At 39.3% G+C, this 233,432-nt stretch overlaps 5 protein-coding genes and 1 long non-coding RNA gene across 12 annotated transcripts; 3 read left to right on the top strand and 3 right to left on the bottom strand.

Annotated features, from left to right (window-relative positions):
- Positions 1-7,004: 7,004 nt before the first annotated feature.
- Positions 7,005-20,603, bottom strand: orc5 (origin recognition complex, subunit 5). The gene is made up of 15 exons (XM_007232708.4): positions 20,442-20,603; positions 18,820-18,943; positions 18,575-18,667; positions 17,747-17,932; positions 17,398-17,472; positions 16,983-17,094; positions 15,836-15,966; positions 11,846-11,894; positions 11,481-11,571; positions 10,677-10,729; positions 10,219-10,337; positions 9,685-9,732; positions 8,908-9,018; positions 7,714-7,826; positions 7,005-7,464 (listed from the first exon to the last, which is right to left on the bottom strand). The coding sequence occupies exons 2-15, from the start codon at positions 18,931-18,933 to the stop codon at positions 7,419-7,421; spliced, it is 1,341 nt and encodes a 446-aa protein (XP_007232770.3). The 5' UTR covers positions 18,934-18,943; positions 20,442-20,603; the 3' UTR covers positions 7,005-7,418.
- A 1,346-nt stretch (positions 20,604-21,949) lies between these two features.
- On the top strand, positions 21,950-72,928 carry lhfpl3 (LHFPL tetraspan subfamily member 3). Its single transcript, XM_007232709.4, has 4 exons — positions 21,950-22,385; positions 22,503-23,181; positions 63,096-63,326; positions 69,600-72,928. Exons 2-4 carry the CDS (start codon positions 22,755-22,757, stop codon positions 69,602-69,604), a joined length of 663 nt encoding a protein of 220 aa, XP_007232771.1. The 5' UTR covers positions 21,950-22,385; positions 22,503-22,754; the 3' UTR covers positions 69,605-72,928.
- A 3,007-nt stretch (positions 72,929-75,935) lies between these two features.
- kmt2e (lysine (K)-specific methyltransferase 2E) lies at positions 75,936-120,121 on the bottom strand. 4 transcript variants are annotated; one of them, XM_007232710.4, is made up of 25 exons: positions 119,633-120,121; positions 110,913-111,009; positions 101,917-102,113; positions 97,434-97,542; positions 96,091-96,350; positions 95,353-95,492; positions 94,001-94,179; positions 93,298-93,336; positions 92,694-92,891; positions 92,375-92,505; positions 91,420-91,537; positions 91,116-91,225; positions 90,058-90,313; positions 88,380-88,478; positions 86,320-86,502; positions 85,541-85,867; positions 84,242-84,538; positions 83,864-84,014; positions 83,062-83,297; positions 82,290-82,346; positions 81,237-81,704; positions 80,334-80,569; positions 80,086-80,168; positions 79,875-79,957; positions 75,936-78,808 (listed from the first exon to the last, which is right to left on the bottom strand). In XM_007232710.4, the coding sequence occupies exons 3-25, from the start codon at positions 101,985-101,987 to the stop codon at positions 77,735-77,737; spliced, it is 4,905 nt and encodes a 1,634-aa protein (XP_007232772.3). In that variant the 5' UTR covers positions 101,988-102,113; positions 110,913-111,009; positions 119,633-120,121; the 3' UTR covers positions 75,936-77,734. The 4 variants fall into 4 exon arrangements, with proteins under 4 accessions (XP_007232772.3, XP_007232773.3, XP_007232774.3 ...); XM_007232711.4 differs by lacking the exon at positions 110,913-111,009; XM_007232712.4 differs by lacking the exon at positions 88,380-88,478 and having other exon boundaries at positions 119,633-120,120.
- Positions 120,122-131,634: 11,513 nt separating this feature from the next.
- On the top strand, positions 131,635-137,157 carry ndufb2 (NADH:ubiquinone oxidoreductase subunit B2). Of its 2 annotated transcripts, none has more exons than XM_007232715.4 (4): positions 131,635-131,828; positions 135,953-136,097; positions 136,409-136,505; positions 137,034-137,157. In XM_007232715.4, the coding sequence occupies exons 1-3, from the start codon at positions 131,743-131,745 to the stop codon at positions 136,478-136,480; spliced, it is 303 nt and encodes a 100-aa protein (XP_007232777.1). In that variant the 5' UTR covers positions 131,635-131,742; the 3' UTR covers positions 136,481-136,505; positions 137,034-137,157. The 2 variants fall into 2 exon arrangements, with proteins under 2 accessions (XP_007232777.1, XP_007232776.1); XM_007232714.4 differs by having other exon boundaries at positions 131,636-131,828; positions 136,409-136,493.
- A 75-nt stretch (positions 137,158-137,232) lies between these two features.
- On the bottom strand, positions 137,233-168,644 carry kdm7aa (lysine (K)-specific demethylase 7Aa). 2 transcript variants are annotated; one of them, XM_007232716.4, is made up of 18 exons: positions 168,510-168,644; positions 160,610-160,695; positions 159,625-159,742; positions 158,569-158,729; positions 154,685-154,826; positions 153,820-154,006; positions 153,096-153,258; positions 151,304-151,391; positions 150,521-150,627; positions 149,994-150,085; positions 149,018-149,104; positions 146,400-146,675; positions 145,057-145,184; positions 144,771-144,949; positions 144,577-144,647; positions 144,352-144,467; positions 142,844-143,118; positions 137,233-141,956 (listed from the first exon to the last, which is right to left on the bottom strand). In XM_007232716.4, exons 1-18 carry the CDS (start codon positions 168,605-168,607, stop codon positions 141,868-141,870), a joined length of 2,463 nt encoding a protein of 820 aa, XP_007232778.3. In that variant the 5' UTR covers positions 168,608-168,644; the 3' UTR covers positions 137,233-141,867. The 2 variants fall into 2 exon arrangements, with proteins under 2 accessions (XP_007232778.3, XP_007232779.3); XM_007232717.4 differs by having other exon boundaries at positions 145,057-145,181.
- Positions 168,645-178,835: 10,191 nt separating this feature from the next.
- On the top strand, positions 178,836-180,454 carry LOC125796791 (uncharacterized). Of its 2 annotated transcripts, XR_007435703.1 has the most exons (4): positions 178,836-179,065; positions 179,160-179,302; positions 179,436-179,501; positions 179,758-180,454. It is a non-coding gene; the product is annotated as an uncharacterized LOC125796791 (long non-coding RNA). The 2 variants fall into 2 exon arrangements; XR_007435709.1 differs by lacking the exon at positions 179,160-179,302.
- The last annotated feature ends 52,978 nt before the right edge of the window (positions 180,455-233,432 follow it).

Raw genomic sequence — 233,432 nt, 5'->3', positions numbered from 1 at the left:
ATGTATTTTTTTTTGTACATTTTCAAACAAAATTGGGTTGTTTTGTTAAATTACAACTCTTACAGTGTCCGTTCTGTAAATCAGAGCTAGTCCCAGAATTGATGTGCCTTCTGTAACAGCACAACAGGACGTTTGGTTACGTGGACGACCTGCTGATGTTGATCATTTCTATAATAAAACCTGAACAGTGTAATCTGTTTCTGTGATTGTTTTCTGAGAATAAATGACGGCCTGCAGAGCTCCTTTGATGCTCGTGCTCATCTTCAGAAGCTGCTATCTGTTTGTTCACACATTATATTAGGACGTGAGAAAAGATGAGTCAAGTCTCAGACCCCCTTTTTTAGCTTTTATCCTCCCTGTTTCTATGACAACCACATTAAATCATCATAAGGACGCACGAGCAGAACAATGCTCACGCCAAAAGCTAAATAAGCAGAGCTGTACGGAGCACACAGAGTACAGAAAACAACCCAGCTAGCATTTAGCATCCAGATCAATGCTAATCCCATCAACAGCAGTTAATGAACTTCTAGAACAGGGCTATCACTCACATCTGATTCATCTCACCGACTCATTACTGAGCCATTCATGAGTCAAACTTCATGTGCAACAGCACTGACAGGCTAAATTCTGCATTTGGACAAAATATTTGTCTCTCTTAAAATATTAAAAGAAATTACAGATGTCCATCTGTAATTTCTTTTAATATTTTAAGAGAGACAAATTATGCAAAATTGCTGTATTTCCGCTTGGGTCATGACTGCGATTATAAACACTTACTGTGAATTAAGATAAAGAGTTTGGTGTCAGGAGTCATATGCATCTATGAGCTGTCTATGATGTCTATGTAATCACCATGGCACACAGTGGCGGTTCCAAGATTTTCTAGGAGTAAGGGGCCATCAAGTGGCCATAATATTCATGGAGGGGCCATGTATATAATCAGTCTCACCCATAGACTGTATAGAAAGATGGACGCCGTGTCACCGTTCCCATTCATTCAATGAAAATGAAGCCAAAATCTTCCGCCATTTTGGCGATTCAGAAACCAGAGTCTGCGCAGTAGAGACCAGAGGAGGGAGAAAGACTGTGGAGAGACAGCCTACTCATTTAAATAACCCCGCCCCTGAGGGCTGCCTCGACAAAGCTCACACAGTCTGCCAAACCGAGCCGAGCCGAGCGGAGTCCAGTCGAGCTGAGCGGAGAACTTATCTGCAGCACGATAAGATTAATATTTTCATAGTAACAGTGCAGTTTGTGAACGTTATGGATATTAACCGTGTACCCAGCCACATGATAGTTCTGTATGTAGCAAGTGGAAGTGAATAAAATACAGCGAAAAAAAACATCACCAAACGGCAGTGAATGCCAGGACTAATTGCTTTAAACAACGAGACGAATCCAGTACTGAAGCTGTTATTTTGCCGCTGAGACGAACTGAGCACATTTGGCTAAATTCTGCACGGATTATGCAGAGTCTAAACCAGTGCTGGCGTACATCAGTGGATCTCGGGCAGAGCCTTCATGCTATCTGGTAGAGGTGGGCGGATCGATCCAAATATCGATAATATCGATACCAACGCTGGTATTGGTATTGAGCAATACTCGTGTAAAAATATCGATATTCAAGCTTTTTTCTCTGCCGCACGCACTGACTGCTGCGCACGAGGATTCACCACAGTCTAGTATGGAACGCCAAAAGGCCCAAAAAACGCCTGGACCAGACGCCTTTTATCGGAAAGAAATGCGTAAAATACGGCGTTCTGTGTGGGTTTTACGCCGTAATATACGCCGTATGATTTCAAGACGCCGTAATATACGCTGTATGATTTCACGACGCCGTTAAAAACGCCGCTAAAAGCACAGAAGACTCCGTTTCCCACGGCGTTTTTCGACCCTTTTGGCGCTCCGTACAGAGCGCCGTCTCAGTGCAATGAATTTAGTGTCTCTCTTGACGCCATAATAAGCGGCGTAAAAAGCGGCGTTTAATAATAAGATAATGAGCTCCACCTTCCAGTTTTGAAAGCCAATACATTTAAACTCTGTTCAGCCAATGCTCTTACAGAGAGACTCAGTCTAAAGCAATTCACTGCAGATCCGAGCTCCTGAGCTCTTCAGACACAGTTTTTTAAACACAATTAACAATATACCATCTATAGACATTCCCGCTGGTGCTCATGCCTTTTATTAGTCTAATATTTAGGCTGTATCAATGTAAAAATAAACTCTAGGTTTAGGTGAAAGCAAAATGCTGTGCAGCTCCCCACTTTTTTTTTATCCAGACGGAAATCACATCACCTTGTCAGTATATCACACATGAAGAACCCTATTGTTGCAAAAACATCAGGGTTTCAATAAATGAATTTATTAATTTATTAAATTAGTTACAAATTATATTAGGAAGCTGATTCTTCTTATTTTTATTCTTATTAAAATATTATAATTATACAGTATAATTATAATATATTATATATATATTATATTATATAAAATTATATATTATAATTATATATTATTATTATTATTATTATTATTATTATTATTATAAGATGTAAATTATTCTTAATTTACTATGAATATTATTGTTTTGTTGTTGTTTAAGCATAATATTATTAATATTCGTTTTTATGCTTCAGCAGATCCGGTAATTTTTCTATTTCCATAAGGAAACAAGTAATGTCATTTACAGACATAGACTTACAAGTTACATATTTATTATATTTATATTTATTATTATATTATATTTACTTCAGTCGCTTAGAAACCTTCATTAAATTATTAATCTGGCTCTTTACTTTGGAAAATCTATTCAATATCCAAACTCATTGGCAAGCCCCACGCACATTATGAGTGTCAACTTATCTCATCATATTCTATTATTATGTAACATCAATTAGCTGATACACATACAGGCAGTACAATACACAGTATTTATTATAAACACACAAACTGACCAACAGCACCACAGCTAGCCTAACTCACTCCAGTCTAAATGCTGGACAGCCTGGATCATTAGCTTAAAAAAGCGCTGTTTCATTTTGCGTGCGTGTATGCCTTTTTCTTGACGCGGCTCCGAGACAAAGTGGATCAGATCTTCCGCGCTGCGTGGGGAGATTGATTTTGTTACTAAAATTCTTTAATTGTAGTATACTTTAAGATTTGAATATTTTTAACATATTAGAGAGACACTTCTGTAAAAACAATTAAAACATCCCTAAAAAGGGGCTATAGCGACGTTCCTGTGTATAGACACCTATTCACGGTTTGCGGATGTCTTATCAAGTCTTGTCATTTATTTGCCCTAAAAAAGGCCTTTAAATCTTACTGTAAATCCTTTGAATTTAACATTGTTGTTGTGTACTTTTTGCAATTTTCATATTTTCATATATATTTTTTTTTATTCTTATTAATTCTATTTTCTTACTCAATGTTGTCAGTCCCTTTTAAATTGTAATGCTCGGCTACACTGGAAATGATGTACTCCCGAGAGGAAAAAAAGGTTTATTGATTGAATGATTGAATGATCGGTAAGTTGAGCTATCCAGTGATTGAGAGTGTTCTTCGTGGAGTATAAATTTAGCCGTCATCCTTCTCTCTACCAACACCTCCGTGTCCTTGAATATTCAGCTGTCGGGGTGTTTTTTTTTAAGTGTTTTTTGGTTTATCACTGTATATCTTATAAACATTTGCGTTTCCTTACATTTTATGATTACTAACACTCCTGTTATTTAGATCCTTCAAATAATATAAATACTGATATAGTACCTGGCCAAATATTTAAGAGCTAATAAACCAAGAAACTCTTGTAATATAGCAGAATGACCCTATTCGCTATCATTTACCAAACATAGCCTAAAAAGAAACACACTATTAATTAATAAAATTCATGCACAAGGGGCGTCCCTACTACTATTAATTTTATTTAAAATACATTGAACAGCATAAATATTAGACTAATAAAATCCATGAGCACCAGCGGGAATGTCTGAAGAAGGTATATTGTAAATTTGTATTTAAAAACTGAAGAGCTCAGGTTCAGGAGCTCGGATCTGCAGAGAATTGCTTTAGACTGAGTCTCTCTGTAAGAGCATTGGCTGAACAGAGTTTAAATGTATTGGCTTTCAAAACTGGAAGGTGGAGCTCATTATCTTATTATTAAACGCCGCTTTTTACGCCGCTTATTACGGCGTCAAGAGAGACACTAAAACGCCGCTCTGTACGGCGCGCCAAAAGGGTCGAAAAACGCCGTGGGAAACGGCGTCTTCTGTGCTTTTAGCGGCGTTTTTAACGCCGTCGTGAAATCATACGGCGTATATTACGGCGGCTTGAAATCATACGGCGTATATTACGGCGTAAAACTCACACAGAACGCCGTATTTTACGCCGTTCTTTTCGATAAAAGGCGTCTGGTCCAGGCGTTTTTTGGGCCTTTTGGCGTTCCATAGTCTACTCTCTGGTCTCTTGTTGTTGCACATGCGTCACATGGCTCAGCAAAGCCAGCCAAACCGCCACGCAGGTAGGCTCAGCCTGGCCCCGCCCACTCAGCGCTCTCCTCGAGTCGACACGCCTCTACCTCAGGAGATTAGTGTTGAGTGATTTTTTTTACACTCTGTTTATTTAAGAAAAACTTGCATTTGAATTGCACTGAAAGGAAGACAATTCCTTATTTTTTATTGTTTTTTCCAAATGACAATTCTATTAAAAAAAAGAAACAAAGAAACAAAGAACTAGAAAAGATGTCTAGTGAGGGGAGAATTTTTATTTTATTTTTTAATATTTTTTTACTTTATATTTAAACTTTGTTTTGTTACTGTTCCATTGTTTCTAAACAAAAAATGTTGATTGTGATACTAAAGTATTTTGTTATCACTTACAATGTTTGGTGAAATTATATCCTAGGTTTTTGGATCATTTGGATCTATAAAGCTTAAATATTAAAAAGTATCTGTATCAGTATCGATATCGGCAATACTAGCCCTGCGTTTACTTGGTATCGGATCAATACCAAAATTCCCGGTATCGCCCACCTGTACTATCTGGGTCAGCTTGCTGCACGCACCGGTGACGGGCGAAGCCACTGACCAAGTAAAAATATGAATTCTACAGAGTCTAGCGAATATAGTTAGTTAGATAACTACACTAATGTTAGCTAACAAATTAAGATAGCTATATAATCCAACCGAGATTAAATGGTTCGCCTAAGATCTTGATAATTAATAAAATAAAATGCACACAGACACAGGAGTCGAGTGAAAAACAGCCAGCAAACTTACCGAAAAAACTGCAAAGAACTTTGTCCAGAATGTCTGTTAGAGCAATTAACAGCGGAACACGACATTATTAATACAACAATCTAAATTCAGTTTAGCTAATAAAAAAATAATAACGGTAGTACAGTTAGCTAGCTAAACGTTTGACTAACTACTAGTACTAGTCTACTGCTTGACGTAAGGGGAAAAAAGAACATGATGCAGGTTCTGCTGACGGTCTGTTATTGGTCCCGCCCCGGCTAGGTGTAACCCATCCCTTTTTACAATAACCACACCTTTTTAAATAGAGCTGAACGCTTTTAAAAACGAATTCTGTGGGAATATAAAATTTGACAGTATAAGCAGAGGTTACACTAGCTGTTGCATTTAAATAAAGGAGGTAGAATTACAGTTTATTAGAAAAAAACGTGATTGAAAGTTTTCTGTTTTGCCATTGAAACCTATGGGGGTGGGTGGGGTTACACAGCTTTCTGCAGCCGAACAGCAGGGGGCGCCCGACCTATGGTGGTTTCACTTTTGAGAGATGATGCAGTCTATGGTCTCACCATATTCAAACACTTAAATGTAATTTACAAAAGCTTACACAAAAAGTTGTAATTTTTTAAATTTTGTCCAAAAAGTAAAAAAAAAAAAAAAAAAAAAAATCTGAAATCAAAATTTTAAGAATCTAATGAAAAAAGTGTATGTAGCAAATACAAAACGAAAAAAAATACATACATATTAAATATACTTTATATGATTTGTGTTTGAATTTTGCAAGTCTTTGCTTTCATTTTTGTGCATTTTCATTCTGTAATCTCTTGCTTTTGCTTTATTTTATTTTTTTGCTTCTATATGTAGCTATGTGATCTGCCATGTTTATTGCAATTTTTTTTTTGTGTACAACTTTTGGAACAAAATTAACCATATGTCAGTTTATATACACGTTTATTGTACATAGACAGAATGCTCGAAAACACACACAGCATGTGAGAGAATCCAGCATTTTATTCATTATTTAAAATCTTTCTACCTTCTCTTAAATACTGTCCAAAACGTCTCTCCTACATAAGCTTTAACACACTGGACATTCCTATTTTGCTCATTAGCGCCACTAGTGTTTGGGCATGGAACTGCATCCACCTATAACCTGATCATCGCTCTCTCGCATAGGATAGATGAATGACAGGACAGGGGCACTTCAGGGGCCAATCACATTTCATATGGGGCCAATGCCCCTGTGGCTCCGCCCCTACACCCACCAGTGTGGCACACCTCTCACCTATCAACCCCCGCCAAAGCCCCACACACTCAATTTTGGTCATTTTGGTTGAGAACCTCAGACAGTGGGCAGCATGATTAGCCAGCAGGCTGCATTTGAGGGAGGGATCTGTACCTGAAATGGATCATTCTGAAAGGGACTGGAACAGATAATTATAGATGGGGTGAAATCTCTTTTATGCGAGAGTGATTTTGTGCAAAGGACTTCATGGACGTGTTTTGTGTAGCCCGTAGACCTATTCTAACTTGTATAAAAATGTCCCATGTCCCATTTAAGGGTATTCTAAAGAGTTTATTCTGTTTTTGTTGAAGTAACTGTCTCTACTATTTACACCCCTCTATCCCACGCCGGGCATTAGCTATGGCACCAATACTTACTCCTTACTGATTATGGTTCCCCAGTTTTAATTGCAGGTATGTGAACTTTGTTTAAAAAGAAAAATGCACGTAAATCACACTTCAGTACAAACCGTCTGAAAATGTAAATGCAATATTTAGTCATTTATTAATTATTTTTTTTTTACAAATTGTTTATCAATGTTTACAGTGAAAATTTCACTATCACCAAAATCACAAACATATAATGGCTCTTATTTCAGCTAAACATTAGCTGTAATCAGAAATGCAATGTCCAAGTAAAAAACACATTATATAAATATGTACCTCTGCATGAAGTTTAAGTAGCTACAGGAAGTCTTTATTACACCTAAATCAGGTCTAAAGTAAATCTGATGGCAGGTAAGATGACATTATCCAACAGTCATGAAATATGGTCTCCATGTCTTAGGTATCAGCCAATTAAAATGCTTGTAGTCCATTCTCCTGCCAACTTGCTGATCTGTCCATCAGGGTGATCCCAAAACACTGTCCAATCAGTGGTCAGATTCTTCACAGGAAGTCATACAGATATCTCACAATATCAAAGCTCACGGTCCTATCATGAATAAAAAACATTACAATTAGAACTGTAGATTAAAAAATACATTTAAACACCAAAAACCCCATTCCCACTGTCAAACATGTCTGTTCCACTTTAAGTCTGTTTCTCTGATAAAGGCATAGGAATATTTCACTGCATTAAGTAGTTGATGTTCAGGGCTGTGTACAACAAATTGTTATTTTCCCCACTGTATGACCCACACATAATGAGGGAATTTATGCAAGCACACACACAAACACACACCTGGAGATAGCAGAAATAAAGTCCAGTGAAACAGCACACTTGTATTTGGGAGAGTCCAGCTGGTCGTCGTGTCCGACCTGGGTGAGGAGCTGCAGGGTGACCAGAGAGGAAATCTGCAGGACAGGATAACACACACAGTGCTGATCTGAATACATTGAGATGAATGGGATCATTTACAGCACTGTATAACTTGAATAGTGGTGTAACGATACATGATTTGATATTAAATCTGAGATTTCGAAAGTTTTTACATAGCAATAGCAATAATAATCATTATAACAACTAGAGCTGGGAGGCAGAGCATTATGTGACTTTGCATGATGGGTTGATTGGTGCCGTCATTTACCAACTTTGTTGTTCACACATTATACTGTATCAGTATAAATTCTTAACATAACATAATATTCTATATTGATATACCTCTGTTCTCATTAAATGTTTTTCTTTATTTGTTATTTTTTCTTAGAAATGATAGTAAAAGACTTAAACAATTAAGGTACACATATGCAATTATGTAGTAAACAAAATAAGTCCTTTTTTCTTCACAATCACTGATCTAAACCCAACTGAGATGGTAATTTCGGACGAGCTGGAGCTTCATACAGTCAAAAAAAAACAGCAGCTATTGTTCAGCATCTCCAGAAAGTCCTTCAAGATGCTGAGATGCTGGGAAAACTATTCCAGTTGACTCTACCTCATGAAGACGCTGAAATTAAAATACCAAGAGTGTGCAGATCTGTCCTCAAAGCTAAATGTGCTACTTAGAAGAATCTAAATTATAAAAAAATATTCTGGTTTGTTTAACACTTTTTATTTACAGAATAATTCCACATGTGTTCCTGTATAACTTTAATATAGCCTTCATTATTGAATTTTCAATATAAAAGAAAGAAAGAAGGAAACTGTACAAAATGTATAAAAAGTTGCTTAAAGTGAAGGTCAACATTATTTCTCTATATGTGTAAAAATGTGTTTATTAGGGAGTAAATCTTAAAATGTCTTGTTATACAGTGTTTTTGTATGAAATATAAACAATGTAAAAGCTAAACCTAAACCAGGAAACCGTGCCCTCTACTGACTAACCATCCTAACAGTTTATCATCAGCGTTCTCTGATTAAACTTAGTTTAATTACCGCGTCCAATCAGCTGTAATAATGCAAGCAATCATATGAGATTATAAGAGCTGTAATTACCTGGGAGAAGACGCTGGCAGTTGGCGCCACTCTGCTATCCACCACACTGTAGAAGATGGCCAACAGTCTGTCCAGAGGAAATGGTTTCGGTCCCAACAGATGGTTACTAGTCTGGGAAGAGAGAGAGAGAGAGTGACTGTAAACCAGGCTGCACCATCAATTACATAATTTTTAATTTATTACAAAATAGACTATTGGAACATACAATTGTACATTGCAGTAATCAAATACACAGTATCAAAAGTTTAAACAAAGCTTCTTATTTAATGTTTTTAATGTTCTCCTGCATTGTTAATTAATACATAGGTCTAATTTGGGGTGCTCTTGCTCGTTGTTTCCTGGGGTGGTCCTGATAAGAGCCAGTTTCATCATAACGTTTTTGATGGTCTTTGTGACTGACAATACTTTTTAAAGTTCTTGACATTTTTTTTAATTGACTGATCTTCATTTCTTAGTTATTCTTTCTTTACTTAGTTGAGTAGTTCTTGCTATAATCTGGATTAGAACATTACTCAAATAGAACTATTCACTATATACCAACTCTACCTCTTTACAACTTTACAGCTGATGCTCTCAAACACATTAAGAGAATAAACACCTAGAGTAATGAACTCTTGACAAGTTCAGCACAGCTGTTAACTGAACGCCACTACCTCATAAAGCTGACTAAGAGTTTTAGTTGAATCTAATATCTATCTACAATGCAGGAAAACAAAATATAAATAAAAAACTGAATTTAAGGTATAAAAATATGATGCTTATTGGAGGATTACTTACTTTTTCATGCTTCTTCAAGAAATTGGTTTTCTTAATTTTCCCATGATGCTGTTAAAACACAGTTATTATTACTCAACCCAAATCAGACACAAGAAGAAGGGCAAAATAATCTAATAAATGGTATCAGTGTGCTTCTACTCCCAATCCTGCAAAGCCACATACAGTTTATTCATTCTATAATCAGGGTGGTCTGGTTGGCCCTGGGACCTTTTTTTCTGGCTGGTTTCCTGAGCAAAAGTAGCCCTGCTACGGTCTCTGATATAAGAGCTACAATGAACATTAGGATATCAGAACAACAAACTCATTAAGCCTTTATCTGCTCAGTCACACAACATTAAAACAAAGAAATGCAGAATTTTAACTGAAGAGAGCTGAAGAAATAAAAAAAATATCAACAGAATTCTTGCAAAAATCACCAGATTCACCTGTTCTGAATAGAGCCTGCACCACAATGCACGTTTTAAAATGACTCTTTAGCATAGTCAGTGCAATTACACATTCTCACCAAAAAAAGGTAAAAGCGGGAAGGCACACCTTGAGGAAGAAGCGTCGGTCGGTCCGGGCCGGGTTATATGAGGCCAGGTATGCCGCGATCAGCAGGAACTTGGAGTAATACGGTAACTCCACATGAGCATGAGCATGAGCTGATAAACCTGTACGCACACAGAGAGACCATCAAATCATCCAACATGCATCCAAACTTTTGACTTGTGTTTGTATAGTGCATAAAATTACATACTTTAACACAAATCTTCTATACATCACATTAACTTGAACAAATCACCCATACATCACAATAATCTGTTTAATATAGAGATGGCTCAGATATATATGCGTGTGTGTTGGCAGTCTGAGGAGTGTTACACATGGGGGAAATCCACATGCCGGAGCAGCCCCAGCAGATGGCCCGAGTGTGTTATATTAGGGTCCAGGCCACTGAACTGGGACCACACTAAAGAGTCCCCTTCTAAAGTGTGTGTATGTGTGTGTACCTCTAAGAGCTGTGGCCTCCTTCTCCTCCATCTGCTGCTGCTCCCATTGAACACTGAGGGTGAACACACATCATGCATATATACACACTGTATGTTAGAACAAATCTGCATCTGTGTGAATGTAATGCTTTTATATTCCAATGATCACAAAAATATTAAACAGATTATTATTATTATTATTGTGGAAAATTGTACTGTAATTGAAAGGTTTTGTATCCTGTTTCAGCCTCTAGCCTGGATACAAGATGAGATATGGTTGGGTATGGAGGTATACAGGTTCTATATGGCATCCTGCAGCATGATTACCTGAAGACGTTGCAGCTGGGCCTGTAGATCCTGCTCTAGCTGATAAGAAACACTGAGCTGTTAGTGTCATCCCCGTATCACTACTAGGATTGACTGACTGTAATATACAATGCTCCCCAGATCATCACACCAGCAGTTGGGGCAGTCTGTTGCTCCAAAGAAAAAGCAGGATAGAAGAGCTCATCAAGAATCTCTGTACTTAAACCTTACCATCAGCAGATTCCAAAGGGAACCTGGATTTTTACAGCAAGGTGACAGCAAGATAGCTGGATGGCTGGCTGACGGACGTACAGTCAAATGGGTAAAATGTCTTCGAGTGTGTCGATAAGGAATGTCAAGCCATCAGCGATCTCTCACTAAGAAGTACACTACTCCAATGTATTTGTTCATCTATTAGTATATAGTGTATGAAGTGTAATAACTGCTTTAAGGGGTTAACAGCTACTGTTCTGTTCCGTCATGTTTAATCATGTTTAATAATGTCACTGTGCTCCTCACCTAGACACCTCTCTCAGGTACACGGTCTGCATGGCTCTCTTCAGGTGAGGCTCAATGTTCCTCCAGAGCTTGTGGGTGTCGCTCTCTTTAGCTGAGAACACATAAAAAAAAACACTGATTTTAACAGCTTCAAATTAAACACAATCTAACTCTTCAAAACTGCAACCAAATGGTAAAAATAAATCACATACTCTTCACATATGTACAATCTGCAGTTTATGCAATTAACTTGAACTAATAAAAATAAGCCTTTAAACATTAAAAACTAAAAATTAAATGGTCCAATTGAGAGTCAGTATCAGCTGTGTAATGAGGCAGGATATGCTGTGCAGAAAGCAGAGAAATACTGAATACTGAATGTTTACCTTCTCCCTTCTCTAGAGGCTCACAGAACTTGGGGAAATTGAGGGCAGCCTGTTGGAGAACACATATTACAAATGGTAAAATGATGATTAAAAAAAAAAAAAAATATATATATATATATATATATATATATATCTATATATCTATATCTATATATCTATATCTATATATCTATATCTATATCTATATATCTATATCTATATATCTATATCTATATATATATCTATATATACACTGCTCAAAAAAATAAAGGGAACACTCAAATAACACATCCTAGATCTGAATGAATGAAATATTCTCATTGAATACTTTGTTCTGTACAAAGTTGAATGTGCTGACAACAAAATCACACAAAAATCATCAATGGAAATCAAATTTATTAACCAATGGAGGCCTGGATTTGGAGCCACACACAAAATTAAAGTGAAAAAACACACTACAGGCTGATCCAACGTTAATGTAATGTCCTTAAAACAAGTCAAAATGAGGCTCAGTATTGTGTGTGGCCTCCACGTGCCTGTATGACCTCCCTACAATGCCTGGGCATGCTCCTGATGAGGTGGCGGATGGTCTCCTGAGGGATCTCCTCCCAGACCTGGACTAAAGCATCCGCCAACTCCTGGACAGTCTGTGGTGCAACGTGACGTTGGTGGATGGAGCGAGACATGATGTCCCAGATGTGCTCAATCGGATTCAGGTCTGGGGAACGGGCGGGCCAGTCCATGGCTTCAATGCCTTCATCTTGCAGGAACTACTGACACACTCCAGCCACATGAGGTCTAGCATTGTCCTGCATTAGGAGGAACCCAGGGCCAACCGCACCAGCATATGGTCTCACAAGGGGTCTGAGGATCTCATCTCGGTACCTAATGGCAGTCAGGCTACCTCTGGTGAGCACATGGAGGGCTGTGCGGCCCTCCAAAGAAATGCCACCCCACACCATTACTGACCCACTGCCAAACCGGTCATGCTGAAGGATGTTGCAGGCAGCAGACCGCTCTCCACGGCGTCTCCAGACTCTGTGACGTCTGTCATGTGCTCAGTGTGAACCTGCTTTCATCTGTGAAGAGCACAAGGCGCCAGTGGCGAATTTGCCAATCCTGGTGTTCTCTGGCAAATGCCAAGCGTCCTGCACGGTGTTGGGCTGTGAGCACAACCCCCATCTGTGGACGTCGGGCCCTCATACCATCCTCATGGAGTCGGTTTCTAACCGTTTGTGCAGACACATGCACATTTGTGGCCTGCTGGAGGTCATTTTGCAGGGCTCTGGCAGTGCTCCTCCTGTTCCTTCTTGCACAAAGGCGGAGGTAGCGGTCCTGCTGCTGGGTTGTTGCCCTCCTACGGCCTCCTCCACGTCTCCTGGTGTACTGGCCTGTCCCCTGGTAGCGCCTCCAGCCTCTGGACACTACGCTGACAGACACAGCAAACCTTCTTGCCACAGCTCGCATTGATGTGCCATCCTGGATGAGCTGCACTACCTGAGCCACTTGTGTGGGTTGTAGAGTCCGTCTCATGCTACCACGAGTGTGAAAGCACCACCAACATTCAAAACTGACCAAAACATCAGCCAGACAGCATAGGTTCTGAGAAGTGGTCTGTGGTCCCCACCTGCAGAACCACTCCTTTATTGAGTGTGTCTTGCTAATTGCCAATAATTTCCACCTGTTGTCTATTCCATTTGCACAACAGCAGGTGAAATTGATTGTCAATCAGTGTTGCTTCCTAAGTGGACAGTTTAATTTCACAGAAGTTTGATTTACTTGGAGTTATATTGTGTTATTTGAGTGTTCCCTTTATTTTTTTGAGCAGTGTATATATTTCTATATTAGTAGTACATCTAAATGCGACTCAACTGGATTCAAAATGAAGCCCTAAATCAAACCTATTCAACAGGAACAAAGCTAAGGGATATATAAAGGGGTTGGACAATGAAACTAAAACACCTGGTTTTGGAGCACAATAATTTATTATGCACAATGAATTCTGCCGTAATATGGGCAGCCGTGGTTTTATGTTTTTTGGATACGATCCGGGTTAGCACCCGAACATCCCTTTCAGACAGCTTCCTCTTACAGCGACCACAGTTAATCCTGTTGGATGTGGTTCGTCTTTCTTGGTGGTATGCTGACATTACCCTGGATACCGTGGCTCTTGATGCATCACAAAGACTTGCTGTCTTGATCACAGATGCGTCAGCAAGACGTGCACCAACAATTTGTCCTCTTTTGAACTCTGGTATGTCACCCATAATGTTGTGTGCATATTTTGAGCAAAACTGTGCTCTTACCCTGCTAATTGACCCTTCGCACTCTGCTCTTACTGGTGCAATGTGAAATTAATGAGGATTGGCCACAAGGCTGCTCCAATTTAGCCATGAAACCTCCCACACTAAAATGACAGGTGTTTCAGTTTTATTGCCCAACCCTTGTACATTGCTGCTGGACAACCTTGGGCTCCGGGGTGTCAGCAGATAAAAAGGAATTAAATGTAACATTCGTATACTTTTTAATACCACACAGAGAGAAAATCAAGACCACTTTTGCAATATAACTAAATTGTATTTTCTGACAAACAGTATAGCAGTATAAACTAATATTAATATGAACCATTTCGCACAAACAAAGAAATACAGAGTACAGTGATAAATGTTGGTTATTTAACCCCAATGCCTACAACTTCCCCAATCCTACAGTATCATCTTAAGCCTAGGATACACTACACAACTTTTAAAGTAGGAGCAGATTATAAAGAGATTGGACAAATTACACTACACAACAGTTTTTTTGGAGATTTTTCTAGAATCTAAGCAGATACAAAACACACTACACAACTGGGCATGGACTACAGGACTCGTGTTACAGAGAAGATTCATAGGCCAACATGGAGGAGCTGTCATTGTTTGTGCTGCTAATTGTTGCAGAAGCAAAAAAAATATCCTGCAAAATCGTTGTTGGGTAAAGTGTTGGGTTGGGAGACATGGTCAGTGCAGTCTCTACACTTTACATAAAGAGCTGGAGGAGCAAAACACAGTTGTGTGGCTCTGTGTGGGACGGTGAGCTAGGTGTAGCACGGCCTCTGGACTGTTGTGTCTATGCTAAGTTATCTGGGCAGTAATGGTGAGATGTGTGGTTGCTTTTGGTGCATTACATACATCTACCCTGCACAGGAACCTGTGTATTTTCTCTGCTAGCTCCTCCACCACATGCTTTTCACACATTATATGTGTTATATATGTTATATAATGGAACAGAAAAATTACAATGACTTTTATCAGGTCTCTTTTCATTGGCTATTGATAGAGTCAGTTCAGACTCAATTTGGTGAAGAACTTAAACTACCAGATTCTGCCCAAAATCAGATCACAAAAAAAAAAACATGGATGTGATTTTAAGACTAAAAATCAAGTCTCATTTTATCATACACTACACAACATTCAGCTCCGACTGAGTCTGCAGACTAGAGCCATAGCACAGCTCATCACAACTGGAAATCAAGGCTAAAATTTGTATAGTGCTAAAAGCAAAAAAGTTATGACTATACAAGAAAATAGCACCCAGCAGAGCCATAAATAATGCTGCTGGTTCCATTTAGTTCCGTCTGTGGTTAAATAATTAATCTAACTTTCATATAAAATGCAGAATGCAGGTATAAACTACAAAATACAGGCACAAACATAAAAAAGTAATAAAAATAGCATTTACTATTTATTACTATACTATTTACTATATGTAAAGTATTTTTAAAAAAAATGGGAGAGGGAATTAAGACCCTGCAAGACTTTCTAAGGATCTGCAGACAAACTTTAGAGTGAGATGAAAGTGAGGATTAAGTCCAGATGTTTTAGTAATAAAACAATTTGTCACTGAACTGTGCATGTTCAGTTTAAAATGAAAATTTACAAAATGTTATTTTTGTTCTGATTCTACTCATTATGATCAATAGTCATGGTTCAGGTGTGTGTGTGTGTGTGTGTGTATATATGTGTGTTGTACCAGGTGGCGTAGTTCTCTCAGGTCTCTGCAGACGGAGTAGAAGACCCCCAGCAGGATGTTGATGTAGGAGGAGTAGAGTTCAGGAGAGTAGGATGGGTTACTGTCCAGAGACAGGATCTGCAGCAGCTCCGCTGTGCCACAAATCACACACATACATGAACATTAATATCACACCAATATCAGGCTTTTGTTTTTTTCTTAGTTATGACAAATGAAAATTAGAAGTTAAGGAAGAATTATGTTTACATTTGTTTGTTGGGAGTGTGATTTTGGATGCATGGTGATATTAGCATCAGATCATCATCAATAGACAATCACAATATTACAAATGATTTCTGTCTACAGTGAGAGAGTTAATACTTGCTTTGAGATTTCTCCTGGATCAGGGCTTCAAACAAATACCATGCCACCATACCAGTGATGGTAAAAATAGTACACGTGCAGGATTAAAGTTCTTTCGGGACAGAACATTTTGTGTGCTGTGAAAGCGGTTATAAGAAGTTTATAAGGTGAGCGTTTGCAAGTTAAAATATGAATAAGAATCTTTTTACAGACAAATTCTTGCCTCTCAACATCAGCTTGCCAATCAGCTTGTTGTTACCGCAGCAATAAGAGTGGTGGTAATATGGTGCTAGAAAGGCCCTAAAAGCCATAAAGAAAATAATTGTAGTTGGTGGAACGCCATGTTAGTCAATTGTGGAGCTTGAAAAGTGGCAACAGTAAGCCAGGAAACTGCACCACTTGCTGGCTAAAAGTGGAACTACGGTTTTAAGACAAGCAGATGTGGACGGAGTTCAATGTACCAGCAAAAAAAAAACAAAAAAAAAGAGACACACAAAAAAAAAAAAAAAAAAAACAACTGATGACATTATATATAAATACAACATACAACTTTAAACACTTTGGGATAATTTTGGGATGGTTGTAAAAAGAATTAGTCTTGAGCCCTGCCTGGATGATCCCCCCCAACCAGCACCCCAATAATATTAGACTCCATGAGGAGACTTGGAGATGTTTTAAAGAACAGTGACAGAAAAACACTAATAATAGGTATGTTACACTTACTGCCCAGCTAAGTAGCAGATTTATATTATAAATGACAAAGGAGATGAAAATAATTTGATGATAATATAAAATACTGCTGTACCTTTAGTATAATCAGGGAAGTGTAGCAGCAGAGGCTCGAAGCAGCCAGTGTTCGGCCGAAACTTATCCCACACGATCTCACTCAGCAGGATGACGGTCACATTATCATCCACCTGTCGGACACAACACAGGTCAACGTACTGCAAAAGAGCAATCTAAGCAAGTCTGGAAACAATCTTTAAATACTGTAATATTGATTAAAATTAATGCAACCCTGGATTGAAATCTTGTGACATGGCAGAAGCTTATCGAAACAATGCCACAGTGATGATGACATGAAGCAATCAAAGCTAAAGACGTGGTGATTTTTTTTTTTGGTGACGACTTATGTTAGTCAGGCAGTGTATTTATCATATTATATTTGCATTTAAATCGTCTGTGAAAAACTTAAAAATATAGTGGTTGTGGGCCGGTACCAGTTCCTGTAGACGTAGCAGTCCAGGCAGCAGGTTGGCTTCCATATCTCTGAGCAGCTCCGCTCTCTCCAGAACCTTTCAGAACATCACACGGCACACAATAATCCTTTATTAGATTATTATAACTCATTACAGAAACATGTTTAGTAATTAGGTTATGAACAAAAAAAGTGTGTTGATTTTAAGGGGTTTAAAAAAAGAGGTTTCACGTCCCAAAATTGTACTTTCTACAGTACTGATAAACCTGCATGTAATCATTACTGACCTACAAGAGGTCAATTCACGTTAAAAGTGTTTTTTCTGGAGTACAGTGTGTATTATATAGTGTGTGTAGGTCTGATTTACTCACAATGTACCGGGTCTGCTGGGCCGGTTTCTGAGCGCAGAACTGCCTGTAGATCCGAACGAAGTCTGAGAGAGAGGGAGAGCGAGGGAGCAGAGTGGCCGACTCGGAACCAAACATCGCTAACAGAACCTGCTCAAACAGCAGCCCTGCAGATACACACTCCACACAGCTCACCGCTGCATGAGGAACCTATACACACACAATTACACACATACAGTAATTTAACATTTAAAGAAAAAATCAGTTAAAGAAAAAATATTTTTGGCAGGGGAAACATTTTGGGGGATTTTTTTGCACTTTCCAAATACAAAGTCTTAGAATGTATGTATATAATATTAATTCATGTTTACATAGTAGGGGCATGCTGTATCGTATCACAGGCAATGATATTGCAAAAAAGATTGACACAATAAAAAAAATCCTTTTATTTAATCCTCTATTTTTTAAAACGCAGATCCGTTTTGTATTTGTTTTGCTATTTACTGAATTTACTCTTAACTGTATGTTTGCAGTTTATATATGCACTAAATATCTTGTCTAGTTTTGTGGTTATATTATTTTTGCTACATTTTTATTTTGTTACACTATTGTTAGTTTATTACTGTTTACAAAATAGAGAAACATTTCTATATATTTTTTGTTTTTACTGAAGGTATGAAACCGTTATATTTATACAAAAAATGTTTATTAATATATTCTTGAAATTTATATTTTTTTATTTCCGTGTTTTGTTGTTTTCCCTAGAATATAATCATCACATAAATACCACAAAATAACTTTTTCTTAAACATTTTTTAAACAGCTATATCAACCACCCCCACTGCACAGTACCTCCAGTTCTTTCAGCAGGGTGAGGATCACATGGCTCTTCCCCGTGGCTCGGTGGCCATAGATAAAGATGGAGGGGAAGCAGTACTGCTCCGGCTGTACATAGGGAAAAAATGGACAAATTCAAAGATGTTTTCATGACACTGAAACATAAACAGGTTTGAGAAACACTGAATGAATGTCTGATCTATGAAAGAGAAAGGATGATATCATAAAAGATGGGAAACTATAAAACAGATAAGACAAACCTCCCCCATTAGAGCCAGCAGCGTTCCTGCCTGTCCCTCTCTACAGGGAAGCCGTTCGCTCACAGAGCTTAGTTTGGCTTCAGGATAGCCGGGACACTGCAGTCCAGCCAGCATCCTCCTCAATCTGAGAGAGACAGAGTCAACATCAATCAACATGCAAAACTTATCCTTACACACAGCCCTAGTTCTAGACTGCTTTTCTGATAAGCCAGAGCTGATGATACTGGCTAAAATTGACGTATGATACTGGCTAAAATTTCATGTGTCTTCAACAGAAAACAACGCATTAAAGGGTTTCCTACAGTGTATATACAGCATATTTAACGAACATTTATAAAAAACAACATCTAGGGTCATATAGACTACAAAGGAACACATAAGGAAACTTACAATAAATGGAAAATGTTAAACAACCCACAATACTCTGTGACGCATTTAGGTATCTGGGGATGGTAACTCTGATAACCTTATCCTGTGTGCAACAGAGCTAACTCTTGGTCTTGCTTCTCTGAGACAACCCTGATAAGAGTCAGTTTCATCATAATGCTTTAATGGTCTTTGTGACTGCACTTGAGGATACTTTTAAAGTTCTTAAAATTGTTCAAATCAACTTACTTTTATTTCCTAAAGTCATTTTTTACTTAGTTGAGTAGTTCTTGCTATAATATGGATTAGAACATTACTCAAATACAGCTATTTACTGTATACCATTTCTACCTCTTCACAACTTTACAACTGATGCTCTCAAACACATTTAGAGGCAAGAAATTGTTATTAACTCTTGAAAAGGCACAGCTACTTTAAATAATCTATTCTGTTTCTTAACACTTTATTTGTTCACTATATAATTCCGTTAGCTTTTCCTTATAGTTTGGATGACTTTTGTATTATGTACAAACAACAAAAGTGAAGGAAACCAAAGAAAATACGACTTTTTATATATATATATATATATATATATATATATATATATATATATATATATTTTTTTTTTTTTTTTTTTTTTTTTGTGCATTAAACAACCTGAACTCACTGTTCAGCACAAACGTGTAAGTGGAAATTAATAAGAATAAATACTTGAATTATTAATTTTAAAAAATACAAAAGCAGTTTGTATTTACCTCTTATTGGGATAACGTTACCATAACACAGTGATTTATGCTATCCATATATTAGCTAGCTACATCTACTGGGACTTTACTGGTAATATGTTCTAATACGGTGTTTCTTTTGTATTTTTACAGTTAAATATACACTAGGGTAGCACGGTTTGTCAAGGTAGCACAACTCGACAGAACACCGGTCTGGGGCTGGAGGTTTCAGCAATAGGATGACAGTTTAAGAAGAGAATCATTTAAAACACGTATATTTTCTGTTAAATAAAGTAATTGATATAACTTATATACGTTCTGTTTATACACTACAACACCACCTATCTCCATCTAAAATCAGTAACATAAATATATGTGTGTGTATATTTAGTAATATTATGGGATAGAAGCTCGTGTTGTTGTATGTTGTGCTGGTATGAACAGCGCGGTTATTTAAGTTATATAGTTTAATAAAGTTCTGCTACACTTATAGCCTTTCTACAGATCAAAGAAAAAAAACAGATTACTTACTTTATAAACACTCAGCCAGAAACCCCAACACACACTCATTCACACAGGATCCACACGCTGCTTCACTTTCCCGCGAAGGTGACGTCACATCCGCAAGCTGGGAGTTGTAGTTTTTAGACGCGGAGATTTGTAGTAGCGAGTTTCAATCGCTTGTTTCTGTATATTTCTAAATAACAATGTATTTATTGTGAACACGTGTTTGAGTTGGCCTAGGTAAGGTCATTTTAATTCTACTGTAGTTTTCGATTTTTTAAATTAGCAAAAACTATAATTGAATTTCAAAATTAAAATATGTATATGATTAAATGGTTCAATTTAAACTACTTTACCCGAGTATTAAGAAGATTTTGGGTGTAAAACAGCACCTTAGCAACACCTATTCAACCACTTAGCAACACCAAATTGGCCACCTCTAATACCACAGCAACCACCTTGCAATTTTTTAACAAATCCCTAGGAACATTACAGCATCCACCTAGCAACATCATAAGAACCACTTAACCACACCTTAGCAACCACCTGGGATACAATAAAGGATGTTAGCTGTGCAGCCATCCTGCGCTCTATTTTCTTGTTTTATTTACTTTAAAAAACCCACAAGTGAACCTGCACTCGTTTAAAAAGGTTAATTACGGTAAAATTGTGGGAAATCAGAAGAAATAAACTTTTTTTGAGGGACTTCTTTGTCCCAGAACGACATGTATTTTTTGCTCATAAGAATGTCAACAACTTATTTGACTTTTAAAGACCCAATTTAGACAAAACAAGGATTGTAAAGGAACGCTTACTGGTTTGGAAATACAAATAACATTTAATCAATTATGAAACGTGTATAATCAAAAATGATTTGGTCTGTTATTTAATATAAATGCACACATTGGAATACAGACATTAACTTTGCTCTGAAAGACATATTTTATATATGTTGTTTCAAGGTGTAACGGAAGCAGTGTGTGTAAGTGTGAAGGGCGCAGTTAGAAGGGGCAGTGGGGAACATTCCTTTTTATCCCATGGTGCACCGCTGGCTCACTCTATGAGCTAGACTTGTGGTATATACCTGTAATGGATGTTTAAATGTTACAGTAGGCTACCTCCCATGAAGCTAGTTTACTTCAGTTTCAGTCACTCCGCCGGGTTTTTACACTGTTACACTGAAGTTAGTGTCACTCTCTGAGCACTTTATGTGCTGTAAGCGAACAGTACACCCTATAAATAAACGAACCTCCCTTCTTTCTGGTACATGCCACAATATTATTTAAAAATAATTATATTTTCGCTTATTTTCCACTATTTTTACGTGTCGGACCACTAATACAATAACTGATTTAAAAATTGCCCCACCGTGCTTTGTGTTCGCTAAATCAGTGCGCGGTGTTTCGCAATGGAACGCGACCATAATTTTAAGCGCACTACTTAGGGCACCGGGGGGCGTATTGGAACGCGCCCGAGCGTGCAGTTCTGACCTGCTGTGAGCGCTGTTGAGCTGCAACTGCTGCTGCTGCTGAGTGTGTGCGTGTGTGTATGTGTGTGTGTGCTGTATGCTCTCCCTGTCATCTCGGCGCGCGTGCTTCAGTGCTTCAGTCCAGGACACATTTTAGAGAGAGAGAGAGAGAGAGAGACAGAGAAACATAGAGGTGTATATATACAGACAGAGGTAGAGCGAGTTAGAGAGATAGACAGAGGGAGAGAGAGAGACGGTGTGTGTTTCTGACCAGAGATGGGCTCCAGAGGCTGCAGAAGCTCATCATCTTCTTCATTGCTGCAGCCTGGAAGATGCTATTTTTCACCACGTGAATAATGAATGGGGCACTCATGGCTGACCACTCTGCATTTTAATGCTGTTTTCAGGGATTCATCTGTCATTTTTGGCTGAGATGAGAGCAGGCTGCTGTGGGAGCGGTGGTGCTTTGCTGTTGAAGAATCTGTAGAGCAACAAGGATGCAGGTATGGACGTGGAAATTTGTATAATTGTGCCTGTATGTATGCATTTATCTGCTTATATCTGTTTATACATATAGTAAAAGAATGCATTTTATATTTATAGACTATGCTTCATTACAGGATTTCTGGACATGATATGAGATGTTTGAGGCATGATGGTGTGAATGAGAAAACAAACACCAACCCCTTGATTTATTTGCAACCGATAAGCAAAAAGAAGAAAGAAAACAACCCGAATCAAAATCAGTTAATGCACCGAATCATACTAGTGACACCTGATTATACCACAAGCTTCCACGACACGATTCCACCAAGTCTACCCCAGCTTCTGGTGCTGTGCAGCTCCAGCTCCACGAGGTCTGCATCCAGGCGATGGTCCCTGGAACACCAGCAGCCATGCTCCCCGCTTCAGAAGCCGCTAAAATCTACCAGACCAACTACGTGAGGAACTCCCGAGCCATTGGAGTTCTCTGGGCCATCTTCACCATTCTCTTCGCCATCGTCAACGTGGTCTGCTTCATCCAGCCCTACTGGATTGGCGACGGGGTGGACACCCCCCAGGCCGGCTACTTCGGCCTCTTCCACTACTGCATCGGAAACGGACTGTCACGAGACCTCAAGTGCTACGGCAGCTTCACCAACTTCAGCTCCATCCCTTCGGGTGCCTTCAAGGCTGCTTCCTTCTTCATCTGCACCTCTATGGTCCTGGTGCTCACCTGCATCGCCTGCTTCGCCCTCTTCTTCTTCTGCAGCACTGCCACCGTCTACAAGATCTGCGGGTGGATGCAGCTGGCGGCAGGTGAGCAGCAACGTTTAGTGGGTGATGGGGTTGTGCGGTTGTTAAGATTCAAGCAATATGGGACAAAGGTAGTCTGTCATAATCCACCATGGGGATTGCTGGTTCAAATCCTTGGCCATGCTCTCTCTGGGTGGGTACAACAGGTGGCGCTCTCTCCCCTTATCACTCCCATTGTGATGCTGGTTGGTACAGGCATCTGTCAGCTAATGTATCAGAGCTGGGTATCTGGCACTTTCCTTCACGTGCGCTGTGATGCTGCACATTGATTGGTGGCAGTTGGAAAAGAGGCGGAGACTGACTTCACACATATTGGATGAGGCATGCACTAGTCTTCACCCTCCTAGTGTTTGTAGCATTACTTATAGGAGTAGTTCTAATGAGAAGTTGGGGATGTTGGTCCTCCCAATTGGGGAGAAAACTGGGATGCAATTAGAAATAAAATGATATAGATATAAAAAAGATTAGAGCGATAGTTAGGCTATCCCCACATTAAGGTCTTGTGTCTAAAGTTTACTTATTTAGTTTGTATGGGACCCAGTAGGTTTATGTGGATTCACTTTATGAAGAATAACAGTCATAATTGCATTTTTTACTTAAGCATTTTGCAGCCTTAGTTCATCCGTTAGAGCTAAAGTATACCCATACCCATCTCATACTCATCCATATTCCTACCAATCCACACCCATCTATACCATACCCACTCATTTCTAAATGTTTGCATACCCATTCATATCCAAAATTACCCATACCCATAAATATATTCATACATTATCATCAACCCATCAATACCCATCCATACCAATCAGTAACATACTGGAACATTTACCCATACCCATAAATTCATATTTAACAGTACATACATACCATCCATCCATTTCCATGAATATTCATCTACATCCATCAACACTACAGTATACCCCTTCTTCCCCAACCACACCTATCTATTCATATTCACCTGCAGCCCCAACCATTATTATCCATATACACCCATTGCTATAGACTCCCATTCCCATCCATTTCAATCTATGACCATCTTTTTTATACCCACTCACCCATGCCCATTCATAACCATCCATAATTTCAGCTATGCGCACCCATATGTAAAAGTCAGATTTTGTGTGGTTTCTGCTTCTGAATTCTTTAGTAAATCTGATGTAGCTTAGCTCATTATTTCCAGAGCGGATTATAACCATATTTTCATTAGAGACACACCATTTATACATTTTTATGGTCATTCAGATTTTTTTTACAATATAATTCACTGCTGGACATTTTTATTAGCCTTATATTAATCTGAACCTCACACTCTGTGGCCACATTTTTAGCCCTTTGTTCTGTTGGCCAAATACTAATATAAAGTTAATATATATATATAATGAACCAATCTGGCCTTTTTATTCCCTAGAGAAAATATCAGAGATATCAACCTATTTTAATCACATTAATCAAATACATTGCTGAACTGAATTAGAGTTGACTGGTGTACTATCCATAACCATTCTTACATAACCAAATTCATACCCATCCACACCAATCCTTACCATAACATATATAACCATATTCTTATCCATCCTTACTAGGGGTGTCACGATTCTCTAAATCCTCGATTCGATTTCATTTTCGATTTGAGGGTCACGATTCGATTCGATTCTCGATTTTCTTGTTTTTTTTTTCTTGTTATTATTTTATGCCTCATAAAATTTAAATAATATATTTATTATTATTATTATTATTATTATTATTATTATTATTATTATTATAAATATTATTATTATTATTTATTAAGATATATATGGTAATGCCATCTAGTGACTTTTTTTGGTAGCAACAGTGTGCACTATTAAAACAAGCAGTTTATCAGAGCTGTGTGTGGATGGCTGGTGAAACTGCTCATTACATGAAGCTGCAGTTCTTCATCCAACCACTAGCAGCAGCAGCACAAGCCCCGCTCTCTTCACTCAGTCACTACTTCAGTACAGCCCAGCCACGGGCTACAGGGCTCAGCCAGTCCGTTTTTACTGTTTCTGTAAACAAATAAAGGTTTTAACCCCACTAACCGGATAATACAGCTCACTACAGTTCATCTTTCAGCCCAAGCAGCTAACAGCAGCAGGTTAGAACAGCCGACACGGAGTCACTGCTCGGATTACATTATAAACAGGTCAGTTAGCGCGCTGCTAACCTCAGGATGTTTATAACTACGGAGTTTAGTGGACACACCACGGCCGCCAGGTAAGTCTTTTAAAGGCTACTGAAGACTATTAAAGGCTATTAGAGTGTAACCCCTGGCTCCCAGGGGTTACAAGAGGTTATTGAAAGCATTATTGGGGGGCAGAAATCAGTACAGGCTGGTTAGATAAGTGATGTGGGTATTGTCTTATAAATATTTACACATAACTTATATCTCTCCTGAAAAGCTTTTATTTTAGTCAGAAACACGCTTGTGTTTACTTTATCTGAGAGAAAGATGTTTTTTTAATTCAATGGAAAGCAACAGGTGTAGTCAATTATAAGTTTAAGATTTTTAATCCACCTCACTGTGATCTATAGTCAGTGTTCTCAAGTCACACTGACACACGCATTTCAGCGAGTTCACACGCTCTCACCTGCGCGCACCCACCCCTCCGTTAGATACAGATACAAAACCTGCGCGCCCAACCCCCGCCTCCCCTCCCCCGTTGGACAGATAAAAACAGTGATCACACTCCCGCCGACTGCGCTCATGCAGTGGCTATCTCTATTTAAATGAATAGGATGCGCTGTGTTGGTGCCGCGCCATTTGCGTAGCGCGCGCGGGAGGGATCGTCGATCCTCTTTTTGACTTCGATACTCGAGATCGTGACCTCATTTCGATTCGATTTCGATAAAATATCGAGATCGTGACACCCCTAATCCTTACCAATCCTTACCATAACATGTATAACCATACACATACCCACCTTACCATAACATCTATAACCCCACCCATATCCATCCTTACCAATCCTTACCATAATATATATAACCATCTTAACCAAATCCATCTTTATAAACCCTTACCATAACATCTATAACCATATCAATAGCGATTCTTACCATATTTAGAACCATTCCTATACCCATCTGCCTTCATCCATACATATACAAATCTATGCTCTTCCACATTCATCAGTACCAACTATACAGTTCCATCTTATGTTCCATTTTATTTTGAATCAGACCAGCCCAATTCTGATCTTGGCCAATCTTAAAAAAACCTTCTGTGCTAAAGTATTTAATTCCATTTTTGATCATTTTTATTGGCTTATTCATCAGAAAATTTAGACATAATTTCAAGCATGCCTGCCAGATTTACAATATGCTTAGATTGCTCAATATGTCTAGAGAAGCAAATTATTTGTCACAATAACTAATTAATTGCAATATGATAAAATATTGTCATATCATACAGCTCTAATGCAATGTACACTACCAGTTAAGTTTGGGTTTGGACAAACGCAGTGTTTTTTTATTTTTTTATTTTAAAATGTTCTGAATTGCAGATGAATACAAAAGTCATCCAAACTAGAAAGACAAATATATTAAATTATTTAGTAAACAAAAAAGTGATAAACAAACCAGAACATGTTTTTTATTCAGATTCTTTAAAGTAGGAACCTCTTGTTTAGATGATAGCTTTGCAAAATTTTCTTATTCAGCTTTATGAGGTAGAATAATCTGGAATAGCTTTTAGTAACAGCTGTGCTGAATTTGTTAAGAGTTAATTACTTGAATTTTTTGTCCTCTTAATGTGTTTGAGAGCATCAGTTGTGGTGACTCCAGTATTAATTTACAATGTAGGAAAAAAACATTGAATTAGAGGGTGACAAAACGTTTGACTGGTACTGTATATAGAAAATGTACATTGTTTTTTTTTAGTTTGACTTAAAATTAATCTAAATTGAAACCTATGGTATGTAAAAACATAAAGCATATGAGTCAAACCGATACACTGTAATTATTGAGCGGTTTAGCGATCAGTGCTAAGGCTAGAGCAGAAAATCAGAGCAGATACTGCTGTGTGCTTCCCCTCCATTATAACACAATCCTGTTTAATGAGCATAGGCTGTGTGCATGTGTGTGTGTGTGTGTGTGTGTGTGTGTATTAGTCTTTTATCTCTCTCGAGATGAAAGCACTTGCAGAGAGGAAGAACCCACTCTGGCTAAGCAGCACCAGCACTCCACACTCAACACCATCATCTCACTGCAAACCCGACCATTATATCCTATCACAAATACACTATAGTGAAAAGTATTGGGACACCTGCTCTAAAAAAACGCAATAGCTGGGCGCCAATATAAATAGGTATTTGTTGCGGATTGAACACTTGTATTGATGGTCACCTAGCACAGTGCCAGCACCAAATCAGTAAATAAATAGTATTTATTGTATTTAGAATGAGTGAGATATAGTGTGGGTAGAGTGAGGTAGAGTGGGATAGAGGAGGTAGAGTCCGGAAGAGTGAGGTAGAGTTGGGTAGAGGTGAGGTAAAGCAAGATAAAGAGAAAGTAGAGCGAGGTACAGTGAGGGTAAAGCGATGTAGGGGGATATAGAATGAGATAGAGTGAGGTAAAGTGAGATAGAATGAGGTAGAGTGAGGTAGAGTGAGATACAATGAGGTAGAGTGAGGTAGAGTGAGATAGAATGAGGTAGAGTGTGGTAGAGTGAGTGTAGAGTGGAGTAGAGTGAGGTAGAATGTGGTAAAGTGAGGGTAGAGTTACGTATAGTGACAGTGAGGGAGGTAGAGTAGGGTAGAGTATGGTAAATTGAGGGTAAAGTGAGGCAGAGGTGAGGCACTGCAAGGTAAAAAAACGCAGAGGTAGAGTTATGTATAGTGACAGTGAGAGAAAAAGGAAGTACAGTGAGGTAGAGCATTGGTAGAGTGATGTTATAGTGAGGGTAGAGTGAGAAGTAGAATGGTGTAAAGTGTGATAGAGTGAGGTAGGGGTCCACAGTTAACGTTCACACAAAACTACTTCTTATTAAGGAGAAAATGTGTGCATTAAACAAAATTATTTACTTAATTTATCAGAATGTCAAATAATGTCACGCGCCACAATATCATACACTGTATTATATACTGTATTAACTTCATTTGAAATAGGAACATTTGAGGTTTATTTAAAAATAACTGCATAGACAGGATAATGCTAAAGGGTGTTTGGGTTAGAGAGAATCAGCTGACAGAGTGTCTGTTCTTCCTGACCTCCACTGAGCCCAGGAGCTACTCTATATAATGTTCTCTGCATCAATAGGAGCAGCCAAAAATAGCCAAGAAGACCAAACAATACTGTCACTTTTAATTCTAATAAACACTTCACACAGGCCATCCTCTACACCTTCCTTGTTTGGCCTGGAATTCCTAGCTTTTAAAATTAGTCTGAACCAAAATAGCAGATGTAAAAGGTGCTGAGAACCACAGTCCAGACCAAAAGGAGGCCTTGGTCTGGATCAGCTAATTCATGGTCCGGTTCTTCTGCAGTGTGAACCCTTTTCTAGTTGATTTAGACCTGGTTCACACCAATAAAAGGAAGCTGAATCAGGCTATCATCACCCAATAAACAATAGAAAATGCGCTTTTGGGCCGAAATCCAACTCCACTTTGTACAGTACTGCAGTACAAGTAGAACAGATTATGCTGGCTATTCCTGTATCTGCTGTAACTGTAGATTAACCTTAATTTATAAACAGAAATAAAAGGAAACTGAGGGGCATCTGACACACTTATTCTATCGCTGGATGCTCCTGCACTCGAAGGGAGCCAACAGCTGTTGATTGCTGTGGTGTGGCTAGGCGGTTGCTGTGGTGTTGCTATGGTGTGGCTATTGGTTGCTAAGGTGTGGCTAGGCAGTTGCTAAGGTTTTATTTTACAAAATTGGGGACAGTTTGTTTTGATGTGGTTCGTTTGACAGAATTGCTATACCAATGTGATGAAAGACTGCAACCTAGGAACTCAGAGAGAAAGAGACAGAGAGAGAGACAGATAGTGAGAGAGCAATAGCGAGAGTGAGAGTGAGGAAGAAATAGTGCGAGAGATAGAGAGAGAGTGAGAGAGAGAGAGAGAAAGAGAGGGAGAGATAGTAAGAAAGAGAGAGAGAGAGAGAGATGAGTAAGGCTGAGCTGAGAGGGGTGAGTGTTCTGTCTGGTCCACTAAACTGGGTCTGAATGGTGCGGTGGGTGAATGGAACAGGCAGCCAGCTTTAATCTGCTCCATTCACACTTACCATTCACAGCCTGAACTGTAGAGTTCATATTATCATTAAAATATTTGTTCTGTAAAAATCTCAGTTACAGCTTTCCAACATTTTAACCCTAAGTGTATTTGAAATATAGCAGTGCTATATTTGTCATCTAAAATGTATTTCTTTAGTTTCAGACTGAAGCGAGGAAGCTAATGTAGCCAACACGCAGTGTAATCTTATGTATACCAGTTAGCAAGGTTCTAACTGCACGCCTAAATGATTTTGTACAGCTGTTCATTAATAACTCTGATGCTGTGTTCATTTATAACTCTGATGCTGGGTGGCATAGCCTAATAGCTGGAGATCCCAAGCCAAACATTCTCATACTGAACATACTCATACTGTGTAAAATAGAAGAAGTATGCTGGATAGTGCAGTGAGTGTAGAAGTGATCGGTTTGGGATTCAGCCAGCACAGCAAGAGGTAGAGATGAACTGAGAAGTGTGTGTGTGTGTGTGTGTGTGTGTGTGTGTGTGTGTGTGTGTGTGAGCGAGATGTTACATCATAGCTGTAATCCTTTCACAGCTGGCACGTCCGCAGCAATAGGCCTGACAGATCATGTGACCTGCTGATTGGCTTTGACTTCCACAATCAGTACACCACCCACTGTTTCTACCAGACATACTACATACTGCCACTTTATTAAAACACTGACTACCTTTTTTGGACACATACAACCTTATAATTCCATTTACTGGCCACTTTATTAGAAACAGCTACCATGTGCTTCCACTGTAAGAAATGGTGGCCAATTACATAAAAATGTGTGTTCTTTGAGGACGTTTTTGTACTCACTACAAATAAGGAGCAAGTGGCAGTGGTGTAAATGGCTGTAAACACTGTAAATATATTGGACTCACATTTCCTCCCCTTCTTTTTCTTTTCTCATAGTTTCTTCCTAGACGTTTCCTTTGGTATTGGTCAGGTTTCACTTGAATTTAGCTTGCACTGCCCCTACTGGTACTGCTCTCTTCTGTCTATATACAGAAGCTTTTAGAGAATGTCCACAAATACAGTCGAAATAAACATAGTGTACATATGTATCTCCAAGCTTTTAGAAAAGGTCCACAAATACAAATAAAATAAATGTAGAGTACGCCTGAAAAACCACCCCACACCAAACAACCCCGCCTCCACCAAACTTTACACTTTGTACTCAATGCAGTCAGAGAAGTATTATTCTCTTAATAACTGCCCAACCCAGACTCGTCCAATGCATTGGCAGAGTGAAATTACATCAGTACAACTGACACTATGCATTGCATTTGGTGATGTAAGGCTTGCATGAAGCTGCTTGGCCATGGAAACCCATCCATGAAGCTCTTTTGGCTCTACCGGTCTTGAGCTAGCCTTAAGATCTGAAGTTTTGTTTTCTGTAATGATTGACTTGAAGTTGGTGACCTCTGCACACTGTGTGCCTCAGCATCCATTAACCCAGCTCTGTTATATTACGTAGTCTGAATTCAATTATTTGGATAGGAGAGTGAATACTTACTAAGGGTGTAACGATACAGAAAATTCACAGTTCGATTCAAACTGCAGTATAAACCCCATGGTTTGATATGTTTTTGGTACAGTTGGTGAAAAAAAAGGCTGGGCATTTTGGATAGCCTCACGTTTATTAGCTTTATAATAATAATGGAACCATGTTTTGTTTTACATGCCGTTGTATGTTTATTCAAGTTTACAGTAAGCCCCAAACTTAAAAAAAAAAAAATGCTTTGAAAATACTTTAGTAATGGTTTGGGACCTGTCTGATTTCACATCTAGAGGCTGCTTAAAAGTAGTGGGGGTAAGTAGATGGGTTCCAGTTACTTTTTTATTACTTCTGGTTATTGGTAGATCTGGACACTGAATATGCGTTGATACTCCTACGTCGAATGCGCATCCAGCGAGAGTGCGCTCAGCAGCAGATATATCTGCACGCGTGAATCAGTGGCTCTGGTTCGCTCTGCAGTTTAAACTGTGAAGGTGGAAATGTGTGGGCGGGACGTGAGGCACAGCGGGCCAATCGCAGCTGCGACAGATGCATAATGCTTTCCACTCTCCGTTGGGCTGTTTCCAGTCGCCATACTCAGCTAAATGTACTCAGAGCTAAACTTCTCAAAGCAGGCTAAAAGTAACGAGCTAGTAGCAACAGTGCTACAGCTACACTGTCCGGGTGCAACACTCTTGTTAGTTCTGCATTACGTTCATAGACTGCCTTTACCATGTATTCTGCGTGTGTTTGCGCGAACCAAACCGTGACCCCCAAACCCTAGTAATTACCATTTGATACAACCATGAATAGTCATTATTGTCACGGCCTCGCTCTGTTCCCCTGTGTTTTCAGCGTTTCCTAGTGTGTGTCTCTGTAATTTTCCGTCACGTGTCTGTAATTTGTAGCTCCGCCCCTCGTTACCTTTCTCCCCAGGTGTTCATTGTTTCGTATTACTATAAATAGTACCTGTTAGTCTATGTTTGCTGTCGGTCTTTGCACCTTCCTCTGTCGTTTGTCTAGCCACGTTTGCTTAGTTAGTTCACGTTTTTTCGTCACGCTACGTTTATCTCTTGTTTATTTCTAGTTCTCTGTATTCCTACGTTTATTTCCTGTCACGTTTAGTTCCTGTCTGTTTCCTTGTTTATTATCTTTATATTTTTACGTATTTATTCCTTATATATATCCCTAGCCCTGTTTGTTTATTATCTGTTTAGTTTAGCTCCTTGTTGTTCTCCTAGTTTGTTTTATTAGCCTTCCTGTCTATTTATGTTATTATTATCTCTGGTTTGTTTTGGTTTGTTTCTTGTTTATTTACGTGTTAAAGTCTGTCTACCCGCTTTTACGTCCGCCTCCCGTCTGGTCCCTCGTTACATAAAGACCGACCTTTAATTATGGACATAGCGGGTGGATTTCGGTCTAGGTCCAGGCCGGCCATCCGCCACCCCTCTTTCGGGATCCAGGCACAGGAAAATCCGAGGCCGGAGAGGGCCTCGGTCTAGGCGCTCTAAGGGATCCCGAATTCCGGAGGATTTTTTTTGGGGGGGCATCACCGTTGGGGCTATGGGCCTTGCTTCGAACCGCGGGGGAGGCGAGGTGGTCAGAGACGCTGGCGATGAGTACTTTTGGAACTATGTAGCTGCCGTGTCTAGTTCGGAGGATGAGGATTACCCTCCGACGCGAGCCTGCTTGCCGCTTCCTCCGGGATCTGTTCTGCACCCGGCTTTCCGAAGTCCACTCGATCTCCTGGAGGAGGCATCCCTCGTCCCGAACCGATCTCCAGCAGCGCCGGTCCTCAAGACGCCGTTTTCTGTCCGCCCGGCTCCCATGGTGCGCTCCGTTTCAGCGGCTCCTCAGCTAGCTTCAGCGGCTAACCTGCTAGCTTTTCCTGCGGCTGCTGCTCCAGCCTTCTATTCGGCGGTGCGGCTAACTCAGTTAGCATCCCCTGCTACCACAACTCTCTCATCTCCGGCTGCAACGGCGCTCACCTCTTCGAGGGCTGCAGATCCAGCTTCCACGGCGGCCGCGCTCCGACAAGTCCCCTGCGCCGGACTCTACCGGCGGCTCCGCGCTTCCTACTCCAGACTCGTCCGGCAAATCAGCAAATCAGTCCGGGTTTTCGAGTCACTCGCGGCAGCAGCTGCTCTCCGCTCCGCGGTTTCCTAGGCAACGGCGCTACACTCCACTGCTCGCGCCGCCCCGGAATCTGCATACACTGCTGTTCGTTCAGCTCAAGTCTCTGTGCCTTCTTCAGCAGCTCTCATCTCCACGCAATCACCTACAGCCCAAGTCTCCAAGTCCGCTCCTGTGTCTGTGCCAGCGGTGCCTACCGCTCCTGTGTCTGTGCCAGCGGTGCCCACCGCTCCTGTGTCTGTGCCAGTGGTGCCCACCGCTCCTGTGTCTGTGCCAGTGGTGCCCACCGCCAATGTTCCTGTGCCAGTGGTGCCCACCGCCAATGTTCCTGTGCCAGCGGTGCCCACCGCCAATGTTCCTGTGCCAGCTGTGCCCGCCGCTCCTGTACCTGTGCTAGTGGTTCCCACTGCCAATGTTCCTGTGCCAGCGGTGCCCACCGCCAATGTTCCTGTGTCAGCGGTGCCCACCGCCAATGTTCCTGTGCCTGCGGTGCCTACCGCTCCAGCTCCGACGCCAGTTGCACCTGCCGCCGCGCCTGCCCAAGCTGCACCAGCCGCCGCGCCTGCCCAAGCTGCACCCTTAATGTTTTTGTCCCTGTTCCCTTGTCCAGTCCAGTCCAGTCACCAGTCATGTCCCATTTCCAGTCACCGACCCCTGTCCAGTTCCCCGTCCAGTCTCCTGTCTTGTCCAGTGTACAGTCTAATGTCCAGTCTCCGTTCATGTCCAATGTCCAGTCTACGGTCACGTCCCCGGTTCAGTCTCCTTTTCTGCCCCATGTTAAGTCCCCGGTCTCGTCTCTTGTTTTTCCCGGCCTCTCCCTGCCGCCAGCCCCCGGGGTTTGTTTTTACGTGCCTCTGGAGCTGCGCGTTAAGGGAGGGGCTCCTGTCACGTTTAGTTCCTGTCTGTTTCCTTGTTTATTATGTATATATTTTTACGTATTTATTCCTATATATATATATCCCTAGCCCTGTTTGTTTATTATCTGTTTAGTTTAGCTCCTTGTTGTTCTCCTAGTTTGTTTTATTAGCCTTCCTGTCTATTTATGTTATTATTAGCTCTGGTTTGTTTTGGTTTGTTTCTTGTTTATTTATGTATTAAAGTCTGTCTTACCCGCTTTTACGTCCGCCTCCCATCTGGTCCCTCGTTACAATTATCTGTTATTATATTATATTTGGTGAACGTGTTAAACATGTTACAATTACGTTGCTTAAGGCTCGTATTTATGTATGGTGTTAACTAGCCTCCCACATGCAGGATGAAGGACGGCTATAATTGAGGGGTTTGAGGTGACTTTTTACTCTTAAGCATGATTGGCAGTCGTGATTGCAGATGGGCGACTGATCCAAATTGTGACTGGCACCTCGGCTGGCCTTGGCTGAATGGAAAGAGCGAGAACAAATAGAGAGGTAGAAAAAGAGACAATGAGAGAGAGAATGACATCATTTAGCAATAAAAAACTCTGGGGCTTTTGGATGTTGGTTTTGGACTGAACATAAAAAAGCAATTTTTAGCATCTCTTTAAATGGACTTGTGGTTGGCGTTGTCGGCAGGTGCTGGACAGTTGGCCATTTGTTGAGTTAAATTGTCTTCCAATGAACTTGTCTTTATGGGAAGTCAAAAGTAAGCCTATTTTCCTCTCAGCCCAGTCATTAAGACCTCCACAGATTGTCAGTGGTGACGGCAGCAGTGACAGAACTGGCAGGCCGAAGGAAAGCGATTAGCCCGAGTTTGAATAGCCAAGTAAGTCCCTTTCTCCAGTCAGCCATAATTGAAGCTCTAATTGCATCCGTAATTCAGCGCTTTAGAGATTTAGCCTCGTTGGTGGCTTTTTCTCAGAATTCTCCCAAAAAATTTGCCTTTTCCATAACAAGCATCAATGGTGACTCAAGACATGCACTCTTATACACCAGACAGTGCATTGCTGACATAAAAACACTATTTTATTAGGTACTGCTGAAATCTGGCCATTTAACTGATCCTTTTATTTATTTATGTAGTAATAAATGCATGAGGAAGCAAAGACCCAGCTCAGTAGCAAAACCCTAAAAATGCTAAAAGCTAATGCTAACCAAAAGGGAAATATACTGCTTTAAAAGGAGCTAGAGACAGCACTGCTGGTATACGAGTGATGGGTGGCTGAGAAGAGAGAGATGCAGCTTGCAAAATCTGATGAAGCTAGCCAGTAGCCAATAAGCAAAAGGCCACTTCTGTTAGACACTGAAATACCATAAAGCAGACAATAGGAGTAGAGCTTATCATTGTTTCCATAGTGAATGCTGTTTCATTATGAGGTAAAATAATGGGTAAGTAAGTCTAATAAAGACTATCAGACATCCCCAACGTTTTCAGAACATCTTCATTACACTCTAAGAAATATAAGTACAGATTTGTACTTAAAAGAGTACAAAGCTTGTCGCTGGGGCTGTACCTTATATTAAGGTTCAAAAAAGTACCTTTCAGTGAAAGTACTTTTTTGTACCCATGGTTTTTGTGCCAGTATAGATTATAAAGATTATAAACATTGTCATCAACTAAAAATGGCTCAAAAACTTGATGATACAAAACTGTCTGGCTTTCAAATAAAAAATGTGCAATTTAAATATATACTGTTCATTAGTACAGTGATGCAGAATACTGAATGTACCTTTTGGCTGGTTAAATGGTACAAATTTGTACTTATTGCTGTTAGAAATGACTTTGTACTTCAGAGGGAACAAATCTGACCCTGTAAAGACCAATATTGTACCTTTGAGGGTACAATTATAAAGAATGTACCTTCGAGTACAAAAAAGTACTCATATCGTTTTTTAGAGTGTATATGGCTTTGCACACAGCATAATTTAGCAGAACAACAGCAAACAGAACAATGCTAATGTTAAGTTAACGTTATTAGTTGTTGTATTGCTGCCAGATTAACAGTAAAATGGACTTAGCTAGTTAGAAAGCAATTTAACTAGAACTTAAATAGCACAAAAACAAATAACACTCCTGAACTTTAAGCCTATTTAATTCCTCTCAGCCCAGTCATTAAACCTTTCACAGATCATCAGCGGAACTGTCAGGCTGAGGAAGAGTGATTAGCCAGAATAACTCTATTTCTCCAGCCACCCATAATTGAAGCTCTAATTGTGTCCGTAATTTAGCGATTTAGCGTTTTAGTCTCATTGGTGGGTTTAAAAGCAGCCTTCTCTCCTCTTCTCCGTAACTTTCTGTCTTCCCTCGAAGCGTCTCTCTCTCCCGTTGCGTGCAGTAAATGTTTGATATAGCCACTGTGGCAGCGTGCAGTTCACTGGGGTAACGATGCACCCCGGTGCTGCCCTGCCGCCGTGGCATTACCCTCCAGCTGCTGAACTTTAAACAGGAGCGAAATGACAGAACAATACCCAGAGAGACACATGGGGGACTGAGGACAGCCATAATGAGACCGTTTCCCAGAATCCACTGCAGGGGATCTGAAGATGCGTCAGTCACACTGAGCTAGCGCGTGGTTCTGCGCCATGGGGGAAAGGGCTTCTGGGAAATGGGTTCATAAATAAACCTAGAAGTTGATAAGTGTGGCAGCAACCACTTGCTCACATGTGGAGGACAGGAGTGTGCAGGGTCAGGCGTAGATAGACTGGGCAATTTGGTAAAACTAATATATCACAATATTTAAAAACACATTCACAATGCACAATATTTCTCTTGATACACATGATCACAGTCAGAATGCATCAGTAGAGACAGTTTCTTAAACACTACAATCACAGGTGTAGGAGTGGGTTTGACATGGAGGGAGACACATTTCCTAATATGAATCAAAGCCCACACTATAGTGACTTAGAACAACATTTGTGGAATTACTTTTTATCACAATTAAAATACATTACTTGTACTTCTGTTTATTATTAGTTCAATCCAACTAAAGGTCACTTTACAACCTAAACACATTGCATAAAAAAATAATAATATTTTTTTTAATTAAAAATTATGTGTGCAATGTCTGAATTATTTACATATATAACAAAAACTGATCAGTTATCACCTAATATTTAAAATAATGTTACAGCAGATTTGGTTATTATTATTATTATTATTATTATTATTATTATTATTATGTATTAGCATGTCAATTCTGTTTACTGTCCCCTATTATTTTCTCAGTAGCGTTGGTTTCTGTGTTTTAAATTTTTTCTACTGAAAGCACTTCTTACGATGGTTTCCTTTTATGAAAAAAATGTAACTTTTATTTTTGGTAGCAGTTAATATAAAACAAAACCCTCCTGGGTCTGTTAGCATAACTAGACATTACTCAGAAGCCATTTTTAAATCCCATTTGTCAAGTATAATATGGCAGTCATGTCAAGCTGCATGGGCCAAAACACTGTTTAATGAGAATAATATGTTAATTGACCCGAGACACATGTGCCAACACCCCGGTTGTTGAGTGTAATCAGACAATCAGCTTAAGACACTTGTGCCAACACCTCATTTTCCGAGTATAATATGGAAATTGGCTCGAGCTGGAAGTTCCAACAATCAAGTTGCCGTGCTGCATGTGCCAGAACCTCATTTGCTGAGGATTATTTGGGAATCGGCCTGAAACCCATACACCACAATTACAGAGGGTAGGGCTGGATCTGATTAAGTGGTATTTGAACTAGAAACCAGCCCAATTCTGCATGGCTGTTGAGTCCAAGCTGAGCTGAGCTGAGCTCAGCCCAATTTTTTATGCTATCTGGGTATGTTTTTGTCTTAATGACCAGTAAGTTGTTTTACTACCTTGACCATCAAAGCCTAGCGTAGGTCATCTTAAACTGGGTTTTTTTAACAGGGTGGTAAAATGGACATAAGTTATCTAGCATTTGCATTATTTCTAGCCCCATCAATATGCAAAGCTAAAAGGGCATGCTCAGCATGTTTCTGAAACAAAACCAAATTGCACCCCTGCTCTCAGACGATTGTCTGGGGCTCACAATAAAGACCTGCCCAGGAGCAGACTCTCAGAAACTGATTTGGCAGGCTAATAGTCAGATAATTAGCTTTAATGAACTGGTGTACCTCCCTAATTAAGAAGAATCCCACAAGCCTTGGCTCTGACTCACAAAGTGACCTGCAGATCTTGGCTCTAACCCGCAGTGAATGGGCAGAAAGTGGTGGGAGAGCGCTGTTTTCTAACAGTATCGTGATCAGACCTGCCACCGAGCATCAGTCACGGCCCAGTGACGCAACCTGAGGCCTGGCATTAGCCATTAGCATGGGGAGGCTAAAAATACAGCTGCTCCATTAACCCAGGAGTGCTAATCTTCTGCCGGTCCGTAGGTTGATCCCTGGGTGGTGGGGACCAGGAGAGACTGGCTAATTCAAGATCAAGGTCACTTTTATAGATTGCAGTCAAGCGGCTAACAGTGGCTGAAGTGTAAATCACAAAAGTGTACCTAACACTTTTCTTTTTTTAAGAGTACAATGTCACCGCTAAAAGTATGTGAGGTGGCACCTTTTTCACTGTAAAACTCTCCAACAAGCATTGACAAGTGGACTAAATGGTTTCCCACATGTGTTGGGACACCTGAACAATTATTCTTTCTTCTGAAATCAAGGATATTAAAATTGTTTATTCTGCTTTTGTTGAACCAACTGTCTCTATTGTACAGGGTTGCACAGCAAGGAGACGCGGATGCAAATGCAAGTATTGATTTACAACAAAAGTATTAGTGAAAAAATAAGAAATAAACTGAGACTTGTAAAAAGCACAGAGACAGACCAGGAAAGATGAGGAACAAGATGAGAACGTGACAAGTAGATTCATGGTTATTTATTTGCTCCAGACAGTCCTATTCTATTGGTGGTACTTATGTATCAACAATGGATGCAACTGAAAGTAGCTGAATGCTGCATTCATTTAACACATTTGGACATATTAAGGGAAAAACTGTCCTTGTGTTCATTTCTAAATTACAATTTTAAATCAAATGAATTCGGTGTACCACATATTTAGAGCAACGGCCAGTGTTTCTTAGATTTTTCCTTTTACTGGCCATTTTATTTGAAACATCTACTACTGTACCTTTTTCTTCCACACTTTGTCCATTTTATTAGAAACACCTAGTACTATCTTGTGTCTCCACTTGCTGGCCACTTTTTTAGAAACACCTACTTACCTTGTGCTCCCACTCTGGCCACTTTATTAGGCACCATAACTTGATTGTGTAAGAGTATGTTGTACAGTGCGGTTGTTGGACAGAGGCTTGTGTTTAAGTGCTGTTATTTATCAGATGAAGGCTTTCGGGTGGTATATGGATTGATTAGCGTGTGGGTCGGGAGTTAATGTGGTTGGGGCGCTGGGTGCTGATTGCTGCTTGACTTTGTGGCTGAATTGTGATTAAAGGCCTACTTATTATCAGGCTGTCCCCACCCAGGGGGTGCCTGATGTTTTCAATACCAGTACACAGAGCTGAGAGAGGCAGTGCTGAGTTTAAACTCAGGGCTGGGGACAGATTCTTAAACCAAGTAAATTAATATTTTACCATAACCACAAGCGTAGTTTGTGCAATATGCAAGCATACACATTGTATATGCCAGGAACGAAAGTGTTTATTAGAATGATAAAAAATAGTAATTTTTAAGTCTGTCACAATATTTGTTTTTTATTTTATTTTTATTTTTTATTTTAAAGTGATGTACTTTTATTTGTTAAGAATATTAAGGTAAATTGAGTCAATATACAGTCAAACTTAAATTTTCGTCTTATAGTCTTTCTAGGCTCTAAGCTGTCTGTATTTATCAAACACTGTTGATATTTCGTGATATTTTACTCCATTGAGGAAGCTCATTGAGGTTTTTAGAAGGATGCAGAGGCTGCAGCACTCTATGTTTACCTGCTATTGTGTTCCATTCCTGGCAATCCAGGTTGTGGAAATGGGACTGGGGAATAGGCGGGGAAGTAGGCAGGGTCAAAGCGAACTGATTTCCGCTCCATAATGAACAATGCCATGAAGAACATACTGGCTGAATCTCTGCTGTCAGGGTATGTCAGAGCTTACATGAATCACTATTCCTTAATATGTGATCACTCTTTCACATAATTATATCAGTAAGTACACAAAACATTATACATACTGCTTCTTTAAATAGGCTATTATGCAAAACTCCCTTTTTGCCTGCTTTTGTATTATCACTTGGGTCTCAACTGCCCCTATAAACACTGCAAGCATGAAAAAAATCCATTTCTTCATTTTCTGTGAATCAGTGAGTTTGGTGTCAGGAATCATATGCTTCTATGAGCTGTTTGGATGGCTTCGGTCAGTGGAAAGTTTTGTGTTTATATCACAGTAAAGTATGAACTAGCTTGTTTGTGTTTTGCCATTTAGCACAAGCTAACACTAACCTGTGGTAAACTTTCAGCATAAAAATGGCACGGCCAACAACAGCTTATTTGCATAAAAGTGACAGAGCCCTTTAACGGCTCATTCTGAAAGGCAAGAAGACTGAAAATGGCAAGAGGTGAGTTTTTTTTGTGTGAGAGGGATTTATATGGCCCATAGACCTGATCTAACTTCTTTAAAAAGAGGTATGATGAAAAATAAATTGTAGATAATGAATAATGCATAACTTATACTAAAGAATTCATAGTAAATACTGAATGATAATAGTAGGTACTAAAGAGTAATGTTAATAAGCGCACAGTTTACGGTGTTAGTACATCTAACACTCAGATTGTACACAATAAAGCTTTGAAAGTCTTTGATTGTAAAAACTGTGTATTAGTGCTTCTTTTTCTGAATGGATGTTATGAGTGTGTTGCTGGTGTTGGCCGGGCTGTGTTTTGCCGGAGTGTGTTCAGCGCTGATTTGCATCACTTTGAATTTCCCTTTCCCCAAAGAACCAGACCGAAATGAAAGGCAAACGTGCATCAGGTCCAAACAGGAAACAAGCACACACACACACATTCATTTCCCAGCGCAGGCCAGAAGAAAATAACAACAGAGCTTTCGAGAACCCTCCGTGGACCCGTCCTCAAACCAGCTTGGAAAGTTGGACCGAAGCTCTGGCTAATCAAAACTTTACCCACCAGCCTGCCAGCAGTGCGGCGGTCCACTGCAGGGGGGCTGGACTTACCCATAATCCTCATGTTCACAGCTGTTCCAGCACAAGGCTGAGGCCTGCGCCGATATATCACACCCAGCATCACAATCAGTAGGTGGGTAGTCATGCCAGACTGTCGTGGAGTGCCTCAGAATGATAATGACGAATCAGTGTGTGCAGGCACCTTTTTCAGCACCAAGATCAATGGTTTATTGTCATGTATCAAACGTCCAGAAAGCCTGGTGTCATGATGTGGGGTTTAATTTGGTCTTTGTTACAAAAACTTTAATAGCCCAACATTGCATTACTGAGGTCCTGAAACCAGCAGCCCTACATTTACTGAACCTTTACTGGACAATACTCGTCTATATGCTGCTGCCATCTCAGAAGCTTTTTTTTTAAGACACTACAGATACTACACCATGTCCAGCTGCAACTCCAGACCCATCACTTATTGAAAATATGGGGGATGCTATTGGACATGCTCTCAACACTTCATCACTACAGCACAATCTGCAGAAACTGTGTGAGAATATTGGCGCTGCATGAGATGGATTATTACAGGACTCCATTAGGAACCTCTACAACTCCATGCTGAGTGTTGCAGTGTTACACACGCATTAAAAATATGTTACACACTATTTCTTTATGTGTAGCTCATTAAATATTATCCATATCAGTTATCAAATGTATAATAATTTATGGTTCTTGCCAACTTTTATCTTTCTTCTGAACAGCATTACAGTTCCACACACCTACATGTGTATAAACAAAATATTTATTAAAGGTTTATTTGGGTTTATTCTAATGTAATAGAGTTATATAGGTTCCTTAGAAAAACTGGATTTATATCTGGACCTTTTGTCAGTAAGTCTTTGATTAAACTTGAGGGCAGAGTGTGATTAATTAGCTAGAGTGCAAAGAGAGTTCTCCAATCAGAGAGAGAGAATTCTCCACAGAACATTGAAGGAGACTGACTTCTATACGTGACTGTCCTTAGGTGCTCCCACACACACTCACTCACACACACACACGCACACTTGCACAGTAGCCTGGGCAAAAGCAGTGATTGCATCACTTCAGGTGAAGAGTAACTGAGAAACAGCAGTTTTATTCCATGCTTTAGAATAAAGAAGATTTATAGCGCTTTACTACCTGCCTTGTTTGGTCAATAGTCCGGACCAAATTTTGATCTGACCAAAGACATGATCTTGGTCTACTTCTAATGGTTCTTCTGCAGTGTGAACCCTATTTTATATGGTTCAGACTTGGTTTAAAATTTGACTATAGGTGACTATCGCCACCCATTAAACAATAGAAGAAGAAAAAGAATCTGTGCTGAAATCTTGTGCTGAAATCCCTTTGGCATGCAAGTGGATCACACAGTAGTATGGGTTCAACCGATTACACTGGAAAGTCCTGTATCTACTGTAACTGTAGATAAACCCTTATTCATATACAGAAGAATGAGGGGAATTTGCTACATACATTCTGCTGCAGAATGCACCTGTACTCAAAGGACTCAGGGAGGCAGAATTCAGCACAACATCTGAAAAAAGTCATTTGCTGGAATGACAGCATTCTACACATCAATCAGTGTGAAGTATAGTGAGATGTCAGGATATAGTAAAGTTGTTTAGTGTGCTCTGTCTCTAAACTGCAGTGTTAATGCAAAACAAATTGGACTAAATGTACATAATATAATGTAACACCCATCAAGCTTTGTTCAACAAACACCCAGAAAGGGGCAGTTTAGACACTGAAGAGGGGATTTGAATGATCTGAGTTTGTTTAGGAATAGATATCAGTCACAGAGAGAGAGAGAGAGAGAGAGAGAGAGAGAGAGAGAGAGAGATACAGAGAAACAGAGAGAGATAGAGATAGAGAGAGAGTAATTAATGATTAAATCCTCCTCTTTTGGAAAGGGAGGGGGAGACAGATAGGGGGAGTCAAGGACACAGTGACCTATCACATAAGAACCAACACTGAATTATATGTGTGTGTGTGTTAGTCTTGATTGATCATCCTATTAAACTACAACTACTACTACTACTACTAATGATAATAATAATAATAATAATAATAATAATAATAACAACTCAAGAGTGGCATTTCCTGAAGAAAATATAGGGTAACTGTGCAGCATAATTCATGCCCGGGTGGTTGCTCTGGGGTTGCTATGCTGTTGGCAGTCGGTTGCTATGGGGTTGGTATGTACGTATACTGTTCCAAGTGGTTGGTTATTAGTTGCAGTGGGGTTGTCAGGCTGTGGCCATACTGTTGCTAATCAGTTGCTGTGTTTCTGCTAATTGGTTGCTATAAGGTTGCAAGCAGTTGCGATGCTGTTTCAAGTGGTTGCTACACTATTTTAGTTGGTTGCTATGGCTTTGCAACATTGTTGTCATGCTGTTGCTAACCAGGTGCTGTTCCAAAAGGTTGCTATGCTATTTTGAGTAAGGGGCTATGGGGTTGCTATTTTAAGAAGTTACTATGCTGTTCTAGGTGGTTGCTATGCTGTTGTCAGTCATTTGGTATTCAGTGGCTGTTTTGAGTAAAGCTGATGTGATGAAATGGGGTTGCTATGTTGTTGCCACGCTGTTTAAATTAACTTCTGTGTTGATGTTAATTGGTTGATATGAGGTTGCTAAGTACATGCTTTGCTCTTACAACAAATTGTTGGTGTTGCTACACAGTTGCTGTGGTGTTGACTAGTGCTTACTTCTCTGATTGTTGTTTAGGATGCTGCTAACTAGTCTTAATTGTTTTTAAGGATGCTGTTAACCAGTCTAATGGTTGTTAGGGATGCTGCTAACAGTCTAACAATTGTTAAGGATGTTGCCAACCAGACTGATGGTTGTTAAGGATGCTGCCAACCAGACTGATAGTTGTTAGGGATGCTTCTAACCAGACTAATGGTTCTTAGCGATACTGCTAAACAGACTAATGGTTGTTAGGGATGCTGCTAACCAGACTAATGGTTGTTAGGAATGCTGCTAACCAGTCTAATGATTGTTAGGGTGGATGTTGCTAACCAGACTGATGGTTGTTAGGGATGCTGTTAACAGTCTAATGGTTGTTAGGGATGCTGCTAACAGTCTAACAATTGTTAAGGCTGTTGCCAACCAGACTGATGGTTGTTAAGGATGCTGCCAACCAGACTGATAGTTGTTAGGGATGCTTCTAACCAGACTAATGGTTGTTAGGGATGCTGCTAACCAGACTGATGTTTGTTAGGGATGCTGTTAACCAGACTAATGGTTGTTAAGGATGCTGCTAACCAGACTAATGGTTGTTAAAGAAGCTGCTAACCAGTCTAATGGTTGTTAAGACTGTTGCTAACCAGACTGATGGTTGTTATGGATGCTGTTAACAGTCTTATGGTTGTTAGGGATGCTTCTAACCAGACTAATAGTTCTTAGGGATATTGCTAACCAGACTAATGGTTGTGAGGGATGCTGCAAACCAGACTAATGGTTGTTAGGGATGCTGCTAACCAGACTGATGGTTGTTATGGATGCTGTTAACAGTCTAATGGTTGTTAAGGATGTTGCTAACCAGTCTGATGTTTGTTAGGGATGCTGTTAACCAGTCTAATGGTTGTTAAGGATGCTGCTAACTAATCTAGTGGTTGTTAAGGGTGGTTAAGTGTTTGGACCATTTGTCATAATGCAGGCTGAGGTGAACTGACAGTGGGAAATGCAGAGTGTGTGGAAGTCCAGAAACTTCTGCTGTTTGATTTTTCTTCAGGAGTCAGAGACAGTCATTCCTGCAGCGTTTGATCTCCAGGACCCTTGGTATGCCCCACCCTCGGGTAAAATGTGTGTTCTCCAGCTCGATCCATGATCAAAGCACCAGCTCTGATCTGCATGTACTAACTTCTCGCCGCAATCATCCTTCTAGAAAAATCCATTGGCTGCAGCATTTGCCCGGCCAGCTTTACAGCATGAAGTGTCCTTAGAGTACCTTCATTTACTTCCTGCTGCATTTATCCTATTCATATTCACAGCACACCCGAACAAGGTGCGCTCCTTAGTGTATAACACAATAACTACATTTAGTGATAGTAATACACTGATCAAGCATAACAGGCATTGTGACCATGATCCATGTTTCTAAACACATTCTTTCTCTGCATAGTGGAATGGCATGGTGGTGGTGTATGAGGTGTTAGTGTGTGTTGTAGTGATGGTATGAGTGGATCAGATACAGCAGTGCTGCTGGAGTTTTTAAACACCTCAGTGTCAATGCTGGCCTGAGAATAGCCCACCAACAACACCATGTGGGCGGCGTCCTGTGGTCATTGTCCTGTGAGCACTGATGAAAGACTAGAGGATGAAAAACAAACTGTGCAGCAACAGATTCAGAGCTTATGTCTCTGACTTGACTTTATTTACAAGGTGGAGCAGCTAGGGGTAGGAGTTTTTAATAGAGTGGAGGAGAGTGAGTGATTAAACACAGTGTTTAAAAACTCCAGCAGCACTGCTGTATCTTGTCCACTTATACCAGAATAACACACACTAACACCTCATACACCATCAACATGCTAATCAGTGCCACTTCAGTGTAGCCTACATTTCTAGCAAGTGTAGCATTGCCCTGCCATCCCTTTTACGACTAGAACATTACTTAGTTTTATCATCTGCTGTTCACACATGCTAAAATACTCTAACACCTTGCTCTAAAGGCATTTGATAAATGTAGGCCATAAAAGGAACCTCACAGAAGAAAGCAGAGGTCAGAATCTCAACACATCATTGTCTCCATAAACCAATACACGCCCTCCATTTCAATCAGCCTCTAAATCAATACGTGATAATGGATGGTGTTAGCAAGAGCCAGGGCCAAGCGATTAGCAGGCACATCAGTGCCCTGGCAGCAGACTGTGGGACTGGAGGGCTGCTGCTCTGTTAGCTCTGGCATCAGCTGAAGACAATAGGAACGCCCGCCAGTGGAGTCTTCATTTCTATACTGTCAAGCAAAACTTGGCATCTCCTGCTAACTCTATCTATTTATAGGTGGCAGCCGGGGTAAACAGAGGCACGGCTATAGCATTAGCCTTCACATCTGGGGTGGAGGAGCATATTTTCACAAATACGAGCATTCTAGCTAAATCAGTGGCCATGAAAACACAACTGTTTGGCGGCATTTTGTTCAGAGATGTGTTCAATTCTGCAATTATTGGAATTATTCTAATAGTTTTGCATCATTTATATTTTCCCCAATTTTAGTAATTCCCACCCCTTAGTGGGTGGGTTATGTACCCAACTGTACACAGGTATGTTGGAAGCAGGTTAAACAGTAAAATGTGCAAGACATACACTCATCATCAAAATAGTCCGGAGATACAACTAGACATGGCACAGCATCTGTGTATTTAAAGCAAGCATTGTCTTGAGACAACAGCAGTGTGTGGACAAGCATTGTCATTACGTAACGTAACATTGGGCTGTTAAAGTGCCTGTAATGAGGACTAAAGGCGATCTGGCATCGTCTGAAATTGCACCCCACGCCACATCATATCACCAGACCTTCTGAATGTGTGATATGTAGTGATCTGACCCTTTGTGGTAGTTCAGAGAGTTAATTCAGGGATGTGACATTCTTCCCTGAGACAAAAGCCTTTCTGAATCACTCCTGGCATGACACCACTGCACTTTTTGGTGACATTGATGATGAACTATCAAAAATGTGACATTAGTTTAAGAAGCCTCAGGAGGAGAAACTGTTAAAGAACACTGATAGGAACTAAGACTCAAAGGATAGACCTGTCCTCCTCTGGGCCTCACTGGACAGTGCAGAGAGTAGAAGTAGGACAAGTTTACGAGAAAGATTAAAGCGAGGCTGTGTGGAATTACGGTAATGGAATTAACTGCGTGAATACTCAGCTTATTAAAGCAGTAAGCCACTTGAGGCCATGTGTTCCTGTGATTTTCCCAACATTACACTGGGTTCTTAAAATGCAATCAGGGTGGATTGCTGACAACACTCTATTTACAATCTTTAATAAAATAGACTTTAATGTTAGAAACCAGAGAACCAGTTTCATTGTACTAGTTAGAATCATTTACAAACCTTTAAAGGAGTTTTAAGATACCTTTTTGAATGCTTAAATGAATATTAAAAAGGTAAAGCAAGAGCAAATTTTAGACTTTTATGGTGGATACTGTGAGGTTTCCAAGCAGTTGCAAGATGGCTGCTATGGTGTTGAATGCTAGGTGGTTGCTAAAATATTGCTTGGGGTTTGCTAGGTGATATTTGAGTAGTTACTATGGCATCTACAGTTAGGTATGACAGATGGTATGACTATGGTAGGACAGACAGATAACTATGGTGCTACTAAGTGGTTTCAAGGTAATTTCTGTGGTGTTGCTATGTGGTTGTTAGGTAATTGGCATGGTATCTATAGGTGGTTGCTATGGAGCTGCTTAAAGATTGTTAAGGTTTTAAAATGTGGTTTTAAGCAGTAACTAGCTATAAGTAGCTGCTTTGGCTTTGTTTTCTATGTATGCTATAGTTGCTATAGTATCCATAGGTGGGTGCTATGGTTTTGCCATTGTATCTCATGTGGACGCTATTGGTTGACATGCACAAAACTTTGTTCGTTCCTTTTGGAAGTTCCTATCTGGATGTTCCACAGGAAAAATCCTTTATTAATCTGTAAAAAGTGACATTTCACTGGGAGAAGTAAAATTTTGTACAATCACTACACATTCAAAAAAAAATTATTGTATTGTTTATCACAGAGGAAAAAAAACCTGGGACCCACATTATAAGCCCTATCCAGATGGGATTAGTTTCTCAGAGGGACGTCTGTAAAAAAATATTTCACACTTTTACTCAGTAATGAAACTCTTGCAACCGGACTGCAATTGAAAAAACAGGAGGACCTGTAAGGGGGCGCTTGCGCCATGGTCCTCCTGCCTCTAGAGGGAGACCACCTTCGCAATGATCAGGCTGATTGATCCCACCTGGTTAGTGCCTTTATAAGGACCGCCCACTGTTCAGACAGTGCAGAATCTTGAATCTGTCCAGGTCACACTAGCAGCAGAGAGCTGTCTTAGTTTGAGAAAGAAAGAAAGAAAGAAAGAAAGAAAAGTCTGTGTTTTTTTGAAAGAAAACCAAAGAAATAACTAATACTTAGTTCCTAATCCAGCCTCCTTAGGTGTTCTCCCCTGAGGCTGCTTTCTGTTTCCTCCTCTTTTGAGGTTTTCAGTGTTTCTTCCTATTTGTTTTTGTTTGAGTAAAATACTCAATATTGATCTGTAAAAAATACTCCTTTTCCTCTTTCCCGAGTATCCGTATTTGAGTTCCTCGATACAAACCGAGAGCCAGCGGTTTGATCGACTTTCCCTTTAGTTTGTTTGGCGCCTTTGTTCTCGTTTTCCCGCCCTTTTCCTTCTCCTTTGTCTAAGTTGCAGCAGTGCTGCAGCCATTTTGTTTCTCCTCAAATAAATTCCCTCACTCTGAAAAACACACCACAACCCCTACGAGCAGTTTGCATTCAAGCATTTCACAGTGTGAAATCCAACCCCATTCTTGTCACCACTCTTTACTTTTGTTTATCAAGTTTTTTGTATTTATTTTGACCTTGTGGTAATCTGGTCTGCACTTGAGTCCACCCTGGTGGAGATATCCATTAGGGAGTAAAAAATAAACATAGCAGCAATCCTGAGGTAATTCTTACGCTCTATTTGGATTGCTGTTCCGTTACAGGACCAGTGAGTTTTTAGGCTTTCTTGGTCACGTGAAATCGCGTTCAGTAGCTCCTCCGTTCTCACTTGCTGTTGTATTTATGTGGATCTCTGTGGAAACAGTGGACAGTGGGCAGTGGACAAATGTCTATTTTATTAAACACGAGGTGACGAAACTCAGAGATGTGAGTCTGAACGGGACTAAAATTACTGGAGGACCACAGAGTTCAGCGAAAAACTGTGGGTAGTTTAGCCTGTAAATTTCTCAGAGGACATCTGAGAAAAACACATACAAGGTCGTTCAGGATGGACCCCCCATAAAACAGAAAATTACCCCAGGATCCCCTGAGAAACTAATCCCGTCCAGATAGGGCTTTAGAAAAATATGAACAGCCTTTATTAAAACATGACAAAGTGATTAAAAGTCTGTCTGTTTTGTGTGTTTTCTGTAGTACCAAGATTTATGTTTGTTCTTTAACTTTTATAAATGTTAGTGTAATGTCCCTTCATTAAAAACACAGAAATAAACAGATCAGAAATGATTAAGTATAATGTAATTGTTTACGCTCTGGGGGATCTATAGGAAGTAAACATTCAGCGATAATCTCAAGTACTGTGTGTGTGTGTGTGTTTGACAGCTCTTTGAGGGTGGAGACTCTTGCGTTTGAATGTTGTACAGATGTCTCTGTCCTTGACGGGTGTGAGTGCGGTGTTTGAAGGGGCTGATGGGATTGTTTTAGTATTCCTCTGATGTGTGATGAAGGCTGCTGCGTTTTATCCCCCGGTGCGCCCGGCTCTGATGTGCGGCTTCTCCTGCCACCATCACCACAATTAAAACCTACAATAACTCTGACTGTGGCAGCAGCAGTCAAACACGCTGTTCTTTTGGGTATTCTTTCTGCTCCCATAAATGCTCAAATGGTGAAAAATCTGGAGAGCGGACAGGAAAAGGAAGTGTTGTAATCTGGTGGAGAATATCCTGGGAAACCCTTGCTGTGTGTAGGTGAGCATTATCCTGCTGAAAAATGCCATTGGAAGCCCTGTCATAAAAGGCAACAACACATATGGCTGCAGGAAGGTCCTACACATCACATCACTGAGCTGTTAGTGTCCCTCGTATCACTACTAGGGCTGACCGACTGTTGTATTATGATGTTCCCAGATCTTCACAGGGGCAGTGTATAGCTTCACTGCAAAGGCAGAATTAGCCATACTTGAACACGACAGTCTTCGGATCCCAAACCTGTATTTGTAGTTAAAATCCAGCAGTGCTGGTTTTTCGATGATGACACGACTGTAAAAACTGTGATGTGACCGAATAATGGATGGCTTAGTTTGCAGGCGCTTAGTTAAAACATCTTCCTGCTTCTTTTAGTCTAACAATGAGCCCCCTCTCAAATTGAGTGCATCATAGAGGCGTGTCTAGTACTGAATGATCTCTCACCAGGAGGTACACTACCCAAAGGTAGCATCTGAGAGTCTTTTTATAAGCCACCTTCATTCTGTGGTAAAATAACCTGGTGGTAAGTAGAAGCTTTCAGACCTTTGGACCCGTCAGTGTATCATTGTGACTGTGGAACCGTGGCTCTATTACACACCCCAGCAACCTCTACACATAGGTCTGTGATCATTTATTTGTATTGCGCGCACCACACACACACACACACACACACACACACACAGGTGACCTCCATGGTAGCTGCTTGGTGCTGGATTTGTGCACACACACACATACAACGCCTCAGTAATATTTCACTTGCCAGTAGTTGTCATGGAAACCACACACCTCCCAGCTCGTCCCAGGGTTTTGCAGCATCCATGCAGTTCAGCTATTAGCCTCAACCATCCACACACACACGCGCACACACACACACACTTGTGAAGGAGGAGGGGGCAGGAGTGTATCACTGTGGTAACCTGCACTATGGGATGAGCTTAGGTATAGTCATGCAAAAGAAACACTTACACACACAAACAGTGTATACTGTGTATAGAGTACATATTCTGAGTGTATAGTGTCTGCTCTAAATGTATAGATTGTATAGTCTGAGTGTATAGAGTGTCTGCTCTGAGTGTATAGATTATGTAGTCTGAGTGTATGGAGTGTCTGCTCTGAGTGTATAGATTGTTTTTAGTATATAGATTGTATAGTCTGAGTGTATAGAGTGTCTGCTCTGAGTGTATAGAGTGTCTGCTCTGTGTAGTGTATAGATTGTTCTTAGTGTATAGAGTGTCTACTCTGAGTGTATAGAGTGTCTGCTCTGAGTGTATGGAGTGTCTGCTCTGTTTGTATAGAGTGTCTGCTCTGTTTGTATAGAGTGTCTGCTCTGTTTGTATAGAGTGTCTGCTCTGTTTGTATAGAGTGTCTGCTCTGAGTGTATAGAGTGTCTGTTCTGAGTGTATAGAGTGTCTGCGCTGAGTGTATAGAGTGTCTGCGCTGAGTGTATAGAGTGTCTGTTCTGAGTGTATAGAGTGTCTGCTCTGAGTGTATAGAGTGTCAGCTCTGAGTATAGTGTCTGATCTGAGTGTATAGAGTGTCTGCTCTGTTTGTATAGAAGGTCTGCTCTGAGTGTATAGATTGTTCTTAGTGTATAGAGTGTCTGCTCTGATGGTATAGAGTGAATGCTCTGAGTGTACTGTCTCTGCACTGATGGTAAAGAGAGTCTGCTGTGAGTGTATAGAGTGTCTGCTCTATTTGCATAGAGTTTATATTCTGAGTGTATACAGAGTCTATAGTCTGAGTGTATAGAGTGTATACTCTGAGTAAATACAGAGTCTAATGTATACTCTAAGTAAATACAGAGTGTATAGTCTGAGTGTATAGTGTGTCTTTTCTGATTGTATAGAGTGTCTGTTCTGAATGTATAGATTGTCTGCTTGAAGTATATAGAGTGTCTGCTCTGAGTGTATATAGTGTGTATGCACTGAGTGTATAGAGGCCGTTGGTGTATAGCTGCGATGCTCCGGGGCTTTAGAGGATGCTGTATTTTTCCCGATGTGAAGTGCTGCGTCTCCGGGGATTCATGTACCCGGGGAATTGATGCTCACAGCTGGAGCTCGGGTTTGATATTCTCGGGACTCAGAGATCATTAGCATTCTGCTGCTGTATGTAGTGTTGGCACTGCTTGTCTTTTTGTGTCAGGAAACGACACCTCTGTTCTGGGTAACGGGACGTGATGAATCCTGAGAGATACTGCTGAATAAAGCTGCGCTGGACGCTCTGCTGACACAACTTTACTGTCCTCAAGGTTAATGAATTCATCCTGTTTTAATATCCATCTCACGTCAATATCGGCCTGTATAATTCACACGCTGTATCTTTACTCCTTAAACACTAAAGCTTTCCAGGTGGGCCCACACTTTACCACTTTACCACACTTAAGTACCAGTCCAGTTCATATTCTGTATTTTCTTTTATTTTTATTACTTGCACCCAACAGCTATACTATACCAACACCTTAGCAACCACCTTACAACACATGACCCACTACCTAGCAAAACTGTAGCAACCCCCAAATACTTTTGATCATTAATTATAATTAATCAGAGAATAATGAATCACACACAGATTGAATACCTTTAGACGTGTATCTCTTTCTTCTCCTGAGCTAATTCAGTGTTTGATGTGTGCTGCAGTTCCTCTCCGGTCCTCCCGGCTCTCTCTTGGCGTGCCAGGCTGGTCTGAGCTCAGCCTCAGCGGGCGCGCTGGCACAGGGCACTAATTAATGGGAACACCTGTTCCCAATCACCTCGCCTGTCTTCCTGCCCCAGGGCATCAGAAGACAAGTAAAAGAGTGTGAAAGACATTCATGCAACTAACAAGCTGTAAAAATGTACAAGTTTATAATTTCTTCTTACAGAGTAGAAGCACACCTTATGTGTTTCTAATAAAGTGGCCAGGGAGCGGAAGCAGACTATTTTATAGGTGTTTCTAATAATGTGGCCAGTAAGTAAAGCACAAGATATTTTAGGTGTTTATAATAAAGTGGCCAGTGAGTACAAGAACAAGATGTAATAGGTGTTTCTGATAAAAAGGCCAGTGAGTATAAGCACTAGGTGTTTCTAATAAAGTGGCCACTCAGTGGAAGAACAAGATGTAATAGGTGTTTCCAATAAAGTGACCACTGTGCGGATGAACAAGATGTAGTAGGTGTTTCTAATAAAGTGGTCAGTGAGCAGAAGAAGAATATTTAATCTGTGTTTCTAATAAAGTGGCCAGTGAGTGAACGAACAAGATGTTGTAGGTGTTTCTAATAAAGTGGCCAGTGTGTGGAAGAACATGGTAGTAGGTGTTTCTAATAAAGTGGCCAGTGATTGTGTTAGAGAGGTCAGGTAACGAGGCTGCTGTGTGATAATTAGCATATGTTTTTTTCTTTTTGTGAGGTCATGGTGTCTCTATTAGCGGTTCTTGTTAATTTGATTGGACGCAGGCAGATGTTGGATGTCGTGATGAGTCTGTGGTGAGATTATTCTTGGTGTCAGTCATGTGTGAAAGCTGCAGGATCTTCAGGAATGTGGGTAATTGGAGCTGCATCTGTATACTGCATTACTTCACTGTGTTTCAGTCTGAAACATTATATAATACCACTGCTACTGTTTTACACAATTTTATTTTAAATCACACTGCATTTTACATGTAGCTTGGTTAAAGTTATTGGAAACATTTTATCCCTAGTGCAGCATGCTTTTATTTAACTTATTGTATAACATTTTAAACCTTCCTAAAAATGCTTATGATATTTTAATTGCACTATAAATATAAGTTCAAATCCTCCTCTGACTCTAATTGTGACTCTTAAGAGCATGTCAGAATAAAAGTCCCCATGACACATTGATCTTTTTATATTTTTTGTTTCATGCCCAGATTGTATGGGTTATATATTTGTTTAGACATCTCAGCAAGTGGCTTATAAGGTTCTGGAAAAAAACAATAAAAGGGTGATTTGTAAAATAAAAACTGCTGAAACTCTTTTATAATGCTGACCTGTATCTTCAGTATTATAAGCCCACAGGGAAATGAGCTAACATAGGCAGAGCGGTCATCTTACCCAGTAAACATGATGGAGAGTTAATAAAACTGACCACTTGGTTTAATACAGCATTGTGTTTTTAGAGATTATATGTAACGATCCAATTTATTACACACCGCTCATCCCATCAGTCAATAATACTGACAAAAAAAAAATCAGGCAATATTTTCCTCCTCAAACTGGTGAATAAGCTTAGCTAGCTATCTCCAAAAAACTAAAGGTTAGAAGCTAACTAAGGTTTTTAACGATGTAATGCATTTTAGTCATTGTTTCTAGATACAGTGTCAGAAACCACGTATTAAGATATTTTAGATAATTGGTCATTGAAACTTTTATAATATTTGGAGAATTTAATATTTGAAGACCACTTCAGAATCAGTTTCTCTGATTTTGCTATGTATAGGTTTATGTTTGAGTAAAATGAACATCGTTGTTTTATTCTATAAACTATGGACAACATTTCTCCCAAATTCTAAATAAAAATATAGCATTTAAAAAAAAAATAGAGCATTTATTTGCAGAAAATGGGAAATGACTGAAATACCAAAAAAGATGCAGAGCTTTCAGGCCTCAAATAATGCAAAGAAAACAAGTTTATATTAATAGTTTTAAGAGTTCAGAAATCAATATTGGGTGTAATAACCCTGGTTTTTAATCACAATATTCATGCATTTTGGCATGTTCTCCTCCACCAGTCTTACACACTGCTTTTGAATAACTTTATGCCACTCCTGGTGATTATATTCCAGATCAAAGAAACTCATCATTTTTAAGCGGTCTCTTATTTTTTTTTTCCAGAGCTGTATATATCTGTATCACTCCAGTCCGTTCCATGTCCACAGGAAATAATTCCACAGCCAACTGTCATTGATATTATAACCAAGTAGAAGCAACTTTGAATGAAAGTGATCACAACTTTCTGCAGTAAATCACTACAGACTTCCAAACTTCATGTGGCTTAGATTATATACACATACATATATATAATGTTGGGGCAAGGTGGGATTTACAATAGCATTTACAAGTTATTATTTACATGGTGCATTTCCACACCCTCCATCCCTCACTCTTCTCCTCTCAGCAGAAAGAGCAGCAAACGATCCTCAGTGGTGTCATCTCAGTGATAATACACAAACTGAGATAATACACACAATGATTTTTTACAGTTTACAGATGAACCACAAGGCCAGATGCACCAGAAAAGAATGACAGTGAAATCAGAGTTAAAGTGAGTTACAGAGAAAGTAAAGAGAAAGAGAGACTTGATTGTGTCGACCTTGCGCTAATCTTTCCTTCTTCATTTATTATTCTCTCTTTTTCTCTTATCTCCTCTCTCTCTCTCTCTCATCAGTGGAGATGTAAGGCGTTGTCAGCCTCAGCAGCAGAGAATAAAACAGTTGTACTGAAGGAGAAAGATCTGCGCACAAACATAGCTCTATGTTTTCTTGCAATCAAGCATATCCACAAATAAATGCTAATGTAACAGTTTTACACTTTATTTTCTGTATGTTTTAGAACATACTGGCAACAGTAGGCACTTTGCTGCTGGTTTGGGTCAGTTTGGTGCTGGTACACAACATATTTTCACTGTAGATTAAAAATGTTTTACCTCCCTTTTTCATGTTTGACAGTTGATATTTTTTTGTAAAAAATATTTGTTAAAAAAAGGACCAATACAAATGCTGCAAAATGACTTAAAAAAAATAACATTGATGTCCTTCACTTGTAAGGTTGCTGTTTTGGAATATGTTGTTTTTGAAGACACTGATGATTTACTGTTTTATGGTAGGTTTGACTCTTACCATAGTTATTTCCCATCTTTTAGCCTAGTAATTACTAGTGATACATACAAGATATTCAATGTAGAGATATATACATAACATTTGTAAGGGGTAACATTTTTGATAATGTTTGATAATATAGTAAATATCTATTTTTGGACTTTTAAATATGGTTGAAACTTACAGCTTGTCAGAAAATGCATGTGTACAGCTAGTGTGATTTGTATTTACTGCAGTGGAGTAAATTGCACTCCTTATCTGTAGAGGGAGTCTAAGAGTGAAAATACCTATTCTTACACAATACTGCTTTAGGTCTATGCTTATAAATAATAGTGTCATACAGTTTCAGGAACCACATAATTAGTCTATTAGAGATTAATACACCTGCACACAGGTTTCAGTGTGTGATGATTTAGACCTGCAGTTAGCTCAACACTAATGGCAGGCTATAAGCATGTTATTAAATCTGTAGGTATTTTCTGTGAGTGTGATGAATAAGAACTCTTCAGGGTGGAAGATCTCCACTAAACCCATTACACATTCCAGCTCTGCACCATCCCTCACTCACATCTACACCATCTCCATCTCCTGCTATTTATAGATCATCTGCAGCTGTAGATCCCAGCCGTGATTTCTGCTCTAACTGACCCAGATGCAGCGCATCACATCTCACCGACATCAAAACACACCCGCAAATATCATCACTCCAGAGTGTGTGTGTGTGTGAGCTGTCTTCTATCATTAGTAGAGAGGCTTCTTCAGTAAAGTGTTTCTAATAATGTGGCCAGCGAGTGAAAGGAGAAGGGAGTAATATGTGTTTTAATAATGTGGCCAGTGAGTGGAAGCACAATTTGATAGGTAACCAACTGTAGCAACCACCATACCAACTCCCTGCAACACCTTAGCAACCATCTGAAACACCATAGCAACTACCTAGAAAACTTGAAACCTGAAATAGAATGGACGTAAATTACAAAGTTATATGTTTCAAAGTAAATTACAAAGTGATGTGGCCAGTAAGTTAAGTTGGTTGGATCTCGGTTTATTGATGAGTCTAAATGGGTAAATGAGTGTTTTGCTGCAGGCTGGAGGTTCTGTGGTTATTAGAGTTATGTTGATTACTAGAGTTATGTTGGTTATTAGAGTTATGGTTATGGTGGTTATTGCGTTAATTTATATCCCAGATATATGGGCCAAATACCATATGCCAAGTTGCATCAGTCGGACTCATGTTTAAATTTAGGCCCGATTTTGCTTGGCTTATATCAAAGCTGAGTGCCAGTATGTGCCAACCCCGGTTGCACATTTTAATATTGCAATCGACCCGTCCTGCATTTTACCAACTCTCCGGTTGCCAAATATAACATGGGAATAATCCCAAACCTCATGTGCCAGCACCTACGTACTTAAAAATAATATGCACGTTAAACCCACAATAAGTTTGAATGTAACAATAAATTACATTTGTTCTATGTAAAATTGGATATTTCCAAACATTACTCAGCTACTTTGAGTTAGATAAACATTTGTGGCCACATACTGAGTGTATTCAACCGGAGATCTCTGAGTTAAATCAGCTTATAATAATTGAGTTTAGTATGTTTAGTTTAGTCTTTTGTCATTGACCACTTCTTCTTTTCTATTGGCTTCTGGTAAAATTGATTTGCATACTGGATATGTACTAGAGGGTTCACTCTGTAGTATTGTCACGTCTGGTGCTGTAGGCGCTTCTGTTCCTTCCACACTGAGCTCCAACGGAGGTTTGCAGTTAAACAACTACACTACCCAGAACGCACCACACGCTGACATCACACACACACCCACTCACGTGACACCTCACCTGCTTCCGCCAGGAAGCCCGGAGTACTGATTACCCTAGAGCAGGGGTGCACAACTTCTTTTAACCAAGGGCCTATTTCACATTAACACCTAGACCAGAGGGCCACACATTTTTACAGGTGTCTCCACACACATTTGGAATACATTGTTTTACTATGCTACTATTGCATAATATCAGCTACTGTCAATGGGAGATATTGCAGCGCCGTTCTGACACAAGCTGATTAATGTCAGGCTCCAGTGAGATGGTTGCAAGTCTGAGCACCGCCTGTAGGTTCTCATCAGTTAGTCTTGTCCGCAGTGGAGATTTATTCAGCTTCATCAAGGAAAACATCTGTTCACAAATGTAAGTGCTTCCAAACATGGAGATCCACTTCTGTGCATTAGCAAAAAGGTTTGGAAACTGTTCCCTGTCCAAGGATTGATAAAATTCTAGGAGAGGCATCTCCCTGTGCTTAGTTCTCATTGCAGTGGAGCAGTTCAGTTCAATTATTTCAAGTTGTAATTCACCAGGTACAGTTTCAGTATCTACAGAGAATGGATCAGCAAGTAGTTGGAGTGTAGCCTGTTCATTTCTGAACTGCCCAAATCTTGCACTGAATGCCAGCTTCAAGTCTTCAAGTACACAGCTGTGTCGACTCCAGTTATAGTTCTTGTGAGCAAAGGCCTCTTGGCATGTAGGAAAATGTGTCAGATTTACTTTCTTTAACTGGGTTGCAAAAAGATTCAGTTTCATTTCAAATGCACAGACAGCCTCAAACAAGTGGCAAATCAATCTTTTTTCCCTGCAGTTTCAAATTAAGCTCATTTAAGAGTCCAGTTAGGTCTGTCAAAAAGGCTAGATCAGCAATCCAGTCAGTGTTTTCCATGACCAACGTGTCCTTTCCCTTCTGCTCTAGGAACAGCTTGATTTCATTTCGCAGTGCAAAAAATCTTTTCAAAACATTGCCCCTACTGAGCCATCTCACCTCTGTGTGGTAGATAACATCCCCGTAGGCTGCACTTATGTCTTCCAGAAAATACTGAAATTCTCGGTGGTTTAGTGATCTTGCACTGATGAAATTAACAGCAGATACAACAAAGTCCATTATCTCTTTAAACTGCAAATGTTTTCCACACAGTGCCTCTTGGTGAATTATGCAGTGATAGTGTTTAAGTTCTGCTGCTTGGTCTGGTCCTAAATGCCTCTTCAGATGTCCTATAAAACCATTCGTCTCACCAACCATGGAGGGGGCACCATCGGTTGTTACAGCTGATAGCTTGCTCCACGGTAAATTCAGGTTCTCCACTGCTGTTTTAAATGCATTGAAAATTTCAAATCCAGTTGTTCTACCATACAAGGGCACTAATGCTGCAAGTTCTTGATAGACTTGGCAGGTGCCAGTGACACCACGGATGAATATTGAGAGCTGTGCTGTGTCCAAAGCAGCAGAAAAATAAGTAACTTTAACCTGCTTTGTAACTGGCAGTATGAATTACTGGACAAATCAACAATTCGCCGCTGAATGGTTGTTCTCGAAAGACTAATGTTTTTAAATGCATCTTTGGCCTCTGGGCAAATGACATCACAAGCCTCCAACATACAGTCTTTAACAAATTCTCCATCAATAAACGGGCAAGCAGATTTTGCTACGAGGTTAGCAATCCTGTAGCTAGCAATGGTACAGGCTTCGGACTCCTTTCGTCTCTTTTCAAACACGCCTTGTTGACTCACCAGTTGCTTTTTTAGTGCTTCAATCTTTTGCTTTCTGTCCTCACCTTGGAGATCCGCGAGTTTTGGGTGTTTTGTTTCGTAATGCCTGCGTAAATTATATTCCTTTTTTAAGCTCACCTCGATTTACTCAGCTTTACTCAACAAGACTTGAGCATTTCATCAAGAGAACTTGGACAAACAGCTTCTGTAACCCAGAAAAATACAAGGCTTGACCACGAGGAGCACACTACCCCACTAAAACAATGCCATCTGCCCGCATCTGGTTGTGATTCATCCAAAATACATGTTTAGAAAGGCAAAATAGGCATCTACTACTGTTATAGGCCAACTAAACCTTATATTGTTCAGTATTTCCTGATTTTTACCTCTTATTTCATTAGGGTGGCTCTGGATGGATCCTAAAATGGAGCACCACCATTCACTGCAGCTTGAGCCTCCTTCTCTACCATGCTCTTAGCTCCTCCCTTTCCTCTCTCAGGGTGACAACACTTCTGATTGTGTTTCTTAAAGTTACAGACACACATTTTAAAGGTGTATTCTCAATTCACCACCTGGCTACATATATATATATATATATATATATATATATATATATATATATATATATATATATATATATATATATATATATATATATATATATATATACATACATACCTCTCTCCATCTCTCTTTCTCTCGTTCTGTATTGCTCTCTATTCCACACTCTTTCCAGTACTGAAGACTTCTTTGTGTGTATATATGTGTGTTTTTGTTTGTTTGGGGGATTATCTTATTTTCTTTGACAGACATATGTGAGCCAGTATAAATCACATGTCGTTCTCTCTCTTTTTTCTGTCCATATCTCTTTCTCTCTTCTCTCAATATAGAAGACTCTCTTTCTGACCATTTCTCACACATTTTAAATTTTCAACACCCTAGCAACTGCTGATACACCATTTCTACCACTTGTAATTTTATGGCAAGCAACATAGCGACCACACTGAACATTGTAGCAACCTAAAACACTATAGAAAACACCATAGAAACTACATGGAACACCATAATAACCCCCTTGAATCTATAGCAACCACCATAGTCACTGCCTTAACATATTCCCAGACAGATTTGGATCTCGGACAATCTAATAAGAATGCTCTAAAGTCTCATCTTCACTACAGTTAGGCATGGGGCATTTTATGGTTTTAACAAAACAGCTTCATTTGACAACTGCTCTAACCAGTAACCGTCTTACGCTTATTAACCAGGTAATATCTCGCATTTTTTCAGATAAATTTTTATTTAAAATATTTTTAACAGTCATTGTTTGCTCTTTTTCTTCTAAATCTCTATATTTAATAATATTGCCGTATTCATAATCACAAATTAATTTATATATTTCTTTATTTGAATCTGACACCCAATTAATTTTTTAAATTTCATATTTTTTTATAAGATCAGAATACAGTAGATTAAAATAGGGAAATTGTGAACGAGTTCTACCTTTTTTTTCTTTCCAGTTTGTTAGGTTGCCAATCCAGGCTGCTTGCCTGTTGAAGCCACTTGCTATGATTTTACATGCTGCAATTTTTGTTTTTAGACTACTATCTACAGCCCCTAACCAACCAAGATGTGTACTTTTAAAAAGTATGTTTCTTTTGGTCACCTCCCTTGTGGTACCCCATATAAAGATACAGTTTCATTTATTTAATTTTCGTGACCATGTGTCTGTTGGTGGAAATATACATGCTAAAAATAATATTTTATAAATGATATATGTTTTATTTATATTAATTCTATCTTTATAGCTTAGATTATAGTTTGTATATGTAATAATATTTTCTTTTATCTCTTTTTCTTTTTGTTCCCAATTATAATCTATAGAGTGTTTATTATTAAAATATATACCTAAAATTTGTATTTGTTCTGGTTCTTTAATATTAATTGGAAACTTTTTCTTAACATCACCAATCCAAACACATTCAGAATTGCACATATTTAGTTTTGCACCTGAAGCTTGTTCGTATGTTTTAAAATGTTCACATATGATATTAAATTCATCAGTTTATTTAAGAAAAATTGTTATATCGTCTGCGAATGCTGATATCACCACCTTTTTAATGCCAATTTGTTATCCTTTTAATCTTTTAGTTTTTAATTTTTAAAATGAATGGATTTATAGCTAATGTATACAAAGCTGCACTACGAGGACAGCTTTGTTTTACTCCTCTACACACTTTAAAATGATCTGTTAAATTTCCGTTTACATTGATTTGAATTTTACAGTCGGCATAAAGGCATTTTACCATATTTATAAAATGTTCATCACCTCCCATAAATAATCTCTGGACACATAATCAAACGCTTTTTTGGTCAAGAGCAACAATATAAAATGAGTCTTTGTTCTTATTACTTGTTAATTCTCTTAAAATATTTAAATTGTCCCACATCCGCGTCCTTTGATAGAGCACGTCTGTTCTTCAATTACAATGTCATCAAGAACTTTACAGAGTATATCCATAATAATTTTTGCCATAATTTTATAATCAACATTCATGAAGGCCTTAAACACTGCCTGAAATACCTTAGCAACCACCTGGAACACTGAAACACCTGCACACATCCTTCAATTCATGTAAAGTCAGACTCTGCCTCTTTTCCAAATGCAATCAATGCAGCAGTACCAGGCAACATCACAGCACACTCTGAGGAAAGCACCGCATCCCCAGCTCTGTTAAATTAGTTAACAGACGCCTGTACCAACCAGCATCATCATGGGTGTGTTGAGGGGAGAGAGCATCTGCTCAGAGAGAAACAGCATGACTTACTGTACTCTCTCACACACCAGCTGCTGATGAGCAACCACTTTTAACACTATAGCAACTACCATAACAACCACCCTACCACCTCTGCAACAACATTTATTATTTTTATTTAGTAAGGATATTATTGTGCTTATTGTGTCATTTTGATTGGATTTTTCATATTTTATACCAATACAAACACCTTCCACTGTCACACATTGCTGTGGGATGGATTTTTCTGCTTGAACTATGAAATGTGATTCAGTAAAATGTGAGAAGAGGCTTTTCTGGTGTTAAACAACACAGAAACCCCTGCAGGGTTAATAACTGCTGTGTTTGTAGAGTGTGTGTTTAGTGGGCCAGTCAGGAGGTGGTAATGTCCAGTGTCCTTCTGACCTGTTTCTCCTCATTCAATTTAACGGTCATCTATTTCATCAGTGACCTCTCTGACCCCGTCGTGTCTGTTTTTACTGCCCGTCTGCACCAACTCGCTTTATTCCCTCGCTTTATTCCACCTTTATCTCTCCATCCGGCACATGCTTTGTCTCACTGAGGCTTTACCCTACTAATATCAAACCCCGCCCCCTAATTACCCCACCTGATTAAACTACTCAGACTGTCCACAGATGTTTTCTTTCCTAACTACCGTTGCTTATATTGTCCTTCTCAATACTTACATAGTTCCACTGAGTTGCCACTTTATTAGAAACACCTATTGTATATTGTACTTCCACACACTGGCCACTTTATTAGAAACACCTACTGTATATTGTACTTACACACACTAGCCACTTTATTAGAAACACCTACTGTATCCTGTGCTTCCACTCACTGGCCACTTTATTAGAAACACACACTGTATCCTGTGCTTCCACTCACTGGCCACTTTATTAGAAACACCTACTGTATATTGTACTTACACACACTGGCCACTTTATTAGAAACACCTACTGTATATTATACTTCCACACTTTGGCCACTTTGTTAGAAAAACCTACTGTATATTTTATATACACATATTGGCCACTTTATTAGAAACACCTTCTGTATATTCTACTTCCAAACCCTGGCCACTTTATTAGAAACATGTATACCATATCTAACCTGCGGTCTTGTGTGTGTGTGTGTGTGTGTGTGTTAGGTACGTGTCTAGTGTTGGGATGTCTGATCTATCCGGACGGTTGGGATGCGGATGAGGTGAAGAGGATGTGCGGGGAGCAGACGGATAAGTACACTATTGGAGCGTGCTCAGTGCGCTGGGCCTACATCCTGGCAATCATGGGCATCCTGGACGCCCTCATCCTCTCCTTCCTCGCATTCGTCCTGGGCAACCGGCAGGATGGGCTCATGGGGGAGGAGCTTCTGGGAGACAGTAAGAGTCTAATCTTCAAACACTTCCATCACTACAATTTAAACACACTGACTCACGTTAAGGGTTTTCTCTAGAACTGTGAACGTTAACACCGTAACACATGCAGTATATCTGAAAACCTCTGTGCAAATGAATCACTTTTAAATTTACAGAGTTCAGAAGGTTGGTAGGTTACTTACTATTTGTGTTGAAATATAGATTAAATCTTCTTTTTCTTTCTTTCATTGTTCTCTCTTTTTACACACATTAAATGATTTTTTAACTCATGAAAAACACACCTGAGCTGAGCTGCTGCTACATCAATGCTTTTCTCTATTCATCCATTCTTTCAGGCCTCCATTCTGTACAGATAGACAGATCAGGGATGAGAGAACAAGAGAGAGAAAGAGTCATTAGGAGAAAATAAGACCACATAAAAGAGCAAAGAAAGGACAAGTGAGGGGTAGATAGATAGGGAGACAGAGAGACAGAGAGAGAAAGAGAGAGAGAGAGGGATAGGATGGAGGAGAAAATGAGAATTTACTGCAGGCTCGGGTTAATTGAAGCTCGGGGCTCAGGACTGAGCTATGCATTACTAATGGCTGTTTACACAGCTCGCTGTCAGCCTGTCCACATTAATCACACACACACATATACACACGCACATACACACTGGGGCACTGGCAATCACTGCATGCATTCACACCATCTCTCCGAAACCTCATTAATCAGCCAAAATGTTATATTATTCACTTTATCTCTTTAACACAATACACTATATGGACAAAATTATCGGAACTCCTGCTTATTTATTGCTTCTGATCGTGGGTGCAGGTGAATTATGGGAGTTGGAGTGTGGTCTGATAGTGGGTGCAGGTGAATTATGGGAGTTGGAGTGAGGTCTGATAGTGGGTGCAGGTGAATTATGGGTGTTGGAGTGTGGTCTGATAGTGGGTGCAGGTGAATTATGTGAGTTGGAGTGAGGTCTGATAAGGGGGGGGGGAAGGTGAATTATGTGAGTTGGAGTGAGGTCTGATAGTGGGTGCAGGTGAATTATGGGAGTTGGAGTGAGGTCTGATAGTGGGTGCAGGTGAATTATGGGAGTTGGAGTGAGGTCTGATAGTGGGAGCAGGTGAATTATGGGAGTTGGAGTGAGGTCTGATAGTGGGTGCAGGTGAATTATGGGAGTTGGAGTGAGGTCTGATAGTGGGTGCAGGTGAATTATGGGAGTTGGAGTGTGGTCTGATAGTGGGTGCAGGTGAATTATGGGAGTTGGAGTGAGGTCTGATAGTGGGTGCAGGTGAATTATGGGAGTTGGAGTGAGGTCTGATAGTGGGTGCAGGTGAATTATGGGAGTTGGAGTGAGGTCTGATAAGGGGGGGGGAAGGTGAATTATGGGAGTTGGAGTGAGGTCTGATAGTGAGTGCAGGTGAATTATGGGAGTTGGAGTGAGGTCTGATAGTGGGTGCAGGTGAATTATGGGAGTTGGAGTGAGGTCTGATAGTGGGAGCAGGTGAATTATGGGAGTTGGAGTGAGGTCTGATAGTGGGTGCAGGTGAATTATGGGAGTTGGAGTGAGGTCTGATAGTGGGTGCAGGTGAATTATGGGAGTTGGAGTGAGGTCTGATAGTGGGTGCAGGTGAATTATGGGAGTTGGAGTGTGGTCTGATAGTGGGTGCAGGTGAATTATGGGAGTTGGAGTGAGGTCTGATAAGGGGGGGAAGGTGAATTATGGGAGTTGGAGTGAGGTCTGATAGTGGGAGCAGGTGAACTATGGGAGTTGGAGTGAGGTCTGATAGTGGGTACGGGTGAATTATGGGAGTTGGAGTGAGGTCTGATAGTGTGTGCAGGTGAATTATGGGAGTTGGTGTGAGGTCTGATAGTGGGTGCAGGTGAATTATGGGAGTTGGAGTGAGGTATGATAGGGGAGCAGGTGAACTATGGGAGTTGTAATAAGGTCTTATAGTGGGAGCAGGTGAACTATGGGAGTTGGAGTGAGGTCTGATAGTGGGTGCAGGTGGATTATGGGAGTTGGAGTGAGGTCTGATAGTGTGTGCAGGTGAATTATGGGAGTTGGTGTGAGGTCTGATAAGGGGGGGAAGGTGAATTATGGGAGTTGGAGTGAGGTCTGATAGTGGGAGCAGGTGAATTATGGGAGTTGGAGTGAGGTCTGATAGTGGGTGCAGGTGAACTATGGGAGTTGTCGTAAGGTCTGATAATGGGAGCAGGTGAATTATGGGAGTTGGAGTGAGGTCTGATAGTGGGTGCAGGTGAATTATGGGAGTTGGAGTGAGGTCTGATAGTGTGTGCAGGTGAATTATGGGAGTTGGTGTGAGGTCTGATAGTGGGTGCAGGTGAATTATGGGAGTTGGATTGAGGTATGATAGGGGAGCAGGTGAACTATGGGAGTTGGAGTGAGGTCTGATAGTGGGTGCAGGTGAATTATGGGAGTTGGAGTGAGGTCTGATAGTGGGTGCAGGTGAATTATGGGAGTTGGAGTGAGGTATGATAGGGGAGCAGGTGAACTATGGGAGTTGTAGTAAGGTCTTATAGTGGGAGTTGGAGTGAGGTCTGATAAGGGGGGGAAGGTGAATTATGGGAGTTGGAGTGAGGTCTGATAGTGGGAGCAGGTGAACTATGGGAGTTGGAGTGAGGTCTGATAGTGGGTGCAGGTGAATTATGGGAGTTGGAGTGAGGTCTGATAGTGGGTGCAGGTGAATTATGGGAGTTGGAGTGAGGTATGATAGGGGAGCAGGTGAACTATGGGAGTTGTAGTAAGGTCTTATAGTGGGAGTTGGAGTGAGGTCTGATAAGGGGGGGAAGGTGAATTATGGGAGTTGGAGTGAGGTCTGATAGTGGGAGCAGGTGAACTATGGGAGTTGGAGTGAGGTCTGATAGTGGGTGCAGGTGAATTATGGGAGTTGGAGTGAGGTCTGATAGTGTGTGCAGGTGAATTATGGGAGTTGGTGTGAGGTCTGATAGTGGGTGCAGGTGAATTATGGGAGTTGGAGTGAGGTCTGATAGTGGGTGCAGGTGAATTATGGGAGTTGGAGTGAGGTATGATAGGGGAGCAGGTGAACTATGGGAGTTGTAGTAAGGTCTTATAGTGGGAGCAGGTGAATTATGGGAGTTGGAGTGAGGTCTGATAGTAGTGGGTGCAGGTGGATTATGGGAGTTGGAGTGAGGTCTGATAGTGTGTGCAGGTGAATTATGGGAGTTGGAGTGAGGTCTGATAAGGGGGGGGAAGGTGAATTATGGGAGTTGGAGTGAGGTCTGATAGTGGGAGCAGGTGAATTATGGGAGTTGTCGTAAGGTCTGATAGTGGGAGCAGGTGAACTATGGGAGTTGTCGTAAGGTCTGATAATGGGAGCAGGTGAATTATGGGAGTTGGAGTGAGGTCTGATAGTGGGTGCAGGTGAATTATGGGAGTTGGAGTGAGGTCTGATAGTGTGTGCAGGTGAATTATGGGAGTTGGAGTGAGGTATGATAGGGGAGCAGGTGAACTATGGGAGTTGTAGTAAGGTCTTATAGTGGGAGCAGGTGAATTATGGGCGTTGGAGTGAGGTCTGATAGTGGGTGCAGGTGAACTATGGGAGTTGTAGTAAGGTCTGATAATGGGAGCAGGTGAATTATGGGAGTTGGAGTGAGGTCTGATAGTAGTGGGTGCAGGTGGATTATGGGAGTTGGAGTGAGGTCTGATAGTGGGTGCAGGTGAATTATGTGAGTTTGAGTGAGGTCTGATAGTGTGTGCAGGTGAATTATGGGAGTTGGTGTGAGGTCTGATAGTGGGTGCAGGTGAATTATGGGAGTTGGAGTGTGGTCTGATAGTGGGAGCAGGAGAATTATGGGAGTTGGAGTGAAGTCTGATAGTGGGTGCAGGTTAATTATGGGAGTTGGAGTGAGGTCTCATAGTTAGTGCAGGTGAATTATAAGAGTTCTATTTTAGTTCTTGTCCACTAACATGTTGCATGTCGGTGTAAAATTCTCCACTCCTTTTATCCTGTCAAATTAGACATTAATTCTGCAATTCAGCTATTTAAACTAGGAATGAATCAAAATGATTATTTTTGTCCAAAACAGAAACCAATCAAAAATAAAATTTGACTAAAAAATGCCATATCTCTTTTAAAGGGACTGGTATAAGAATTCAAGATATCATTATTTTTTCTTTACGTTTTCCTCACCCAGGGTACAATTTGATTGCATTATCAAAAACATAATTTTGGGTCTAAATCTTTTGATTTATAAGTTATTATTTGCCATTTTTGGCCAAATAATTTTGGTTAAAATTATAAACTGATCGTTTTAGAGGCTGACCTCATTTAGTCTGAGACCAACGAGAAGCATAACGTCACAGGATTATGAAGATTCTTACGAACATTTTTAAAGAAATGATCTTTTTAAAGAAAGAATTTCATTTATAATATACTTCAGTAGATCCGGCTTCTAGAAGCGTCTAAAAAGAATGAAGTGACTGATGGACTACACTTGGGCTGAAGTGTGTGTGTGTGTGTGTGTGTGTGTGTATGGGGGGTGGATTATGTAAATGTGCCTTTTTGCTGAACTATTGCTTTTATAGATGATAATGCTGAGAGTGCAGCGCTCAGAGATTTTAGAGCTGCTCCTCAGATACTTTACATGCTGGAAGGCTTTTACATAATTTTAACAGAGTTTATCGTCAATTACACACAAAAATCCTTTATCTCCAAAACAGGAGAAGGACAAATCCTTCTTTACTTTTATTTGTAGTCATTTTGGAGCGTTTCTATTGGTCCATTTATTGTGAAATTCAGATGTGATGTAACAATGTAAGAAACAACTGGTATATCATATGTATATATTCTGTAAATATTCTTTGAAAAACAGCTGAAATGGAGAAAAGCTAAAATAGTAGAGTCCAATGACTTTTGGCATATCCCAATGGAAGCTGAAGAATGTTTCCTGCATGGGATGTGAATGTGATTTCTGTCAGAGTCGCTTTCATTCTGTTCACATGAACAATTTTAGACAGAAGCAACCGGTCACCATCATTACAACCCACTGTGATGTCTACTGGTTATAATATTTTGCCACACTGGTATAATCAGGAACCTTTAAAGCATCATTTGAACATCCATTAGGCTTATTGCAACATACAGATACACATTACTATTTATTACTAATTGTATTTTAAACTCAATTAAGTGTCATTTATTTTCTAATGTTTTAAAAACAATTAATAAAATAAATAAATTAATTAATTAATTAGCCCTGTGCAGCAGCAGGCTTAGCTGTTTTTCTGTTAAATTCCATCAATATAGGCATAAATACAACATCAGTACCATTAAATGTAGTACAGACCTGCAGACTAAGCTCGTTTTCCAATTCAGCAGCCTGACACGTTAGATTACTGCACCGCTTTGTAGATAAATGATAATGAATACTGCAAATAAGCATATCTCTGGTGTATTAAATCAGTTTATCATAGTAAATTCATCCGTCTGTATCTGTGTGAGTGTTCTGATACCACCTAGTGGTGAAAGTGTTAGTACTGCAGGGATGTGTTTAATACTGGAGAACTGAAGTCACTGCTGCGGGACTAGTATGCTGTCCCATCACTTTTGCCATACCCCACGGAAGCTATCACCCTCCATAGACCTCCCTCCAACTCCCATAATGCACCTGGAGTGGGCATTCTGTCGCCTGAGGTAACACTTCATGGTCACTTCATTTATTTATTACTTTTGGCATATCAGTGTAATACTAGACTATACAATATTATTTTACTAGGCATTATATAGCAGTGATATACATAAATAAGACAAATAAATACATAAATAAGACAAATATTTATAACCACCGAGGTGGTATCTGTGGTACAAGCATATTATTCCTCTCTACCAGGTAAATGTTTTTTTTTTTTTTCACACTTCGAGTGTATATAGGGGCAGTCGAGACCCAAGTGGAAAAAAAAGAGTTTTGCATAATATCTCCCCTTTAAACACCCTAAAGGGGACCATACCATTCCTTGTTACGTTTAATCTGCCTGCTGCACTCATATTACTATTCATGTGACTTATGTCTTTATTAAGGAAGCACCTACATAAGATCTATCTAGCTTTCTAAGCGGCTGTGGCAACACACAGGCTTCAGGTTTAGGTTTTTTGGCATCTTGATCCTGTTTAAATATCTAGTAGAAAGACTTCTCAGTTATTCCAACAAAAGCTTTGTAGATCGTATTATTTAATGTTAGAACATACTGTATCTAATAATTGATTAGAAGTGTAATTCCTTTATTTCTCCATCTTTTCCCAGGTTGATTCTGCCCAGTAAAGGAACCCGATTTAACGTTAAGTGATCCAGCTTATCATCCTATGCGTGGGTGTTTGGAGTGTCCAATGGATTTTGGAGCAAATGAAGGAAGTGAGGAATGAGAAAGGAAAGAAAAGGTTAATGGTGCCCATTTTCTGCCCACACTGACCACTGCCCACCTTCTACTGAGGAAGAATATGGATTTAACCCTTCATCCACTGGTTTCAGCGCAGAATGGAGGAATGAAAACAGGGTCGTGTGACCATTATTTCATCAACGTACATCTTAAATTACACTATTCACACCCATCACATCTGTTTTTATATTTCTCTTTGTTACACACACACACACACACACACACGCAAAACATTTACTTAATATTAGCTCTGAGCTGAAATACACTAAATGTTTTTGGACCACTTTGCACTCTAAACTCTAAACCAAACCTGAAACAAACTGTAGTGTGGACGGCTGTAGCTTGGACTTCTGGACTACTAGACTCTCCCCTGCACCCCACAGCTTCTGCAGTCTTTACCACCACAGAAGGGTGCCAATACTTTTGTTCAGATCTGAGTAATGGCTCTTAATAAGAAGAAAAACATTGTGATGATGTTCTGCAGGACTCAACCTGCTTGATCTGGCTCTGAGACATACTGATCTTAAAAACAACAGGGAAAAAATGAAAATATTTATGTGTGTATGTTTAGGACAAAAACCTTGTATCTCCAAAAAAAAAACATTTTTGAATTTGAAAGGACATAAAAAATTATATTATTATAAATGTATTTTGGAGCATTTCTAGTGGTCTATTCATCATGAAATTATATACAATATAAAGAACAACTACCAGATTTATAATGTAGAGAAAATATACAAAGTAAAGTACAAGGTAGTTAGCACTGGGACAAAACATTGTACCTCCATTTCTGTCATAAAATGAAAGAATATGGGCTCTGAGTGGTTCAGCAAGAGTCATACCTGTCAAGTTTTGGACTTAAAAATAAGGGATTTTTTCCGCCGCCCCAACAGCCCAACCGAGGGCTAAAAATTATATATATATATATATTTAATAGATTTAAAATTGAAATTGAAGGATGCACACATTTACAAAAAGGACATGGACCAGATATATTCCATAAGTAAATAATAGTCCTAAGGGGCTACACAATTAATAATCTTTCATTAATACTTCTTTCTATCGTTCAGTCCACTCCTGATCAGTTCAGTTAATTTCAGCCCTCTCCACATTTTCTCTCTCTCCAGCTCAACCATCTCCTCTACCCCTTCTAAATAATACATTATACCACAATACTTGAGATTTTAACAAATTATAATAAACCCTAAAACTAGTCCTGAACTAATAGAGTTTGGAAATGAAATAGTTATTGGCTGATCAGGCACATCAGGGCAGGGCATTATATATATATATATATATATATATATATATATATATATATATATATATATATATATATATATATAAATATGTAGATTTTTCTCAAACCCTGAATATCTAGCTAATTCTAAAGTTAAGCTAACTGAGTCACAAGTTGGATTTTATTAAACACACAATGGGTTTAATTTATGTTTTGATTCAGAGAAGAGTCTTTTTAACCAGCTATCAGAAGCAATCTCATCACAGTTTACATGGTTAATTACCTTTCTTTTAGAAAAATCTCCGTATATCCAGATTAGTTTTAACGACAGCTGCTCCGACTAGCTGCCTGAACTCGGGGCTTCCCCACAATAAACTGCGCTCCGCAAAACCAGCAAGCTGATTGGCTGTTTCTCCTGAAAGGCGGGACTTTCTCCTTGAACCGGCACCACGATTGGTTAAGAGACACACAGCGATCAGTGCATTGTCGCCTGTGGCCTATTTTTATTTTATTTAATATAATACGGGAAATTTACGGGAAAATACTAATACGGGAGGACGGCGGGAAAGAGGAGTAAAATACGGTAGTTTCCCGGCCAAAACGGGAGACTTGACAGGTATGAAGAGTAGCCTGAGGATAGCCAGCAGCAGCCGGAGTCTGAGAGACTTCAGCTGGTCATACTGTTTGTCTCTGGGTGGGTACAGTAGGTAGCACTCTCTGCCCTCATTACTCCCACTGTGCTGGTCAGTACAGGTGTCTGTTAGATGATGCATCAGAGCTGAGGATCTGGTGCTTACCTCTGAGTGTGCTGTGATAATGTATTGATTAGTAACAATTGAAAAAGAGGCGGAGTAAGACTTCAAATGTATTTTTAACGCTAAATGGATCAATAGAAACCCAAAACTCTGTCAAGTTCTGTCAAGAGGTACAAGGTTTTTGCCTGAAAGCAACAGCATATAAATTCACTGCCTGTCAAAAGTTTGCAGACACCTCATCATATATTGAACTTTTTATTTCAGCACATTTATTTTTAAATAAGCCATTATTTTTTGGGGTTTTAAGATCTATAATAGAAATTCACTTTATGGAAAATCTTTATCAAATAGTTTATGAGTAAATTCAGTGTTTTAATTCAGACTAGTAGAAAATCTTAATTAGTAAATAAAAGTGCAAAAATGACATGTTATAAAATTCCATGGCACACAGTGTCAATGACACGAAGCACCAACAACCACTGGAGACATAACAGCACCCTCTTGTGGAGAGTTTTTCGCCTGTAAGTGAAGTGAGTGAATCAATTATTTTTTTTGTGAGGTTGGGTGAAAATCCTCTCTATCATCATTCCAGCAGACCTTACTGCAGCAAAGGGGCAAAACCCTATTAATACACCCCTGATTTCAGAAGAAACGCTGGTGTCAGCAAACTTTTGCACAAAAAGTGTACACAGTACAATAATCAGCTATAACATTAAAAACACTACATACCTGCTGAAGAAAACAACATTGATGTACGGTATGTACATATGTTCCCGGGTACCCTAGAATCATTATTGATACTGCAGTCTCTCTGGCCACTTTAGAAATTACAGGACTTGAAGAATCTACTGTAATGTTATTCTTGGTACAGATACCACAGAACACTTAGTGGGTTGGTGCTAATAATCAGGTGGTTTTAATGTTATGGCTGATAGGTAGGGTTTTAAATAAGAAAACATATCAATTGAAAACAGTTTGGCAGACAGTGAGCTAATTTCAGACATGAGCTTTGGGGGAGGGGGAACATGTTATTGTCATGGTGGCCATCTTGTATTGTATGGTATGTCAGTTTTCTGGTATCATATACAAAATATTGTGTAACAAATACATTTACATCAATATGAAGCACACCATTATTTTTCTGGTAAAAATTGGTAGCAGTTTAATGTGTCACATGCCTTCCTTCCGAAAAAAAAAAAAATATATATATATATATATATATATATATATATATATATATATATATATATATATATATATAAACAAAACAAAAATAAAATCCAAGATGGCCACCATGTTTAATAATTATATGGCATAAAAACATTTTTCCCTAAAACGGAATAATCATCAAACAAACTGTTCTTGGTTTTAATTAGTTAAAGTATATGGACATTTCTTCATTTTTGAGACCCTGTGATATTATTTTTAAAGATTTTGATTATTTGTACACTTGTCCCAGACATGTATCAGGCAGTGTATGTGTAGATAGATCTTAAAGAAAGCAAACACGAGTCAAAAACAGACAGTTATTATATTTTAACAATTGTGAAAAAAGCTGAGTGGACCCACAGTCAGTATTTCCTGCAGTAGAAGAATCTTTACCGTGTTTACCTGTCAGGTACCAGTGTGTTCCTGTTGGCGTTCCTGTATTTCTGTCTGTGGTATTTACAGTGTTAGTACAGTAGAGTCATGTGTGCCATACTGATGCTGTGCCAGCCGGTGCTGTAATGTTCTCTCGGTATCGTCACTGTCTAACCAAGTCCAGCTGAGTACGAAACACGTACTGAAGCGCCACAGCAGCCGAGGTGCTCCCCAACACCTGCACACCTCTGTCCCCGAGCACCGCCGGAACCTCACCGGTTCTACAAGAGGAGGTCCTGACTGCCCAATTCATACACTGTAAATAGTTAGATCAGAGGGAGAACACGGCTGATTCATACTGGATAATAATAACAGACTGAATGTGTAAATGCATTTTACAGCATGCCCTCTGCTTCCGTGTGGTCACAGGTATAATGCATGCTAGAATGCAGATTCAGGCTGGATTATAACTAAGCACACATTGCAGATTTATACTGAATTAAACCTACACACATTGCAGACTCATGCTAGATTAAAACTACACACACACACACACACACACACACACACTGCAGAGTCATACTGAAATAAAACTACACACACTGCAGGTTCATACTGGATCACAGCTGGTTTATACTAGATAAAAACTAAAAAAAAAACAATGCAATTAATACTGGATTAAAACTACACACACAGCAGATTCATACTGGATCACAGCTTTTTGTTATACTAGATAAACACTAAATACAATGCAGATTCATACTGGATTAAAACTACACACACTCTGCAGATTTATACTGGATCACTAAACAAACAGTTATTACCGTTATTGTGTAAAATCTGCATAGACAGCAGATTCATACTAGATGAAACCTGCACATAGAGCAGATTTATATTGGATTAGTATCAATCTGCAATTAGTTGTTTTTTTGGATTTAAATTGCACACTGCTGATTCATGCATAAATTAATCAGACATGATTAAACCCACACAAGTATTCATTCTTCAGTCTTCTGATTCAAATAACGAAAATAACTTTGAATTGTAAAGAAAAAAAAAACACAAATTACTACGCTTTGAAACACACAATGCAGATTTATGCTGGATTACAAATCACACTAATTATTTGAAACTGTAAAAATGACACAAAACTGCAAATTAATACTGAATGAAAATCACTGCATGTACTACTGTCAGACTGAAAAAACTAAACACTGCAGATTCATACTGGACACAAATACGTTTTTACTTTTATACACTTACACATACTGGCAATTCATACTGGTAAAATCATATCCCAATTATTACAGTCACACAGATTCATACTGGATTAGAATGACGAGACCTCCTCAGGTAAAGCTCGGCCAGTTCCAGCAGTGCTGCAGACTGAAGCTGCTCTGGGCTGAATTTTAGACTTTTAAGACAACACTGTTATTAATTATTATTATTTACACTAATTCCTGAAAAAATGTCAAGAAAGGGAAAACCTTCACACGTTGAGTGTCTGTCTCGTCTGATGATCCTGTATATAGAAGATGAAGAAAAAAATGTAAATATTCTATAATGTTATACAAATACACACATTTAACAGATGAATAAAAAAATTGTTCAAAAATGAAGGAATAAAGGGTTTTTTTTCTAAAGAGACGATAATGAAGGTATTGTCAGAACTAACATAATGAATATTATTTGGATGAGTTTAAATTAAGCAGTGGGAGGAAAACAACAACATGAAGGAAAAAAAACCTCTGTCCATCAGCATGGAGATCTCAGCGCAGCGCTTTCAAACAGGAAGAACTGCAGTACTGGACCTGCATACTGCTCACCAGCACCATCCGCTGGATGAACATCTGACTGGGGAGTTTCAAATGTATAATAGTTTGGTAAAAAAAAAAAAATCTCATTTGTATCCCCCCCTTTCCCAGATGTAATTGATCAGACAAGGTAATGTTTTTTACAGATTCATAATGTATTAAAATTACTGTGCATAACATTACTGTAAATCTGAATAAGTAGGAATTTTATAAAGGTTTAAAAAAATATATACATCAAATATTTTATCACCCTGTAAAAAGTACACTATAAATTCATACTGGTTAAAACCTCCTATATTACTATTAGTCTGTAAAATCTATGAGCATTTCAGATCCAAAGTGAACAAAACTTATTCTGCAATTACTAAAACATATATACACTGCAGTTTCATGCTGGTTTAAAACTTAAACACAAAACAGAATTTTACTTGATTAAATTTACTGCAATTACTCTTTTAAAAACTACATATATGTGTTTTCAAAAACTATATAAAGTTCAGATTTAAACTGGAGTAATACGATGCCTCTTAATAGAAATATTGGTTTGTAAGTGCAGAATTATTCTGGATTACATTTACTCCACTATTATTACAACCAGCCTGTAACATATATTGCATATTCTCTCTTTGATTTAAAACTACACACACACACACACTGCAGATTCATACAGTATTAAGATTAAACCTACAATTGTAATTGTTACATCGTTAAAAAATACATGACGCAAATTCATAATGGATTCCATTTACTTTCAGGCAAGTAAACTGATCAGAATGTGGTAGAAAGACACAGAAAGACTCGGAACAGGCCAGGTGGTATAAAACTGTCATTACAGTGATTTATTATAATGAACCATGAAAATATCCAACCAGTGCTGTGTCTGTGAGCGTCTGCTCTTCACACACACATACACTCGCACTCACACACACACGCGCACACACACACACGAATAATAAAAAATAAAAGAGACAAATTGAATAAATTCAGAGAGAAGGAAATAAAAATAGTGCTACGGTCACAGAAACATTCAGCTGTTTTACTCTGTCTGTTTTTCTTTTTTTGCCAAGAGCCGCTCATATTTACAACCTTATTCCAAAAATGGGATGGGAGCGAATTGTACAAGCGTAGAAAAGAAAAGAAGCCCATATTTACACCTGTTTCTGGAGAAAGCGCGAGTAGACCACCTATACATTAAATTACACTTTCTACAAATAACCATTGATATTCAAAAATAAACCGCTTACGGCCGACAGGAACATCCCCCCTGCACGGGCCGACCGAGCCTGGCTTACCTTACCTCGCCTTATACACACACACACATATATATAGACAAACAAGTGCATACAAACCCTTCTTCTGTGTTCTTTCACTCTAAGGCTGTGTTCACACTGCCACCCTGAATCCGAATTGATCTAGATCGAGCGCTCAGCCTTCCATGGTGTAACTAATGTCAATTAAGCAAACCCCAGCCTTTTAACCAATCCCACCTCCTGTGCCCTCCGGGGGTGCATGACTGAAAGCACATTTAAACCACATTCTTGTGTAAATTGCATTCGATTTACTGTCCAGAATGTCAAACATAAATCTGGATACAGATTTGAGCTGGCAGTCTGAACACAGTCAAACTGGATTCAAAGTGTTTTCTTTTGTGTCACTTGCAACACAAAAACAACGACCTCACCAAACCCACATTTGTGATGTCTAGACAAGCAAATCTGATCTGATCACTTAAAATGACAGTGAGGAGAGTCCTCTCAACAGATCTGATCTGAAAATAAAATCCCATTTGCCTGCAATCTGAACACAGCCACACACACACACACACACACACTCAAGTGCACACTCTGGAGCACTGAAACGGCCTACCATACAAAGGGCTCTCCCGGACACTTCCGCAGCCGTGCAGATATTTTCTTTTGTTTTTCTCGTTACATGGAGGATTAAAAAAAATAATAATTCTGTATTTTTTCTCTCTATACAAAAAAGCTTTTCTTTCTGCTATAAATGAACCACTAGATAAACAAATAAATGCTGAGGGGGGCTAAAGGATGGGAAATGGAATGTCCATCATACAGACAAAAACAAACAAAAAAAAAATTATAATGATAAAGGTCTAAAAACAAAGAGAAAGAGGGGTGTGGACAAGAGATCCATAGAAAGCAAAAAACAGAGAAATGAAAACAATAAAAACAGGAAGGGAAGAAGAAGAGGGGTAAAACAGACAAATAACAGAAGTGTAGACGAGGAGAAAGAAACTGAGTGGGGGGGCCTGTGGGAAAGGGGGTGTGGCTAAGTGATGAAGCACCACTAATCAATCATATCCACCTAGTTTCTTTGTTTACAGAAAGTCTCTCTTTCTGGATTGTTTACAGTTTTCTGTTTCATATTTTTAAAAGTTTTTTTTATTTATTTATTTTCGTTTATTTGTTGAAAGGGTTTCTCTGGTTCCGGTTCTTCTCCGCCCCGTTCCTGTTTTTCATTCGGCCGTGTTTAAAGGTTCATAGAAAATAATATTTACAGCCAACGTCGAGATTGCCTATGTTTACACCGTGTGTCCACACTGCCTGGTTCTCTCCAGGTGAGTCTCTCCAGGGCAAGTAAAGTGGGCTTGGTCAGTGCCACCCCGTTCCCATGTAGCCAGCGTTATGGAAGGCGGCCGAAGAAGGAGGAGGGGGCCCCCGGTTGCCGCTGTTAATCTGTGGAGCGTTGGGATTGGATGGGGACTGAGGGGGCTGGGTTTGTTGAGGAGGCGGTGGAGGAGGGGGTGGTAACACAGTCTGTTGATAGGTGGAGGGTGGTACTGAGGGATTGGTGGCTGCTGCTGATTGGTGGATTAGCGTGGGTTGGAAGGCAGCCATGTTTTGAAAAGGGTGCGGCGGTGCGCCACTAGAAGGTGCCGGCGGTGGAGGTGGGAGGGGTGGTGGGGGCGGGGCTTGCTTGATTGACAGCAAGGTGCTGGTGTTGGGTTGCTGCACTATGGAAGGTTGAGTGCTCTGGCTTTGGGGGGGCGGGGGAGGAGGCGGAGGAGGGGCGGGGCTTAGAAGAAGCTGGTGCTGCTGTATAGGAGGAGGCTGGAGGTTGACATGCAGAAGGGTGGGGCCTGGTTGAGGGTGTGGTGGAGGTGGTGGGGGTGGAGGAGGTGGAGCTGCATTACTCTGAAAGTGAATGGTGTGGTGCGGCTGCAGGAGCGGCTGGGATCCAGGTGGGAACGGGGTCGTCACGGCTGCTTTGAGCCCGGGGAACGGTGCTGTGGTTGGAGAAGGCTGCGTCTGGAAGTAGGTGGCCGTGGCAGGAGGTGCCGGAGGCGGTGGAGGGGGCGGAGGCGGTGCGTTCTGTGGGTTGTACTGTGAGAACGCTGCGGGTCCAGGTGAAGCCTGCGGCTGCTGGTTTTGAGGCTGTGGAGACAGAAACGCCCTCTGGCCACGATACGGAGAACCCTGGGGCTGGGGTTTCGGAGAAGAGAGCAGCGAGGGGGTGGGGTAGTGACCCTGGGGGGCGGCGGAAGTGCTGCAGTGGAGCTTGCTGGGGGTCAGAGGGGCAGGTTTGGTGACAGGAGGCTTGGAGGCAGGCTGCTGGACGGACGGAGGCTGGGGCTGGGCCGGGGGGCGAGACTGAGGGTCGCTGTCCTCCTCTTTAGATGAGCGGAAGGATGGCGGGGGCGCCGCGCTGGAGCCTGGAGAACAGAACTGAAAGATAAAAGAAAAAAACAGAATTAGAATTAGGGACTGCTTTTATGGCATTATTGATTAATTAACTCAACTGCTTAGTTAAACAAAAAAAGTATTAAAATCATAGACTGTGTATAGCTGGACAGAGCATCATCTCTTAAAAGTGAAGCCACCACAGGTCGGGCGCCCCCTGCTGTTCGGCTGCAGAAAGCTGTGTAACTCCACCCATCCCCATAGGTTTCAATGGCAAAACAGACAACTTTCAATCACGTTTTTTTCTAATATACTGTAATTCTACCTCCATTATTTAAATGCAACAGCTAATGTAACCTCTGCTTATATTGTCAAATTTTTATATCCCCACAGAATTCGGTTTTTAAAACTTTATTCGGCTCTATTCAAAAAAGGTGTGGTTATGGTAAAAGGGCTGCTTATGGGCGGGACCAATAACAGACCGCCAGCTCCGCTCAGCCCTCAGGGGCGGGGTTATTCAAATGAGTAGGCGGTCTCTCCACAGCCTTTCTCCCTCCTCTGGTCTCTACTGCGCAGACTCTGGTCTCTGAATCGGCAAAATGGCGGAAGATTTTGGCTTCATTTTCATTGAATGAATGGGAACGGCGACACGGCGTCCATCTTTATATACAGTCTATGATTAAAATGTATTTGCTAAGTCAGCAATGATATAATTGTTGGCCATTTGCACAGTTTTTCTATATACTTTGATACATCCATTTCTTTACCCTTTAGGTTGTAAAAAGTACAGGGATAATCAGTGAACTTTCTGTTCCTGTTCCTAATGATAATTATCTATCCTGCCCAACAGTTACATTTATTATGCATAATTATATACAAGTATATAACATAATATAATATTATCTTTCTAACATTTAACAGCCCGTTTGCCATTTGTCTAATAATCTGGATTTCTATTCATTTCTATTTCTATTTGTAATTATGCTTTTGAGCAAATATTTGAACCAATCGATTATTACTATTTGTTACTAATATTGTACTAATATTGTTGTCAATGTCACTGATATATTTGTGATGTAAGGATAATATATGTATGTGTATTATCTCTTACTGTGTGTGCTGAGGGACTCTTGCAGCTTTTGGGTGACGGGCATTCCCTCACTGGAGCTTCACCAGTTTCCGACTCGCTACCATCTGAATAAAAAAAAAAAAATAGATATTTAAAAAAATAAATAAATACAATAAACATAATTAAAGCTCCTGAAAAAAAAAACAAAAAAAAAAAAAACATTGTATTAAGCACACTGTGTGTCGTCTCTAACCTGTGTCTTTGCGATGGTCACTCAGCAATAATGCCCTGTGGTACCCGCGCTCCCTGGCCTGCTCCACCGATGTTGAAGAGGTCCTGAGAACAAAACAAGACAAATGTTAACTATTATCTGAACAGCGGTTTAATTTTTTTTTCTAAAGTTTTAATTAATTTAATAAAAACTAACAAAACTAACAAATTACCATTTTCAGATAAATTATATACTGTATATGATAGAAGTTTTCAGCAGAGGGAACATACCACTGTCCTTCGCCCCCCTCTCTCTCCCCCTGTGGGGGGGCATCAGGGTCGTCACTAGGCTGGGGGGTCCGGGGAGGCAGCAGAGCTGCAGGGGGCGTGGCCTCGGGGGCTGGTTCTACAGCAATAGGGAAAACGTCCACCGGGGGCACTGTGGAAACAGGAGAACTACACTCCGCCTTGGAGCCGCCGCTGCGCCGGGCTTCCCGCTGCCGCTTCCTGTACTCCAGCAGAGACACCTGCAGCACAGCGGATACAGAGAGAGGGTTAGAATTCTTCTGACTTTTACAACATAACATTTCTACAATGATGAATTTATCCTGTACAACAGAGGTAACTCTTGATCTTCCTTTTTTGTGGGAGTCCTAATGAGAGCCAGTTTCATCATGTGTTTTAAAGGTCTTTGTGACTGCACTGAAATGTTACGTATTGACTGGCCTTCATTTCTTAAAAGTTTTTTCCTTTACTAGTTGATTAATTCTTGCCATATGGATTAGAACATTACTCAAAAAAGGCTATTCAATCTTTTCACGTTTTTCATTAGAAAAAAAATTCTTTTTGCAGAAGTATTTCACAACGTATGTTTTGTTTAAGTACTACACTTCCGATGTTAAAACTGCTAATGTTATATGCATTAAATGATCTAAATCCTTATTTATTGAGATTAAAAATGTCTAATGCTCAGTTATGCAGTTGTTTTTTATATTGAAGAATTTTATGAAGAATTTTATGATGAATGGACAAATAGAAATGCTTCAAACTGACTTAAAAATTTCTCATTTTACATTGAGTTCCACTGGAAGTTAAGAAGGCTTTCTTTCTTCTGCTTTTAAGTTGCAGTTTTGGAGACATGAGCTTTTCATGTGACTGTGTTGAAATAAAATGTCTTAAGGAGAAGCATCTCACCTTTTTCTTCTGTGGTGGGTTCTGAGAGGTTCCCCCACCCTCTGTTCCATCAACGCTAAGCGATCGTGTGAAGGCCATGCCACCCCCCTCCTCACTGCAGGGGTAATATGGCGCTCCCTCACTGAAGCCCCCTGCCGCTGCAGCCTCAGGCCTGAACGCCCCGATCTCCAGCGTGTGGGACGGCGTGAGGTCCCGCAGGTTGGAGTTAACGGGAGAGAAGGATAGGCCGCCACGCTCTGGGCTCTTCATCCAGGGGAGGAACGACGAGGCAGGGGGCTCGGAGGTTGTGGGGGTCTCTGTGCTGCTTTCAGGCTCCATGCCCTCGTCTCCTGCGGCGTCCTGCGGCTCCGGGAGCGAGGGGTCCGGGCTTTGAGAGCCTGCAGGAATTGTCCTTGGTTCTTGGGTGAGGTTTTCAGAAACCTGCGACCGCACGCTTGGGGAGGCCAACAGCGAGGGAGGACGCTCGGCCTGACGGAGAGGAATAGAAAAGATCAGCTGCTGATAACTTTATAGTGGTGTAAATATATCCTATTGCTATTACTACATAGTGCACCACAATAATTCCACAAATAATTTCATCAAGCAGGAATCAGCAGTAATCGAATGGATTAAAACTTGGTGTGTAGTCGTGACAGACTGTCATGGACTTTTGCCTTCGGTCTTGATTACATGCACTTTAACAGCGCAACATTGTGTTCCTGCAACCAGTTTTAATATCACTACAGATACTACACCATGTCCAGCTGCATTTTCAGATATATACCTGATTGAAAATGTTTGGAATGATACAGGACGCTCAATCAACACTCCACCCTGAAGTATTGGAGCTGCATGAGATGGATTATCACAGGACTCCATTAGGAACCTGAGACGTCTGGCATGTTGCAGCATTACACATTACACATGCATCATGCACTACATCTGTTTGTGTAGCTCAATAAATGTTACCCCTATCAGTCTAAATACTGATATATAGTTTGGATGCAACTATATTTGCAACCATTTTCTTAATGATAAACACTTTCAGATCTCAGGAGGTGTAAGTAAACTGACCTCATGTGTGCTGGGTCTTCGACTGCCCTCTGGTGAGCTGTCTAGCGATGACTCGCTCTGTGGACACACACACACATCAGGGTTAATACACTTTTTAAGCAAAATATTTCCATGATTTTCTTATGACTTTTTCATGTTCTCAGGGCACATTTTCATGATCCTTAAAAACATCAGTTCAGACATGGACAACAAAACCAAAAAACTATAACGATAAAAAAAAAAGAAAAAAAAAACATTTCTAAGCAATGTTGACAATCTTCAAACACAATAAGATGCATGTCAGATCCTGATAGCTCCACTGTGTAGGGCTATATTAATAACTAACCAAGTTGATGTATTTGTTAGCTCAAATTAGCTTTTCTCAGTCGATAAATGAAAACACACATTTGTAGATTGTAGATGACTTTACCAAAACTGTCTGGGTATTTTTATTTTTCCAAAAATTATCCAGGCCTGGAAATTGTTATTTTATTAATATAATTGTTGTTAATTAATTAAAATTGTTGTTTTTAAAGTCCATGACTTTTCCAGGTTTTCATGATCGTACGAACCCTGACACATACACACACAATAAATATTTTTTATGTAAATGATAATATAGACACCAGCTTTGACAAACATTTATTATTTTTTTCAGAAATAACATTAAATATGACACAATGCCGGTAAATACTTGGAATATGAATGTTCTTAAAGCTACACTGACATGCCACATGTCTTGGAACACAGTACTAGTATGGTAATTCATGTCTGTTGCCGTGCGTTTTCTTACCTCCTGTGGCGCGGTGTGTAACGTGTTGATGTTGGTGTGTGTGGGTGTAGAAGGTTCTGTGCTGGCGTCGTCAGGGCGGAGCCGGGGCGGGGTGTTCAGCAGCTGAGGCGTCCCTGGCGTGTCCGAGGGCTCTGCCCGTGTCGGGGTCGCACATGGCGAGGTGTATGGGGTGGACGATTCAGACATGCACGCGTCCAGCGGACACAAACGCCTCTTTTTCAGCGGTGTGGGCAGCTCTGCAACACAGAGGTTCATAGAGAATAGATGTATCAATTACACTGAAGATAACTAGACTACTGTGTAATAGGAATCCTACATAAATATTTCCAGTAACAAAAATACAATAATCCTCTGCCTATATCAGAACTGTATTCTTATTTATATTCATTCATTCATTAAATATATTAATTTAAAATTAGATATAATTCAAGAGCATGTCAGCATTATGACAGCACTGTAAACAAAGTCAATAATGGTGGTTGATGGAAGGACTAGATTGCGGTCAGTTCAGTGGTGCGGACTCTCTCAAACATTGTTACCTGGGCAGAATGTTTCTGAGTATGTAGCAAGCTATGATCTCTCACCAAGAGGTACACTACCAAAGCGCAAAGCAGAGTGCATCCTTTTTTTTTTGTCAGTAAGTGTTTATTGTCGCAGTCATGCAAAAATCTTGTATCTCCAAAACAGCAACTAAGAACCTTCTTTAATACAAGTGTAAAAACTTTCCAAGCTATTTTGCTCCAATAATTATGAGATTTTAAACAGAATAATAAAATTAAAAGTATTACAAAAGTATACACACCTGATAGAGGGCAGTTTCCATTGAACGGGAGTGGGCTGTCCAACTCTCCATTAATGGACGGGCTGAGCGGACCCTCACTCTGCATTAGAAGAGCGGTACGGCTCCCTGGACTCACAGAGCCCTCTTCTTCTAACGCCTGCTTTAGCCAACGCTGTACAGAGAAAAGAACAATGTTCAGATAAAAACAGCTACTGTATATACAGACAACAGAGACTCATTAACATGTGTTTATTAATACCCCTAAAGAGTGATTTAGAAGTACATTCTATGACCAAGTAAGAGAGCATTTTCTCCTCTCATTTTGTACATTAGCAGATATTAATACCAAATGTAGCATAACAACTGATATTGGCATAATCTGCACAGGTGGACGCTCACCTTTTTACAGGATCCAGAAGTGGGGGGTGTTTCTGGAAGCTCTCTGGAGCGGCGGCGGCCCGTGGGCACCCCGGGGGCACTAGGGCTGCGGTTGGCCAGGAATGGTGAGGAGAAGCGGACATAGTGCTTGGGCGTGCTGTAAACGTGGGGGCTGCAAGACAGACCGGGCAGGGAGTTCAGCTGAGTGGCCAGAACCTCCGGGTCACTGCTGATCCTCAACGGACGCTCCGGTACCGGCTCCGGGGTCCGACTCACACGCTCCTGCTTCTCCACACCCATCCACTCACTCACTAAGTGCTGCAGAGTGGAAGAGAAAGACTGTTAATAAAACATAAAAAAATAAATCCTACAAGACTGTGGAAATTTAAACAATCAAATAAAATTTCATCTTGTTCCAATCTTTAGACCCAGAAAGTAAATAATTCTCAAAAAATGTTAACATTTTTACCATGTGTGGCTAAAACACCTTGATCAATAAAGGATTGTCACATGTCAAAAATGTTGAACAGTCTCATTTACAAGCGGATGATGAGGAAAATTGCTAAGTTTAAGCCAAATCAGCTTTCAGTAGCCTCTAAAATGCCCAGAAAACCAAAATAATTCATGCTAAATAGTGGTTTTATGGTGTGTTCCAGTGATTTTGTGCTTTTATTCTTTCATCAGATAAACCAGTAATGTGGAGAAAGCCTTTTGGAATGACTTTGAAACTAAGTCAAATTCATAAATAATTTATTTAGATAATATACATCAATGTGTATCTCCATAACATGAACATGAAACATTGTTCAACAACACAAAACATAATTTATTTGTTCAAAGAGTCCAGCTTATATATCCAAGGTCAAAAGGCCAATCTTCATAAATCTTGGTACAAAACGAAGTCCTGATCATTAATCTAAACACGTAGAGATCTTCTGACATATTCTAAGACATTTGCCATCACTCATCCCTATCGTACAGCCCAGTATGTGTGCATTTTATTTGTAAATCAGACCCAGATCTGCTCATCGTTCATTTCCTTCAATTCTTGACTTAAATGCTTTTTAGGCACTACTGGCCCTAATAATGATTAAACACTCAATTGTTGCTTGCGACTTTATTTGAAGCTTGGTATTGTGGAAAAAAAACACAATACCAGTCAATGAAGCAAATAAAAAACATAAAATTATCAAAAATGAATTATTTTATGAATTATAATTTGTAAAAAAGCTATGTAATCACTTGCAAAAAGCAAAGAAACTACTAACATACTACTTGGGGTTTCTGGTTGAAAAAGAGTGAAGGGTTAATAAGTTTTACCTTTTTAGTTTTTGGGTATTTTTGCCCACTGCGACAGGTTGGTGCGGGTGAACCACTGTGTGGTGGGCTGGCGTCAGGGGCACTGGAAGGCGGGGCATCAGCCTCGGGCGCAGAGGGAGTCTCCCCATCCTGCGTCTCGCCTGCTGACGGCTCCAGAAGGTCTCCGGGGGACCCGGGCGGTAAGTCGGAGCAGGCGCTGGCAGTGCGTGTGCGGCGCCTCTGCTGGCCGATGTGCGTCCGGTTCCGGGAGAAACTCTTCCTTTGCTTGTTCCGGTTAACCTTCGCCGGCTTCTGACCCGGTTCCTCTTTCACTGTTTCCAGCAAGGGCTAAAAAACAAAAAAAGCAATAATACATAAATGTTAGTTTTCATAGATTATTCTATCATTAAATATTATTAAAAATATTTTATTAAATAAATTTCCTTCTTTGCAGGCTTCCTACCACTTTACAATCAAAAGTGAAGGTAAAGACAGCACCAATAAAAACAGTCATATAGTCATAACATTTTAATCCAAAATAGAAGATAGAAAAAAGGGAGCATTATAGAGGGCCCATTCACTTTCTGTAGTGTATTACAGTCTGTCAGAAAGAGTGGGTGGACCATATGAACATTACAGTGCATTATAAACTGATATAGTGCGTCCCCTATGCTTCATGTAGTGTACTATAGTCTATCAGAATAAACGTATAGATCACATGGACATTATAGAGTGCCCTCTAAACTTCCTTTAGTGTATTACAGTTAAAAGTGAGATTGTGTATGTTTTTGTGTATATACCAGTTGTACAGTAGCAGGTGATTCAGCCTCAGGTGTAGCAGGAGGTTCTTCTTTGATATCACTGCGTGTTCCAACCTCTCCTTTGGTGCCGATTCTCTCCAGAGCCTGCTCTCGCCGTTTCTCCCTCTTCTCCATACGTGCAAATGCCTGCAGGATGGCCTCCATCTTCCGCTCCTCACGGGTCTACACGCACACACGCGCACAGGGAGGATAACAAAGATGGAGCATAAAATGAGCTGTGGCAAAATGTGGTAACTGGTAAAAGAAACCAGCAGCAGAGGGACAGGAAAGCCTGAACCAAAGCAGTGCAGAGAAAATAGGCAATGTACAAGATATACGACAAAAAACAGACATGCTGCATGGCTTTACTACTGTACAATAATATTTACTCAGCAATACTTCAGTATGTAGTATTTGGTATTTGCCACCTTTAAAGAAGGGCTCCAGGCTGCTGGTTGAAATGTGATGGTGAGTTTTCCTAATACTTAGAATACTCTGTTTTTTCCACCTCTCAACATAAACCCAATCAGCTTACTGGTACCACTGCGAGAGGAAGGGGGTTACAGTGTGCCGCTAGAGGGGGAAAGCCTCTAAAGGGTATAACTGTGATTGGTGGATTGCCATTTTAGTCAACTTTGGAGCTACATCTTGCCCTTGTTAAACCCAGATGGTGCTTTTACTGCATAATTTTAAGCAAAACTGCATATGTTAATACCTATATTGGGTTTAATTAAGTCATTCTAACTTGCTTGATTAAAAAAAAAAACACATAAATGTAACAGTAATGCTGGAATAGTTGTGAAAAATATTAAGCTGGGCAAAGCTTTTGAGCCATAACACTGCACCAGATGAGCCACAACTTGAACAAACATATGACAGCTAGTATATTCAGCGTAAGACCAATCCTAGGATTTGATAATCATACAGAATGACACTGCATGTTGTTCCAAGTGCTCATAAAAATATTGTTGCAATAGGCCATTTGTTGTTGCAATAGGCCAAATGCTGTTGCAATAGGCCATTTTATATATTTATATATAATATAAATAATCTACTATTTTATAGTATTCAGTATTAATACAATTATTTGCTGATAATTAAAAAAACATGTAATCATTGGTTTAAATTTTATATAACAGTAAATGCGTTTTAAGATTGCAGCACAAAAATCACTTACAAGAATTTCATTTAATTAAGTTATTCTCATATAGGTAACAGGCACGTGTTACAATTTATTGAACAAGCACAGAATTGTCTTTATCAGCATCTATAGACACAGTAAAGGGGAATGCCAGGATTTAACACAAGCTGTTATACAGTTTTATTTAGCACTAAGGAGCACTAATAAAAGGTGTTAACGCACTGATAAGAGCTTATCTACAGCAACACACACAGCAGAAACGAACAAGCAAAAAAGACACTAGTGACAAAACACAACAACACAAGTCTGAGGGTTGAAAGAGAGAATGGTGTGAGAGAGAGAGAGAGAGAGAGAGAGAGAGAGAGAGAGAGAGAGTAGGGAGAATGGATAGTATACTTTTTTGTCACTACATGATTCTTATAGTGTCACGGTCTGCAGTATTTATTTACAATGTAGGGAAAAAATGAATATAAAATACTGAATGAGAAGATGGGACTGGTACTTTATTTATTTAATCAATACATTAATGCTAACTAAAGGGTTGACTGAGACCAACAATTGCTGGAAGGCCACAGTGGGATATTTAAACACCATATGTCTATAAATGCAGAAATTCAAGCAGCTGGTTAAAGTTGTAAGTGCCCATCCCTAAGCCCCAAAACTACTTAAAACAAGTTAGGCTACACAGCAGTAGCAGAGAAAGCACTAGTAAGGGAAGTAGGGGGCAGCATGGAGCGGCTCAGAGGAAAGGAGAGCACACGTTAGCGCTAAACTCCTTTCACACACACACAAACACACAGGGCAAAAAGGGGCCAAAAAGGGCAAAAGGGGCAAGCTGCATAAGGAAAAGGCAGCAAGGGTTCCACAGCAACCATGAGTGCCACCACAGCGACCGCCTCCCCGGCACACACAAACTTACCATCTTCCTCCTTCTCTCTGCCATGTGCTCCTCTGATTCCATCTCTACTTCATTGCTAACGGAGGTTTTCTCTTCCAGATCCTCTATTAACTCAGGATCCTGCAAGAGGGGAGAGGGCCTTACTCAGCGTCTGACTACAGACTCCGGAGAGAGGGAGGAATAGAGGGAGAGAAAGGATCGAAGACGAGGGGGTGACGTTCGGCCCCAGTTCGGACAGGATGCTTGGTTGGGTTTGTTGTTGGGAAACTGGGCTGCCGTTGAAAGAAAAGTGTCTGTACGTATTCATTTAATGATTTTCTTGGTCAAAATCTCAAAATTCCACAACGTGTGTTACAGGTGCCAATGTTATGATTTTTATGAAGGTTATGTTTTTTATATCTATCTGAGGCCCTAATATTATTGTTGTCTGGTGGTATAAATGTATATTACACTAAAACATCTGCATTTACCATACTCAGCTACTCTTTTATTATCAATTACTCTAGTAAAAAAGGTCATATTTCTCTGTAGATCTGATCTAGGTAATTGGGATGAGCTGGCGCTTCACAGTGTGCAGGAGAAGCAGCAACTATTGTTCAGCACCTCCAAGAACTCTTCCAAGACACTGAGAAAAATATTCCAAGGTGACTCTACCTCATGAAGACACTGAGATTAAAATACCAACAGTGTGCAGATCTGTCCTCAAAGCTAAATGTGGTACTAAGAAGTCTCTAGAATATAACATTTATTCTGATAGTTTAACACTTTTTTTATTTACAGAATAATACTGCATGTGTTCCTGTATAGCTTTAATGACTTCAATATTACATTTACAATGTAAAAAAGAAAGAAAACACATTGAGTGAGAAAAGTCATGTTTAAACTTTTGACTGGTACTGTATATGCTCGGTTTTGCCAACCCTTCCTGTAAAAACAAATTCAGGCCCAGACAGAGTTTTAAATCTTGAGAACTCAATCCCAGCTGGGAAACACTCCCACTGTGTCCCTGCTACAGCTCATCCTCTGCTTCTCCTGGCTGCAGTTCCACATAACATCACCACTATGTAACACTCCAAATAATGAACGTGTGCGAGAAAGTGAGTTAGAGAGAGAGAGAGGTGATAACAGAGGGATGAGGAGGACAGATAATAAACAAGCTAATAACACACATGCAGTCAGTAGACTAAACAAACTCAAAAGAACAAAAAATAAAAAACAAGTTCACATGCAGTAAACACGAACACTGTGTGCTGTAATATGCAACTAGGAGTAGGTGATTATAGTGCAAATATCATATTTCGATCACCCAGGCATGTTTGATATCTGACACATGCTGCTTTACTGTAGAAAATGAGATGCTTGGTCAACGCTGTTAATAAACACTGGACAAAAGTCTGTGCACTCGAGAAAGTGATGTGTTAATGCCTGGATTTATAGCAGCGAGTTCACTAATAGCAGAGCCTGACCGTGAAGAAAATTGGCACCAAATTTGTGATCTTAAAAATGTAAAGCTCTAACATTGATCAGTGAAAATTGACAAGTGTAAATATTCCTAAATTCCATAATAGAAGGGCCATAGAAGAACCAAGCCCTAACATGTATGAATGTAATCAGAATATTTGCGAGGGCACACGGTACACATAGATAGCATTAAAAGTGAATACAGTGTGTACAGGCTACACACTGATCCACTCAGTACCTGGTTGTTGGAGATGGACACTCGCAGGGGTGAGAGTTTCCGCTGTTTGCCGTCATTGCCCGTCTTCCCTTTCGGAAGGTCGCAGTCCAGCGTGAGGTTCTGGTTCTGGCCACTGTCATCCCGTCCCACCGGCTCTTTATCCTTTCGTCCCCGGCGCCGCGTGCCCGACCCCAGGTTCTCTGTGGGCTCTAGGTTGTGTTTCAGCACGGGACATTCCTGATTCCCCCTCACACACGCACAGTCCACCTTATATTTACTGCAATACAGACAGACACGTGTTAAAGAAATTTCCTAAGCATTAGAAAGCCAAAGAGCCACATAATAATCTATAACCTCTGGTATTTGTTGGAGAATGGTTACATTTAGGTAAAAATTATGGTGAAGTGACGCTAATATCAGAGGCTTATAATAATGGTACACTACTACCAAAAAATGTTGACCTCTTGTTAGGAATGACCGTGTTTGGATGGAAAACCATGTTTGAGTGGAGGACAGAATAGCTTGAGAAGATAATGAAGATCCTAGAGTGGAAAATAAAGGTGGTTGGTGTTTAATATTTAGGAACATGGGTGAAGAATAATTTTTATTTATATATATATATTTTTTTTTAATGGAGAGGGCAGTGGATGAAGAATGTCGATATCATTTAAAACAGTGGTTCTGCTTTATGTTTTATTTATGTAGGATACTTTAACATATTTACATTTTAAATTCCAATAACAATGCCGAAACAATTCTATTTCTCTTTTTTGCTTTTTAAACAGTTCAATTATCTTTTTATTATTTTATCATCAGCTCTGTAGCATTAACGATTTTAAAATGACAATATTGTTTATGGTAATTATTTATCAAAGAACATTCTGTCATTGTTTTTATTGGGTGGAGAATGAAGGTACTTGACTGTAGAATATCAGTACGGCAGTGCTTGGGAGTAAAATTAAGGTGTTGTGAGAAGGATTACAGGGATGTAGAGGAGATCAGAGGTGCTTAAAAGGAGGACGGGTACTCAGGTGGACAGTGACATTTCTGTTTGTATCATATATATTTTTTTTACTCACCAGCTGCCATAGTCATAGTCAAAACCGATGGTGATCTCACTGCCTTTAGAGATGGACCTCAGGGAGTAGATATATAAGTGCAACATGCCGTCTTCTATTACGTGCCGCACCTGGGAGGTCAAAAAGGAGCATGAAAACATGACCCATTTTGTTTGGTGACAATCAGTTAGTTTAAGTAGAAACTTATATCTAATCACTTTTTATTCTACTAGTTAGTAACGTGCTTATTATATAATTTTTAATTGCTTCATGTAACTGATATTGTGCAATTGCATAATTACTGTTACTGTTCTCAGTCACTCACCTCTGCATTGGGGGTGCAGGACCGGCGTATAAAACGTGCTTCGTTTCCAAAGCTGCGAGCGTCTACACACATTTCCAATCCGTCAAACTTGGAATAAAACAACACGAAGGGGTACGGCCTGCGGGACGACAGCAGAGGGAAAGCCAGGAATATTATTTTTAAAATCCTGTTTCAGTAATGTATATCTGGTAACCGAATATCCAGTAAAGTTTGAGACACTAAATCACAGCAGGGTAATTTAAAACCAAGAGTTTATTCTGTGTTTCCTGACCCATAGTAAAATAATCCAAGCTGTATTTAATTCAAAGTATTATTACTGTAACTTAAACAGAAAGTAAGAGAGAGAAAAGAGAAAGAGTTAGATAGAGAGAGAGAGAGGCAGATTGAAAGCCATGTGTTGGGTCAGGCTGTAGGGCAGTCAGCCAGGTCAGTACAGAGTGTGAGAGACCAGAGCGAGCAAAGAGCTGCCAGAAACTGACCAGACACCCCATTACTGTACAAGTGTAAAGAGCAAATGTGTTTACATTTTTATATTTAAAGAAACACAGCCTGTTAGCTGCCTACTTAGCTATTTAGCCAAAACCAATTAAACAAGAGATTTACATGTCATTAAAAACTCAACAAACCCTGCTATTGTGAGTTTCCTCTTTTCAAAAAAACACAAAATTGATGTGTGATAATACATCAGTGTATCGAAAGGGATGGGGAACAATATCACTGCATGACAATTAAAAAAAAAAAAAAAACTTATCAGGTAGAAACAGGGTCTAAGAGTTTATACCTGTAAATTCTGCAGAGTCTCAAATTTCATCAAAAACTGCTGCCCTGTTTTTAAACGAGGAACTTCACACTCTGCCCATAATAAGCCAAGAACTAGAAGTGTCTATAAGTACATACACCTACAGCTACAGATACACACTGTTCTGCAGGTGCTGACACTCAGGGTGACTCTCACCTTTTAAAGAAGTAACCGTTGGCCTCAAACTGCTGCCGGAGCATGACCTTTCCCCTGTATTCGATAATGAGTGAATCTGCAGCCAGGTCCCGAACCGCTTTCAGGATGCGCTTGTTCTTCTGAACGTGACTCTGCAGGAGAGAAAACACAAAGGAGAACAACTATCAGTGTGTGTGTGTGTAGCGCACAGCAACTAGAACACTTCAGGGGAAACCTGGAACATTGAGATACAAAATATACAGAATTTTAAAATATGTTCATAATTACACTGCATTTTTATATCGGTATTGGATGGTAATTGCATTTTGTGTCCGTGTACCTCTACAGGCGGTTTAAAGGCAGCAGTGTGTGTGTAGGCGAGTGTTTTCCCGTCTCGAGCCTCTTTAACACGAAGCAGTAGCCGGACATCCTCACTGTACTGATTACTGCTGGCCTCCTCGTATCTCTCCATCCACGACTTCACCTTATTCTCCCACAGAGACGGAGGCTCCATCGGCTCACACTCCGGAGCAGAGCCCTGAAAACACACAAAAAATTTAATCTTCACACATCCTCTGATAACCATACTGTTTGGCCATGTAGATAAAAAGCACAAAGCACATAGTTATTCAGTGTTTAATAGCTGTTTAAATAACCATTTACATAGCAGTATTGTGTAGTTTCACATATTGTTACAGGGCTCCAGACTAACTTGTGCCTCAAACCTCCCTGAACCATCTGAAACCATCTGAAACCGTCTTTCTCCACTAGTGCCACACTGACTCAGCCTTACTAGCGCAATGCTTAAAGGAGCCCTGCTGTTAAAATGCAACAATGTGGCATATATAAAAAAATCTACAAAAACAGAAATGTGAAAGCAACACTCTTTAAGATTGACAGACCATAAAGAGTTCCCTTGGGCCTGATCTGTGTTCTATACCCACCTTTACTCTATTGGACTTCCTGGAGCCTTCTCGAAATGCCTGAAAAACAGCGAAGACAAGAAAAAGGACGTCAGAACCTCCCATCCCTGAATACAGGCATCTTTCTCACAGTACAGTCAGTACTCTGGACTTCAGCACTGCCTGCTCTGATATAATTAAAATTTACTTTAGTTATACTTTAGTGACTTAAGTGATTCTTGGACCTGCAGTAGTAGTGAATCCACTTTTGTTGTTTTATAAAAGGTTTTATTTGTATACAAAAGAAAAAATGTAAGAATTCAAACAGTTAAAGTTATTATACTTTTACTTTAAGTTATTATATTATACTATATAAGATATACAATAGATAGATCTTATAGATAGATATAAGATAGATGGATAGATATAGCCACTTCCATTACTACAGAACTCTTAAAGAACCCCTTTTTAAGGATACATAAAATTCCACTGAATTCAAAAACTGTTTTCTGTTATATCGAGTATCACAGAATCAAATTATCGTGATATCAGTATCATAAGATGCTCTGTAATTTATACCCCTATTTATTATATACATTAAATATGAACACAATGAGAAAAGTCCTCAAAACTACATATGTACATATGTATATGTATGTACAATACAGTACTTGTGTACTTGTTAGCTACATTAGCCTCCTAGCTCCAGGACAGTACAGGGCTGGCGATTGGACAGTTAGTGCACCTTTTTGGCGCGGGCCGGCACCGCAGGCTCCTTGTCTCCGCTCTTCTTTCGTTTCTTGTCGGCCTGTTTGTTGCCGAGGCGGCCAGTGGTGAGCGTGATGCTGGTGGGCGTGTGCTGGAAAGCTGTGTAAAGCTCCAGCGGAACCTCGTCACCACTCTCTGTAGCGCTGGTGTCCCCGTCTGAAGAACAAACACAGACAGCACAATGTTCATATTCAGAACTAAAAAGAAAATTAACAATCTAAGTCATTATACTGATACAGGGCTGTATGGTACAATGAAACAACTTTAAGCTAAGTCTCGGGTGCAGTAAAGGTAAGACATGGTAACATCAAGGTCCATAGAGAATAAGCACAAAAGATAAATGTGTGCATTAAAGCTGCACGATTACACTGCAAGAGTTATCTCTGTGGCACAGGATAAGTTCATCAGAGTTAGCAGCCTCAGAAGCTTCCGTATGTGTTCCTTCATAGTCTACATGAATTTAGTATTAATTAAAATTTTGGGAAAAAAATAAAATAAAAATACTGAATAAGAAGACCCGAGAAGGTGCACATAAATGTATAGTTCTGTAGAGTTGCATATAAAACATACCTGAAAAATATAAACTGCTATTATTCTGCCTTTACTAAGAAAGAGTCATTATATACTATGAATTTAGTATACATTAAGAATTAAATATATATTATGATTGAAAATGGTTCTTGAAACTGGATTTGTTCAGTATCCACTCTAAACTATACAGTATCTGTGATGAACTTAATAATATATTAATATAATAATTATATATTACAAAAATCTGTATTATATAAAACTTATAATCCCTTTAGGTTTTTAATATACATAAAATCACAATTAAAAAAATATTGATATTACGTAAAAACAGCTACACTGTTCCATTCTGTTATTAGGTAAATTCTATTCGAGAACACTAAAAACTCTTATACTGACAAAATATCTGCAGCTATAGGGAAATTCAATATAGTTTTATAGACATTCTTTCAACAAATAGTAAATATTCAGAATAAAACACATTCAGAACATGCAGCTTTAAGGCTTTAAATTAATCTGGTGTCCTTTGGGACTAATTTGACATTGAGAGTGTCTGCAGTTGTTATGCCACCTTGTCCAGTAGGGGGCAGCACTGTGGCACTATAAGGACAGTTTTCAGGCTTCAAAAATATGTTTTTTTTTTCTCCCGACAAGAGGGGAACTGATAAGGCTCTGCTGCTTGTATGAGGGCAATAAATATAATTATTCTAGACATTTTTGTGCAATTAAATAGCTTTAATAATATAAAACACACCGGTTTCAATGTGCTGACCAGCAGCATGTGTTAGTGGTTTTACTCACCAGACATATTCTCTCGTTTCCTGGTCTGCAGCAGGATGGCGCGCTCTCGGTCCAGGCTACGCGGCTGGCAGCGTTCACACAGGTAGGTCTCGGGTATGTGCTGCCGGTCAATCCCCATGCAGTCTATATGCTGCCACACACTGACACACAACACCACCACCATTGGTTAGTTTGATGGAGTTTGATACTACAAATGTTGTACTTTTATGACAGAATGCATATAAACTCATTTGTTCATGAAAAAAAATACATACAAGAATTCATATATTCATGATTAAATAAAAACTAATTTATCATGAAATGATCACAATAAAAAATATAACCATTTACCAGATAAACCAGAAAAAACACTATAAATATGACATAAAAATACTAAAATTAAGTGTGAGATACTTTAATTCAGCTTTTTGTACTGAATGATGAATTTTGAAAACAAATACAAAACAAATAACGATTCTAGGCAGTACTGACTGAGTACAATACTGAACACAATCTATTTAACACATAGGACCCTTGCAGAATCAACTAAAAGTCTTTCACAAATTGTTTTGGCAAACTGTCTTTTGACAAACGGTTTTAAAAAAATATGATAAATAAAGGCCAAATTGGCCACTACACATCCTGGAGTGTATTACAGTCTGTCAGAATGAGAGTTTAGTTCATAGAAACAATACAAAATTAACATCAACAAAGAGCTTAATAAGCATTATATGAACATTCAGTCAGCGTGCGTGTTACCTGCACTTGTCGCAGCAGATCATGTAGCCGTCATCGTGCGTGAAGCCACAGATACAGCGCGTGATGTCTGCGCCGTAGCTGCCGTCCTCCGAGGTGCTGAGCGTGGTTCCCCTGGACGCCTCGTCCTGACCACCCGGCACGTACACACCCTCACCCGCTCGGCCGCCGGACAGAAACACACCCTCACCCGGCCGGATCACCATCGAGGGAGGAGGGGACGCCGGCGGTGTGGGCGGGGGACGTGCCCCATAGTTATGATCCTATAGAAAGATAGATTTGTTAGAATAGAAAATCTGCTGTAAACTATATTATTTTTTTCTATGAACAACAAATGTGTCTTATTCAGTATACAATATGAACTATTCAGCAACTATTGTGATTTTGTTATTATTTACTTACTACTATCAATTATCCAGTATTTAGTGTCTAGTATGCATTATTTAACATTCGTTATGAATTATTCAGTACCAACTGTGATTTATTTAGTATCCACTCTGATTTATTCAGTATCTACTATATTATTCAGTATTTATTATTTAGCATCCACTATGAATTATTAAACTACTATTATAAATAATAAACTATACACTAGGAATTATACAGTGATTTTACATTATTATTCAGTATCTACTATGTGACAACTGTTTATAATCGAGCGCTTCCAATCAATAACTATATAATCGACCTTTCAGGAGAAATTACGTTTTTTTCTTTCCCTTTACCAATTTGTTTTTTTTTTTTTATAAAAAAGGCAGAATAAATGATTTATCCCAGAAGTTAAGAGCTGTTTGATACTTTCATTTTCTTTCTTGAAAAGGAAGAAAATTAATAAATAATCTTGTTACTATACAATATATTTAATTCATGTTACCTACAGACTACACAAGTTGTACTTAAGTACCCAGCTGAACACAAAAAATGTATTTAGGTGTTTTAATCAATCACATTAATTCTCAGTTTATAGTGTGAAGCATTTAGCTGCTGTAGTGGAAGTTCAACAGTTAACACTGGCAGAGAACAAGAATGTAGGTCAGTGTGGAGTGTGTGTGAGTGAATGTGTGTGTTTGGAGAGTGTGAAAGGGAAAGGCAGGGATATTCATGCTCCATAACACGTGTTCAAGTTTGTGTGTCTGTGTGTGTGTGCGTGTGCGTGTAAGAGCGAGAGAGACAGACAAAGTGATCAGATTTATATATTGTATGGAAAGATAATCACTTAAAACAAATAAAAGACTTTAGAAAGATGTTTGGATTCTTAAATATCTGAAATATGTGTGTGTACTCACGGCGTAGGGCAGGCCGTTGTAGCTGTGCGAGTGTGTGTGTGTGTGTGTGTGTGTACTCACGGCGTACGGCAGGCCGATGTAGCTGTGCGAATGGTGCGAGCTGCTGTAGATTTGATGAGGGTAGCTGGACTTCTCCACTACCACAGGGCTGGCCTCCACAGACTCGGGTCTACAACACACGGAGCACATACATGTACATGAGGAACAGGTTCTACAACACAGAACTCTGTGTGTGTGTGTGTGTGTGTGTGTGTGTGAGAGAGAGAGAGAGAAATAGGACTTGGTATTCATTTCAATACCCATTTACTCTGTTCATACTCATTCTTTCCAACTGCACCATTTACCCATCCATTTCTCACCCTCTTCTTATCCCTCCCCATATGTCAGTAACGGAACCCAGGACTTAAGGTAATCCAAGTTTTAATTTATTTAACCTTTACTTATACTAAACCTAACCTAACACAGGTTCCCTGAAACTAATCTCTTTTTCATGTGAGAAGTGTACCCATACACCCACCAATACCGCACCTATACCCATTCACTCCCACACAGCAATACCCAAGAATTCCTATACAGTCTTGTTCCCATTTGCTTCCAATACTAACCATTCATTACTTCCCATACCCATTTTTTCTTATTCAGTCCCCTTAGGTTCCCATCCCATCCCATTTCATCTATTAGTTCCACCTATAATTCACATGATGCATATCGGTAGAGTATAATCTGTGTTTACTTAATCTGAATTATTTTTTTTGTTCTACACTGGAGCTAAAAAGCTTACTTGAAGTGAAAATACCCCATATTTTTCAGGGTAAGAATTTAACTAAACTATTGCAAAAAATAGTTTGAGCTGCAAGCATGAATTTCTTTAGAACAAACCTGCCTGGACAACACTGACAAGACAGGTACAGGTACACACCCTCTAACTCACCTATATGCTTCTGAGAGTGTATAACCTTAGTCTGTGTGTGTTGCTCTATCAAAGCTGATTGCAGGGAGCTAGTAAATTAATAAATTACTGCTCACTATCTCTTCAGAAAAAAGACTGCTTTAATAATATTACTATACTAATACTATACAATACTACACACACACACACACACACACACCCTTTATTTACCAGGTACAAAGACTAGCATCTACTTCCTTAATGCCTGAGAGAAAATGCTAAACCAGTAGATCCGCTTTATCTGGCAGTGTTTTTTCTGAAAATCTTGCAGCACTTCATGCTTCCCTCTGCTGACAACTTTTATGGAGATGCAGATATTATTTTTCAGCAGGAATTGGCAGTCCGCCAATATAACTCCTTATATAATATTTAAATTTTCAGAGACACTGATTGTTGTGTTTTGATTGGCTGTTAGCCATAATCAACAATAAAAGAAATAAACGCTTAAAATAGATCACTTTGTGTGTAATACATTAATATAAGTTTCACATTTTAAACTGAATTACTGAAATACGGTAACTTGTCAATGATATTCTTAATTTTTGTGATGCACTAGTATATATATAGGGCTGTGCAATGTCAAATATATAGTAAAATATACAGCTAACAATCTTTAAGCTGGAAAACCGGTAGTAAACCAGGTAAACCTATAGTAAGCTTAATGAGTGAGGCTTAATGATTTCCGAGTAGACCAGGTTTTTTCTGAATATTTAATTGCAAACATTCACTTTAATCATAATTCGTATTAGCTACAACAGTCTAAATAAATTACTAAAATGAAAGAAGCATTGAATGTACGACTTAATTGAATATATGTGAGGTTATGTGAAAAGTGTGTAAATAATAATGTTATGCATTTATGCAAATTTCTAAGTATTCTTTCTCTCTGTCTCACACACACACACACTCTCACTCTCTCTCTCTCTCTCTCTCTCTCTCTCACAATCACACTCACTCTCTCTCTCACACACACTCACTCTCTCTCTCTCACACACACACACACACACACACACACTCTCTCTCACACTCACACACGTTACTCACCGCCACTAACTGCTGACAGAACTCAGAGTACAGTGAGATTAAAGATATTAAATTAGCAGTAGACAGCCTGATGCATTTCTTCGACACTCTTGCTCTGTCTCTGAAGACGTCCTCTACCCGAATTCCCTCTCCTCCTCGTGCTCTTTCACTCTCTAGGTCTGTCTATCGTACATGCACTTCCTCAAACAGTTTGCCGCGTCTGCAGAGCAGCTCAAGTGTCAAAGTGAAAGTGCATGACCACCTGAGGAGGCGTGCCCTGGAGAGGGTGTGTGTGTGTCCAAGTGTGTGTACAAAAGAGAAGAGCAAGGGAGATGCATTCACATTCTCACACACAAACGGCTTGAGAATTCTCGCCCACACATGTACAAGTTGTGAGGTTTTATCTTGTGAGTGAGGTTAATTAATCGCTGGTCAGTGTGCTCATAGTAAACCAGGTATATTATAGGAGTCTAATAAGTGTGTGCAGATGGATGTGACATTCCATTTCTGAAGTTGTGCAGGGGGTACTTAACATTCCTCCATCCACAGTGTGATGTGTGCACCAAGAATAAACCATAGAAGGATAATATTACCACCCACAGTGGACAAAGCAGTGGGGCTAATGATGGTGACCAGCGGCATCTGGCTATTTCTGGCAGAAATAACAGCCACATTTAATGCAGGAGACCTGGTTCACAAATCTCACATATTTCGGTTCTGTTACTTAGTTTGTCAGTATGTGTATAAATGAGAGAGAGGGAGGTAGGGGAATTCCTGACTTAGTGGCACATAAAAACAGGAGGGAAGCTGTTTAAAGGGAGGAGGTGAAAAAGACCCTGGAACAGAGCAGATGAGTGACAATCAGACAGAAATAGAGAGAGATAGAGAGAGAGACAGTTATGGTGTGTGTGTAGAAGCTCCACTTAGATGTGTGCTAATCATAGCCTACAGCTCAAACTGCAGCTTAATGTGGACAGAGATGAGAGGGATTTGAGAGAGCATGAGAAACTAAAGAGCGATAATGACCACGCCCACTCTGTGTGAAGGAGTGCAACATTCCCTACAAACACACACGCACTTTAGCTCTGATGCAGTGTAGACGTGATGCCTATCCACATCACTGGGATGTAGGATGCCCTGTAACTATGGCAACCCCGCAGCAGAAGCAGCACGGTGACCCTGACAACCGTCCTCCACCCGTGAAGAAACCACACACACACACACACTTGTGAACAGGTGTTTGAGACCACCTTCATGAGAGAGAGAACAATATTGTATTGTATATTATTATAATTTTTTTCAATAATTTCTTTATTTATTTATTAATAAATTATTTTATTTAGAAATGTGCCTGTGTGTGTGTGTGTGTACATAAGTGTGTAGCTCGTTAGTGATCTGTAATACGGTCATCTGTGCAGAAACGCACTTGGACGTCTAAAAGCCTTGTTAGGACCCTAAAAGCTCCGCCCATTAAAGCAGCTTGCAGCGCCTAAAGTGGAGGCCATCAATCAGACAGTCACCATGGAGACAGAGCGCAGCGCAGTGCAGAGGAGGCGCCATGGCAACGCAAGCTGTCACGGCAATTGGAGGCGGGAAACTCTCACACATTCATAACCGTTGCACACATCCTCGCACACATTCATAAATGCTGCACACACCCTCACACACATTCATAAACACTGCACACACAGTCGCACACATTAAGAAACGCTGCACACACACTCGCACACATTCATAAACACTGCATACAAAACTCTCACATTCATAAAGGGTGCATACACTCACACGGTCATAAACTTTACATACATACTAGCACACCTAAATGCTATTCACTTATGCATATTCATAAACACTGCATAAGCACTTCCACACATTCATAAACCTGCATACACACACTCACATTCACACATTAAATGCATGCCTTGTTTATGTACTCATAGTTCTAAAACAGCATATATGGTTAAGAAATGTGCACAATTGCATTGCAGTTATAAAACCTGCAGATGCAATTGCACTCTTTTACAGACCATACAAACATTGCATACATTTGTATCCATTCATTAACGCCGTATAGAAATTCCAGGGCTCCAGACTAACTTTTTTACAACCTGTAGCTGTCCGAACTAAGTCACTGGTCCCAGTTTTTATAGCATTACTGCTGTATTTATTTTTCCACTATCAATGTCATCTGCTTTTAATTTTTTTTAAATAGCAATTTTTTATTAATATAGCTGCTCCTTTCTCCTGGTTTTCTATGTGCTATTGTAAATTTACATACGCTCACACTCACACTCACACTTAGCAAAGAAAATTTATATTCAAGAACTTTTCCTGGTTTGGAAGGAGGGTAGAGAGATAAAGAGTGACAGACTGATTGCTAAATAAATATAGACAGTGTACGTATGTGAGAGTGTTTGTGAGTGCATGAGATATCGAGAAAGTGAGAGAGACATAGCGAAAGAGAGAGTGAATGAGAGTAAGAGAGATAAACACAAAAGGGAGACAAAGTTGTAGATAGACATACAGACTATAGACAGATATATAGTGAAAGAGAACACGAGAGGAACCCACTCTGATCCGGCAGCCATGTCGAGGTACGCTGTGTTGGCCGTGTCCACCCCCGTAGGGATGGCTAAGCTCATGACGCTCGGTGCTCTCTGCGCTGCTGCTGCGAGTCTCGAGTCCTACTGAGTCCAGAACACGATCCGAAACACTGAGGCATGCCAGCCGCAGAACTCATTGCACACATCTAAGTGCATCCACAAGCCCTGCAGAGAACCAGAACACACAGAACAATGTTAGTGTAATGTACAGAGAGTTATACACAGATTACACAAATCACCTCGTCATTCACAGGCATAGAGAAGCTAACAAAAGTGATACAGTTGTCAAAGAAGCTAAAAAAAAGTCAGTAGAAAAGTTATATGGCAATAATAAATACAATATAAGCCATGGTAAATAGAAAAGATAAAACAGTCAGTATTTGGGATGTAAGAGAAGCTAAATGTGTTAGCATTAGGTAAGCATCAGAGATGTCAGTGTAGCCATAGATTTCGGTGAAATTTAATACGTTAATATGTTAGCATTAGAAAAGGTAATTGAAGCCATGGAACTCCTTTTTTTTATTATTTAGCATTTGTGATTCTAAAAAAAGCAAGTATTAGATAATTTAAAAACTAAAAAAGTTAGCATTAGATATTTTGAAATAACATTAGTGTTGGAGAAGTACTAGAGAAGTAAACCTAAGTAGTAAAGAGAAGTAAAGAGTGAGACAAGTTACGTTAGCATAAGGAAAACTACAGATGTTAATGTTAACATCTGCAAAGCTGCACTTTCATTAAATTAAAGTTATATCTATTAGTAAGCTTAGCCTTAGAAAGTTACAGAAGTTAGCATTAGAATTAAAGAAGTTATCGCAGTGAGAAGTTTAGAACTAAATAACTTCACTAATTCAGTAAAGTTATAGCGGTTAGTTAGTGAGATTATATTATTACAGAAAGCACTGTAAACAGAAAAGCAGCTCTGATTCCAAGGAGAAAATCAGAGCTTTAAAAGAACATCAGAGGGAATGCTCTCTGTTTATCATTATCAACAGAACATAACACTGCTCAGCTCCTCCTTACATGTATATACTTAATTTATATAGACACACACACACACACACACACACACACACACACAGGGTAATAAAGTATAAATAATATAAAATTAATTGTTATATATAGCAAATACTGCTCTTGAATTTCTTTCACCAATAGCAAAATAGTGGCTAAACCGACTGCGCAAAGGGAGTGCAGCCTCTACGGCCCAAACACAGCAAACTGCAGTTATACATCATGGCCACTAGAGAGCGGAGGTGTGCGTTTACTCAGTGCCGCCATGAATGAGGAGAAAAGAAAACACAACATGGAGGATTTCTTCCCTCCATCCCTCCTTTCTTTAACACAATCACTGATCCTTCTATCTCTCTCTCTCTCACACTCACACACTGAAAGATTCACTGATCACATGCAGATAATACCAAAGACAACACTTAATCAGGAAGGTAAAGATATTAATAAGGAGATACAGCCTCTCAAGACCTTAGATGAGATGCTGGAACATTGCTCTGAGGAGGATTTGATTGCATTTAGTAGATATGCACCAAAACTGACACAAAAGTAATTTAAACAATTTACAATGAAGCACATTTACTTCACCAGAGCTGTTCTTAATCACAAGTTTACTCCAATCATATATTTACCTCAGAACTTAATTTCTATTCATGAATTTCTCTCAGCAGTGCTAGTCAAATCCTATATTTACCTCAGAACTGCTTCTATTAATAAATTTACACAGAGAACTGGAGCCAGCCTTTTGGTATACAAACACATGCTAAGGCTAAGTTAGCTCAGCTAACCTTGTTATCCTAGCCCTGTACAGCTTCCACCTTTCAGCTGCAAAGCTGGACAGTTTATAAAAAGCTTGTAATCTGAGTAAATTGATACTGAGCATGATTAATGATGCTGAATGCTTTGTTATATTTATTTGTGTGTAATCAGTAAAAATTTACATAAATGTGGCAATTGTCTGCTCTACCATCATTGTATAAAGAAGCACTCTTTTACACAGTGCAGCTGTAAGCCTGCTGTTCTCGGCCCAAAAAATCCCAACCTCAAAGAAAACACTACAATATGACTTAAAGTATTCATTCTTTTCATTTATTCCAAACACCAAAAGTGCTCATTTTGCCATAAGTTTAAGTTTTGGTTAAGAATAAGTTTTGGTTTCCAAATATTCTGTGCATACTTAGGATTCAGCCACTTGAAAGCATCAGTGAAGTAAGGTACTGATACAGAAGAAACTTCATCATCAATCCAACCCAGTGTTGGGAGCTTTTTATACACATCTAGGCCACTCTTGGTATTGAGCAAGGTGATCTTAGGGACCTTTATTGCCATCTGGTGTCCGATTGTATTGGTCAGAGCTTTTGTAGGTCCTTAACTCCTACACATATTTGGACACACACACAATGTATCAGAGGAAGAGCATGACTGTGCGTGAAACGGACAGAGAGATAAATAATTAACCGCAGCCGGGTGTCAGACGATTGAGGGAGTGGAGCAGCTAAAACAAGGCGGGATTACAGAGGATGACGGACAGCTCAGGGCAGCAGGCTGGCCAATCAGAGGGCTTCGCTGTCAAATAGAGGTTTAATCCCGGCCTAAAGGGAGCAAGAGGAGCTAAATATGTCATAGTGACACACACAACAACAAACAAGGAGGCGACAGAGGCATTACAGCAGGAATGTGTGTGTGTGTGTGTGTGTGTGTGTGCTGTAGGGGGATAGATGGGGGTCAGGATTAGAGAAAGAAGAGGCAGATGCCACGACAGAGCAGGCCCGAGTTCACACCTCTATTATGTCTGGGTCGGACGTGTGCGCGCACTCACACACACTCACACTCACACACACTCACACACACTCACACGTGCAAAGCAGCATTAAACTTTAAGTTTAAGCTTTGCAAACATGCTTTCATGTCTTGTGTCAGCTGTGGGCTAGAGGGATATAAAGCCACAGTATTGAGCTCCATCCAATACACAATCTGGGTATGATGAGTTGGGGTGGTGATCATCATATAACATCCTTTGATTAAAAAATGCTCCATAATCTTGTAGCCTGCACAGTAGAGTCACTGAGTAATGTTCAGCAGTAATCAGATTAGGGAGTGCATGTAAAAACACAGTTTATCAGTAACTTATCAGATAATGGGAAAACTCAGAGTTTACATGAGTCGAACAATCAGATTTTTGCTTTGCAACCAGCCAACATACTCACACAATGAGACAGCGTCAATCCTCTAAAACTCAAACACCACAGCTTTTAACAGATCAAGCTTCTATATGATCATACATACGTTAGAAGATGAAGATTAACTTAATTTTTTGGGTCTCTCCAAAAGTGATTGAGAGTGCTGTGCTGTTAAACACTGCTCACTTATATATACTTGAATAAGGCAACTGCAATAATCCTATTATGAACAGATTTCTGAGCTACTCCAACAAAAGCACAATAAACTCTTTTAATACCCTTGATTTTAGGAAAAAACAATGAATAAGCATGCGTCCCAATACATTTGTCCATATAGTGTAGAATAGCATTAAACACTTCACTTGAAGGTTCTGAAATTAACTCTGAAATTACTCTCACACACACTCTCACACACACTCTCACACACACTCTCACACACACTCTCACACACACTCTCACACACACTCTCACACACACTCTCACACACACTCTCACACACACTCTCACACACACTCTCACACTCCTTTTTTTGTGCAGCAGTAGGGTAGGCCTTCCGTCACTGCTCAAGAATGCACGCATGCGCACTGGCACAATAACACACAAGTGTATGTGTGTGTGTGTCACATACATCCTTTTTACGATTAGGCACCCTTCCTCTTTAGCTACAAGGCAGTATACTCTCACTTACACACACCTATAGAGACTAAACAGACACACCCTGAAACACACACACACACACACACACACACACACACACACACACACACATACACGAAAGGGGGGTGTTGGGGGTGGGAGGGGGGGGGGGGGGGTTACAAGAGTACAGTAGAGAATTCCTGTCCAACTGAGCGAAGTAAGTGGGTGGAGCTAGGGCGGAGCTTATCCTGACTCTCACACACACACACACACATATGCAGACACACACACACAGACACACACACACACACACACTGTGGCTTCACTGTCCGCCTGTAATTCGTTCTGTAAGAATGCCATCCTAAAGAGAATGAGGGGGTGTAGAAGGAGGGGCAAACCCCCCCCTACAGCACACCCACCCTCCCTCCCTCCACCTCCCTCCCTCCACCTCCCTCTACCGTCCGTCCAAGCCGGATTTCTCTCCCTCCCTACTGCACTTCCTAAATAAACTCTAGACACACACACAAGGGGTGAAGGAGAGCAAAAAGAAAGAGAGAGAAAGCAACTGAGTGAGCAAGCAAGCAAAGGGTGGACCGACTCCAGAGCCAAATTAAACGGAACGAGGGAAGAAAGCGACCATTTAAACCCAGACAAAAAGGAAAAACATGGAAAAGAAGGCGCAGTGGCGACTCGGCCTCACTCTGAAGGTGTAAATAAAACGGATTACGGAGCGGGATCTGGAGCAGCTCAGAAGAAAAGGGTGAAAATGAAAGGGGAAGGAAAGGGTGAGGGTGGAAAGAAAAGTGGAGGGAAGATAAGAACAGCCAAAACAGTCCAGAGGGAAATAATCATACACCACCTCTCTCTATTTCTCACTCTCTCTCTCTTTTTCTTTCTAACTCACTCCTTCTCTTTCTCTCTGCCTCTCTCTTGCTCTCTCTCTGATCCCTCCAACATTCAGGTTGCTCTAAAAGATGCAAAACACACAGTCATGGGAGGACCTTAAACCTTATTAAAATAAGCAACTTTACAGAAGAAGCCAAATCATTTTGGAACATTTGTATTTGTCTTTTAATTATTGATTTTAATGCGATACAAAATATCACCTTCCTCACACTTTTGCAATATATTGAAATGTATCTCTTGTATTGTAATACTTAATGTATTGTCAAGTTCTTGCTATACAGGCCTTGTCCTGGTGCAATTCAATATACTGTAACCTGATGAAACTGTCATTTTGGGGTCGATACTGATCAAGACTAGGGCTGGGACAGTATATAGCTAAGGTAATATATTGTATAATTTTCGCTTGCAATACATTAGTGATGCGCGTGATGCCCTTATTTACCCTTATTCACCTTTTCTCTCTCAATTTATTTTTCCAATCTCTTTACTCACTCTGGCTCAGAGAAAATTCCCCTGAACCTCAAATGACGACACACAAACACCATTCACACAGGCTGAGTCACACATGCAATGCAATGTATAACAGTCTGTCAGAATGAGCATGGCTATGACCATATGAACATCAATAAGCATTATAGAGTGCCCTCTACGCTTCCTGTAGTGTACTACAGTCTGTCAGAATGAGTGTGTGGATCATAGAAGACCTTATCACCATGTTAGTGTGTGGTGGGTTAATAATAAGAGTAAAAAGAGAAGAAAGGAAAAAAAGGAAGAAAAAGACAGCGGGTGGGAGGGGGGCGGTCATTTAAATGCTGGCAGGCAAAGGAACAGCCAGGACCACTCAGGCCCTATTACTGTACCATCACATGATCGATTTCATGCCTGGCTCACACCATTACATCACAAAGAGTGAGAGTGGGAGAGAGACAGAGAGAAAGATGGAGAAAGAGAAATAAACAAAGAAAGTGACAGATAGAATAAAAGGTAAATTCTAAACATATGTTGTTTTAAAGATCTTTTAAACCACAGAGAATAACTGCTCATAAAGAGAAGTAAAGAGGTAAAGAGAGAGAGAGAAATAAAGTGAGAGAGATGAAGTGGAAGAGAGAGAGAAAGTGAGAGAGAGAGAGAGAGAGAGAGAGAGAGAGAGAGAGAGAGAGAGAGAGAGAGAGAGAGAAGAGAGCAATAAAAAATAAAGTGAGAGGTGGGGACAAAGATGGTATATAAAGAAGGCATATAGAGTGAGAAACAGAAATATAAAGAGAGAGAGAGAGAGAGAGAGAGAGAAAAAGTGAGAGGTAGAGAGAAAGAAGGGGAAGTGCAGGTGCATCCTGTCTATGAGCCACCTGTTGTGCAGGTAAGGCCCAGCTCCATTACAGCATTACAGTGCAGAAACCCGTCACCTGATCCCCTCGCCTCCCTCAACGCCGCTCACCAGAGAGCTTGGCCCAGCGGACCCGCTCCACCCAAAAACAGCGCCGAGTTAAAGCCACAGCACTTACACAATCATCTCATCATTGTAATCAAATGGAGAAGCAGGTAGATAACTACCATCTCAGCTTCAAGAACACACAGTTAAAGTTTTATACATTGTAAAATCACTTCATATGCATTCTGTGTGCACGTACAATCTGTTGTGTGTGATAATGCACAATTATGTCACGCTTTTTAACATGCTGCATTATATCCAGTGACTGAATAACTGTCACACTGACATTTCAAACCATTTTGTGATGTATTGCTGCTCAAGTTTGCTGTTATACCTGCACTTTTGTACTTTATACTTCTAAGCTGTTGCCATAGAACATTGTGCAATACTTATACTATATCCTTTATTTTATTCTTTGTTTCCATTTTATCTTTGTTCATCTTAATCTTTTATCATTTTAGTTATATCACCAAGGCCTGAGAAACTGCATTTCACTCTTGTAACTAAATTGATCCAAAGAACAATAAAGTTGAGTTTGGATCTGATTAGCGTTAGCTTGCTGCCTAGGGGTAGGAAGGTTTAATGCTAATGCTCCACTGGCAACTAGTTACTGTATATGGTGCTGGCTCCAAACTGCTCCTCAACAAGAGACAAAAACAAATGATCAGGCTCAAAATAGACAGTACTGGTTCAGTCCTGACCCAGATCCACCAAACTCAGCTGCTTTAATAGCCAGCCCCTGTACTGTCAACAAAGCCATGTGAGCAGATGGGTGGACTTTAGTCTTAATTGTGTGTTTATATATCTGCACACTGTAATCAGAACCAGATTAGTACTCTACACACCTTTACCAGAATTTCTACACACCTCTCCAGACCTTATACCCCATATATAGCAGGGTACACTCTTCAATACCTTTGATTTCAGATGAAGCAATGAATGAACAGGCGTCTCAATACTTCTGTCCATTAAGTATACTTGCTCTATGCTTCCACCATAAATGCTAACTGATACTTTCTGTTTTCTGTGTGTTAGCAGTAAATTCCTAGTTTCGGAGATGAGCGGTTGTGACGGCGATGGTGTGCGTCGGAAACTGAGCTAAGGTTTCGGTTTTGCTGGTGAAGCTGCTCACTTCCTCCTGCGAAAAGGCTGCCATGTGTTTAAAAACAGCAAACATGTGTATGTGGCTTCTGCAGCAAAAGAGTTAGCCATAACATTAAAACCACCTAGTATAGCTCCCAAACATGCCACTAGAACATTTCTGACCTGTCAAGGCATGGACTCTACAAGACCTCTGAAGGTGTTGTGTGGTATCCGTACCAAGACTAACTAAGTCCTGTAAGTTGTGAGGTGGGCGGAGCCTCCATGAGAATTAGTGAGTGCCCATGATCCTCATCACAGCACTTCTGATAGACACTGACCACTGCATACCGAGAATACCCAACAGCACCTGCCTAGTGGTCTGATGTTCTAACTCAGCAGTTTAGGACATGACAATTTTGTTCTTTCTTAAGTCCAAATTCACAGGCATATCAGATCAGATTTTTGGCATATTTAAAATTGTTTCCAAAAGGATTGACAGTCTGGTTAGATAGATACATTTAAACTAAAAAATCAGACCCAAACCACATGTGGAGGTGGTTTAAATTGTGATAACAATCGGATTTTTACAGATGTGCCTCAGATTGTACACTATGCTTACTCAAATCAGATTGGTTACTAATGCTAAAGTTGCTACCGCAGCAACCTTTTTGTTATATCCGGACACACTAATCCCATCTGATCACTTGCAAATAATAGTGTGGACAGTCATCTAAACAGATCTGATTTGCCTGCAGTCTGAACCCAACCTTTGACAGTGGTCCTAGATCAGAGAGGTCATCAGCTAACACAAGTGTTGAATTCTCAATCCTTGCCAGAAATGCAGCCACAATGTCAGTGTCAGAGCAGATAATCAAATAAGATAAACCCTTCCACATAAAAATCACCACCTTCTTAGAACAATACATGTCACTTGAAGCTTATACTCCACCAATTAGCATGGTGCTAATTACCCAAATCATCACACAATCACTGCCATTTCCTGCTGTGCCTGTTTAGGTGTGCCATAATCTTTATCCATTTATGTGGATATATTTTAAACTGACTTTAAACTATCAAGATAGATAAAGATAAAAAAGAATAAAAAAAATTACACTCCCAGAGAGTCATATTAGTCATTTTAGTTAAACTGTGCTTTGCTGACTGGCACATCTATCAGTTGTGAAACATATATAAACACTGATGTGTTCATATCGGCCATATCATGTCTTAAGGTTTTGGTTTTTTTTAACATTAGATTTTAGTTTGCTATTTAATTTGAACACAGCAGCTGTGCTTCACACTGTAACAAAAGGTGGTGACAAACGGACCAAAAAAAATCACCAAATAACCTTTAAATATGACTTCCACTGAAAATAAGTTATAAATTATTGCTTCTCCTGTATTTTACCCCTAGCTATTTTGGAGCTACACATTTTTCTTTTTAGTGAAGACAAATAGTATTTAATGCAGCATTGATGTCCGCTAAATGCAGTGTGAAGCATTTCTATTGGTCCATACATCATAAAATTGTGAAACAATATAAAGTGTAAACTCACTGAATCACATTATGCAAAAATTGAGAACAAGGTTTTGTGTAACAGTAATATCGAGAGTGTATGATTATCTTGCAGTCTAAACCATGCCAGCTCCAGTCTGAAACTAAAAGAGCTAGAAAAAAGGAGGGAAAAAAATAATCAGAGCAGGGGAAACAACTACACACACCTTCAGCTCCTGAAGTCACGCCGGCATGTGCCCACTCACTCGGCTTCCCTCCTCCGTGCCTGGCTTAAAGCGCACGCTTCGTATTTCTCGCCACAACCTGCACAAGTGAATCCAACAGAAAAACAGTTGGCATCTACTACTCTCTTTTCACAGAGTGGTCAATCCCAATAAACAAATCCCAAACAGTGGCCTGTCATAGCGCCAGGCTTAGGTACGTTAGCATGGCTTTGGCCTAGAAGACACTTTAAAGCCACATACAGGAGGAAAAAAAAGACCACCACAGTTTTATTCTCTGGACCTGGGTTTATTTAGTTATAAATAATTATGATAACGTGATAAACTATTGTATTTGTAACAGTTTGGTTTAGCAGATCTAGTGGAGACCCCCAGGGTTTGATGTTAATTATGACAGTGACATAGATATGCAAGTGCACACAACACAGCTTGTCTAGAGCCTGTAGTAGACAAGTACTACCAATAGAATAGGACCCTCTGAAGCAGAAATAAACAATAAGCTACTGGTAACACGACCAATACCAGGTGTGAGGTTTACAAAGCCCCCAGTATTAAACTGTGGAGCAGTGGATCTGTGTTATCTGGAATGAGAGATTTCCATCCAACTGTTGGTATGAGTAGGGGTATTTGGGATGAGGTAGTGATTATCCAACATCCTGATATCACTCATTCATTTTAGCTCTTGTCGAAGGATGAATGTAATCCTAACAGCAATGCTTCAGAATTTAGTAGAAAGTTTCTCTGTACTCTTTTTAATACTCGATTTCTGCAAAACATCAAATAAGCATGTGTTGTTATACTTCAGTCAATATGATACAATATTATATAACCGTCAGTACAGAATCAACCTGATTGTGAAACATTTAAGATAAAATGGACATTTAATAAGAATTTGGACTATATTCGGTGCAATAAACCCACATTACCTGCGATAAATGAGAGAAAATTATACAATAGAAAAAAAGTTGTATTATGGGGCCCTTGAAGGTGCTATGCCCTTTTGTGAATAGGTTTAGGCTCATCAAAGAAGGCTGGTTTTAAGCTTAAATTTTAGCATATTGAAACAACTCTTCACTGCTGATTACTCATCAGATTGGACGGCATGTAGCAGTGACCACAAAAGGGTGTAAGATTAGAGTGATGAAGAAACAATGATATGAACCTACTGAACCTTGCACATGAGTGCTTTTCACCCTTATGGTCCCTCAAGCTCACACACACACTACTTAGCCTACCTGAATGCTCTGGTCAGCAGTTTCCAGTGTGTTTCGTAAGATTTACCGTTTAGCCGTTTACAAATATCTCAAAATATAAGTCAGTTTGCTTTAAAGTTTGCCTTCTAATTTTAATGAATGCACTAAATTCAGCTACTTTCTGTTGTACCCATTGCTGAGACAGGTGTGCAAATGCACTCCCACAGCTTGTCTTGCCCCTGTAGAGAAGTATTGCCATTTGAACAGGACTATATCCCTCTGTATGTGACAATTAATATCCCTACCAATCCACATAAACACACAGTGATGTATATATATGCCATCTGTAACCATACACCACTCCTATCCACCATACACATCAACAGCAATATATTATGTAACCTAGCACTATCCATGTATTTACACTTATTCCCATATACCCATCCCATATCCTTCTATACCCATGCATACATACCAATAATCATGCGCATAAATGTATACCATTTTCATGTGCATACCCATCTATATCCATGCATAAACAAACATACCCATTTATATACACACAAACACACCATACCCATTTGTGTACTCATACCACTTTGCAGCAATAAAACTCTGAGATAAAGTCTAAGCACCAAACCAGATACCCACTACAGAAACCCCGCCTCCAATCGCAGAGGGGTCCAGCCTGTCTGGCCTGCCTGAAAATAGCTGCCTGGGGGTGCATCTGCTGTGGCCAGTGATGGAGAGAGTCAGGGGGGGAAGGGAGTGAGGTGGAGAAAGAGCAGGGCAAAGGGTCTTTGTCAATGTTAAAAGGGAAAGAACACAGCTTTCACACTGACCTCCTCAACACCTCCACATCCTCCTAAACACAGAGACAGGCCTGGGAATGTTGGTATATAGAGATCTGAACTAATCCTGAATCTCAAAACTCAAAGAAATATTGGAATAAGGGATTTTCATTTTTAATACTAATAAGATTAATTAAACAAAAATAAAAAGCGCTATTTAAATGACCATGTAAAATATAAAGCATACCGTCACTATCAATCTGCCAAAATCAAATATCAATCTGTAAAAATGACACACCCCTTAAACAAAAGAGAAACATCCTGGGGATGTTCTGACCCAAGTACCATACTGCTGAGTTACAACAGATATTGATTTAGTCAGTGCCTAAACGCTAAATGTCAGCCAACAGTGCTGTCATCTGACTGCTTAAATGCTCAGAATTGTTTAATACAGATCAAATTCAAGTACCTCAATTCCGACTATAAACCAAACAGCTGCATATTTTCTGGTACACATTAAATATAAGTAAATCAGTACTGAGTACTGTTTGATTTGGATCCAATTTGAATACCTTAAACTTTAGTACCTTATTCTGACTACTGGTTGATACAGATCTGATCATAGTACCTTAACCCTGAAAATACGCTGATACTAATCCAAATGTAGTACTTTAAAGCTGAAGATCAGTTTAGAAGGATCAAATTCAAGCACCTTAATGCCGATATTGGTAAATTCTGAAGCAATCTAATCTTCTAATAGGAATGCTAGTCAGTGCTGTAGGCTGGGAATTAAGGCCCCTACAAAGAATGGATCGAAATACATCAAATCAGCATATAAAACACAAAGACATGCCAAATAAAAAAAGTTTAAAACAAAAAGTTATTTGCTACTAATTGAAGTCTACCTTCGTGTGACCTTGGATTTTACAATAAAGAAATGCTTGTGCTATGTGTACACAGTGCAAGTGGTTTGTTAATCTAAATGCACTGTAGTGCAGTGATCATCAATTTAAGTCAGTTTAACACATAAATTTGCAAACTTAAGAAAAATCAGGAGAAAATTATTTCTCAAGGTTACAAAAATTATACTAATTCGAGCTGTAAGATACAGACTATTCAGTTGTACAATAGCACACTCCAGCTGTCAAGAAAGCTCTAGATGACCTTTCTGCATCATTATCATCCTCTATTCATTAAGCACCAGAAGTTGTGTTCACTCCATTACACCATTCAGATGGTGAATCGCTTACTTTCTAAAGCTGCTTTGTAATTCTATTATTACATTTTTTTTATTATTATCATATTTTAACATATATTAAATAACCCATATGCAGCACATCCCTGAAGTCCATATATGAGAGCTACCATAAAAGTAAGCATTCAAATACAACATTAATCAGCCATAACATTAAATACACCTTCTTAATATTGCTTATGACTCATCTGAAGATGTTCTGTGGTATCTGGCACCAACAACTGTCCTGTAAGTTGTGTTGTGGGACCTCCATAAGCATCAGTGAGTATTGGTTGCCTATGATGCAAGGGCATCTTTTCTTAGAGAACTTTTTGTAGGCACTGACCACTGCATGCAAGGATCACCCCTGATGAACAAGACCTGCCTGATGACGTTCTGACCCAGTAAAGTCTAAAGCATCAAAGTTTGGTTCATGTCAAAGTGTATCTGACTGTTCACACGCTTCCTAATATGTATACATACACTACCCTGTTGCAGAAAACCACTGGAACCACAATCAACAATATTATTATCTTAAGAAGGGAGGTTTTAATGGCTCATCCATGCTGGTAAATTCTCAATATCGCTGTGTAGTTAAGAGAATTTCCCTGACTGAAGGAAGGAGTGTGCTAGCTAGCATGTGCGCTCTAAAGCAGCCTCATTTCCTGTTTATTCTTTTGACAAGCGTATAACTCACATGTGCATGTGACTCCCACACACACACACACACACACACTTATGGACACACACTAACACACTTGGCTAAAGACAATCAGGTCAATCCAGTAAAGGGTAAATTAACAGCAATAATTTGACTTTTATTCTGACTTTTTCCTAGTTAAAAGGACAAGTAAAGAAAAGTTGGTTCTAGATCGATTTTTTAGCTGATGCAGATGACAAAGCATGAGTGAGGGCAAAGTAAATTCAAAGGCCACAATAAATCCCCTATTGTTCCTTTCACAAAGTGCTGCACATTCATGCCTTTATGTAACTCCGCCATATGAGAATCTGCCAATAACAGCCGCAGTTCAGCACACTAAAACAAACCAGGCTATACTGTCAGAATGACAATGGAATTTCATCTGTATGTCAACCGGTATGAATTACAAGAGTTTCCTAGTCCAGAATGAAATATCCAGTCAGAGTGGGGTTTGGTGTATATGTCATTGGAAGAAAAATGGTTACAATATGTGCACATTTCCAGATCCCTAAGCAGGAGTTAACTAACAGCTAAAGCTAACTAGCTAGTTAAAGTCACAGATGAACTTGGCCCATTATTTGCATTTAAAGTAAAACAAAAACAAATTGTTGGCACCAGTTGTACCACAGAAAAACAACAACAACAAAGAAACACTTTAGTTTAGCAAAAATCTGATTTGACGCTAGCTACACAGTTAACCTATGTTAACTACTAGATAGTACGTTTGCTTATATAGACAGACAGATAGAAATACAGATAGGTAGATAGATAGTCCAGAATGAGTAAAATAAATAGTCTACATATGTCTGAGGCTCCCTCACAGAAAGTTATTACACCAAAAGTTAAGAAAATATTTAAAATAAGAGAGCATTTCTTAAGTAATTGCTAACTATCACCTAAAGCTAACTTGCTAGCTAGATAGAACAAAATAAGTGTATAGTAAATTGTCATTTTAAACAGAAAATGACGTCAACGTTTAATTTCTCTAAATGCAAAATAATTAAAACAATGCAAAGCTGGTTTAGTCATTAGCTACACAGCTAACATTAGATACTACCTACTGTAGTATCTACATATAGATATAATAGCTTACTATGATGCTACATAGAAGCAGATGCCTAAAGCAGAACTAAATCTAGACAGTTCTGAGAAGATCATGGCTCTAAAATATTTCGTTTTTCTCTTTTATGTGGAAGCATAAGTGCAGGGAATGTATTTCTTCAACCAAGGCTAAAGCTAACCAGCAAGGCTAGCAAGCTAAAGTTAAATGCTTTAACTTTTGAAGAATTTGTTGCATTTTTTCCTACAATTTCTGCACCAAACATAGACAAAATTGAAACTTAAAATGTGTGCTCTCTTAAATGAAGGGAGAAATGTTGACATTTATTTACTACACAGCTGCATAGCTGAATGCATACCAGTTTAGAATCATAGGCGTTACCTGGTTAGCTATCTAACATTAGCTAGTTGGCTAATGTGTTTGTTTATTGATTATCTTCATGCTTTTCCTGCCTTACACTTAATACTAACTTTGCTTACAGTACAAAAAACTGAAAGTAGGCCCACAAAAGATGTCTATACCTACAACCTTCTGAAAAATGAATTTGTCAATTCATGTAATGCATCCTGTAATTAGCATATGTCTGTGAAGGACCTTGTTTTAAACAACTAAAATATCAAGAGTCCAAACCTAAAAGAAAAATAAACATTTTCTATTACATTATATACTGTATAGCTCTACTTTAAAGTAGGAAAACATGATATGCTACCTAACATTGTTATAAAAAGCCTGTAGTAGAACATTATTATTATAAATAATTATTACTATTATGTTACAAAGCATAAATCAGGAACTCATATCATTCAAATGATGATGATATGATCAAAACAAAACATGGTAAAAACTATAAAGTAAGACATACTATTTTTATTTTTATATTAAGCATTTATGTTTTACATTTATGTTTTTAACGAATTATATGTTGAATTTATAAAATTATGAGACCTAGCATTTTAATGTAAAGTTTAAAATAGGATCTAAAATGAACGAAACAGGACCTGGCTATAACTATGGACAAAGCCATGGAAAATCACCTACATGCACCTAAAGTAAAGTTAAAGCATATTGTTAGGTTACGATTATAAATAAGACTGGAACCGATTCTGAACTTATTTTAAAAGCATAAAGTATGTCTCAAAATGCAGTGTAAAATGCATGAAGCATGTAAAATGTGTAAACTCCAGTGATTTAGGTGAAGTGTCCCCCAGGAAAAGGCTAGGAAAACCCTGTCTCACAACCAGGAGAGGTTCAAACAAACACAAGAACATGATAGAGGTGAGAAGGACATGAAACGAGTATAGAAACAATATAACTGTGTAACTGTGGATGATAAAGCAGCACTGTAGGTAAGGATGGTGTAATCAGCGCTGATAGGGGTTAGTGTGCTGCTGCTGTTGGAGGTGGAGAGGGTGTGGGTGCGGAGCAGCAGCTTTATTCCGCTCCGCCATTTTCACAACCTCTTCAACACAGAGAGAGAGAGGACTGGGGGGAAACAACCCAGCCAGAACCGTCCAGATCACACTCACAACATGCTATCTCTCGGTTCCGACCCAAGAAAACCTGCACACGGATTATTCTGCTCTGGATTAGGATTTAGGAGATCTAACGCGGGTCCGCAAAATCAGCATTAACGACAAAAACAAGGGGAAGGCGAGGTGGCTAAGCTAACTATTAGATAGCTGGTTGTTCAGTAATCTGTTGATAAAATGCTATTTTTTAGTTTAAACTAACATCACTCTTAATCTTCCTTTGCGAGTAATCAGTAAGAGTCAACTTTAGGTGTTAAAAAGTCTCATAAAAGCTTTAAAAGGTGAGAATTCCCCTATGCAAGGGCTCACTAAGCTAACCAACAGCTAAAGCTAACCTGCTAGCCAGCCAGCGTTAGCTAGTTAAAGTTAAATGCGCAGACGAATTCGGCGCATTTTTGTGTTTAAAGCGCGAAAACTAATTAGATTTTTGCTCCAGTTGTAAACCAGATCAAGTGAAGAGTTTGCATTTGCATGCCATATTAAGTAAAAAGTGAGAAATATCGATGCTTATTCGATATAAACGCACATAGATAAAAACATTGCGCAGTTGGATGCAAAGCTGGTTTAATGTTAGCTACAGAGCTAGTTAGCTAACCTGGCTACCTGTGTTTGGATAGATAGATAAACAGACAAACAGAGGGGTAACGTTAATTAGATAACGTTAAATGACAGTAAAAAGATGGAGATGGATAGATAAATACTGTTAGCTTGATCATAAATTACAGCTATATATAATGATTGAGAGATCACTGTATTAATCCCAAAGGAAAATTAACCTATTGCAATAGCCCAAGGTAACAATGGCGAGCTCAGTAGCAAATAAAATCGAATAACATTAACCCTACATCATTTATTGAGGCATAACTATCTACAACATTTACTATTTACTGTTTTGTACGCCTTATCTACCTACCACTTTTTATTAACATACGTACATGCAGTTTATGACTTCATATCAATAATACAGTAACCATAACCAATACAGATTTAAGAATTATTATTTTATGTTTAATGTTAAACAAAGCAAGCTCACAAATGCCTTTGATGTAGCATAAAGTACAGGTCAATGTAAAATTTCCCTCCTTTCCATGCTTTCTTTTTTGAGCTTGCCTGCTGTGATGTGTAATAGAGGTAGCCAATATGTAGAAAAAGACAAAAACAACAAAAATCAAAAGATAACCTCTTAATGGAAACCCCCCTTTTACAAACAGGTCTGTTTACTTTGTACTCGAATAACGACAAATACTTAAAATTGTCTTTCAAATTTGCCTCTTTCATGCTTTCTATTCTTGATTTTGCTATGCTGTTTTATAATTATTGAATGCTAATATTGAAAAGAAATTGCTAAACAAAAACAAAAAAGCAAAGATATGTAGGTGTTCACACCACAACCAAACCAGATCTGTTGACTTCAGCTATACTTTTCTAAATAATTTTCCTTGGCCCCACATTGCTCATGTAAACATTAATAAACACAGCCTTGCTGTAAAACCGCACTGGTTGGATGGAGGGAAAATGTAGCAGTAGGGGTTTGACAACCAAGCGTACTTAGCTAGGTTAGCTAGCTAACAACTTAAAACTACATTTGGAACACTGCATCAATCACCTAGCTAGCAAATGTATAAATGTACAAAAGATTTTCTTCTTCTTTCTAATAGTCTAGCTTATTCTTAAATTGTTTAAAATGCTGCCATGCTTGCTGGTTTGTAGTCCAAACAGAAAGACATTAATCAGAAATAAGTCTGGGTAACAATTGTTGTTGGCAGCAAGTTGCACCATTCAACACAACAAGCAAGAACGCACGTTTCTTGCTTGTTATATAGCCCATTCTCTAACACATAGCAGCCACCTATATGACACAAATGTCCAGTGCTTACAAGCTAGCCAGCTGGCTATCTGCCATCCTTACCAGCCAAAAAACACATGAGAGGTATTTATGCCACTAAATAAGGTCGTCATGATGATTATCTTTTGAAAGAACCCGATTTGAGCATTTAAAAGACTTTTAAAACACCCTAAACGTGGTCATTAAGTCATATCTTCAGCATCCACACACACAGCCAGCGAGCTGGCCAGCACAAGTCAGGTTAACGTTAGCCAGCTAGGAAAATAAAGCTGTAATATGCTAAAGGCAATAACACTCAATCGTTTCAGCTGCATAAAAGAGTCCACATGTTATATTTTAATAAATCACTCACCTTTAACGTCCACTATCTACTAAAAAAAAGCCTTGAATGGAGAAACAGGGCACCAAAACAATTACTCTTCAGTCTCCACTGCGGATGTAGCAAAGCAGATTTAAGAAAAGGATAAAAGCTGATCGTGTGCTGCTATTTTCTCTCTCCTTTCACCGCACAGCCTTCGGACTCCTGCTCTAAGCTTAGCCTACAGTTTTGTAAAGTTTTGCTTAATTTAAACCCCAATTTTACACCTACTAAAACCGACTGATAAAAAATAGGATCCCTTCAATCCCTGTGCAAAAATGGCGGCCCTGGCAGAGCTGCCCCGGTCACGCCCACCACGGCTAAACCACGCCCATTCGCCGTGTTGTCCCCGCCCGCTCAAAAGCGCAGACCACGCCCACACGTGCTGCGGGGTTGCCTGTGCGTAATCGCAGGGGCTCCGGGGGAGGGAGAGTTCATCCACGGTAAATGGAGAGTACACGCTTTGTCTGTTTATCCCCACTCTCCGCACCGTGCCAGAGACCGGCCGTAAGTGCGATTCGATAATCGATACGATAACAAGAGGGATACTAAGCCAAATGCTCTGAAGCAAACGCGTTACGAGATAAAATGAGGAAATCCATAAAAAGGATGCAGCCTTTGTTCGTATACTGTCGTTTACATTGTTTAGCGTGCTAGTCATATTACACAGGTTGGACAATGTAAGGAGTCCCATGCCCATTGGTATGTAGTGTAGTGGATGATATGGCCTAAAATAATATCACTATATTTTAGGGTATTTTTGCGATAACTATATTTAAATATACATATATATTTCAAAAATATACTGCTGCGACAAAATAATTGCCTAATTAAAAAAATATCGGGAATCTATAAAACAAATACAGTTGTCATGGCTATTTAAACACTAGCAATGGTTTAAGGTGATAGTTTATCATACAGTTGAGCTGTAGAACTAACCGGAAACAATCCTAATTCAAAATGTTGAAATACAGAAAAGCATTAGAACTATTAACATCCACAAATTGTAGAGAATTTCTAGTTAGTTTTTTGGACTTTTGGCTATTTGACTGACTAAAATGCAGACTAATAAAACCCAATTAAAGACTAAACAACTATGCATTGTTTAAATCCTTCATTAAAAAGAAAAGTTTATATTATAGTAAAAATCTTTAAAAAAAAGCCCTGAATTGTGGAAAGTATTCAGGGCTTTTTTTTTGGCATTTAAAAGTAAATGTACGGTGGCCGAGAAAGCCCAGCGCAGTGCAAATTGAAAAGCGCTGCAAAAGCACAAAACACATCCATCAAAATTACAACACAGGCGCAGCAAATAGAAAAACGCGCTGCAACTAGAAAAACGCGCTGCAAATAGAACCACAACACAACGGAAGTGAGTCACAACACAACGGAATTTTCCCGGGGGACCTTAAAAGATGCTGTACCAGCTGTATACAAAGGACAATAAGTGGCAAACAAGCTTCTGAAAAGTAAGTTATGTTTATTAAAAGTTCTGCTTCACAAAACGCCTTGTTTGCCACTTATTGTCCTTTGTACACACAGTGAAGTCCGAGACGTTACTGAAGACGCAGCTTAGCTGGTACAGTATCTTTTAAGGTCCCCCGGGAAAATTCCGTTGTGTTGTGACTCACTTCCGTTGTGTTGTGGTTCTATTTGCAGCGCGTTTTTCTAGTTGCAGCGCGTTTTTCTATTTGCAGCGCGTTTTTCTATTTGCTGCGCCTGTGTTGTAATTTTGATGGATGTGTTTTGTGCTTTTGCAGCGCTTTTCAATTTGCACTGCGTTGGGCTTTCTCGGCCACCGTATTAAATGCCATCTTGGAAAGCTATTAAAATGTCTTAATTTTGACGAACTTTGCCACGGGGTATGCAGTGTTCTCACTCACTGTTCTACAGCAACTACGTTCAAATGTGGTATTGTGGATTGCATTTTTCCATCCAGGTCCCTGCCTCAGGTGACCAATAATAAAAATAAATCTTTAAAAGGAGAAGAAAAAAATAGCAGTTCTGTTTGTCCACAACATTTTGGCCATGTTCACACAACAGGTAAATGCTGTGTTTGGGGAAAGTCAACTCATATGTATTTTTAGGTGCTTGTAAATGTAATCTATTTCTAACATTAGTCTCAAGGATTTACAACTTTAAATTGATGTGCATGTGCTTATGTCCATTACAATACACTGATGTAAAATTCAGATCAAACTGTGCAGCCTGAGGTGGGAAAAAACTTCTGTCTTTTTACACTGAGGTGGGAAATTTTATTTCTAACAGTGGATGGCTGTTTGGTATACTGTACAGTTTTTTTTTAAAGACCATATACATAATAGTTCATCTGTACTGATATCCTACAGTTGTATTGACAATAAATAGTAAACATTAGTTAGAACAAGATTTGTTTGCTCTAAACTTTAATAGATACAGATGGTGAAACCGAAAACCTGTCATTAGTCAGCAGGTGTCCATTCTATTACAAGTTTTCAGGAAAAAAGACCCTAGGATGTGGGTTTCCTAAGACTACTCAACAGCTAGTACAAGATATGCTTAAAATCCATATAAATATGTATAAATAGTAGCTGATAGTGGGCAGTGAAAGGCTTTTTAGTGGAAATACTACAATATGTACAGGGCATTGGAAGATTGAAATTGTATTACGCTCTGACCCACGGTGCTGCAATAAACATTAAACATTATAAAATAATTTATAATAAACATCTAATTATGAAGACATAAGAAAAAACAAGGTCCTTTTATAGAAATTAGACCCTTAAGGCACAAGAAAATTGTTAGGGGATGGTAATATATTGTTCAAAAATAAGCATAAGCTGTATAGATAAGTGATATTTTAATTGTAAAAAGTTTAAATTGTGTAAAAAAATTATTGTATTGTAAAATGTAAAAAAAAAAAAATTATTGTAAATATATAGTTTTTTTTTTTAATAAAATCATTTAATTGGGGCATAACCCTGAGTTTTGGCATACAGGTAAAGAAGCAAAGTATTGATGATTTAAAAATGTAAATGTTAAGGATTTTGGTGCACCGTTTTTGTGGTATAATAAATATATTTAAAGTATTTGTATTTCAAAATATAAATATTTTTTAAAAAATATATTTATATATTTAATGTGAATTTTTTTACATGAATTTACAACAATGGAGAACAAACGTTCTTCACATTTTGTGTACCATTGTTTATTGTGTGTTCTATGTTGCACCATAGTGCTTGAGGTTAACACATTTTCTGCACTGTGAACTTGTATATATGGTTCAAGTAAAATGTCTTGAAAAATAAATTTGTTCTATTTTTGATTTAATACTTGCTTAAATTATATACTTATATGTTTTTGCTCCCGATTTAGATTCATGTTCAGGCCTCCTTCTTGTCTTAGCCCCTCTGTCACTGATGAGGCATTGATGGAGGAAGGAGGAAGTTGGAATTTGGTGTATTTCCTCTTTTGTTCCCTTGTGAATAAACGAACAGTTTCTGCATGTTTTGCCGTGAACAGATTCCTCCGCGGGTAAGAAAGGCTACCTGGACTAGGGCCCTCTGGCTGCGTATGAGCAGTGCACCATATGTAACCCAGCACAGTGGGAGGCTGCACATCTCTGTTATGTAAGCCCTTATACAAGCGCAGAGTCTCACTCAGCTAAAGGTAGGTGGAGTGAAATGGTGACCACCTATCGCGAGCACAAACATCTGGCTGTGGAAAGAAGGTATTTTTAAATATTTAGATTGGGCCCAGCTCGTCATAAATCATCAGTTGCCTTACGGGATGCACATCCCTGCATCAGATGAAGTAAATAGAACTGAAGAGTTTGTGTGGGTGAATCACAACATTATAGGTAACACTTCTTTATTTTGTATCATTTAACAGTATTCAGCTGTAATCGAATGGTCATATTTTGTTATGAAAGATCTGTACAATACTAATGAAGTATCGAGTTGTAAGAAGTTGTAATATTTAGAATATATATATATATAATTTTCATAGTATGTCATTATCTGTAATAATAAAATGTCATCCAATCCAACCTGTATTCCTCCTTTCCGTGGACATTTAAATTGTAACTACTTAAACCATATGTCTCACACAGTAGTACATGTACTCTTCTAGCCCAACATGAAATTGTTGCTGTTTATTCAAATTTTCATAAATGCAGCTATTTTTTTTCATAATGTTATGTGCATTACACTTCACACAATTTGAGCACTTGTTCACCAGTACCTCGTTTACACCTCCAGTTACAATGTGCAGTATGCATACCTAAATATATATTTTTCTTTATGAATATTTTGTCTGTCAATGCTGTCTAAAATGTCTATTTGTCTACTGTGTATTTATTTTATTATATTTGCACATTAAAGCCTTCCGATATACTATCGCTTAGCTATGCACTCCTTGCTCTATAGTCTGAATGACACTTTGACATTGACGTACATATAAACCCTCTAGCCTATGGATTCTCTGTTCATAATGTATGTCACGTTTCTAGAATGCCTACCATAGATTTCTAATTGTATTTAAGTTTTTTTCATTAACCTGTGTGTGCTTATGTTTACATGTATGTAAGCTGCTGGAACATTATTATTTCAACTGTTGAGATTTTTTTGTATGTGTTCTTTTATTGTCACTTAGCTGAGTTTTGTTCCAGCGTGAGGTTTGTGCATGGTGCCACTTTAGCCACAGCACTTCTGCTTTACTCAATGACAATAGTAAGTTCTGGCTTTCAACCAGGAGGCCTCTTTCATGTTTCCAATCCACTCTACTGCCTCCTTCCTCCCTCCATCGAGCAAACATCTATCTGTCCATCCCTCCCCCACCCACCGCACAGCCTAGCCGCATCCTCTTGCGCATGCGCGCTGCGCAGCAGCACTGTGTGCGTTGGCTTCCACTCGGAGGAGAGCAGCAGCGCTGAAGGTGAAATTGCAGACAGCTTCGACCAGAGCAGAGCGTCCTAACGCGGAAAATAAGCGACCAGGACTTATTTTCACTCGATTTCACTGATTTTCACACTCTGCAGCACATTGGGACTTTTGAGGAGGACCGTCCAGCCTCGTGGTGGGAGTCCAGGCTGCTCCAACAGCGCCGATATTGAGGTTAATTTGTTTATTTCGCGAAATAACTAATAAAATCGTCGATTTTAGGTATTTTCGCGGAGCCACCCCACCCTAAAGTGCTGTTTTAAGAGACCGAGCGGCCAAAATAATGCACCCATTGTCCTGCTTCGCTCTGAGACCAGGGGGGCACTGTCTGGATTACGTCACCCCGCGGTAACCCGTATGTGGGCGTGGCCTGAGCTGCGAGGGGAGAGCGGCCCGCCCGGAGATACGCGGCGCCATTAAACACACCCACAACAACGACCGAATTACGCTGCTGTCGCGACGATTTTGTGACTTAAACATAGCGTTTTAGACATGAAGCAACCCTATCTTCGTGATACGGCGGATAACGTGTCGTTTCTAGGCGTAATTTAAACAGAAACTGAGCTTTATAAGTGTCAGGCTGCTGTAAACAGTGCAGGACGGTGGGGGCGGGGCACGGCTGGTTGTGCTGGCCAGCTAGGCTGATGTGACGTCACACAAAGAGCTATGCGTTCGAGGAGCTCAAGCAGCCGCTGCGCAGATGGCTTATAATAAGACCACAAATACCCCTGTGAATGATTTTTTTTACAAGTTTATAATACTTTTGTGTCATATTAAATATAATTTTTGTTATAACATGCAGATAATACATAGTTGAATGCAAGTGTAAATATGTAAATAGTGTATAATTACAAGATTTGTGGTGTTAAGATATGAAAATATTTAAAAATGCTGAAGAACTTGCTATAATTGTTCTGAATTGAAGATTACATTGGATTAACATAAATAATTACATTGGATTAACATAAATAATTGGATAAATATTAATACTATTACTACTAATATTTAATATATAACAGTAAAAAAACGTATCCTCAAAATATTAACGTAAAAATTTTATTCCAAGTAATTTTAGAGCATCTCAATCAATTATGTGACAGACTGGTTCTCTGTTCAGTTGTGATTACGTTGTACTGTAAAATTTTACATAATATAGATAAACATGTTTTACTTTGGACAGTGACAATACATAGTTTATTTAATAGTTTTTTAGTTTAGATAGACTTTTATTAATATAAATAGGTAATTAAGAGTATGTAATAACCTTTTTTTAAATCAAATCCTTTGTTGTAGATATACAGTATATTCTCTCTTTCATGTCATCTATATTGTTTTTTTTTTTTTACATTAATAATTCAGGAAATATTCTGATAATTTTATAAACCAAACATGGGGATATGATTTTTTTACAGATCCATAGATGTTAATTTCAACTCAACAGATATACACTTCATATTATTTTTTAAGTTTTAGGAATGAGGCTAACTGAGTACTTAACAACTGTAAATAAGTATGCTTGTGGGTCACTAAATAAAAACCTGCAGACACACAGGCCTTTTGTGTTTAAGGTCACTCACTCACTGATTTATCCCCTGATAAATCCCGATTTATCTTGTTTAACTTTTTAATGTCAAATAAATAAGCATTTATGTGACATGACACGTAAAAGAAGTCGATAGATAATTTTACTTGGCCTTTCATTTCGCTTACTATCTTTATTTTTCTTTACCCTCAAATTGTTGTAAAACAGTAATTTAATAACAACTTCTAAAGTAAAATAGTCAACAGATAGGCTACAATAAAAAAAATAGGAAAATGTGAAGAATGTTCTGAGTAATTTTAGTAAATAAACGTGCAGTCGACACCCTCGGTTTCTCACAAGATCTCGCGAGACTCTGGCATGGCGATTTTGGCAGAGTACTGTTTTTGTCATTACAGCGGAAACGACGTTAAAGGATTGTGTGCGGCTATTAAGTCGTATTAAAGATAGAAAACGGGATTACATCGATTTAAAAACAAATATGACTTGTTTTTCGTATCTTTTGGTTCGTTATTGGTGGATTTTAACGCGTAACCCGACATAATGAAACGTTTGTTTAGGTTAGCGTTTTAGCATGGTGTGTTGCCAAATTACCAAAATGTGCAGCTGTGCTGCTTCCAGCCATGGAAACATTTGTGTTTGTTGTGCTTAAATTCGATTTATTTCTCACGAGTAGGATAGTCTTTTTTGTCTCAAACTTAAATGATACATTTTTAATTACGGTCTAATTCATTTTAACATGTTACAAATGACCAAATTTAATAAATAAAAAAAAGTAAACTCGAATATACATTAATATCTGTAGATGTTATTTGTAATTCTGATGGCTATGAGGAAGACGATGGTAATGACTGAATAAATAAAGGCAAACAAAACGACAAGAATGGAAATGTGTTTTTTCCCTCTAAATCTAATTTCTGAGTCTCTTCGCACACTTTGGTTGTTTATACTTTTTTTCTTCGCGGGTTAAACGGCTCAAACATGATCTAATGTGAAGTGCACCACCACAGGTCTAATTCAGACTGTGTACTTAGTGCTGATGAGCTGTATTTAGTGTTAAATCAGGGGTTTAATAAGCTGCGTGCTGTTAATCTCTCTCAGGGCTTGTGATGTTGGTGTTACTGAGCCGCCATGTTGTCTGTGTGTCTCTCCGCTCTCGGTGATTAAATGGCGCGTTTGGGGAGAAACTTACTGATCCATTTTAAAGCCCTGCATAGAAGCTCTTTTAACAATATATATATATATATATATATATATATATATATATATATATATATATATATATTAGGATATTATATAATATCGCGTATGTATATATATATATATATATATATATATATATATATATATATATATATAGTAGAGGTGTGCCAAAAAATCGATTCACATAAGAATCTTGATTCTCATTTACTACGATTCAGAATCGATTTAAAATGTCCCAAAATCGATTCTGAGGGGCGGGTTTTAGACTGATTTTGGGCTGGGTATTTTTGTTGGACCTGGCAACCCTGGGGATAGCGCTTGTCCCTTTGGAGATCTTCCAGACACACACAGAGCGTAGGTGTTTGAGAATCACCGGTAAGATGGCAGAACAAGCACTATATTACCTTAGATTAACGTGTAGTTTCAATGTTTTATGGCAGAATGCTTCATAACAAGCATAAAAAAGATCGCTAGTAGTTAGTTTCAGTAACTGTTAGCTAGCTAACTAGCTAACTTTCCAGTTCCACCTTAAATAACGCTACAGGTGGCAGCGGGCTGCAGCATTTAAGGCGGAACGGAAAAATAACAATAAGCTAATCAGAGCTAATTTCAGCTCCTCATCACAGAGGAATTAAGGAATGGACAATATGAATTAATTTCTCCACCTCCTGCCCCCTTTCTGAAGAAATACAACCACCTTAAATTAACTAGTTAATCAGCAGCTGCTCCTGAACTTTAGCGCTCCACTGCTATCATCACATCAGCCCAGCAGCGTCACCTACACACCACCGCTAGTAGCCTGGTAATAAAGCAGTGTTATTTATTTATGTATTTATTGTTCATTAACGTCATTGTGATATCCCAGTGATTCCTCTGTCACTGAGGACCCACATTCCTGCACATTTTATTGTTTTTGTAACACATTACTTGCTCCAGGACCAGTGTATATTATGGAGGGTTTTTTTTCAATACGATTCATAAGCCAGAAGCAGAAATATTTATAATTCAAATCGTTTTGAATCAAAAATCGATTTTGAATCGAATCGTGGCCCCCAAAATCGGAATCGAATCGAATCGTGAGATAGTAATCGATTCCCACCCCTAATATATAGTTGCCATGTGAACCCTTTTGGATTTGTCCATTAATTTGATCATTAAACGTGTGCCACACAAAAAAACCCCCTAGGCTAATGACTTTTCTAAGAGCTCATTAGGGCCAGGATGTGATGAGATGTGTTGGTTAAAACTGCCCTGGCATATAAAAAACACACACCAGTTTTGAGTTTGCTGTTCTTAAGAATCATTGCTTGATGTGAATCATGCCTCGCTTAAAGAGGCTCTCTGAAGACCTACATTCAAGAATTGTTGACTTGCATGAAGCTGGAAAGAGTTACAAAAGTAAATATCTAAAAGCCTTGATGTTCATGTGTCCACGGTAAGACAGGCAGTCTACAAATGGAGAAAGATCAGTTGCTACTCTCCCTAGGCGTGGTCATCCTGTAAAGATGACTGCAAGAGCACAGCGCAGAAAGATCAATGAGGTGAGGAAGAGCCCTAGAGTGTCAGCTAAAGACTTACAGTAATCCCTGGCACATGCTAACATTTTTGTTGACAAATCTACAATAAGGAACACATTAAACACTCAATTTTGGTTTCATCTGTCAACAGTAAATTTAGCCAGCACTTCTGTGAAACATCCAGGTGCTCTTTAGCAAACTTCAAATTAACGGCAATGTTTTTTTTCCTCCCTTGAACTCCATTCTTTATGGGAGGAAAAAAAAACATTGCTGTAAATTTGGAGTTTGCTAAAGAGCACCTGGATGTTTCACAGCAGTACTGGCTAAATTTACTGTTGACAGATGAAACCAAAATTGAGTTGTGTGGAAGGATCATACAACGCTATGTGTGGAGAAAAAAGGCACAGCACACCATCATCAAAACCTCATCCCAACTGTGAAATATGGTGGAGGGGGCATCGGACAGATTGCCGTCATCTATTAAAAAATGAATTTCCAAGTTTACCAAGACATTTTGCAGAAAAACTTCCAAAGATGCTTGTCATTATCCACACTAAAACGAGAACTGTATCGTCAAGGGCCGAAAGGCCACTCAGCCAGGAAGAAGCCATTACTCAAAAAGAAACATAAAAAAACCTGATTAATGTTTGTAAATGCACACAGGAACAAAAACCTTAGTTTTGAAGACATGTCCTGTGGTCTGACAAAACTAAAATTGAACTGTTTGGCCATTATGACCATCGTTACATTTGGAAGAAAAATAAAAAATACTATTCCAACTGTGAAACACGGGGGGTGGTGGCATCATCATGTTTGGGAGGTTGTTTTGCTGCAGGAGGGACTAGTGCACTTCACAAAATAGATGGGATCATGAGGAAAGAACATTATGTGGCAATACTAAAGCAACATCTCTTGACATCAGCCAGAAAGTTAAAGCTTGTGTGCAAATAGGTCTTCTAAATGGACAATGACCAGAAGCACACTGCCAAACTGGTTACAAAGTGACTTAAGGATAACACAGTCAGTGTTTTGGTGTGGCCATCACAAAGTCCTGATCTCAGTCATATTGGACATTTATGGCCAAAAGGCTGAAAAGGCAGGTGTGAGCAAGGTGACCTAAAAACATGGCTCTGTTACACCAGTTCTGTCTGGAGGTATGTACCCAAATTCCTGCCAATGATTGTGAGAAGCTTGTGGAAGCACATCCAAAAAGTTTGACCTATACAGTTTATACAGTTTAAACTTTTGAGTTTTCGCAGAAACTAATAAAAATGCTTTAAAAATTTTGCCATTTGGCAAATACAAATAATTTTGGTGCATATGCATATTTGGCAAGATGCCAAATTTAGTGCAAATCTGAAAAATATGTCTGCCATTAGCCAATCAGTTTTCAGCACTAATCCTCATTCTGCTTAATGTGCTTAAAACATGAATCAGTCTCAGCAAAGATCATTCACTGACAGCACATGTATCAAGAGTTCTTAGAAATTATACAAATAAATATAAAATGAATACTGAAACATTAGAGGTATTATTCTACATATATGTTTCACATGTACTGTAATTTATAGCATATAGAAATACAATAGGAATTACACATTATTTGTTAATCTGGACCAATCACTGATCTGGATGAGAAGTAATTTGTAAAAAAAATCGTTCTGGCAATATTTAAAGTGGGGCTGAGCCTAATTGTTGTTCAAGCAGTCTTTGTAGCGGATCAGGCTTTAATTATGCAAACACAAACTTCAGAAAGATCAGTGTTGTTACCCACTACCCCCCTCAAATATGGAATATTTTCAAAAATATTTATTTTAAAATATTTTTGTAAATGTGATATTTAATAGAACATTAATCGCCATGTAACACACACACACAATATTAGGTTTGGTATATATTATGGCCACAGGATGTATTATTAATAAAAATAAATATAATTTTAAATTGCATGTTTTTCTTACAATGTATACATTACATATACAGTACATACAGTACAGGCCAAAAGTTTGGACACATCTTTTCATTCAATGTGTTTTCTTTATTTTCATGACTATTAACATTGTAGATTCTCACTGAAGGCATCAAAACTATAAATGAACACATGTGGAGTTTTATGTACTTAACAAAAAATGACCTGGCCTCCACAGTCTCCGGACCTGAACCCAATCCAGATGGTTTGGGGTGAGCTGAACCGCAGAGTAAAGGCAAAGGGGCCAACAAGTTCTAAACACCTCAGGGAAAACCATTTCTCACCTGTTGGAAAACCATTTCAGGTGACCACCTCTTGAAGCTCATTAAGAGAATGCCAAGAGTGTGCATAGCAGTAATCAGAGCAAAGGGTGGCTATTTTAAAGAAAGTAGAATATATTTTTTTTAGTTACTTCACCTTTTTTGTAGTACATAAAGCTTCTTAGTTCTGATGCCCTCTGTGATAATCTACAATGTAAATAGTCATGAAAATAAAGAAAACGCATTGAATATGTGTGTTCAAACTTTTGGCCTGTACTGTATGTGAAAATGTATTTCAAAATGCCTAAACATGAAAATATTTTATATGTTTTCCTGTGGATGATGGAAGTTTTTTGTTATTTGGTGCCAAAAACAAATGAAGTTGTATTTAAATTTTAAAAACACAAATATATCTTCCAGACGCTTGTTAAAGTGTGACGTAAGCTTGCTTTTATTTTGTAATACTCTAAACAATGCGTCTCTGGCGGCCTCTAGTGGATGTATAATATATGATCCCAGCAGTAATTCTGTTCTGGCCAATCACAGAGCGCGTTCTTGTCCCGCTGCTGATACGAGCTGCGCTATTGTTCTTGTCCAATCAGAGAGCGTGGTGCTGAAGGGCCGCTGTACAGGCTGGTATCAGAAGGTGACATTAGCAGGTTCCGGACGGGTTCGGGAGTTTAGAGTAGCGGGTAGAGAATGTCCACGATCGGGAGGACGGTGGGAATTTTCCGAGCCGGAGCTCAGGTCCTCCGCCGGGGGACCCAGCGAGTCCAGGTCCGCAGGTAAACAACAACAACCAACCAGCCCGCAGATAAAGAGCTAAGCTAACCGAATAAAGAGCTCCGACCACCAGAACTAACATCAGTGTTAGTGTATATATATATGTGTGTGTGTGTGTGTGTGTGTGTGTGTGTGTGTGTGTGTGTGTGTGTGAGTGGTTTGAGCTAACCTATGCAGCAATAACCGCAACTAAACGTTTCCAGTAACTGTTGATCAGTTTTGTACACCGGTGTTCTGTCGAATTCTCCTACCCATCGATACATGCTTCCCAAAGGTATTGCGCATGCGCTGACCTTGACAATGTAATTATTTCTCGTGTTTTATTTATAACGAATCTGTTTTAGGGGGGTTTATGTGCATTAAACAACCTGGACGCACTGTCATTGCACAAAAATGGAAACTAAAAATTACAATTATTATTATAAATAAATACAAAAGCAGTTTGTAATGAGCTATATTTACTACTATTTTGCTATGATACAATGATTTATGCTATCCAAATCTAATAACTTACATCTACTGAAATGTAGATGCTTATTTTGTATTTTAACATTTAAATATACATTAGGGCAGCACGGTTCGACAAGGTAGGACAATTCGACAGAACACCGGCTTGGAGGAATTTGAGCCCATTCCTCCGTACAGAACAGCTTAAACTCTGGGATGTTAGTGAATTTCTCACATTAACTGATCGTTTCAGGTCCTTCCACAAACTTTCAATTGGATTAATGTCAGGACTTTGATTTGGCCATTTCAAAACATTACTTTTTTTCTTCTTTAACCATTCTTTTATAGATTGGCTTGTGTCTGTAGGGTTGTTGTATTGCTGCATAAAATGGGCCCAAACCATGATACAACCACCACCATGTTTCACAGATTGGAAAAGGTTCTTATGCTGGAATACAGCACTTTCCTTTTTCCAAACATAACGCTCTTCATTTAGTTGTTCAAGTTGTATTTTGTTCTCATCCGTCTACAAAACATTATTCCGAAAGCCTTCTGGCTTGTCCATGTGATCTTTAGGAAACTACAAACGCAGCATGTGTAAGTAACGTTCCTTGCTCCTCGAGTGATCTTTTTATTGGTCAATCACTCCAGAGGAGGGTAACAGTGATTTTGTTACCCTCCATTTGCACACAATCTGTCTGACTCTGGATTGGTGGAGTCTAAACTATTTAGAGATGGTTTTGTAACCTTTTTTTATCCTGATGAGCTTCAACAAATCTTTTCTAAGGCCCTCAGAAATCTTCTTTGTCCAAGATTCAAAGAGTTTATTGGCATGTGCACAGTAAGAAACAAGTTTCCTCGTACAATGAAATTCTTTGTTTGCCCCTCGCCAAGTATGCCGCATAAAGATAAAAATAGAAAATATACAATAAAGAAAGAAATAAACTAACTAAATATAAATATTAAGTTGGTGTTAAATTTACATCCAGGATGGAAATATATACATGAAAATAGTAATGTGTTATGGATATTATTTACAAGTAATTACATGATATCTACAGCAGTGCAATATGAAAAAAAGTGCAAAAGGTTTAGTAGTGCAATAATAAAGGGCAGTAAAGTGAGCATGTGCCTCTGAGAAATGTCCTTGACATGTAAACATGTAGAGAGTAAAGTAAATGGTTATTTCTGAGGTAGGTTCAAGAGTCTGGTAGCAGTGGGGAAGAAGAAGTTCTTTAATCTGCTGGTTTTGCATTTCACACTTCTGTACCTGTACTTCTGAACAGTCCATGCTGGGGGTGGGTAGAGTCTTTGAGGATGGAGGCAGCTCTCCTGAGGACTCTGGTGGTAGATGTTCTGCAGAGAGGGCAGTGAAGTTCTGATGATCTTCTCCGCAGTCTTTACCACTCTCTGCATGCGTGCGGTCAGTCACAGTAGTGTTGCCGGACCACACAGTTGGTCAAGAGGCTCTCCATGACACAGCTGTAGAAGTTGCGAAGTATCATGCCATGATGCACTTCTAAAAATGTGTTGTGAAGATTAGATAGATCCCTGTTCTTTAAATAAAACCAATTGCTTACTAAGCTAATTATCATCCCATTGATTGAAAACACCCTAATCTAATTTCACCTTTTAACTGATAGTCCTAGAGGTTCACTTACTTCTGCCACTTACAAATATGTAATATTGGGTCATTTTCACTAAAGAAATTACCAGATATTTTTTGTCTCATTTGTTTAACTGGGTTCTCTTTCTACTTTTAGGACTTCTAATGAAAATCTAATTATGTTTTATATAATTTTTATGCAGAAATATAGAAAATTCGAAAGGGTTCACAAGCAGCCCCACTGTAAAAGTTATTGTTATTGTAGATTAATATTAGAGTCTTTAAAGGAGAACTATGGTGGGAAATGGACCTTTGGTGTAGTAAAACATGATAACGAGTACAAATGTTTGTGTAATAGCCCACCTCCATTCGGAGATTCTAATAGATTAGTGGATGGACAGACATACAATATATGAATTGATGGGTGGATGGATGGATGGACGGACAATTGGACAGAAATAAGATCACAATAACAGACAGATACAAATAGACATACTAATGGATGGATGGATGGACTGATGAACAGACAGATAAATATATAATCAGACCGACAGATGGATATATAGACAGACAATTAGAGATTTATAGACAAACATGCGTAAAGACAGACAGTCAGACATGGCTGGATGGACGATCAGACTGAAATAGGTGCACACTAATAGACCGATACAGACATACATACTAATAGATGTTGATTGATGGACAAATATATAATCATTCAGTGCTGGACAAAATACAAACTGACAAATACAAACTTCAAAGACTGATAGACAGAAATAGATAATAGGCAGATTGATATCGGTAGGTTAGGATAGATTGATGAGCAATCAGACAGAAATAGGTGAACACTATTAACTATAATAAATACAATCTTTATGATTTGGTCCCTTGATGCCACAACACTGGATTTGAAATGAAACAAATGAGATGAAATTGCAAAGACTTTCATATTTAATTCAAGGGGATGAAAAAAAATATACTATCAAGCGTTTAGAAATTGCATTTTTCGAAGAAAAAAGAAAAACAACTCTCATTTCAGGGGTTCAAATGTAATAGGACAAATGAAATTTACCATAAATAAAATTTTAATTTTTAATACTTTGTTGAAAATCTATTTCAGACAATGACTGTCTGAAGTCTGGAACCCACTGACCTTACCAAACACTGTGTTTTTTCTTTTATGATGCTTTACTGCAGCTGTCTTTAGTTGTTGCTGGTTTGTGGGACTTTCTACCTTTACTTTTGTGTTAACCGAGTGAAATGAAGCTCAAACAGGTTCAATTCTGCCACTGCAGAATATTCCACTTCTTTACCTTAAAAAACTCCTGGGTTATTTTTGCAGTGTATTTTGGGTCATTGTCTGTCTGTGCTGTTTATCCCTGTCCAACCAATCTTGCAACGCTGGGTTAAATCTGAACAGAAATTAAATCCCTGTACACTTCTGAATTCATCGTTTTGCTTCTGTTCTTTGTCACATAATCAATAAACACCAGTGACCCAGTGCCACTGGAAGCTAAGCACACCCATACCACCACCATTTAACAATATATATTGTGTGTATTGTTGTTTCAAGCCGTTACAAGTGTTCTCCTTCATTTCTGCTTCCAGTTTTTCCGATTTAGATTGATCTTAGTTTCACCGATCTAAAAAACACTGTTCTACAACTGGGCCGCCAGTTTTGTCAGACGTGTTTTTGGTCTAATATAATAAGTCTAATATGACTTTTCTATTAATGATTTGAACCATATAGTGAACCCTCTGTATTTGCTCCCATGAAGTCTTCTCTTTATAGTAGACTGAGATACTGATACACCTCCTTTCTGCAGTGTTCCTCACTTGGGTGGATGTTATGAAGGGGGATTTTCTTTTTTTTACTATATAATGGATTTTGCAATCAACCACCACTGTTGTCTCCCATAGACATCCAGGTCTTTAATTTAATAAAACAAAAGGTCAATTTGAACATGTTCATAATAATGTTATTTTAATAGCATTGTGTAGTATAGTATTGTTGTATGTATAAATATTATGGACTGTAAAACATGAGAAACAAATGAATGCTAATGTCCTCAGAGCGGGAGATGGTCCACACATCGAGGCCCAGTACAGACAGCCCCCACAGCTGACCAAACACCAGCAGTTCCATGCTGAGCTGCTGAGCGGAGCCATGTGGTTCTGGATCCTGTGGCACAGCTGGCATGACCCGGACGCAGTACTGGTGAGTTAATGCCAGCCTAAAATTAAGCAGAAGCTCACTGCTATCGTGCATATTCTAATCATATTAAACACAGAAGATGCAACAGCATTACCCTGTAAAGTATTTTAATAAATAATTACATTTACCAAAACATTGTATCATTTAATTACTTTAAAATGAAGATATTCTTAATTATTCAACATTAAGGGAATGTATGCTAAATGTTAGTGTCTACTTCAATTTGGAAGAAAAATGCATGTTAAAAGGATCACATTCTCACTTATATGTGATAAGAATGAATAAACTTTTCCCTTTACTCTCTTCTTGTACAGGGTCATTTCCCCTGGCCGGACATGTCCGCATGGACAGACGAGGAGTTGGGAATCCCTCCTGATGATGAGTAAAAAGCTCCATGTTGTGAGTATGAAGGTTCGGACAGATTTAAGAACAGTGAATAAGTTTAGTCTAAGAAATTGTTAACATAAATACTGTAAAAAGAAAGCTAAATTTCTCATTCTGTAGAAATTAGTCATTAAAAGTAAAATGCTCTTCCAACATATTCTAAACATCTATCAATGTTTGGAGAGGCATGTCATCTGCTGGTGTTGGTCCACTGTGTCCACCGTCAGTGCAATGTTTTCCTGGAAAATCGGTTCTTATATAATATTCAAATTTTCTGATACACTGAAATATCACATTGTTTGTGAAAATATATGTTGTGATACTAACATACAGGATTTTTACATTGCACATGACCTCAGATTTTTGTTTTATCTCTTTATTGTGCTCACTGCAATAATAATGCTGAAACTTTATATTGTACAGCACTATTATTATTGTGTCCTATAGTGTCTCTGTGAGTAACACCGGTTCTCCTGAAGAATGTAAATGATCTACAGACGCAAACCTGTTATGTTGTATTATGTGATCATTTTCTCTTTTCTTTCCCTCCTGCAGGTTCTGAATCCGGATTCTGATCAGAGGCTCCTCCAGACTCTCTCCAGTTCCAGACTGCTAAGAGTTAATTCTGTACAGAGACTTATTTATCAAGTCTGATTTAATAAAGTTTAATTGTGTTAAAGTTCTGCTGCATTTTGCGAACATCTGTTAAACACGGGATAAAAGACACCGAACACAGCACAGCTGGAGCCACATCTCTCTTCTCAAACGCATTTATTCAGCACTGAACAATAGGTGAAAAGGATGCAAAAGAAGATGAGCTACAAAAACCTTCAGTATTTCACCTGGACAAATATTTACACTTTACTCTTACTGCGGGGGGGCGGACCCAGAATCCCACAGGAGAGTTTCTGATCTTGAATAGAACAGGGGGCGGAGCACGGTTACACACACAGTCGCCAACAGGTGGAGTCAAAAATGGAATAATTAATAATAATAATAATAATACTGTACAAAATATTTCTACAAGGTTTTTGCTTCAGCTGAATTGAACACTCTCTTTACAGCCTGTTAACTTAAACTCCACATAATCTTGGACATTTTAATGGATTGATTTTTCCCAATACAAAAACAAAATGCTATTAACTAATGTATTAATAACATTAATACTTTATTAACAATTTTGTCTGGTCCAGGATTGATTATTTTGAATATATTATTCTGCTAAAAAAAATCTTTTACTTGAGACACTCCCAGACTCAGATTAATCTTAAAACTTAATTTTTTTTTTAAAGACAGTTCACTTCTGAGACTAGATTTAGTGCAAGACCAGATCACTGACCCATAGCAAGTTTTATTTTTTTATTGGCCCTATAAACATACTGAAACACTCTTTATAACTTCAGCATGAAGGGGCGGGGCTGAATATGCAGATTTAAATTAAACCAATTCAAAATGAGTGGGGAGAGTTTCCTTAAGAGCCCATAACCACAATTATTTTTATTTTTTTTTTATTTTCACTAATTAACACGTCAGTCATAAACTTATATTTCTTATAATTAAACAAGCTCATTTTTATTGTGCCTTTAACACATTTTTTACAGGTTATATATATACAAATGAACTCTGCTCTGTATTTTCCTAAAATACTCCTTATGACTTAAGCATGAAGGGGTGGGGCAAAAAAATGATATGCAGTTATTTAAGTATGTTGTAAAATCACTTAATCATCAGTTCATTTAAATCCATTTTAAACAAATGATCGGCACCAGTTCTTAAAGGACCGGAAACCACAGTTTTTTTTCACTGATTTCTCTGTTTACATGCATTTCATAATCTAATATCTGCAGAATAAGATTTTGTCAGTAATCTGATCAATGATTTAACTTGAACGTGGGTAAGATTTTAGTCAATCAGATATTTTTGGCTTTGCCAGCAACTAAACTTACAGAATAAGACGTGATGTAAATAACATACGATTATGAAGTGCATGTAAACACAATCATTCTCTGAGGGAGGAGCCTAGGCAAGCCAGACAGTCCTCCACCCAACCAGAGATAATCCTTGGGTACAAAACACGGGAAACCCCTAAAGAGTAGGTTCAGACTACAGTACAGGACTCTGCTGCTTCTACACCCTACGTTTTCACGACACTGCCACCTGGCGGTACACCACAAGCTCCTATTTTTAGCTCTATTAGCGTCATGGGCCCATTGATGTAAGCTCCAAATAAGATATTTATATTAGCTTCATACACTACATTGCCAAAGGAAACGCTCACCCATCTAAAGCATTAAATTCAGGTTTCAATCACTTCAATGGCCACAGGTGTATAAAACCTAGAACCAAGTCATGCAGACTGCTTCTACAAACATTAGTGAAAGAATATTTCTCTGTCAGGAGCTCAGTAGATTTCAGCAACAAGTCCCGTGGTGAAATTTTCTCACTACTAAAAATATTCCACAGTCAACTGTTAGTGATATTATAACAAAGTGGAAGAGACTGGGAATGAAAACAGCTCCCTCTGTCAATGTAAAATAACAGAGCAGTGGCAGAAGATTAGCTTAAGAACAGTAGACACAGCTTAATGGAATGGGTTTCCATGGCTGAGCAACTCCAGAAAAGGCTATCATCACCCAACGCAATGCAGATGAGCGGATACTTGGGCAATATAGTGTAGTTCTAGTGCTAACATGTAAGGTAGGTATGTGAGGAAAAGTCTCCACCACTTGTTAGCTACATTAGCCTCATACTTCTAGTGGTGCAAGGTACTAGTTTGTAAGGTACAAGCTCCTACATGCTTCCTGTACTGCTAGGTGGCAGCGTTGTAAAAATGTTGGGTCCTAGAACAGCAGATTCCTGTCCTGCATTTATATATACACTAACCCCTGCTTAGCTAAGCTTAACTTCAGGAAGGAGACTGAGACTCAGAATCACATTGTTACACATGGCAGACAGGAGATACGTTTACAGAATTATAAATAAAAGTTAACGAGCCTGGCTCATAACGAGAGTGTGAATGATGCTGGTGGTGAAATTAAAGATGGTACGTCGCTTGTTCCCTGAGAAACACACCATCATCTTTCATCCAAAACACACTCAAACTCAAGCAAACCAGAACACCTGCAGCTTCACCTGTATTCAGATTGTTTTCATTAGTTTTGGCTGTTCTTGATGAGGAATAGTCAGAGAACAGGCACTGAGGACGTCCCAAATTAAAATAATCATTAGTTACAGCACAGTTTAGCAAAAACCTTGAATACATCAAATCTTATGCTTCAAATGAGCGAAAGTAGACGTCTACAAAACGCTGTGAAGATCAGTGAATTTCATTGCTCGTATAAAGTCCCCGCTCGCATTCGAAATTTCACATATTTACATCAACAAAAAACAAGCAAACGGGGAAAAACAAATAAATCCAAGAGCAACCCTTATAGCAGGAAGCACTTATAGCAGAATGTCATAAATCATTTTCATCATTTTTCATCTCTTAGAAATTAATAAGTTAACAGCCAACAAATAGGAAAAAAAACACAGAAAACATTTACATTTAAAACACTTGAAGGAAAAAAGAATAACACAAATTAGGCAGGAAATGATGTCATTTCTCCCTGAGCTCTTATGCTCTCACTGAATTCCTTACAGTCTAAACACAGCAGAAAAAAATACAAGGCAGCACCACCCACTGCAGTTTACCTGTCTGTCCGCAGGGTGGCAGCAGATAACCCCAGTGCTACGGTAAAGGGCAAATCCAGAGCTTTTCAGAAGTTTTGGAGAAGATAAAAAATAAAAAAAAAAAAATAAAAAAAAAGGTGTTCCTCATTTGCAAACAAATTAAAAATACTAATAAGTTAATGAGTATAGTAAAGATAAAACTGGATCCCTACTCCCTCATTACTAGCCCACACAATATCCAAATTATTTACTAATAGTGTTTACAATTAATTATGAGTGAATTGTGGGAGTTTACAGTGCCCTCACAATCACACAAAGTACATTAAAACATGAACAGGGATCCATTTCGGTGACCACGGCAGTCCAACAAGAGATTTGGTAACATTTTAAGCATAGAACAGTTATAAAATAGATCACAAATCAATGAAAGAGTGGATGGATACATATAAAGTTTCAGGGCATTGCGCACCAAAATAGTCCCCAATGAAACCAACAATTTTGGTCAGATTTTTTTTAGTATTTTACCATAATCATCATCTATATAAACAGTGTATTTCATATCAAATTGATCAAAACCCATAATTATAGAGAAATTCATAAAAATCAGTGAACTTCCCCTTAAAAATTGTGCTTAATGGTTAGCTACCTACTACTATAACAATAACTATAGGATCAGACAGGACTAGCTCTGTGGGGGTGCTGCCTGTGAACATAACATAACCAACAGATCTGTCAACAGATCTGTTAATCAATCAATCAATCAATCAATCAATAAAACAAACAAACCAACCAATCAACACTGTACAATTATTGCTCCAAGGGTTTGAAAGGATAGTGGTGTAGAGCTTCCAAAACGTTCAGCACCATTTAGAAACCTCCAGGCTGGCTTTCCCACCAGAATTAGAGTTCGCTTTGAACTGAATTAAGGAGATCAGAATAAGATTCTCCATTAAAAACATAAATACAGGAAATTCCGGCCCTCAAGTCTTTTTAAGCTCATCATTCACAGCCACAGACAACAGCTAGAGAGGATGAAGGTAGTCAGCGATGAGGAGACAGGGACAGAAAGAGAGAGAGACAGAGAGAGAGAGACAGAGAGATAAAAAAAAGACCAAAAAAAGAAGATACGCCCTGAACCAGGCTTTGAAAAAATACGAAAAAGCCATCCTCGGCCCAAAAAGCACCATTTTCACTTATGCTACACAACAGTATGGAGGTAGGAGAGGGAGGAGATCACACTCTGGCCAAGCCGAACTGTGACAAATCTACAAATTTCAGTATAAAAGGAGGTTTGAAGCTGAAGGATTGGCTGAATTGGAAAACACAGCTTTGGCCATACCACTGCCCATAGTCCTGCAGGTCTCAACAGAGTACAGCAGCCTGTGCTATTACCAATACCTCAGCCTCTGAGCTTTGGAGACCCACCCAGAAACTTTAGGCTATTTTTATTTATGTTTTTTATGTTTTTTTCCTATTTCAAAATGCGTGATTAAAATTTCCCTGCACTGTTTTTGAGGACGTTTTCCATTTTCCGTGTCATTCGCTCCATATGAGCTGTGAAGCAGCATGCTAGTGCCATTCAAACATATCTTGTCACCTAAACATGCACATTTAGAGTGCTGCATGTATGTGTTTTGTGTGTGTGTGTGTTAGGTAGAGAGAAAAGGTGGTGTGGGTGTTTGTCAGTGTATGAGTGTGTGCTCTGGTCCCAGTCATGCTACACGAGCAGGCTTGTGTGTCTGCTCATCTTCAGGAGCTTCCCCAGCCTCTGCTTGGCTGTTGCCATGCCCTTTTTGGGACGCTTGCCTGTGGAAACATCACAAAAACACAATGGGCACAGTGTGAAAAAAGGCTTTTAATAGATGCCAGTGTTTCAGGGTGCTCTTATGTCTATGTTACCTCCTGGCTTTCTCCCTTTGGTTAGGCTGTTTAGTTAGTCAGACATGCCAGAGTAGTCATGTACCAAATTAGTCCTTTAAGGTGCCCTGGAATGTTGAACTGTTTAAAATTGTGACACAGTTGAATAAAAGTTCTGTACATGAAAGAGAAAAACCAATAACCTCAATATCTACTCTCTGCTTCAAAAGCCAAACCAAAAAACAACTGTAAAGCAGGCCAATTCCAGATCCCAAAACTGTCACAGTCCGGATCCTACCCACTTGAGAAGTAAAAAAGCCATAGTCAAAGCTGTAAAAACAGTAATAGGGGATCTACACTAGGCTAAAAGCTAACATTATCAGAAGGGAAGCTTAACTCTCATTAGAAGAGAAAGAACCAATTTATTTATTTATTCATTTTTTAAGACAAACCTGAAGAAGCGAGTGGGGACTAGGCTGAAAGCTAACTGCGTAGAATCTCTTTAGCTGGTAAGCTTCAGGGATATTACAATGTTTTTGTTTAAGTGTTAAAATCATGCTATAATTGGTGCATTCTGTGAGCCATCACCAGGGACTGTAAACTAGACAATCCAAGCAGAGCTTATCCCCATTAATGATGATGTGTGAAAAACTTTAGCCCATGTTCCACCAGGGAGCACTTTACTTAGAATACTGTGATCCTCTAGACTCTAGAGTGTGAAATGATTCATCCATGCTCTTAGCTACATTATTAGCATGCATTAGCTAATTAGCTCAAAATTTTTAAATGTTTGCGTACTGTTTGTAGAAACCAACGTAAATGTGATTTTCCCTTACCTTTAGTGGCCTGGTTGTTGATGGGGCTGGGGTTGTGGGCGTGTCTCTTGGTGGGGTGGAGTGGGGGTGACAGTGAGCTTTCCCGGTATAAATATTCCTCTCCTGGACTTCCTGTTGCCCTGTCCGGACTGGCAGCCTCATTGCTGCTGGTCTGGTTGGACCACCAGGCCTCCTGAGAAACTGTGCCCTCCTCTGGCATCTGCTGGCACATCAGGCCTGCCACAGACAGCACGCCCTGCAGGGCCTTCTCCGGGCTGGGTGAGGTAGGCCGTTCCCTGGGGAGAGAAAGATAGCCTATTTAGGGGCAGCCAACATTAAACACTAAACACAATAAATATACAGCAATAAGAACCAATACATTTATTTATCTGGCTTGTTAAATGTAAAAAAAAATGAATCTGAGTAAAAAAAGTGACTGTGTCTGGGTGGGTATACTGCCTAATGATGGGGTTGAGTGGAGTAAGAAGGCGTTTGGGTCAAGCAATATGTGTTTGGAGAAAAGATGATGTGGTTTCCATAAGCAAAAAAAAAATACACCTTAATGATGGTAACTGGGTGGACAATAATGGCATTTGATAAAACAAATATTTTTTAGTGGTGCATGCTCCAGAATTGTGATGTGTGGGTGGAGAATAATTGTGTTTGGATGGAGAATCCTATTTAATAACAGCAGCTAGGTTGAGAAAGATAGTGACTCTTAAGTAGAGAGTATTGCTTCATGATGGCCTTTTGGAAGAGAAAGATGGTGCTTTAGTGAAGAGCGTGCCCTAATGATTGCATTTTAGTGATGATTGATGGGTTTAGGTGCTTGTTAATGATGGCATTAGTGTGGAAAATGCACCTTAATAAATGGTGTCTAGGTGGAGAATTGTTGTGTTTTAAGAGAATGATGACTCTGGGTGGGGAGTTTTGGTTTATGACTGATGCTCAATAATAGTGTTTGGGTGGGGAATGTAGATGTATGGATGTATGTACATAATGCCATTGGGGGAAGAACTGTTTTGTTTTATGATTATATCGGGGAGAATGTATTAATAATGATTCTTAATAATGATGGTGTTTGATGAGTAATGCTCATGCCTGGGTAGACAGGTTTGCATCACAAAGGCATTTATGAAATGAAAGATGTTGTTTGGGTGATACATACACCTTAATAATGGTGTTTGGATGGAGAATGACTGTGTGTATGTGTAATGTGAAGCTCTATGAAGAATGATGCTTTGGTGGAGAATAAGACCTAATGATGGAATTTCATTGATGAACGATAGTGTTTAGGTTTAAGTGTTTGGGTGGTGTATGCACCTTAAAGATTGTGATGATATTTGGGGAAGGGAGTGTGGGTATTTGGATGGTCCATGCTCTTTAATGATGGTGTTTAGGTGGGGAGTGTTGGGGTTCAGGGTATTTTTGGGGAAATACAACAGTGTTTGATGGAGATGATGACACTAAGGGGAAGAATGGTATTCTGTTGGATAATGCATGGGTTATCAGTTTAGCCGGGGTGGTACCGTTTTAGTGATCTGTGGTACTGGCTGGTTTGGCCGGGCACGCAGCTCCCTGAGCCTTTCCTCTTCTGTCTCACACACTCTTCATCCTCTGAGCTTCCTGAATCTGAAGAGTGCTTCTGCAGAGGGGTAAAGAATCACAGAGGAAATAAATAACAAGCACAGTGTATTATTAAATTATTTATACGGGACAAGTGCAGTTTTGTTTAATGTCACTGCGAACTGTACCTCTGCATTGGCTGCCTCAACTTTATCTGACTGCAGGTTCGACCCTGAGCTCAGCAGCTCTGTCCTGAGTTCTGCATAAAGGAAAAGGAAACAGCTACAGTTAAAGCATTTAGATACAGATAGGTAGTGATAATGGAGTTACAGGTCAAAATGGGTCTTCAAATGAACAAAACCACACATAAATAGAGACTCACTGTGATTGGTGGCTTTCACAGTGCACAGTGTCTCTAACTCCACCTCCAAGGAGCTCTCCTTTTTCACTCCATCTTGTTGGCATGGTAATGCTTTTTCTGCTTTGACCTGGTGTTGCTGGCATGGCAAGGTCTTGTCTCGCTCATGCTTCAGTGCTACACTGGCAAGCCGCCTCCTCTCTCTGTAAACATGACACACACACAGAGTGAATCTGTACAGCAAGTCCCATCGGTACAGTAAATAGATTATCTGTCTGCTTCCTGACTACAAGAGTGTACAGAATATTACCGTATGATCCGTCCATTACACATCACCAGCCGCAGGGCGTTATCAGGACTCCTCTTCACAGTTACAGCAGACGTCATGATGATCCTCCTGAACTTGCCGTTCGTCTTGGAGCCGAAGTCTGAACCCTGCTGAGAATGAAAATACACGCACACACAATGCTTTAACTGTTTTCATGTCTTTAATATTAATCTACAACGTACAAAACAAATAAAATAAATAAAGTAAAACATTAAATAAGAAGGTGTGTCCAAACTTTGGACTGGCACTGTAAATGGAAAATTCGGAAAAATACAGCACAGGGACAATATCCAATATTACCATATATATATATATATATATATATATATATATATATATATATATATATATATATATATATATATATATATATATATATATATATATATATATATATATATATATATTTTTTTTTTTTTTTTTTCTCTGATTTACACATTTATCACTTACAGTGACACTAGACACCCCAGTGTAACTTAAACGAATGCAACATTTGTATACCTTACATTATAGCTTTGGACCAACCACATTTGTTTTCACATTTACAGACCTGCCAACTTTAAAATAATTTTAGGAGTATGATATTATTATAAATCTTTTAATAATGGGTTTTTAAATGTAAATAAAATATTTAAATTAAAATAAAATATTTAAATGATGATTTATCATTTTTTATGCTGTTATTTTCCTGTATGTTTAGGAACAGAAAGTAGGAATAGTATAGTGTGGTTTGGGTCTGATCGACTTTTCTTATTGTATTATATCATCTCAGGGTAATTTTGATGCTTTTTAAAATTAGAACAATGTAATGTTTTACATGAGTCACAGAGTTTAACTGAAAGAGCTGAGTGTGTGTGTGTAAAAAAAAAAGTGACAGGGACAGTGAGTGAGAGTGTTCTTCGGAGATTTCAGCAAAGTGTCAGTTTGGAGGAAAATGAAGCATGGATGAAAGTAGCGGCAGGCTCGATACAGAGCTTCCTGGATTTGCGTCTTTGTTAACTGGCCAGCATGACCAGCCACAAACACACGGACAACAGACAAACCCATCATTGCCATCATTAATAAGGTCTCTGACTGAAGCGTGAAGCTAGGCAGGGGGTGAAATTTAAGTGGTGCTTACATAGACAGTTTTGCTTTAAACCCTCTTTTTTAAATTAACAGGTAAAACGAAACAATGTATCTTCTGAAACAAATAGATACAGACACAATTACCACCTTTTCGTGCATCCCTATTTGTAACAGTCATTACATTGTAATTGTAATTGTAAACAGACACAAAAAACACATTCATCTTTCTAATCTAAACACACAAACTCAGTCCTCACCTCTTCCAGAGGGCCGACCTCCAGCCTGCGGAGAACCTCCCGGGTGTGCAGCTCCAGGATGTCCAGGTTGGAGGTGGGCTTGGCATGCTGCTGATGGCGGTGTCGATGATGATGGTGGTGATGATGATGATGACGATGGCGGTGATGATGGCGGTGCTCCCGGAGCCTTCGAGCTGCCCGTCGCACCTGGCACTGTCTCTCCAGAGCGGAGCGTGTGGACAAACACTCTGAGGACATTCCCTGAGATTTCACTGTCTTTACTGGACTCGAGTCCTCCTGTAGAGCACATTCACGCATATTTACATCAACATACATAAACAAAAAACAAAACAAAAACGAACAAAAATATATAAATATTAAATATATATAATTAAGTCACAATTTACTCCATACTTTATTCAATAACATTAATATCACATTATTCTAGTTTAAAATGAATTCAGTTGAATTCAATTATGTTATCACCTTATTGGACGATGTATGAAGACAACCTCAATTTTGGCAGATCTAAGTTTACCCAATGTGTTTTGTGAGGAGTACCCATGAACCAGTTTAGCCAGTTTGTGGACTTTGTTTAAACTTTTTTTTTTTTTTTTTGGATATTTTACTATTTTGTCTAATCAAACTTAACTCAGTGGCATAAAATGGGTCTGAACGTGAAAATATCACTCATTTCAATTACTGTATTTCTGGGACAACATTATATATTGTTTAATAAATAATCATGACTGGCCTACCTTCAGTTGAATCTTCACACCCAACACCATCTCAAATTACAAATCTACTGTACTGTGTGATGTGATATATATATACAGGTGCTGGTCAACGAATTAGAATAATTTGAAATAGTGCAATCATGAAATTCTTTTAATGCATTTTTTGTGCAGAAAGCAAATCAGGTGTTCACCGCACCTGTCCTACTCGTTAGACTAATCACAGAACTCGTTACCTGGAAAAAATTTGCTCAGCTGAGCTTTCCAAAAGGCCCATTTAGGCCATTTAACTGTGACACTGTTGTTTTATTGAATTAGAATAATGGAGAAACCGTTTCATTGAATTAGAATAATTTTTATTATAATTACAATCATCACTTTCTCAGTATTTTGTGGCTGCCCCCTTGGCTTGTATGACTGCCTGAAGTCTCCGCGGCATCGATTTGACCAGCTTGTCGCAAGTTTCCGCACTCACAGCTTCCCAGGCAGTGGCGATGTTCTGCTTCAGTTGGTCCAGCGTAGTAGGCTTTCTGTCGCGAATTTTCCGCTTGACGATGGCCCAAAGGTTTTCAATGACATTGAAGTCAGGCGAGTTGGCCGGCCATGCCAAAACTTCAAGCTGTTTTTCAGTGAACCAATCTTTGGTCGACTTTGCCACATGAGCCGGTGCAAGATCCTGTTGAAATATGAAGTCTTCTTCGCCGAACTGTTCCTCAACAGTCGGAATCAGGAACGTTTCCAGAACATCTTGATATACGGCAGCATTGACAGTCTTCTTGAGGAAGCAGAGTTTCCCTACACCTCGAGCGGACATGCATCCCCAGACCATAACGCTCAGGGGAAACTTGACGGATCTTTTCATGCACTCGTGGTTGTAGGTTTCGCCACCACGACGCCAGACACGAGGACCTTGGTCACCAAAGGAGATGCAGAAGCGTGATTCGTCACTGAAGACCGCTTTCTGCAAGTCTTCAGCAGTCCAGTCGCCGTGTTCTTTGGCCCACTTCAGCCGTTTCTCCATTTGTTTCTTGTTCAGCATCGGTTTTGCTGCTGGAACGCGAGATTTGAAGCCGAGTTCTCGCAGACAACGGTAAGTGGTTGATCTGGAGACGTCAGCGCCGGTCTGCTTGTTCCACAAGTCGGTGAGCTCGGAAGTGGACTTGAACCCGTTGCTGACTGCGATCTTTCTCAGCTGCTTGTTGTCGCGAGCAGAAGTTTTTCGGACGCCGGCACAGTTGGTGCGCTTGCTGCAGTTTTTCTTGAGAGCTTTGCAGACGGAAGACTGGCTGATGCCGAGCTGCTCAGCAATTTTAGTTTGGGTCAAGCCTTGTTGGCGAAGGGCTTGAATTTGAGCCACTATTCCGGTTGAGAGGTCGCGCTGCTTACCCATGATTGATTTTACAACTTAGAAATTCTACTCAACCCTGACTTTATACTGCACAGTGAACACTCTTCACAGAAAACAAAAATTCGAGCATTTATTCTAATTCAATGAAACGGTTTCTCCATTATTCTAATTCAATAAAACAACAGTGTCACAGTTAAATGGCCTAAATGGGCCTTTTGGAAAGCTCAGCTGAGCAAATTTTTTTCCAGGTAACGAGTTCTGTGATTAGTCTAACGAGTAGGACAGGTGCGGTGAACACCTGATTTGCTTTCTGCACAAAAAATGCATTCAAAGAATTTCATGATTGCACTATTTCAAATTATTCTAATTCGTTGACCAGCACCTGTATATATATCACATCACACAGTACAGAAAATTGAAATTGGGCCGAGATTTCCGATAACATTTCTCGGGCCCTGCTCAAAAAAACTTGAAAAGTTTATGGAGTGGACCAGGCCCAATCCAAGCTCTAGTTCTCTTACATTACCCTGTAAAAAGTGGAAGATGGTTTGTCTTACCTCTAGGTGGCGTATTTCCTTGGTCAGCTCCTTGATGAGAAGGGTGGGCTTGATGTTATCTGGAACCTCACTGCTGGGTCCTGTTAACTGAGGTACAGAGACAGAGGGGAAGATATTAATACTTGGGAAAGAGGGAGGCATGAATGGATAGAGACAGATGGATGGACAGATACAGTAATATACTATGTTCCACAGAAGCTAGAGAAGGCTGCCCTAGTGCTGGTTTATAGAGAGCCTACCCAAATTTCCCCATCTCCCACTTATATCAGAAAATGACTGCAACTGATGGGATTCTGAGAGTCCAGAATGAATGGGGGTGAATGCAGCTAAGCTGCTAAAAACAAACATTAAAAATAGTAAATATTCACTTGGCCAGGATATTCCTTTAATTGACAAAAAATGAATTATTGTTTTTTTGCTAAAAAGGCAAAGAAAACTTTTAGCCAATAACGACGCTAGCATTACTTTTATTGTGATACAGCTGGGATTTCAAAGCTTTAAGTATGTCTTCAGTGATGAAACGTATATATTTTTCTTTTTGAGGAAATCAGTATATTATTTTAGCATAAAAATTATTAAACATTTATAAACCATAAATTGCTCCTTATGAACCCATTCATTTTGGACTCAATCTGTAGAGTATTTTCCTTTCTATTAAGAGATTGTCTGGCTGCACTACTCTGTAGTATATGTGGGCGGGGTCTTATGCACTGAAAATGCATGTGATATCTGCCAGAGCCTCTAATGCCACTAGTCACCCTCATTATCACCCAGTGTGCTCGCTGTCCACTGTGGGTGGGAACATTCCCTGAGCTAACCCTCTATGATCCATTATCCAATACATAAAGACTGCTGTCCCATGACTTCTGGCATGGCAAGTGTATTCACCCATCATGTGATCTTTTTATCTAAAGGTGTATTTTTTTTTTTTTGCTTTTGCCCAAATCAAAGTGGTGTGTGGTGTTTTCTCTCATACCTCTCTCCTGAGCCAGGTCTTCAGTGCAGAGATTAAAGCTTTCACTCCATCCACCAGATGCTCCTGAGGCTGGCACTTCTCCTCCCGCAGCTCTGCCAAACACAAACACACGCAATGAAAATATAGACACTTTTCACTAATTAAGTGTACTACACCAATCCTCAATCAGCCTCCACAAACAGCCAGTTTACTGATCATCAGACAACATCTAACAACAGCCGCGTCTCTCTACTCCCAGCAGGATGCGGTCCAATTAAACCACGTCTACAAAACTGTAGCTTTGATTCTGGGCCAGACTGTTCTTCTCATGAGAATTTTTAAGCTTTATGTTGTTCAGGTTTTTGTTCTTTCATCCCAAATGTAGTCAATCAGACCAGTCATATTTGGGCTCTGCAGTTTAGCGTCTTTATACTGGAGCTACAAGGCTTCTGTACACCAATTAGCATATTGCCAACTACATAAATCTTAATATGTCTCAAGTCAGAGCAAACTGTGCAGAAAGCTTAGAGATATTTTCTGTTTCTCACCTTTCAGTGTCTCTAACAGGTTCTTGGCCACGTACCAGGAGATGGCCTCGAAATAAGGAAATTTAAAAAGGTCTGGAGTCTTCAGCCTCCGCTCCATCTCATAACACCTGAAACACAACAACAGATCACACTCACTCATTCATTTACTCATTTATTAATTCATTTAATCAATAACTCAATGTGAATACTAGATAATTCACAGTGGATATGTCAGAAGACTCCTTGCATATTAGCATTTAACAAATTCTTTGTACTTATAATAAATAAATGTTTTATAAAGCTGAATGACACATTCAGTTATTTAGGTATCACAGGGATAGTTATTTAGCCTAGTCCTGGCCTACATGGCATTTTGAAGAGAGATTTTTTAATTGTAAAGAAAACGCAGTCCATGAATGGGCTTGAACTATGTCACAAACTGGGACTTGATATGAAGACCAGTACTGCATGAAAAGTAGGGATGAAAAATGATATCGAAGTATCAATGATGTATTTATTGTATATTATTAAGACCAAGTGATGCTGGTAAAACAACTGCAATTGGGCAACATTGGTCAAACTCCTGTAAACTAAATACATTTTCTAATTTATTTTCTTATTAGTTTTAAAGTTATAAAGTTATAATGGGGTGTCTCTAGGGGGGAAATATTGGCTATGGGCATCGACCCACATCGGTTTTAGTTTTAACTATGTCTAAAAGTAAAAAGATTAAATTAGTATTCTAGTCTACATAAAATGAACACATTTAACACAATTAAAAAAAGAAATAAGTAAATGAAGTACCTGAGCTGCATGCCTATGTTCAGGTTGTGTAAGAAGTTCCCACCGAAAGCCATGCAGTCCTGAGAGGTGAGCACAGCATGGATCCAGCCTGCAGAGGGCAGCACACACACACACACAACATTATTTTAAACCCCAGCAGACACGTGGAACAGTACAGGACCGTCCTGCTGATCAGGGTTACATCTCTGTCCGGCTGAAGTGTGTATTGGGCTGGGAGTGCAGACACACACTGATAACACACGCATATCTCTGCTCAGCCAGTCACTTTTATTGTTTGTTTATTGTTTGTGTGTGTGTGTGTGTTCACAGTCATGCCTGAGTGTCTCTCTGCTATGTATGGCATCTCCACAAACCCTGCAGAGAAACTGTACTGATCTCTTAAACTGCTATAGCCCCCCCCCCCCTCTTAAAAAAACTAAACATAATGATTACTAGATAAATTAATACAAATAGTGAGAACTATATAATAACCAATGAATTCTACATATTATTTAAATAATTCACATAAACATCCTGAAATATTCATAGTAATTATAGACTTCAATTCACATTACATATGGGCTAATTCATGGTTGTTACCAGATAATTCATTATGATATTTACTAAAGGATTTAATACACCTAAATAATTTGTATTAGACACCAAACAATTCATCAGGAAATACTAAAACGTTAATATGACATTTTAAATAATTCACAGTAGTTACAGTATAATTCACAGCAAACATTAAACAATTCATAGTGGTTCAGTAAAAGTAATTATAGATCTAATAATAGATACCTAATGAGATACTGAATAATACATCTAGGCATTTTGAGGTTAACACTATCAGAACTTTCTAAACACACTAATCCAACTTTTCATGAACTCTGGCACATTTACTGTAGTTGTGCGGTCATTCCCGTGTGGCACCGTGCCCTGTAAGACGTGTTTACCCGCGGTGAGATAAGAGCACTGTTATCTGCTGCTGACTCTGCACTCTGGATCTGTTATGCAAGATCTGTTATGTGTTCCACACTCAGAGGAAACGCTGTGATTTTAATCGGACTCCGAGCGTACACACTGTATCTGAGCATGTACGATGTTATACTGTTGTTTACGCGGTTGCCTGGCAACGCCTCCTGCCCAACATTCCTGCTGCAGCGCGCTGTCGCCGGTGCTGAAACGCTGAGCCGGGATTTTCCTGGCGGCTGCTCTAGGAAACAGTGTGGAGGCCGTTGTTGCTCGCTGTGGTACGCAGGAGTGCTTTACACCACTGTAGCTCACGTGCTGCTCCTCCTGAGGTCATTTGAGGATCTGAGCCAGTCCGGGACCCGGCACAGGACCCGCCTCAGCAGGAGGAGTGCACCAAGTTCATATGGATGTGGATTTGTTTTTTTTGTAAATTTAAATTCAGTATTGTATTTCTGAGCTTAACATACATTACACATTAACAACAGAACATCTTAACAAATAAACTTAACAGTTTAAGAATGTTCTTATCTTTGTGTTAATAAGCTGCACACACTGATTTAGATCAGGGCCAGAGAGAGCTTTAAACACCCAGTTACTACTAAATTAAAACAACCTCAAAGTAGGAATACACAACAGACTAAGTGAATAAACGAAAAGTGCACACAGCATATTCTCAACTGGAAACAACCATCCGCCTGGCAGACTGCATTAGGCACTAAGTATTTTTGACCTTTGACAACAAAGCCATCATGCTGCCCACAAAGTTATACATATATAGAGTAGTACATGGATTAAGTAATGTATGTTTGTATTTTTGTATGTATGTATGGGGACTCACCTGTAGGCAGAAGTACAGTGGTCCCCTGTTTCACCACACACTTATAGCACTTCTCCACCTTCTCCCCGAAGAACACTTCGCTCTGATTGGGCGACGAGCTCCAAGACTCATATAGTGCAAGGTTAGCCTTAGTTGGCTCGATCAAGTAGAAAATCTTCTCCCCCTATACAACCACAGCAAAATAAAAGTTCACCTATTATTGAAAACTAAGCCTCTTCATCTGCTTTTAGCAAAATGTGAAATCAGCTTTAAACAGTGCGAGTGATTTACAAAGATGTTTTCGGAAGTCTCATAAAATACTGAACATGACGCACCAAGTCAGAACCCACTGAGTGAAATACAGAGACTAAAATCCAAGTGCTGTATTTTAATTCACTATAGTCATTATTTGACATGCATATAAATATAAATAAATATTAATGACAGAAAAAAACATTTAACGTTTAGTCAGTATTGCCATTTTTAGCCATGCTGAAATTATCTGTAAACTCTCAGCATATCTCAACAATCATAAAAAATAAAATTGTAAATTTTTATCATTTAGAATATTGAAATTTGTTGTATATTAGCCACATTATTCATAGTAAATACTAGCTACATACTGGACACTTAATAATTTCTAATAAATAATGAATAATTTATAGATTGAAATTTGTATAGTACATAAAAAAACAATGTATAGTTGGGACAGAAAACAGATCATAGTAAATGATGAATCTCTTACCCAGAGAACGTGGTACCACACTGAAGTTCCTCCGAAGTCGATGTGGAAGTCTGTGTAACTGTTCTTTACCCCCATCAGGCAGTACTTCTGCACAAATGGTTTAGGGAAGAAAGAGTCATCCGGCCAGTAATTCTCCACCCAGGACATTTTACGAGCGATATCTGGAACCTCCACCAGCTCTGCCATCCTGCACACAGCACAAAAAAATAAAGTTATGATCATTACATTACATTAAATAAATTTTAAAAATCAGTCAATTACATTAAACAACTAATTACATGAAGTTAAAGTAGTTAAAAAGCACAGACAACAACAGAGTTCTTATGTTAAGTCTATATTAAAATGTTTTATTTTATGGCCTTTATACCTTTTTTGGTTCAATTAAAATGTAGTTATGCACATATTTGCACAAAACATTTCATAAAAAATTACAATATAGCAATAACAAGAAAAACAAGAATATTATGAAAGAATATTATTATATGAATAAATATTATTATATTCATTATAATCAACTTAATCATCATAATTTCCAGCTACATGAATGGGAAGAGCAGTCATTTATGAGGAAGCAGTAAGAACGCAAACATTACAACCTATTTTAGACAGAAGGTGGGAGAAGGTGTGGGAGCTGCAACAGTCTGGTACATTCATAGAAACAATTGATTCAATAAACTCTATACTATTGTACCAGATATTTACTCTAAACTACTGTTCCTGTAACGCATGTTCTACTGAAACCAATCTCAATGTTAGGTTGTGCATCCACTTCTGTCTTTATCTATTGTCTTTTGCAGTGTAATGTTACAGAAACATTCAGTCTAGGGGTTGCTGTGGTGTTATTCTGACATGTTTCTGGACTTACTTAGTATCTGAGAACTCCAGGCTGATGAGGTTCAGCACCTTGGGCCGCTCTGGCTGATAATAATACTTCACAAACTCACTCAGCTTCATCTTACTGTCTGCCTGTCTGGCTACGTCAATCACATCGATGACTTTATTCCCACCTGAAGAGAGAGAGAGTACAGAGAGGGAAATTATCTTCTGTGAGATATTTTTTTTACAGTTTTACATATAAAAAAAAATAAATGAAAAGACCACTTCAGTTTCTGAATCATTTTCTCCGATTTTGCTATTTATAGGTATAGGTGAGTAAAATGAAAATTCTTGTTTTATTCTATAAACTACGGACATTTCTCCCAAACTCCAAATAAAAATGGTAATTTAGAGCATTTATTTGCAGAAAATGAGAAACAGCTGAAATAACAAAAAAACTCAAATAATGCAAAGAAAACAAGTTCATATTCATAAAGAGTTCAGAAATTAATTTTGGTGGAATAACCCTGGTTTTTAATCACAGTTTTCATGCATCTTGCCATGTACTCCTCCACCAGTCTTACACACTGCTTTTGGATAACTTTATGCCACTACTGGTGCAAAAATTCAAGCAGTTCAGCTTGGTTTGATGGCTTGAGATCATCCATCTTCCTCTTGATTACATTCAAAGGTTTTCAATTTGGTAAAATTTAAGAATTTCATCATTTTTAAGTGCTCTCAATTTTTTACAGAGCTGTATTTAATAGGGCTGCACAATATTGGAAAATTTCGACATTAGATGTATTTGGTTTTCTGCGATATATTGCGAAATTACACAATACAGGACCCGTGACAGCACCAGCCCCACCCGTGTGCTGTCTCATGACATAGATCCGGACCGACCGAGAGCTGAGTCAGCGCTTTAGAGTCAGTCAAGCACTCAACCCCCCCCCCCAGCCCTAGTATACATACACACATGTATAGTCTTAAGTACCAAAGGCATTCAAACAGGTCTTCATTATTTCTCACAGCGGTGCCTGTAAGAATGTATATTATAGATTTAGTCTGGGGATGGTCACATTGCAGTTTAGTGACTAAATGCACTTTACAACTTAACTACATCCCATCATTACTATGTGGGCGGTCTCCCTATACTCTACACCAATTGGATTGTAGAAGGTTGTACATCAAGCATTAGCTCGTTATCAATTCTGCAAGTTGCTTTTCCTGGTGTAGTGCCCAATTATGCCTCCCCGTCAGAATCTGACTCCTTTCAGGAGCAGGAGTGTCCCGCAGCAAAATGAGCGTAACAGATTCTACTCAAATTCCTTTTATTTCTGTTTATATATAAGGAATCACCACTGTAATCTGTTGAACCCATACTGCTGCATGATGTGCAAACTAACCAAACTATTTCTCAGCTGAGCCCGACTGAGACCTTGTCCTTTGGTTGGAATAAAGTAAAGTCCAGACTGGTCTAAAGGTTCACAGCACCTGTCACACCTGTTATTTTGGTTTGGATAAATACACCCAAGTCTAAGCCACACAGAAAGCACCATAAAACCTCCTGAATGGAGCTGCAAAGGAGTCGGTAAGCACACTTTTAACACTCTTCCAGAACCACAAACCACAACTGCAAGAGAGAGCAGGAAACATGGCCGGACAGCTGGACACACACAGCTGGACTGTGTCTAATGACAGGGAACAGCTGGATACAAAGACTCTCTCCTCTCACACAAACACACAAGCAACAAGACACAGCAAAAAGACCAAAAAAGAACATTTACACACTAAAGGCCTATATGGATGGGATTAAGTTTACATGGAGAGGTTATAGTTACCTCTCCGTAATAGTTATTAACTACAATCTGTAATAAATACTGGAAATCATCAGTGGTTATAGTTCTGTTGGATCGCACCACTGTCCCTTTTTTAGACTGTATTTGTTTACTGTAATTACAGATTTCACTGCCTTTTACCACATAAAAGAAATCTCAGTTTATATCAATCCCATGGAAATTAGGGCTGCACAATATATAGTCTCAGCCTAGTTAGACAAGTGCAGTGGTCACATAACTGGTTTTAGAATGGTAATAACATTAATAACATGCAAATTTTTTTTTTACTTAAAACCGTGTTAAAACATGCTAGGTATTCAGACAAATGTTTAATTTTGTTAAGTTTTTGATTTGGAGGCTTTCCTAATCATTATTATTTTTTTATTATTAATATGACATTGTATGACTGACTCGTGGCTTTTAATAACTTTTGTGTTTCCTTTTAATATATCGCAAAAATGAAAACTACTTCAATGTACTTTTTCCCTCCAATATTGTGCAGCTCTAGTGCAAATGAACATATGGCAAAATTATGTTCCATTATATTCTGTAAAAAGGTTTTTGTGGATTGTCTGGTAGTACAGAGAAGCTCAAGAAGGTGTTTATTTGTGCATAGAACAGACACCTTGGGTTGTTTAGTCTGTGGTAAACCTCAGTTAAATCCAGCAGACAAGCTAAATCACTCCTCAGAAGGGCAGGGCTTCAACAGCTTTAGGCTCATTAAGTGATTCTGTAGTGTAGCCTATAGCCTATATACATGTTACGCATTACGTCAGCCTTTATGTTAGATTATTTATTTTGTTACATTACACAAAATTAGAGTCTTTGTAAGTTTCTGCTTACAAAATACACAAAAGTTTAGATATATTTATACAAAATACAATTATAAAATGCATTTTATTGCAGTAGTATATTATTAAAATAAATTAAATATTTTCCAGTGCTTTTTCATGTTACTATGGATATTATTACAGCAATCAGCTGTAATAATCAGCAAACAATAAGCAAACTTTTTTTTTTTTTATCTGGTGTGAAATGTTCATGGTTTCCTGTAGTAAAATTTCATTATTCCTCCCTTCTCAGGTTAAACTAATCCTGTCCTACTTGAGCTTTAAAGTGTGTATTAGTGTTGAGTAGTAACTCTGGCCTTGATGACCACCTCATTACATTTTAATGAATTAAAACTGAGCAGCACCTAAAACGGTCTTCACTGTTGACCAAACACTCCTTTCAAAAGATTAGGGGGCCACAGTTCACAGCTGTCTGGGTTTCCTGTTAACAACCACCTCTTTCTCTCTCACACACACACACACACACACACACACACACACACACACACACACACACACACACACACACACACACACACACACACACACACACACACACACACACACACACACACACTGTGTGTGGTCAGCCTATTGTTTCTTCTCAGTCATCAGAGAATTTGATCAGAGAACATGATCTCCACCGAATGGTCCTCATCACTCACACACACACCTCCCCGATAACACCTGTTATATTACTTTCTGCGTTTGGACGACTATAAGAAAATATTGAATCATTTATACTGAATAATGACCCAATGCAATATGCAAATTTGATCTTTACATATTGCAGTGTTTCCTGTATGCACCTATATACAAAATGCACCTAAGAGAGTACTGTAAACTGAGCTAACTTAGATTTAGAATTTGTTTGTTTACCATAAGACTGACTCCATTTCTTTGATTAAATTTAATCTTAGCTAGCTAGCTACACATGACTTGAGTGGCACTGCTTAAGTATACTTATGACTAAAACTGGTAAATTCATGATTAGAACTGCTAAGAGTTTGGTGATTTGTTAAAACAGCACCAATATTTGAAAGGTTTGGGAGGTCAAGCTCACTATGTAGCAATGGGAAAACATTCTTAATTTCATTATTAGTTAGAATTACAGATGCAGTATAAGTTAATCATCAACGTCTAGGGGGCGCTCCAACCAGGCTCAAAAAAACAACTGAATTATCACTATAAAGGGCTGTTTTGGACAAATCACTTATTTTAACCAAATGCTGCTAGATGCTCTAATATGAACACACAGGCCTTACCCACATACTGCTCCACGTCTGTGACAGAGAAGGACAGCGGGGGCAGTTTGAGCCCCAGTCCTTCCATGTCTGCGACTGTTATGGGGTAGTGGAAGCCCTCTGTTTCCAGGAAATGCTGAGTCACCTGACTGCCCTGCATCTGCACCAGGATCTCATCAGCACTGCAGCAGAACAGGGAATAGAAGGTGTAACCAACTGAACATTCATTTACACAGCAATACATATAAAAGATTACAAGGTACAGTTTTTTTATAGACAAAAAAAAAAAAACACTCCACACGCTCATTCTGACAGATTGTAATACACTACTGGAAGAGTAGGGGGTGCTCTATAATGTAATAGAGTATTCATATGATCCACACGCTTAATCTGACAGACTGTAATACACTACAGGAAATGTAGGGGTGCTATATAATGTACTGTAGTATTCATATGATCCCCACACTTAATCTGACACACTGTAATACACTACAGGAAGTGTAGTGGGTGCTCTATAATGTACTGTAGTATTCATATGATCCACACACTTAATCTGACAGACTGTAAAACACTACAGGAAGCATACAGGGCACTCTATAATGTTCTATAATGTTCATATATAATACACACAATTATTTTGACAGACAGGATTACACTGCAGGAACTGTAAGGGGAGCTCTATAATGCACTATAATGTTTACATGATCCATATTTTCATTCTGACAAACTGTAATACGATATTGGAAGTGTTTAGTTTAAACTAGCAACTAGCAATGCTTGCCTTATGTTTTCGCTTTAATAACAAAAGGACCTGGTGTTACTAACCCTAGATAAAGCCCCATAACCACAGATTCAAATATCATTTCACACCCAGCCCTCGAGAACATAATTGGGCGTGACCATTATGAAACAATGCATACGTGTAAAGACAAGCATTCATATAAACTTATTTGGTGTGTAGATGAGAAATAAAATGCTATAAATGTAAAAAAAAAAAAATGCTAATACTGGCAGTTTATTCAACCAGAGTTAGCTGTACTGTGTGGCTTAATACATGTTTATTAGATGTTTCAGTACCTGGGGAAAGTTCTTTCCTGCAGCTCCTTAATGAAGACGGCTGTTCCAGCCTGAACTGGCAGAGTGCCATCATCCGGCTCTGTGTAATCATGCCTGTGCCAGTTATTCCTCTTCTTCACTGAGAGACAAAGAGAAAAACACATACATAAATCACACACTCTCACTGCATACACAACAACAACAGGCCAGATTCAGATAAGACAGACACTGCATGTCCAAATGTTTGTGGACACCTCTTCTAAAGAACGCATTCAGTTGCTTTACCGCTTGACCAGTTCCGTTAGAGAAATACTATCAGAAGAATATGACTCTCTGAAACAGATAAGCAAACAAAAACCTAACAGCAGCATGCCAACTATATAAAACATACCAAAACACTGACAATTATTTTGGGCAATCATTCAAAAACCCTTTAATGAAAGAGATGATTTTCAACCAAAATCTCTGTTTTAGTTTATGCTGAGACCCAATTAGATAATATTAAGGTTTACAGCGACTCTGTAACAGGAAGCTGAAGTTCCTCTTTCAACCTCTTAAAGAAATTACTGAGCTAGAGCTAGAATGGCTGCAGACTCTCATTAACAGTTTGTGTAGTACAGGGCTACAGGCTCGACTTCATCAGCCCTGCATTTTGATTTTATGTGTAGAATGTGTAAAACTAATGTGCCTCATGGAGGAAAGAGAACAAAGACCTTTAACACTTCTAACAGGATACTCCTCTCTAGAGCGCATTTTTCAACCCATACAGTGAGCAGCTATTGGCACTGCAACACTGCAGAGCTAACAAACATCACTAACCACACAAATCAGCAAATGCTGCAGACTACATTTAACAACCACCAGAAATGCAGCAGTAGCAGCCAGCCAGATCAATCATGTTCAGAATAATGGAGTTTTCAGTAGTGGATGAGCAGCTCTATTCAGCTGTGTTTCCACTCTTGAACAAGGTTTGAGATTGTAGTCAATGAAAATAAACATTACTTACTGCGTGAGAGTCCGTGGATGGGTTCACAGTTGGGACAGTGGTAGAGGTCAATATCAGCTGCATGATGCTCCTCCACCTGGACACATCTTTATTAACACACAAAAACATAACCAGTCAGTTTTGCAGTAGTTTTTTTTAGCAGAGATCCTTACATGATATAAATCAGCGCCATTTCTTTCCCTACAATGAAATAGAAACTCATCCAAATAATGGGACATTTGGTAATGTTAAATTTTATTTATGAACCATTTTAACAGCATATATAACTGCAGTTATATCAGACCATATTTTAAAACATAAAATATAAAGAAAATACTGTGTTAATTGTCATTTTCCTCTTTCTTTTTTTAAACAGTGATGTTTCACTGAGAAGTGAGTCATCACAATGAGCCTATTAAGGAGAATTAATCAAAAGTAAACAAAAAAAAAAACAAAAAAACAAAAAAAAACACAGCAGGAGAATTTATATTTTAGTTTAAAAGTGGAGGCTGACATAAAAAACTGAAATGCTGCCATCGCTTTTTTACACCAAAACTCTGATGTCCAAAACGCCCGCCCAACCCTCTCCTGATGACGCTCTTACGGTGGCGCTGAGGGTTTTAATTCATCTCCCATCCCACCACAACCACACCAAACACACACACACACACACACACACACACACACACACATTCCTGAGGTTCATACTAAAGCTGCTGTAGACTCTGCGTGGGCTCAGCAGGCTGTGTTCTGACAGGCTAACCCTGCAAAACTTAACTGAGCTGAGCAGTGATCTGTGCTGACAGCTTCATAACCAAACACACCTTTAACAACCACCCACCCACATGGAAGTGTCTTCACAGTTACAATACTCTCACTTTACAACCTAAACACTCTCCTACAAGAAAGTAGGTAGATGAGGCAGGCCTATGAGATATTATTTACAGTTTCTGTTGCCACACTGTGACTGTGAAGGCATGTTCACACCTGAAGATCTGGACCGGGGTGTGTGTGTGTGTTACATTTTATGGTAGAAAGCTTTGTTTATGTTTCGCACACCAGCGTTTTAGTGACTAAGTGCTCTAAACTATACTAAACTACTTTACTACAGCCTGTCATGGTCAACTACTGTGGGCGGAGTCTCCCTGTACTTCTGATTGTATTGTAGAATACTGTCAGTTCAGTCAGTTCCCTTTACCTAATGAGACTCAGTCCTTTGAGTGCAGGACCGTCCGGCAGCAGATTGAGTGTAACAGAATCTCCTCGGATTCCATATATTTCTGTTTATAAGTTAGGGCTAATCTACATCAACAGTAGGTACAGGAATCATCAGTGTAATCTGTTGTACTCATACTGCTGCGTGATGTGCCTGCACGGCAAATATATTTGGATCAAGACCATCTCATTTGGTTGGAACAAATTTTAGTCTCTTGGTTCACGGCATCTCTCACACCTGTTACAGTGGTTTTGAGCAAATGTCAATATTTTTACTAAAATTAAAATTCACGTATGGCAGATACAAAGGATACAGTAAACGCACAGATTGGTTAAAGGGCTCATTCGCATATTACAGCCCTCAGTAATTCGACAAAAAAGGTCAACATTGTTGTAATTAATAAGAAATGGCATATTGTATAGTCCTAGTTGGAAGTCTATATATATATATATATGTTCTTAAAATTAATAAGGTGTTTTTCCTATCAACAAGAACATTCTTATGTTCTTATCTTATTGTTATCATAAAATACTGTGATATTTTAGGTCCATATCGCCCACCCCTATTCTGTGATACTCGATATGTCAAGACATTTCTCTCCAATACTTCATGACATCTGTGTAACTGAACAGAATATAATACTCCTAAATAATTAAACACCACAAATTATGGATTTATTGGTGTCAGTTTCACAGAAATTTACAAACACAGGTTTATCCTATTCATTTGATTAGTGCCACAATGTGGAATAATGAAGCAGTAACTTTAATAAGTCTAATTGGGGGCGAGTCTTAGGGAGATTAGAGCGCCTAGATTTCAGTTAAAACAAATATCTGACACCTTGTATCAGTAATATATTGCAAACGAAAACGACAAATTATGTTGCAATATAAAGATTGTGTCTCACCCCTAGTGTGGTATTAATGGTGGTATTAATTTGTGGTGATAGTTAGTTATGGGTACTAATGAGTATGCATGGCAATAGTGTTAAAGGGGTGTTATGTGTACTATGGATATAAATGGGTATGAATGGATATTAGAGGGTGTGGTGGGTATAGACATGGATAACCATGTGTGGCCATGGGTATGAACTGCATTAGGCTAATATGTTTAGATTTAACAGGTCATTTTAAACTATAATAATATTTGAACAAGAAGTAATATAAAAATTGAGAATTGCGCCATTTATATTTATCTTTTGATTTTTAATTTATCATTTTATTTTATTTATTAATATTTGCTGAGGTGCAGAAATCAGTAATCAGTAACTGGGTGTAGTTATCTTTGTTAAAGCGTGAATACGAGCAGCTCTCCTCTCTCTCTCTTCAGGGCTGTATATAGAGCGGGTATAAAGCTGCGTGACGGGGTTGTAAGGGTGTTAAAGGCAGCAGGGTGCTGCAGCTGAAGAGCAGGACAGTGAGAGGATGAGGCTTTGAAGATGGGAGCTGGATTCAGTGAGCCGCAGTCTCTGCTTTGATCTTTCCATCCCGGCAGGAAACGGCGGCTGAGACAAAGCAGACGTACTGGCTTCCCTGGGACACTGGGACTGTAACGGCCTGCAGTAAACGCTGAGAACCGCAGAACTGGATATAATGGAGATGGACAGGAGAATCATGGAGGGATTGTAACCTCTGAGTATCTAAAAGCATCATCTATTATCTCTATTTTATACCTGTCAGAATGACTGTATGGATACTTTGGCTACACAATACAGTACATTATTATCACAATGTACAATGTCAAGATTTTTTTGGTGTGGAAAACAAGAAATTCATACTGTTTTAATTTTAAATGAAGATATCTACCAGATTAACAATTCTTATTAACATCCAGACTTCACAAATTCACAACAATGTTTCACAATCTAGGAGCAAGTCTTCCCTGGACAAGCAGGATAAACTCTTTTATATGCTTGATTTTAGAAAAAACATTGTATCAACAGGTACACCACATTGGTATACACCATACTGTGTTATTGTGTATGTCAAGAACATAATATACATTCAAAGAATTAACTTTAAGACCACTGGTAACTATCAAAACTGAAAATTCGAATAAATTCTACATTTAAACCGTGAAACTCTCTCTTTAAGTGTTTCAGTGAAGGGAACAATAGCAGCAGAATCTCAGTTCATGACCTCCTGAGCCAGAGCCAAGTTCTCAGACCACTGAGCCACCACTGTTCCTTAATGGGTTATATAATGACTGTGGCCATGGATGAGGAGTGCGTTGGCGGGAGAATTACTCCCACCACTTCCTCCCACTCATCTCCCACCACATCCTGACCCATCGCTCCTCACTCCCTCTGGAGAGAGAAAGAGGAAGATCTCAGTGATCATTCTCCAACGGATCAGGAATGTCATATTCAAAAATGTTGTAATGTGCACAAAATATGTACACACTACTTATAGAAAACACAGATACCACAGAAACCTATAGGATACCCAGAAAGGATGGACATCACAGGAACCCTGGACATCATGGCAACACTGGGTACCACCACAACACACATTAGGCACCCCAGCAACACACAATTCAAGAAAATAGGCCAGAGACATAGCAACCATGGGTACCCCTGTAAAATGGTACACTCTAAAAACATAGATACCTGAGCAACACGTGCCGGGCACCACAGCAACACATAAGATATCCTAGAAAGTACAGACACTCCAGCAACATTGGATAGCACAGCACACCCTTAATACCACAGGATCACAACGTTTCGCAACAACACAGTCTAAAACAAAATCTCAGATACTGCAGCAACACGATTCTAACGCCTTTTAAATGCCCAGAACACTAATCTTTAAACCTGAAAAGTGCTGCTAGTAGTAGATCTGTAAACTGTTACCTGTGTAAACTGTGTTTCTGTCGCCAGTACTTTGTGTAGTGCCACAAATTAACGATTAGTCAACAATGAACATTTGAAGTCGATTAACTGATGCAGCCCTATCAGTTATAGCAGCTAGGAGGCACTTACCTAGTTAGCTAAATAAATGTGTAGATCTAATCTAAAACTACTTTATCTTCAACTTCAACATACTAAATAATATTAATAATAATAATGACTTAGTATCTAGATGTGTGTTTTAAAATATTTCAATAAATACTTTACCAAACAAAAGGTAAAAGGTATTATTTTAGTATCGAGAACTGTGATACTCAGCTTAATATCAGTATTTAAGTCAAAATTCTGTCTCATGACAGCCCTATTCTACCCTCCGGCTAGGGCTGGGCGATATAGCTGATTTGTTATTTCAGTGGATACAATATATTGTCAATATCAATATGAACAATGCAATGAATAAACATCAGCAAGCAACATATACTGTAAATAATATATAGAAAAATATGGGAAATTTGTTTAAAAATAATAATCACTGTTTTTGAAACCTTCTCTTTCGTGTTCTTTTTTGAATATTGGATTGTTGTCCACCCCTAACTTTATCATTCAGCCAGTGGGTTTTCTGGCCACTGTTCCTTCCTAATGTGAATGTCCACTCATGAGATTTTTCACTTCTGTAATTTTGGGCAGCCCTGACGATGGATTTGCGAAAGTCACACACATTCCAGGGCTCAGCATTACGCAAAAGCCAGCATGTGGGGGAAAACCTCCACACGTGGTGTTACACCTTCTTCATTCAGTAAAATCACCTTTTCCATCCTTCTCTCACAGCTGAATACGGCAACTTACAGGAACAGAGTGGAAAAAAAATATACTCAGGACAAATCAAAGAATCTGTAAACATGTGGACAGATTTGTGTGTGTGTGTGCGTCTCAGACTACGTTACGGACCTAAATATGTCCTGACCAAAAGTGGTGTTTCTGGTCCAGAGCAGATGAATCATGCTCTGGTTTGTTAGCAGCGTAAAAACACTTTTCTAGATAGTTTCAAACAATCAGAAAAAAGAAACGGTGTTGTGCCGAAATCCAACTCCCCTTAGTGTGCAGGCGCATCGTGCAGCAGGTCATGATGGTGATTCCTGAAATGTACAGTAACTGTACACATAAATAAAAGGAATCTGAAGGGAATCTGTTGCACTCAATCTGCTGCGGAACACACCTGCACTCGAAGGCAGTCACATACTGGCAAGGACGTAAATTCAGCACAACACCTGGAAAGATAACTCGCTACCATCAGAATTACACACACCCTTGTACCAAGCCATCAGTGTTAAGTATAGGAAGATAATGTCCATTGTGGCCCTTGCAGGTTGCCAGAATGTGCTCTACTGAAGCACAGTGGTAAAAACAAGGGATTGCGACTAAATCTGGCATAACAGGGAACTCCTTACCCAATTAAAACATGCCTGGACAGTTACTAATTATAAAATGTAGATATTTAATTTGAGTAGCATCATCTAAAATGTTTTGCTTTCTAGACACAACACAAAACACATGTTAAAAAAAGCTCTCTCTCTCTCACACACACACACACACACAAACACAAAAACGAGAGCAGAGCTTTTTATGAAGTCACCCTGGCACACTGAACAATAACATACAACATTTTCTCAAAAAGAATCAGAAACCACAACTGTCAATGTTAAGTATGAACTCACAAAGGATTTCTTATTTTTCCAAACTGGAGTACAAGCACCTAATTTATAACAGGAAACAAATTAATTCTAACTATAAAAATAATAAAATAAAGAACCCACTCACAGTGATTGATCAATGACAGTAATGATGCATCACTGGTTTACTGTACATTAAAGGGCTAAGCCCTGCCCACAGGTGACCCAGTAATGATAACGGGATTACACAGTCCCAGTGAATTAGGTCAAGAGCTCAATGGCAGGCCGTCCCCAGCTGCCAGCAGGGCCCATAAACTTGCCCATAAACTACATAATCATCACTGTGATACATTAGACCTGCTTTTAGAGATATTACAGGCTAAAAGAAAACATGGAATCCGATGTACTGTGTAAACATGGTTACCCACCCATTCATACAGTCAGCATATGGAAGCTACGCTGAAACCTTTTTTTAAGCTACTGTATTTGTGATAAACACAAAAAAACAACATATTTACAAATACATGCACTGAAGTCAGCAGGGGTGTTTCAGCTCCAATTGCTTTTTTTAACAAGGCATAATATATCAGTCGTTTGTTGGTTCGAATACTGTTTATGTAGCTTGCCATTGGCTACTGGAGCCCTGAGAGAGCACAATTGGGGAGAAAATGGGATAAAAATGAGAAATATATTTATTTTTTTTAAATGAATTGCAACTACTTTAGAAGTTAGCACCAGAATGAAAAATTACACAACATAAATCTAGTATAAAACACAAAAGTTACCACAAAAGGTACAACTTTATACACATTAATAAAATAAGTAAAGTAAAATACCTTATAGTACTCTAAAAAGGTAAAAAGTAGTTTAGGTAACTGGCCAAATCTTTCAGTGCCAACGGTCTGTCTTACAGTAATAAATACATTTACTAAAACCATATGAACCTAGAACCTGAGTTTATTATTTATTTATTTACTTATTTCTGTCCAAAATCTACAAAATAAATCATAAACAAAATAAAATTCCATGATTCCCTAAACATTAAACTACATTGTATTCTGTAACAAAATATAAGGTTTATTTATAGAACTATGCTTAAATATTCCTTTAAAAGCTACAACATCCCCCTCTTTTCTAAGCATGGCTGGGGTTTATTGTAATAAACAGTCTTATTGTAATAAATATATTTACTACATCATAAACACCCGCTAAACCTGCCCCTTTATAAAAGTTAATAATAATCTAATATCCATCAAAATTTATTTATGTATTTTCCTGCTTTTGTTTGTCTAAAATCTACAAAAGCAAACAAAAAACAGAATAAAAGTAAATGAACATGTAAATATTAAACTAAAATCTACTTTGATATATAATATAATGCTTACTTTATAGAACTAAACTTAAATATTCATTTAAAAGCTCCAGTTTAAAGGGCCAGTTTAAATGCCCCCTTTTCTAAACATGCTGGGCTTCAATCTTGGTAGCTGACCAAAACTCTCAATCTCAGGATTTTAAATGTAATGTGAGGGGTCAGTCCACATAACTAAACTTAAATATATATCATTTAAAAGCTCCAGTTTAAATACCCAGTCACAAAGACAGTCAGATTTAAAGGGCCAGTTTAAATGCCCCCCTTTACCAGCATGGAGGGGCTTTAATCTCGGTAGCCGGCTGGTCAGAACTTCCAACCCCAGTCAGAATTTACTGCGACAAATCGATTTACAAGATGATAAATGCAAGTTTACACCCCCTGTGGAACTTATTGATCATCTGATATTAGCTATCGGTAAACTGTGACATTTAGCTCTACCTACCAATAACGTTAACCTACAGCTCGAGTACACAGAGTACCCTAACGCAGCCAGCAGACCACCTCATAACCGAGCTAAATATGACCGAAATACGGTCAGTTTTAAGGTAAATAATATTAAGTAGGTGTACATAAGTATTCAAATATGTCTGAAGCTCTAAACTCCAGTATGAAATGATTTAAATCGAAGAAAGCTCGGCTAACTCTCGACATGACAGCCGGGATCCCAGCCAGCTAGCGTTAACCCAGCTAACCTAGCTACCATCAGACAGCTTAGCTCTAGCTTGGCCAGCTAACTTCATATTTTATAACAAAACCAGCCGTTTTCTTTTCCAAACACGCAGCTAATTCGATTAAACATGAAATAAACTCCTTACCCGCCGTGAAACCAGTCCTTACAAATGTCGCATTCGATCATAAACCGGCTAATATCGTAGCGCTGCCGGCACACACAGTACAGCTGGGCAGCAGCCATCTTCTCCTGTCCCTCTCCGCGGCCGAGCGCAGGGTTAACTCACACGAAAACAGCCGAAGAGAACCGAGGGGGTCCGAAGTGTGACGGAAACCCCCGACGTTTCAGCAGTGACGCACAGAGGGAAAATACACTCCGTGTTTACGCTATAGAGATCAAATACGCCCTTTTTAGGTCATCTGGCGTCATCAAATGCGTAGTTTCTTTATTTTCATCTTTATTTTCAATGATAATACTGTGATGTGTACAGCAATATGTGTGTACTATTTGTGGGAGAATCGTATAGATTCTGATTATAACTTTTGCTTTAAATACATAAACTAATATTATAGTTATTTGGAATTCAAAAACATGTCTGATAAATTTGGTGAAATTTTGCTTTTAGTCTTGATGCAACCCTTTATATTTTGAAAGTACATTTTCTAAAGAATTGTTTGAAAAACATTAATGATTAATTATTGTAATTCATAAAAGTTATGGAATTTGTTAAATTATATTTTTTCTACACAATAATTCACACAAAACTCGTTCCCCCCATAAAAAAAAATCAATATAAACATGATCAGATGGATATTTCCAAGTAAAACGGAGAAAAACGAAGCAAGATCATATGTCATAAAAGCTTATGTTAATGCCATAAAAATGTTTACATTCTTGAAAATAATATTGTTTTTAAAGTGTTTCTGGGCATTGTGTAATTTACCTCACTGAACTAAAATAATAACGCATTTCTCTAAAACCGACACGGAAAACCCACATAAGGCACTGACAAACGGTTAATGCCGAAGTTGAACGGAAAAGGCCGAAGTCAGAGGGAAACGGCGAAATGTGACGGGAAGTGCCGAAGTGAACAACAGCTACGTGCGGTAACCAAGCCTTGTGTTTAAACAAGACAATGCAGTAAAATATTATACTTTCTTTGTAGATTAAGCGCTCGATCACGCATTATTTACCAAATATAAAATAAATATAGAATATCTGTTAATTTTATAATAGAAATAAAATATTTCGTATGTTTGCCATTTATTTATATTATATAAAATGAAATTATTCAGCATACTTCAGCACTAAAGGCATGTGAGTCCGTAGTGCACCAATATTGAGTTAGAATTTACTTTAATCACTGTACAGGCAAATAATGACTTAAAATGTAAATAAAAAGTATTATATTAAAGTAAATTATTATTATTATTATTATTATTATTATTATTATTATTATTATTATTATTATTATTATTAATTGTATTACTATACACGAACATCTAATCAAATCTAATAATTTATCCATGTTATTTGTATCTTAACAAAAGCGCTACCTCAGCTCAGATATATTGTATTATATATGCAAACAGAGCGTGCTGGACGTGATGTACGTGCTGAGGAGCGCCACCCCCCCCCCCCCCTCCATCTGCACCCCGGGTCCAATCACAGCACAGCATAGCACAGCACAGCATGGGCACAATAAAGGCACAAGTAATACAGTATCCTGTGCTGTAGAACATGATGACAGCTAAGTAAAATGAGCTATTTAAAAAAAATTATGCTAATAAAACATATTTTAAAAACTAATATAAATGTACAACTTTTTTTATAAAAAAGGCTTTATAACAAAAATATACAAGAAATGCTATTTAAATGAAACAAAATTAATAATAAAATAATGATAAATTTCACTTCGTTAAAAATAAAAAAATGGATGAGTGCATTTTTGCAGTGGTGTAACGCGCCATCTAGCGGAACAGAGGGGAAGCGCACTCTTCTGGCGAAGTGCTGGTCATAAATCAAAAGTAAATAAAAACGTTACGACAAAATTACTGTACTGTACTGTAACATAAATATGCTAAATGAAATAATTAAATATATACATAAAAATAAAAAAAAACATAACATTAGAAAACGTAAATATAAAAATATATACAACATGATTACTATTGATCATATGCAGTAAAATGTAAATAAATACTGACATCTAGCGGAAAACAGTGTGTTGCGCAAAGGAAAATGGCTGGATTTAGTCAAAATTAACAACAAATACAACAAACGAATTCGTTTGTTTCTGTTTATTGGAAAATAATATAGGAAAATGAAAAAAAAAAACAATCTGGTCAGTAGAAAAAAAAGAAATAATAAAAATAGAAGAATATAATAAATATTGTTATTGATTATTCCATCTAGTGAAGAAAAACACAGTGTATCGCTGAAAAGGTAAATCATGGCTTACATATTTACACAGTACTGTTTAAAAAGGCACCTGTTTAGAGTACCAGAGACCCATACTTGAGTAAGTACAAGTACTCTGTTAAAAGGTGACTTGAGTAGAAGTTAAAGTGTTCTTTAAGCTTTATACTTAAGCAGAAGTACTTAGGTTTTCAGCATTTCTTGTTTTTAAGTATTGCAAGTAGGTTTTTTTCTAAAATTGTATACTTAAGTACTGAATGTAAAAGTACAAGTATTGTGTTGTATAGTTATTACAGAAAGAAGTCAAAAATTTTAATATCATATTGTTTATATTATTTCAGATGTTAAGGCCAAAGTACATTCACAATTCATTTGGCTGTAGCAACAGCACAAGAACAGGACGGAACAGGAAAGAATACATTCACACAAAGTCTTAAATTAACTCTATAAACAAACTTATCCAAAAACAAAAAGGATAAACAGCAAGCTGTTAGGATATTTTAACAAATTCAGCATGAAAGGTCACTAATTGTTGTATCACTATTGTAAAATCAATGGCAATGGCAATGGCAAAGACCAAGGGATTAGAGCGGTGCAGAGAATAGGTGTGTTACTACTCAATCGCAGTAAAAGTATTGAACTTATGGAAAATATGTAATGAAGTAAAAGTAAAAGTAGGAGAAAAAATACTCCAGCAAAGTACATTACATTACATTGCATTTGGCAGATGCTTTTGTCCAAAGCGACTTACAATAGTGAAAAGTGAAAGTAATATAAGGTAAAAACATCTTTAGACAGGGCCTAAAGGAGGTCAAAGGAAAATAATGGGATAGAGGAGTGAAGGAGGGGAGGAAGGAAATGAGGTTAGAAGTAGTTAGTGTGTTAGGGGTGTTAGGAGAGTAAGTGCTCTTTGAAGAGCTCTGTCTTCAGGAGTTTATTAAAGATTTTGGCAAAGCGAGGCGGCATTCATTGGAGGAGCACAACGGCCGGGAGGTAGCGTAAGCCTTCAGGAGTGATCAGTGCAGGTAGGAAGGAACTGTTCTGTCATCACCTTGTAGGCGATTGTAAGAGCTTTGTATTTGATACGGGCATCAACTGGTAGCCAATGGAGCTCAATGAGCAGTGGGGTGACATGTGCCCGTTTTGGTTGGTTGAAGATCAGACGTGCTGCTGCGTTCTGGATCATCTGGAGTGGTTTTACTACGCAGGCCGGGAGGTCAGTTAGCAGGGCATTGCAGTAGTCGAGGCGTGAGATGACCACTGCTTGTACCAGGAGTTGGGTGGCCTGTTGTGTCAGAAACATAAAATTTTCTGATGTTATAAAGCTCGAAGCGGCAGGATCGAGGAACTGAGGCCACATGGTGCGTGAAGGAGAGCTGGTCATCAACCATAACACCCAGGTTCCTAGCAACCTTTGTAGTTGAGAGAGAGAGAGAGTTGATGCTTATAGAGAAGTTGTGTTGAAAAGATGGTTTTGCTGGTATGACCAGAAGTTCAGTCTTTCAGAGATTTAATTGAAGGCGATGCTCCTTCATCCATGAGGATATGTCTGAGAGGCACTGCGATATCCTTGCAGAGATTGAGTGATCTTCAGGTGAGAATGACAGGTATAGCTGGGTGTCATCAGCAAAGCAATGGTAGGAGAAGCCATGTGAGTGGATAACCTGACCTAGGGAGGTGGTGTATATTGAGAAGAGAAGGGGTCACAGTACCGAACCCTAGGGAACCCCAGTGGATAAGGAGTAGGCTGAGGAAAGCTGTCCTTGCCACGACACCTTGAACGAGCGCCCAGTGAGGTATGATCTGAACCATGACAACACATTGTCTGTGATCCCCATGTACAGATACAGCATTTTACTACTATTACTACTACTTAGTACAGTAGTGAAGTAGTTCTCATTTGTTACTATAGTTCTCTGTCTATATTTGATTTATCTGGAGTATTATTTTTTCTCCTACTTCCAGTTTTACTACAGATTTTCCATTAGTTTAATAGTTTTTCTCCAATACATTGTTTTAATGTGCTGCTCCGTTACTCGTTAGGAATCATTCCTAACCCACATTATCACTAAATCCAGAGTGGTAGATGCTCTGCACTGTCAGCAGGTTTGATAAGGCTTCTCATCACTGAAAGAATAAAGTGATCAAATTGATCTTCTGCCGTTCACTCTGAGAACTTTCCACTGTCATAACTACAAAACTCAGTGTTGTACTTTTACTTTCAGTACTTCAGTAGTACATTTTACAATAAACTACTTAAATACTGTAATACTTCTACTTAAGTATGGTGCATAAAGAAAACTTTAAGTTCTACACAAATAAATGTTTTAATAGAGCACTTATACTTTTACTCAATTCTACCTGTATTTAACTCTATATTACTTTAGAATAAACTCAAATAAACATAAACTCAGTGTTCAGTGAGAGTGTCTACCTGTAATTAACTCTTTATAACATTAGAATAAACCCAAATAAACATAAAGCCAGCTGGAACAGAAAACACTGACTCAGATAAAATATTATCTTTAATTTGCAAGATAAAGTTATTAAAAAGGTCCCAGGATTGAATGCCCTCCCAGTCTGGACTGCAGCAAGCTAGTTCAGCACCCGGACTCTTTTCTCCTGCAAAGTCATGCAGTTCTTGTCTTGAGGCCTGAACCTCAATATGCTGCTCAGAATTGATAGACACTTTCCAGGTGTATAAGCTGCATTGATGTCATTGCATTGATGTCATAATGTTTTGGCTAATCTGTGTGCAGTGTGCAGAACTGCAGGACTCACAGGACAACAGAGCACATATTCCATGTTTGTTTCTGCTGTAATATTCTCTACATGTTTACTGATGCCAGCCTCACAGATGAACCCTGATCCACAGGGCACAGGCGTAGGCACTGAACACACTCCGGCTCAGCTCATAAATCTGTGTGTGTGTCTGTGGAGAGGAACATCCACATCTGTCAGATGTTCAGGGGCATGTTCTCTTGACAGCTATTGTGATTTTTACTGTAACAGTTCAATTAAAGAGACAGCACAATTTACTCCAGATTTCTATTAGTAATGTCTAATTTTACCTCATTTTCTCTGCAATTTGGAAGGCCCATTTTCCAGTCCCAGTTCATGTGAATACCCAGCAGCAACACAGCATGCTCGGAGGAAAGTGATGGATCCTTAGCTATATTACATTACATTACTTTGCATTTGGCAGACGCTTTTGTCCAAAGCGACTTACAATAGTGAAGTACAAAAGTAACAAAAGTTTAAAGGTAAAAACATCTTTAGATAGGGTCTAAAGAGTAAGTGCTCTTTGAAGAGCTCTGTCTTCAGGAGTTTATTAAAGATAGTGAGAGATTCTCCTGATCTGGCAGTGGAAGGTAGTTTGTTCCACCATTGGGGAACTCTGTATGAGAACAGTCTGGATTGCTTTGTGTGAATGTTTGGTAAAGCGAAGCGACGTTTATTGGAGTAGCGCAGCGGCCGGGAGGTAGCGTAGCTCTAAAACATCAGCTAACAGATGCCTGTACTGACCAGCATCACAATGGGAGAAATGAGGGGAAAGAGCACCACCTACTGTACCCATCCAGAGAGAAACAGCATGACCTGCTGTACTCTCTCAGACTCTGACTGCTGATGGTGAAACAGCAAGACCCGGGACTCCAACTGGTGATCCTCAGTGATCATAGTGACAGTGCTACTCGTATGTAGATTACCAATAGAGTGCTCTGGTAGGTTTTTCTGCTCTGTCCCCCAGTTTTTGACACTCACTCTCAGTGTGTAGTCATTCCCCCAGGCTACCGTAGGTAGTAAACTTATATATTATATATTTTGATTAATTGCCAGACCTCTTTTTTGTAGGCTGTAAGAGCAACGTTTTTAAGATTTCAAGAAGTCATTGTAAAGATTTCACATCTCACATCTCAAACATGTTTCAGAGTATGTAGTCCTGTGCAGTGTGTGTGTAATCATGTACAGTGTGTGTATAGTTCTGTGCAGTGTGTGTGTAGTCCTGTATAGTGTGTGTAGCACATTGCACATTGTACAGGACTACAAACACACTTCACAGGACTAAATGCACACTGCACAGGAATACACACTCACTGCACAGGACTACACACACCTGTGCAGTGTAAGTGTATAGTCCTGTTTAGTGTGAGTGTGTAGTCCAGTGCAGTGTGTAGTCCTGTGCATTGTGTGTTTGTTAAAATATGAGCTGTATATCACATTTTACAATCCCCACAGTCTAAAAGCTTGATATAATGTTAGTGGGCTGTTTGACTAAAGAAACTATCTTTAGTCAAACAGTCCACCGACGTTATATCAAGCTTTTAGACTGTAGGGATTGTGAAATGTAATAAATAGCTCATATGTAACACTAGGTGGCGATATTACACCACTAAAGAACAGAGCCTGTGAACTGGAACTGGACCCTCCATCTGTACCATCCTGTCTGTTTCTGAAACCCATCTGTTATAAGTACACTCAGTATTGTGATATTACATCATCAGTCTGTACTAAAATAAATTCCATAATGAATAAACATATCAATTCCTCTTCAGTATGTGTGTGTTAGTGTGTGATATGACTGTATTTGTGTGTGTCTCAGTGTGTGTATCTGTGTCGGTGTGAATGTGTGTGTTTGAGTGTGTGTCAGTTTGTATGTGTGTGTGTGTCTATGTGTGTATGTCAGTGTGTATATGTGTGTACCAGTGTATATGTGGGTTTGTGTGTGTCAGTGTGGGACTGTGTCAGTGTGTGTGTCAGTGTTATGTGTGCCTCAGGATGTGTATCTGTGTCAGCATTTATGTGTGTGTGTGTGTGTGTTTGTGTATGGGCATGTGTGTGTCAGCATTTATATGTGTCAATGTGTGCGTCAGTGTCTGTGTATATGTGTGCGTGTGTGTGTATGTGTGCCAGCGTATGTATATATATATATATATATATATATATATATATATATATATATATATATATATATATATATATATATATATATATATATATATATATATATGTGTGTGTGTGTATGTGTGTGTTAAAATGTGCATGTGTGTCAGTGTGTCTGTATTTGTGTGTGTGTCAGTGTCTCGGTATGTACGTGTTTCTGTGTGAATATCTCAGTGTATATGTGTGTGTTTTTGTCAATGTGTGTGTGTGTGTGAGCGTGTATCTCAGTGTGTGTTTGTGAGTTGTAATGAGTGTACTGACTGTATGTGTGTTAGCAGAGAAGTTTGTACTGAACAGAGTGAATTCAGAGCATCTTATTTAGTCCATGTTAACTATATTATCCATCCAGTAAAGCAGAAGCAGCTGGAGCTGGACCTGTGTGGAGTGAGGGTTATATTAATGGGTCTGGGGCTGCAGGTGCTGACTGGGTTCAGGCTCTGTGATGTTCAGACTGGATCTATATTGGATTTTTTGGAGTGAATTGTGTTTATGAAATACGTCACAGCCCTCACCAAACCTGACTCACTTTATTCACTATTCACTCACTGCTGTCTCTGATTATGTATGTGTGCGTGTGTGACTTAGGAGTATTTCAAATGTAATGCTAACCCTAAAAATAAGTAAATGCTGTAAATTAAATAAGTAGTGTTGTTAAGTCTATTGTCAAGTATGGTAGAATAGTTTGTTAGGAAAATTTTACATTTTCTATTGTTTAAACAGTTATGCCATGTGTTGATTATGACCTTCAAGTCATCTTGCACTAGAGCACCAGAGAATTCTAAGTGCATTATCTGAGTTGAGTTTAACTGTAGTGTGAATGTGTGTAATTGATTCAGGCAGATTTTTATTTCATTCGAATATTACGTGGCACTGTCATAATTATATAAATAGCCCTAGTAGTTGTACTCAACCAACCTCATTGGGAACCACAGCAACCACTTGACAACCACCTGATACATCATATCATCCATTCCGGATGCCATGGCAACTGTCTAACCACTATATAGCCACACCCTATTATCCACTAATTAGCACCATGGAAACTGCCTAAAATACCATTGCAGTCACCAGTTTTTTGTGATACTTCCATTTTTTTTCAGATGATCAGATTATCAAACAAACTTTATTATAAGACAAATAGCAAGAGTAAATACAAAAAACAGTTTTTAAATTATTTCATTTATTAAGGAAAAAAGCAATCCAAACCAACTTGGCCTTATGTGAAAAATTAATTGGCACTAAAAAACACTACTGACCAAAAAAAAAAAAACCCACAAAGGCCCATCTCACATTTACCAACAAGCATCTTCTTACTGAAAGTCAAAAATGATGGTGCTAGTAGTGTCTAGGGCCGCTTTGCTGCTTGAGGAACTGGACATCGTGATGTAATCGATAAAACCATAAATTCTGCTCTCTACTAGAAAATCCTGAAGAGAAATCTCAGCTCAAAAGTTTGTGACCTTAAGCTCAAAAGTACATGGGTTTTGCAGCAGGACAATGCTTTGAAGCACACCAGCAAGTCCTCCTCAAAATGCTTTTGGCATGGTCCTAGTCAAAATCTGATTGAGATGCTGGGCCAAAAACGATTAATAGCCAGTTATCACCAATAGTTAATTGCAATTTTTCCGTCATGGGTGGCAAAACCAAGTTATTTGGTCACATAGGGTCAGGTTGGTTTGGATATTTTTTCCTTTAATAACTGAAATGAACATTTACTGCTTTTTGTATTTATACAGACAATCTTCGTCAGGTATTAAAATGTGTTTGTGCATAAGATAAAAAAAAGCAAAAGTAAAAGAAAATGGTACCATTTTAAAATAAGACTACCTTTATTAAGGGTTTATAAATGGTTTATAATTAGCTTATTAATGGTTACTAATTAGGCTGTAAATGCCTTAAAAATCATACATAATCAGTCACACATACGTAGAAAAGGCAAAGATTACCTGTTGTTTATAAATGACTAAAAGAGTTAGTGGTGGAATGATTAAACTAGTGTAGTAGGGCTGGGAACAGACGGGTTTTAAATAAATAAATATATAAACAGTCCATTGGCGCCACCTGCTGGAATCCTGTGTAATGGCTAGTAGGAAATAAATTAGGGAAGAATCGATCTGTAGAGATTTAATTTTTATTATTATTAGATATTAGAGGTGTGCCAAAAAATCGATTCACATAAGAATCTTGATTCTCATTTACTACGATTCAGAATCGATTTAAAATGTCCCAAAATCGATTCTGAGGGGCGGGTTTTAGACTGATTTTGGGCTGGGTATTTTTGTTGGACCTGGCAACCCTGGGGATAGCGCTTGTCCTTTCAAACGGAGATCTTCCAGACACACACAGAGCGTAGGTGTTTGAGAATCACCGGTAAGATGGCAGAACAAGCACTATATTACATTAGATTAACGTGTAGTTTCAATGTTTTATGGCAGAATGCTTCATAACAAGCATAAAAAAGATCGCTAGTAGTTAGTTTCAGTAACTGTTAGCTAGCTAACTAGCTAACTTTCCAGTTCCACCTTAAATAACGCTACAGGCGGCAGCGGGCTGCAGCATTTAAGGCGGAACGGAAAAATACAATAAGCTAATCAGAGCTAATTTCAGCTCCTCATCACAGAGGAATTAAGGAATGGACCATATGAATTAATTTCTCCACCTCTTGCCCCCTTTCTGAAGAAATACAACGACCTTAAATTAACTAGTTAATCAGCAGCTGCTCCTGAACTTTAGCGCTCCACTGCTATCATCACATCAGCCCAGCAGCGTCACCTACACACCACCGCTAGTAGCCTGGTAATAAAGCAGTGTTATTTATTATTTATTTATTGTTCATTAACGTCATTGTGATATCCCAGTGATTCCTCTGTCACTGAGGACCCACATTCCTGCACATTTTATTGTTTTTGTAACACATTACCTGCTCCAGGACCAGTGTATATTATGGAGGGTTTTTTTTCAATAAGATTCATAAGCCAGAAGCAGAAATTTTTATAATTCAAATCGTTTTGAATCAAAAATCGATTTTGAATCGAATCGTGGCCCCCAAAATCGGAATCGAATCGAATCGTGAGATAGTAAACGATTCCCACCCCTATTAGATATATATATATATATATTTTTTATGTACATTAGTGGAATACCAATAGGGTAAGTGGGTTTTAAAAGAATTTTTTAATAATAAAAACTTAATTTCTGGCGCCATATCAGGCCAGCACCTAATAAGGGTTCACTTCCGGTATGGGGAAACAAAAGGGGGCAGCTGTTGTTTGGCGTGCATGCTGGCGCTGTTGTGGGACCGGCTCGGTTGGTGTGTCGTCGCTGTGGCGGGAGCTGAGTCTGGTAGGTTTTAATGATTAATTCAGCGCATGTCTTTTTACTTGGTATGCGTAAAGTCAAGCTTAGATTAAATATATATATTTTTTTAATTATTTAGGAGGTAGATCATAGATGCAGCAGTAAGCCGTGTTAGGAATCCAACACGGGTTTTCCTTCTGCTCGGTTGTTTGGTGGTGCAGTGGTCCAGTGGTGGAGGGCCATCTAATTAAATAGAGCTTTAGGCTTCACTGCCAAAGTATAGTAAGTATGGTTGTTTAATTGGGGGTTGTGTAGTGTAATGTATCTCCTGGTTCTAGAATGTGTTTATTGATTATTATTAACAATTATTATTTATATAATGGTGTTAATATTGAACTATATGCTTTAATTTTAGCACAGACTGAGTATTGTCCAGCCTTCCTTCTCCACTTGTGTTGGAGTGTAGCATTCTACAATTTAGGTGGGTGTTTTTTTTTAATCATTTCATGACTCTGAGGGTTTCCTATAGCTAGGCTATCCTAGTGATTGAGTAGATTGATTAATGGGTATATTTGAATTTGTACTGAAAATAAAGTAGTATAAGGGATGTACTTTTATTGTATTAAAATCTTAAGAACTGTGCTGTTTATAACTGGGGGGTAATTTTGCTATTCTTTAAACTGCATTTGCTATGTTTTGAGTATTGAGGAATAAAAGTGTTGTGTTGTCTGTTGCAGTGGAACTGGGCCTTGTTGCCTGTGAGCCACTGTTTTCCTCCTACCACGTTTTTATTTAATGAACACTGTGCAATATCTCTGAGCCATCTTGTTTAGTTGATTGTGTACTGACCATTCAGCAGTTCTTTGTGAGCTCAGTATTTTTACTTGTGTTTACTGTGTTTTAGATAGACACGGTTTCTAATATCCCCTACTGGGCCTTAGGTATGTAACTAATAGTGGTATTGGATACTGACTCATGGTGTTTTGTTAATTTGGTGTACACCTGTAGCATCCTTTATTTGATGTCAAAACTAGTTTTGTTTGTAGAGTGATTTATTTTGTTTGTGGTTGTTTTGGTTGCTAGTGTGCGTCATAACACAGATTTATTTATTTATTTATTTATTATTTTTTTCATTTGAGGTGAATGATTTGTTTTCAATAACTGAAGTGTTGCAGGTGTTACACTCTTTTGTTTATTTTCTTTTTGTTGTCAGGGTCAGTAATAACATTATTCCCTCCATTTTTGGAGTTTTTGGTTGATGTAACCATAATTGCTGCTATTGTTTAACTGAAAGTGCCAGAATTTCTCTTTTTATGAAGCCTTTGTCTGTATTATTATAATTGCTGTTATTAGCTAACTGAAAGGGCCTTAAAGTATTTTATGCTTGTGTCCTGCTGATTTTATACAATAAATGATATATTTTTGTTAATCAGCCTTGATTCTCATTTATTTGAGGCAACCTTTGGGGATCCCTTACCCTGTATGATAAATTAGGGTGGCGTAGTCTAAATTGATTGGTTGTTGGTCTGGTTCCCTACATGTAGTGGGAGTGACCCCACCAAATAGTGGCGTAGTCGGCAGGGTCTTAAGTTAAGGCTGTTTGACAAAGGTTTGGTCAGTTACACATGATGGCTCAGTGTTTGGGTTAGTAAGTGGAGGAGTTGGAGGAAAAACAGTGGTCACAGGTGAAGAGAGGTGCTGACACCAGGAGAAGAGCTTCAGCATCTTGGAGAAGACCAGGCATCTCTGGGAACGACTAGTTAATAGCTTTAGAATTTCTTTTTTTTGTATTTTTTTTTAGTTTTCTTTGTATCCTCTCATTCGTTTTCAGGTTATAGATATACATATATATATATATATTTTTCTAGCTGTCATAATGGCTGATGAAAACCTTGCTGATCAGATGAAGGCACTTACTGACTTAGTTCAACAACTTAGAGCTGAAAATAGTAGACTTAGAGAGGAGGTAACTCAGCGATCTACCGCTGTAGGGACAGATAATGCGGCTGCAAATAACTCTATACAGTCCTCTAATCCCAGTGCTGTTCAAGGTAATGTCTCAGTTTCAAATGGGGTAGTTGAACGTTACGTATATATGCCAAGGGATAGAAAATGTCCGAGGTTTTCAGGGAACCCTAAGGTAGATTCTGTTACAGTGGAGGAGTGGGTGGAAGAGGTTAAAAGATATTTAGCAGTGCGTCCTGGGTCTAGGGGTGAGCAGGCCTTAGTGGTATTGGATTTGCTGGACGGGGAGGCAAAGGCAGAAGTGAAGTTTCGTTCGGCTGTAGAGAGAGAGGAACCAGAGAGAATATTTAGTATTTTAAGTAGTGTATATGGGTGTTCACAAACCTGTATTAGCCTACAGACTCAGTTCTTTCAGCGGCGACAACGCGAGGGGGAGTCCTTAAGGGTTTATTCCCATGCATTAATGACTTTGATGGAGGCCGTAAAACGGCGGGATCCTTTTTGTTTTGCTAACTCAGATCTTACCCTACGTGATCAATTTATTGAATGTGTATGTGATGGTTTATTACGCAGAGAACTCCGGCGTCAGGTTCGGGTAGATCCTGAAGTAACTTTTTTAAGTATTCGCAGTGAAGCAATTCGCTGGGCTGAGGAGGGAGAGTCCCTCGGTAACCGTTCCCGTGCCAATTCATGCCGTACCTATCCAGTAGCTGGGTGTGAGGGGGAAGTGAATGTTGTCTTTGCTAACCGCACTGATGAATTGGGGGATTTAAAGGAGAGCCTTCGGAAACAGCAAGTGCAACTAGATGCGATTATTCAGCGTTTAGACTTGGCCCCTTCAGCTTCTAGGCCCCGAAGTAACTCATTGAACCGCAATTCACGTTATCGTTTTCAGGCCGATGGTAAGCCAATATGTGTACGTTGTGGTCAACCTGGACATATTGGTCGCTTTTGTAAGACAGAGGCAGGTAGAGGTGTAGAGCTTGGGGGGTTGGCTGGTGGTTGTGCTGCTGTCCAACATCAGGAAAACTAGTACCCCCCGATACAATGGCCCAGGTGTCGGGAGGGGAGGAAAGGGGCTTTCGATCCTTGCATACAGCTAAATTGGTTGCAGAGTGTCCTGTGGTGGAGATCGAGATTGGGGGGGTGCCAGTGACCTGTTTATTGGATACGGGTTCTATGGTAAGTACTGTAACAGATCAGTTTTTTTATCAGTATTTACAGAATCCTTTGCAGTCATCCATGCAGTCTTGTCCTTGGTTACAGTTGAAAGCTGCTAATGGGTTGGACATTCCATACTTGGGCTATTTGGAATTAGATGTGTGTGTTTTGGGGAAAGTCTTGCCCAAGATGGGCATTTTGATTACCAAAAGTCCATGTGATTCTAATAACCATCTGTCAAAGAAATCTATTCCAGGTTTGTTGGGGATGAACATAATCAGCCAGTGTTATCAGGAATTGTTCCTGCAGCATGGCCTGGCCCTGTTTCGCTCCCCTGATGTCCAGCAGGCTGGTAAGGTGTGGCAACATGCATTCTCTCAATGTCAACAGTTAGAGCGTACTTCCCAAGAGGGTAAGGTAGGCCTAGTTAGACTGCAGCGTGGTCCTGCTGTGCGAATTCCAGCTGGCACTATGAAGTTTGTAACTGCATTATGTCATAGTGGTCTAGGGTATTCTCTTTCTTCTGGCGTGTTGGAACCAGCCTCCTTTGTGCATGGCCATTTGCCTAGCGATCTTCTGATACCGTTAGCACTTTTGACAGTGGACCAAGGGGTAGTGCAAGTGCCCATTGTGAACGTAGGCCATCACGATAAGTGGCTCCAGCCAAAGGTAGTATTAGGGGAGCTTTATGTAGCCCAGTGCCTTTCAAGTGCTAGTACTGTACAAGTTCAGAGGGATGAACAGCAACAGGTAGTGACTGTTCAGTCTGTGCACACAGGTAATGGTCCTGGCCCTGATTTTTCACAACTTACTTGGCCCTCTTTGTCTGTTCGAGAACAGGAACAAGCTCTGGCCACGTTGGAGAAGTATCGGGACACTTTCAGTCAACATGATGGTGACTTGGGTTGTACCACATTGGTCGAACATACCATTCCCCTTGTGGATCATACTCCAGTAAGGCAAAGGTATCGGCGTCTTGTACCTTCACAGTATGATCTAGTGAAGGTTCATATCCAAGAATTGGTGGACCGTAATGTGGTGAGCCCTAGCACGAGTCCTTATGCCTCACCAATAGTGGTGGTCCAAAAGAAAGACGGGTCTATTCGGCTTTGCGTGGACTATCGGCAGCTTAATGCGAAAACTCGTAAAGATGCCTTCCCCTTGCCCAGGATCGAAGAGTCCTTGGATGCTTTGAGTGGTGCTAAATGGTTTAGCACATTAGATTTAGCTAGTGGATACAATCAAGTGCCGGTAGCTAAACAGGATAGAGAGAAAACTGCCTTTTGTACACCATTCGGCTTGTTCGAGTTCAACAGAATGCCATTTGGATTGTGCAATGCCCCAAGCACCTTTCAGCGATTAATGGAACGAATTTTCGGGGATCAGAGTTTCCATTCACTCTTACTTTATTTAGACGATGTTGTCATCTTCTCCCAAACCTTTCAGGAACATCTTCAGCGGCTGGACTTGGTGCTGGGCAGGCTACAACAGCATCAGTTAAAGCTAAAGTTACAAAAATGCAACTTCTTTCAGACGGAAGTCAGTTATTTAGGCCATGTTATTTCTAAAGAGGGAGTATCTACTGACCCAGAAAAGGTTCGGGTAGTGGCTGAATGGAGAACACCTTCCACAGTCAAGGAGTTGCGGTCATTCCTGGGTTTTGCTTCGTATTATAGACGTTTTGTGGAAGGATTTGCTCATTTGTCGGCTCCCCTTCACAAATTGGTGAGCATGCTACAAGGCCCCCGGAAAAATCCCAAGCCTCGAGTGCCAGGCACTTTCGAACAGCACTGGAATGAAACCTGCGAGAAGAGCTTTTTGAGTCTTAAAGGCCGTTTAGTACAGGCTCCGGTGCTAGGTTATGCTAATTTTACTCAGCCCTTTTTTGTAGAAATTGATGCAAGCCATGCAGGGCTGGGGACTGTGTTATCCCAAGATTTAGACGGGCAACGGCGTCCCATTGCGTACGCAAGTCGTGGGCTGCGGCCGGCAGAGAGGAACATGTCTAATTACAGCACCATGAAGTTGGAGCTGTTGGCATTAAAGTGGGCTCTGACTGAGAAATTTAGAGAGTATCTGTTGGGCAATAAATGTATTGTCTACACTGACAACAACCCACTCAGTTACTTACAGTCTGCACAGTTGGGAGCTGTGGAGCAGCGGTGGGCATCCCAGCTAGCACTGTTTGATTACGAGATCAAGTACCGCCCAGGAACGGCTAATCGTAATGCTGATGCCCTGTCGCGTTTGCCTGTCCCTTCAGAATCATCTAATCCTCTGGATGTGGTGGGAGGAATTTCTATTCCCCGTGAGGTGATCCATCAGGATGATTGTTCTGAAAAACCTGTGTTGGCTGAGTCACAAGCAGTGGATGCAGTCCCTAGTCGTAGCAAGGCTGATCTCCAGGTGTTGCAAGCTGCTGATCCATGCATTGCCAGCTTTTTGCGGTATTGGAAGCAGGGGCGGAAGCCCACGGGGTCTGATTTAAATACAGAACCTGAGGGGTTGAGAGAGTTGATTCGGCAATGGCCTAGGATCATAGAGAGCGAGGGTGTTTTATATAGGCAAGTCCAACTTCCACCAGCCACTCATCCAGTTCGCCAGTTGTTGCTGCCACGGGCACTTCAAGAGGAGGTACTCACTTGTTTACATGACCATCAGGGCCATCAGGGCATAGAACGTACTACTGAGCTTGTGCGGCAAAGATGTTATTGGCCAAAAATGTGGCGAGATGTGAGAGATTGGTGTTTGCAGTGCGGTCGATGTTCAGTGGCCAAGGCCACTCAGCCTAAGGTAAGAACTTTTATGGGCAGTCTGCTGGCTACTCGACCGCTCGAAATTGTGGCCATTGATTTTATGGTTGTGTGTTTTCTAAATTCACTCAAGCTTATCCTGTTTCAGATCAGAAGGCAAGCACAGTAGCGAGGGTGTTAACTGAAAAATGGTTTTATGTCTATGGGGTACCACAGAGGATACATTCAGATCAGGGCCGCAATTTTGAGGGGGAGTTGTTGCGACGTCTCTGTGAACTATATGGCATTGAGAAGAGCCGTACCACACCTTATCATCCAGAGGGTAACGGGCAATGTGAGCGGTTTAATCGAACTCTACATGACTTGCTCAGGACATTACCCCCAGAAAAGAAGAGAAAATGGCCCCAGCTGTTGCCACAGCTACTGTTCGCATATAACACCACTGTACACCAGACTACCCAGTATTCCCCATATGAGTTGATGTTCGGGCAGAAGCCACAGCTGCCTGTAGACAGGTTGTTGGGAAATACCAGAGAGGAAAAGGGGGATGTAAGTGTTGAACCTTCCGATTGGGTGGCCCAACATAGGGAGTATTTGGCTAGAGTTTATGTCAAGGCTAGAGGACACTTGGAGGAGGCAGCAGCTTATCGTAGGCGTAATCATAACAAACCCTCTCCTTTGCTTCCTGTAGGTACCCAGGTGCGTTGTAGGAACCATTTTCAGGGCCGACACAAAGTACAGGACCTGTGGAGTTCCTCAGTTTTTGAGGTAATTAGGCATTTAGATCAAGTTGGCACTTTGTATAAGGTTAGACCCCTAGGAAGTCAGGGAGATGGTAAAACTATGCATCGGTCTGAACTGAAGGTGGTCACTATGATGGCGAAACCATTGGTACCAGTAGAGCAGAGTACGGTGGAACTAACTCAAGGGGCAGCCTTAGTTTCATCTAATGAGGAAGAGCTGGGGGAGTCAGAAGAAGAGAGTGTTCTGGGGGAAGCAGTGTTCTATGTAAGGCCTTGTGGGGCAGATGTTGATAATACATTGCCAGAGCCCCCTCATAGTTGTGGGCTGGTGCCTACTCAAGTGGACCAGGAGCCTTCAACTAGCCAACCCCCCATTCCTTCAGTTTCTCAGGGGCCTTTGATGTCAGAGCAGGACGGGCATGAATCGGCAGGTATTTTAAGCATGCGGCGTTCTACACGCTCTACGGCAGGGCAACATTCAAATCCCTTTCACCTTCCTCGTGCTGCTATATCAAGCTCTGTTCAGAGAGCAAGTATAGTTAGCTTGGCCCAGTCAGTTTTTAGGCCATGGCAGTAGTACTATGGTCAGTAATAGTCACCGGGACGGTGAACTCTGAAACTGGGGGTGAATGTAGTAGGGCTGGGAACAGACGGGTTTTAAATAAATAAATATATAAACAGTCCATTGGCGCCACCTGCTGGAATCCTGTGTAATGGCTAGTAGGAAATAAATTAGGGAAGAATCGATCTGTAGAGATTTAATTTTTATTATTATTAGATATATATATATTTTTTCTTTTATGTACATTAGTGGAATACCAATAGGGTAAGTGGGTTTTAAAAGAATTTTTTAATAATAAAAACTTAATTTCTGGCGCCATATCAGGCCAGCACCTAATAAGGGTTCACTTCCGGTATGGGGAAACAAAAGGGGGCAGCTGTTGTTTGGCGTGCATGCTGGCGCTGTTGTGGGACCGGCTCGGTTGGTGTGTCGTCGCTGTGGCGGGAGCTGAGTCTGGTAGGTTTTAATGATTAATTCAGCGCATGTCTTTTTACTTGGTATGCGTAAAGTCAAGCTTAGATTAAATATATATATTTTTTTAATTATTTAGGAGGTAGATCATAGATGCAGCAGTAAGCCGTGTTAGGAATCCAACACGGGTTTTCCTTCTGCTCGGTTGTTTGGTGGTGCAGTGGTCCAGTGGTGGAGGGCCATCTAATTAAATAGAGCTTTAGGCTTCACTGCCAAAGTATAGTAAGTATGGTTGTTTAATTGGGGGTTGTGTAGTGTAATGTATCTCCTGGTTCTAGAATGTGTTTATTGATTATTATTAACAATTATTATTTATATAATGGTGTTAATATTGAACTATATGCTTTAATTTTAGCACAGACTGAGTATTGTCCAGCCTTCCTTCTCCACTTGTGTTGGAGTGTAGCATTCTACAATTTAGGTGGGTGTTTTTTTTTAATCATTTCATGACTCTGAGGGTTTCCTATAGCTAGGCTATCCTAGTGATTGAGTAGATTGATTAATGGGTATATTTGAATTTGTACTGAAAATAAAGTAGTATAAGGGATGTACTTTTATTGTATTAAAATCTTAAGAACTGTGCTGTTTATAACTGGGGGGTAATTTTGCTATTCTTTAAACTGCATTTGCTATGTTTTGAGTATTGAGGAATAAAAGTGTTGTGTTGTCTGTTGCAGTGGAACTGGGCCTTGTTGCCTGTGAGCCACTGTTTTCCTCCTACCACGTTTTTATTTAATGAACACTGTGCAAGCAGTTCTTTGTGAGCTCAGTATTTTTACTTGTGTTTACTGTGTTTTAGATAGACACGGTTTCTAATATCCCCTACTGGGCCTTAGGTATGTAACTAATAGTGGTATTGGATACTGACTCATGGTGTTTTGTTAATTTGGTGTACACCTGTAGCATCCTTTATTTGATGTCAAAACTAGTTTTGTTTGTAGAGTGATTTATTTTGTTTGTGGTTGTTTTGGTTGCTAGTGTGCGTCATAACACAGATTTATTTATTTATTTATTTATTATTTTTTTCATTTGAGGTGAATGATTTGTTTTCAATAACTGAAGTGTTGCAGGTGTTACACTCTTTTGTTTATTTTCTTTTTGTTGTCAGGGTCAGTAATAACATTATTCCCTCCATTTTTGGAGTTTTTGGTTGATGTAACCATAATTGCTGCTATTGTTTAACTGAAAGTGCCAGAATTTCTCTTTTTATGAAGCCTTTGTCTGTATTATTATAATTGCTGTTATTAGCTAACTGAAAGGGCCTTAAAGTATTTTATGCTTGTGTCCTGCTGATTTTATACAATAAATGATATATTTTTGTTAATCAGCCTTGATTCTCATTTATTTGAGGCAACCTTTGGGGATCCCTTACCCTGTATGATAAATTAGGGTGGCGTAGTCTAAATTGATTGGTTGTTGGTCTGGTTCCCTACATGTAGTGGGAGTGACCCCACCAAATAGGGAGTTAAATGGTTAAACTGATGTTGACTGATGGAGAATATGGAGATGGAGAAGCAAGTTGAGTTAGATGAAGAAGACAAAGTAAGTTGAGTATCTGTCAAGATCTGAAGTTTAACATTATAGATGGCTGTGGGTTTACTATTTGGCAAACAACAGGTCATTGTTGCCTTTCAACGTATGTGTTATAACTGATTATTAATGATTTACAACCTAATTAGTAACCATTAATATACTAATTGTAAACCATTTATAAACCTTTATAAAGGTAGTCTTATTTTAAAGTGATACCAAGAAATCTATAGATGGGCAAATGCTTTTCACTGCACTGCACATAGTGTAGAAAAGAGTTCTACTATTGGCACAATATTTTAATATTTTTAAGGACTATGAAGAGATGATTTTGGTTAGATTGTAGACACAGTTGTTTTTAATTATATTATATAGTAAGCAGAAAAACATTTACGTATCCTGCTCTTTCTCTCATTGACACACACACACACACACATACACACCACTTTAGTCAATAAGTGCAGTATTTGGCAGGGCTGATGAACGTCCATATGGGCTGAATTGCTTCCTTTGAAATGGGCTGTAGGAATGTGTTTCCTTTAAAGACAAAAGAGGGGGAAAGGCCATGGCACATTAAAGCAGGATCAAAGCCACAGATACGTATTCATCATTCTCATACACACAGACACACACACACACAGCACTGTATAATGTACAGGTTCAGGATATAATCCATGTTAATATATGGGACACAGTCAAGTTCCCAACTTCCCCTTAATGCTCTTGTATGTCCCTGATTTAAGGATCTAAAGGATCTAAAAGGCTGAAAATAGGCTTTATAAAACACTGCCAACCCCAATCACCAAGCAGACATCCATGTGAAGCAGGCGTTGTTCCCCCTAAAAAGTTTGTAGTGAAGTATTGACCACTTTGTAATGTTGCCATTACTTCTCACTGCATTTAAAAGATGTTTAGGCACTGAGGATACAAAGTGATGAAGCGTTTTAGGTGTTATTTTGTCCAATTTGTCCTAAAAACATGTCTTAAGATGTGCAGCAGTAAAAAATCATCACTGACACATTGTCCATTTCAAAGTTCTCCACACATTCACTACTGGAGACAGCTCAGAACTGCAGACAATTCAGTCCAGTATTCCATACCCTCTTCTTTCACAGACATTCCTTTGTAATATGTGCAGGATGTGGTTTTGCATTGGCTTGTTGAAAAATGTCTGGATTGCCCACTGTGCCCTTTAATTCTAAAAATAGATCTGAAACACTGAATGGTTTGATCACAATACTCTGTGTTTGCACTGTGTAATGGTTCATTATCCCAGATTCCCCAGAGTCTTTAGAAAAGTGGACAGTGTTTCTGGACATGATAAACTTAAGGATTCTGTTCTGTACAGTAAAGTTGTGAGTGGTATTAGTGAATATAGTAACTCTGTATTGTAGAGCTTGTGTTCTGTACAGTAAAGTTGTGAGTGGTATTAGTGAATATAGTAACTCTGTATTGTAGAGCTTGTGTTCTGTACAGTAAAGTTGTGAGTGGTATTAGTGAATATAGTAACTCTGTATTGTAGAGCTTGTGTTCTGTACAGTAAAGTTGTGAGTGGTATTAGTGAATATAGTAACTCTGTATTGTAGAGCTTGTGTTGTGTACAGTAAAGTTGAGTGGTATTAGTGAATATAGTAACTCTGTATTGTAGAGCTTGTGTTCTGTACAGTAAGGTTGTGAGTGGTATTAGTGAATATAGTAACTCTGTATTGTAGAGCTTGTGTTCTGTACAGTAAAGTTGTGAGTGGTATTAGTGAATATAGTAACTCTGTATTGTAGAGCTTGTGTTGTGTACAGTAAAGTTGAGTGGTATTAGTGAATATAGTAACTCTGTATTGTAGAGCTTGTGTTCTGTACAGTAAAGTTGTGAGTGGTATTAGTGAATATAGTAGCTCTGTATTGTAGAGCTTGTGTTCTGTACAGTAAAGTTGTGAGTGGTATTAGTGAATATAGTAACTCTGTATTGTAGAGTTTGTGTTCTGTACAGTAAAGTTGTGAGTGGTATTAGTGAATATAGTAACTCTGTATTGTAGAGCTTGTGTTCTGTACAGTAAAGTTGTGAGTGGTATTAGTGAATATAGTAACTCTGTATTGTAGAGCTTGTGTTCTGTACAGTAATGTTGTGAGTGGTATTAGTGAATATAGTGACTCTGTATTGTAGAGCTTGTGTTCTGTACAGTAAAGTTGTGAGTGGTATTAGTGAATATAGTAACTCTGTATTGTAGAGTTTGTGTTCTGTACAGTAAAGTTGTGAGTGTTATTAGTGAATATAGTAACTCTGTATTGTAGAGCTTGTTGTTGATAATGGTTAGAAAAGTAATCTCTTGTTAATGTGGTTCTATCAGCCATTGTTAAATGGTTAAATGACGGTTGAGAGATCGGAGATCATGTGTGTTCAGATAGGCTTGTCGAAGAATCTTGTCAACTTCGCAACATACCCAATCAGAATCTCTATTTTGAGGAGGGGCTGACTTCTTCAACATTATTGGAAAGAACTGGGAATTTGTGATGTTCCATTTCAAGCACTGCCTACAGTATAATTTGGACAATGTGTTTATTTCTGAATCTCCTCTCCAAAATAATCCTTTTTGTCACAATTTATTTTTATTTCTTTTGAAGACGTATGATGTCAACTTCATGCCTATGAAAAGTGTGGGTAAACGGTGAACCACGGCTGTATATAAAGAGGGCTGTGGGCTATAGTCAGAACTCTTTGTGAATCTCAGAATCCACCACATTCCATACATAACTCTTTCTGAACACAGAGAGCAGGTCTGAGTATTAGATTAGTGTGAGGGAGGGATGTGTTGAGTGTAAGGGAGGAGAACATCTGAGATAATTCAGTCCATCACACAGCCTGAAAGAGGTCAGCAAGAGGCTGCTCTTAACAAGCCCAGCAGGAAAACATCCACCACCCCAACTCATCACTCCTCACCAGAATGGCAAACATGTTTTTATACAACTGATATTTTAATGGAAGGCCTGTGATCTTGATAACATTTCAAATATACTACACCCTTACACATCCACATACACACACAAACTACATTTCTAGTCAAATGTCTGGACACACCTTGAAATCTGCGGTTTTTCATTATTTGATAATGTGCTGCATTGTAAATTAATTCTAAAGTCATCCAAACTACGAAGAAAACACACGAAATTAACAAAATTAATTTTGTTAATTGTTTAAAAAAAAAAAAAAAGTGCTAAACAAACCAAAATATGTTATATATCTTAGATTCTTCAAAGAAGCATCTCTTGCTTAGAAGACAGCTTTGCACATGTTATTTGGTATTTTGGTATTTTCTCATTCAGCTTTATGAGGTAGTCACTTAGAATAGCTTTCTGTTTACAGCTGTGCTGAACTAGAGTTAATTACTTACATTTCTTGCTCTCTTACTGTGTTTGAATTGAGTTATGAAGAGCGAGAGCTGATATACAGTGAATAGCTCTGTTTGCGTTGTCAGGTAGGGAGCTGGAACGAGACAGAGAGCGGATGCGCTTGCGAGTATTTATTGAAAACAAAGTAATAAACAAATAAAGAACAAAAAAAAAACAGAAACAAAAGAAAACACTGACAACATAGATAACACGGAAACATGAAACCTGACTGACATTAGATATACAACCACGGATGAGGAACTCAGGACACACAGAAGGGAACAGGAAACGGGAAACACCTGGGACAGGGTAACAAGGGGGTGGAGCTACATATGAACAGGTAAGCACACAGAAGACATGTAATAATCTAATCCATATTATAGCAAGAACTACACAACTAAGTAAAAAACAAAAATGACTGAATGAAGGTCAGTCAATTTGATACATTTCAAGACTTTGAAAAGTATCCTCAAGTGCAGTCGCAAAGATCTTCAAAAATGTTATGATGAAACTGGCCCTTATCAGGAACGCCCCTGGAAAGGAAGTCCAAAAGTTACATCTGTTGCACAGGATAAGTTAATTAGAGTTATCAGACTCAGAAACCGCAAGTTAACAACAACAAAAAAACACTTTTAGGTTACTACATGATTTCGTATATGTTCCTTCTTAGTATGGATGACTTGAGTGTTTATTTACAGTGTAGAGAGAAGTTGTGTCCAAACCTTTGACAGCTATAGTATGTTCTTTACACACCAATACAGACCATTTCTACACCATAAAGGTGCCAAAATGGTTATTTGTAGGAATGCCATAGAACTCAAACTGGATATCTGGGAAATGAAATCTGTAAATATGTTTCAGAAATATCCGTAATGCTGTCGTTAATACTGTTACTGGTTATTTTCTGATATCTGCACAGCTTAAAGAGTTAAATCCATGTACAGTACGCTATCCCACACCCTCACACATCCATGTTAAATTGTTGATATGCTTATGTAACCCTGCTGACACACGTGCAGACTGATGGCTGTACTAGCAGGCAGGTCAGACCGCTCTGGCTTTAGCCTGGACCCTGTTGGCGCTAATCCCTCCACAGGTGTCGCTCTGGCAGCGGGTGCTCCCTCTTGTCACGCTGAATCAGTTCTGGCACTGTTAGTGTAGAGTAATCGCGGCCGTGTCGAAGCGATGTCACGGCTGAGCGTCAGCATGCTGCACTGCAGTTCAACAGCACAGACTGTGTCCAAACCAGCAGAGCAAATGTCATTACTGACACTGTATACAACACTGTATGTCCAAATATTTGTGGACACCTACTTTAAGTTACACTCATTACTCACACAGATGTACAAATGCACACATAGCTTGTCTAGTTCCTGCTGAGTAAGTACACTGTAAAAAGCTTAGCAAAGTAAGTTAATGGCAATTTACCCGCAATTTACTGTGGAGAACTATTACAGCTTATTATTTTATAAAAAGAATAGTCATTTACTGTACATTACAGTGTATTTTGCCACACAGGCCAGACACACAAAAGACACACATGGATACCAAATACACAGTTTATTAACAAAGGGGCTAGGCTTACAGTAGTAGTATGGGACCGGCAGGGTCAAAAATGTAAGGCAGCAAATATAATCAACATACCAGAGCGTAGTTGGGCAAACAGGGTCATACACAGGAGATCCAGCAGAAAATGAAGAGGGCAAGAATCAGTAGAAGAGCTAGCAGACTAGATTCAATACTCGGCGACAGACGGGTACAGTACATACATATACGGGACAGAACAGGTGCAAACAATCAGGAAGTAGGGGAGCTGGAACACCAGAGCATCACATGATCAGCAGCATCAGGAAAGTAAGGTGTGAGTGCATACTGGGAAGACAAGAGTTCACACTGATGGTGAGTTAGGAATGAGGGGACACATTCATTATGCAAATGAAGGATGTCAGGGGCCAATTATAAAGGTAATAAATAAGAGATAAAGGTAACTTTTGTGTGATGTATTAAGAATGTTAGATTTTTAGTGTGTTTTATCTGTTTAATATGGGTAATATTTACAAAAAATATGTAGTAAACTCTACCCAAACAAAGTCTATGCAAACTGTTGCTTTAAATGTATTGAGTATATTTTATATACTAGTTTTTACAATGTGAAATTGGGTCAAATTTAGGAAGCTTTTGCATGCGGTAGATTTCTGTGTTTTTGTCTGTGTCTGGTGTGCAGCAAATTCTTGGGAAACATCTTAAGTATAACCAACTGTTTTTTTAATCAAATGATACAGTTACATATACAGGTGGCAGCTGGTTTTATAAGGCATCCCAAGATGCATTACACTCATTGTTAAACGTTTATTTACTGTAAGATTGTACTGTAAAAATGCAGGAATTGGTTACAGTTTACTGCCAATAGAATAGGACCCTATGGAACAGTATAAATATCTCTCTCTTTCCACCTCTCTCACTCATTATCCTTTTCTCTTTGTGTCCTCACTCTGTCTCTCCCCTTATTTCTCCTGTTTCTCACTGTACCTCAGTGGCCCTTTATGTCTGTTTTTTTTAGAATCTGTCATCTATTTCATGTTCAGTTTCTCCACTCTCTCTCTCTTTCCTTTTTCTCACTTTCTGTCTTTTTTCTTTATCCTTCTTTCTCCCATTTCTTTGTTTTGTCCCCCCTCCCCACACTTCTCCCTGAGACGCTCGTTAACTGCAATGTGTTCCAGATGAGGCGGATGGCTTGATCAATAGGTGACTATGTGTGTGTGTGGTGTATGAGTGTGTGTGTGTTGTAGTGTGTGTGGTACTGATGGTCTCTGGTGGGCTGTGGTTGATTTAGTGAAGTGATTGTTGTGTGTGTTCTAGTAACAGTGTGATTAAAGGTGAAGTTGCATTAAAGCAGAATGCACTGATTTATTGAAACAGAGGATCGTTAAGACTCGTTAAGAGTTTAGCTACATTAAACAGTTTGCTAAAACTTTACATTTAAAGCAAAAAAATGTAAACTGATGTGAACGGAAAAGTGAAGAGCAGAAAAGGCGACAGAAATGAAAACACATAGTGCTCCTGGTTTAAATCAGAAACTGCAAGTGCATTCAATTGCTGAAGTGTTTCTGTTATTCTGTCCAAAAACTGCCCAAATTTGAACCAACCATTGTGGGATGCTATAAAATGCATGTATTGTGTATATACATTTTTTGATGTATATGTAGAGAGTGTGTGACTTTATTTGGTGTAAAAGATGTTTAGATGCTGTTTTACGACCCTATTTATTAAGCCTCTTTACCACCCTGCTATTTTACCTATGGTTAGCTTTTAGCCTAACACAGATTGGCACATTTCAGATTTCACTTTGAGTGTGTTTGGATCTTCTAAAATATCAACAAGGAAAATCAAAACACACACACACACACACACACACACAGTAGTTCCCCGCAGTGTGGGGTGATTAAGTGTTTAGTGTTTAACAGGCTGTGAAAGGTTAAACTGGTCCTCTGGGACACACACTGACCAGACTTACCCAAACTGACCCTGCTGTCCAGTTTTACAGGAAACAGTCGTAAATATGAGGACAGGTGAGATCAGTTTACCAGGGTTGGAAAAAATAGTAGCAAAAATACACTGATCCATGTGTACCAGAAATACACCATAGAAGGCAAATAGTACCACCCACAGTGGACAGTGGCTAGAATGGTCCATGTGGACAGATGAGCAAAAGACCCCACACACATACTGTATCTCTCAGGTCAGTGCAGCGTAATTTAGCTGCTATGTTCTAGAAAATGACTGGGTCAGAATATCTCTGGAACATCAGCCAGGTTTTCTGGGGTTTCCTGGTGTTTAGAGGTCAGTACCCACCAAACATCTCCAAGGAGGGAGATTTCTGAACCAGCGACAACAAGGTCATGGGTGCCCAAAACACACTGATGCTGATGAGGCTCCACCCATCTCACCACTTACAGGACTTAAAGGATCTGCTGTAACATTAGTCTTGGTACCAGATACAGAACAGAACACCTTCAGACGACTTGTGGAGTCCATTCCTCAACAGGTCAGAATTTATTTAGTGGCTTAAGGGAGGCCTAAACAATACCAGGCAGGTGTTTTTAATGTATCGGTAGATTAGCTTCCTTTTCCAACCATTGGACTGAGGCAATAAATCTCCCCTTATACTTACAGACAAAGATGTGAGATGGACTGAAGGGTTCAAAATTGGCATTTTCCACATCTATCATAGGTTCTGCACTCGTTTCAATGAACCACATTTATTGCCTTCTGATGGTTAATTACGACACTTTTAGCAGTCGTTAAAATGTTCCTTGCTGCTGCAACCTTAAACATGCATTCCCTAAGCTCCCGAGCTTCTCAGCGGCACTAAATCAGATTAACGTATCATTTAAAGACGATACATCTGCGGAGTCGCACGCTCAAATAAACAGTGCGTTTCTTTGGTATTAATCATCCACCGGCTGGCGGCTTTATAAATCATGGGGGATTGCATTCGGACGGTGGTGACTCTCCACCATTAACCCGTTTATCAGACTACAGGGCTGTAAGTCACATGCTGTAAGACGGACGGTAAAGTGCTGATGGTGGAATATATTAGCTAATGCTGAGATTTACATTGTAGGACTGTGTTTCAGAATCGTTCGGGTAGCTGTGCTTGTAATAAAGAGTCTCAGAGCTGCAGAACTCAGAGACATGACATAAATTTCATCAGCTAATTAGCAAGGTCTTACTGAGGTAATCCAGGTCTGTAGAACACAATTAAAAGGAGGCTATAATATCCTGTTGGGCCCTTCTAGCCTTATCCTCTTGAAAAATACCATTGGAAGTCCAGTTATTAAAGGCAACGTGTGTCTGGAGGATGTCATGCACATATTGCTGAGCTGTTAGTGTCTCTTCTATCACTACTAGGGGTGACTGACTGTTGAATGTGATGGCAGGATTAAAGTTCTCACCAAAAAACCTCCATATCTGAACCTGACTGTGGTTGGATCCCAAACAGGACCTAGTTTTATTGCTAAAGATAATAAGGTTTCAATCTGTAGCAATCCAAGTTTCTCATTTATGACACCAATACAAATCCTACTTTTCCATAAAGGACAGATTTGTGGAGTGCACGCCATATAGTTGTCCTCTGGACATATTCTCCCACCTGAGCTGTGGATTTCTGCAGCTTCTCCAGAGTGACCATGGGGCTCTTCGCTGCTGCTCTGACCAGTGCTCTCCTTGCTCGATCTGTCAGTTTGGATGGATGACCATGTCTTGTTGGTGTGTAGGTTTGCAGTTGAAGAATACTTTGGAACACCATTTATGGATGATGGATTGAACAGTGCTAATTGGAATGCTCAAAGCTTGAGATATGTTTTTATAACCCAACACTGCTTTAAACTTCTCCAAAATGTTATCTCTGACCTATCTGGTGAGTTTCTTGGTGTTTATGCTGCTTTTTGTTCACTAGTGTTCTCTAACAACTGAGACTAAATTACACACAGATGAACCCACAGCTGACATCTGAAGGGAACTGATTCCACTAGATTTTATTCAGAGGTTTGAGGGCTGAATACTTTTGCAAGTCATACTTGAGATTTTGAAAACCATGTATCCTTTTCTTTCTACTTCACAATTGTGTGGTACTTTGTTTTGATCTGTCACTTTTGATCTCAATAAAATACATTTAAATCTGTGGTTGTAAGATGAAAAAAGATATAAAAGTGTCTGTATAGTATGCCCTCTTGTGACAAGACCCAGTGTTTATTTTGAGTGTAGGTAGACAGACAGAAGGACAGACAGATAGAAAGCCAGGCCAGAACAATAGAAACTGCTGCTGTTGCAAACTCCCTTTGAATGCCCTTGTTAGACGGACTGGTTCAAAGAGGGATCACAGGTTAATGCCGCTGAATCAATCAGACTCTGTGCAGAATTACATTAGCATGGCTTGCATTAGCCTTTAGCTTAATTAGCCTCGACCACACACACATCTTCACTCTCTTTATGGCTCCTTAGGGACTCTCTGTATGGATCCACTGCTGAAAAGAAAACCGGAGTTCCACACACCAGCACACAGCACTGGGTTTTCCTGGCTATCGACTCGGGTTCAGTCGTTGAGGAGCGTTGCGAGAGGTCGTCATTAAGAGTGGTACAGCTGATTGAGTTGGATTAGGTCATACCCATTTTACTAATTATGTTGCGACAAGGCTCCCCAGAGAGAGGAGGTATTAACACTGGACGAAGTGTGAATTAGCTGGCAAGCACTACTGCTTTTATGCCTGAAGGCATGGCGCCAAACATTCAGCAACTCAGACTTTCTGTGGGTCGCTTCATTTAACTCTGCTAGGGAGTTTAAATGTCCCCTTGTTCATGGATATGTGCTTTTTTGCAATGTACCAAATACATCCAGCCTACACTCATTGATTCAAAAATAATACACTTGCCATAAGAGGGTGTAAAATTGCTTCCCTTGTTGCCCTATACAATTCTGTTAAAGGCATAATTTTGGTAGTGTATCTATTGGCAAGAGATCATTGACTGCTAGACTTGCCTCTACCATGCACTTGAAGACGTACTGGTCCACCAATAAACTGACACTTTGGTCATGTTGGTTGACTAATTTGGTAAACATTCTTGGCTATTTTGGTTAAGGTGGTTATACTGTTGGACCTATTGGTTTTGCTAATTGTGTTGGTCCTCCAATTTGGTAATGATTGTTCAAGCTAGTCTACCAGTGGGTTCATAATGATAATTCTGAACATATTGATCCACCACATTGATAATATTGGCTTATTAGTTTGGTAAAGCTGGTCATATGTATGACAAAAAAATCAGGTGGTCAGGTTGGTGCTGCTGGGCCTTCACTTTGGTCATGGTGGTTGACTAGATTGTTAACTAGTTTAGTGAATCTGGTTGTAAAGGTGGTCAGGCTAGTTATGCTGCTATATGAATGTGGGCATGATGATCAAGCTCATCTCCTTCTTAAGTCACACTGGTCTAGGGTTGTCACGATACCAAAATTTTGACTTCGCTACTGATACCAACTGTAGTATCACAATTCTCGATACCAAAACGATACTTGGAAGAAAAAAAAACAATAAAAATATCTGAACATAAAATGTTTATTTTTGACTGAACTGGATTGAACACTGAACAATCGGTGCAAACGTTTTTATTCTAAAATGAAACATTTGAACAAAAAACAAGTTTCGTTATTATAACCTTAACTATAACATAATTATCTAAACACTTCCTAAAAACTAAAACCAGAGGTAATGGTAGCCTGACTATGTGAACCTGACGGGCGGGCAGAAGTTAAGTTCTGAATAAGGAAAATAAAGAGACAGAAGAACATTACAATGTTATGTTCATTTTAACACTCACTGCTCCGTTTTATTAATCAACCGTTTACCGTTTTTAATAAGCCCATGTTCAGTGTAACGATCAAGCAGGCTACGTGCCTGACCACAGATTTGCGATGGAAACGCGAAAACGTGAACATCTTGAGTTCATGTTTCACAGCCAATGGGATAATGGAGAAATAGAGAAAACCACGGGTCCAAAACAAAACTCCTGCACACTCCTCTCTGTGTTAACGTGATTTACTAGCAATCTTAGTAAAGCTACAGACAGAGTGTATCTTGACTAACTCCACTAACCTGTCGACTTTACAGCTCTTTGTAGAGATCAGGGTGCTTGTCTGCTAAATGAATGAGCGAAATATGATCAGAATTATGTTAAATAACACTGTAACATAGAAGCATAGAACTATTATTTAATTAAAATGATTTTTAAGAACAGCTAAACACAGTGCTGCAGGTCAAACGCGGAGGCGTTCACGTGCGAGAGAGAGAGAGAGAGAGAGAGAGAGAGAGAGACAGAGAGAAAGAGACACAGCGAGAGAGAGAGTGAGAGAGATTTGCGTGTTCTGATGTGAGCTACTCACAGGTAAAGGTTCTCTTTTATCTCCTCGTGCTCATATTCTAGTCCCATACATAATTCTGCAGCTCCCTCAGTGTTTTCTGTCGTATTTTGCGGCTAGCGCGAGCGCTTACAACTAACACCGCGGACCGCGAGGTGCCGCCGCGCTTGTGCCGAATCCACTACTGAATCTGACTCCCGCTTCGCGGACAGAATCGGCACAACACCCCCCGCTGTACAACTGCGGGAGTGAAAACAGCGCTAATAAATAAAGTAGTTTAGTTTCACTTTCAGTTTTCGTTATTTTTGTTATTTTATTTAAAAATAAAAATATAAATAAAAAACAGATGCCTACATCTCAGACTATTTTCCCACACTTCACTCCTCGCGCCCGTTTTGTCCACAAGTCGCGGATGAGAGACATCTGTTATTTTAGCCGTCGCCATTCTACACTCGCTGCTGCTCTGCTGGCTTGCGCGTGAATCGATTCATTTGTTCAGAACACTAAGTTTGAATCCTGCCACACCGACTGCTGCGGTGTGAATCAGTTTTCTTATGAACTGAATCAAATCGCGCCTACTAATTTGACTCATTTGAAGCTAGTGACTGGGCTATATACAGTATAGAAAGCATCGAACGCTAAAGAACCGAATCGTTTGTGATGACGTAGTATCGAAAAAGAATCGAACCTTCGGTACACCGTGCAACTCTACACTGGTCATATCTCAAGCCAGTACTGCAGTAATTAGCAGTACAAAGCTAGAATTATACATAACAACTTATCAAATCACAGACTATCAAGTGGAAAGACTCAGTACCAGTATATCTAAACCAGTCTGAGGTCATGTGTTAGTAATCTGGTCCTGTTGATTAAAATGCTGCTTTAGCAGTAATGGGCTAGTTTCTCAGAAGGTCAGAAAAACTGTCCGTTACACTGTTTGCACTCTCTGTTGTTATGTAATAGCTGAGTTTAGGCCTTCCAGTAAGCAGCCAGAGCCTCCTGTAAATTGATCTGAGTGATCTGAGGCCTTCCTGAGCCAAAAGCCCTTATCTGCGTTTCTGATAATGGTGGAAAAGTGGTGGGGTTTGTGAGGATGATGGCGGTTGGTGTGTGGTTTACTCTTGCTGAGCTGGGGATTCAGTTTGGATTGAGAAATATTTGTGGTTCAGTCTTAAAAACAAAGATGCTCAGAGGGTTTCTGTGTAGGGATGCCATATAAGGTCAGTGTTTAGTACTTTAAAGAAGCTTCTCAAGTCAATTGTTTTAAAGAACCATCCATTTACAGGTTCTTTAGGTCAACAAAAGATCTATGGTCTTGATCCAAATCATTGTTCTTGACACTCTGCTTACTTCATCAACTAACATAGACTCAGATGAGCCAAAATGTTGATGACCACCATTCAAACCATTGATCAAGAGCTCTGAAGGTGGTGGCTACAATCAAGATGTTCCAGCAGATTCTGCTCCAGTAAGACTTGTATGTTCCCTGGAGAAAATTTTACAAACACTTTGACAATAAAGTACCAGATTAGATAATCTGAAACCTGCATCAGCAGAAACTGGTCCTAAAATGGATTATTCATCAGGGATGGGAGGTGGAGCCCAGGGGCACAGCTAACCTGATCTTCCAGTTCCTCCCACAGGTAAATGGATGATGCAGAACTTGCCATCCGAGTGATGGGTAACGAAACAGGACTTATCAGACCAAGCCACATTTAGATGATTGTCAACTGGTGTCAGCATGGGCATTCTGGGCATGCTGAAGCTATGCAGTCACTTAGACAGCGGGGGGGCTGCACTGTGTTGTGACATTACTTTTTTCTTAAACATGTCTGTCCTTGAGCCATAGCAGAACTTCTGCTTGGTCAGTGATTCAATCCATCTTGGACCACTGTTTGAAGGTTGCCTCACTGGATAGTGAGGTTCTTCTGCTGCTGACCATGATCCACCTGCAAGCCTTGAAACTACAGTATTTGGGAGACTCCATGTCTTCTCAGTCTTTTGTCTGCCCTATCCAGGTGAGACACCCTGTCACTGGATGGTGGGTGGTTTCTTCCTCCACAGATTGTAGTGGGGGTCTCACTGCTGACTGTGTGCAGGTTGCAGGCCTCTCGGTTCCATCTAGATGGCATAGCCTTTCACTGGATGGTGGTTTGTGCCTCTTCAACCATCTGCTGAATCTATTCACTGCTGACTTGGAGCCTGTTAGGAGAATCCTTGACCTCTTAGTCTTGTGTTGGTTCCATCTGGATTTCATAGCCTTTGATATCCTGTCACTAGATGGTGGTTTAGACCTTTTCTAATCATCATTGAAAGGTACTCTTTTGGGACACTCCCTGTCCTCTGAGTTGTCTGATTGTGATGATCTGACCCTTTTTAAAGTTCTTCAGGTCTTTACATCTAACGTGTCAACTATTAAAACTGTTTAGTTAATGTCCATGGCTACATTATAGGTTCAATTTTGCGGTTGCTGACTGTTATTGGAGAAAATAACCTTAATTGGGGACAAATTGGCTTTCACTCTACACATGACTTAGTTGTTGCTATTTGTAAACTGCTGAAAGACACAGTCCAAGCAAGGCCAGATAAATATATATCAGGTTTAATATCTGAACCTGTTGGTGACTTTAAATTCGGTAGTGTGAAATTGCTGTGACTGGAAGTTGGTTCAGCAAGTAGCTATAGCCAGTGAGACTGCAGAATGTTGGGGTGAAAAGAGAGTCAATGGTGGAGTTAAACATGTCTTTTTACATTTTCTCATCAGTCTTCTCTGTTTTTTTTCTGTCTTTTCTTTGTAAATCAGAGCACAGAAAATGATGGCAATCTTTTGATATAGAAATCTATATGTTAAGTAGAAGAAACGTGATTTTGAAAAGCATATAGACTTGTGGCGGGTTCCTCCTGGTGAAAGAACATCTCATTTGTGAACCTGCGATGCTGATCAGTTGTGTATCTTCAATGACTAAAAAGTTAAGTAGCCCATAATTGGGCAGTGGATCAAAAATAACATGTTTCTATTTTTTTGTATCTAATAAATATCTGAAAAGTGTGCTGAGCAAAAGAAATTCACTCCCTATATCAATACTTAGTAGCACTTAATACAGTTTTAAAAATAATTAAAATAAAAAATAAAAAACACATTTCAGAGTTCAGAGATCAGCCTCCCTGGACTATTGAGGCTGACTCCACCCTCACTCACACCTATACTAGTTCTCTTCCTAATTAGTGGCTCTATATATACTCAGAGTCTGTCTCTGCTTTCTTGTGAGATATTGCCACTCGATGACTTTATTGACAATTTGTATCCCTGCATTTTTTATTCCTGGTTTTCTGACCCTTTGCCTGTTTTTTGACTTTTGACCCTTGCGTGGTGTTCATATTTTTGTTACTCGTTTACTTTGTTACTTGTATTTAATTCAGCAAAATTAAGCAATTTTACATTAAAATGCTTTACACATGCTTGCTTCACCCAGAGGCTGTTCCCATTCATTCAATGAAAATGAAGCCAAAATCTTCCGCCATGTTTGAGATCCTGACACCCGATTCTGCGCAGTAGAGACCAGAGGAGGGAGAAAGACTGTGGATAGCAACCTACTCATTTGAATAAACCCGCCCCTGAGGGCTGCCTCGCGGTCACAGACTGCAGAGCGGGGCGGAGCGGAGCTGACGGTCTATTATTGGTCCCTCCCATAACCAGCCCTTTTACAATAACCACACCTTCTTTGAATAGAGCTGAATAACATTTTAAAAACCGAATTCTGTGGGGATATACAAATTTAACAATATAAGCAGAGGTTACACTAGCTGTTGAATTTAAATAAAGGAGGTAGAATTACAGTATATTAGAAAAAAACGTGATTGAAAGTCGTCTGTTTTGCCATTGAAACCTATGGGGGTGGGTGGAGTTACACAGCTTTCTGCAGCCGAACAGCAGGGGGCGCCCGACCTGTGGTGGCTTCACTTTTGAGAGACGATGCTCTGTCCAGCTATAAACAGCCTATGGCTTCACCTAAATTGCAAGCAATATAAACAGCTTACATGGTTAATATTTGCCCTTTACCTTTCTTATGTTACATTTCTTTCAAAAAGTGCTACTCTTTTTTTTATTTGTTTTTCAATAAAATGTAAAAGAAAATCAAGATATGAGTAGAAAATTTGTTTCAAATTTACAAATGAAGCAATGTTTATTAGCCCTTGGCCAAACATACTGTATGTAATATAAATGTGTAGGGGAGTGTTTATCGAAAATGTGTTTTGATATATGTTTTTCACAAAAATGAGCCAATGCCAATGAGTTTGAGTTAGAAAAAATGTTTTTTTAGTATCATTTGATGAAAAGTGAAAACGGGTCCCACAGACCCGAACACCACACAAGGGTTAAAGGTTTTTGTCTTACGATTTTTTCCTATAAAAACATATAAGCTTTTGTATCCAACTATCTGGTCTTAGTGTAACAGTTACACTCCACAATTATGTGCTACTTTGTGTTGGTCTGTCACTTAAAATCTCTAAAAAATAAATTTCATTTGTGGTTGTAAGGTGACAAAATGTAAAAAAAAAAAGTATAAGGGGTATGAATACTTTTGGAAGCCAGTGTAACTTGTCGGTCTGTCTGTCTGTCTGGCATTCGTAAAAGGGTTTTGATCTGTGCATGGCCGGCGCACCTCTCTCTCACATTAACTCCTCCTAATCTCTGATGTGATCTCAGAGCAGTGGAGATATGGGTGTGTTATTCTGCAGGAATGATCGGAATGACGAAGCCTAATCCCGGTCCAGCCGAGACGTTTCAGACATATTAGTCTTATGACTGTTTTTAATGTGACCACAACAGTTTTACTCCAGCTAAATAATAAACATCTGCATCTGGGCCGTCTCGCCGCTGATGGAGGCGATTAGGTGAAAAGCCCAGAATCGATAAGGCAGTTCTGACTCCAGTGTTTCCAGTGTTTGGAGTCGGGGGGATAAAGCGAGGCCTCGCGTGCTGAACCAAATCCCACAGCTTGATTATTGAAAGATCTTAAGCTGAAACCCTGCAGCTATTGATTAAAGCGTCTGCAGCTCTAAAGTCTGAGACGGCTGTTGGCTGATTGGTTGGGGTCCTGAGGGAGCGCTGATTGACTTGCAGGTACAGATAAATACTGGTCCAATATAAGAGTTTAGAAAGTTGCTGAAATTTATCACAGCAATCTTAACATAATGTCTTTAAATCCAATCCAGCATAACATTATGTCCACCTTCCAGTTTCAGCTTCAGTGATCATATAGGATATTTTGTATTTCTATAATAATTTCAGAAGCTTATTTATTTCTATAATAATTATTGTTATTTAGGTGGTGGGTCATTATTCTCAGCACTGCAGTGATTAGCACTGATTATCATGGTGGTGGTGTATGAGGTGTTAGTGTGTGTTGTGATGGTATGAGTGGATCAGATACAGCAGTGCTGCTGGAGTTTTTAAACACTGTGTTTAATCATTCACTGTCTATTACACACTCCTACCTACAGCTGCTCCACCTTGTAGATAAAGTAAAGTCAGAGACAGAAGCTCTGAATCTGCTTTTAATCATCACATGATTAAATGAGTGGGCACAGGATGCCACCCCTAGATGTCTTCCACTGTTCTCAGTTCAGCTGTTACACTGAGGTGTTTAAAAAATCCAGCAGCACTGCTGTATCTGTAATTATGGAACTACAAAGTGTCCTATATGATCAGTGCAGTTAAAAAATAAGATAATGTGTGTAGAAACAACGAGGTGGTCATAAAGCTATGCTTTAGTGGTGTATAAACACATATAGTAGAAGTATAGTAGAAATATAGTAGAGCTCCTGCTACACACATTTTAAACAGCTCACTCTGATAGCTAAAACGTAAAGCCAATTGAATAGAGTAGTGGTGACCTCATGCTCTCTGGTCGGATTCACATTTATATAATGATTGGTCATGCCTCGCCTGCTGTGGCCCATGACCTCCAAACATATAAAGGAGCAGTCTGTTTGTACAGCACAGATTCATAACAGCTCCTGAAAGTCAGGCTGATGTTTTTTCTTTTGACTTGTTAAAGAAAAGCAGCAGAGGAAGTTTCTACCAATCCAAAGATCCCTTGAACCATTATTATTTTAAGTGCAGCCACTGAATATATTGTGCCTATAACCTCATATCAAAAAATGCTGCCAGTGCTGGGAGGGTGAACCATTAGGAACACACAGCAGCACTACAGCTACAATGTGAGAGACAAATAGTTACACAATAGCAGACACAAAGCAACCATGTAGGAACACCACAGCAACCACCTGGAATACAATAGCAACCATTTAGGAAGAACACTTTGACATCATAGGTATCATGTGAGGGACCAATAGCAGCATCATAGCAGCCATACAGAAACCACTTAGGAACATCACTTTAACATCTTAGGTACCATGTAAGGGGCCAATAGCAACACCACAGCAACCACCTAAGATACAATAGCAACCACTTAGGAACAGCATAGCTGCAGTAGCATAGCTACCTTGTGGGAAACCAATAGCGAACACTTAGTAAGAGAAGGAGAACACTCAGCAACACCACAGCAACCACCATGCTAACAAGTTTTGGTTAGTAGAATGCTGAAAGTTACAGTTAATCTTCTTAGAACATTCTTATAACTGTTTTTTTTTTCAAATGTTCTTAGGACAATTTCTTTTAACATGTTTAAACATTCTTGTAACATCGCTGCAACATCACTTGTGACAGTGTTTTCGTTGTTTTAGGAATTGTTACTTTTAACGTTTCCATAAGGTTAGTATTTGTCTAGCTGAGAACATTGCATGAGAAACATTCTATTAACATTTGGATGCAAATCAAATTATGCTAAACACTCTTATATCGGTTCACTAGGATTTTTATTAAGAGTGCAACTAGCTGGCACTTGCAATTTTGTGACTATAACTACAACCATAAAATGTTTCCAGTGCTGAGAGGGGGAATCACCAACCAGCTACACCCTAGCAACCACTAACATGTACCATATAGCAATCACCTTAATGCACTGCATCACCCATCTTTTACTCACCTAGCAACACCACAGCAACCACTTTGAAAGACCCACACAGTAGGCTCCATTAATGTGGGAGACCATTAACAACACCATAGCAGCCATCTAGGCATGATGTAGGAACACCACAGCAATCATCTGGCATGCCACAGAAACCACCTAGAAACCTCAAAATCTCTGGTCAGATGCTGATTAATACTGTATAATGATTGGTCATGCCCTGTCTGCTGTACCTTTGACCTCCAAAGCATATTAAACAGCAGGATGTTTTTACAGAGCAGAATAATGCCACACTTAGAACTTTTTCGCTTTTTTCACTTTTCCACCAATAAAAGTAGATTCTGGAACCAAGATCATTCTAGGTTCGAATAGTAGGTTCCCCAGTGTGAACCGTGAGAACATCTGTGGACGTGTCTGTTTGTACAGAAGTACAGCTTCTATGCAACGCCCTCTGTTGATGATGTGGTGTTTTGATGGTTCCACTAAAACTGGTGGAAACATCGACTGGTTCACTGAAAAACACCTTATAAACCCAATACTGCATCCATTTAGCAACACCACAGCAACTACTTAGACACAGCACTGAAATACTGTAGCTAGCATGTGGGCAATGGCATCCACAGACATTTTGGGGGGCAAGTGGTCAGGGGGGGAAAAGGGCACTTTTTAGTGCACATGGAACACTTTATTATAAAAAAAAACGTTATCTATCATTGGTTTGGGCTAGAGCGGCTAGTTTATCTGGTGACCAGTCGGCTAAAGATGCTTAGTAGTTTGGTGCTGTATGAGACATTTTACTGCACAACAAAATGATTTCACATTGGGCAAACGGTAGGATTTTACTTGATGTGTATGTTACCTGGCTGGTGGGACACGGGGGAGAAGAAGCCTTTCTGTTGCCGTGCGTGCTGTGCTGAAGACTCGCTGAACTGAACTGCTGCTGCAGCGCGTCTAGTGTGCCTTGCGTGCGACCGCGCGGGGTCACGTGACAGAGGAAGAGAGAGTTTTTAATCAATCAGGTTTTCAAAAGATCATTTCAAACTGGCCTCAGTAAAATCTTAATAATAATAATAATATATATTTTTAAAAAAAAGTTTCAAAAGGACACTTTGGTTGATAAAGGGCAGAGTTGGCCTCTGTCTGCACGCCTCTGCGTGTGGGAGCAACACCGTAGCAGCCACCTAGCAACCACATAGGAACAGTAACCACCTGGCATACCACAGAAACCACCTGCAAACTACTAGAACTCTCTGTTAAGATGCAGATTTATATAACTGTCGGTCATGCCCCGTCTGCTGTGACCTTTGTCCTCTAAAGTATATGAAACAGCAGGATGTTTGTGCAGCTCAGATTCATAACAGTTCCAGAATGTCAGCCTGATGTCTTAGCCGTTTAATGAAGCAGAGCAACAGAGGAGCATAGCCTTGTTGGACGCTAATTTATTCAGCATGAAGGTTGAAGGTGGAGAGCGTCCGTGCCTGTTCGCTTCCTGTCCGTGTTGTAGAAGTGACGTAAATTGCGTTCAGGTTATTGATTACCCAGCATCCAGACTAACGTCTGCTCAGGGTACGAGGTAATTCCCAATCTCAGTCCAGCTCAATTTGTCCTAATTAGAAGCATTCGCTCATTTTTCCTATCAGCCGCTGCAGATCCACCTCATTTTTCACTGGAAGACGTCCTGCTCGCCTGGTGGAGTGGAACGTTCTGGTACAGTGAATAATTTGGTGGAAAAAGTGAGAGCGTTAGAAAAGGAAAGTGAAATATGAAAAATGTCACATTAGTGGAAGTGGAGTATTTGGATCAGGGTGTAAAAGCGGGACTGGCTCGGTTCTGGATGTTCTGGACGTTCTGGAGCCGCTGGGGAGAGATGGCTCCTGCACCCTCTGATTATTCAATAATGCTAAGGATTACAGGCTGGTGGACATCCTGCTGAATCTGCGTTTAAAAATGTGAGCCTTAATGTCTGTTTAGAAATGATAGCAAACCTCTTTCTTTATAGTATTAAATGCTTTTTTATGTGTCATATTAGTGAATCTCATTTTGGTGCTAATTAAACCATCTACAAAAAAAATTTTCACAAAATGGTCCTGAGTTTATCAAATTTTTCCATTAAGCTACCATTTAATTCACCATGCAACACAGCAATACTTTAAAATCCACCTGAAATACCATAGCAACTATTTGGCAACACCACAGCAACGACCAGAAATACAAATCCTAATGCCTAGAAACAACACAGACATAGACATGTAGGAACGGCAATTTAACCACCTAGCAACCATAATAAAACCACTAAGCAATACTACAGCTTTCATCTGGGATGCCATGGCAACCACCAAAAAACATAATAGCAATCACTTAGTGTCTAGTAAGCAGTGTTGGGAAGGTTACTTTTAAAATGTAATCCCTTACAGATTACTGATTACATCACTCAAAATGTAATTTGTAACGTAATCAGTTACATTACTTCAAGTGAGTAACGTTATCTGATTACTTTGGATTACTACAATATTGTCGTTTTTTTAAGCCTGAATGAATGTAGCAACCACATATTGCATATTATTCTTTTATTTTTCTTTCCAGTTAACAAATAGATAAACAAATAAAAAAGCCTTTTCAATCACTCTATAAAAATACTTATGAAACCATTTCATCAAACAATTTTATGAAACACTTCTATAAATTGATAATAAAACAATTTAAAACCAAACAATGTAACAACTGTAAGCTATCTACTTGCAGGTTTGCCACCAGTGTTAATTTTGACAACAAATTTTGATTTAGTCTTAGTTATAGTCTTGTGACGAAAATAGCATTTAGTTTTAGTCACAATTTAGTAATTAAGTCAACTTAGTTTTAGTCGACTTAATGTCATAAGAATATAGTCTACTAAAATGACAGTAAATTTAGTCGACTAAAATGTAAAGGGTGTAAATGTAAATGCTTTTTCATCAGTTCCCTTGAATTATTAACTGTACACTTATATGAAATGAAACGTTTAATAACCACTTGAGTAATATTGTTAATGTTTGAAAGTGAAATATATTTATATATGATTTAATGTATATTATTATTATTATAGGTGTGTGACTATATATATTTTACATTTAAAATTTTGCTCTAGAAATCAGGTCATAAAACAACTGAATAGTTAAATTATAGTGTAAACAGAGCTGTAGATGCAAAAACAGCTTTTAAATGATCTAGTTTTATCTCCAGCAGTAACCCAGCACACCTACTGGAGCTACAGTCTATAAATGAGATCAAAAACACACCTTCACACACTGTCCTGTAGAGATGCTCTCAGGATGTACTGAGAGACTTCATGAGTTAAAGTGAGAAACTTATGAGAAAGTGCTATAAGGAACTTTACATAGACTTTTGGGTTCATAGATTGACTTATTTTATTGTTTTATTTTGGTTATATTATTGAGTTCCTTTCTGACCTGTTCCTGCTTTAACACTAGCTATATCTTTCCCAGTGTGAGACTAAGCAGATGATCTGATCTTAATGAGTTAGGGTTCTGTATCAGTTCTGTGTTTTAGTGCACTGCCGAGTTAAACACACCATCAGCTCATGAAATAACATCAGTATTAAAACGCGGATCTCTGCATGGAGATCTGTGGGACTCTGGTCTGCAGAAGCTGAAAGATTAGTGGTGTTTTTACCGGAGATGGAGTCGCTCCACGCGGTTTACACGTTATCTTGTTTTTCGCGACGTCAAAGGAGAAATATATCGCCTCTCCTCTCTCTCTCTCCCTGCTGAACACTGTCGAGTTAACTTCCAGTCGAGCTCCGTAACGACAGGTTAATTCCCGGGTTTGTAACTGAGCGCGCGGCGCTACTGCAGGAGAGGCGGGTACTGATTGGATGACTACCCCGCTTATCCCGCCTCTCCACCTTCGCTAAAGTAGCAGTGATTGGATCTCTTCCTAACTGGTCCCTACCTTTCACAGAACTAAATCAGTTCTGATTGGATTTCGTCCCTGCCAAACATTTTCGTCTTGTTTTTATTCGTTGACCAAAATGTCAGTTAATTTCGTCTCGTTGTGTGTGCGGAGCCGCTGTCTGCCCCTCCTCCCTGTGTGTGTGTGTGTGTGTGTGTGTGTGCGCAGCGAGATGGGACGAGGGGCAGACAGTTCCCTTTCATATCAGAGCGATTTCACCGCAAAATGTTATTTGCGTTTTGTCAGTGTTGGAAGAGCAAAAATAGGAAAGTACCGCAATGTAATCCTTTAATTTTAGCAGAGTAACTGTAATCTGATTACCATTTATTGAAGCAGTAACTGTAACGGATTACAGTTACTTATAATTTGTAATCTGATTACGTAACGCCGTTACATGTAATCCGTTACTTCCCAACACTGTCTACCACACACACACTTCCTTAGCCGTCTGATAATTAAGCTAACATGTTCTCTTAATTTCTATTTCTATGCAGATCATGCAGATATTTTGGGAATCTCACATTATATCATATCCCGAAAATGTTCTACTACAACCCCTTCTAAGTCAGAAATAAAAAGCAAATATTAAGGTTTTGCTTTGACTTGCTTTTTGGCTTGTAACACATTCCAAAAATATTTTAATTGTTGTAATATTAACTTTTTTTTCATCAATTTTCATCAATTTCTACTCCTTTTATTCACATGCCAAAACATGTCAACACCTGAGCAACCACCCAGACACCATTGCAACTGCCTAGCAACCACCTAGCAACACTCTAGGAACCACTAAGCAACAACATCTAGCAACTACCTAGTTACCACTTATCCACATGCTATATGGCAGCCATCACTTAACAACACCTTAGCAACCACCTAGCACCATAATAAAAACCACATAGCATTACCATGGAAAAATGTTTTTTCCTACTAATTAAATTCCATTTATTATTCTATTAACTTGATTGACCTCTTTTAATTGTTTTAATTTGCTAATTTTACCTTAATTTTCTCTTTCTCAACTACACTGTAAATAAGGGTCACTCTAAGTGCAAATGAAGGTTATTTGGTTGGTAATTGTGGGGTTTTAAGTATTTTTTCTCATTATATTTTTCTTAAAAAAGTGTTTTTCTCTTCTAAAATTTAAAACACTAAGAAATGAAACTGTCTGCCCTGAAACTCTGCTTTACATTCTTTAAAAGGGTCAGAGCCTGGTTACAGTGTGAGCTGATGGGTCCAACCCAAACCTCTTACAGAGACATTCCACTTTACTCACTCTCACATCGGCCAATCAGAGGCATCTGCAGCGGGGATCGTCACATTCCACGTCAATCGATCCGTCAAAACCGGCACCGCCATTATTCCATGCTGTTAAACTGGGACTAATGAAAAGCTGTCCTAAGGGAGAATCCCAACCTCTTATCTCCAACATCTTAATTCTTTCATCTGTCTGTCAGCGAGCATCACCGTCTTCAGGAGCTCAGAGGAACGTAGTGGAGGAATTTTAATGAGTGTAAAACCCTCAACACTGACATTTGCGTTAACATAAAGTGGACAAACGTATTGGGACACCTGTACGCTCACTGTTTAATGTCTTGATCCCTAAAATAACTATTTAAATATTTGTCCTGCTGCAGAAGCCATAAAAATGATTGGGTAGCCATGTAAGTCAGCATAGGTTGAGGAGTCCTGCAGAGTTCCACTGTAGGGCCTATAAAGTTATTGATAATTATGAAGGTCAGGATGTTAAATGATAGTCACCAATTCCCAAAAGTATTAAGCAAAGCCCTATAGTCCCAGAGAACACAAATCAATTGCTCTACATCTTAAGTTCTTTCAACTATTTGCATTCTTGTCATTGGAATTTATCCCACTTTTCTACAGAGAATGCCTCTAAAAAAGCTCTATGAAACCATGCCATTGTCAGCAGCAGTGCCAGATCCATCCCCAACTGAAAATGTATACGATTCTATTTGACATATCATCAACATTCCAACAACATTTTTCACACTTGTATATGATATCTAAGATGTTCTTGGGTCGTTTTCACAGATTCTCTGTCCTGATGTCTATGACTTCTCCTTCAGCCAGTGGCCCTACCTCTTCTAAAAGCCCAGTCCATTGCACTATTCCAACAGGACAATGCTCGCCCACATTCTGCTGCTTTCTTAAGGATCTGCCTTGAAGATACAAATGCTATGTTGTGATCAGTCACATCACCACACTAACATATTTTCTACTCCTCTTCAGAGAAGGCCTCGAGTTCTGAGATGTGTTTGGGTCCTTTTCACTTGTTTAAAGTATTTCCACAGATTTTCTGCAGGAACTCAGAGAAACTCTCCAATGGAATTTTAAAGAAGAAAAAACCCTCTGCATTGACATCTGCCTCCATTCACCTTCACTTCTACTGTGTCCATGGTCATCAGAGCTCAGAATGATTGACGCTGTCAATAAGAGTCTAAGCGATCCCTCCTTTAAAAAGATCACTTTCATCTGGACCATCATGATTGTCCTATTGAGCCTCACCGCAGTTCAGAGGTCACTCGCCCGTCTCAATCCATGAGCCGGTCCCGGAGGTGACCCCTGTGACCCCGGGGGAAATCGGATGAGGTGAAGAATGAGGTCATTCTAGTCTGCAGATTGAGAGGCCGGATTGCTATATGGTCCAGTTCAATGTTTTAGGAGACAGGTGATAAAGGTTATGCTAACTACTCCGCTATATTCCAGTGTCTGTGGAAGAAACTAGAAAATAAGAGCTTTTCCATTACTTTTTTTTGTTCAGTGCAATTTTCTGACAGTATAATTTTTAGGCTAAATTTGAAAATGATAATTTAGACATTTAGAGTTTCCTGAAAGGAATTTGCTAATTCTTCACTTTACAGCCCATAATATCATTAAACAATTTAAGAAATCGAGAGGGATTATGTTCACCATGTCCAGAAGCAGCACCACTTCTCTGAAGTCTTGGAGAAATCTGGGATAATGAACCATCACATAGTGGAAACACAGAGTATCGTGGTAACAGTTAATTAGTATTCCAGATCTTAAAGGATGCTCTGTGGTCTGAGCTAAAGTTAAAAAGGATCATCCAGAGTGATTTGGTATGGCTAATGTGTCAGTACATATCTGTTATGCACTAATAATGCAGAAAAGTATATTGAGATCTTAGATTAACATATGCTGCTTTTCCAGGGGCGCCCATACAGTTTTTAACAAGACAATTCAAAAGCACATGCTGCATACATTACAAAGGCATGGCTAGACTGGTCTGTCTGCAGAGAATGTGGAGAATTTTAAAAAGAAAACACCTGAAACACTTCATCACTTGGTATCCTCAATGTCAAATGGGTTTTAAGTGTTTTGAGAAGAAATGGCAACCTTACAAGTGGTAAACACTTTTTTAAAATACATTTTTGGAATGTGTTGCATTGTTTTTGTGTATATTAATACATTAAATTAAGTTAATAACATGATAAAATGTGATAAAATATCTTGGGTGCATACATTCAGCAATCAAATAAAAGTCAAATAAATTTAAAAAGCACTTCAGCCCAGCTTTTTCTGCCTTGCGATTGTATTTTTAATGATTGTTTCCAGCAGATTTTCAAATCTTGATAAATTTGACCAAAAGAGAAGTGCATTTCCATCTGTCTATTTCTAAGTCATACATAACCTCTTCAGAATACTCAGAGAATCTCCATTTCTCACAGACGTAACCCCAACATGAACTTCCCCCAAACTCTTCCAGCCTAATAGGATATTCAGATCTGCAGACGGGCTCCTCACGGGGTCAACACCCAGCCCCCTCAACTCCGTTACCCCCCATTCATCAGCAGCAGAGTGGAGTCAGGCCCTGTGGTCTACCTGCCCATCTGCAGATGTTCCAGAAGCTTGATTCCCGCGTGACGAATGCTCGGCTCTACAGTCGCGGTCAAAGGTTGAGAGGTATCCCTTACCGCTGCTTCCAGCCAGTGCTGAGGGGTGATGTCAGGCCATTCGTTCCGCAAGACGTCCATCAGGCCTCAAAGACTCAAAAACATCCCAGCGGAGTGGCCAACAAAACCCCGGACCAGCACTTCCTCTAATCACTCACTGACCTACTGACCCCAGCAAAACTACCACACCAGTACTATCCCCCAGACTCCATTTAACATCCAGCCCCACCATCCCACTGCTCCCAACCAAACCAGCTCACCTGCAGCCCAGCGGAGTGCAGCCCGGCCAGGCCGCTTCTGCTGCTGCTGGTGGTTCTCCTGGGGAGCGACTGGGTCAGGGATTCATTGCATTGTGGTCTACAGTTCACAAGATCTGGGACTAGGTTTAAAGGAGGTTTAACATCCCAGGTCAGGAAAGGGCACAAATCCCCCCTCTGTAAATCTACTAACCTCATGTTTCACTTAAAGCAATAACTAAACTAAACTAAAATGTAGTTTTTATTTAGTTTTAAACTGAAACTACAAGATTAGTGTAGATAACACACAGCAGATTTTTATAACTCTGTTTAAAAATTAAAAATGATTGTTTTCATTGATATAAAAACAATTCACTTGCAGAGAAACTGAAATTTTATAAAATACTACATTACAGTTTCCCTGCAATCATAATGACTAGGGGTGCGACGAGACACTAATATCACGAGACGAGGTGAGACACGATACTGCGTTCACGAGAACGAGATGAGACGAGATTTAAAAATAAAATTTTAAAGAAAATGTCAAAAATTAAACTTTTCTAGGTTTTATATAGTGCAAACAATAAGTGCAAACCACAACCAGTCATATTAAGACTATGGTTTGTGTTTTTCCCCTAAATCTCTTGTAATTTAACTATGCATAACCATAGTCAGACAGACAGACAGACAGACAGGCAGACAGACAGACAGGTACTTTATTCATCCCGAAGGAAATGTAGGCAAAATGCAGCCAGATATACAACTTAAAAGTAACAGAAGCATCTTCTATGCCAGGGGTATTTAATTAGAATTCAGTATAGTCCAGTTAGAGAAGGTCTGAACCGATTGTTAACTTGTGTTATGATTCACGCCCAGTGCGCTCGGCATGACTTTAGTTTCCGCCCATTCTCGTTTTTCCGCCTGTTCTCGGGGTCCCTATCTCCTTATAAAGGTGTTTTTCACGGGCGCATCAAAATTCAACAGCCGGAGCAGCGGCAACATGGGTTCGATCCCGCGTGAGGAGCGGTGTGTTTAATTTATTTTTTATTTTTTTACCGCGTCTGCACAGATCTGATTGACTGAAGAGAGCGTTTGGTGATCTTACCCCACACTGTGATTTACTGCGCCGCAAAGCACATATATACAATTAAATCCTTCTCAGTAGGTTTGGGTCCGCATTGGACAACATTTGGGTCCGGACCCAGACCGCGGTCCGCCCATTAGTGACATCTGTTCTATGCAAATACCTGAATTTTCCTCTTCTGCTGAGAGCTGCTCTCTGCTTAGCAAACACACTTGCTGTATAGCTACTGTGTTGCCAGATCCCTCTTAAAAAGTCCACACTAAACTGTTTTTTCTTCCCGCGAGACAGGTTTAAGCTTGACGAGAAATATCGTCACGTTTAATCTCGCCAGATCTCGTGCCACGAGATCTCATAACACCCCTAATAATGACAGAACACCAGTACAGCATAGAAAATAAATAAATATATTAAACCACATTGCATTTTCATTTAAAAGTGTCATCTGGTGCATTAATTTAGCATTTAAGTTATTGTTTTATGTAAAAAATAGTACACATGACTGTTGGTTGGTTGTAAAATGCTCAGATGCTGTTTAATAAGCCAATGTATTATTTGATCTGTTTTTTTTTACCTCAGAGTGAAATACTTTGTAATAATTTCCTGGGCTGGGAGAGGCAGGATGTCGGCTGCTGCTTGTTCTCCTCAGGAGAGACCGGGTCAAGGATTCATTGCATTGTGGTGCACAGTTCACAAGAACTGTGTCAGAACAGGGCAAAATTCACTCCCTGTTAAACTACTACTCTCAAGTGAAAACTAAGTCAAGAACTTTTGTGACAATGTTGTGAGTAACAAAACAATTCAGTCCAAATTCAGTCAAAAAATTTTATTCAGTCCAAAAATGTGTTTTTAATAATATTAAAACAATATGGTGGCAGATATTCAATAATCACCATAGTTTTCCTGCAATCATCATGTGCATAAATTGAGTATTTAAGTTATTGCAAGACAGTAAAACAGTAAATATGTGTCAGTGTAAGGGAGTAAAATTCTCAAGCACTGTTTAATAAGATTGTTTACCTCCCTGTTATTTTACCTCAGAATGAAACATACTGATGTAAGAATTGTCTATAATTCTACAAAAATATGATCTAAAACATCATCAGATTTTCACACATCCTAAAAGTAGATGAAGAGAACCCAGTTAAACAAACAATACAAAATATTATACTTGCTCATTTAGTTATTAAGGAAAATGATCCAATATAACATATTTATGAGTGGTAAAAAATATGTGTTGTGACTCCAATTCTGCAGCAATAACTGCAACTAAACATTATCAGTAACTGTTGATCAGTCCTGCACACCAGATTCCTCCATACAGAACAGCTTTAACTCTGGGACTTTCTTCCAAAAGTCTTCTGGCTTGTTCATGTGTGTTCTCAATGGGCAATAATGTGGTGCATAAAAAACAATTCAAGTTCTACTTTTTTGCTACTTTTTTGATTACGCACTTGTACTTTTACTCTAGTACATTATATGTGTGATTGTATGTCAGATGGCTTCACTGGTGTTGCTAGCTGAAAGCGGGGGTGTTACTTACTAGCAGTGTTGGGAAGTAACGTATTACATGTAACGGCGTTACGTAATCAGATTACAAATTATAAGTAACTGTAATCCGTTACAGTTACTGCTTCAATAAATGGTAATCAGATTACAGTTACTCTGCTAAAATTAAAGGATTACATTGCGGTACTTTCCTATTTTTGCTCTTCCAACACTGACAAAACGCAAATAACATTTTGCGGTGAAATCGCTCTGATATGAAAGGGAACTGTCTGCCCCTCATCCCATCTCGCTGCACACACACACACACACACACACACACACACAGGGAGGAGGGGCAGACAGCGGCTCCGCACACACAACGAGACGAAATTAACTGACATTTTGGTCAACGAATAAAAACAAGACGAAAATGTTTGGCAGGGACGAAATCCAATCAGAACTGATTTAGTTCTGTGAAAGGTAGGGACCAGTTAGGAAGAGATCCAATCACTGCTACTTTAGCGAAGGTGGAGAGGCGGGACAAGCGGGGTACTCATCCAATCAGTACCCGCCTCTCCTGCAGTAGCGCCGCGCGCTCAGTTACAAACCCGGGAATTAACCTGTCGTTACGGAGCTCGACTGGAAGTTAACTCGACAGTGTTCAGCAGGGAGAGAGAGAGAGGAGAGGCGATATATTTCTCCTTTGACGTCGCGAAAAACAAGATAACGTGTAAACCGCGTGGAGCGACTCCATCTCCGGTAAAAACACCACTAATCTTTCAGCTTCTGCAGACCAGAGTCACACAGATCTCCATGCAGAGATCCGCGTTTTAATGCTGATGTTATTTCATGAGCTGATGTGTTTAACTCGGCAGTGCACTAAAACACAGAACTGATACAGAACCCTAACTCATTAAGATCAGATCATCTGCTTAGTCTCACACTGGGAAAGATATAGCTAGTGTTAAAGCAGGAACAGGTCAGAAAGGAACTCAATAATATAACCAAAATAAAACAATAAAATAAGTCAATCTATGAACCCAAAAGTCTGTGTAAAGTTCCTTACAGCACTTTCTCATAAGTTTCTCACTTTAACTCATGAAGTCTCTCAGTACATCCTGAGAGCATCTCTACAGGACAGTGTGTGAATGTGAGTTTCTGATCTCATTTATAGACTGTAGCTCCAGTAGGTGTGCTGGGTTACTGCTGGAGATAAAACTAGATCATTTAAAAGCTGTTTTTGCATCTACAGCTCTGTTTAAACTATAATTTAACTATTCAGTTGTTTTATGACCTGATTTCTAGAGCAAAATTTTAAATGTAAAATATATATAGTCACACACCTATAATAATAATAATATACATTAAATCATATATAAATATATTTCACATTCAAACATTAACAATATTACTCAAGTGGTTATTAAACGTTTCATTTCATATAAGTGTACAGTTAATAATTCAAGGGAACTGATGAAAAAGCATTTACATTTACACCCTTTACATTTTAGTCGACTAAATTTACTGTCATTTTAGTAGACTATATTCTTATGACATTAAGTCGACTAAAACTAGGTTGACTAAATTACTAAATTGTGACTAAAACTAAATGATATTTTCGTCACAAGACTATAACTAAGACTAAATCAAAATTTGTTGTCAAAATTAACACTGGTGGCAAACCTGCAAGTAGATAGCTTACAGTTGTTACATTGTTTGGTTTTAAATTGTTTTATTATCAATTTATAGAAGTGTTTCATAAAATTGTTTGATGAAATGGTTTCATAAGTATTTTTATAGAGTGATTGAAAAGGCTTTTTTATTTGTTTATCTATTTGTTAACTGGAAAGAAAAATAAAAGGATAATATGCAATATGTGGTTGCTACATTCATTCAGGCTTAAAAAAACGACAATATTGTAGTAATCCAAAGTAATCAGATTACGTTACTCACTTGAAGTAATGTAACTGATTACGTTACAAATTACATTTTGAGTGATGTAATCAGTAATCTGTAAGGGATTACATTTTAAAAGTAACCTTCCCAACACTGGTGGTAGATAATGAGACGGGCTGTATGGTGGTGGGGTTTAATGAGGGGTGAAATGAAATTAAACGGCTTTTCAGAATCTACAGAACTGAATACACACTCCGGTATGAATCAGAGTGTAATGATGCGTGGCAATCTGCAAAAACATCTGAACCATTAGATCCATCAGAGAGTATACATTACACACAGACACACACAGACACACACACACACACACACCAAATTGTTTTTAACTTTCCCTCTCTTTTAATTCTAGGTCTTGCTCTTTTTCCCCCTATATTCGCTGAGACAGTTAACATACATCGGTTTCTTTCTCCCACCCCTCTCTCTTTCTCTCTCTCTCTCTGTGTCTCTGAATTGAATAATGGGATTTCGGGAGTTATTGTATATCCGCTGGTTAATATTATGCAGATGTGCTTCTGCTCTGAAAGGAGCTCCTTTAAAGGAGTGTGTGTGTGTGTGTGTGTGTGTGTGAGAGAGTGTGTGTGGGGTCAGGACAGAAAGAAGGGACTCTTATGTCCTGCTGTTTTCCACTGCAGGATGTTTGGGAAGAGAAGGCATCTGTCTCTGTCTCATCCCTGCTGTATTAACTCTATATTAACTCTAACAACAAATAACAAATAACACACTTGTCATGCAGTGATTACATGTGTGTTCTGATTAGACACTGGGTCTTACCTAAAGAGGCTCTCAGAGGCTAGTTTGGGTAGTGCACCTCTTGGTGAGAGATTGTTGACTGCTAGAAATGCCTCTTCAGTCTATCAGCCAACTATTGTTGTCTTTGTTTGCAGTGGTGTCATAAATGAGAAAACTGGCCTCCTATGGACTGGAAATGTATCATCTTTAGTGATGAATCCAGGTTCTATTTGAGATCCATAATCAACAGTCAGGAGACTTGTGATGAGCACTACAATCCTGCCTTTGCTGTGGAGTGACACACTGCCCCAACTGCTGGTGTGATGATCTGGGGAGCATCACATACGACAGTCGGTCACCCCTAGTAGTATTACAAGGGACTCTTACAGCTCAGTGATATGTGCAGGACATCCTGCAGCCACATAACAAGAATGACAAGAATACCAACTGGTATTTTTTGGTAGGATAATGCTCACCCACACACAGCAAGGGTTTCTGAGGAATGTCTCCACCCTGTTGCCTGAATTTGAGGAAGGAGGTCTATTTTTTCTTCTACCCAGTCTGAATGGTTCTCAGAAGTGGGTGTATTTAGAGAAAACTCTCTATCACAGCTTATAGCCTGGCATCAACCACAGGCGTTAGTCACCAATTATGCCAATTTTAGACCTGCTCCGCAGTAACCTTCACACACACATGCACGTACACACACACACTCATAGCAGAGCCCAGGGACTTGGTATAATTAGACACAATTTCAGCAGGCTGTTACAAACGCCCGACAAACGTCTGCTAAAGCACATTAACAATGTCAGTGTTTCTAATAAAAGTGGCCACTGAGTGGAAGAACAATTGGAAGTAGGTGTTTCCAGTAAAGTGGCCAGTGAGTGGAAGCACAAAGTATGGTATGTGTTTTTAATAAAATGACCACTAGTGAGATGAAGGTGGTGGTAGGTGTTTCTAATAAAGTGTCCAGTAAGTGAAAGCACAATTGGAAGGACATTTTTTTTATAAAGTGGCCAGTGAGTGAGCACTGGGTATCGTTCTGTATTTTTCATATTATAAGGCACACTTAAAATCCCTTAATTTTCCCCAAATCATCAATGCAATCCTTTTAATCTGGTGTGGAGCAGTAAAGCCACTTCACTGGAGTACCGAGTTTTGTAACGCCAGACAGATAGGATTGACGCATGCCGAGTAAAAGGTAAAGACGGGTTTATTTACAGAGTAGTAAACAGAATAACACAGCCAGAGAACAGGTTGAACAACACTCACACTGGAAGCAGGAATCGTAGTACAGGAAACAGTCCAAGATCCAAAGCCAGAGAGACAGTCCGATAATACAACAAATCCGATAAGGGCAGAGACAAAAGGCAAAATCCGTAATACAGAAAAAAGGGTCATAACAAAAGGGCAGACAGAAAAGGGTTTGGAATAACGCTCAGTACCCAACATGAGTCGGCAATACCTCGCAAAGGACAGACGCTGACTGAAGCCTATATATACAAAACCTAGAATTACTATGAACCGGAACTTCTTAGAATACAGGTGACTCTGAACGGGGGAGCGTAACGCGATTGGGTGAGAGTGAGCGACTGACGGTGACGTCATCGCCAGTGGGATTTTGGGAAATAGAGTTCGGGTGTGTGAGAGGAGAGCCTAGAGACGTGACAAGTTTCAGTTTAGTTCTCCAGCTGTATAAGCATTAGCTGCTTACTGCGCTAAATGCTAGCTCTTTGGCCATTCACAGGTGAGTATATTAGGCCTGTAGCCTGCTGCTTACCCCAGCTAGCACTGCTGAAGCAGTATTAGCATTAGCCACTAACCACACTATGCGCTAGCTCTTTGGCCGTTCAGTGGTGAGTATTATCAGCCTGTACCCTGCTGCTAACCACGGCTAGCACTGCTGGAGCAGTATTAGCTTTAGCCGCTAACTGCGCTGAGCTCTAGTTCTTTTGCTGTTCAGAGGTGAGTATTTCAGACTGTAGCCTGCACGTTTACAGTGTTAAAACAAGATCCATGGGAACTGCTGGCTTACCAAAACACTTGGTTTCCTCAGTGTGTTGCTGTCAGGTCGCATTAGCGACTAAATGCTAGTGGTTAGCCGCTAATGCTAATGTTTCAGCTTTATTGGAAATCTAAGCTTACTGTAAGTACACTAAAGTGCTTTACTCACCTAAATAAATTGTTTTCAGGAGAGAAATCTGTGTAGATTAGCATTCACCACTCAATTGACTTGTCTGACTCGACTGAAATGTTTTTTTACGTACTTTTTTACTTAGTTTACTCTGTTTACTTAGCTTAGCTTTACGAGACCTGCTGAATTTAGAAGAAAAATGTGGCGGCACCCCTGTTCCTACTACTACTTACTAGTGTCACATAAAATGTGCCTTGTAATCCGGTGCACCTTAGTGCAAAAAAAAATATGGTAGGTGTTTCTAAAATAGTGACCACTAGTGAGTGAAAGCACAAGTTGCACAGGTGTTTCTAATAAAGTGGCCATTGAGTAGAAGCACATTGTAGTGTGTGTGATAAAGCGCATTCATATCCAGCAAGGACAGAACGAAACTTTATGGGTAGTGTAGGGCGAGCGCTCAGAAGCAGGGCCAGTAACCATGGCAACAAGGAGGTACAGTTTATCCGACACCGTTTATTTACACACCAACACTAATATTTACAAATTTACAGGCGTACGTACTTGACGAGAAAAGAAAACGAAAAGTAAACAAACACAAAATAATCTCTTCACGCAGAGAATAAGGTCTATCTCCTATACAGTCGTATAGAGCTTCTTTTCATGGCTGATATCCCGAACTATCTGCCCCCCCTTACTCATAGATCCAGTACACCTTTTATACCATTAACCCCTCCCATGAACATACCATTTCTCACACGGGTAGAACCGGGTAATGATACACCAAGTACATGGTACTATGATATAATAAGAATAACAATATTAATAATAATAATAATAATAATAGTAGCAAACTCTAATCAGTTTGTAAGTGCTGAAATCTGTACGAGTTTCAATGTACATATAAAATACACATTCACATTTCTTCCCTTTCTTTTACAGGTACACACTCCCCCTCTCTTCTGCAAGGATGGACTCACCCAGGTAAGTAAAAGGTTTTGAGTTACGTGTAGTACCCTTTTGTCTCAACAGGCTGAGCATGAGTGTACACAGGTAAGTAATATAGTCTTTATGGTGATGAAGAGGGGTATAGCCTACTTCATCACACACCCCCCCTTCAAGCTCGGCACTCTCCCAGTGTCGAGAAAGGAAGTCTGCAGTGACATTTTCCGAGCCCTTTCTATAGCGAATGTCAAACTTAAAGGGCTGTAGTGCCAGATACCAGCGAGTAATTCTGGCATTAGAGTCTTTCATCCTCTTCATCCACTGTAACGCTTTGTGATCAGTCTCCAAAAGAAACTCAGTCTCCAACAAATAGTATTTCAGAGAGTCAAGTGCCCACTTAATGGCGAGAGCCTCCTTTTCTATAGTGGAGTACCTTACCTCTCTGGGGAAAAGCTTCCTGCTTATGTACAGGATGGGGTGCCGATCCTCACCCTCTCCCTGCAACAAGACTGCGCCCAGACCTGTGCCTGACGCGTCGGTCTGCACACAGAAGGGCTTTGAAAAGTCTGGACTGGCTAAAACTGGTTCCTTGCACAGGCTGTCTTTGAGTACATTGAATGCAACGTCACACTCCGGCGTCCATCTGACCCTTTGTGGCATATCCTTCTTTGTAAGGTCCGTTAGAGCCGTCGCTTTGGTCGCAAAGTCCGGGATGAACCTACGGTACCATCCAACTAGACCCAAAAACGACCGCACCCGCCTTTTTGTCGTAGGTTGTGGTGTGGCTCGCACTGCTTCCACTTTGTCCACCTGAGGTCTGACCTGCCCACCACCTAGGATGAATCCAAGGTACGACACCTCACTGCGAGCTAGATGACACTTAGCTGGGTTAGCAGTCAGTCCTGCCTCTGCGATCTTTCTGAGAACAATGCCCAGATGACGTCGGTGCTCCTCCCACGAAGCACTGAAGACCACGACATCATCAATATATGCTGCCGCAAATTCCTCTGTACCCTTCAGAACTGTATCCATGAGACGCTGGAACGTAGCAGCTGCTCCGTGAAGTCCGAAAGGCATTGTCCGAAAATGATACAATCCAGAAGGAGCTTTAAAAGCAGTAAGTCTCCTAGATGCCTGGCTAAGTGGGACTTGCCAGTATCCCTTACATAAATCCAACGTGGACAAAATTTTAGCCTTGCCCAACCTCTCAATGAGCTCGTCTGCTCGTGGCATAGGGTACGGGTCAAAGGCTGAAATTGCATTTAGTTTGGAAAAGTCTACACAAAAGCGCAGTCCTCCATCCTTTTTCGGGACCAACACAACAGGACTGCACCATTCACTGCTCGAAGGCTCTATGATGCCCATCTTCAGCATGTCCTCCACCTCTTTCTTTAGAGCTGGGACGAGTCGAGCTGGGACTCTGCAGGATGTCTGACGAATTGGCCCGTCTTTGATGAGTCGAATGTTGTGTTGCGTGACCTCTGTCCGTCCAGGTTCCTCTGAGAACACACCTTGTGGAATTACTTGCAGTAACTCCTCTTTCTGCAGTACCCCCAGGTGTGACACTTCTGGAAGAACTGACTTGGCGCCACCTGTAGGGAAATACTGCTCCTTTGCTTCCTCCGAAAGCGCTGCCTGTACGTCTCCGGATTTATCTGGAATTTCCTGAGCACAGCCTCTTTCACCGCATCAAAGTCGTTAATGTCCTCAGCGCACATAGCGACATAAGCTGCCCTGGCTTTCCCTTCCAGCAACGGAACTAAATGGAAAGCCCAGTCCGTTTTTGGCCACCTAGCCGCCTGTGCTAGTCGCTCAAACATTATAAAATAATGCTCGATATCGTCCGAGTCTTTCAGTGTTGGGAGCCTTGGCCACGCTGTAGGCGCTGGTTGAGTCTGAGCTCCTGCCGCCTCGTGAGTGCTTTCTGCAGGCATCACCGGTCTGTAGATCCGAGTGCGCGCTGGTGCTGGTGTAGTGTCCTGTGGTGCTCCGGTGTCTTCTTCCTCTCTGCCGCGCCTAACCTCCTGCTGCAGGAGTCCGAACTGAAGTTGCATCGAGCGCCACCTCTGGTCTTGTTTCGCCGCTTCTCTGCGCAGCTCCTCGTCTTTCTGCAGCTGCATATCCATGAAGTTTTGAAACGTCCTCTGAAGACAAGCGATCTCCGATGCACTCTCTGCTGTTTGCGCTTCGGAGGATTCGCATTCCTGGTCATCACTGCGTGTATGTGTTGATGATTGGGTGACGGTGGGCTTTTTTGGTGCCATCGCCCTCTCCTGGCTGGGGCCGCTCAGTAGCACGCTGCAAAATGGCTGCGGCGTCTCCTTCTCTGGCGTCCGAAGCCCTCGGTAGTTACTGTATTACCTCTGCCAAACTTTAGTTACGGCAACCGCTGCCACCATGTGTGATAAAGCGCATTCATATCCAGCAAGGACAGAACGAAACTTTATGGGTAGTGTAGGGCGAGCGCTCAGAAGCAGGGCCAGTAACCATGGCAACAAGGAGGTACAGTTTATCCGACACCGTTTATTTACACACCAACACTAATATTTACAAATTTACAGGCGTACGTACTTGACGAGAAAAGAAAACGAAAAGTAAACAAACACAAAATAATCTCTTCACGCAGAGAATAAGGTCTATCTCCTATACAGTCGTATAGAGCTTCTTTTCATGGCTGATATCCCGAACTATCTGCCCCCCCTTACTCATAGATCCAGTACACCTTTTATACCATTAACCCCTCCCATGAACATACCATTTCTCACACGGGTAGAACCGGGTAATGATACACCAAGTACATGGTACTATGATATAATAAGAATAACAATATTAATAATAATAATAATAATAATAGTAGCAAACTCTAATCAGTTTGTAAGTGCTGAAATCTGTACGAGTTTCAATGTACATATAAAATACACATTCACATTTCTTCCCTTTCTTTTACAGGTACACACTCCCCCTCTCTTCTGCAAGGATGGACTCACCCAGGTAAGTAAAAGGTTTTGAGTTACGTGTAGTACCCTTTTGTCTCAACAGGCTGAGCATGAGTGTACACAGGTAAGTAATATAGTCTTTATGGTGATGAAGAGGGGTATAGCCTACTTCATCACAGTGTGTTTCTAATAAAGGGGCAAGTAAGAGGAAGTAAAATAGAGGTGTTTCTGATGAAGTGGACACTGAGTGGAAGCACAAGGTAGGTGTTCAATAATCAGGTGAGCAGTGAGTTAGTGAATAGTCAGTGTATTTAGAGTATTTAAAGTATTTTGAATGTAGTTTGAGTGTATGTAGACTGTGTGTGTTTGTAATGTTTGGGGGTGGGGCTGGTTTTCGATTCGTGAGAGTAAGAGATGTACCCACACAATGGCGCCTCACACACACTGAACTGCTGACTGCATGAGTCACTACATAACAGTGCTAATCTCTATAAGGCCAGTGCGCAGCTGATAGTTCCTTTCAGTCATGCTTGTGCTGTGGTTCAGGTCTCAGACCAATTTTCCTGTTTTACTGCTGAATTTCAATTTCTCTGATTCTTCTATTTATAGAAGAAAGTAAAAAAAAAAACATTATTGTTTTATTCTATAACCTACAGACAACATTTCCTCCAAATTCCAAATAAAAATATTGTCATTTAAAGCATTTATTTACCCTGTTTTTAATGCATCCCACAGTTTTCATGCTTCCCCTTCATGAGTCTTACACATTGCTTTTGGATAGCTTAATGGCACTCCTGGTGCAAAAAATTGGTTTGATGGATTGTGATCATCCATCATTTTTAAGTGGTCTCTTATTTTGTTTCAATGCTGTATATGGTAAGCTATAACAGTTAAAGGATGACCCTGGTAAACTTACCTCAACATGTCTTACAGTCATGAGCATGTTCCCTGTGTTTAACCCTCTTCCATGGAGCTGCAGACCTACACTCAACTGATGCACTATGAAAGACAGGGGTTGAGTGCAATGCCACCTACAGAAGAATCTGATAGGCCTCATATAATCATATAAAGACCATTTAGGATGTAAATCCCGCCCACAGAGCACACTAAGCGGTCTACTGACAACACAAAGAGAGACCAGTCAGAATGCTCTCTATGCCAGTGTCCTTTTTCATATAATTGTGGGCATTAGAAAGCTGCTATCAATTTGTCCTGCGTTACTCATAGTGCCAAAAGGTTCATATTTCTCTGATCCAGAGTGTCTGATTCTACTGCCAATACTTCTTTACAGTGATTAGCCAAGCTGTTCGTGTGCATTTGCACATCTGTGTCAGCAATTGGTGCAACTAAAAGTAATAAAATGTCAACAAACACTTGGGCACATAGTGTACACTGACTTACACTGAAGTGTTACCTCACTGCATGGATTGGTAATACCCACACCAGTATAAGCTGTGAGGTGTTAACTTGTAAGTGAGGTTAGAGGTTGGACACTGGCTGACCAGTGTCCACCCACAGTGGACAGGGCAAATGATGGTGACCGGCAGTGTCTGGCTAGAATTGTCCATGTAAAGTGACTGAAAGCGACTCTGGCAGAAATTACATTCACATCCAATGCAGTAGACCCCGCCCACATATCTCACAGATCAATGCAGTGTTCGTTTTCATCCATTAGACATGTCAAAAGTCATGGGACACAGTATGAAACACAGTTTGAAACACACTGTAAACATATTGATGTGATTTGCTTGCATGAATGAGTGGCATGCATGTTGAAACAAACATTTAACACCAGTGTGACCAACACAAACCATCTGCACACACACACACACACACACACACACGAGAGGAATCAGATGAGTGTAGGGTTTCCCCAAAAGGAAAACTGTAATATTTTAAGCAGGTTTTTGCTCTTGGAAACAACATGTGACACAAGAACACACATTTTATCATTTAGAAATGAATGAAGCTCTTTGTACACAAAACATTCTGACTAGCTTTGATATTCAAGTACGCAACATGTCCAAATATTTGTTGACACCCCTTCTAGTGAACTCAGCATTCAGCTGATTTAAGTTCCACCCACTGCTGCTCAAACAGATGTGCAAAAGCACTCACACCGCTTCTCTGCTCCTTGAATGCATGAAGTACTGCCAACATGATAGGACTGTGGAACGAATATATAAATATAAAGCTATTGGCACCACGACTAATGCAAGATATGGGCTAAGGTTAAATACACTGAGCACTGAGACATCCCAGAATACTCCAGTTAAGAGTATACACACACTGAGACATCCCAGGATACTCAAGTTAAGAGTATATACATGCACTGAGACATCCCAGAATACTCCAGTTATAAGTATACATTCACTGAGACATCCCAGAATCCTCAAGTTAAGAATATATACACGCACTGAGACATCCCAGCATACTCCAGTTAAGAGTATATACACTCTGGGATGTCCCAGAATATTCCAGTTAAGAGTATACATTCACTGAGACATCCCGGAATACTCCGATTAAAAGTATACATGCACTGAGAAGTTTCAGAATACTCCGGTTAGTAGTATACATGCACTGAGACATCCCAAAATACTCCAGTTAAGAGTATACACACACTGAGACATCCCAGAATACTCAAGTTAAGAGTATATACATGCACTGAGCCATCCCAGAATACTACAGTTATAAGTATACATTCACTGAGACATCCCAGCATACTCCAGTTAAGAGTATATACACTCTGGGACAACCCAGAATATTCCAGTTAAGAGTATACATTCACTGAGACATCCCAGAATACTCTAATTAAAAGTATACATGCACTAAGAAGTTTCAGAATACTCCAGTTAAGAGTATATACACGCACTGAAACATCCCAGAATACTCCAGTTAAGAGTATATACACGCACTGAAACATGCCAGAATACTCCAGTTATAAGTATACATTCACTGAGACATCCCAGAATACTGTGGTTAAGAGTATACATGCACTGAGAAATCTGATTACTGACCCAGGTAACAGAAAACTTCATAAGAATGTTTAGCAACATTTTGAAAAGGTTCAAGGAAGATTAACCTGTAATGTTGCAGAAATAATGTTCCAGGAATGTGAGATGAAAGAAAGAAAATTCTAATGTAAAGTTCCAATCTAGACAAATATTAACATTATGGAAATGTTAAAGGTAACATTTCCAAAACTAAAAATTTTAACACTTACGCAAGTGGATTTCCATATTTTACTCTGTGTTTTTTATAAGTACTTAAATAATCAGATAACTTTGGTATCTCACTGCACTGACAGGTCTATGCATTTTGGGTAAAAGGGGGAGGAGTTATGTAAATTAGATTTTTTTTGGCCAGACAGTGTGTGTGACTGCAGCAGTGCCGGGTTTCAGTGGCTGTCAGACGGGCTAATTATCCTGCCTGCAGCAGATTGAGTTTTCACACCAGCCAGAGCTGCTGTCTGCAGCATGTTCACTCATTTGCATGCCTTCATTATAAATAATTGTGTGTGTGTGTGTGTGTGTGTGTGTGAGCAAGAGAGAGAAAAAGAAAGAGGGACACTGAGGTGATGGGCCGCCTGCCACATCCTGGGCATTAGCGTAATTTACAGGCTTTGGTGTGTGTGCTGTCACTGTGTGTTCTATATTAGAAGAGTGTGTATGTATGTGTGTGTGTGTGCGTGTGTGTATGCATGACTGTGTACGTGTGTGTGTGTGGTTTTACAGGCCAGCATCTCTGACAGTTTCACTGGGAACCGTAAATCACTTCATGTGTCAGAATGGAGCTAATTATTTCCCCCTGCCACCGTTCTCTGTCTCTGTCTCTCTCTCTCTCTCTCTCTCTCTCTCTCTCTCTCACACACACACAGACACACATACACACACATACACAGACTCCCAGGTCCCACTGTGATGCTGTATAGTAATAGTAGGCACAGTGATTTTAGAGCTGGTTGTAAACTGTCAGGAACACTAAAGAACATTGTGACCTACCTGCTGACAAATCCACTACACTACCTTTTCTTATCTCAGTAACACTCTTACTGAACGCTGTACACAATCAAATCCTCACAGCAAGGCTTCAAATCTAGTAGAGTCGTCTCTGGACAGGAGAGACAGTTACTCCAACAAAAGCAAAATAAAGCCCTTTTAATAACCTTTATTTCAAAAGAAACAATGAATGAGCAGGTGTCCCAATACTTTTGGCCATACATACTGATATGCCAAAAGTCACGAGACAGGAACTAGTATCATGTCCTGTGACTTTTGACTCTAAAATCATGGAGGTTCCAGCCTAGCATGGGAACGATCCACCAAAGCTCTGTTTGAACACATGTTCAGATGTGGATAAATGAATAAAATCAGATTAAGGAAATACATGCAGTGTAAACCCGATTATGGGGGAACACAATGGTCTCTTTATCATATTTGGTGAAATTCAAAAACCACTTAAATCTGATTTAATGGTATGGTGTTTACATTATAATTAGACTAATCTAATAACTGCTGAAATCAGATTAAGGATCACTATATGGACAGAGGACGGAGTGGGCTAAAACTTTGTTATATTATAATTACCACATCCAACGTGTCGACTGCAAGATTGGACTATTCATTTACCATCTGACATACAACCATCTGCCTAAAAGTGTGTAGGCCCCACATGGGCCACAGAACAGTTCTGACCAGTCGAGGCATGGACTCCACACAAGACTACACAAAACCAAGACTAGCATTACAGCAGATCCTTGAAGTCCTGTTGTGAAGTGGGCAGGGCTTCCATGAGCAAGGCCCTATCAGTGAGTGGTTGTGTCACCGGTTCACCTGCAGTCCTTCCTGAGAACTTTTAGTACAGTAGATACAGCTAAATATAAAAAAAAGAGACCACTTAAAATTATGAGTTTTTTTGGATTTTTACCAAATTGAAAACCTCTGGAATATAATCAAGAGAAAGATGAATGAGGTCAAGCCATCAAACCAAGCTGAACTGCTTGAATTTCTGCAGCAAGAGTGACATAAAGTTACCCAAAAGCAGTGTGTAAGACTGGTGGAGGAGAACATGCCAAGATGCATGAAAACTGTGATTAAAAAACAAGTTCATTTTACCAAATATTGATTTCTAAACTCCTAAATCTTTATGAATATGAGCTTGTTTTCTTTGCATTATTAGAGGTCTAAAACTCTGCATCTTTTTTTTTTTTTTTTTTTTTTCAACCATTTCTGATTTTCTGCAAATAAATGCTCTAAATGACAATATTTTAATTTGGAATTTGGGAGAAATGTTTTCTGTAGTTTATAGAATAAAACAACAATGTTCGTTTTACTCAAACATATACCTATAAATAGCACAATTGATAGAAATCGATTCAGAAACTGAAGTGGTGTCTTAATTTTTTCCAGAGCTGTCTATATGCCAATGCTGTAATTTTACGTCTACTATGTTTGACAGGTGATAAGATATTATACTGTATGCTTCAGATAATTAACCCTTCCTTTCCATTTTTAAAGCTCTTCTTATTGCATCACTGTGGTACAAGTTACTCTATTCCATCAACATCCCACAAGACCTGCCTGATGTTCTGGAGATGTTCTGACCCAGTCATATTCTAGAGCATCACAGATTGGTTCTTGTCTCAGTGTCTCAGATTCTTATGTTTATTGATTTTTCCTGATTTATTTTGCCTCAACTTCAACTTCTAATATGTAAATCCCCCTGCATTACAAGAAAAAATTAAATCAGATTATTATGAATGTTATTCACTTTACCTGGTAGTAGTTGAAATGTTATGGCTGGTTGTATATCCTGATCTGTCACATGATTTTTTTTAATAAAAATAATTAACATTATTTGCTCCATCTCTGAGGGGTTATAATGTTCTGGCTCATAAATAATTCAGCGTATAGTTGTCGGATCACTCTGCGGTTCTGAGGTCTGTGTTTTTTTTTATCACTGAGCTGTCGTATCTGTCGTTTCCGTGTGCCAGTGAAAATAAACGTAACCCTGGCGTTCTCCGCTGCCTGTAATTAATGCCCTGGCACAGCCGGCGCTCTAATTCCTCTGCTGAGGCCTGCAGTCTGTGCTAAAGTCTCGGGACAGCCGTCCAAACCCGACCATCAGTTTAGAGTCCAGCAGCGGTAATATTTCAGCTTCACTGAGGGCGCAGTGTTCCTCTGTTTATTTAAAATATGTTACAGCGAGACTGAAGACTGAAGGTCTGGAGTTTTACAGGGTTGAAATGCAATTTAAAATAAAACTTAAACTAACTTACACTGCAAAATATTGAACTGCAGAATCCTGATACATAAATAAAATGCATTAAAGCAGCTATCTACACTACAAAAACAAGATTTATCTATACTCTCAGAGCTTAAAGCAACACAGGGAATCAGTTTTACTTTAAAGTGATAGTTCTACTGGATGGGGAGGGGACAGGATAGTCATCAGTATCAGTTATGTATGTAGTCATGTCTCAGATATGCAGATATACAGTATAAAAGATTACAGATGTGGTCTGATTAGATACTATGTCTTCCTACAAGGGGTCATAAAATTGCTTCATCTATTGTTCTGTAAAAAGTCTATCTAGGGCTACTTTTGGGTAGTGTGGTAAGAAATCATTGATTGTTGGATATGCTTCTAATTCATTATGTACAAACTTTGGTAGCCAGTGCAATTGTTAGCAGTGGATATGTTTAATATATTTTACAGTGCTGTATAATTGTAATAGTAGTGATTACACTGTCCATATCAAATTAAATACAAATAGTAGACAATTTAACAGTACAAATAAGAAAATTGAGAAGAAAATTTAAGAAATAGGGATATAGATATAGATTTTGAGAAAGGTGGACGATCACAAGGAGCACAGAAGTGGCATTAAGTTATCCAAAAGCAGTGTGTAAGACTGGTGGAGGAGAACATGCCAAGATGCATTAAACTGTGATTAAAAACGAGGGTTATTCCATCAAATATTGATTTCTAAACTCTTTAAGCATTATGAATATGAACTTGTTTTTTCTTTGCATTATTTGAGGTCTGAAAGCTCTGCATGTTTTTTTTGTTATTTTAGCCATTTCTCATTTTCTGCAAATAAATTCTCTAAATGATGATATTTGTATTCGGAATTTGGGAGAAATGTTGTCCCTAGTTTATAGAATAAAACAACAATATTCATTTTACTCAAACATATACCAATAAAAAGCAAAATCAGAGAAACTGATTCAGTCTCTTAATTTTTTCCAGAGCTGTGTATAAGTGTCTCTTCCTTACAGAGACCAATAGAGATCAGCAGTGTTTAGTTTGTTATATTTTATATTGTTACTATCTGCTCCACTTCTACTTTTTTTGCTTTCATTTTTTATCACTCCAGGAAAGACAACTTCTCATTATTTCTGATACACGCCACTTGCAACGGGAGTGAGTAAACACACTGTATAATGTGTATTGGTGCATGTCTGTCCATGATTGCATTAGACTGGATGGATTAGCCCCAGCAAGGAGACAGATACTGGA

The sequence above is a fragment of the Astyanax mexicanus genome, chromosome 2 (genome assembly GCF_023375975.1).
Source record: "Astyanax mexicanus isolate ESR-SI-001 chromosome 2, AstMex3_surface, whole genome shotgun sequence".
NCBI lineage: Eukaryota > Metazoa > Chordata > Actinopteri > Characiformes > Acestrorhamphidae > Astyanax > Astyanax mexicanus.
This window is presented reverse-complemented; position numbering and strand designations above follow the sequence as displayed.

Excerpts from the sequence above, each read along its gene's own strand:
- orc5 (XM_007232708.4), bottom strand. The coding sequence starts at position 18,933 with ATGCTGGCTGGACTGCAGTGTCCCGGCTATCCTGAAGCCAAACTAAGC. Across the intron at positions 17,473-17,746 it reads CCCAGCAGACCCGGTACATT|GTTCTGGAGAGAGCGGAGCT; the intron begins GTGAGTAAATCA and ends ATGTTCTGAAAG. Across the intron at positions 7,465-7,713 it reads TTTATTTCTGCTATCTCCAG|GACCGTGAGCTTTGATATTG; the intron begins GTGTGTGTTTGT and ends TATTCATGATAG.
- lhfpl3 (XM_007232709.4), top strand. The coding sequence starts at position 22,755 with ATGGTCCCTGGAACACCAGCAGCCATGCTCCCCGCTTCAGAAGCCGCT. Across the intron at positions 23,182-63,095 it reads GTGGATGCAGCTGGCGGCAG|GTACGTGTCTAGTGTTGGGA; the intron begins GTGAGCAGCAAC and ends TGTGTGTGTTAG.
- kmt2e (XM_007232710.4), bottom strand. The coding sequence starts at position 101,987 with ATGAGCTTAGCCATCCCTACGGGGGTGGACACGGCCAACACAGCGTAC. Across the intron at positions 88,479-90,057 it reads TGTCCATCTCCAACAACCAG|GATCCTGAGTTAATAGAGGA; the intron begins GTACTGAGTGGA and ends CCCCTCTTGCAG. Across the intron at positions 85,868-86,319 it reads CACCTGCTACTGTACAACTG|CCCTTGCTGGAAACAGTGAA; the intron begins GTATATACACAA and ends TTTGTTTTTTAG.
- ndufb2 (XM_007232715.4), top strand. The coding sequence starts at position 131,743 with ATGTCCACGATCGGGAGGACGGTGGGAATTTTCCGAGCCGGAGCTCAG. Across the intron at positions 131,829-135,952 it reads CAGCGAGTCCAGGTCCGCAG|AGCGGGAGATGGTCCACACA; the intron begins GTAAACAACAAC and ends TAATGTCCTCAG. Across the intron at positions 136,098-136,408 it reads ATGACCCGGACGCAGTACTG|GGTCATTTCCCCTGGCCGGA; the intron begins GTGAGTTAATGC and ends CTTCTTGTACAG.
- kdm7aa (XM_007232716.4), bottom strand. The coding sequence starts at position 168,607 with ATGGCTGCTGCCCAGCTGTACTGTGTGTGCCGGCAGCGCTACGATATT. Across the intron at positions 154,007-154,684 it reads CTGGAGTTCTCAGATACTAA|GATGGCAGAGCTGGTGGAGG; the intron begins GTAAGTCCAGAA and ends TGCTGTGTGCAG. Across the intron at positions 149,105-149,993 it reads AGACCTGGCTCAGGAGAGAG|TTAACAGGACCCAGCAGTGA; the intron begins GTATGAGAGAAA and ends TCTGTACCTCAG.